At 50.0% G+C, this 274,982-nt stretch overlaps 3 protein-coding genes across 7 annotated transcripts; all 3 read right to left on the bottom strand.

Annotated features, from left to right (window-relative positions):
• Positions 1 to 363: 363 nt before the first annotated feature.
• On the bottom strand, positions 364 to 16,662 carry Tgif2 (TGFB induced factor homeobox 2). The gene is made up of 3 exons (XM_036184960.1): positions 16,601 to 16,662; positions 12,357 to 12,582; positions 364 to 2,872 (listed from the first exon to the last, which is right to left on the bottom strand). The coding sequence occupies exons 2-3, from the start codon at positions 12,546 to 12,548 to the stop codon at positions 2,351 to 2,353; spliced, it is 714 nt and encodes a 237-aa protein (XP_036040853.1). The 5' UTR covers positions 12,549 to 12,582; positions 16,601 to 16,662; the 3' UTR covers positions 364 to 2,350.
• Positions 16,663 to 51,481: 34,819 nt separating this feature from the next.
• On the bottom strand, positions 51,482 to 58,563 carry Myl9 (myosin light chain 9). 2 transcript variants are annotated; one of them, XM_036185012.1, is made up of 4 exons: positions 58,375 to 58,563; positions 55,367 to 55,575; positions 52,555 to 52,716; positions 51,482 to 52,091 (listed from the first exon to the last, which is right to left on the bottom strand). In XM_036185012.1, exons 2-4 carry the CDS (start codon positions 55,548 to 55,550, stop codon positions 51,919 to 51,921), a joined length of 519 nt encoding a protein of 172 aa, XP_036040905.1. In that variant the 5' UTR covers positions 55,551 to 55,575; positions 58,375 to 58,563; the 3' UTR covers positions 51,482 to 51,918. The 2 variants fall into 2 exon arrangements, with proteins under 2 accessions (XP_036040905.1, XP_036040906.1); XM_036185013.1 differs by having other exon boundaries at positions 58,340 to 58,486.
• Positions 58,564 to 72,240: 13,677 nt separating this feature from the next.
• Dlgap4 (DLG associated protein 4) lies at positions 72,241 to 226,664 on the bottom strand. Of its 4 annotated transcripts, none has more exons than XM_036186424.1 (13): positions 226,048 to 226,664; positions 176,936 to 177,125; positions 138,258 to 139,326; positions 136,269 to 136,513; positions 135,031 to 135,145; positions 133,914 to 133,964; positions 130,945 to 131,185; positions 95,023 to 95,384; positions 92,629 to 92,708; positions 91,387 to 91,799; positions 75,680 to 75,771; positions 74,702 to 74,857; positions 72,241 to 73,933 (listed from the first exon to the last, which is right to left on the bottom strand). In XM_036186424.1, the coding sequence occupies exons 3-13, from the start codon at positions 139,251 to 139,253 to the stop codon at positions 73,715 to 73,717; spliced, it is 2,970 nt and encodes a 989-aa protein (XP_036042317.1). In that variant the 5' UTR covers positions 139,254 to 139,326; positions 176,936 to 177,125; positions 226,048 to 226,664; the 3' UTR covers positions 72,241 to 73,714. The 4 variants fall into 4 exon arrangements, with proteins under 4 accessions (XP_036042317.1, XP_036042316.1, XP_036042319.1 ...); XM_036186423.1 differs by lacking the exon at positions 92,629 to 92,708 and adding an exon at positions 92,312 to 92,400 and having other exon boundaries at positions 226,048 to 226,663; XM_036186426.1 differs by lacking the exons at positions 92,629 to 92,708; positions 130,945 to 131,185; positions 133,914 to 133,964; ... (3 more) ...; positions 176,936 to 177,125; positions 226,048 to 226,664 and adding exons at positions 92,312 to 92,400; positions 120,618 to 120,733.
• Positions 226,665 to 274,982: the final 48,318 nt, after the last annotated feature.

Genomic DNA, 274,982 nt, shown 5'->3' on the forward strand with positions numbered 1-274,982 from the left:
CCAGGCTTACAAGGAATGTAGAGTGCTGAACAGGATACACAGGGACTAGGGAAGGACTGCGCTAACCTAGGAGGCTAGAGGGACAGGAGAGGAGGCAAAGCAGATAAATACAGTTATGGCCAGGAGGTGGAGGCGAAACCTTTACTTCCCCCACACTCAGGACCTCTGAGTTCGAGGCCAGCCTGGTCTACAGAGCAAGTTCTAGGACAGCCAGAGTTACACAGAGAAGCCCTGTCTTGAAAAAACAAAGACCTCAGTGACTGCTCTGTTTCAAAAGCATAGTGGGTCTAATCAAGAACTATCAGTTTGACTTTTAAAAATAAAACCAAACAACTTTATTTGACAAAAGACAAAAACCAGTTATTTACAGTAGTTTTTTGCTCAAATATTGTTCAATGGGACAACCGTACTTCAGATTTATCTTACAAGCAACCTAAGCAGAGACTGCCCCACCCCTTAGATGCCCCATTGTATTCCAGGAGGGGGGAATGCCAGAATATGTCAGCAGCATGGCTCCCTCCCTCCTCTCCTGCTCAGTGCACTGTGGAGGAGAGAACTCCCACTCACCCCAGTATCAACCCCTACTGTAGGCATCTTTGCAACAATCACCGGGGATCTAGGCTCACAGACAGTTGGGGTAGAAGTGGGCAAACAGCAAATTCTACAAAGCTGCCACGTTCATCCTCCCCCTCCCCCAAGCATTGCCTCTAGGGGATGAGGGTGCTGGATCCCCTGGAGGGAGGCGGAAGATCCAGCCCAGGAAGGCAATCTCCTACAGAGAGCAAATCTCTCAGTTCCCACTTGCACAGCAAGGGATGGGGCTAAGCCACTCAGGAGAGGTAGGGAAGCCTGTAAGAGTGGCAGAGGGCTCCCTAGAAAGCCAGAGTGGTGTATCTTTCTCTGGAACAGGCACTCCAAGTCAGTGAACACCCAGGAGCCTCTTCTCTGTTCACAACCTAGTAAACATCAGGAAATTACAGTCAGGACTCCTCAAATCTTCTGATATTCAGAACACAAATATTTTGGTTAATAAAAACCTAGGATTAGTGTTTCTTAGGATATATAAAGATGGGGTATACTGTTGCTGAAAACTAAAAAAACAAAAAAAACAACAAAGAACAAACAAAAAACCCCCAGCAAAGGAAGAGGGGGGAGAGGAGAGGTTAAAACCACGTGTGATCAGTTTCCCCGGGAAACTGAGGCAGGCCCTTGCAATTCCAACTTGAAGGGAGTTGAAACAGACACAACTCCCAGGTGCTGAGTCCGTGCCGCACTAAGCCCTTTCCCCAAGAAGGTTCCAGCTACCTTTGTGGAACAAGTGGCTTGTCTGAAGGGCCTCCCGACCAGTAGATGGCTCACTCTTCCCCAAGTAGGAGATGCTGGTGCTACTGACTGCTGACCAAGCTCCTGAATGAATCCAAACAGGCTACAAAAAATGGGAAGGGGAGACAATACCCAAAGGAGAGAGAAAACAATCTGTTTCAGTCTAGCTTAACCACCCCAAAATAACAGTAAAAAACAAGTATGTCTCTAGTCTTATCATCCATCTCTGCTGTGTCTAAACGGCTACCTGGTTCAGTTGGACCTTTATCCCCTTCTGTGCCTGATGCAAATAATCCAACACCTGTAGGTATTTTTCTTCTGTCTTTTTTCAACAAAGTAATCCAAACCAAGAATCAAACAACCACTTCCAGTTGGAATTCAGCACGGCTGCAGAGATTTTGCTGGTCCCTTATACAATCATCCCCAGTACAGCTGTAGATCACCCCTTTTATAAAGCTCCATAGCATAAGGTGCTCTCTCCCTACACCCGTGCTTCCGGGCTACCTACTGCCATTAACACAAACCACAGCAAAAGGAAAATAAACAATTTAGCAAAAATCTAAACATTCAACTGGAGTCGGTTCTGTGACATCTGCTGAGCCTTTTCCTTTGTCCTTTGAGTAAGTTGGAATGTGCGCACCTGGCTTGACCAAAAGAGGCCCAGCTTCGGGGCAGCTTGGACCTAGCTCAAGTCTGAACTTGGCAAGTTTCCTGAGCCTGCTTAGGAAAGCAGGCTGGAGTGCAGACGTCCCAGGGCTCTCTGGAGAAGCAGCAGCAGCAACACCATGCCTGGCTCTGGTGCCTTGGTCTCCTCGGAGAGGAAGCTTGAAGGAATGCAGTCAGCAGAGTACCGGCCCCCCCGTAACAGTGCCTCGACACCAGCTGCTGACTTTCTGCTGAGGACCTCTGGACAGAGAAGATCCCGATGCTTGGCAGTGATCCGTAGATAACCCTCTGTATGAAAAGGGAAGTGAACCAGGAACCTGGGACAGCTGGCCTGAACCTCAAGCCACCTGGTAGCAGGTGCCTACTTGGCATTTTCCGAGACGAGAGGAAGGGGAGTGTGTAGTAATGGAGGTGCCGGATCCTGCTGCTTCTGAAGCTCCATCTCAGCAGCCCTCTGCAAGGCCACCTCCACCAGCAACTGGAAGCTGCTGAAGTCTTCCTTGTCCTGCTCTGGGGGTGTGGGTGGCGGTGTATTGAAGAGTCCACCGGTGGGGCTTCCAGCCTCGGCACTAGTCAGCAGGGCGAGTGTGCTCCCAGGGTTCACCAGGGCCTTAGGGGATTCCAGCTCCACCTGTGGGAAGGGGGCTGCTGGCTTTTCACCTTGGCCTGAGTGGAGCGGCACGGAGCAGACGGACAAGGAGAGCACATTGGTGGGGGCCGGTACAGACACGGCCAGCAGGGAGGGGCTGCTGCCCCTGGGGAGAGCCACATCAGAGGCTCTGCCCCCACGGCGGGAGATGGTGAACTGATTGGGGTCTTTGCCATCCTTCCGAAGCATGTCTGGGAGAAGGCGACGCCGGGCATTGATGAACCAGTTACAGATCTAAAACGAGTGTTAAGAGATTCATGAGTTAACCCCATTCAAATCAGCTATGCTGTGCTTATCTAAGCTGCAGCGGGACAGCGGCCAGCTGACCTTCCCTCCACCTGCCCGGACCTCTCTATCCAGACATATGCTAGGATCTCCGTATTCTCCATCGCAACACAGCTACAAAGTGCTCGCTGTTCCAGACACCAAGACCCAGCAGCAAACCTAACAGACAAGACACCAGCCAGTGGCAGGGTGGGACAATGGTGTTGAGGGAGCTTGAGGACTTGAGGAAGCAGCTTCTGAGGAAGCAGTTTTCAACTGAAATCTAGAAGGCCAGTGGGGGTGGTGGGGTACACCTTCAATCTCAGCATCAGGAGGCAGAGGCAGAGGCAGAGGCAGGGAGGTCTCACTGAGTTCAAGGCTAAACAGTAAAACCCTATTTCAAAATAAATAAATAATCCAAAAGACAAGCAGTTGAAATGGGAGATAGGTAGGGAGCCCAAGTGAGCACTGGCAGCTGAGTACTCATGAAAAAAGTGCTGAAGACAGGCGTGTGTGGCTGGGCTCAGTGTGTTATCAGAGGTCCCCTCCTAGGATAAGGGTGTAGTTCTATGGACAGAGGGAGCCACAGGAATTATTGGTCTTTATTTAGTTATTTTTCAAGGCAGGGTCTCACTAAGTAGCTCTGTCCTGAAGCTCACTCTGTAGACCAGGCTGGCCTCGAATTCAGAGATCTACTTGCCACTGCCTTCCAAGTGCTGCTGGGATTAAAGTTGGGCACCACCACCACCCTGACCAGTTTTGATTTTTAGATCAGTGTGTGTGCGCGTCAGTGAGTGCACATGCTCACACGTGAATGTATGCAAGGGTGCATCGTGTGCCTGTAGAGGTTAGAGGATAATTTGTGGGATGTGGTTCTCTCTCCATCTTGTGGGTTCTAGAGATTGGCCCACCAGGCTTTGTGGCAAGCAGCACCTTTGCCCCCTGCACCATCTTATTACTGACCCTCAAGTCATCTCAGCCCCTCGGGAGGGTTTTAAGCAAAGGAGCGGCCTATTATGTAGAGAATAGGCCGGAAACAGATTACCTGAGGAGGTGACAGGAAGAAAACGTTCCATCTGTTTAGGAAACTAGCTTCCCACCTAAGTATAGGTGGGCACAGCAGGAATGGTGCTAAAAGTGACTCACTCCTGGGCCTGTCCAGCCGCTGTAGACCAGAGACACACGGGGATGCCAAAGGGGCTCTCAGGGAGAGGACCGACTGCTTCCAAGAAACACTAGGACCAGGAGGCATGGTGGCCTTCACGGCATAGTGTGACATGCTCAAGGTGCCCGCAGGCTGGGGAGAAGATCTGTGCCGTGTATCCGTGTATTTCTGCAGTGCTGGGATATAGCACCCACAGTCTTGTTCACAATAAACAAGTGATGTATTACTGAGCTGATCCCCAGCCTTAGATTCTTTAATACCCAGGTGCTGGCGGCACATGCCTTTAATCCCAACACTCAGGACAGGCCAATCTCTGTGCATTCGGGGCCAACCTGGTTTACAGTGCTTTCCAGGACAACCAGGGCTACCCAGTGAAACCTTATCTTGAAAAATAAAAAAACACCCCCAGTTCACAGTTCGTTCTCTGACCTCTTCACTGGTGTAATAGTCTGCAAAGTGCAATGCTGGTGATCCCAGCTAGGAAGAGGCTGCCTGGAGTCCAGGTTCCTGAGCCAGGCACCAAAACCCTCCTTCCTGCCGGCCAGGACGCATGTGAGACAGCTTTTGGGCCCTGCTCATTCAAAACAAAACAACTAAACACACAAGCCGGCACTTAGTCCCAGCACTCTGGAGACAACGGCGGTGCGTGGACCTGAGTTCCAGGACAGCCAGGGCTAACACAGACAAGCTGTGTCAAAAAACCAAACCAGCAGGTTGGGGATTTAGCTCAGTGGTAGAGGGCTTGCCTAGCAAGCACAAGGCCCTGGGTTCAATCCTCAGCTCAAAAAAAACAAAACAACAACAACAACAAAAAACAACAAACAAAAAATTCCAAAGAACTCTATGCCTTCTACATAGCACATCCCCTTTTTTCTGGAATGCTTTCTTGCCCACTGGTGGACAAAGGTGCAGGCTTTGTGTCTCCAGTGCAGACTTCTCCAACAGCAGCACAGTGCGCTGTATTTTCTTCTGACCAAGAAATGGGGTGAGCTGTCCCCAGTTTCCCTGGTGAACAGACTTAAAGCTCCGCAAGGCAAGCGCCAGGATCAGACAGTCAGTTCTCTCTCCACGTGGCCCAGCTTGCTGCAGCCCCTAGAACAGCTGGGTTAGAGCCCCACCTTTCCTTCCCCGCTGGCTTTCAGGGCTTATTCATATCACTCGCGTTTGCCTACCGTGTACCAGGCCAGTCCTGGGTGCATGCTGGAGCTGCCTTTTAAGACTCAGGTCCCCTGCCCTGAGGTGCTCACCTCCATCTGGCTGTGCAATGGTAGGAGACAAATGGCTGAATGACCACCAGTCCATGCCCAGAAAACAGGAAGGAACAGTACATAAACCTAAGAGACCCCTCTCTACTTCCTGTTGGCCATGAAGTGGCTCCCCCACTGTCCTGCACACTGCTTCATAACGAGCCCAGAGACAAAGAGGAAGCGACCATGGACCAGGCCTCTGCTACTATGAGCGACAGAAACAAACCCTTCCTTAATTAAAACAAATATTCAACATCAGAGACAGAGCTGGCAGATCTGTGTGAAGACGTAATTAAGGGCCGGGGCAATCACATCGAGCGAGCACAGGGAGCAGTAGCCAATGAAGCCAGCTGTGATGGCACACACCTGTAATCCCAGCACTGGGAGGCTGAGGCAGGAAGTTCGGTTCGAATTTGAGGTCCACTTGGGCTACTTAGGACCCTGCCTCAAACAAAAGGGCTAATGAACAGATTGTGAACGTGTGTTGTCTATGCAGTCCTTGTTACCCAGGAGCCTAGGCAGAGTGAGCAACACAGTAAAACACCACATCCAACAACAATCGACAAGGAAGAGGGTATGATGGGTGATGAGCTCTCGGTGCCAGGGGGATCTCACTGATTGGGAACACCAGGCGGTCTGACTGAAGTTTCACATGCTAGGTCCTGTTCCCTTGTTAGTTCATGGGCGGACACTCTCAGGCTATACTAAGTACCAGAAACTGTAGGAAAAAGAATGGTCAGAAGTCTGTCTTCTTACTTTCTGGGAAGGCTGCAGCAATGCTTCATACTTCACTACTGTCTGCTCAGGAGATCAGAGACCCAGGCTCTCACACCCATCTCTATCCCTGACGATTGCCAGGCTTCTTTCTTGGTACATCTCTTGAGCAAGCCCTGGGGTATAGTCTTCCCACGGGATCTCTGCCATATCTCGCTAAAGAGACAGACACCGTGATGGAGACTGATCTGCAGCAGACACAGCTCAGTATCTTGCCAGCTGCAGTTATACCATCCCACAGAAGAGCCCTGTCAGGCAGACTGGAGGCAGAGGCATCTGTGGCCCTTCTTTCCCTCTCTGCCCCAGCTTCAGAGGGCCTGCCCCTGAGGGTACTCACCCTTCTTCACCTCAGGGGTTTCCCCAGTGTAAGCAGGTGCGCACGCACGGACAAGAGACACCAGCAGGCTCTGGCCACACTGGCTGGAGTTCCAGCTCGGCCCTTCAGAAAAGGAGGGCTGAAAACTGCCGGCGGGTGGGCAGGGAGGAAACAAACCTAAGCACCTTGACTTCCGTGTCTTGCCAACCACTTCATGGGCATTCTGCTAAATGTGCACACAAGCCTGGGAGGTGGTAGGCAGTGTCCCCAAAGCCTTAGAGGGGAGTACAGAGAAGAAGTGATGTGCCTTGGGTGCACAGCTGGTTTCACAACCTCGTCTCTTGCTTAGAGGGCTCACTCTTCGCTGGCCTGCCACATGGGCAGCTAAGTAAGCCGCACGACCTCCAGATCTTCACACAAGCACAGAATTCAGCTCCAGGTGGGCCTGTTCATTCAGTCTTCTCCAGGTTCCGACGCGGGTTTGTTTCACCTCCACTGCTCACTAGACTCCAGTAACTTCCCCTTACGTCTCAGGTTTGAAGGCTGCAATATGGCCGGCCAGCAGCAGGGAGTGAGCTTAAGACCTTTCTCCCACCGAGGGCAGCACCCGCCCACCAGTCCACCGGCTTCCGATCTCCCTCAGCCATCTGTAACAGGAGCCACGCAGCTCTACCTCTAGGTGGGAGGTGGTGGGAGCGTAACAGGGATTGTTTTAGTGACTTGTCTAGCAAAGTTGGGAGGAATGTAGCTGTGGAGAAAGCAGGAAAGCTTTCTGGCACCAATGAGCGGTTGTGTGGGCACACAGCCCCAGGACACTCCCCCACATGTATTGTCTCACAAGCGCTGTGGCAGACTATTGCTTTGTCCTCTTGTCCCACAGAATGGCACATCTGAGGGGGAGGAGGGAGTAACTCCCAGTTTTATGCAGTTTTGGGGACTCATGGCAGGACTTTGGGATTGTAGCCAAGCACTCTGCCAACTGAACTCCATGCTGAGCCCTTTATCATGGATTTCCTCCACTACCCCACCCTAGTACTGAGGGCTGAATCCAGGGCCTCATGCACACTAGGTAAGCGCCCCATCACTGAGCTACACACTGACTCCTTGGAGGGATTTTTAAAAATCCTTAAAATAGCTATTTCCTATCTGCTTTATGAATTTGGGACAGGTAAAATGAGGTGGAATTAACAAGATGTTTTTCTGTCTGTCTATCTATCTAGTAGAATGAGGTGGAATTAACAAGATGTTTTTCTGTCTGTCTGTCTGTCTATCTATCTATCATCCATCCATCTCCCCCCCACCCCCACGACAGGGTCTCTGTGTAGTTTTGGTGCCTTTCCTGGATCTCACTCTGTAGACCAGGCTGGCCTCGAACTCACAGAGATCCACCTGGCTCTGCCTCCCGAGTGCTGGGATTAAAAGGTATGCACCACCACCGCCCGGCCCATCTATCTTTTTAAAGATAGGGTCTCACATCTCACTATGTATGTAGCCCTGGATAGCCTGGAACTTAAAAAGATTTACTTGCTCCTGATTTCCCAAGTGCTGGGACTGAAGGTATGCACCACCAGATGCATTTTGGGTTTTTTGTTGTTTTTTTTTTCAACAGTCTCCATAGTCCAGGCTGACCTAAATTCATGGCCATCTTCCTGGAGATCACAGATGTGAGCCACTACCTCCACCTGGCAATACATGTTTTTAAACAAGGGCTCCAGAGAGCTGTTATTCAGACTCAGGAGCAGTGGTTTGTAAGCCTGGTGTAACCTGTTCTTGTGATTGCCAAATAAAAAATGTCACATAGAAGCTCAAAGAATACACAGAAAGGCCTTGGGGGACAGGCGACATGTTGCCGTGGAAGCCCCAGCTTGGAAGAGAACAGGACATAAATACAGTGCCTGACTAGGGGCCAGGCCACCCCTCCCACCCAGCCTTCACAGGCTCCTCTCTGACCCCAGGGCCTTACCAGAGGGCCGGCTGTGCTCAGGAAAGACTGTGAAGAGGGGCCCAGATAGAGCAGCCTGCCGGGCTGGTGTGTGTCCTCATACAGAGCCCTCCCCATGCAGCTCAGGTGAGTAAAGCTAAGAAGCCCGCTCAGAACCCTCCAGGCAGTCCGGTAAACAGGAAACCAGATTGAATCCAACCAATAACCTGAGCTTTGACTGTCACAAGGACCAGTGAAAATCCGCCACAAGAGATCCAAAAGGGTTTTATTCTCCCAACTGCCTTGCTCCGGGCAAAACCCAGCAAACCATTTACTTCCATGACTCATTGACTTGCTAATGCATAGCTCCAGGGCAAGTTAAAAAAGACAATCAGAAGAGATGCCCCAGGGAGAAGAGACCGGCTGGGCACGGTGTAGATACCTGTTGAGGCCGGTGCTGAGTTCATTTGAATAATCTTCCTTTGGGGCAAGGAGTGTGGTTCAGTGGCAGGGCTCGGAAACCTCAAGAGCAAAGGCCATTTTGAAAGTAAATACAGACAAAGATGTGTGACTGAGGAGCTACTCCATTTTCTACTGGAATATTTCCTTCATTTTCTGCAGTTACAATTACTGAATCCTCTCCTGACAGATACTGATCAAAACCACCCCAGTGGAGCCCCAACAACAAACAGAACTAAGGTCTTTGTTCCCCATTCCCTGGTGACTCTGCCATCTAAATGCCCTAATAATGCTGGGCCAGTAGAGGTGCCCAGGGTCCACGGAAGCACCTGACTCCTTAAGAGGTTGGGGTTCCCTGGTCAAAGGAAGGAGTGTGGTAACCAGAGTACACAGCAGGAATGTGGGTCAGAGAGGAGACCTACGGGAAGCAGCAGCGCTGTAGTCAGACTGGCAGGAGCCGCTGAAGGATTTTATGTCGAGTGACAGGTGATCTGTCAGTGATACAAGGAAGAGCATGAGATCCAGAAGTTGCATTCTTGTCAAGCATGGTGACACACGCCTTTAATCCCAGCACCAGGAGACAGAGCCAGGCGGATCTCTGTGAGTTCAAGGCCAGCCTGGGCCAGAGTGAGTTCCAGGACATTCAGGGCTACACAGAGGAACCCTGTCTTGAAAAACCAAAAACCAAACAAATGAAAAACAAAACACCCACCAAAATAAAAAATAAAAGTTATATTTTATACCTTTAGGCCCAGCACTGGGAGGCAGACTGCTAGATCTCTTATGAGACAAGGCCAGCCAAAACTATACATAGCAACACCTTGTCTCAAAAACCCAAACCAAACCTATATTGCATTGCATGCAAGAGAAATGTTTAAACGGCGAGAGCTTTTCAGAGGAGCCTCCCAGAAAGGGCAGCCCCGAACTGTCCGTTTCACACAGGTACTTGAGGCCAGAGTCTTGAGAGAGGCACACTGCTGAGACTGATGTGGGGCTGAGGGTTGGTATCCTTTAGGGAGTGCCCGATGGTTTCCACTGGTCCCTAACTCCCAGCATAGTCCAGAGCAGGTGGCCATCACTGGGACCCAGTGGCTGATCCCTGCCCCGTACTAGGATGTGTACGCAGAGTTCTGCTCCTAGAGAAGCCACTGGTCTCTACAAGGATGTTTTAGTTTTCTCTTTCCACTCTGAACACAAGTAGGTGCACCATGTCCAGCTGCACAGCAGGAGCGGGCAGCAAAATACACCGGCCCCTTTAGTGCACTCAGGTGGGATTTCATTGTTTTTATATTTATCTACTTTGGAAAAGCAGTTTTGCAGCTGTATGTGACAGCAAAATTAAACTTTTTAAACTCAAGTTTGTTGTATGACATGATAATAAAAATGATTTTAGCTAACATCTTGAGGGGAGACGGGGCCCCAAGAACTGCTCTTTTATGCAGTGCTGGGGAACCCTGCCTCCTTGTGTGCCAGGCAAATGCCTTATCACTCTGCTCCATTCTCCAAATCTTAAAAAAGGGTCAGGACATTCCCTAGTGTCCCTGACAAGAAGCAGTTCCAATACTGTGACCAGTGGTTTGACGGGGCAGGTGTCAGGTGCCACAGGGATGTACAGCAGTGACTCCAAACGGGCTGCAGGCCCCAGTGTTTGCAAGAAGAGACAAGTGCTCCATCAGAGTAAAGCAAATGCAGAAGGCCAGGACTGTGTCCGGATGTTCAAGACCAGCGCCAGTCCCAGGAAGAACTGAAGAGGGAGCCGGGGTGAGGTGTGGAGCCCACCTGAAGACATGGTCAGATTTGTCCTTCTGAGGCTGAAGGATAAAGGCTGTCTCAACTGTTCTGCTCTCAAGTTCTAGGCCTTTTATTTTTTGCCTCTGTGCCTCTAGAACCTGTAAGTTCAAAGCCACCTTTCAGGGAGTCCTGATGGAGGCCCCAGGATGTGTGACCCTGTGTCTCCCCTGCGTTTGTCCCAGTAGTCATCATCAATCTGCACCCCACTACCCCCTCCCCCAAAGACTAGATAGATACTCCTTAAGGTAGCCTAGACATAGGAGTTGGGCCCAATGGAGGCACCTGGGAAGTAAATATGAAATGCTCCACGTTGCCGCACGCCCAGCTACGAACGCCTGGAAGGTAAGAACAACAGCAAAAGACAAGCACCCCAAATGGTGTTGGAAATCTTGAGAGTGCTCCAAGTTTTCCCCATTGTCAGCTGAGGAAATGTGGGCCAGAGACGACAGCAGCCTGGCTAACAGCCAGAGTCTTCCTGTGAAGGGGTGGGATGCCAGCCAGTCCTCTAAGAGTCTAGACCCTGTCTCAGGACAGACTTGGGCTAACCACTGCCCAGCGTAGAGAGCAAGGTCACAGGGATTTTACAGGCTGACTACTAACTGTGCCTGTTTCTGGGAGGAACAAGAAGTGGGAAGCTTGGGAAGGAGCAAGATCAGAGTGGAGCGAGGGAAGGAGGGGACAGCTCGTGGGGTGGGGGAGTGGTATGAAAGGACAGAGGAGAAAGCAGGAGGAAGCCTACTGGCTCATGAAAGGAAGTATGAAGCCACCAAGACAGGGACAAGTCCCTGGTGCTAGGCCAAGGGACCTGCACGATCTCCTAGGGAGGTGGTAAGAGCCAGACTCGACCCTGAGCAATGCCAGGTCAGCATTATGGAAACGGAGCAAAGCCTTCTGCGAGTCAACAGGCCAACGGCAAGAGACACTACTTGAGTGCAAACATCGAGTGTAGCCCTGTATGTTGTTTACAATGGTTCTCTCACAGTTCAAACTCTGTTCCTCCTCACAGGTCCACCAGGCACTGGAGAGGAATGTAGGTATGGCCATCTTCCTCCTCTTCCTCTGAGTGCTGGGTTCACAAGTGCGGACCAACTTGTCTACCTCCAGCTCAATTTTTTTTTTTAAAGATTTATTTATTTATTATGTATACAGCATGTATGACCAGAAGAGGGCACCAGATCTCATTACAGATGGTTGTGAGCCACCATGTGGGTGCTGGGAATTGAACTCAGGACTTCTGGGAAAGCAGCCAGTGCTCTCAACCTCTGAGCCATCTCTCCAGCCCCCAACTCAATTTTTAAAAGACCTTCTCTTTTACATTAAGAAAAAAAAAAATTATTCATGGGTATATGTGAGCCTGAAGAGGCAAGACGCAATCAGAGCTGCTGGAGCTGGGTAACAGAAGGCCCTGAGCTGTCTGTCTGATATGGGTACAGAGAGCCAAACCTGGATCCACAGAAGAGCAGGAAGTGCTCTTAACCACTGGGTCATCTCTTCAGCCCCTTCACTTAACCACAGCACAGAACCCAGCTGTCCTGCAATCAAGTCCTGCTCAGTGTGGCGGGCTGCATCTCAGCTACCCAGTGCCTTCTCACCTTCAGGGTCAACAGTAACACTAGTTACAATTCCTGATCCCTTCAGAAGGGCCAAGGCCTCAAGGCCAGCTGCAGTATCCCATGGCCCTCCCCACCACTGCCTTCCCTTGAGACAAGGAAGGGGTGTTCTCCTCTTACCCCAGCAGGGATCAGGGGCAGAGCTGGAGACTGGTGCCTTTTCCACCTTACCTGCAGCACTGACAGGTTGGTCTGTCCCGAGAGACTCAGCTTCTCCTGCTCGGAGGGGTAGGCATTGTAGCGGTGCAGATAAAGCCAGTCCCGGAGGATCTTCACCGACTCCTTGGGCAGGTTCCCCCTGCGCTTCCTCTTGCTGGCCAGAGACAGAAGGCCTTCGTCCTCACCTAGATCGCTGTCCGACATGGTGCCCAGGGGCTAGGCTGGACCTCTGGGGAGCCTGGGCAAGTGACAGAGGGGATGGGGATAACATTACCACTTCGTGCCTGTCCCCTTTCCTTACTAATGAGTCCACGATCACAGGAGTCATAGTTCCAAGTCCCGGCTAGCACCATAGCCTGAGCAAGCTAGAAGGATGAATCCTCAATTCACGGAACACAGAAGGGACTACTCAAACATGAGTGGTACCTCTTTTAGGACCAGAACGAACTACAGCTTCCTCAGTATTTCTACTGAGACAGGGTCTCACCATATAGCCCAGGCAGGTCTCGAAATCACGATCCCCCTGTCTCTGCCTCCCAGTGTCAATGCCCAGCTTGAATTCTGTTTTCCAGGCTGTCCTGGAAACTTAACATTATTACCTCATTTAACTCTTCGAAAGCTCCTATAAAAGGAGAAACTTACCATTTTATACATTAAGAAAGCTGCCAAAGGCACCAGGGAGTTACCACGTGACCCAGAATTTGAAACTCAAACATGGGCCCATGCAAACGCCTATGCACAAATGTTCACAGCAGCCAAAAGGTGGGAACCATCAAGAGACCTTCAACAGATGGCTGAACAGTGAACTATTTGGCCATAAAAAGGAGTACAGTGGGGCTGGAGAGATGGCTCAGCAGTGAAGAGCTCTGGCTGTTCTTCCAGAGGACCTGGTTCAGTTCCCAGCACCCATGTGGTAATTAATAACTATCTGTAACTCCAGTTCCAGGGGATCCAATGCCTTCTTGTGACACGTGTGGGCACCCATGTGGTGCAATACACACATGCAGACAAAGCACTCATATGTATAAAACAAAATAAATGTAAAAAAAGGGCACACTTCTGATGCTACAGCATGGATGGGTTAGCAGTTAATTAGGGCTGGGGGAACAGAAGGGCATTCACCTTTGATGTTTATTTATTTTAGAGTTTCACACACATAATATTCTTTGATCAAAGTACTCTATTATCTTCTTGTTTTTTCTTCCTCCCAAGATTTTCTTTCTTTTTATTTTATGTATATAGATACTCTGCCTAGTGTCTGTCTGGGCACCACACATGTAGTGCTCTGGGAGACCAGAAGGGGGAGGTGGATCCCCTGGAATTGGAGTTACAGAAGGTTGTGAGGCTATGTCTCTTCTGGGAACGAAACCCAAATTCTCTGCAAGGGCAAGTGCTCTTAAATTAAAGCCACTTCTCCAGCACAACCCCCATCCCTTCACCCCCACACCAGCTCTTACTTTAAAAGTTAATTTCTGGTGCCGGAGAGATGGCTCAGCAGTTAAGAGCATTTGTTAAAGTGGTGGTGGGGTCAAGCCTTTAATCCCAGGCAGAGGCAGGCAGGTCTCTGAGTTGGAGACCAGCCTGATCTACAGAGTGAGTTCCAGGGCAGCTAGGGCTACACAGAGAAACCCTGTCTCGAAAAACAGAAACAAAACAAATGGAGCATTCGTTATTCTTACAGAAGACCTGGGTTGTATTCCCTGCACCCACATGGTAGGTAGTTCATAACCATCTATAAATCCAGTTCCAGGGGATCAGATGCCCTCTTCTGACCTCTGAGGTGCACACACATAAAAACAACACTCTTACACATAACATTAAAAAAGAATCTAAACCTAAAAATTAAAAAAATTTAAAAAAAAAAAAAGACAATTCCCATTTCTTAAGATCCACTATAAAGTAGTTCCTTCCAAGGCCCAGAGGCTGGTTTGGAAACTGTTCACCATGGTCCTGCAGCCAACCTCTTGTAAGTGCAGGGAGTAGTGAGTGAGTCATCCCTACCCTCTCCTGTGGACGGGCCTCTGACCTGGACCCAGACTTAATCTCAGAATCCAGATCAATGAGTGTGGCTCCTGGCCCTGCTTTAACTCCCACTGGGCTATGGGGATCTTCATCAAGTGTCCCCTTTCTCTGAGTTTGAAGCCCTCCTCCTTCAACGAAGGAAGGTTTCTGCCTAGATAACACACTCCCATCGGCTGCTCCTCTCCACTAGACAAAGTTCCTGCTCACAGAAGCAAAAGAAATTTACATTTTAAAAGCACAAGTTCTAGGCCAAGGCTGTGCCAGAATCTCAAGGCTCCTCCCTTCTCTGCCTTTTAACAGCTCCCCAGCAGGCCTAGCCAACAGACTGGCATCTCCCAGGTTTTGTTTCCTCGACTTGGGCCTGAGCCCAGATCTCCCGGCCGCTAAGCCAGACTTTCGAGGGAAGGGTCTACCGTCGGCCAATGGGCACTGCTCAGAGGTACTGTTCCTCAAAGTATCACAAACGGGCTGCTTTCTGAGGGGAGGCATTTCAACCACCAGCACAGCTGGGATACCAGCTCAGGGATGCAGCCCTGGCAGCTGGTGAAAAGTTTACTGAAGGTCATTTACAAACTCCACTCCAGCCGCCAGCCAAGAACCCAGTCTTCAGGGTTCCCAGGGTGAGGCCAGAGGACGACCCCTCAGCTGGAACTTTTCCATCCCTGGACCCTGCACCCCAGGCTTGCGTGCAGGTTTCCCACACCCCCATCCCAGTAATACCTCGATATTCCCCATGCAAGTTTAACAGTGCTCAAATTAACTGACCCGATCCGCTGCTCACATCCCACAAGCTCCCTAAGTTTTACGAACGCACACAATTTACACCCCATACTTCAGACCAACGACTACAATGACTCTTGAGACTAGCCAAACTCCTGCACCCGCCCACCCACGAACTCCAACTGACCTGCCCACCCACGGTCTCTCCGACCGAGGAGCACGCACGTCATCACATTGGCCATCCATCAGCTTTCACCCTAACTGGGTTACTGGCTGCACCCTTGGACACTGCACCCCAGACAATCTCCTACACACTCCTACACCACCATCTGCTGCAGCCACTCCCACAGGAACTTTCTGACAACTCGCCCAGCTCCAGATACTCTCCCCCAGGCCGCACACAGGGGCTGGAGTTCTCAGCAGTTCACACAAAGCGCGCAACCTCCCCCGCGGCCCAGGCGCAGCGGAGCACATGGCTCATGGGGCGCCGACGAATGGGCCGGCGCTCAGGGCACCCTCACCCCCCCGTGCCCCCCCACCAGAGTCACGGTGCGTGCAACAGCTCCCCTGCCGGTCCGCCACCTGGCGGGAGTGGTGTGGGGGGGGGGACGACTCTGCAAGAAAGAAAACTCACGTGTCCATTCTAGGGCAGGAAAAAGTTTGGTTCCCAACCCCTTCCCCGGTACTCCGCGCAGGCTGACTCTTGGGGCGCGGGGCCGCCGGAGCGTGCGCGCTCGGCTTTGTGCTCCGAACTCGGCCCGGAGGGGGAGGGGAAAGGAGGGGGCTGGGCTCCAACCTCCGCACCGCCCCCCCCCCAGCCCTGCGCCCAGACTCCATGTTGGCCGCCCCCCCCTGCACCGGGGACGCGCACAGCCCCCGCAGGAGGCTCGGCTGCCCCTCGCCTGGCCCCGGAGTCCCGGCGCGCACAAACTTTCTCCGCGTCGCCAGCCCCACGCGCCCCACAGCCTTGGCCCGCCCGGGAGTGACAGATGCCTCGGAGACAGACTTTCCTTTGTTCCAAAGGAAAGGGGAACTCGCGCGGGCTCCCCAGCCCTCCCCGTCGGGGCCCCGCCCGCGGCCCCCACCTCCAGCTGTCACTCGGCGGCCCCCGGTCCCGCTCCGCCGCCGTGGAGGGGGGGGGGGGGCGGCTGCCGGCGGTTAGCAACGTGCACTTTTGAAACCAAACAAACCCGCTCCCCGCGCGCTCACCCCGCTGCGGGGCACCGGCCGCCCTCTCCCAGGCTGGAATCTGTGGGAGCCGACTCCCCCCCACCAAAGGATCCCGAACAAGCCTCCCCCTCCCCCGGCATCCCGCGCCAGAGCTCAGCGGTCGGGACGCGCGCACACGCACACACGCGCGCACACACACACACACACACACACCCGGGCTTACACACCCACTGTCGCACGCGCCGGGACGACGCCCCCGCCTCCGCCCCGCCGCCCCAAGAAACTTTCCAAGTTGTCCGCGCGCCCCCACCCGCGTCTCCAGCCCTCCGGCGTCCCGCACTTACCTTCCCCGGCGGCTTTCCGGCCCACGCGGCCTCGGCGGGGTGCGGGACGGCCCGGCCGGGGCGGGGGGCGCCGGGGGAGCGCGCCGCGTACCTGCCGGGTCTGACACCCGCCTGACAGCTCGCGGCTGGAAAGCACCTCGCGACCTGACGTCAGATCCCCTCTCCTCCCATCGCGCCCGCCGCACCCTCCCCCACCGCCCCGAGGCAGAAACAAACTTTGCGCGGAGCGTGGCCAGCTACGCCCACCCCCGGGGGCGGGCCCGCGGAGCTGGGGGGCTTCGCCCCGCCCACGCGCCGGAGGGGGCGGGCCCGCGGCGCCTCCTTCCTGCGCCCACCCACCTTAGGAATGCCACATGGCCCGGGCCGGGGGCGGAGCGGTGGGACCCGGACTCCAGGAGTCAGCTCAGGGGCAGGAAGTGGCCCGCTCCTCCTTGCGGAGAGCGTTTCCGGAGCGCCTACTGTGTGCGCCTCGCTGGGGGTGGGGCGCTACCGGGGCACAAAGGGTGCCGGTCCCCGGACTTTTGTAAGTTCGTTCCCTCCTCTGGGTGCTTGCCCGGTGTGGGGATGGGGAAACTGAGGCTCCGTAGATACGGAGACTTAACTCCCAGCCGCTAAGGGACCTGTGGTTTTTGTCCGTCCGTAGGGTCGCGGAGGTCACTTGGGATCAAACCCCAAGCCCAGGGCCTAGCGCAGAAGGTTGGCCAGGGGTGACTACAGGCTGCGCCTTAGGGCGCGAATGAGGCAGGCAGCGAGCCCCACTTTGGAGGTGTCCGCAGTTACTCTCTGGGTGCTGACACATCTGCCAGTGTCCTTTGGCCCAGGTGGGTCTCATGGTAGAGCCCTAGCCTTGCCCTTGGTGGCTAACCTTAGATGGAGACGGGGTGGGGGGGGGGGGGGGGTGAGTCTAGGCTCTTCCAGAGGTCCAGGTTGGTGTATTTTTCCTTGCCTCCAAGTTCCCTGACCGCTGTCTCTTGGGTCTCTACCTAAGTGTGGCAGAGCCTGACTCTGGCTCAGAAGGACCTTTTCTGAGTTTGTGGTCATAGAGGTCCAGAAACCTCTATGTAGTAACCAGCGACATTGGAACAGTCTGTAGTTTTTTGGGTTTTTTTTTTTAATGCTATTATTATCATTATTTCACTATTGAACTGGGGTCTCAGACCAGTCTCAGACTTGGAGTGGTTCACCCACTTCAGCTACCTAAGTGACAGAAACTACAGCGGTCATTGCTACATCAGGCTGGGCTTCTTCTTTTTTTTTTTCCCATTGCTCTTTAGTCACAAAAACTTTGGGAACAAAAGTTAAGTTTTCCTCCCAGAAAGCCCCAAGCCAATCAGAATGCTGATCCAATGACTCTTAAGGTGTACCTGGGTTTCCTGGAAACCAGAAGTGCCTGAAATGCTTTAAACCAAAATGGCCATCCTGCTGTCCATCAAAAGTATCGTTAACATTTCCCTGTACCCTCCTTTTTACCAGTGGGGAAGCCAAGACTCAGGTAGTCACAGCAATTTCTTGGCCAAGTGGTATTCCATCCTGTGAGAATAAAGGAAATGGGAAGGAAGTCTTGGGTGAGAAAGGTAAACCTGCTGGGCCTTAGCCACTAGGGTACCAGTATGCAAGGGGCAGGTACCTTCATATAGGTGGACCACTAGGGGAAATAGGGGGACAGCCAGATGAGCCTGGAGATGTACTTGGTTCTTAGCTACTGAGCTATCATGCTAGGCATGTGCTGCAGGTAAGAGAGCCATATCTTCTTTTTGGAGCAGGAGCTACTGATGGCCAGGCACAAGCCCACAGAACTCGCCACAGATTCCATCCGTGGCAGCCTGCTAGGCCAGTGTTTCTAAGTCTGCTCAGTTGGGAGATGAAGGGGATGACCTGTTGTTTCCCATGGCCTGCAGCGGAGCCAAGTGAAGCTGACTGACAGTTCTGAAGTCTCCCTGATCCTCCTGGAAGGGTCCCGGGCTGGGGTGAGGGAGGCTGCCTCAGTGTCGCCTAAATATACTGTGAATTTGACAGTTGCAGGGTTAATCTCTGTAAATACAGTGTAAGGTGCATGCATCATTACACCAGGAATTCCACCGGTTAGTATTTTTGAAGACACTGCGAAGCTAGAGCTTCCCTGAGATGATTCTTCACAGTACTGTTGGTCCTGGGAAATTCTAACACCTAGGTGCCCTTCCCGGGAGCTGGATGGTTATTGCAACAATTGAAAAATATAATGTGTAAATCTGTGTGCTCTGAGCCAGAGAAGGCTGGCATGGATTTATTTTCAGCTATAGAGTTGTGCCTAAAAGGGGCTTTGGCCAGACTTGTTGATAATTCTGACAAGAAAGCTTTTTCCAACTGTTTTGTGTTTGTGACAAAACCTTGATGTTGCCCAGGCTGGCCTCAAACTCCCAAACTCAGTGATGCTTCCGACTCCCTAACAGCACTGTGCACATGAATCACGGTGCCTGATGATAAGCTGTTATTTTCTCACACTTTTCTTTTTCTCTTTTAATAAGAAGGGTAGTCTCGCTGTGTTGTCCTGTCTAGTCTGGAATCCCTAGGCTTAGAATCTTCCACTTCAGCTACTTGAGTGCCGGGTTGTGAGTGTGCTCTGTTCCACCTGGTTCTGTTACCTGGTTTTGCCACATGCAGTCTTCTCTAGCAAATGTGAATTTGAGACCCAGCACCACGTGACAGTGTGCGGATACACATATTACTGTGGCAAGAAGCCCCTCGTCCTTTCCGTACATATTAAGAAACTGGGGCTGGAGAGATGGCTCAGAGGTTAGAGCACTGACTGCCCTCCCAGAGTCCTGAGTTCAATTCCCAGCACCTGTGTGTAAAGGCGTGCATGGAGATAGAGCACTCATATACATTAAATAAATAAGTAAATCTAAAAGAAGAAGCTGCATGCCTGGAAGGAGAGATTTTCCTGATAATGAAAATCTTGGGGTCCTTCCTCTGGGGAGAGATCTGGAGTGAGGCCAGAGAGGGAAAGTGGGTGCTGGTTCATCCTACTCTGTTCCCTGTTCCATACCAGAGAAGTGCAGGTCAGAGACGCTCCTGGGGAGGAGCCTGCTTTTCATCCTGCCCCTTTCCAGGGCACTGGGTGGTCAGACTGGCTATGAGAGAGAAACAGGGACTAGCCGAGGACTAGAGCAGGTGATCAGGCCTCCCTTCAAGGATGAAGGACGAAAGATGGGGCCACTTCTGGAGCCTTCGGAAAAGCTTGGAGGCTGGCGGTCAGGTGGTGTGGATGGAGGAGGAGCCACAGCAGGCCTGCCTTCAGGAACTGCCCTGTGGTTGCTAGGAGTTGAACCCTGGTCCTTTGGAAGAGCAGCCATTGCTCTTAACTGCTGAGCCATCTCTCCAGCCCTCTCTAAATCCTCTGAATGAATTTTTAACAGTTATTTATTATTTACTGGGGAGGTGTGCACTCCCCATTTGGGGGTGTGTGTGTGTGGCGGGTATGGAGGACAGAGTCAGTTCTTTGCTTCCACCATGTGGGTGCCTAGGACCAGACACACACAGATCATCCGGCCTGGCAGCAGCAGGTACCTTTACCCTCTAAGCCACCTCAACTGCCCCTAAGACCCCTTCAATGGTCATTTAACACAGAGCTATGCCTTGAGCAGGACAACAGTTTACCCTAAATGAAAAGCACACTACTCCACTACAGTGCGTTATCTACTTCTGGAAGCCAAAGGGCTTCAAGTGAGGAGGCTGCAGCACTCCGCCCCAGGTCTGACCACACCCCTGCAGCATTTCCAAATTAACAGGGAGTAATACAAGCTCCCTGAAATACGCCTCTGAGGCAAACTGTCTGCACAAAAAGAAATCTTTTTACAAAGCTTAAAGGCATAGTTGACTCTAAGAAGAAGTTATTCCAGACACACTTTTAGTAATATTCCCTGCCTGCTAAACCAGATTAGACAAACCCCAAATGTTGCCTAAATTGCAGGTCAATGGGCATATATGTACACACACACACACATACACACACACTTTCAAAAATACATAAGCCTTAGATGGCAGAATGCCAAAGAAGAAGTTGAGCTCTAGGCTTACCATGCACAGACCTTTGTGTTTTTTTAATTACATGTGTGTGTATGTACACATATGGAGGAAAGAGGACAGTGTGCAGGAATTGGTCCTTTCCTTGTACCATGTGGGTCACCAGCCTTGAAAGCAAGTGCCTTTACTCACTGAGACCTCTCGATAGCATTACCTCTCTCCATATATTTGGAAACAGGGTCTTACTATGGAGTCCTGGCTGGCCTTGAGTTCACAGAGATTGGCCTGCCTCTGCATCCTAAGTGTTGGGAGCTTTTTTAATACATGAACACACAGTGTGTTCCAGACTGCCAGAGCTACATAGTGAGACCCTGTCTTAAAATAAATAAAATTGTTTTCTCTAAATCCTCTTTTAAGGTTTATTTATTTTGTCTGCATATATATCTGTGTACCATGTGTATGCAGTGCCCTCAGAGACCAGAAGAATGTCAGATACCCCTGGTAGACCAGGCTGGCCTCCAACTCACAGATGTCCACCTACCTCTGCCTTCCAAGTGCTGGGATTAAAGATGTCATGCCTACCTTTATTTATTTGTTATTTAAAATATGTGTATATGTGTGTGTTGGAGTGTGGGTTTGTGCATGTGAGTGCAATGAACATGGAGGCCAAAAAAGGCATTCTCGCTAGAGCTGGAGTTATAGGCAGTCAACCGGATGTGGGTCCTGGAAATGGAACTTAGGTCCTTTGAGAGAGTAGCGTGTTCCTCTTTAACTGCTAAGCTATGGCTCCAGCCCTGTGGCATTCTACTTTTGTACCTGTCAACACCTGGGGCCAACACCTCCAACATGACTGTAGAAGTCAACAAGTAGGGGCTGGGTGGTGGTGGCTCACATCTTTAATCCCAGCACTCGGGAGGCAGAGGCAGGAGGATCTCTGTGAGTTCGAGGCCAGCCTGGTCTACAGAGGGAGACCCAGGACAGGCACTGAAACTACACAGAGAAACCCTGTCTCAGAAAAACAAAAAAATCAACAAGTGGGTTGGGGATTTAGCTCAGTGGTGGAGCGCTTGCCTAGCAAGTGCAAGGCCCTGGGTTCGATCCTCAGCTCAAAAAAAAAAAAAAAAACCAAGTAGGAATAGGCTCTTGAGTCAGGGAGAATTCATATCACAGTTTTCTCTTTTTGGGAATAAGTAGGTATTGTTTTTAAGATAATGTCTAATATAGTCCAGTCTGGCCTTGAACTTTGTATCAGAGGATGACCTTCAACTCCTGATCCTCTTGCTTATATACCTCCCAAGCGCTGATATTGCAGACTGTGGCACAACTCCTGATTTTGTTGTTATTTCTTTACTATGTATTCTCTTTTTTGGTGGTGCTGGTGATAAAAGCAAGGGCCTTGCACACTGTAAAGCATTTGCTGTACCATTAACCCCTGCCCCAGACACCTTCATTGTGTTTCTTAGTGGATTATTAGAGCAACTAATCCTTTATTGCCTTTGGCATTCAATCTGGGTTACAGAGTGCAGTAAGAATCTTGGCAGGGTTTTTTCCTTTGTTTGTTTATGAGGGTTTGTTGTTGTTTGTTTTCAGATAGGATTTCCTACACATCTCTGGCTGTCCTGGAAATCACCAGTCTGCCCTCAAAACTCCCAGTCACCAGGCAGTGGTGGTGCATGCCTGTAATCCCAGCACTCAGGAGGCAGAGGCAGGTGGATCTCTGTGAGTTCGAGGCCAGCCAGGCTTTGGGAAAGGGTAATTTGGGGGGGGGGGGTGTTTGTTTTGTTTTTAAGATCAGAACATTTATTTTATGACTGATTTTTGAAGTCCTCAAGATGAACTGGATGCTGCACCAGCTGCCCTCTTGAGTTTAGGTGAGACCGTTTTTTAGGTTCTTCTTCTGCCCAGGCCAGGTAGCACGTCACCTCTCAGCCTTGCACTTGGGTCATACTTTCTCTTGCACTTGGTAGCGGAGCCACATTCACCACTGGTTGATTTCTGAAGGTGGGAGGCTTTAGATCTTCAGTGCTGGCACAATGTGTGTGACTTACTGTGACGCCTCCCGAAGGACGGCATTCCGTTCCTCATCATGTTTCTGCCGCCCGGGCCAAAGAGACCAGGAGAGAAGTGGGTGGTGTGTTTTTACAAAACTGTAACACGAAGTTTAGACATTTTCCTTGTAAGGATTGCAGGCCCTTGCCTTGTGCTCCTGTGATCTCTCCCCCGTGTTCTTTCCTGCTTGGCGGCCTTCAGCCCTGGCCCTGGCCTGTTTGGCTGAAGAAGCCAAAGGTTGAGTTAGGAACACACTTAGTTTTGGCTTATTTATGGAGTCTGCAGCTATTTCCATAGACAGTTCAAATAGGAATGACTGTCCTAGTGTGTGGCAGGCTGTTCTGGTGGAGTTTTAGGACCATAGAGGTGGAGTCGTTACCTAAAAGTATCCTGTAAGCCCATACCAAGGGAATATAAAGTAAAAGTTCTGTTGTTGCTTTTTTAAGAGTTTGAGGGGCTGGAGCGATGACTCAGCAGTTAAGAGTGATGTCTGCTCTTCCAGAGGACCTGGGTTCAATTCCCAGCATCCACATAGCAACTCACAACTACTTGTTACTGCAGGATCTGACACCTTCACACAGACATACATGCAGGCAAAACCAATGTACATAAAATAAAAATAAATAAGTTATTTTAAAAAATAAAGAGTTTGAAAGTACTTAACTTAGAAACTAATCTGAGCCTGGCATTGGTGGTACACACTTTTAATCCCAGCACTCAGGAGGCAGAGGCAGAGGCAGGTGGATCTGTGAGTTCGAGGCCAGTAAGGGTTACGGAGTGGGTTCCAGGAAAGGCACAAAGCTACACAAAGAAACCCTGTCTTGAAACTCCCCCTCCCCCCAAAAAAAACCAAAATTCTTCTAAACATGAAATTATTCAAATAAAAATAGAAGAGGCATGATTTTTTAAAATTCAATCTAATTTTTTAAAAAGTTCTTGCCTGATTTGTGGTGGCACACACCTTTAATCCCAGCACTCGGGAGTCAGAGGCAGGGGGCTCTCTAAGTTCAAGACCAGCCTTGTCTATAGAGTGAGTTCCAGGACAGCCAGGGTTACACAGAAAAACTTGTCTTGGGGGGGGAAAAAAAAAAAAACTTGTCTTGGGGGTGTGTGTGTGTTGTGGGGGGAACCCCAAACCAGAAACAAACAAAAGTTCTGTGATCAAAAGTCACTCGGTTTAGGCTGGCCTAGAACTTGCTGTGTAGCTGTAGCTGGCCCTGACCCTGACTGGCTGCTATCACCTCCAGAGTTCTAGGAGTCCAGGCATGTGTCAGCACCCCCTTCCAGGACTTGGTTCCTTCTTTTCTTATTTTAAGATGTACTACATTATTTTTGTTTTGCCTGTGCATCGTGTCCATGCAGTGCCCATGGAGACCAAAGGAGGGCTTCAGATTCCCGGAACCTGTGTTGCAGACCTGTGTGAGCTTTCGTGTGGGTGCTGGGAATCAAACCTGGGTCCTCTGGAAGAGCAGCCAGTGCTTTTAACTACTGAGCCATCTCTCCAGCCCTAGAACTTCGGTTTTTACATGGTGATTACTGAAAAGAAAAAGTCTTCCGCTAGGAACATAGTTATGCAACACATGCAATTACAAACAGTAGCAGAAAGATGGAATTATCTTCTTTGTCTCAATATAACACAATCTTATAACCCATCGTCATAAGATGCCATTAAAAGTATGTCAGCTGCGTGGTATATGCCTGAGTGCCTCCAGCATTCAGGAGGCAGAGGCAGGTGGATCTCTGAGTTGGAGGCCAGCCTGGGCTACAAATGTGAGTTCTAGGACAGCCAGGGCTGTAACACACAGAAACCTTGTCTGGGGTGGGGGTGGGGTGGGCTGGGGTGGTGGACTGGGTGGGAGAGATTATGTCCAGTCGGGCATGATATATATGTGTGTGTGTCTGTGATCCAAGCTACTTGGGAGCTTGATGTAGAAGTGCTTGAACCCAGGCCTTCCAGGCCAGCTGGGCAACGTGGTGAGGCTTCATCTCTGGAATAAATGTGTGCCTAGCTGCATGAGGCCTTCGGTTTGGTCTCTAGCATTGCCAGCAAAAAGAGGAAGGGAAAGGGAGGGCAGAGAGAGAATGAGAATATGAAAATAGATGTCCCCAAAGAAATGAAAAGGTGTATAGAGGTGTTTTGATAGTACTGTGAGACCTGGGTATGCTGTGCCTGTAATGCCAGCTTCAGAGGCAGACTCAGGAGGGTGGAGCTTTGGAGGCTAGCAGAGCTATAAGAGAGACTGTCTCAGGAATAATGATGATAATACTTGTTCTCCTAGATTTTGTAGTAGATGTCTGTCAGCCTTTCCTTTGTTTTTTGTTTGTTTGTTTGTTTTTGTTGTTGTTGTTGTTGTTTGGTTTTTTGAGACAGGGTTTCTCTGTGTAGTTTTGGTGCATGTCCTGAATCTCGATTTGTAGATCAGGCTGGCCTTGAATTTAACAGAGATCCACCTGCCTCTGCCTCCCGAGCACTGGGATTACAGGCGTGTGCCACCACCGGCCGGCTCCTTTGTTTTTTTTAAGACAGTGCCTTGCCTGTAACCTTGGTTGACATCCAACTCAGGATTTCTCCTGCTTCAACCTCCTGAGTGCCTGGATTAAAGGCAGTGTGTGTGTGTGTGTGTGTGTGTGTGTGTGTGTGTGTGTGTGTATAAAATTTTCTTCCTTTGAGTAGTCACATTTGTACTAGATTCCCTATCTTTAATTTAAAATTTGGGACGGAGGATACCTAGCATACACAAGACCATGTGCCAGTTGCATCATTTATTTACTTTTAAGAATGCTTTATTTAGTAGTATTATTTGCTTTTTTTTTTTTCCCAGCCAGGATCTCACTATGTGGACCTGGCTAACCTGGAACTTGCTATGTAGGCCAGGCTAGTCTCGAACTTGAGGCTTTCCTCTTGCCTCTCGAACTTGAGGCTTTCCTCTTGCCTCCGCCTCCAAGTCTTGGGATTATAGATATGAGCTATCATAGCTATTCCTATGTAGCCTATGCTACTCACTCTGTGGTTGGCGTTGACCTTGGATTTCTGATCCTCCTTGTTTCCACCTCCCAGGAGCTGGGATTATAAATGTTTCCACCATGCCTGGTTTTATTTATGAGGTACTGGAGACTGAATGCAGGGCTTTTTGTATTCTTGACAAAAAAAACTCAGCTCCAACCCCAGCTTTTTGAATTTGAAGACATGGTCATACTAAGTTGCTCAGGCTGGCCTGGAACTCCCTTTGTAGTCCAGGTAGTTTTCTTGCTGATCTTTCTGATTGTTCTGTTATCTACAGGGTTTGTTTTGTGAAATGAGGTCTCACTATGTAGCCTGTCTGGCCTGGAACTCAGACATCCACCTACTTCTACCTTCTAAGTATTGGTATTAAATGCATGTGCCTTTCATCATGAATGTCTCTAAATAGTGAGGGAAGATGGTGTCTAAATAGAGACTGGGAGTCGGTGAGACTATTGAGTGGGTAAAAACACCTTCCACCAAGCCTGACAACTTGATCCTGGGCCCCACGTGGTGGAAGGAAAGAAATGACTTTCTTAAATTGTTCTCTGAGCTCCACAGGTGCTTCATGACCCTAACACACATGCACACACAAAATAAAAATAAACGGAATAAATAAGAGACTGACTTTCAGGTCCAAGGTCCCATTCCACTCTGCTCTCTGGGGTGTGTCCTCAGGGCTCCCCCAGTTCCTTCACTCTTAGCCCTAATAGGACCCACCCCCCCCCCCACCCCACCCCTTCCTTACAGGTACCTGGATCTTAAAATTCAGTCCTGTACTGTGGAATAACCCCTCCTGTTCAGGGGGCCTATTCTCTTGTCATTTGGAGCTTTGGGGCTGCTTGCTGCCAGTATCCCCTCAAGTCCCAGCCTTACCACACTTTGCTAAGACTGGCCTCAGGAGAGTGAGGGGAATTTGTGTTCTGCAGGAACACTCTCTACCTTCTCTGTCCTGGGCTGGCCTGCCTGGTGCCCCACCTCCGGGAGGCTCGTCTTTGTCTGAAGGCCCTTGGCCTGTCATCCCTATGCCTGGCTCTGGTCCTCCTCCTCTCTGGTCCAGCCTCCTGCCTCCTCTGGTCCAGCCTCCCTGGAGCAGACCTGAGTTGCACTCTGCCCCCCACAGAGCCAGCTACTGTTCATGTCATCATGGTCCTCTGGGCCCTTGAGGTCCAGGCTCTAGTGTCCTCCTTGGCCGAGCCCTTAGTAATTTCCGGGGGGCAGGGAGTGATTGAACCAGGGGCTGGTGGCAGCCGAGCAAGAAAGATCCCTCTGGCTGTCCAGGGGGGAGGGGGGACTTTTTGGGTTTTGTTTGTGTTTTCATTAGTTTCCAAAAGGCCCGTTTGGAACTTGGGTGCCTGCTTTCCTCCACAGTCCCCATGCAGGGGTTTCTTTGCCTCTCTGCTGTGTTTGGGTGAAGTAATGGCATTTCTTGGCCATCTGGATAATTTGTGGGAGCCGAATATTTGAAGTCAGGGTGTCCAGGAAGAAGGTAAAAAGCCTCTGAATGCTGAAGCGTCTTCCAGCATGTGCAGTGAAGGCTTCTGGTAGGTAGTGGCAGAGCCAGTTCCTCAAGTCCCTGCCCCAGGCTGCACCTGGACTCTAGTGGACCCTGAAGAGCTATACCCTGGGTCTTTCCCTTCCCCCCAGCCCAGTTTCCCATCCAGGAAATGGAAATAACAATGCTGTTTCCTCCCAAGGCAGTCCTGACAGATCATTTGCGTCCTGTGAGTGAGAGGCTGGCCCATGGTGCCGTCCATCCATGCTGGGGATGAAGTGCGGTTGGTTGAGTACTTGCCTGGCATACTCGAGAACCAAATAAACAAAGTATAGAAGATAAATTCAGTGTCATTCCTAGCAACGTAAGTTCGAGGTCAGCTTGACCTTGTTTGAAAAAAATCAGTAAAATAAAAAAATAAATAAATGGCTGGTCGGTGGTGGCGCATGCCTTTAATCCCAGCACTTGGGAGGCAGAGGCAGGCGGATCTCTGTGAGTTCAAGGCCAGCTTGGTCTACAGAGTGAGTTCCAGGAAAGGCGCAAAGCTACACAGAGAAACTAAAAAAAAAATAATAATAATAAAAATAAATAAAATGAAAAAGAATGCTTAGGTCATACATTGGCAGACAGGGAAAAACCTTCACTGTCAGATTTTATGGCTTCCTGCAATGACTGCATTCATGTTTACAGAGCACTGTGTGTGTGTCTCAGACGGGAAACAGGGTCCGCAGTAGAAAGTCACTTTGACTGCAGAGAGCCATTTTCTGTATGGAAGGGCAGGAGGCGCCACAGATCTGTCGTGTTTGGGTAGAGGGCAAAGCATAAGCCTACACAAGCACCTGTGCCTGAGTGCTCAGAGATGCCTTAGTCCTAAGAGACCCGCTGTAAGCACCCTGAGTGGTGAAGGGCGGATGAGGTGTTCGTGCATCTAGGAGAGAAAATAGCCTGCAGTCGTGTGCAGTGTCATGGATGACCAAAGAAGCTGGTTATAAAACAATGTGACCCTCCCAAATAAAACTAGAGAAAGCAAAGAAATCTGAAAATGAACCTGAGTGGTCGTCTGGATTGAAGAACTTGACCAAAAGGAACATAAAAGCTGTTGTCATTATGTACTTAAGGTGGCAAAGCACATTGTTTAAACAGGCACTCCTAGCTCAGGAGACTGAGTCAGGAGGGTCATGAATTCAGAGGCAGTATTGGTTACATAAGACCATATCCCAAAAGGCGAACAGGCAGGAGCTAGGGCTGTATCTCACTTGGTAGTGTTGAAGAACTAGGCTCTATTCCCAGCATAAAGCCAGTAACCCTAGCTCTCAGCTGGTGGAGGCAGGAGGATCCAGTCAGGGTCTTCTCCCATCTGTATAGTTTGAGGGCAGCCTGCATTACAGGAGAGCCCATTTCCAAACAAAACCACTCAGCCTGCATGGGCCAAAGACAAAGTGATAATAAAGAGAAGCAAATTCAACAGATGGCTGAGTTAAACCACGTGTCAGCAGTGAGTGAATGTGATCAGGTACAGCACACTCTTGACTCAAATTCAACAGATGGTTAAGTTAAACCATGTGTCAGCAGTGAATGCATATGATCAGGTACAGTACACTCTTGACTTGCCAGACAATGACTTTGCCTTCTCAGCATCCCTGGTGGAGACATCATACAGATTTGCATCTCAGTAAACAAGTCATTTAAGGTACTTTGTGCCAAAGAGTTTCCCTTTCGTTCTGCTTCACCCCCCACCCCCGATATTTCTAGATTTTATTTATTCACTTATTTTGATGCAGAGTTTCACCATATAGACGTGCTGGCCTTGAACTCAAGGAATCACCTGCCTCTGCCCCTCAGGAGCTGAAATCAAGTGTGTTTGTTTGTTTTAATTTATGTGTATTTGTGTGTTTGTATGCCAAGAGTGTGTTGGTACCTGAAGGGCAAAAGAGAGTATTGGATTCCTCGGAGCTGCAGTTCCATACAGGCAGATTGGAGCCTCCTGATGTGGATGCTAGCAATAAAATTGTGGTTCTCTGCAAGAGTAGCAAGTGCTCTTAACCTCCGAGCCGTCTCTCCAGCTCTGAATTCCCCTCTCTCTCTCTCTCTCTCTCTCTCTTTTTCTTCTTCTTTTTTTCAAGACAGGGTTTCTCTGTAGCTTTGGTTCCTGTCCTGGACTAGCTTTGTAGACCAGGCTGGTCTCGAACTCACAGAGATCCGCCTGCCTCTGCCTCCCGAGTGCCGGGATTACCGGCGTGCGCCACCCCCGCCCGGCCCGAATTCCTCTCTTAAAGACCACTTTTGATCTGAGTTTAGTGTTTTCCCCAGAGATTTATATCTATTTTCATGTGTGTGTATGAGTGCCTGCATGCATGTATGTGTGTGGGTATCCAAGGAGGCCTGAAGAAGGCATTGGCGTCCCTGGAATTGGAGTTAAGGGCAGTTTGTGAGCTTCCATGTAGGTGCTGGGAATTGAACCTGGGTCCTCTGGAAGAGTAGCCAGTGCCCTTAACCACTGAGCCATCTGTCTAACCCCAGTGCGTTTCTTCCTTAGAGGTGAAGAACACTTACTGTTTCTATGATCTATGCTTAGAGCAGGAAGCTGCTGGAAGGTCTTGGTCAGGGTGGTGTCATGGCTGGAGAGACAAGAACAAGTTTCCTGACACTGTCCTGTGGGTAGACAGGAGTCTTGGCTAGGGAGAACTGGGAAGCCTGCTCAGGGGCCCTTGTTCGGAATATTGCAGAACTCGAATGCCCTCATTGTTCTGTATGTGGGCTTTAGAGAATGATCATGGTGGTCCACATAAGCTCAGGGCACTGGGGTGGGGTGCAAACCAGGTGCACTGGGAATCTGGTCTTAGGACTGGCAGTCATTGAAGAGGCTAGGGGAGGGATTAGGAGACGTCGAGGATCAGCAGATAGAAAGATCGGCAGATTTGAGAACTGAGGCCTGGGGTGTGTTTCTCTCGCGCACTCTCGCTCTCTCTGTCTCTCTGTTGTAGGGGAAGTTAGTCATGGTTTCAGACATTCAGTGGTATAGTCCTTGGCTCTGTTGATTCTGGGCCCCGGTGAGGGAGTAAGGGGCTGAGGCCGCTCACACACAGCAGATGGAGACAGAGAGAGAGTGGACTTGGAACCAAATACAACCTTCGAAGGCATGCTCCCACATTCTACTTCCTCCATCTGGCTGCCACCTCCTAAGATTTCCTGAACCTTCCAAAATAGTGCCACTAGGTGGGGACCAAGCATTCAACACATGAGTCTGTGTGGAAGACGTCTCATATTCAAATCATTACATTTTACCTCAAAAACTCACGGCTATTTCATGATGCAAAACACATTTAGTATCCAAGTGTCTCCAAAGTCTTTTTAATCTTCTGACATCTTTCCCAGCCTTGTACAAAGGTCCAGAGTGTCTTCTGAGACTTAAGGGCTCTAAGCCCATGTAAAATAAAAAGAAATTTACCTACTTCCAATAGACAATGGCAGAGTAAACCTTTCCATGTCCAGAGTAAAGAATAGGAGATAGCAAGGAAGGATGAGACCAGAGAACAACACCCAGCACTCGCTAGCTGTACAAGCCCTCAAGACCAGAGCTCACCTGCAGCACATATCAGCACTTCTGTGGTGAGCTGAGAGCTGGCCACAGACAGAACTGCTCAGAAGCTTGTGAGCCCGCTGGCCTGGAGTACACAGTGTCAAGTGAGGAGAAACAAGACCTGCTTCACCAAGGTGGAGAGTGAGGCTGCCTTTAAACCCAGCACTCAGGAGGCAGTGGCGGGCAGCGCTCTGAGTTCAGGCCCAGCCTGGTCTATGTAGCAAGTTCCAGGTCAGTCAGGACTACACAGGGAGACCCTGTCCCCAAAACAAAACAAAGGGGCTGGACATACGGCTCAGGAGTTAAGAGAATGTCCTGGCTGCTCTCCAGGGGACCCAGGTTATATTCCTAGCACCCACATGGTGGCTACAAACATCTATAACTGGTTCAGGGATCCAAAACTCTCGTCTGGCCTCCTCAGGCACAATATAGTGCACAGACATACAGACAGACAAAGCACCCACCCACACAAATAGTAACAAAAGCAAAGATTTTTGAAAAAGCAACAAAAAGTCACCAGGGAAAACATTGCAGCATGCAGTTCCAGGTCTGGCATCCAGGGCACATATGGTGTTACAGTATAAACTCCAATAAGCCTGGGCAGCCCTGCCTGCCTGGGGTTTTCCATGTCAAGTATTGGCCTTTCTTTGGGGTCAGCTCTGCATGCTGCTTGCAGGGTTTCATGCCAGACGCTTCTCACTCCTGGCCAGCTTTACCTCCCTGGGGTCCCCATGGCATCTTTACCTTCACTCACAGCCTAACACTTTGCTCTCTTGGTGGCTGCTGGCAGTTAGTCAGGCTGGCCATCCTGGACTACAGCCTCATTAGCCTCTGGGTGCCTAGGTGGCGAAGCACAGGTAACAAGACCAGGGGGAGGCCTTAGGGACCTGTGTAAGCATGGTGCTCCAGGCAGAGGTCTGGCTTCTTAAGGGACAGTCATCAAGTGAACTTGCTCCTTACATTCCTTTCAGCATGCCATGGTTGGCGTGTTGCCAATTCCCAAGATGCCTCAAGGCATCCTGTTTGTCTTCATTTTTATTGGTGTTTATTAATTGTACATTATGAGATTTCATACATGTGTGTAATATTCGTTGGTCACCTTCACTCCCTTATTATCATATTTGGCCCCGTTTTATAAAACAAACAAAAAGTATATTATTATTTTGTTAGGAGTGTTTTGCCTCCATGGATGTCTGTGCATTTGTGCCTGGCACCGGGGGAGGCTGGGAGAGAGCGTTGGCTCCTCTAGAGCCGGTTGTTACCTGCTGCGCAGGTACTGGGAATTGGATCCGGGTCCTCTGGAAAAGCAGCTAGTTCTCTCAACCACAGAGCCGTCTCTCCAGACCGGACCTCTCTTCAACACTCTGCTTCAACATCAATAACTCCTTGCCCCAGCCTTACACGGGCTTTCCTGACTAAAGGATAGTTTCCAAGGATTCTGCTTCCTTTTTGCTCCTTATTCTCTCTGTAGACCTAGATGACAGCAGCGAACAGCGCCACACCCTGCGTGCTGAGGAGACTCGAAATGTCCTTCATCGGATTTAGTTAGGCCCTTACCTTTGGACTCCGCCTCCTACAAAGTCTCAGCGCATGGACAAAATGTAGCGATCTCTGGCTTTTCTGGCTTACAGCTCCAACTTTTCCAAATTCTCACCACAAATCAGGGCTGAAGGTTTCTGGACCATGTTGTCATCCAGGAGTGTCTTCCCCATGTCTTAAGTGTCAATTTTCTGTTAGTCAGACTTCGTGTGATTTTGCCAAAGGAGTTGGCATGAACAGTTTAAGAAGGGAAAGACTTGTTTTTTTTGTTTTGTTTTGTTTTTGTTTTTGTTTTTCGAGACAGAGTTTCTTTGTGTAGCTTTGTGGCTTTCCTGAAACTCACTCTGTAGACCAGACTGGCCTTGAAGTCACAAAGATCTGCCTGCCTCTGCCTCCCGAGTGCTGGGATTAAAGGTGTGCGCCCGGCTGAGAAAGACTTGTTTATGTACAAGATGCCACAGATTTCAGTCCATAGGCCTGGGCTCTGAGTTTGGGCCCTTGGTGAGACAGACACAGTACATGGAGGCACATGGCAGACAGAGATTACTTGCCTCCTGTCACACTCTATGAGCAGTGATGGGTTGGGAGCATGAGAATTTCTGATGGGACGCTGAATGAAGTTGGGCGGGGTCCTAGTTAGGAAGAGGACCAAACAGAGGCCTATTCTCAAGCATCCTGGCCAAGTGGGGAAGTTGGATCAGGCACAAGGGCCTTGGGAGGAAGCCACACTTCCTCAACCTCTGCAGATGCTGTCTTTTCCCAGACCCCTCTGGTTATTAGGGCTCTTGACGGCTCCTTGGGCCTGTGGCCACTGGGGCCTTAAGATGGCATCCTGGTTTTTCAGAACTGGGTAGATCACAAGTCCTAAAGAGGAAGCTGGTGTGTGGGAGCATCAACCCAGCTGGGAATTCTGTGCCTGAGGTCACCGGTTTATGCAGTGTCCTGGCTGACCCCTAGTGGCAACGTCTGGTAGCACCCTTGTGTTTTTGTGTTTTGAGGCAGGGTCTCACGTAACCCTGGTTGGCTTTGAATTCCTCCTGCCTCAGCCTCCCAAGTGTTAGGATTGAAGGTGTGCTCCTCCACGCCCTTCTTAACGGCAGACATTGAGTATGTTTGCAACTTAGGGTGCACTGCTGTTCACAGACGCCTTTTGTTTTGTGCCAGCTTCTGTTGATGCGTCTTACTTTTTTAAAGGATTTCCTAGATTTTAAATTATGTGTACACGTGTGGAACTGTGCACATACTGACAGTAATGCCTTCCGAGGGCAGAGGCATCAGCTGCGCCTGGGGCTAGAGTTACAGGTAATTTTGAGTGACCCAGTGTGTGTGGGTGATGGGAATCAAACTCTTGTTCTCTTCAGGAACAGTGTGTTCTCTTAACCGTTGAGCCATCTGTCTGCATTTACATCTTATTTTATTTTAATGCGTATGTGTGGTTTTATTTTATTTTAATGTGTATGTGTGGCCTATACCCCACATGTGTGTCTTTTGCCCTTGAAGGCCAGAAGAGGGCATCAGATTTCCTTGGAATTGGAGTTACAGATAGTTATGAGCCTCATGTGAATGCTAGAAATCGAATTCACACCCCCCCACACCCCCCACATCCCCACACTCCCGGGGACTAGCTAGTGCTCTTAACCACTAAGCCAGCTCGCCAGCCCCTGATACATTTACTTTTGGTGCAAGTCTTGGATAGATATTCCTTTATGCTTGCTTTTATTTGTTTATTTTTTGAGATGGGGGGATCTCACTTTATAGCCCTAGCTGGCCTGGAACTTAAAGAGATCTGTCTGCCTCTGCCTCCTGAGTGCTGGGATTAAAAGTGTGTGCTGGGGGCTGGAGAGATGGCTCAGAGGTTAAGAGCACTGACTGCTCATCCAGAGGACCTGAGTTCAATTCCCAGCAACCACATGGTGGCTCACAACCATCTGTAGTGAGATTTGGTGCCCTCTTCTGGCCTGTAGATAGAACACTGCGTTCATTATAAATAAATAAATCTTAAAAAAAAAAAAAAAAAAAAAAGTGTGTGCTGGGCTGGCCTTATGTAGTGGCTGATCTTGCTGTCAGCTTGATGAAACTGGGAAGAATACATCTCAGCTGAGGAATCGCTTCCATCAGATTGGCTGTGGGCAAGTCTGTGTGGCATAGTCTTGATTTTTGATTGACGTGGGTGGGTCTAGCCCACTGTGAGCAGTGCTACTCCTGGATAGGTAGGTGGTCCTGGGTGTGTAAGAAAAAGGAAGCTGGACGTGAGCATGGAAGCAAGCCAGTGAGCCGCGTTCCCCGCGGCCCCTGCTTCTGCTCCTGCTCCAGGGCCCTGCCTCAGCCTCGTCCTGTAAGTCATATCCCTGCTCTCCTCCCCGGTTTGTTTTGGTGAAGTGTTTTGCCACAGCTCCAGAAAACTGACCAGGCCATCTGGGTGTTTCCATACTCAGCAAAGTTTACTGGCATTTATTTGGAATTGTCTGCGTGTACGGATACACACATTTGTAAATATGTGTATGGACATATATATAGGTGTGCACACAGTGTTTTGGTTTGGTTTGGTTTGGTTTTTCAAGACAGGGTTTCTTTGTGTAGCTTTGCGCCTTTCCTGGAACTCGCTTGGTAGACCAGGCTGGCCTCGAACTCACAGAGATCCGCCTGCCTCTGCCTCCCAAGTGCTGGGATTAAAGGCATGCGCCACCACCGCCTGGCCCACACAGTGTTTTGAGACAGACTCATTGAGTAGCACAGGCTAGCATCCAGTGCTGGGATTACTGGTGTGCTCCACCATGCTCAGCTTAATTTCCTGTATTGACAACAGCTTCACTTACCATCAGATCCTCACCCTGATGCCTTTTTTAAAAAGTTCTTGGAATTTTTGCTCAGTTTAGAGCTTGTGGATTCCTATTAGAATCGTATGAATTGAATTACACAAAATACTGTCTCTTATAAAACCATAGCCCTGCTCTATGAATATTTTGAGTGGCACTTTATATATACCAGGTGCTTTTCAACACTTTATAAACTCGGTTTTGTTGTGTCTTGAGATAGGGTAATAAGACACATGCAGGCTTAGTGACTGGCCTTGAACTCAAAGATCCATCTGCTCTGCCTCCTGAGTTGAATGTGTACCACCACAGCCGGCTTACTTAGTATTGATAACAACTGTGTGAGGTATACCGTGGTACCTTTGGTTTATAGATGAAACCTGAGCCTCACAAAGGTGAACTCACCTGCCTGGAATAGCAGAGGGGCTCATGGTGGAGCACTAGCCCGGCCCCTTCATTCCTCTCTCAGTGAAAAATCAGGAGGCATCTCCATGTTTGTGTAAGTCAGTAAGGGTGGACCTCAGGTCCTTTTTTTTTCTTCTTTGTTGTTTCAGGGCAGGCGACCGGGCAAGTGAGCGCTCTCTCTTTCACTGAGCCGTGTCCCTGCACAGGTGCTGGTGCTCTTTGTGAATTCCATCACTGTATTGCCAAGCTGTTCCGAGGGGTTTAGGGAGGGCCATATTGGTTTTGGGTTCTCTCTCTTTTTCTTCAAGGCCTGATCATTTATTTGTTCATGTTAAAGACTCCTATTTTGACTGGACTCTGACTTAGAAGTAAAAATTCTCAGTGAGGATAACCTATATCTTTTGGTAAATCTGTTCCTGGCATTTATCTTTAATTTTTTAAACTAGATTTATTCACTTTATTTTATGTGTAAATGTTTTGACTGCATGCATATAGGTGTACCAAGTTCATATTCAGTGCCTGTGGGGGTCAGAAGAGGGCACTAGATCCCCTGGAACTGGAATTATAGATAGATGGAAATGAACCACAATGTAGATGCTGGGAATTGAACTTGGGTCCTCTGAAAGAGCAGCCAGTCTTCTTCACTGCTGAGCATCACGCCACACCGACACCCCCACCCCCCCCCCCCCCCCCCAACATTTTTCTTTGGCTCCCTTGATTCTCTTGGCCAAAGTTTACCATTTTCTACAGTGTTGTTTCTTCAGAGTACTACATCTGAGTTGGGGCAACAAGACTGAATCCTGCGGGCTTTGGTCCTGGGCTTTTGACCCTCCTTGTTTAGGGAGGTTGAAAGGTTTTCAGGTTCTGCTAGCTCTTTTGGTCCCCAACCACGGAGACACAGTAGTGTTTGTCAGTCCAGGAATATCCTTTGCTTCTTCTTCTTCTTTTTTTTTTTTCAAGCAATAACCAAGTTGAGCACACTCAGATTGGCATCTATATTGCATCATGAACAGACTTGCTGTTGGTTAAATTGGTGCTGCTCTTGGCGGCCATGCCGACAGAGGAGTGTGCTTGTTGGCGGAAGAATCACAAGCCATGGTTACCTTTTTAGAGCTTTATTGGGAGAGAAGGGGAGAGAGGGGAGAAAGGAAAGGGAGAGAGGAAGAGAGGGCCAGAGAAACAGAGAGACAGAGAGACCACGCGGAGGGAAGAGAGCAGAAAGAGAAAAAGGGGGCACACAGAGGGCCTGCCTGCTTTTTTAGGCTGGGCCGTCCCAGGCTGATGACGTAATTAAGGACAGAATCCTTACACTTGCACTTCCTCTCTCCAGTTCCCCTGAATACCCCTTACCAATGGCAGAAGGACTCTGCTGGGTCAAGACTCCTTGTTATGGGGAACCCTTGTTTGTTCCCACCACTGATGGGGAACACATAACCCTTCCACTCTTCACCCAGAGCACGTCTAAGGCCAGGGGCTTCTCAGAGAAAGTTGAGGTTCCTGTTCATAGTCGGCTCCAGTGCTTCTTAAAGCCAGTGGCTGGGAAGGAGATGTTCAGCTTTGTCTCAGCACAGCTCACTACCCAGGAGGCACCACGAAAAAGAGCTCAGGGTCTCTTTAAGAAAGAGACCCAAGTGAGTTTTGAACTTATTACAGTTCAGGATGACCTTGAATTCCTGATTCTTCTGCCTCCCAGGCATGGTCCACCACATTGTTCTTTGTTTTTTAGTCAGGTTAATCTTTTCTTTATATTTCCATGATTCTTTTCCAATTCAGGTGACTCCCATCTCTTCAGCAGGAACAGGAGATTCAGTTACCTGTTGCAGCCTGTGGAGCCCTAGGTGGTGGTGATGATTTTGGAAATTCTCTTTAGCTGAGGATGACCTTGAACTGCCTCCACCTCCCAAGTGCTTGGGGAAGTGGAGGAGAGGGAGTACTCAAGGAGCAAGTGAGAGGGGAGCTTAGGAAAAGGACATGCAAGTGTACACGGGCTCCTGAGGAGTCGTGCTAAAATGTCTCAGGAAAAACATACACCATCTGGGTGGCTTCTGAAGTCTGATGGTCTACAAGGTTTCTAAAGAACTTTTTCATGTATTGAGTTAGATTCTAGGGTGGTTCTTGGTATGCACTGGACTGGAGTGTAGGATGCTGAGGTGAAGCCATAGGTCGGAGGGGTTGAAGGCATCCCTACTGTACTAGGCAGCTAAGACGTGTTTTGACTGTAGACAGCCTTATCTTTGGAGGTTCTCAAGTAATGGGTTTACATCTGGGAAAGCATGGGTCTTTGCTGCTTTTTAAAAAAAAATTTATTATTATTATTATTATTATTATTATTTATACAGTGTTCTACCTACACTCCAGAAGAGGAGCCAGATCTCATTACAGATGGTTGGGAGCCACCATGCTGGGAATTGAACGCTGAGCCATCTCTCCAGCCCTCTTTGCTGCTTTTTAATTTTAATTTCATTTAATTGAGACAAGCGTCATGACATAGCCCTTAGCTGTTCTGGAACTTGTGAGCAATCTTCCTGCCTCTGTCTCTTTCCACATTACATCGGTTGCAGTCCCCTGCTGCAGCCATGTTTCTTCCTGCATGTGTTGGGTAGAAAGTTGCTAAATGGTACTTGAATGCCCGGCTGTATTCCAGTCTTCCTCCTATCACCCAGTGAATGATGATTCCCTCTCCTGTCCATCTTTGCCAGTGTTTGGTATTGGCTCTTGCTTTTAAGTTTTGGCATTGGTGGTGGTATAAAGTGGCTTGTTTCTAATTTGCTTTCCCCCCCTTGAATACCAATCAGGTTGAACATATAGAGTTTGGGATCCTGCCACAAAACAAAACAAAACAAAACAAAACAACTAAAGATTCAACTGAGAACTGGTCTTTCCCCTTGTTTTCCTCCCAGTTTAAAATGCCGGCCTTCCTCTTTTTCCTGTTCACTTTCATTTTTGAGACCAGAGTCTTAATGTAGCCCAAACTGGACTCGTCTACTCACCTCAGACAGGGAGCCCACAACAGACCAAAGTAAGACACCACCAAAGTCCAACTTGGCATCCCAGGGACTTTATGGGGGTCACTCACAGGAGCAGAAATGATTCCCAGACAGCTGCAGCACCAAAGGCCACCCAGCATGAGTGACAGATGACAAAAGCTGGGAACCTGGAGCTCACTGCACAGCCTGCAGGCAGCTGGGTAGAGAGCCTTCTTTGCTGCTTAGCTTCCTGTCAGTGACTATCAGCTTTTTTTTTTTTTTTTTTTTTTTTGGTTTTTCAAGACAGGGTCTCTCTGTGTAGCTTTGTGCCTTTCCTGGAACTCACTTTGTAGACCAGACTGGCCTTAAACTCACAGACACTCGCCTGGCTCTGCCTCCCAAGTGCTGGGATTAAAGGCGTGTGCCACCACCGCCTTATCAGTTTTTATTGCTAACTCTAGTGGGGAGGAGTCTAATGAATCTTGTTAGTTTCAGGAACTTCCTGAAGCTATTTTGAGTTGTTTAACCTTCCTGCTTAAGGAGCTTCCTGCCTTCCTGCAGGGTAGAATGTTTGAATCTTGGAGGAACAACAGCTTCCAACTTTCTAGGTAGCCAGGGAAGATGGCCCAGTGGGCAAAAGTGTTGGCTGCGAGCCTGAGGCCAAGTTTGATCCCTGGATCCCATGTTAATCCCACTGAATGAGAGCAAACACTATTACCCAAATTCTTTTAGTTGAACTAAGCAAGTTTTATTTTCTGTCAGATAGGGTTTGAGAAAAATAGCATTAAACATAGGATAAAGTAGGGCTTATATAACCCAGAAAACTGCAAGTCTAGAAGGTTGTCAATGGTTTTTGCTTATATAGGGAGCTTGGCAGAATATTTCAAAATTACTTGGCAGAACATCTTACCAATATGGAGGTTAGGGTATAGGCTGTGGAACATGTCAAATTCTAGAAAATACATCAAGACCTGGTCAAATCTAAGTGTTAGAGAAAACAGGAATGAACTTATTTCAACCTTGTGACAAGATGTCTTTTAATTTTAAGGTGGAATCAGGCTGGTCCATCATTTCTGGCTGGTCCATCATTTCCTGCTTGTCTGATGTGTCCCTTTCAAATCCTTGATAGGGAACATGAGAGGGTCAAGCAAACACCAGTTAGAAACTAGGTCACAGTTCCAGCTTCCTGAAACTAGACAAACCATTTCTGAGGAAGCCACAAAGGACAATCAATCAACAGTGCCCTTGACATCAGGGACAAGGGGAACTGCGCATTCTAAGCCTGAGTCAGCCCCTTGCAATATCTCAAGACAATGACCAAATAGGGACAGATCCTGGGACTTGTCCAAACATGCCCAAAGATGGAAGAGTTGTAGCCCTAGCCAATCAAGATGTACTAATGTAACCTCTGCTTGCTTAGCCAATCATAGATAGGATGACCTAGCTGCTTCTAGAATTCCTTTAGTTGTGTATAAAAGGAACCTGTGAGCCTCTCTGTGGTTGCCATTTTTTGTGTCAGATGTGCAGTCCCAGCATGCTGGAACTTGAGATAATAAACGCTCTTGTTGATTGCATACGTGGACGGTGGTCTTTTGTGGGATGACTCTGGGACCCTAACATTATAGTCATTTCTATCTGTTGTGTGGGTTGATAATGCCAGTACCGGGTGGGGGGTGTTATCTTAGTATTTTTTATTTGTCAAGAGAAAATTGGTATCATGGATAGGGTCTCTCTAATTTATATTTGATTGATTATTATAGAAAGAATACAATTTTTTAAAAGTTATCCTCTTTGTTCTGCATAGAGCAGTCAAGTTCCTTATATTGTAGAACTATCTCAGCCAATGAATCTCTGTTGATAGATCATGTTCTTTTTGGTTTTAACAGGTATTTTTTTTTTTTTTTTTTGACTGTGAGGGAGCCAATGGGCATTATATGTAGCCATTTTGTCTCCTTTGCCAGGGAGTTTCCTTAGGACCTAGCATTCCAGCCTTTGTTGAGGATAAGGGGAGATATAGTCTCTTCTATTACTGTTTCTCAGCTGAAATTAGGACATTGTTGTCAGGGCCCAGGAGGGCTGAAATGTTAGTCAAAGGCAGGGAGGTGATTTGGGCAATGAGGCATTCATCATAAGCACCTAGTTTGCTGACACAGCTGAGGAAACAGAGCAATCCCATCAGCTGGACTGTTCATGTCCGCTTTCAGCAAGTCCAGGGCTTGTAGCCATTTGGAGCTTTTGGGAACCATGCAGCCTAGTCTCAGATCAGTGTATGAATGAATGCCTGTCCAACAAGTCTCCATGAGGCGAATCCTGTGGAGACGGTCTCTTACTTGGCAAGGACCAGTGGACCTGCGGAAGCTCAGGACACTGCTGGCTGCGCTCAGGTTGCAGGCTCTTTTCTCTTTCATTGTGTTGTTGATTCTTTTGGTGATTTTTAGTTTCACTTTGTCAGTCACACATGTGACAGCTGTAATTTTTTCCAGGAAATTCCATTATTTCTCAAATGTTTTCCCCTAAGATTTAGCAGGGGGATAATGCTTCTCAAATTTCTTACCTGGAATTATTAACCATAATTCCTAATCACGGGAACTTTTGTGACTCAATAGAGGCAGTTAAAATTAATGGGTCAAGCTGTCATAATTGTTCTAATGAAAAGGTGGATAGCACCACCTTGTGGAGAAAGGGACTCATAGCCCAGTAGTGGCAGGAAATCGTGGTATATATGAGGAAACATTAACCGTGTCTCACAGTTCTGGGGAAGAGATTAAGGCGATGCACAGACAAGGGAAAAAGTTCTCAGGGATACAAATAGTACCAACTGTTGAGGTGAAGTTCCCTGGACACCAAGCATATAGAATCAGTGGTAGGATCTGGTATGCTCCAAGAGGAAAAAGTGCAAGCAAAATGTGGGGTGGACAGATCCACCTTTACCGTACACAGGAGTTTACATTGGTAGGATTGAAAAAGAGTGTCTCATCCAAGTCTGCCCTCTATAGAGAGAATGGGATGAGCAGGGTCCTCTTGTAGGCCAGGGAACTATATAAAAGCCTGTCTTACTGACAGGAAAGAATTGTTCAGGTTTAAATATCGCTACCCTTAGGACAATGCACCCATGTCTATAACCTTTTATCTTTGTAGCTTCGAGGAGCTGCCAGCTGGCTTAGGTGCTCCACTCTCAGGGTGTGCCTGGTTCGAATTTAGTCAAGCTTGAAAAGATGCTGAACTGTGTGTCTAGAATGAGGGTAAGTAAGGGGCAGGAAAATGTGTTTGGGGAAGTACAAAGGGGAACAAGGGAGGTGTTTGTGATGACTGTTGGAAGGCCCTGCTGCTGAAGGTAGCTCAGGGCAAAATGGAAGACTCCCTTCCCCCAGCAGGGCTTCCTACTCTCTGCCTGACCTTATTTGGAATATGTTCCTGAGCCTGACTTAAGTGTGACCTCTGACACGGTTCCCTTTGACACTGGTCCCTGCAGATGCTCTCCCCTTGCCGCCCATGTGATAATTAGGTGTTGTGCTCCCATCTGCAGGATGAGACTGTGCGGCCAAATGCAAATGAAGCATGCTCTGAGCACTATTGGGAGATGCCCAGCTGCCGTCCCCATCCTGTATATATATTCCCTTACTCCCTGGAATAACGTTGAGCTGTCTCACTGAAGCTGGCTCCTAGAAGGTTCTCTCTGTCATACTCACAGCCATCTGAGCCCTGCTCTTCTCGTGGACTGGTCGGTGGCCACTGATCCCTGAGGAGGACAGAGGCCCACAATGACTACGATGGAATTCTTAGAAGTCACAAATAGAAACCGATAATAAAACTGTTCATGTAAGCCTGGTAGAACAAGCCCTGTTAAAATATAAATACAGATGGCTCAAACTGTTCCGGGCTACTTGTGTGCAGTCATCTGGTGGTCAGATTTTTCCTTGAACTGACTGCCGTTCCCTGTCTCAGTACCTGAACCCTAGCCGAGGCAGGACCTGGGCAGTTTGTAGTCTGAAGCTGATGGTGTCTCCCAGCCAAGTAGAAATCCGCAGAGATAGATCATAGCCTAGGGACAGAAGTTAAAGTTAAGGAAATTAAAGGAAAAATCTTGGAACTTTCTCCTCGGGAATAGACGATAGGCAGGGAAACGTAGGTCGTTTGACTGACATGACACAATGCCTTATCTGGAGTCCATTTGGCCTGTGGCAGGTGGATTCAAGTTGTGATTCCCTGAAGCTTATATGAAACTTCAAGCTTATAAAAAGATCAAAGTTTTAGATACATCAGCTTTACCATGGTTTATAATCTGTATTGAAATCCACCTTGTAGAAAAGGCAGCCAACTGGTGTCTATAAAATGGCTGGAGTAGACTCAGGCCTTTGAGTCATAGCAAAAGCTAAGGCTTTAGGTGAAAAAGCATGAACATTCTTTTCTCTGTCCAGAGGACTGGACTCATAGATTGGACAGAGATGTTTTTAGCATAATGACAAGCATCTTTGGGTCTTTCCTTAAAAGACAAAGGAGATTTAAAATTGAATTCCATTGATCAATGTAAAAACTCTGGACTTTTGAAATCTCCATATAACAATAGAAGGAGAAAGAAATCTGAAATCTTTTTTTATTTTAGATCATTTTTATACCTTTGTAACCTATATTTATATATCTTAAATCATTTTTAGGCCTTTACAATTTATTTAAGCCTTTATATTCTCAGATGTTTCTAAATTGCATTTATATATCTTAAATTATTTTTAGATCTTTACAACATATAAACTTAAAAATTTTTATCCAATTATTTACCATTAGACACAAGTGGTTGATTACTAAGAACAGTCTTGGTAAAGCAAGTTCCTTTCAATAGTAAAAGTTATATCTGAAGCCTGTTTCTTCTTTAATGTGAAGCCTGTTAGTATGGTGGGCCTGCCTGGGAGTTTGGCTTTCTCAGCAGGTGACCTCGTAGCTCTAGAGAAGTAGGCCTGCTTCTTACTGAAACTCACTGACCAGGCAGCTGCTGCTCAGTTGATAAAAGCCACAGTTAGGTGTCAACACCATTAGAGATCCGAGAAGAATAGATTATAGCAGGAAGTATAATCCAAATTGGCCTCGCTATCAATTAAAATGACAGAGACTTACTATTACCCCGACAGTTACCCTAAGCTCCAGGGGTGATTTCACTGGGGTCAGAGGTCAGTCTGCAGCTATTGCACAGGCCGGCATCGAGCATAGGCCTTAAGCTGCCAGATCCAGAAGGTCTGAGAGGTTTTCCTGTGGATGAGGAACGTGGGAAAATTGACTGACATTGACTTAGGCAGAGAAAGACAGTCAACCCAACAGCATCCAGTTTTTGCAGGACCCTGGCAAAACGCAAGGCAGTTTTCCCCAGTGGTTAGTGTCACCACGCTCCAGGTCTGTGCCCCATCTGTCTTCCTTGGAGACCTTAGGATCACCGCCACAGGAAGCTCTTTCCGTTAGACCCTTTAAATGCCATATTCAGTAGGTCTTAGAAAAGATTTGAAGGCCATCTATTAAGTATACCTGATTTTGAATAAACGACTTGTTTTTAGTTATTTGCTTTAGACTTAACCTTGAAAACATATATAGGAGGTTAGATAAAGCTTGTTCTTATAGTTACATTAGTTCTTAGCATGACTTTAAGTACAGGTCTGAACATATTAAAGAAATTGGTCATTTATAAGGTAATTAAATATTAACTTGCATATTTTAATCATTTTTAATAGTTTACAACAATTTAGTAGCTTTTATAAGATTAGGGTTCAAACTTAGTTCTAAATTGACTCCTTTAGAGATGTTGAGCTTTGCAGTTTGCTACTAACCAGCGCCTGCGCACCAGGGTCCAGGCTTTCCTCCTGTCACAGTCTGTGGAGCCAGCAACAGGCTTGTGCACATTACCAAAGTCGCACGTCTGCTCTAGAGCGCCCTGTGAACCGGCGTTTTGAAATCCTCATTCCCCACTCAGTTTCTCTCTCTCTCTCTCTCTCTCTCTCTCTCTCTCTCTTTTTCTTTTTTCTTTTTGTTGTTGTTGTTTTGTTTTTTGTTTTTCGAGACAGAGTTTCTCCGTGCAGTTTTGGTGCCTGTCCTGGAACTCTCTCTGTAGACCAGGCTGGCCTTGAAACTCACAGAAATCCACCTGGCTCTGCCTCTAGAGTGCCGTACTAAAGGCCACCACCGCTGCCCAACATTGTCTTGATTTCTAAATGGGTTTTGTTTGTTTGTTTGTTTGTTTGTTTTTCGAGACAGGGTTTCTCCGTGCAGTTTTGGTGCCTGTCCTGGACTAGCTCTGTAGACCAGGCTGGCCTCAAACTCACAGAGATCCACCTACCTCTGCCTCCCGAGTGCTGGAATTACAGGCGTGCGCCACCACCGCCCGGCTTGATTTCTTAATGGGTTTTTTTAAGGCTTAGTCCTCTATTTAAAGTGTAAACTAGAATTGGCAAAATTATTAGAATAATTTTTGCGTATATCAAATGACAGCGTCTCTGGTTTGATATATGTGGACTCAGTGAATTTGAGGACATTTAAAGGTAAACATTTTGGTTCAATCGATGACATTTGAGATGAAGTTGCCATCCAGAAGACCTATTATTTAGTTTTTTTTTTTTTTTTTTTTTTTTTAGTTATTGACTATAGTAAACAACAAAACCTCATTTTTGTTACCTTGACTGAGGAATAGAAATTATTAAAGGCTTTCATTTATATCTCTAATTATTATAGACTTTGTAAATCTGTAATCATACTCAGTAAATTTACAAATCTTGAGATAACAGTTTTATAAATTTTGAGATAATGGTTATATTTTAGTAAAAGTCTTAGAAAGTCAAGTGAAGCCAACATTCTATTCTTGTTTTGTAATCTCTTTTTCTGTCACAAAATCAGGTGGCTCACCTGTCCTAGGACAGACTGGAAACTTTTAAATAAGCACACTTGGCTCTAGAAAAGAAGGAGCCTTGACCCAACTCCATGGTCAGCTTTTTAATAAAGCAGAACAATGGAAAACACTAATTCAATATTATCCATATCTAAAAGACATCTCAATTGCTGCTAAACAATTCAGTGGCAGGAGTGACCAGAGCAACCTGAGAACGGAGAAGGCTCAGAGATTCACAGCTCGGGTTATTAAAACAACCACAGCGAGTGGGCAGAACAGCTGCAGAGCTGGTCGGTCTGTGTGTCCTGTCCCGTCCCTGTTCCCCCCCCCCCCATCCCCCCCACTTACACCCCTCCACACCTTGGGTCACAACTTCATCTCGGCTAGTGTCTAGTAGCAGACCCAGATCTGACCTGGACCATGAAAAGCAAATCAGTGAGAAAGTTTTCTTGCCTGTGGCTGTGGTTGAGGCTGTGGCTGTGGTGACCGTTGCTCAGGCTATGACAGCAGAGGTGGCAGATTTAAAGAGACAGGGGCAGCAAACGAAACCAGTAAACACAGTACACAAAATGTTCAAGGGACAGAGTCTGCAGAAATAGAAGCAGTAAACATAGAACACTCACATAGTCAAAAAGGTTGGTCAAAAAGAAAACATATGGTGGCCACCTTTATTCATATATTTCTGTCTCGGTTCCCAGCATCCAAGAACCAGGTGGGCAGAGTGACTTTTTGCTAGTGCCCTGGGCAGAAGACAAAACACAGAATAAAACACAGGGGACCAAGACCCAGGCACCAAAAACAAACCAAAAAACAGATGCACCAGGCGGTGGTGGTGCACGCCTGTAATCCCAGCACTCAGGAGGCAGAGCCAGGCAGATCTCTGTGAGTTCGAGGCCAGCCTGGGCTACCAAGTGAGTTCCAGGAAAGGCGCAAAGCTACACAGGGAAACCCTGTCTCAAAAAACCAAAAAAAAAACAAACAAAAACAGATGGGCACTGCAGCATCTTACTAATGCCCTGGACAGGAGTTCGTGAACCTCACCAGGTGCCTCCCTGCCCCCCACTTGGGATCCCAGCAGAAATAGTACCCGATGTAATGGAGACTGCTCCTCAGGACAAGTGCTTACTGGTCTGTTTCCAGCACAGCACTTTGCTCTAACAATCCACCAAACTGAAAGCATGCCTCAGAACCTTGGAACCATCTTCAAGGTGCACACCACCTCCTGAGGCAGCATCCTGGCCCCAGAATCCTAGAGTGAAGGTCTGGCTTCAGAATTTGGGTTGGGGTCTTGATCTCACTGGGGCTCCAATTATTATTATTATTATTATTAATTATTATTATTTGGTTTCTCTGTGTAGCTTTAGAGCCTGTCCTGGAACTCACTTTGTAGATCAGGCTGGCCTCAAACTTACAGAGATCTGCCTGCTTCTGCCTCCCAAGTGCTGGGATTAAGGGTGTGTGCCACCACCACCTGGCTGGGCCCTCCAATTATTATTATTATTGTTGTTGTTGTTCTTACTTTATTTTATTGGTACTGGGGATGAAACCCAGGGCTGCACATAAGCACAGGACACAATATACCATGCACACACAGCTGACAACCCCTGCTCTCTTTCCTTCTAAGACGTGTATTCATAGGAAGGAAGGTTTCCCTCTGTTGATGCAGAAACACAGCTTTGAGAAACAGTCTTCAAATGAAATAAAAGACAGCTTATTCTGAGGCCAAGTATGAGTGACCGTGTGATGGAAACAGGTTCAGGTTACTTCAAATTCCACATTTCAACATAGCAGCAGTTTCATGAAGTTTTTTTTGTTTGTTTGTTTGTTTTTGTTTTGTGTTTTGTTTGTTTGAATGCTGAATGCCGTTTATTGAAGGAGGGAGGAGGTCTTAAATACAGGCTTACAGCACAATTGGAGAACCCTGGAGGGCAGAAGTTCGCTACTGATGTTTTACAATCTTGCCTCTAAGCTGTGAACGTCCAATACGTAGGATACACAGACAAGGAACTTCCCTTAAGCATTCAGGAGGGTGGAACCTGGCAGGGAATTAGTATAGGGAGGATATCAAGATCAAGGTCAGCAAGCAAGGCAACAGTTACCCAAAACAGGGGCCAGGGCCCTACAGGTACCCCCTTTTACTAAAAAATGAGCTTCTGACGTAGGTTGTGTGGGACATCAGCAGGTCACCTTACCCACCATGGAGACACCTGCCCAGGCCTCACAGGCGTTCTGTCTTAGGTTGGTGAGTGCCCCCCCAGGCATTACCCATCTCTGAATACTCATTATCATACAGGCTCAATTGTGTCAGAGCTGTAGGGTTAACTGCTGCTAAAGATCTCTAAGTGGCACTGGGCTTGCAATCTGTGTGTTCAATACAGAAAAGACCAACAGAAGTCCTAACCCACCCATAGCTGTAGGCTAAAGGCAACTGAGCCATTCCCTTCCTTAATGAAAATTGGAATCCTTGTAAGATGGTATCCCATAAGCAAATGGAACTTGAGTTTATAAATTTATAACTTTCAAAGCCAATTGAAATGTATATAACTATTGAATTAAATTTATTATGCCCAATAGAATGAAAGATTAACTACTAACTGTGGTAGCTAGTTCTGGGGCCTCCAATTATTAATCCCAATAACAAGAGTAAAGACTATTATCCAAATTCTTTTAATAAAAATAAGAAAGCTTTATTTTTTTGTCAGATAGGGTGTGGTAGTTTGAATGTCATTGGCCCCCATAATCTCAGAGAGTGGTGCTATTAGGAGGTATGGCCTTGTTGGAGGAAGTGTGTCACTGTGGGGACAAGCTTTGAGGTTTCCTATGCTCAGGATACCGGCCAGTGTGTTAAGCTACTTCCTGTTGCCTGCAAGATGTAGGATCTCAGCTACTCCTCTAGCACCATGTCTGCCCGCATGCCGCCATGCTCCCTGCCATGATGATAATGGACTGAACCTCTGAAACTGTAAGCTTCAACATCAAATCAATGTTTTCCTTGTAAGAGTTGCTGTGGTCATGGTGTCTTTTCACAGCAATAAAAACCCTAAGACACAGGGATGTCTCCCTAAAGCAGGGTTCGAGAAAATAGCATTAAACATAGAAAAAAGTGGGGTTTATACAGCCCAAAAAACTGCAAGGCTAGAGGGTTGCCAAGGGTTTTTGGTTATGTAGGAACTTGGCAAAACATCTCAAAATTTTTTGGCAGAACATCTTATCATGGTGGAGGTTAAGGTATAGGGTGTGGAGCGTGTCAAATCCCAGAAAAAGGGTCAAGACCTGGTCAAATCCGAACTTTACAGAAAACAGGAATGAACTTATTTTGACCATGTAACAAGATGGCTTTTAATCTAAAGATAGAGTCAGGCTGGTCCATCACCCATAGTAAAATAACAAAAACGGGGTTCCCGAATTCCTGTGGTGAGAAGGGAGACAAACAGAAGTGGCTGGAAGAAATGGGGCTGGCCTGGGCTGTGCAGCACAGCCCAGAACCAAGGGACTTTGCTGTCTTAACAAGGTGGAAGATTGGGGCTGGAGAGATGGCTCAGAAGTTAAGAGCACTGACTGCTCTTCCAGAGGTCCTGAGTTCAGTTCCCAGTACCCACATGGTGGCTCAAACCATCTGTGATGAGATCTGGTGCCCTCTTCTGGCCTGCAGGGACACATGCAGACAGAACACTGTATACTTAATAAATAAATAAATCTTTAAAAAACAAACAAACAAAAAATAACAAGGTGTAGATGAACACCCACTCTGGAAATTGTTTTCAAGGTCATTCTAACTACCTAGTGAGTTTGAGGCTAGCCTGAGCTACATGAGACCCTGTCTACTCCTGTACAAAAGGTTGAAATAAACAGCTTCTTGGCGTATGATTTTCAATAGATTGTAATTTGTTCTGGAGTAAAACCATCTAGTTGTCTCAGATTTTTTTTTTCCAAGACAAGGTTTCTCTTTGTAGTTTTGGAGCCTGCCCTGGATCTCCCTCTGTAGCCCAGGCTGGCCTTGAACTCACAGAAATCCTCCTGCCTCTGCCTCCTGAGTGCTGGGATTAAAGGTGTGCGCCTCCACCGCTCTGACGGTTGTTTCGGAATTTAAAAGCACAGTGAAAGTTCAAAAAAGTTTGTAGAAAATAATCCTTTTTCCTTTGCCTTAGTTTTAATGCCTGAAATGAGTTTGGGGGAAAGCTACGAATCATGTTCAAATTTTGGTCACGATCATTCCATGCCAGTGACCTTGTTTATAAAGTATGAATACTGCCCACTGTCCTCAGTGTGAAGCTAGACCACACCCCTCTGCACAGTCCTGTGAGCCGCAAGCTGCTCCCCTTGGCACTGGCTTTTGATTGTATAGCCTGTTAGTTTCCTGCTCTGACATCCACCTGGCTTCTCCTTTGTGGCTTCTGGGCTTTGTCCAAAACTTGGGAAGTTCTAATTCTGGGAAGGTTTCACTGTTTTCTCTTAATTGTTACCTGAGAAGATAAAACTCACTAACTTGTGTTTGTTTATACACAAGGTCTTCCTTTGTAGCCCAGGCTGGCCCTGAGTTTGTGGCCATCTTTCGGCCTTTGTGAGCTCTTACCCTGCCTCTCCTTAGCTGCTGAGGATTTTTTCTTCCTGAAAAGCTGCTTACGTTAGTTTATGGGATGGAAACCATCTTTCTCACAGCTGTGGAGCTGGCATGTGGCTGCTGAGGGCATGTGGCTGCTGCAGGCCTTGGCCATTCTATTCCATGCCTGGTTTCCCTGCTCTCCATCCTCTTCGGAGGATTTACTTTCCCCTCACCCTCCACCCGCGCGCCCCCTTGGCATCCTCTCAGCCCTATGACATCTGTAAGACCAGGAGCCTTCCTGTCTAGGCTGGACATGGGATCCCAGAGAGATGTATTCCTAAGATGACCCTGTCTCCTTTTTGCCCTCTTCCTCCTTCCTGACACAGGGTCTCCTTTGTAGTCCAGGCTTACCTTGAACTTGTGGCCTGCAGGGATTATGGGTGCAAACCACCATGCCTGGCTCCCTGCCCTCTAGACACTGAAGGCACTAAAAGCAGGTCTTTGGTGCCCCAGTGATTTAGCAAGAGGATGTGGTGTCCAGGGCCAGGCCAAGGGCCACTCAGGGCTGCGGGTGGGGATGGGACTGAGTCTGGAACACTATTTGGGGCTGGTTTGGACCTTACTGGGTCTGGTCCTATCCAGAATCGAGACCAAAAAAAAAAAAAAAAACAAAAAAAAACAAAACTGTGGGGCTCCCTTTGGAACTGAGAGTGTATGCATCCGGCCTTCTGCTACAGAGGATGGTTATGGGTGAGGATGGGAGTTGAATGTGGCCTCCAGGCTGGTTGGTACCCCTCACTGCTGAATATGGCCTCCAGGCTAGCTGGTACCCCTCACTGCTGTATGTGCTGCCTCCAGGCTAGCTGGTACCCCTCACTGCTGTATGTGCTGACTTGGTTACAGGCCTTTGCCATGTACAGCAGCTTGCCTCTCATGGACCACTCTGGATCCAGCACCTTTCCCTGCCCCCTGCTGGGGTCAGATGGGACATGTGAAGTCCCTCCTCTACCCATTGATTACTAGGTGAGCCCAGGCAGTCTCCACCCTTTACACTGTAGGGGTATTAATAGTGACCCCGTCATTCAAATGTAGTGTGCTGGAATGGGTGTGTGTACGAGTGTTGGGGTGGAGAGTGAACTCTGTTGGCTGTCTGGAACTGGACAGGATGAGGGTGGTGGGGCTGCTGATCAGTCTCTCCCTGAGCCACTGGACACCCTCTTGTTCATTGTTCTTTGAGCCCCCCTTTATTTCAAGCTTCTCCAGAACAGTGAAGTGACCTGGAAATCAGGCTTTAGTCCTGAGAGCTGTGGCCTTGACCCCTGACCCCCAGTGGTCAAAACCCCCTCTGTTGCATGGGGTTTGGTGAACCCCTGGGTCTCACCATGCCATCCTCTCTTCTCAGAGGCCTGTTTCTGTTCCACTTGCTGATCTGGTCTCAGCTGAGCATGAAGCCAGCCCCCTTCCTGGGGGCCGGAGGCTTCAGTACCACATGGCTAGCACACCCCTGAGCCCTTCCCCTGTACAGGGTGGCATGGTGCACCAGGGCAGCCATTGGGAAGGGAGGGAAGGAAGGTGTGATGGGACATGGTCCCTAATTTCCCCGTCACAGAAACACACAGAGACCAGTGGCAGTGCTCAGCCTTGTATTAGAGGCTGCATCCCCAGGCAGTTTCCCTCTGTGTATTCTGGGTGTATTCTGGCAAATGGACAGGGACATGGTGAATGTGTGTGTGCCTTTGTGGGGATACTGGGAATTAGTGTCCAATACCAGGATATGAACGCCTTCTTCCTCAGGGAAGCCCAGGAATGAGTGGGTGTGGCTGAGGGTGGCCATCTTCAGGGGCCGGGGTTCCACCCTTGGCTCACTGCCTCAATGAAGCCCTTCCTTAAAGAGACCCCTCCTAGTGCCTGGGGCCATGGTGGAACACCTGCCTCACCCAGAGGGTCTTAGGGCTCATTTCCTGTCCGGGAAGCTGGGACCCCAACTCCTCATGGAAGGTAGAGTGTGTGTGTCAGGAAGGTGACTGGGAAAGGGTCTGAGCATTGGGACAGCTAACAATAGCCTAGTCATCTTTGTCCTTGGCGCCATGCTTGAGGATGCGGGTGAACTCCACATAGTTGAAGTTGCCCTTCTTATCAATGGGTGCCTCACGGTACATCTCATCCACCTCCTCATCTGTGAATCGGTCACCCATGGTGGTCAGCAGCTCCCGTAGGTGGTCCTCATGGATGAACCCTAGGGCATGGCATGACAAGGTCAATCAGGGCAATCTCTGACCACACCCACCCATGCCCTCCCAGCCCTTGGAGACCTCTTAGGGGGAGAGGGGCTAGAAGATCCTGTTCTGGTCTCCGATCACTTTGGGGGAAAGGGCATGGCTGAGAGTTTGGAAGGGCTCAGAGGGAAGAGTTTCACAGAGGAACTGTCCACAGTGTCTGATGGGACTGTGGCCCCATGAGAGGGAAAATTTGCATGACAGAAGCTGGGGTCAAAAATGGCAAGGCACGGTTTGATTTCTAGAAGGCTTAAAGCAGCATATCATGGGCCAACAGGTGCAGTCAGGAGGTGGGACGCCTTGGTAACCATGTGGCACTGGGCATGCACTTGGAGACAGTGATGTCTGGCCTGGTCCCTTCCCCTATAGGCACTGAGCCCCCTTGTGCCCCCTACCCAACCCAGGCCTCCAGTGTGCACTGACCTGAGGCCTCTTCGTCAAAGCAGGCGAAGGCATTGCGGATCACATCCTCAGGGTCTGTGCCGTTCAGCTTCTCCCCAAACATAGTGAGGAACATGGTGAAGTTGATGGGCCCTGGCGCCTCGCTCATCATGCCCTCCAGGTACTCATCCGTGGGGTTCTTCCCTGTGGTGAGTGGTGAGCATTGGGGCTGCTATCCCTAGAGCTCTCTGTCCCCAGCCTGAGTAACTCATTCCCAGAGACCTCCCGACAGTAAACATTGTAGACTAGGAAACAGGTGCCAGGTGATTTCCTGCCTTCTTCTGGGCATCCAGCTCCTGTCCCTACCTGTTTTTGAGGTATAAGGGCATGCCACAAGTTCCTGGCTCCTCCACCATTCCTGTGTGAGATCACTTCCCCCCAGTGCCACTGTGCCTGGCACACCATCCCCTGCCTTGAGTGTTTGATTTTCACCTCTGTGCCAACAGCATCCTTACTGTTTTTCCAGAGGCCAGGAACTGAGGCAGAGAGGCAGGACAGCTTATCCAGTTACATAGCAAGTGAGGAGCAGGGTCAGCAACCAAACCCAGGCAGTCTGTCCCTGAATTCCAGAAACAATTCAGAAGTGGCTAAATCAGCGAGCTCGTCACATGTGCTTGGATTTAAACTAGCGCTGTGCCTCAGCTTCCTGTCTAGAATTGTGAAGGTAGCCAGTGGTCCTAATGGAATTATAGCAGTCGGCAGTCTTGGCACAGCTCTGGGATGCTGCAGTCCACTGGATTCAAATTCCAGCTGAACACAGGGATGCTGTGAGACATTGGGAAGATTGCTGGTTCTTTCTGAGTCTCTCCCTGCTGCCCCCAAGAGGGTTGCACAGGGGCTGGAGAGATGGCTCAGCAGTTAAGAGCACTGACTGCTTTTCAAGAGGACCTGGGTTCAATTCCCAGCACCCATATGGCACCTCACAACTGTCTATAACTCCAGTTCCAGGGGATCCAACACCCTCACACAGACATACATGCAGGCAAAACACCAATGTACATAAAATACAAATAAGTAAATTGTAAAAAACAAAAACAAAAACAAAAAACCCATGCCTTTAATCCCAGCACTTGGGAGGCAGAGCCAGGCGGATCTGTGTGAGTTTGTGGCCAGCCTGGTCTACAGAGCAAGATCCTGGAAAGGCGCAAAGCTGCATAGAGAAACTCTGTCTTGAAAAACCAAAAAAAAAAAAAAAAAACAACCCAAAAAACCAACAACACACACACACACACACACACAAAAACAACAACAACAAAAAACCAACAACCCAAAAAACCCAAGAGGGTCACACAGAATTAGGAAGATGTCTTCAGAGCTTACTATTACCTTACTTGCTTCCCTTTTTATTTTTAAACTTGAGGACAATGTTCTTTTTTTTTCTTTTCCTTTTTTGGGGGGAGAGTACCATTTTTTGTTTTTCTTTTACTTGTTCTTCTCTCATATAATAATCTTGACCACAGTTTTCCTCCCTCCCCTCCTCCTCCCCTCCCCTCTCCCCCAGACCTGCTCCTCCTCCATTTTCCTTCAGACACAGTCGGGCCTCCCAGGGACATCAACTGAACATGGCATAACAAGACTCAACAAAACTAGGTACAACCCCTCATATCAACCCAAGGAGGACGAGGGTCCCGAGAGCCGTCAGAGACACCCCCATTTCCACTGTCATTAATCGCATAAAAACAGCAAGCTAACAACCATAACATAGATGTGGACTCTGTGATTTTCACTTCAGTCTCTATGAGCTCTGCTTAGTTGGTTCTGTGGGCCGTGTTCTCCTGGGAGGACACCACCAGACAGGCACATGTTTTTCTGAGGAGCTATTTAGACCCATTCAGTCTCAGGGATGTAAAGCCCTAAATATAAGGTGCGGCCTGACCAATAGGGAAGTCTTTATGACTGTGTCCCTCTGAACCTCATGTCTGTTGCCTTGTTTTTTATAGGATGCCCAGAGAGTTCTTAGCCCTTGTGGAGGACCAGCCCTTCCTCCCCCGGATAGTATTTCCCTTCTGAGATGCAGAGAGGATCCAGATTAGAGTGCTGGGTTTTCTTCTTTGGAGAGGGAGGCCTCAAGTAGGCCTGGCCTATGGCTGGGAGGGTGGCACCCTCTTTCCAGTTCTGGGGTGCTGGTCTCCACCAGACAGACCTGTGCTGTGCACATGAGAATACAGTGCCTTTTACACAGGCAGGCCATTTGGCAGGGAGCAGTGCCAGGGACTGACTGGGATTGTCAAGCCCAGTGGCATGGCTTGACCCTCACATGGTTGTCCCAGTGCTGCACTCCTGTCTGCCATCTAATCCTGGTCCTTTGCCCCACTGAAGGCTGTGCCAGGCACGTGGGGAAAGACACATCCTGGAGGCCCCACTCCCCCAGGCCTGAGTGTACCCATCTGAACATTGGCAGCTTAGGCTTCATCCCTGAGCCCTACTGGCCCCAAGACCCTGGTCACTGGGGATATAGAGGAGTGCTCTGGCTGCCCTTCTAAGCCTCAGTTTCCCCATTGGTACAAACTTTCATGAAGCTGCTGGTGCTTTTCTTTAAGTGAGATTTACCACATATCCCAACGCACAGGTCTGACTTTCCCCAGGGAGTCAGTCTGTCTAGGTGCAAATCCTTGTGCTCTGTGCGTCAGTGTCTGTCTGTCTGTCTCTCTCTCTCTCTCTCAAATTGGGCAGAGTTAGAGAGCAGTATTACCTGCAGGGTGGCGCTACAGGTCTCATGTTACAGGAAGTGCCCTGTAAGTGCCAACCACCCTTTTCCCTGCCCTGCAGCTCCCAGTCCAGCTGTCCTACTCACCCAGAGAGGCCAGCATGTCATGGAGGTCCTCCTTGTCAATGAAGCCATCGCGGTTCTGGTCAATCATGTTGAAGGCCTCCTTAAACTCCTGGATCTGGGACTGGTCAAACATGGCGAAGACATTAGACGTAGCCCTCTGGGGCCGCTTCTTGGTGGTCTTTGCTTTGGCCCGTTTGCTGGACATCTTGGCTTCGGGTGTTGGGGCTCCCCTGCAGGGAGGGATGTGGGATGGTGATGGGCATGGAATCTTCCTACCTCCCCTGATGGCTTTTAGAGCTAAGCTTGGCATTCAAGGCCTCCCACAGGCTTGGGCCTCCAGCCATCCAGTCTGAGAGCGGCCTGTGAGCTGTGACCCTGAATAATTTCCTCCATCTCTCCTCATCTGGGAATAGGGGCAACAGTTAATTTAGTGTCTAGAGGGCCCCTGAAGTGGTGCTGGGCATAAAAAGAACTAATTTTGCTAGGACTGGTAAAACAGGATTGGCTTGGTGCCAACCATTAAGGTACACTGTCTACTTTATTCCTTGATAGCATGTGACCACCCATCTCTCAATGACGGGGAGGTAGAGCCCTGCTACGAGGGGGCTGACCAGCAGCACTGCACTCCTGACATTACCCTCCCCCACCCTCCCCATCCCTCTGCTCCCCACCCTCCCCATCCCTCTGCTCCCCACCCTCCCCATCCCTCTGCACTCCCCCAGCCCTCTCCTTCTGCTCTGTCTCCCCTCCCCCCTCCACTATCCCTCTGGGCTGTGGAACCCAGCTGCTTTCCTTGGGGAGCCTGACTGGTCCCTAGTGTGTGACAATTTCATCATCCTCAGCCTCCATCACTTCCTGTACATTGAAGCTCCCTCAAGTTGAAACCATAGATCCATTTAGACATGGCTTTTTTGTTGTTGTTGCTGTTGGTTTTTCGAGACAGGGTTTCTCTGTGCAGTTTTGCGCCTTTCCTGGAACTCACTTGGTAGCCCAGGCTGGCCTCGAACTCACAGAGATCCGCCTGGCTCTGCCTCCCAGTGCTGGGATTAAAGGTGTGCGCCACCACCGCCCGGCTTAGATGTGGCTTTTCAGCCTTGAACAGTCTCTTCGATCCCAGTTCAAATTCAGACCTTCACTTGTCTCCTTCAAAGGTGGGCTGGAGAGATGGCTCAGCAGTTAAGAGCACTGGCTGCTCTTCCAGAGGACCTGGGTTCAATTCCCAGCACCCACATGGTGGCTCACAACTATCTATAGAAGGATCTGATTTCCTCTTCTGGCATGTAGGCATACATGCAGATCAAGCACTCATATACATAAAATAAATAAACCTAAAAAAAAAAACCTTCAAGGTTTGTGCTGTTATCCCCCACACCCCTGGGTAAATCTGGGTCCCCCAGCCCGGCATTCAAGGCCCCAGTGTGTTGATCCTGGCTGTGCCCCCTTGACGAGAGGTCCCCCTTCTGGTGACCTTCCTCCCTCCCTCCCACCCTCCCTCCCTCCCTCCTTCTATAGCTGTCATCCTCCGGCTGGGCCCTGGAGTCCCTGGGGTGCTGTTCTTTCCATCTTGACAGCCAATACTTGTAGACTCCCTCATCCCCCCGCAATAACAGGCTAGTTGATGACTCTAGTGTACGTTTCTCTACGGATGGGGAAACTGAGGCGAGGGAAAACACGCAACCTGAACCCGCCGTCATAGCTTGTGGGGAGAATACATCTCAAGACTGTCTGTTTCCACTCAACCAGCCAAGGCCCCCCGAGTATGTCTGCCCCTCTGTCCTATGTTCTGTATCCCTAGGCCCAGGGCCTGTTCACTACTTCCTCTGCCCGGAGTACCCCACCCCCCATCCCCCCCAAGCTGGGATCATGGTCACCTCCAGCAGGTCCTCAGGCTGCATCTGCCTGTAGTCTTGCGACTCAAGCTGTGCAAGGCCCAGTGGGCCCCCACCACACACCAGGTTTTGGTGTTTGTGTGGTGCTGGATGGGAGTTGGGAGGAACTGAGGGCAGGAATGTTGTGCTTGGAAGCTGGCCCCCCCTTCTCCTGTGGCCAGGCTGAGATGGTCATCAACATTGCCGCCCCTCCTGTCTGCAGACCTGGAGGGCAGGCCCAGCCAGGCCCCCTGTTGCTTGTTGCCATAGCTCCCTGTATCCCTGCCCCTTACATCCTAGCACTCTTGAGAGGCAGCGCAGGAGAGGGTTGGATACCAGGATACCATGTTAGACTGGGGGTCAGTAGGTGGCAAAGGCTGTGGCTAGGTAGTTTCTAGACTTGGTTGAGTGAGTTGAGGTCAGGGCTAAGCTGGGCCCTTAGCCCTGAAGCCACATTTTTCCCTTTCTTGGGTCCTAGACACCAAGGATCAGACAGCCATGACTAGATCACTTCTTCCTACAGTAACAGCTGACACCCAGGCAGAAGCCAGCTAGGCCCCTTACCCATTTCTATCCCCATAGCTGGGCATGCCAGATGCCCTGCTCTTGACCCAGCTTATCAGAGACCAAGCAATCCACATCCCTGGAAGCAACCAGGGCAGCTGGAGGGCTGTGAAGGAGCAAATACCAAGACTTCCCCATCTCATTGCTCTGTCTGGCGCACACAGCACTGGGCTACAGGCAGTGGGAGGTGTAAGGGCGGTCACCATCCCTTTCTCCTGCCCCAGGGTGTGCAAAATAGGGAAAAGGAAACCTGTGGTCTGCAGGGCTCAGTTTCCTCTGACACACACCGTTTCTTGGGTCAGGGCCTCCGTCACCCCCATCCCCTCATCGGAATCTCTACAGGCAGGTAGCCTGGAGCTCTGGGCTTGGTGTGTGTGGCTCCTTAGCAAAAGGCATTCCGGACACTTTTCCTTGCCCAAAGACCAGTTTTCCGGGGCGGAGAACCATCAACTGCTCGGTCCCGAGCCAAGGACCCAAGCAAGGCAGCAGCCCCAGCCCACATCACTCTGCCTGCATGCCCCAGCCCTCTGAGGGCCGGGTGAGGTTCGGCCTGACCACCTACTGTAGCTGCCCAGGCGCTGCGCCGCCGGCTCCCACCTGCTGCAGAGAAGAAAAGTCCCGGGCGGTGCTGCGATGCTGTGTGAGCTGGCTGGCAGCCGCTGTGGCACTGCTCTGAGCTCCGGGGGTGGAGACCCGGCTGGCGGGACCGCAGGCGGTCAGGCCTTACAAGGCAGAAGAATGCGCGGGGGTGGAGAGGGGGCGGGGCCGCGGCAGCCAGCCCGGCCTTATTAGGTCCGCTCGCAGGCTGGGAAGTTGAGGTGCTCCTGGAATAGCCCCCCTCATCGCTGCCTATAGCGGGGTCGGCCCAGGCTGGGGCATGGAAACAGAAGGAGGTATCCAGACGGGCAAGGAGGGTGGAGCCTTGAGGGTTTCCCAGCTCTCTGACCCCTCTCCGCCTGTCCGGTGCCCCCCACTCCCCACCCCCACCCCGTGTCGGGTTGAGAGGACTGGCTTTCACTCGGCCAAGTATAGTCTTCTTCCATCCCCCCCCCCCCCCAAGTGGGAACCGAGGACAGTGCTCGCAGCGGCCATCACACTTTCCCTAGGGAACTTTAACAACATCCAGTTACTCTGTAAATAGCTGCCTAGCCTTGCGATGGACTCATGCATCTGCCCAGGGAGCCCTGGGAAGGAGGCGTGAAACCGCCAAGACATGGCACGGTTCTGAGCAGAAAGATTTCAGTGACCTGGGTTGAAATGGATTAAGGGTGGCACTAGGGACCAGCGAGATGCTATAGAGAGGAGTTGGAGACAGATGAAGTGTTTCATGCCAGGAATCTTTGCATTTGGGAAGCTGAGGCAGCAGGATTGTCATGAGTTTAAGGTCAGGATGGGATATAGCGTAGGTTCCAGGTCAGTCTGAGCTACGGAGGGAGGCTGTCCAAATACATAGACGCTAACAGCTTTTATCTGTCCTGAGCAGCATTAGAGGTAACAGGTGAAACACTTCCGGAAGTAGAACTTCGCAAGTTTAGTGTAAACACCGGGAGCCACAAAGGAAAAGGCTGACGGATTTCAGTGCAGGAGACTCAGCATGCAGCCCACTTGAGGACAACAGAGCCGACAGACTGTGGAGGAGAGGGGATGGTTGAGGCTCAAGGGGCAGCAGGAAGTTGGGCGAGAAGGGGAGGAAGGAGCCCTGGAAACAGTTCAGTGCTTCCGCCAATAGGACTTGGAAATAGATCCAAACGGACTGAGAGGGGAGAAAGTTGGCTCCAAGAAATAAGAAAAAAAACCTTTCTTTTAAAATTGTATTTATTTGTGAAGGGAGTTGGTGTGGAGGTCAGTGGACAGCTCGGAGGAATCCTTTCTCTCCTTCCTCCTTTTGTGGTCTGGAGATCAGGCTGGACCACAAGTGACGTTACCACTGAGCCTCCCTCTCAGGCTCCAGCTCGAGGATTTCAGGGGAGCAGCTGGAGAGAGCTGGGCAGAGTGAGTGTAGGTGGAGCAGATTTGGGAGAGATCCATTTCGTCTTGGATGAATTAATTTTTGGAAACGTTCCCTTCAAATAATTTCAAGCATACAGTAAGGTTACAAGAATTGTACAGAAAACTGACTTCATGGCGGTTCTCCAGTTGGCATTTGGCTCCTCACTCTTCCCCTGTGAGTGCGTGCCCCAGCACTTGACAGTGAACTGTACATACCAGGCCTTTCATCACTACATACAATATTTCAGTATGTCCTAAAGGGAAGGGTTTCTTACATCATAAGATTTAACATTGACTTAGGTATCTAATTTGCAACCTGTATTTCAGTTGTGCCTTATACCCCAGTAATATCTTGTATGGAAATTTATTCTGGTTCAGTGTGTTGCTATGGTTTTTAATCTTTGTTGGGGGGCGGGCACACACATCAAATACCCATAACATGAAACTTGTCATTTTAACATTTTTTGTTTGTTGTTTTTTGAGACAGGGTTTCTCCATGTTGTTTTGGTGCCCGTCCTGGATCTTGCTCTGTAGACTAGGCTGGCCTTGAACTCATAGAGATACACCTGGCTCTGCCTCCTGAGTGCTGGGATTAAAGGTATATGCCACCACCGCCCAGCCCATTTTAACAGTTTTTAAAAGTTTTATTTTTATTTTTATTTTTTCTGAGACAGAGTATATTTACATATCCCTGGCTATCCTGGAACTCATTATGTAGACCAGGCTGGCCTTGAACTTATAGAGATCCACCTGCCTCTGTTTTGTGAGTTCTGGTATTAAAGGCATGTGCCACCATGCCCAGTTTTCTTTTTTTTTTTTTTTTAATTTATTTATTTTTATTTGAAGTGCATTGGTGTTTTGCCTGTGTGTATGTCTGTGTAAAGATGTTGGATCCCCTGGAACTAGATTTACAGACCGTTGTGAGCTGCCCTGGAGGTACTAGGAATTGAACCCAGGTCCTCTGGAAGAGCAGCCAGTGCTTTCAACCACTGAGCCGTCATTCCAGCCCCCCATGCCCAGTTTTAAAAGGGTCTTAAAATTACATTTTAGATGTTGTGTGCGTGGGTATATGCATATCAGCACAGGTGTCCCTGGAGCTAGGAGGCTTCAGACCTCTGGAACTAGAGTATGGAGGAGTTGTAGTCTGCCTGCTGTGTGCACTGGGAACCAAATTTGGCTCCTCTAAAAGAGCCACGCTTGTAACCACTGAGTCATCTCAGCCGCCTTAAAAATTGTTTAATTGTGCGCATGATGGCGTGAGGTACAGGCCCGAGGGCATCCTGTGGAGGTTGGAGGAGACTTCATGGAGTTGGCACTCTCCACTCATCTTTATACAAGCTCTGCTTGCACAGCTCCTGCCACCAGACCTTTGCCACAAACTCATTACCTACTGACTCACCTCACCAGCTGCACAGCTTTCCAAGATTTTGTTTTAGTTTTATTTAACTTTCTGTACATGTGTATGTGTGGGGTGATACATGTTATAACTATATACACATACACACATATATATATATTTTTAATGTGGAGCTGAGGATCAAATCCAGGGCCTTGCGCTTGTTAGGCAAGCACTCTACCACTGAGCTAAATCCCCAACCCCACATATAATTTTTTGAGATGTTTCATGTAGCACATGCTGGTCTCAAACTCTGTGCCCCTGAGTGTATCCTTGACTTCCTTACCCTCTTCTGCTTCCCAAGTGCTAAGATTAACAGGCAGTGTTGGCGAATCAAACCCATGGCCTCCTGCATGCTAGGCAAGCACTCTTACCAAGTGAGCTACACACACACACACACACACACACACACACACACACACACACACTTTGAGCTGAGCATAGCAGCACATTCTAATCCCAGCACTCAGGAGGCAGAGGCATGCATATCTCTGAGTTCAAGGCCAGCCTGGTGAGTTCTGGGCTAGCCAGAGCTACAGAATAAGATCCTACCTGACAAAAAAGACAAAGGCTGTTATGTACCATGGAGCTACATGTCCAGCCCCCATTTCCTTACATTTTAAAGCTGAATACTGCTCCATTGTCTGAATGTGCCATATTCTGATGAACCACCTTTGGATGAGTATTTACATTGTCTTCCTGTTTTGATTATTGGGCACACTGCTCCGTCTAGGGGTGTAGCTCAATGGTAAAACACCTGCTTAGCCTGCATGAGGCCTAGCAATGAAAAAGAAAAAGGAAGAGAATGAAAATGCTGCCTTTAAATTTCATTTAGATTTATATCATGTGCATGCATGCCTGTGTACAGCGGAGTGCCTCGTGCCAATGGAGGCCGGAGAAGGCTGTCAGATCCTGGGACTGGAATTACAGATGGGTCTGAGCTGCCATGTGGGTGCTGGGAATTGAACCAGGGTCCTCTGGAAGAAGAGCCAGTCCCCAGTGTTGCTCTTCCCCCTGACTTTTTTGAGATGAAGCTGGACTTGAATTTGGTATGTAGCTGAGGATACTTTTTAATTTCTTTTTTAAAAAACACTTATTTATTTATTTGTTTGTTTATGTTTTTTTTGAGACAGGGTTTCCTTGTGTAGCTTTGAGCCTTTCCTGGAACTCACTCTGTAGATCAGGCTGGCCTCGAACTCACAGAGATCTGCCTGCCTCTGCCTCCCGAGTGCTGGGATTAAAGGTATCTGCCACCACCACATGGCTGAAAGGTTTTCTTGATCTGACCACTTTATTGCATGCCTGCAGCCTTCTCTGACTATGTGAGCCAAGCCTTAAACCCACCACACAGCTCCACACATGGCACTGACTGGCTCTAGGAGCCTCATCTCTGTACTGCAGGACTAGGAAGCCACATCTGGCTCTTTGTCCACAGCTTTTCTTAGCTCTCTCTGGCCCTGTGTTGGGATGTTCGAGCCCTGCGTTGGGTGCCATGTGTTGCAAGTCTTTCTCTGTACCACCAGCTCCCAACTAATGACGTGGAGACTTCTTATTAATTATGAAAGCTCGGCCTATATATAGCTTAGGCTTGTCCCATTAGCTCTTCATATAACTTAAATTAACCCATTTAATCTACATCTTACCTCTCTTCCATCTTGTACCTCCTGTTTCCTCTCAGTGTCCTCTGGGGTCTCTCCCATGCCTTGATTCATCTCCTCTTCTCTCTCTCTGCCTGGAAGTCCCACCTAACCTCTTCCTGCCTAGCTATTGGCCATTCAGCTCTTTATTAAACCAATCAGAAAGCACCTTGCCAAAGACACATCTTCACAGTGTACAAAAAGATTATTCTGCAACATTGTGGTCTTCTGGTGCTCTCAGACTCTGTAACAATAGCCCCTTATAGATCTTTTTTTTTAATTAAAAAATCATTAGCATTTTTCTTTTATTTTTGAGGTGATAGTATAATTATATCATTTCTCCCTCCCCTTTCCTTCCTCCAAACTCTCCCATATACCTCTCCTTGCTTTTTCAAATCCTTGGCCTCTTTTTTCATTTGTTGTGTACACATATATTTTCCTAATTTATATATACATATGCCTATTATATACACATATATGTTACATGTAAATATATATTCCTGCTCCATCCGTATAGTGTTACTTGTATGTATGCAGGGCTGACAGCTGGTACTGGTGTGCTCTCCCCAGAGGAAGACTTTCTCTCCCATCTCAGCATTCCTTAGCTGCTGTAGTTCTTTGTGCAGGCCTCATGGACTTGACCCATCCACTTTGGCATGTCTGTTGTCCTTGGTCAACTCCTGTGTAGGCAGCCATGTTGGTGAGACTTCCTGAGTGCAGTTTGTGACATCCTAGAGACACAGTCTCCCAGCAGACTCCCCGGTCCTTCGGCTCTAATAGACCTCCCCTGTCATTCTTGCTGCTGCTGCTGCTGCTGTTTAGTCTTTATTCAGAGTCCTTATTTAATTCTGTACTCCAGGAGACGTAGCGGGGGAATAAAGAAAATATAGAACCCCAAACTGTAGCTAGAGCACAAAGATTATAGCACATTGTGAGCAGCCTGGGGGAGGGGTACACTCCTCAGCTGCCAAAGGACTGGTCTGTGCCTTGAGATAACATAGGTCACATGTAATGTAGTTGGTAGGCCATAGTGAGCCTCTTGCTAGTCTGATGTTCCTAGACCCAAAGCAGCATGGCTTTCTTGATGCTCATGCGTTTTCCACCTTCCCCAAACCACATTTGCCATCCAGTCACTTGGCAGGGCCACGCAGTGTTTGGCATGACACTGTGTGCTCCAAGATGTTCTTAGTCATATTTTCCTTGTACCTTAACTTATTGGTGATGCCATTATAGCCTGTGACATCACCACGCTGCCATAATTCTGTGAAAGCAGGAACCCTTGCAGCCATTCCCTTCCCAGGCCATGCTCAGAGCATGACAGCTGTCTGCTGGCTCTGGGCTGCAGGCAGGACAAGGGGTCACTATGTATGGCAACATCAGAGAGTGGCAGCGGCTGGATAGAGGGTCCAGGGGTAAGAGCACATGCTGTTCTTACAGAGGACTTCAGTTAGCTTCCCAGCACCCACAGCAAGCTGGTAACTCCAGCTCCAAGGTGTCTAATGCCCTCTTCTGACTTCCTAGGGAACTGGCCACGTGTGACACACACACACACACTGAAAAAATGAATGAAAAATGGTACAACTGCTGTAGAAAACTATGGGTACAAGTCCTCTACCAAGAGAAGGCAGGCAGAGCGGCATATGCCTCCCCAGTGCTGGGACTGCAGCGTGGGACACCCCTAAGGCTTGGAAAGCGTCTGCTTGGGCCTTCACCTGTGTAAACGCCTGTTATTGTTAAGAGGTCTTCACACGTGAGCTGGGCATCCTCACAGTTAGTGTCTCCTCCTGTCGGTGGCCGGTGGCGGTCTTCCCATGCCCTTTCGAGTTCCCAGAAGCACGTTTTCAGCTCAGATGGAGTTGGTCCTGTTCCCTGTGGTCACTTTGGTGTCAGATTTAGAAACTACTCTCTTCAAAATCAGTTGTCCACAAATACAGGCTTACTTTTGGACCCTGAGCTCTGCTTCATCAGTCTGTCTGTCTGCCCTTTCCGGTACAATCATGATTAGTTTGTGTTCAGTTTTGAAACTGAAGGACACTGTCTAACTTTCTTTTTCTCAAGGTTACTTCGGGCATTCAGGGAACCTTGCCTTCCCATGTGAATTTTAGGGTCATCTTGTGACTTCCTGCAGAAAGAGAGCTGGGAATTAAATTAATTAACTAATTTACTTGGGGGATTGAATCCAAGGCCTTATGAATATTAGGCAAGCACTCTACCAGGGAACTGCATGCCCAGTTTGGGAGCTGGGGTTTTAATATGGACTTGCTGCATGTCTGGGTAGGTAATTTGGGGGAGTACTGCCATCTGTATGGTACCTTTGCATTTAGTTCTCTCTCTCTCTCTCTCTCTCTCTCTCTCTCTCTCTCTCTCTCTCTCTCTCTGTGTGTGTGTGTGTGTGTGTGTGTGTGTGTGTGTGTGTGTAGTTTTTTGTATGTAAATCTTTTGCTAATTTTTTCTTGTTTTTTTTTTCTGATGCTATTTGTGGGAGCCCATTTTTGGGTTCCTTGTGGCTTTACCCAGCAGGTCCGCATAGAGGATGATTAGGGCCACAGGCCTGAGTGCAGGTGTCTGAAATGGTCTGCACTTGGCTGTGCTGGGGGAGGAGGTCTTTTGCTCCACCCCTTGGCGTCTCTATAAATACCCTGGGGCAGAGACAGTCAGGGCCCGTTGGAAAAGGTTCCAGACCCACTCAAGGCTATCCTTTATTTTCTATCTGTTTATCTCCCACTATAAATCCTTTTATCTAATATTTCCTGCTGCTCACACTCAAGAAAACTCTGGGGAGCTGGGGGTTGGTGGGTAAATGCCCCACAGCTATTGAACATTTTTTTTTTTTTAATTTCATTTTCAAAGTAAGTAGGTTCTCACTGATAGGTTTTGCTTTTGGACAAGGTCCCATTATGTAGCCCTCGCTGGCCTGGAACTTACTATATTTTGGCCCTGAACTCACAGAGATCCACCTGTCTCTGCTTCCTGAGTGCTGGGATTAAAGGTGTACTCCACTACCTCTTACAATTGGTAGTTTAAATGTTTTGACTCATGACACTCTTTAAGAATTAATTTGTGTGTGTGTGTGTGCATACATGCACGTACATGTATATACACAAGGAAGTTAGGTGACAACTTCTGGGGGTGATCCCTTTTCACTGTGTAGTTCACAGGGATGGAACTTAAATCATCAGTCTTGGTGGCAAGCACCATTCCCCACAGAGCCATCTCTTCAGCCTGCACAACACTTTTTTTTTTAAAGATTTATCTATTATGTGTATAGTGTTCTGTCTGTGTGTATGCCTGTGTTGTAGGCCGTAAGAGGGTACTGTAACACATTACAGATGGTTGTGAGCTGCCTTGTGGTTGCTGGGAATTGAACTAAGGACCTCTGGAAGAGCAGCCAGTGCTCATAAACTCTGAGCCATCTCTGCAGCCCCACACAACTTCTTATATAGATATCTGGACGTTTTCCTCATGACACCAATTTTCTGACTTTCTTGACAGCAGACGACATGCCACAGGGTTAGGTTCTTAAATCCATGAGACTGTCCATGTGCCAGTGGTAAGTATTAGGTCCTGCCTAGTTACAAATTATGGGTTCCTAAAAATAATCCCCTAGATTATTAATTTGCTAGAGTGTCTCACAGAACATAGGGTAAGTACCCATACTTTTTTTTTTTTTTTTTTTTCAAGACAGGGTTTGTCTGTGTATCTTTGCACCTTTCCTGGAATTTGCTTTGTAGACCAGGCTGGCTTTGAATTCACAGAGATCTGCCTGGCTCTGCCTCCCAAATGCTGGGATTAAAGGCGTGTGCCACCACTTCCCGGCTGTACCCACACTCTTATCCCAAGGTATTTTATATTATTTGTGGCTATTGTAAAGGGTGATGTTTCTCTGATTTCTTTCTTATCCCTTTTATCATTTGTGTAAGGAGGGCTACTGATTTTTTTTTTTTTTTTTTGAGTTGATCTTATATCCTGCCACTTTACTGAAGGAGTTTATCAGCTGTAGGAGTTCCCTGGTAGAGTTTTGGGGGTCACTTATGTATACTATCATATCATCTGCAAATAGTGAAAGTTTGACTTCTTTTCCAATTTCTATCCCTTTGATTTCCTTTTGTTGTCTTATTGCTCTAGCTAGAACTTCAAGTGCTATTGAATAAATATGGAGAGAAAGTACCCCTACTCTTATGGGTACATTCTAAAGGACATAGCTGGGACAGCCCAGCAGACATGTACGTGACAGGGTGATGGAGAGGACATGTGGGGTCATGGGTTCTCCAGGTGTCTCTCCTCTTAGCACGTGTGTATTGTGCATTGGCCCAGAAGCTCAGCCCTCACTCGTAGGGTTCTTTATGGGGGCCTGTGACATAGATACAGTTGACCAAACCACTGGCCGTTGGTGCTTTTTTTTGTTTTGTTTTTCGAGACAGAGTTTCTCTGTGTAGCTTTGGAGCCTGTCCTGGAACCCAGGCTGGCCTCGAACTCACAGAGATCTGCCTACCTCTGCCTCCAAGTGCTGGGATTAAAGGCGTGCACCACCACCGCCCGGCATGGCCATTGGTGCTTAACTGAACCTGCAGCCTGTTTCACTCCTAGAGGCTGAGGGAGTGGAGCTGGAGGCGCTAACCCACTAAACATGTCTTCCTGGTGATGGGGTTCCTGTCTTCAGCTTCCAGCCGGCCCTTGAGCAAACAAGACACTCTTACCATGTAGGAGAGTCTGGAAGCAGGGTCAGAGACAAGACATTCCCAGAGTGTAGAGAGGTGATTTGGTGGGCCTCCTCTCTGCTGCCTCAGTGCTGGGGTCAAATGCATTTCTACCACGTCAGCTGAGATAGTTAAGTTGATGTTGTACTGGTAAAGTCACAAACTCACTCATTTAATAGTTCTTCCATAGCTAACCTCAGGATTTTCTCCATGAAAATCATATTATCTAGAAATAGAATAAGTTTTGGTTAATTTTATTTCTTTCCGATCTGGAGGCTATTTATTTACATTAATATGAAAACCAGTGCCCTGCCTAATTGCCCTGGCTGGAACCTCCAGTTCCCTGCTACAGAAGAGGAGAGGGAAACATCGTCTTATTCCTGAGCTTTGTTGTGGCCATGGCCGCATTTTTTGAGGATCTCACGTAGCCTAGGCTGGCCTCCAACTTGCTATGTAACCGAGGCTGTCCTTGAACAACTCACCTTCCTGCCTCCACGGTGCTGGGCCCCTGGCACGTGCCACCATGCCCGGCTTTTATGTCTGTTGCAGGGCGGACTTCAGTCCTGGCAGCACATGTGATGGTATCTGGGGATTTTGCAGCTACTCTTTCCAGATCAGGGAAGTTTTCTGTTCCTAGTTTGTGCTTGAACAAGTGTGTTTTGTATCATCAAATATTTTGTTTCTGCTGGACCACCTTCAGCTTCTTGATATAGAAATGCTTTTGTCTTGTTCAACTGATGTTTTTGGAGAGCCCAGGCCAGTTACTGTGTACTCTCCCAAGTAGCTTCTGGGAATACGTTTATCACTTAAAAAAACCTGTTTGCTTGTTTATTTATTTATTTATTTATTCCTTTGTTCGTTCGTTCATTCATTCATTCATTCATTCATTCATTTATTGATTGATTGATTGATTTTGAGGCAGGGTCTCACTGTGTAGCCTTGACTGACCTATTACTCACTACATAGACCAGGCTGGCCTGGAACTCAGAGAAATCCACCTGTCTCTGCCAAAGTGCTGGGATTCAAGATGTGTGTCACCATGCCTAGCCCTACCCTATTTTTATTTATTTATTTATTCATCACTGTGTGCATGAAGTGTGTGTGGGGGGGATGTATGTGCCATTTTCTGTATGTGGAGATCAGAGGACAGCTTTGCAGGACTGGTTTTCTCCTTTCTCCTTTCACCTGGGTTCTGGGGATTGAATTCAGGTCACCACGCTTGTGTGGAAAGCACCTTTACCTGTTGAGCTATTTTATTATTTGTGGGTGCGTGTGTGTGCTACAGCACATATGTGGAGATCAGAGCATAACTCTCAGAAATTGTTTTTCTCTTTCTGTGGATCAGACTCAGGTTGGAAAGATTTCTGTGTCAATTGCTTTTCCCCACTGACATGTCTTGCCTGGCAGCCAGGCCACAGCAGAACATCGTGCCTTTCAGCGCATTTCAAAAATGCCAAATACCCGCCTCCTCTGGGTGTGTACTGTGGCCACCTAATGAAGACAGTGCCCACCCAAAGTGTGGTGTTCAGGGGAAGGTGTGGGCTGTAGATTTAGATGTGCAGGCTGCTGGGCTAGCCAATCCCTACTGCTGTGGACATGGTCTGCTGTGTTGGCTGGGACCGGTCGAGAGAGGCTGGAACCAGGGCCTAGGGTTCTGTGTGGAATGCCCCTGTTCTGTCTAGAGGAGCCTTGCTCCTTCCTTACCTAGCACTCAAGGCCTTCCTTCCCAGCACAGCCTGTCTAAGCAGCAGAATGGGCCTTTGGCTCTGTTAGCTGAGCACTTCCTGGCCTCTGGAGTCCCCTGCTTGGCTTCAAAGCCCAGAATGAAAGTTGCCATCTCAATAAAGTATCTGTCCCTTCTCCTTCAGGTCAGCCATTCAGGTAGTTCTTTAGGGCAGTGGCCGGGGCGGGTGTGTGTGTGTGACAGGACACAATGATGGGGACTTGAACCTTGGGCCTTGTGCATACTAGACAAACACTCTGCCACTGAAGTACATTCTCAGCCTTGTTTTCATTTTTGAGACCGTCTCACTGTGTTGCCTGGGCTGGTCTCTAACTCCTGAACTCAAGCAGCCATTTTCTTCAGCTCTGGAGCAGCTGGAACCACAGCTGTCTTCACTGTACCCAGCATTTCTTCCCCCAGCCCCAGGCAGGGCTAAGATGACATCCAGTGACTAGCATGTGCTAGGCAAGGGCCTTCCCACTGAGCCCTTGAGTGCGAGGCTCCATGCTGGGCATTGAGTCAGTGAGGAGAGCTTGCCTGCCTTGTTCTGGAGCCCTTATCTCTCGGGTTGAGGTGGGCAGTCACATCTGATCCCATGCAAGTCACCATAGCAGTGATGGCAGGGGAAAGCAAGCCTCTGCACAAGCATGGAGCACAGGTTGGCACCAGGCTAGCCTGGACTAAGTGCAGGGGAAGGCTCTCCCCAGGCTTCACCACCTGACTTGAGAGCAGAGGGAAGAGAGGCAGGGCACAGTGTGGCAGAATCCAGGGTTCTCTCACTGGCGATGCTCCTGAAAGGGGACAGCTGCCTCCCGTCAAGAAGAGAGCGTATTTTCTCCTGTAGGCAGAGGGCTGGCTGTGAAGGGTCCTGAGCAGAGGCTCACACGGAAGTCCCCTCTGCCAGTATCATGGCAAGTTCTGTGGGGCTGGAGACACACCCTAGATCCTGGGTAAGACCCCAGTCCACTGCAGCAGCTGTCGTGGCTGTCAGTCTGTCTTCTCCTGTACTTACCCACGTGGTCTCTGAATGGCCTCCAGCAGCAACTGCTTCCTCCTACTCTCCTGGCCTGAGGTCCCTATGCTGCTCATCATGTTCTTTGTTCCTGTCACTCAGTGAGGACTCTGGAAGACTCTGAGGTCTTTGGGGTTTGGGGTTCTAGAAGGGAAATATGGGTCCCCTACTTTCAGATCTGTAGCTGGGGGGCAGTTCTGAGGACTCTGATTTCCTGGGCTTCCCTGCTCCACGCTCAAAGCCTCCAGGAAAGGCACTTTGCCTCTGAATCATGGAAGTCCAGACACATTCCAGCTTCTCCAGAAGCTGCTGTCAGCCTTTCTGAGATGTGTCCAGTACTTCCTGATGGGACAGGCTCAAAGGAGGTGGGGCATCATCTAAGTCATATTCTTGTCAAAACTGCTTCGAATCCAGTCAGGAAAGAGAAGCGGGGTGATGGATGCTTGCTATCCTGGCACTTGGGAGGTAGAGTCAGATCACAGGTCAAGGCTGGGCTACAGAGTGAGATCTTGTCTCAAAAAAACAAAAAAACAAAACAAAACAAAAAACCACCAAACCAAGGGACAGCTTGTAAGCTGCCACAAAAACCAAAGGGAAGGTGGGACAGTTGCTGTAGCTCCTTCAGAGTAGAAAAACTTGCTAACTGAAAGCATCAAGGGCCCCTAACTGGACTCCAGTGGACCAGGGGCGAGTCAAGGGGAACATGGCGTGGCCGCCTGCAGGATGTTGGGTACTTTAGGCTCCAGATGTCCTGGATAAGGGAGAGCTGTCTGGATCATTTAGTTTCGTGGACAGGTAGAAATTGCCCTGTTCTCAGGAGGTGTAGGCAGACTTTGGAAGGGTCCCTTTAGTGCGACACAAGGCTGTCTGGGTGGAGAGCCCCACATCTGCAGACTCTCCCACCCTTTCTGCTTCTGATTCCAAGAGCCTTCCCCAGCCAGATCTGTCAAGACTCCCTCCCAAGCTGTAGTCAAACACTCAAGATGGCTAAGTTCCTCCACTCCCAAGTCCCTGGGGCCCATGGGGGGAGTCAGGCTGTTGCCTGACCTCCATCCTTCACGGCTAGCTTGGCCTTGTTCAGCATTCACTTAGACATTTGAAGGGCTGGTTAAATGCTGGATGCAGAGACAAGCTTAGACCTGCACAACAGAAAACCACTTACCCTTCAATCCCCCTGGCTGGGGTAGGGAAAGGGAAAGAACCCTGTAGACCCAGCACGGTCACCAATGTTCAGCCACCCTAACAAAGACATGTTAGAGTCCAAGGCAGAGGCAAGCTGTTTTAAGCACAGGAGTCTGCTTATAGTTGGGGTTTCATAAGGGGTTCAACTCCTAAAAAAGTGGGAATGAATCTGTGTTCCTGGCCCTGGAATCACAGGTATCCTGAATGGGCTGGGCCAAGGGAGGAGTAAGTGTGTGCTTGTCGGACCTGGCGCAAGAACCTTTTCTATATTACGTTCTGACCCCTGGGGTCGGGTCAGAACCTTCCTTCCCTCCTGTCTGGTCAGTACCCAGGCCTCCTTCCACCTGGACTGGACTGCTCCATACAGCCCTTCTCCCACACTATGCTTCCTGCCACATCAGACTGAGACACTGGCTTCCTGGTGAGCTCGGGGCAGCCCTGCAGCTCCCCTGGCACAGTCCCTAATATCCTGGGTGGCTAGATTGTTGGGAGGGCAGCTGCTGGGGGTCATGGGCATCCTGCCCTGAAAGATGTGCGGAGGCCGGGTCTTTGGGTTGTCTCTTTGCTTCTGTAGTGGCACCTACGAAGGACGAAGGACGTGTGTTTTGACGCCTTGAGAACGCTGAGCTTCAGTTTACTGCCCAGGCTCACAGAGCAGGCACTTGACAGCTGTTAACTGATAACCTCAGACAGCTTGTCTCCTAAGCTTGTCCCCTCCTCTTTTGGGAGGGGGTCTAGATGGGTTTCCTGGATTATCTGCCGCCATCCTCCTTAGCCCAGCCCAGCCCAGCCCAGCACCACACTGCAATAATGCCATGAGCCCTTGGTACACATTACCTCATTTATTCTCACAACATGCCTGTGAGGTAGGGAGGGGCAGGGACTGTCCCCATTTTACAGAGGAGGAAGTTGAGGCACACAGAGGTCAAGTGACTTGCCCAAGGTCACAGAGGGGGCGGCCAAGCTGGAATAGGCCCCCAGAGCAGGCCTTGCTTCACCTGGGGGACCCCTGCAGCATGCGCCAGACAAGAGGATGTCCCCAGTGCCCTTGAATCATACCCACAGTATAGAACAGCCCCTGGTATGCTGAACTGTCTGCTGGGTCCAGCCCCCTCCAGGCGGCCTGACCCAGCCTTGCCCTCCCCATCCTGCTCTGTGGGCCCAGGCCTTTGCAGCTCAGGGCTCAGAACACCTTGGGAAAAGGAGTGTAGGAGTGGGGGACGGGAGAGATTGGGATGAAAATTACAACAGAATAAAAAACTTAAGAGGCTAGGCTGATGGGTTGGGTGGACAACCAAAAAAGGGCTGCTTACACACAAGGTATATTTTTACACACACTTGTACACACACCTAGATATAGTACATGTAAAAATATATGCTATTCACACACCCGCCTCCTGCAGGTACCCCGAGAGCCGGTGGCAGCGGCGCTGGTGGGCTTGGGTGAGCAGATGGGCGTTTATTAAATATACACTCTAAGGTCTATGTGCATATGTACACATACGTACAGACACCGCCACCTGCCCCGGGGGGACTGGATGAAGGTGCAGCCAAGGACAGACAACCCCCTGGAAGCCACTTGGGAGTCTTCAATTTTCTTTTGCTGAAGAAAGGGGCTGGAGCATGGTACTTGTGGCTTCCCCACATTGCTCCAAGGACCAGCACTTTCTTTGTCTGCTCAGAGGCCAGTCCAGCCTGACACCGTCTAGGCAGTTGGATGGCAGCGGAGGGCGGGCACCTCATCTGTGTGCATGGGCCAACAGTGTGTGAGCACTTAGCGGGGAGGGTGGGGAGAGGGAGGAATGTTGCCCATCTCTCTGTCCTCTGTGCCCTCAGCCCCAAAGGGTGTGGACCAGAAAGCTACTGGCCACGATGGTGACCCTGTGTGAGCTCTGAAGGGAAAAGAAAAGCTGTGGGATGCTGGGAAGGGAGGGACATGGCAGGGGCCCAAGGCTGCCTTGGACTGTCCTTGTCTTGTAAACAAGCTAGTTCTCAGCAGACAGAGCCAGTAAAAAGACTGCAATCTGGAGGCCGGGACGGGCTGCCCAAGTCATTGTCTGGTCCGCCATGGCAGCCCAAAGGAAGAAGGGTCTAGACTGTGGTTTTTTTTTGAGTCAAGTCTTCATAACCTAAAGCTTGGAGGGACCCAGAAAAGCCACATTGTGAGCCCTTGTTTGCATCAATTGGAAAGTTGGCTCAGGGTCTCTAGAGACAATAACCATACTAAAGGGTGAGAAAACGCTGTTCCATTTGCATTGAGTTTTTAATGATTTAAAACCGAGTGCTTGCTCCTTCATGGCCTTAGAGCCTGGTCTGGGCCTCAGGGACATAAATCTCGATGCTGTCTGCACTTTCTGTGGCTGAGTTCTGCCGCACAGACGCTGCCCGCTTGGCTGCCAGGAGTCTCTTTCTGGCCTCCTGACGCTGCTTGTCCCCCGCGTCTGAGGCTTTGTCGCGGCTCATTGCCGCCTTGGATTTGGCTGGCTTCTTCGGAACCGGAGGAGGTGGTTTCTTCTCTTCCTTTAGTGAGACAGCGAGGAGGGAACAAAAATAAAATAAAGGTGCCACGTTTTGTGTGGCACTGCCCCTTACTAACTGTAGGCAGCTGGCACTGCCCACCCTGCATCTCCACACCAGACCGGCACAAGCAACACACACTAGAACCTGAAAGCCACAGAAGCAATGGTGGTGGGAATAGCACAGGGCTTAGGAGCAGAAAGCAAGCTTAGACTCTTAGAGTGATCTAGCAGAAGAGGATGGACAATCCCCGTTCCCACCCTTGCTTGGAGTCATTAGGAGGAACCTGAGACACAGATACAGCCCGAGTGGTGACTTCAACTGTCTTTCTATCCCATCCCAACTCACATGCTATCCTCACATGCTATCCTCGGATGAGAACTCACCAGGGCCACAATCAACAGGACTGGGCTCCCCTGCTCTGCAGGAGACCACCTGGGCTTCACAGGAGCACAGCTGCCATAAGGAGGCAGAACTGGGGCCAGACCTCACTGCCCCAGGAGGGCCATTCTGCTTTTTTCCACTGGCACTTGTGACCCCTTTTACTAGACATGCAGAGCACAATGGCATGCTTTGGGGACAGCCTCCACTACAGAGTGAGCAGCATGCTGGACAGGTGCCAGGCATGGACCCCGCAAAGTGATGGACGTGAGCCCCAGCTCAAGACGACACATGGAGAAGGGAGCCAAGCAGCACTGACCGATGTGGGCAGCGTTATTGCCGACCAGGAATTTGTCCCTGGATTTCCCCTCCGCACTGCTCCATGCTCACCTTCCTCTTCTCGGGGGTCTCCACCAGCTGCCAGCTGTTGGCCTTGAGGTGGTAGAGTTCATCAAACTTCATGCTGATGTCCTCAATGGACAGCTGCAGCAGGTCCCAGAACCCTGCCAGGTCCTGGGCTGTTGGACGGGGGTTGGCATCAGGGTTCTGTGGGGCAGATGAGGGTCAGTGGGGCAGCAAGGCAGAAGCCTGTCATATCTCCCCCACCACACATATGGGCCTTGAGCCCTGGCACTAGGTGGGACTTTGGGCACGGCCTTGCTCTCTTGTTCTGTGGCCAGGCCAGGATCTGTGAGTGAATGAAGCTGGCTCTGGATATGGCCAGTGTCAATGGCAGGGATTCCTGGGAGCATGATTGGGCCCTGCACATACATGTGACTGCTGCCATCGCTAGGATCACTATCACAAGGCTGAGATAAGGAAGGCACTGTGTCCTCTTGTGCTAGGCAGGCCAAGTTCTCACTTTATAGGGTGGTCCATTCTTCACCAGTGTTTCCCAGGGAGGTAGGCCAGCTGTGACCATGGAATCTGTTGTTTTCCACCATAGGCCCTCGAGACTCACTTTCCACTGTGCTCCCAATTTGTTGGAGAGGACTCTAATCCTGGGACATGCTGTCCAGGACTCGGCTTCCGGCCCTGGGGTGGGCAGGCCCCAGATGGCGTATTTCCTTAGGTCTTACCTTCAGCAGTCTCTTGGATATAGAATGCACTAAACAGAAGTAAGACAGGGCCAACTGACTTAAATTTTCATGTGGTTGTTTACACCAGGTTCAATGTTCTGTTTCTGGAGGAGCCTCTGCCCTTCCTGTACTGGGCATAGTGTGTACTGCCACCATCTTTATAGTGCCATGAGGGGGCAGCACCTCCTCTGTGTAGAGGTCACAGGCTACAAGGGGCTCCCTGAGCAGGCTCTGGGCAGCACAGCCAAAGGCTGTCTGAAAGCCCTGTGGAGAAGGTAAGGTCACTCACCAAGTTCTGCTCACAGAGTCCCCGGAACTGCTGGAATTTCTGGGACATCAGGAGCTGGGCACTGCCCACAGCACTGAGGACTTTTCCTAAGACTGAGAGAGGTAGAGAAAGCAGCTCAGCATACATGGTGGTGCTGGACAGGGACCAGGCATGGACGTTTGGAAGGCGGGACCAGGGTCATGTGCTGTGGATATCGCTCTGTGTAAATAAAGTTCTGATTGGCCAGTGGCCAGGCAGGAAGTATAGGCGGGACAAGAGAAAAGAGAATTCTGGGAAGTAGAAGGCTAGAGAGACACCGCCAGCCGCCGCCATGAGAAGCAACATGTAAAGACACTGGTAAGCCACAAGCCATGTGGCAAAGTATAGATAAGCAGAAATGGGTTAATTTAAGATAGAAAAAGTAGATAACAAGAAGCCTGCCACAGCCATACAGTTTGTAAACAATGTAAGTTTCCATGTGCTTTCTTGTTTGGGTCTGAGCGACTGTGGGACTGGCGGGTAAGAGAGATTTGTCCTGACTGGGCCAGGCAGAAAAACTCCAACTACAGTCATGTGTATACATGTGTGCATATGTATTCATTAATAGAATATAGGCTGTGCTAGGGTGGAAAGGGAATTGGAATTCACGTATATATGTGTATATATACATGTTACATACATACACAAAGCTAATGGGTTCTTACTTACACATTAACCCATTGTTTTTGGTTGTTGGTTTTTCGTTTTGTTTTGAAGACAGGATTTCTCCATGTAGACCTGTTTGTCCTGGAACTTGCTCTGTAGACCAGGCTGCCCTCACACTTGCAGAGATTCACCTGCCTCTGCCTTCTGAGTGCTAGGATTAAAGGTGTGTGCCGCCAGCCAGCCAGCCAGCCAGCCACCCCCACCCCCAGCTAACCTCTTATTAAGGTAAGGAAACCGTAAACAGGTGAGGGCAGTGCTGGTCATTCCAGCATTCAGGAGACAGAGGCAAAGGTCAAGAGTTTGAGGCCATCCTGGACTATGAGAGACCTTATGGTCAGAATAAAGCTGGGTATGGTGGCTCACACTGTTAATCCCAGCACTTGGAGGCAGAGCCAGGCGGTCACTTTATCTGCTACAACCAGAACCTTATCCCCATTTCTAAGGAAATGCTATGGCAGTAAATTAGAAGCAGCTTAAATGGGAAAAATTTCCCGAAGAAATGTAAATTATCATGGACTCAAGAAGAAATAGAAAGGGGCTGTTGAGATGGCTCAGTGGGTAAACACTTGTCATATGTCTAATGACCTGAGGTTCATCCAATCTGTTTAAAGATGGGAGAGTAGACTCCACCAAGTGCCCTCTGACCTTCATACCCTCCCCATCACACATACAAACACTCCACACTTTAACTACTTTTTAGTTATAGCACCCTCTATTTTTTCTTGCTTTCTACCTCAGCACTTTGGGATGGAGAATCAGAAGCTAGCCTGGGGGGCACACAACAACACTGTTTAAAATAAATGAATTAAATGGATGGCAGAGGCAGGCAGATCTCTGAGTTCCAGGACAGCCAGGGCTACACAGAGAAACGCTGTCTGAAAAAACGAAAAACAAAACAAAAAACCCACAATAAAACAAGAATCCAGTATGTAAGTGCTAGGGACTGACCCCAGGTCTTCTGGGTAGAGCAGTCAGTGCCCTTAACCTTCCAGTGTCTGTTCATTCTACACCTGTGATGTTTACTTGGGAGGCTGAGGCAGGATCACAAGTTCAAGGCTCACCTGGACTATTCAGTAAGACCTTGTCACAAAGTAGTGGCTAAACAGGTAGAGGTTTCTTTAGGGGCTGATTAAAATATTGTATATTACATAGTGATGACATCCAGACAGCCTTTGTGTATGATAAAGGAGTGAATTTTGTATGTCAACTATATCTCAGGGTTTCAAATATGGCTCAATGGTGTTGTGTGCTTAGCAAGCACACTCCCCTGGGTTCAACTATCAGTTAATGTCTTAATCATGTTGTTAGAAACAACACTCAGAGCAGAAAAGTAGAAAATTCACTGCTTACCAGTGGTGCAGACCAGGAAGGGTGCACACTGCTGAAATGAACAAAACCTGGTGAAGGTGTTAATGTAACACCACTGGGAGTCAGTAACAATGGTTGGGGTTCTTTGTTTTTGTTTTGAGACAAGGTCTTATGTAGCCCAGGCTGGCCTTGAACTTGTTATGTAGTGGAGCCTGGCCTTAAACTCCTGATCCTTGCACCTCTGCCTCCAAAATTCTGGGATTGCAAGTGTGTATCTGCTGGGGGATGTCTTCTGTACGCTGTGAATATGTGTTCCTATGATTGGTTGATAAATAAAGCTGCACTGGCCTATGGCAGGGCAGGATGGAGCCAGGCAGTTAAATCCAAGAAAGACAGGAAGAAGAGAAAGGAGAGGCAGAGAGATGCCAGCCACCACCAAAGGAACAACATGCCAGCAGACCAGTAAGCCAAGACCACATAGCAAAACACAGATTAATAGAAATGGGTTTATTTAAGAAAAATAGCTAGCTAGCAAGAAGCCTGCCATAGGCCATGCAATTGGTAATTAATATTAAGCCTCTGAGTGAGTATTTTCTAAGCACCTGCGGGCAGGACCAGAGAAGACTTCCAACTACAATATATCACTGCCTGGCTCAATAAAAAGCATCTCAGGGGCCAGTGAGATGGCTCAGTGGGTAAAGAGACCTGCTCCCTAAGCTTGACAACGTGAGTTCTATCCCCAGAACCAGCTCTGGCAAATTATCCGGACTTACACAGCTATATGTGGCATACATGTGTCTCCTACACACACACACACACACACACACACACACACACACACACACACACACACATTCTCTCTCTTTTTAAAAAATGTGAAAAACAAATCCAAGTTTGAAAGAAAATAAAGTATGGTGTTACACATTTGTAATCCTAGAACTTGGGAAGCTGAGTTAGAGGCTAGCCTTAGAGATATAGTGAACTCCTGAGTCATAAAACAATAAAGACAAGCCGGGCGGTGGTAGCACACGCCTTTAATCCCAGCACTCAGGAGGCAGAGGCAGGCAGATCTCTGTGAGTTTGAGGCCAGCCTGGGCTACAGAGCGAGATCCAGGAAAGGCTCTAAAGCTACACAGAGAAACCCTGTCTCAAAAAAAAAAAAAAAAAAATCAAGACAAAATCCCCACACAGCATGCTGCTTCTATAAATTTCACAGTTAGGCCAAAGGAAGGGACCTGCATATTCCTTAGGATACATGTATATGTAGCAGAAATACATAAGGGCAAACAAATCCTAACAGTGCTTACTGCTGGGCCAGGACTCCAAACTGATCAGGAGGAACCTCGAGTCCATATAAAGCCACACTGTGAAGGACTACATTTGTGTAATTCTGAAATAAAATCAACCAGGTCACCATATGTTCTATTAAACAGGACAATCAGATTAGCAGTGAAGGACTGTAAGATACTCAGCACACAGACATGAAGATGGGGTGTTAAGGCAGCAACTTTGAAAAGAGAATACAATACTCTAGCAAAACCAAACACATGGCCTGAAAAGCCAGTCCACGAGGAGCACCGGGACTCTAGAATCCCAAAGCTGGACCAACGCAGGCCTGCAATCCAAGCTACAGGGGAGACTGAGGCAGCAGGACCACAGGTCAAGATCTGCCTTGAGACACTCAGACCTGTTGTCCAGACTTAAAAGGCCAAGCACAGTGACACACAACTTTTTTTAAAATTTATGTGACACATACCTTTTAAAAATTTTTTTAAATTAATTCATTTATTTATTTTGATTTTTTGAGACAGGGTTTCTTTGTATAGTTTTGTTACCTGTCCTGGATCTTGCTCTGTAGACCAGGCTGGCCTCGAACTCACAGAGATCTGCCTGCCTCTGCCTCCTGAGTGCTGGGATTAAAGGTGTGTGCCACCACCACTTGACTTTCTTTTCTTTTTTAAAATACAACTCACAAGGCCCCCAATTCAAGCCCCAGTAATGCAAAAAATAAAATGGGCAAAGCAGAGCTGACCAGGTGGCTCAGTGGGTGTAGAGCTTGCAGCAAAAGATCAACTTCACTCAGTTGTCCTCTGACCTCTGCACCTGTGCCCCCACACACACAAAGGGAAATTAGAATTTTAAGGGATGTGTTGGAACAAACTCAACGTTTTATAGAAAGTAGTGTGATACAGAAAAATCCCAAAGCTTGTAGCAATTACACTGGAAACAAAGTTATCATGGAATAGCCCTTGGGACTCACAGGTGCCAACCCAGCTCAGTTTCCATGCTCAGCTACTCTGGGTAGTGCTTGGAGATTCTGGTCCTCTCTTCACTCCTCCACCTACATGGCTATGTCAGCTCCTATTTCTCACTCAGGGCTTGATGGCCATGTTCCCACCTGCCACACCTCTTCCAGATACAGCTTGCCACCTCCATGTAGAGGAGCTGTGTTCTCCACCAGGCACAGGTTCTATGCTTTCTGCACCCACCTAAGCACACCCCAGCACTGCTGTTGTCTCCTGCATGACTCTCCTCTAACATGGGTGTTCAGAACAACATACACAGGCCCACAATGCCCCCAGCCTAGATCCTCTCCTTCGCTGCGTTCTTACACAGGCAAGTTTCTCAACACAGTTGTCTGAGCTGTTTTCTCTCACTCCGATCAGGCTGCTCTGCCCCTCCACTTCTGCCACCTTTCACCAAAGAGCTCTTCAAGAACTCCTGTTAGCAGTACTAGTAACTGTCATTAACAGGACCACAGATGTTCAAGAACTCCTGTTAGCAGTACTAGTAACTGTCACTAACAGGACCACAGATGACTGACTCACAGAAGCTTTAGTTGTAAAAAAATACTGAAACTGTTTATGGTTACCATGACTTCAAATTGATAGTAATCATGCGATGTCTGACAAATCTTGTTCCTGAATTAAACAAATACATGATGCTGTAAGTTTAATATTGAGACAAGGCTCATTAAATGGCCTTGAACTAACTCCAGATCCTTCTGCCTCAGCTTCCTGGGTGATAACATTACAGGCATGTACTATGCTCAGTCTTGACAGCTGCACATTAGTCTAATTGATTTCCTTTGTAATTGTAATATAATTCAAAAAATGTATTTGTGTGTGCCTGAGTTGTATGCGTACTGTGTGCATTCAGGAACCTGTAGAAATCAGAAGAGGAGGGCATCAGATCCCCTGGAGCTGGAGTTACAGATAGTTGTGAGCTGTCATGTGGGTGCTGGGACTCATACCTGGGTCCTGGGACTGGAGAGATGGCGTTGTAAGCTAAAATAAACCCTTTCCTCCCCAAGTTGCTTTTGGTCAGAGTTTTATCACAGCAATAGAGACACTAAGAATCATTGTAAAGGAGCCAGGTGTGATGTTGCACATCTTAAATCCCAACATTCATGATGTGAATACATCATCTGCTTGGGCTACTGTCAAATCCTGTCTCAGATTCAGTGAGCTGGTGAGATGCTTCCGTTGTTAAGGTGCCTTGCTTCCTAAACTGCTAACTTGAGTTCAAGCTCCATGACCCATGAGGTGGGAGATAAACCCACTCCTTCAAGATGTCTTTTGGCACATGCTCCCTTCCCCAGGCATATATAAATGTAATTTTAAAAATCAGGTGAAGAAATGGAGGGGGACAGGCCAGCATCAACCTGACCTCCACATGTGTGCACGCATATCTCATACACACACAGAGGCAAGGTTTTTCCATTTTTTTAATTTAGTGAGCCTCCTTATTTATTTATAATTTACGTGTTTATGTGTTTTGTCTACATGTATGTCTGTGTACTATATTAATGCAGTGTCTGTGGAGACCAGAGGAGGCCAACAAATCCCCCAGGACTAGAGTTACAGATGGCTGTGAGCCACCATGAGGTGCTGGGAATCAAACCTGGATCCTCTGCAAGAACAATCAGTGCTCTTAACCACTGAGCATCTCTCCAGCCCCCAGAGGCAAGTTTTACATTACACATACTTTGTCATGGTAAGATTATGGAAAAGGGATAAACAGAGAACTATAAGCCAGAAATTCATTCCTAGGGATATACTAAAAAGAACTGAAAACAAGTATTCAAATGAATATTAATGGCAACATTATTAAAAACAGATTTCATCATGTTGTTAAAAGTCTTATCCTGGTGTTGTAATTATTTCTTTATTGATATTACCAAAATATACCTGTTACATCAACATTGGTCTGATATAGGTTTCCCCCCTTTTTTCTTGTGTGTGTGTGTGTGTTGCTGGGAATCAAGGCTTCATTCAGGCTGAGCAAGTGTTCTACTACTGAGCTACACCCCCACTCTACTTTCTTTCTTTAAATTTCTTTTTTTGTTTGTTTTTGTTTTTCGAGACAGGGTTTCTCTGTAGCTTTGGAGCCTGTCCTAGACTAGCTCTGTAGACCAGGCTGGTCTCGAACTCACAGAGATCCACCTGCCTTTGCCTCCTGTGTGCTGGGATTACAGGTGTGTACCACCACTGCCTGGCTTCTTTAAATTTCTTGATGGAATTAAATACTACTACAAGATCAACAACAGCAGCATTCTCTTGCTCTCACCTTCAAGATATCACTTTTAAGTAGGAATAAACTAACTAAAGTTCTGGACATTCCAGGAAAGCCTCCAATCCTAAAGAAATAAAGGCAATGTAGGAACCTAGGAACGTCAATATGCCTACATGTCTCAGAAAGAAAGGAGATGCTATACTCATCAAGGGAAAATCACATGAAGAAATGAGTGTACTGGTTAGCCATATAATCATATGATGGACAATCTGAAGATACTAACCTCAACAGGTTCTCCAGTAAAAAACACAAAAACCAAGTAAGCAGGCAAGATGTGGTGTGGTGGCTTCACACCTATAGTCCTAGCACTTAGGAAGCAAAGATAGGTGGATCTCTGTGACTTTGAAGATAGCCTGGTCTAAAAAACACCAGTAAGCACCTATGAAGATATTATCAACATTACTAGTCACCATGGAAATACACCATGGCTATCACATAAAAGTATTGTGAGAGGCAAGATGGCAGCCTTGCAGAAAAAAAAGCTAGAATGCCTAGATACAGGTTTTATTTATTTTTCTTCTCTGTGTAGTTTTGGTGCCTGTTCTGGATCACTCTCTGTAGATCAGGCTGGCCTTGAACTCACAGAAATCTACCTGGCTCTGCCTCCCTAGTGCTGGGGTTAAAGACGCCACCACCGCCCGGCTAGATACAGGTTTTAAAAACATGATCTTTTAAACATCATTTTTGGGGCAGTCTGAAAAGGTCCTTGATATACCAAGATGGCCGTAAATAGGCGACACAAAGAGATCCTGAAGCACGTATTACCAACTCAAAATGGAGCTGCCTTTTGTGTGTCATATGTTTGCATCTTCTCTTCCGGATGGTCATGACTGCAGAGTAGAGCTCACTCTGGCAGGATGACAGTTATGACAGCACCCTGTGGACATTTCACATGAGCACACAAAGCCTACACTTTGGCCAACTTCTGTGCCTAACAAAGAGACAAGTGACCCATGCTGAAAAGCAGATGAGGGGAGCAAGGTTCAACCACAGAACATGCTATAAAATGTTCCTCTCTACTGATCTCAGAAGCCAGGAGAAATGTTATCTCATACCTTTTTGCCACTTAAGAGAATAGAATGTGGAATATTCACTAATGTTATAATTAAAATAATAAAAATGTCTTTTATTAAAATAAACAAAAGGAGTGCTCAAGCCAGTTGTGGTGGCATACACCTTTAATTATAGGACCTGGGAGGCATAGGCAGGCAGAGCTACATACTAAGTTCTAGACAAGTTGTTTTTTTTTTTTAAAGCCTGGTAGTAGTGACACACACCTTTAATTCCAGCACTGAGAGGCAGAGAGGCAGGTGGATTTCTGAGTTCAAGGCCAGCCTGGTCTACAGAGCGAGTTCCAGGAGAGATAGGGCCACACTGAGAAACCCTGTCTCAATAAGTCAAAAGAAAAAAAAAAAAAAAAAAAACTGGATAGGCAAAGGAAGTTGAATGATCATGAACTCCTGCCTGTACTATACAGTGAGAATCTGCCTAAATAATTAACTTAAAAAGGTACCCAAAATGAGAAGCTTCATATACAGCTGCCTTGGAGAATAGTTTAGCTGATTCTAAAAAAGCTGAGCAATTCCTTTCCTGGGTATATATACAAAGAATGAGTACAGACCCACACTAAAATTGTACATCAATCTTCACTGTAGCACTAGTCATAAAAGCCTTCAAATAGGAATGATCCAAATGCCTGTCAACAGATGAACTGCATAAATAAGATATGGTACATCCATAAAAATGGAACATTATTTGGCAACACAAAGGAATGAAATATTGGTTCATGCCACAACATGGGTAAAGCCTGAGGACCAAAGAGTGACTCCTTGCAAGTCTGAGTATTACTTCAAAAGGATTTATTTTATAGCACATGAGTTATATCTCAGTAAGGCTCAGGGCTGGGATACGGGTTGGTGGAGGTAATTCTAAGCAAGCAACTAAAGCAGCTGAAAAATGAAAGAAAAAGATCTTAAAAACACATGGAAAAGTCAATACATGATGCAGAGAAGAGGAAAGGCAGAGTATGGTAGTGCTCATTTGGTGGTCCCGGACTTAGCAGGCTAAAAGAGGATGACTTCAAGTTTGAGGCCAGCTTTGGCTACACATTGAATTCAAAGCTAGCTTGTAGAGACCTACAGAGGTTTCCTAGTGAGAAGTTATTCAGGGTCCAAGAATCTGAGCTTGCTTTACCCAGCAGGGCTGCATAAAGGGATGACTGGACCACAGGCGTGGTTACCAGGTGTTTGGAAGGGTCCGCACTGGGCTGTGTGGGATGCTTTGATCCTTTGCCCTGCCCCTTGGCCCTGTAATAAAAAGCCCTTTTGAAGAGATAGAAGGGGCCAGTGGATTTTGATCCAGGTCCTCCTGAAGCTAGCCTGTGTTTCTGTCTTTCTCCTCTCCTCATAGGAACCCTTTAAAAGGTGGGATCTGGCGCCCACACAGGGACTTGGGTGTGGAGGATAAAAAAGTGATAGAAGGAAAATCCCAAGGAAGCAGTTAGACACGTCCGGTTTCGTATGAAAAGGCTAGGCAGTTGTATTTTATTCTTTGGGAGCAAAAAGTATATGTAGAAAAATTAGGATACAGCAAGTATCTCTCTGTGTCTAGGTTTCTTTCTCTCTCTCTCTTAATTTCTATTTATTAAATTAGGAAAAAATATAGGGCTTAGGTACAGGAATACTGTATAGGAAGAAACTTAGGGTAAGAGTAGAATTTCCCTAGAGCCCGACCTGATGCACAAAAAACAGCATCCAGGAACAAGCAGCCGCTGCGAACTCAGCAGTCTGAGAAAGAGAAGCTGCTGTGGGGCAGGGAACTAGTAAGCAGATGTTTGTCTATTCACTTGTAGAACGTCTGAAAACTGCCAGAGTTAAGGTGGAAGAGCAACAAGTGCAGGCATTCTAGGAGTTCATAGAGGAACTGTGTCCTTGGTTCTCTGACTATGGGACTCTGGACACAGACTCCTGGGAGGGAATCAGAGTTGATATGCAAAAATATTATGAGGAACATGCGCCAGAAAAGATTCCTGTGAAAGCTTTTGGCTTATGGGCTTAATTTGGGACAGTTTAGATCGAAGTCCTGAGTGGCAGGGGGGAATTTTCCCTGAGGCGGACTCAGGTGAGACAAAACCCTCCACTCTGCCAGCAGTGCCACTATATGAGAACACTTTTACAACATCGTTCAATCAGGGTTTGTTCCCTTTTGTCCACGAAGCTAAGTTTAAGGAACAGAAGCCTTGGGATGAGACAAGGGAAGAACTAAAGGGCTTGAAAAACTTAGTAATCTCTCCTTTCAACAACTGGAAGCTCTTCAGGTCTCTTCTTTCCAGGTCTCTCTTCCATCTATAGGGGCAGAATTAGACTCACCTGGGGGGTCATCTATCAGAATGAGAAAGCCACCCATAATTGCCCTGGCACAGAAACCACCTGCAACATGGCAAACCCTTGCTGATAATCCTGCATCTCCCTTTTCAAGCTAGTATTAGGGAAACAGCTAGTAGAGGGCTGAGCAGCAGCATCAGGAACTCTGCACCTTGGGGGAGGGGACAAGCAGGGACAAGGGGATCTATCAGGAGGGGATCTCTCTGAAAAGGCTCTTACTTCAAGGGTTCTCATCAGACAGTGCCAGGTGAGGAGTTTGACTGGGGTGGTACACCTGTCATACGGTAATGCAGGTGGTCTAAGGCGAGCTCAGGGAGGGAGGACAGAAACCTCCTGTGGAGCAGAAGGGCAAAAACTTGCTTGATCTCGATTTTCAGTACAAATAGAGACGGTGAAAATAGCTTGCTGCTGGTACAGCCCCAAACTCCAAACTGCTGCATTTTCACAAGCTTTATTAGAAAGTTTAGAAGCCTTACCCGCCAGGGACTGGAAACAAATGACCACTCCTTGCTTGTCAGGAGGCAATTAAAATGCTAATGCTGTTTGTCAGGCCACTTTAAGATCCTTTACAAATTAGGGCTCATGGGAAAGGGAGAGCTGTCAGAACACAGGGAAGTTGCTTTGGGTGTAGAAAAAATTAAGGGCAAATAAGGAATCTGGGTTGTGCCTGAGATGCAAGAGGGAAAACATTGAGCTAATTAAAGTCTATCAAGGACAAGGCATTGGTGAGAGAGCTCATGGTAGTCTTAAGATGCAGCTTCAAAAAATTAAAGAGAGGGGAATTGTACCCTCAATCACCAAATGAAGGTTGACGGCTGCCTGAGTGTTTGGTACGGTGTGTGGAACAGAGGAATGTCAGCTCTGATAACACCATAGCTTGTAGCAGCAGGGTGGCAGCATTCAGCCATGCAACATGAGGCGTGAGAGAGCCCTCAGGGCCTCAGGATGCTGGGGTATCCAGGCAAGCAGGCCCAGAGATGGGAGGCACAGACAGACTGGAACAGTAAAAAAGCTGAATGGAGCCAGCAGCCAAAGTCATGCAGTTCCTGTTTACTAGCTGGCAGAGAGGCAGCTCAGTATGGTAATTCCACCTTCACTCTAGGGAAAGCTAACTGAAAGTGCCTCTGTAGCTGGGAGTGAAGTTCCAGCAGTGTTTGTTTGAACTTAGTAGAACTGTTGAATACAGGGGAACTGCAATAAATTTGGGTAAAGGATCTGCCTCCTGGCTGGTGACCACCTGTCACTGGGCATACTTCCACTGGTTCTGGAATGGCTAGGAAGGCCCAGCGGGGAAGTGGCTTGGGGAGAGGGGAGCAGTGGTGTCCCGAGTGCTACAGTCCCCTAGAAACAGCACTCACCAAATCCTGGAGTCAAAGGAGCTGGATACAAAGACTCTAGAGCTGCTGACGAATTAGGCTCTGATTTCAAACTTTCAGGGGAGCTATAAGACTGTTACTAGAACTGACTTTTCTGAGCTTTTGCAAACCTCAAAAATGAAACAGTTTTGAGATCATATACAATTTTAACCATGGTGACTCATGATTCATGTATTCTTGGTTTTGTTGGAAGAAAATGTAAATAGTTCTGTTAAGAGATTTCTTTTAGATGTTTGCTAAAGTTTGCAAAGTAGTCCTATAGAGAGCTTGCTTTTGAATGTAAGTTTGTAAGAATTGTAAATACATATAGTAATATTCATGCTAGTTGTAAATGTGTATAGTAATTATTCATACTAGAATTATGTTAATCTGTTGATATTAATGAATAGTTTGGTGAAGCTAAAGGAGTCTTTAAGTTTGATACAGTTGCATCAGGAGTTTATTGACTTATTTGATGCATTTGCATCAAGAGTTTATTGATTTAAAAAAGGGCTTGGTGGGCTGGAAAGATGGCTCAAAGGTTAAGAGCACTGGCTGTTCTTCCAGAGGTCCAAGTTCAACCCCCAGCAACCACATGGTGGCCTACAACCATTTATAATGAGATCTGATGCCCTCTTCTGGCATGTAGACAGAACACTGTATGTGTAATAAATAAATAAATCTTAAAGAAAAAAAAGGGCTTGGCACAGCTAAGGCTGTTATAGACATCCTAGACCCATTCAAAAAAGACATTCCATCTTTATCACCTTTTACTCCTTTACTTGGGTGTGTGGCAGCCCTAGGGATTGCTGTGGTTGTTTCAAGTACTTCAAGTAGGGACTAGAGTCAGAGCTGAGTTAAGCTCTATACTTCCCCCTGCCAAAGGCTGGTAGTCAAGGACAGGCAATGTTCTTCTTGCTAGCTTCCAACCTAAGACAGAGTATGCTTGATGGAAAGTGTATCTCAAGGATGTGAAAGGTTGACTGGGGAAGAAGAATGACCTAAGGCAGGCACAGTCTATCTGAGAGGCCTGAGAGGCTCTTGAATATATTAAGAAGGGGGAGCTGTAGAAACCCACAGAGGTTTCCTAGTGAGAAGTTACTCAGGGTCTGAGAATCTGAGCTTGCTTTACCCAGCAGGCTGCATAAGGGGATGACTGGACCACAGGTGTGGTTACCAGGTATTTGAAAGGGTCTATACTTGGCTGTGTGGTATGCTTTGATCTAGCAAGGGGAAGGTCTTTTTGCCCTGCCTCTTGGCCTTGTTATAAAAAGCCCTTTTGAAGAGTCAGAAGGAGCTGTTAGATTTTGATCCAGGTCCTCCCAAAGCTAGCCTGTGTTTGTCTTTCTCCCCTCTACTATCTTTCTATCTACAAGTTTCTTATTCCTCTCTCCTCCTCATAGGAACCTTTTAAAAGGTGGGAGCTGGCCTCCTACACTAGCTTGGGCTACAAAACAAAACCCTAGGGGGAGGAAGAAAAGATGAGAAATCAACCCAGTAACTCTGACACCTGACAGGAATTTCAAGGAGAAAACAACAAAAACCCAGAACAAATACAAATGAGAAAGAAAGTAGTAGTTGTTTGCTTTTTTCTTTTTCTTTCTTTCTTTTCTTTTCTTTTTTTTTTTTTTTAGACACAGTCTGACTCTGCAGTCCAAGCTAGCCTGGACTATTTAGTAGTCTCATCTGCAGCCCAGGCTAGCCTGAACTGTTTAGTAATACCCCGCCTATGCCTCAAGTGCTGGAATCATGCCACATGCCAACACACTCCACGTTTTTGTTTTGTTTTATGGAGCCAGATAGTGTCTCTGGATAGCTGTGCCAGTTGGAATTAACTGTCTGCTTTACAGAATGTAGAATCACCAGAAGATGGGCCTCTGGGCATGCCTGTGGGGATTTATTTTGACTTTTATTTAAGAGATCCATCCACTGTGGGTAAGCCATTCCCTGACTGGGATTCTGGACTAAACAAGTAGAGAGAAAACTGAGCAGCAGCAAGCATTTTTGGCTCTCTATTCCTGACTGATGTGCAGAGGCCAGCTGCTTCAAGCTCCCTGACTTCTGGTCACAACAGATTATGCTCTTGAACTCTGAGTCAGGGTAAACCCTTTCTCCTTTAAGTTGCTTCTGTCAGTTTGTTTTGAGACATGGTCTTACTATAAAGCTCTGGCTGGGTTTGAAATTGCTACATAGATCAGTCTGACCTCAAATTCATAGAGATTCACTTGCCTCTGCCTCCCAAATGCTGGGTTGTATGCTATCTGGCCCAGCTTTAATTTGTCTTATTACATTTGCTTATTTGCTCTGTGTATGTGTGTGTGTGTGTGTGTGTGTGTGTGTGTGTGTGTGTGTGTGTATGCATATGCACATGTGTGGGTATGTATGCATAGCACATGTGTGGCAATCAGAGGGCACCTTGTAGGAGTAAGTTCTTTCCTTCTACCATGTAGGTCCCGGAGATTAAACTCAGGTTGTTAGAATCAGTGGCAAGTGCCATTACCTAGAGAGCCATCTTGTTAGCTCTTGTCAGAGTAGTTCATCATAGCCAATAGAAAAAGAAACTACAACAGCAGTCCAGGCTGGTCTCAAATTTATGGTGACCCCCTTGCCCTCTCATGTGCTAGGATTACTGTGTGTCACATTTCTGGCTACCTCTGGTTTGTTTGTTTTATTGTTCTGTTTTGTTTTTTTTAATTAATATAAGACTAGTTTTATGGAGCCAAAGACCAACTGTCCAAGTTAGGCATGTCCAATTAACTACTAGCAAAATAAATGAATAAAGACCTCTCATGCACATTGCTAAGAGGTTTTGCCAGAAAGTAAAGATCCTAAAAGCTTTCAGAAATAAAATCCAAGGGCAGAGAAGCACTACAAGTAATGGAAGCACTACACATGCCTTCAAGGTTCTGAGAGAAATGACCTCAGCCATCACACTGTTTCTGCGTTGCTACACACACACACACACACACACACACACACACACACACACACGCACACACACATGCACACACGCACACATGCGCTGAATGTTATTAGTTTCACCTTTATACCTAAACTGTGAGGTCTGAAGGACATGCTGAGCATCCAGAAAGTTCTCTCAGAATAAAGTTTAGTCCAGAAAAGTGAGACAAAGACCCCGCAGCTAGCATGTGGTGGGAGCGAAGTGCCCATGGGGAAGGGCCAAGGGCAGTACTGAAGAAGAGGAAAAGGCCTACAGCTGGAAACAGATCCGGAGAACATGGCCAGGCCCAAGCAAGACAAGGGAACCAGGAAAAATAGGAAACCCTCAGAAATCAATACTTAGTAACTTCATTTAGAGAGGAAACAGAGGGCCATCACACTGCAAAGAAGAAACGTGCAGGTGAACACAGCAGACCAGTGGCACGGCCACTGGAGCACCTGGCAGTGGAGCACCGGCTGGCCGCCTTCTGTTAGACACTTGGTGCTCTCTGACCTCTGCCACTGGTTTGATTTTTAAAAATATATCCTTATTAAATATATCAGGTACACACCTCACACACCTCAAGAGTTCTCTGCCCCAAGGTGGGTGTGACATCAAAGCTGGGAACAGGTCCAAAGTATAAAACAGTATAAACAGACTCTACCAGCACCCTCTGAGTCATCAAAGGTGTCCTTAGAATACATCATCAGGGCCACTGGGACATCCTATTGGCACATGAAGGCTTGTCCATCCTGAACCTTTAGTTGTAGAGGAACTAATTGGGAAGCTGAGCTCTGGCAGAACTTGGACAGTACACAGTGATGGCCTGAAGGTTCCCAGAGGCTGCCTCCAATTGCCATGCCCTGACTCAGGCTCCCTGCATACCATTACCTTCCCCCATACCCCACTTCTGTTTTGGTAGTGCTAGTGGATAAACCCAGGGACTCCTCCTGCATGCCAGGCCAGCACTACTACAGGTAGTCCTTGCCAGAGGTCATTTCCTTTTAAGTATGCACAGTACTGAAAGCAACTAAGGGGAAAAGCAGAAACTTCTGCCTCTGCATTTATAGTCCCCTCTGAGTCAGATGGTTGTACCTGGTGGGCAGTAAGCACTCAATAACGAGCTAGGAAGGTATAATTAGGGCACAGCTTTGTGTTCAGCAGTTCATCAGGGCCTTTCCACTAATTACCAGTCAGTCCTCACAAGGTGCTTATGTAGCTAGAGATGAAGATCAGAAACAGGTGACTGAGCTGGGGGTCCTGTGTGGCTGAGCCCACAACCTGCACAACAGGCAGCTACTATCATAATGCCCACATGGGAAGAGGTCAGGTTAGGCAAATGGAAAGAATGAGTGGCAAGCTCACAAAAGTAGCCCAAGAACAGAGCCTATGTTCCTCCCTGAGAGACTCCAAGGCTGGCGTGACACCAGACCCCCAGGGGATCACCCTTGTAAGACCCACCTTCTTCAGAGAGGTTGTTCTCTTTGGTCTCCTTGTCCATCTGGCAGCACCAGCCTTCCAGTCTCTCTGTTTCTGCCTGAAGGAGCTTCAGGAACCAGTAGCCATCCCTGCGGCAGGCCCCCGGCTGGGCTGGCTCTGCTGGGGAGCTGGAGGAGGTCTCCAGCCAAGGGTCAGGTGGGGGCAGCGAAGATGCCTCCAGGGCAGGGTCGTTGTTGTCTCCATAGGAGAGGTTGCGCTTGATCTGGGCAATCTTGGGGGCCTGTCGGGGGCCAGCATCAATGCTGATGGAATTGGGGTGTGGGGTACAGTCTGGGAGACTCCTCTCAGATGACTTACAGCTGGAGTCATTGGCATCCTGGGTATCGGAGTCAGTGTCCCGACGGGAGGACATGCTGTGAGAGGGGGCGCTGCTTCTGTGGGTGCAGGGTGGGGACAAGAAGGAGTGAGTCACCAAGAGGGTCAGAAACCAGCAGCCACCTGACCCGGACACACGGGGAGACAGAGAAACGGATGCATCATCTGCTCACCATGCGCCTGAAGCGGGTCCCACAGCCCCCGCTCATTCTCTGCTCAGCCCTTGCCCGCCCTGCCCATGCCCACACGCGCGCGCGCGCACACACACACAAGGACAAGGTCATAAGGTTGTCTGTTTACTGCAGTGGGGCCAGGAAGACCACCAACATCAGGGGAGCTGGGGCTATAGCCCAGCCCAGCCTCGCTCCCCTTGGGGTGGCTGGTCTCAGAGCAAGCGCTCACGTGTCCACCCGCCTGCCCTGCCCCCACCCCTGAGCCACCAGCGCACCCACACCCAGCTTGGTTATTAGAAATCCAGCAGGAGAAGTGGGTCAGGGAGAGCAGGAGAGGTGCGGGCGGAGGGAGGGAGAGGAGAGGGGAACAGCGGCCGCCACACCTCTGTCCAACTTACCGCCAGTCGTCCTCTACCTGAACCCCGACGGACTGGAATTGGGTAGCGGGACTGGGCTCCTCTTTGGGCACTGGCTGAATGCAGTCAACCTTATTGAAGGACAACGACAGCGACGGCACGGGGACAAAGACAAGAATAAAAACAAACACCACACTTGCTGCTGAAATTCACATTAGTGGGACGACGCAAACAGACATGTGGACAGACGGACACAGGCATGCAGACACTGCACGTGGGCCCAAGTAGGGCCAGGTTAAGCCGGGCACTGCTCATTCGCGCAGAGGCGGGAGGGGACGGAGATGACTGGCTTCCCCTACTCTGAGGAGGGCGCCATCACATCGATCGCTTTGGGTCCGTTGTCCTCCGAGAGGTGGGAAGCGCTCCTTCTCGTCCTCTCCTTTACACGGTCAGAGAGAAAAGGACGATGGGAGAGAACACACACAAAGCCACAGCCGTTATCTGGTGTAGTTGAAGCCGAGGGCTGTCTGGAGGCAAAGATCATTCCCCTAACCCTGCTGCGGCCTGGAGGGGAACTGGTGGGCACCCGTACTCGGTGCCAATCACAGACAGCAGTTCTCAAGCCCAGAACCCAGAGCCAGCGATGCTACGGGATCCTGTCCCTGGACTTGTCACACTTGCTTTGTAAAGGGGAGGAAATATGGCAGCAGCCACACACTGGGCCCACCCATGATGGCCCCAGTGGAAGGAGGAGTTCACACCTGACCTGGGGTCTGAGAGGTCAGGGGGGAGACGGCCTCAGGAGCTGGGATTCTAGGCATGGGGGTCACAGGAGCTTTCTGGGACAGGAATATTGGCGAGAGCCAGCTTGGGAAGCACAGTTGTCTCCAAGGACTGATGAGAGCGGGGGTGAGGTCAGGTAAGGGGTGCTCCGAAAGGCACTCAGAGTCCTTTTCCTCGTGCCTCAGTCTCAATAGGGAATCAAAGCTGGTCCTGACCTTCTGAGAAGGGAAGAAAATCTGGTTTGGACAACAAGGAGGTGGTCTTCCCAAACAAAGACATGGTGGTCAGGACCAAGGGTCAAATACTGGGCAGCTCCCTAATGTTGGTAAGAATCCCACCTGGAGAGGCTGTAAGGGGCAAGTGCTGGACACTCATGAAAAAACCCAGCTGGGAGCCAGGAGGATCTGTCCAACTTCCTTCCTGTGTGTGGGGGAACAGAAGGCCAGAGCTGTCTCTTGGGAACCCAGGCAAAGATAAGGAACTGCCTGCATTTTTGGTTCTGTTCAGTCTCCCCTCTGCACCCTGCTCCTTTTTCACTCTAGTGTGTGTGTGTGTGTGTGTGTGTGTGTGTGTGTGTGTGTGTGTGTGTGTGTGTGTTTTAATTTTTTATACTTTTTTTTTTTTTTTTGGTTTTTTGAGACAGGGTTTCTCTGTGTAGTTTTGGTGCCTTTCCTGGATCTCACTCTGTAGCCCAGTCTGGCCTCGAACTCACAGAGATCTGCCTGGCTCTGCCTCCCAAGTGCTGGGGTTAAAGGATGCACCACCACTGCCTGGCTGATTATTTATTCTTATTTTATGTACATTGGTGTTTTGCCTGCATGAATGTCTATGTGAGGGTGTCAGATTGTAGAGTTAGAGACAGTTGTGAACTGCCATGTGGGTGCTGGGAATTGAACCCGGGCTCTCTGGAAGAGTAGTAGTACTCTTAACTGCTGAGCCATCTCTCCAGCCCCTACACTCTAGTGTTTTGAAATCAACCTGATCACATTCACTCTCTCTGGCTACTGAGACAGACATTCCTGTAGCCCTAACACCATTTCAACACACTCCACCTTGTTCTCAACCACCTCCCCACCCCAATGCCCTCACCTTCCACTACAGCTGGCCTAGCCTCACTCACTGCCTTCTACTGTAGTCTGGAGGTCCAGCCAGCTAGCAGAGGACTCTCTGGCTTTAGATCAATTCTTGAAAACTGCAAAGCTGAGCTCCAGTTTGCCCCACTCAGCTAACAGAAGACAGACACCTGACACTGGGTGCTGTGAGGCAGCAGAGGGTAAACTGGAGACTGTGGATGTAAGTATACAATAGATTTGGCTTTTAGATGGAACTTGGCGCTTGGGCCACAGGGCCCTGTTTATTTGGACCCTTTTCTATGAAGGGAGACGTAGAGACTGCCATCACACTTCTCACTTCGCCATGGGTCTGGTGCTTCAAGCGACCTACCTGTCCCCAAGGCCTGAATGGGCTCTGGGTCAAGTTCCCCTTGAACAACCCCCATGGCTCAAGGGCCCTGGTCCCAGGCTTCTAGCCCAGCAGCGTCTATGCTCCACGATGCTCCCGCTGCCAAGCGGGGCCATAGCTTCCGTATCGAGCTGACCTTGGATTAGAGAACTGTTAAGCCAGCCCCACCTCCCATGGGTTGTCTGGCAGGGCAAAGGATGGAGTGGACAGACAGACAGTGGACAGCAAACAGTGTACAGGAGCTTGCTGGCTGAGTGTAACTACATTCACTGGGACAACCCACTGGAGGATCAGAAACATGTCCACAGCTGTGGACCCGCAGCATGGGCGGCTGGACACAAGCGAGTGTGGCTATAGGCAGAATTTGGTTCAGCCATGTGGGGCAGATGCCCCTGAATAGACAGACAAAAGCACCTCTTCCCGGGAGACCTAGTGGGCCTCCGCTAGATGTAATTACAAGCAGGCCGGTGCACGGAGTAGACAGAAGACAGTGCAAAAGGGACTCCTACTTGTATTCCTATTGATGACAGTTTCCTTTTGGGAATGGCCTCGGAATGGGACTCGGAGCTCGTCAATGTCCCTTGTTCACTCTTCAGAGCTGCATGCTTAGGGGGTGGCTCCGGAGCGTCAGGGCCTGGGCTGATTCCACCGCGTGTCACACTGGGCGGTCGGGTACTGCTGTCCAGGCTGTCCGAGGAGTTGCTCAAGCCTGACTGGCTCGTCACTTCGCTCTTGTGGTCTTGACTGTCCAGGTAGGTGTCCTGAGCAGACTCTGTACTGCTCTGCACGGTGACGGAGATGAACGGCTTTGATGTAGTACGCGGAGGGACCGGTGGTGGGGTCTTCTTATATGCCACTAGGCATGATGAACCTGTAGACGGGAGAGAGGAGGGCAAGGTGAAGGTGAAGCCTCTAACCCTTAAAAGCCCTTTCTGGGCCTAGGCCCTGTCTGACTTGGCCAAGCTCTGACCTCAGCCAGAGAGCTCTGAAGCAAGAGAATGAGAGTCACACACAGCAATGACCACTACAGGTACATAGGTCCTGTTGACCCTCTTGCAAGGCCAAATCTTGTGGAGAAGCCATGCTATTTAAAGATGCTCTCCACAAGGCTGTGGCAAAGCATGACCAATGTCAGGAGGAGGCAGGAACAAGAGGAACTTATCTTGCCTTCCCCAGGTCACTCTGTGACTCCTTGGGTCCCGCAGCTTCTTAGTCTTTTTTCTGACTCTCCTTCCCCACTCCCTTTGTGTGGACAAAATAACACACACACTTGGCCGCTCTTACCCACTTACTCTTCCTACAAAGACCCCACACGGCAGCCTGCTGCCCCCAAGACTCCACCATGCCTGATCCTTCTTTCTGTTCCTGCTAAGATTCAGGAAAACAGGCACTGCCCAAGGTCTGAGTCACCTGGGGACTGGCCTGCAGCAGGGCACACATCAGCATAGGCTACTGCTTGCTTCCCAGGCTGCGCTGTCTGGAACCAGATTAATTCTTCCAGCAGTGCTGCATCTGAACAGGGACCTTCTCGGTCCTGTCCTTCCAAGTGCCTTCTCCCATGAGGCCCACCAAAGCAAGCCGCTATGCAGGTCTTAAATGCCCTCTCCTGTAGGGCCCCAGCAAGCTGCTATGCAGGTCTTAAATGCCCTCTCCTGTAGGCCCCAGCAAGCCCTACCTAGGAGCAGGAGCTACTCATCACAGAGATGGTACCCACTCAATGACAGTCTACAAAATAAGGCCCAGTGCCACAGAGGCCAGACAAGGGACACAGGAGAAAGTCCTCTTTCTCAGTGAGACATACAACCACCTTGGAAAAAGGATTGGCATTTTCTTATAAAATTAAACATGCAATTTTCACATAACTCAGCAAGAATAATCAGGCAAGTAGCACATAGAAATAAACATGCATGTTCAGGCAACTCTATTTGTAAAACCCAGGAACTGAAAACAAGGAGCTAAGTGATTGAATGGTGGCACATCTATATTAGGGAGTACTACTAGGGAGTGAGAAGAAATTAACTAAGCCACATGACGACTTGAATGAATCTCACATCACTTGTGCCTAGTGGGTAAAGCAATTCCCTAAAGTTTCACAGTGAATGACTATTCTTATAATATTCTTGAAATGACCAGATTTTTTCACAGAACGACGACAGATTAGTAACTGCCAGAGCTGAGGGAATACTGGGGAGAAGACAATGGGGAAGACCGGAGGGAAGTCAGTAAAGTGAACTCCTACACGGGCAGTGACTGCAACTGTGACCACGGCATCATTATGGGAACTCGCACATGAGAAGAAACTGCACTCACTGAAAACGCACAAGCGTGTGCACAGACAGGGAAATCCAAGTGAGATGGGTGGTCTGTGTCTTTGCTGGCATCCTGGTGTGATGCCATTCTACAGTTTGTAGGAGTCCTGGAAAGTGGCTACAGGGCAACCCAGGTCACCTTCTGTATTGTTTCTTGCTCTGCACATAAACCTGAATCAAGGAAGCTAAACCTTAAGATGAGCGATGCTAACGCAGCAGAGGCTACAGCAGAGATGGCCATGAGGCCGGCCTAGCCTGCACAGTGGGGGTGATGCACAGCGGAGGTGTCTCACTTCCCACTCCAAACTTCCCAGTTCTGCTCAGGCCTCTGGAGGACACAGGACTTCTTCACATACACTCACCTACAGTCTTTGTCACTGAGGATGTGAGGGACAGCCACACTTCTGGGCTAGAAGAAAGACCATCGAAGAGGTGGGAGGAGGGCTCATGTCATTATATACACAGAGCCATAGGTATATCCAAGCCCAGATCCTATTGCTAGGGTAGGAAGGATCTAGGCTGAAGGCAGAGACTTGGCCTTGGGGGCAGGAGTTTGCTTCCTGGGCTTTCCAGTGTCCTCATCTATTCAGTGTTTCCAACTGGTAACAGCACACCACAGTCACACAGCCCTTGGCAAACTCAAAGCATCTCCACCCCACACTCTTACTCTGGGATAGATCCACCACTGTGATTGAGGGCAAGAGCCCTTCTCCTGCTTGTCTGAAGTTATCCTCTTCTGGTAAGGGTCTTGAAGCCAGGAAGCAGCATGAACCAGACAAGCCCAAGTTCAAATCCCACTCTGTTGTTCACCAGCTGTGAAAGTCACCTCACAGAAAAGCTCCATCACAGAAGCCAGGCTCTGCATGGCCCAGCATGGAATGGTCTACCGACATCTAGGAAAGAGGGAACTGGGCCAAGATCTCTGTGACCAGCATGGGGAGAGGGAGGACTCCATAACAAGATGAACATACAGGGCAATTATTAAAACCAATGCCACCAGAGCCCAGCAATCAGGGCTGACTTATTAAGGTTTCAGGAATGGGAATACCTGGCCTAAATGTCCCAGAGGAAGCAGGTTTCAGTGGTGGTGGTGGTGATAGGGTTTATGCCCAAGATCATAGCTCTAATATGTTCAAAATACTCAGGAAAGAACCCACCTTTTAAGGGGAGGGAGCAACTCAGAAATAGATAGGAGCCTTGTCCTCATCTGTGTGGTGGGGCAGATACTGGCTGAGTTAGTATGTATGATAGCTGCAAAAATGTGCTGTCTCCCAGGAGACAAGGGTTCTGCTATAGCCAGGGGTCTAGACAGAAGACGGAGTTCTAGCCTCTCTCTCAAGGCTACAAAGGGCCAGGGGTTTGGCTGCAGAACACAGAGGCCTGAATCCTGGCATTAGAAGAATGAATATGTGAGGCTAGACCAAAGGCAATAAGGGCTGGACAGACAGATAACAGGAAGAGTGAACTTATCTTGGATTCTCTGTCTCTGGGATATAGGCCACAGCTAAATAAGGGCTAAGATTAGCAGAGGACCTGGGGCTCCCTAGGGGGAAGGCATACCTCTCCTGTGCCCTGACCTCACACAGGAGTGCTCTCATTTCCCTCATGTGAACACAGGCTAGGACCTGAGCTTGGCTGTTGACAGCACCTCATTCTGGCCACCTCTTCCACCTTAGTGGGTTCAAGTGTCATCTCCTCTTCTGTCACCTAGGAACCTGCATCCGCCTACCGTCCCACCTTTAAGGATTCACTTGTCACGTGCGAGAGGCCAGAGGCAGTAGTGGGAACTACGTTTGGAACAGGCTCAGGACAATGACTCAGTAAACTGTCAATAAACAACTGTTGAATGACAAAATGGACCTCATTATTGCCACCCAAACCTACAACTGCCAAAAACTATTTGTTCAGGTTAGGTGCATGCCTGTACCATAATCCTAGAACCTGTTTGTGTTCAGGGATGCTCCAAGTTCTATGTAGGCCTGGCCAACACAGTGAATTCCAGGCCAGTCAGGGCTCAGAGTGACACCCTCTTTCTTTGTGGGTGACAGTACTTGCTGTGTAAGCATGAAGACCCCATAAAAGCTGGGTGTGGCTGTATGCTCCTGTACCCTCCCAGCTAGGCATAGGGAAGACAGGAGGATGGAAGGGCTCATGGCCTCCCCCCAGACTGACAGTGTGACTCAGTGGGTAAAGGTGCTTACAGCCAAAGCCAATAGCTGAGAGTTCGATCCCAGGAACCCACATGTAAGAGAGAACTAACTCCCATAGTTGTCCTCTGACTTCCACATGCACACTGTAGTGCATGTGCACACATACCAAAAAATGTAGTAAAAAATTAAAAAACAAAACAAAAATAAGGGAGCTCAGTCCAATACTCCCCTGCTTCACAGAAATAGGAGAAGAACAGAATACCTGATATCTTCCTCCAGTCTCCACAGCGCGTGCACACATACATACATACACACACACACACACACACACACACACATACACACACACACACAGGTTCAGGGCTCTTTTCTGGTCCCCACTAACCTTTCTCTGTGGCTTCCACTCCACCCACTCTGTCAGTGTGCCACCTCCAAACACACCACACGTTCAAGTGTCTTTACAAATGTCCCTATTCCAGACAGACCCTTTCTCCATCTTTGCACTTCCTGTCCTATCAGCTCCTCCACCCTGTATCTTCCCTTTCCATCCACTGGAGCACTCAGGGTTAGGGTTGTGCCCATGATTAATCATGGTGCTTGTATGTTGGTGTCCAGTACCTAGCCGAGAGGCTGTAAAGACACCATCTGTCAAATCAACTTCAGAGAGAGGCAAATGGCCTAGAGACCTAAGATGGTAGAATAGCATAGTTCTACTTTCTCAGGACTGATTGCTGCCTCCCTGCCCTCAGAGATGTTGTAGGTGCCAGGGTTTATAACATAGCTTAAATGTCCACCAACTAACTCTTGGTTCATTACTGGAAAGTTCTGGCTTTCCCTGAGGAGTCTGGATATGAGCATGCTTTCAGTATAACTGTGTGCTGATCCCTGTACTTAATTTCAAAGATCTTGAATGAAGAGTCTGCTAAGCCACAGCATGATGACTCATATATACCCCCCAAACACATGCTTGCCCACTCAGCCATGCAGGCCCCTCGTGCCAAGGCAGAAGCCAATTTGCAATACAGTCTCAATGTAGTGATGCTAACATCCTTGCCCTTCAGCACACAAATCCTCATTTCTTTGAAGTAGATGACCAGTGTATTTCATTTCTGCCTTTTGCTTCAAGACTTCATCTGGCAGGCACAGCTTAGTGGTGCCTGCCTATGACTTACCACATGGGAGGTAGAGGCAAGAGGATCAGGAGTTCAAAGCTAGCCTTCACTACATAGCAAGTTCAAGATCAGTTGGGCTTACAATGAGACTGTATCAAAAAGCAAAACATTAAAAAAAGGTTTTACCCGGGCCAGGTGCATGCCTTTAATCCCAGCACTTGGGAGGCAGAGGCAGGTGAATCTCTGTGAGTTCGAGGCCAGCCTGGTCTACAGAGTGAGATCCAGGACAGATAGGACTGTTACACAGAGAAAGCCTGTCTCGAAAAACAAAAACAAAAACAAACAAAAAAAGATTTTGCCCATTGTCAGGTAGATGAATGATGTTTCTACATTCTGCTGTTTAAAGCCAGAGTGTGTGTAGCTAGACAGAGCATCAGACACTCAGGGTGGCTGGGACTCCATCTCCTAAGGGATCTGAGGCCACAGCAGCCTCTAAGAAGCTAGCTTCTACAAGTGCTTTGCTTGGGAGCTGGGCTGGGTGATCCCACAGCCATTGCTATGTTCAGGCTGCTGGCCCTTGGGGCATGGTGGGGATAGAGGAGAAAGGCCCTAGACACCTCAAGGAATGGATGTCGTAGTCACAGACAGGAGGCAAACAGGGAACGGACCTTACAGAGTCGTAGGAGGCCCACCCAGCTCCAGGCTCCACACGAGCAGACTGGGCTGGCCTCACACAAGTTCCCTTATCCCCTCTAGTGGTGCTGCTAGGCCTGAAGACCTCATTCCTCTCCCACTCAACGAGACAACCCTGAGCTAGAAAGGACACTGCTTTGTGTGGTACGGCAGAAGCTGCTCGAAGCTGCTCGAAGCTGCTCGAAGAGGCCACCATTTGATCCCAGGTTTCTTCCCTTCCTGTATCCACCTGAGGAGTGGGGAAGCAGGGGAGCATTCTATGCAGCAAAGCCAGACTCAGGGACAGGCTGCCTTCTCAGAGCCACTGTGCTGCGGACGGCTGCTGGGTAGCAGCACCACTCCCTTGAGGTGTCTCAAGACAACAACACTAGACTGGCAACCCCTTTCATGCCAGCACTTTCCCAAGTCCCGCTGCACACTAGGGAGGGGCCAAGGCACCACATGAGATGCTCTTCGACCAGAGGGTGCCCAAAGGCTGCTCCATAGTGGAGTGCTCCCAACTGCTTTTCCACCCTTCTCTTCTCTCCATCTACAGCTACCCTCACCTGCACCATCCACACACTGCTGCTCTGTGGACTTCTGCCTTCTGCTCTCCACTTCCTGTCCTCTCCCGTCCTGGTCCCCGGAAGAGCCCAAGTGGCAGCAGCACTATGAGACCTTTCAATCCCAGAGGTCCACAGGGCTGGAGAGATGGCTCAGTGGTTAAGAGCACTGACTGCTTTCAGAGGACACGGGTTCAATTCTCAGCAACCACATGGCAGCTCACAACTGTCTGTTAACTCCAGTTCTAGGGGGACCTGATACCCCTACACAGATTAAAAAAAGGCCCAACCTACCCAGTCCCTCTCAGAGACTCCAGTATCTGCACCTGCTGTGGGCTCCAGTGTCCACAGAAGCCAACAGGTTACAGAGGTGTCACACAGGTAACAGCAACAAAGCTCAAGGAGCTGGCCCTGGCCTTGGCACATTGCTCAGAAGTTACACAGCAGTCCCATTGGTAATGACGATGAGGGGAACCAAGGCCAGGCCTTACCAAGAGCTCCGGTGACCAGCTGACCCTCATGTTCAGCAACTCTTTAACTGTAACCACAAACCCTGGGGCTCTTATGGTCATGCTGACATGGGTGTCTGAAGCACACACTCCCAACAGACAGAGGTGACACCCTGCTTTCTCACGTTGGCTCTCATCCAGTCAGCAAGTGTCCTTTTCATGCTGTCTACCACTGTGCTTTTCTTGGTTTGCTGGGGGCCTGTTTAATGGATCCCAAGTATACTGCAGAAGGGGTACTCGGTGTCCATTGACAAGGAATGCTTCATGGAAAAATGTTAGATACACTTTATTCAGGCCAAGAGTTCAACATTAACACACCAATTTTATACTAAATAATGAGTCTTTTAGTGGAAACACACATGAAATAAGATTGTGTACTGACTGACTGGGATAAATTGTGACCAGAGGCTTAGTGTGACCCTGTATTTCCTACAGAAGCCATGGTTTGGTATTTGATGATCCTGGGAACATAATTACCATAAGCAATAAGAACTACACAGTAGCTGACTGAATCCTCAAACCAAGTCATGAGGCAGGTTGTTTGTTACTGCCCCACTTCAGAGGGGCATACACAGAAAGTACAGAGCTGGGAGTACCACTCCCTACATCCTGCACCACTCTCTGAGGGGTCATAGGAGGCCACAGCTCTGACCATGCACAGAAGGGGTCCGAGAGGAGCCAAGGAAATGACATGGGGTGTTTTTCACTCCTCGTGGGATGAACCACTACCACTCCTGAAACCAGCTTTCTGAACAAAATGGTGTGCCCACCTCCTGGGAAACAGACCAGGGCCCTTCTGGAAGATACAAAGTTTGGGTGGATGGCCAGACCCACTGGCAAGGAGCAAGGAAGGATGGGCCAAGGTACTGCAGGATAGACACTGAACAGAGCAGAGCTTGGCAAAATTTTAGGTGGTGAAGAGGAGCTGGAAGAGAGGCAAAGAGAGAAAAGAGTAGCCTTCTCTCAGCAAGGTTCTTAACTTCCTAGGGCTGGCTGCCTGCATAATGGGAACCTCCTTCATGTCCACAGAATCCCTTGAGAAGTCTCTCGGAGCTGGGCTGCAGTCAGAGAATTTTACATCAGACTACTGTCTCTACAGCCCCAGTGCACTTGGCAGATCCACAGGGAGGTCCAAGGCCATCTCAAGTGGGGTGAGTTCACGTGAATCTGAATCCTTTCCTCCCTCACATTAGTCTTGCTCTCCAAGAGAAGTGATCCTGCCACCTCCAGAAGCCTGGGGATTTCCACCCTTCCCCCACCAGCAAAACTTTGTCCTTCTAGGACAAAAGCTCACCTTACAGAGCCCTGCTTCTCTCCCATCACCAGCCTGAGCTTCCCCTCTCCTACTCTACCCTTGGCCTAGTCATCCTCACTAACTCCCATCCCCTGCCCAGAGACCCCCACCCCCAAGTAAGTTGTCTCCTGAAATTCATTTCCACCACTGTGTTCAATGAACAAAGTGAAGGGCAACATTAACCCCTTGCTCACCCTGTGCTGAAACCACATGCCCCTGTCCTAAAACAGGAATTCCAGTTTCCAAGCTGTGGGAGTTAACCACAATTTCCTACTGTGCACCAAAGTATAACCACAAGATACAGGTAAGAAGACAGTTTCAAGATGCCAATGCTCCAGCCCCGCACCAACCTTCTATATGTGCAGCTTGCCTGGCTTGGTAGGCGATTTGGTGGGGCAGTGTAACAGAAAGTAAGCCCTGGCTTTTCAAATATTGGCTGATAGCATGTCAACCTTGTTGCTAATTTCCCAGGAGTCCTGTCTCTCAAGTATTACTTGAAAGAGTCTCAAAAACTACCTCATGTGTGGAGTACTGATGTCAAACCTTAGTGACAGATCACAAAATCCAGGCTTTTCATAAACTGTCACAGGCTCTGAATCCAGTGTGCAAAGCCAGACACTGCCAGACCCTGTACACCTCGATTGCTGGGCTCTCTTAATTATTCTGAATGACCAAGTACATCCCAGAATAGAAAGGCAGTATTAACAGGCTCATTCACTGTGCCTGGAGTGACAGGTGGTGTATCGGGTAACAGAAGCAGAAGCCAAGAACCCTGGGCAGCTGAGAAAGGGATGAAAGGAATGCAGGACTGAATAGGAAAACCAGGAGTTCAGCTCAGGTCAGCAGACAGAACACTCAGACAGGCCTGGGGATGGAGGCCCACGAGGAGAGGGCCCTCCTCAGAGCCTGCACTGTGATTCTGGGCTCGGAACCCCAAGTGACACAGTTACACAAGAAAAGAGCATGTGTGAAAAATACCTTAGTGACTCTGGCTGACCACAGACATGTATGTCTCAGGCCTCCCTGCCAGAGGAAGGCCTAGGTCAGGGAAAGCTGGCCCCCTGACTTTGGGCAACACTCAGATGATACAAGCATTTCTTGAGCAAAGGACATGGTCACACTGGAGCCTGGCAATGGGCAATCCACACAGGGAGACGTTTCAATTCATCCCATTCCAGGAAGTGCTTGCAGAGGGGGACACATATAATCACCTTGTGGGTGACATCAGGGAGCAGGAAGTAGGTTCTGGTTCTTAAAAGTTCACAGTTAGATCAGCAAGATGGCTCAGCAGGTGAAAGTGTTTACTTCCAAGACTGGTAACTTGAGTTCAATCCCTGAAATCCAGATTGTGGAAGGAGAGAACTGATTCCTGAAAGTTATTTGTGTGCGCACACAGATACACACAAACATTAAAAAAAAAAAAAAAAAAAAAGTCATAGTGTCTGGGGGTAGTGCTCACACCTATAATCCCAACCTTAAGAGTCCTGCTGACACTTAGGAGGGACTCCATCTCTGATGTGGTCCTGGAGGTCCAGGGACACAGGTAGCAGAATTTGAGAGAGGAGCTGCAGAGGGCAGGAGACAGGGGTGTAGGAACAAGCTCTGCTGGCAGTCTCTTTCTGGTGCCAAAAGGTCACAGTGTGAGGTCCTTAAACTTCCCAGCATGGGAGCCTGTCAAGAAACAGCAATTCCCCCACCCCAATGAGATATTATCCCACTATAATGGATCATAAATGGCAGAAATTGTCTAGAAGTCAAGTATCCCTGGCCAGGCACCATTCACTGTGGGCCCTGGGCTCCCTGGCCTCACCTCCCTCCCCTGGAGGATCAAATGACAATGGAGGAACAGTCACTATAATAGTTTCAGGGTCCCACAGAGCTGCCTCTCAATCCCAGTCCCTCCAGAAGCTCTGCTAGCCAGAGGCCAGGAAGATTTGGCCTTGGACAGAGGTGAAGGGTCACATTCTCCAAGGGGCCAGGCTGAGGGTTCAATCCCCTGCTCACACGCTGCATTGCTGGCACTGTCCTCTGGCACCCCTCCACCTTTCCCCAGCATACTATTTTTGTCAAGTCATAATAATCACACCTCCAGGTCCCTGGACTGTCCCTGCCTGCAACACCCTTCTAGTATGGGGAGCACCAGTATTCCTCCCTCAGAGTTGTCTTGTAGTCTCCCCAGGCTCCACTCCCGGGTGAACACAGGCCTTTGATGCCATTCTGGATTTGCTGGCCTGTTTATTGATTGCCTGTGCCTTTAGACCCTGAGCTTCCTGTAGATGGATGGGAGACCTGTGGTTTGCATTCTGGCTCCGTCCCAAGCCTGGAAACACAGGTAGCAGAATCAGAGTGGTGCCATGGGGGCCAGAAGACAGAGGTACAGGAAGAAGTGTCATCTCTATGTCCCTCCCTCACGCTCCCATAGCCTTTCCTGCCTGAGCTACCTTCCCAGCACCTCTGAAATTACAGCATGGTGACATTTGGGAAGATTGCTTTCAAAGGTCATAGTGTGAGGCCCTCAAGATGTTTATACCATCTTCCCTTATGCGTCTACGGAAAATCAAGGCTCAGAGAGGTTGAGGAACTTGTTCAGCATCACACAACAGGTCATGTTCTATCTGCTAAGTGCAAGCCCTCCGGTGTTTGTCAAAAGCCAGCTTCATGGCGTCTACAAACAGTAAAAACACCAGCTGCTGCAGCAAGAGTAGCACAGTCCCACAGGGTCTAGAACAGGTAAGTCTGTCCCCTCCAACAACAGCAGGGTGAAGGCAGAGTGCTTTCACAACCCAAGCCGCACCCCAGGGCACCTCAAGAAGGTAGATGGTACCTGAACAGCTTCTACCCTTCTAGGAGGTGCTCTGCCAACACTGTCCCTAGGCTTTGGGCTGTCCTGCTAGACTCTTCTCTCACAAAGAGACCTGTGACATCATTTGCCTCTTGAATAATCCCTTTCCCTCCTAGGGCTGACACCTATCTAGAAAAATAGGAAAATGCCCAAGTTGGGGGTGACACATGTCCCCACAGGACACGCCACATCTGGGGGACTAGTTTTTCATGTGTTGAGAAGGACTCTAAAGCTGTGTCCCTGCTCAGTGGGAAGGCTGACACTGAGCTGCCTGTATTTGGTCCAATATGAAGAACAACTGCCAAGAATCAGGATCTGCTGTCCCTGGGAAGAGAATCACTGTGGATATAATGTAGGATGCTATTCCCATGACACAGAGTCATCATCCCTGATCTCCTGCCAGAACCTTTACCCTACCCCATATCCTCCCAGCAGGAGGACCGACCCAGGAGCTTCTACAGCAATGCCTCACAGCCAGCAATATAAAAAAAGTTCCTTGCTCCCCAGTCCAGATTTTCAAAAGATTGGCCAACAAAAAGAAAGAAAGAAAGAAAAAAATACTGGAGAGGCATAATTCACAGAGCAGGCATGGCTGAGTTTCAGCCATGTTTGGAGTTTGGTATAAGACTTTGGGCAAGTCATCTTACTTCTTAATCTCCATCACTTCTACAAAGATGAAACCAGGAGCCTGGGTTACTTTTCAAGTAACACATCTGGATACCAAGATATATTCTTAAGGATGAAAAGGGAAGTCTACTATCTTGTCTTATTTATTCTGAAGTACTGTCCCTTCTCAAAGGAAGCCTTGATTAAGACAGAGGGACAGACATGGCTCAGATCCTATTGCAATCAACTGAAGAGTTATGTCTGGGGCCCCCATCCCATGATTCTGCTTCCACGAGGGTGTGTGTGTATGCCAGGCTTCCCATAGACTCTGTGTGAGGGCACTCTGCCAGGGAGCAGCAGTCCTTTACCAGTCCTGTTGGAATCCAGCTACAGGATGCAAGGAGATGTAGTTACCACCAGGGGAGCTAATTATTCACAGACTCCTTGTACCCCTACTTTTCAAATATCTCCATCTTAAAATGGGATCCTGGATGAGGCACCCAGACTGGTCAAGTCAGACACTGATGGCTGGAGCAGCAAGGAGTGGTCCACATGTAGTTTCACTTTGGGATGTTGAGGTGCTCTGGAGACAGATGGAGAAGTGTGGAACAATGAAAATTCACTTAATGCCACTGGGCTGTGTGCACAAAGTAGTAAATTCCATAAATTTTGAGGAACAGAGTAATGAGAGTACCCTGGGGTGGGAGCTCTTACCATGGCCCTCTGCAGTTACCAAATGGCTTTGATTTTTCTCACCCCACACACAAAAGGCACAGAAAATATATATATTTAAAACTCTAGGCCTGATCCTCTAATTTGATTTGTGACTTGTCTTTCTTCATCTGTTTGTTGACTTTTGAGATTGAGGTCTTGCAGTGCACTCAGGCCTCAGGCTCCCTGGGCTGACGGGTGAGTGTGTTCACACCAATCACTAACCCAAGTAAGATGCATTTACAAACAGGTGCTGGTTTGTAATCTGCCTTTCTTCCCTGAAATTTAAGAAACAGCAAATGAATTCAAATAAAATATGAAGCTTGGAGGTGGATGGGGCAGTAATATCTATTAGTATCACAGGACCCTAGGAAGCAGCTAAGAGTGTACAAGATTAAAACGAACTTCAAAAACAGAACAGAATATACTACAGATCCACTTATGACAATATGAAACAAAATATTATCCTAATCCTACTGCTGTAACATAATTGCTTTAAAAACCATGTATCTGTGTGTGAGCGGGCGGGGGAGGTCAGAAACAACTCTGTGGGGTTGGCCCTCTTCCACCTTTAAATGGGTCCTAGGGGTCAGACTCAGTCATCAGACTTGACAGTGTCCTTATCTGCTGAGCCATCTTGTCAGCCCCCAGAATTACCACACAGAGAAACCCTATCTCAAAAAACAAAAACAAAACAAAAGTTCATTTGGGGGAAGTAAAAAAGAACCAGAAGCATTCTGTTTTGGCTTTCTTAATCAAAAGCAGTGTTAGACAGCAAGAGCCACGAACCAGGGCTTCCACTCTTGACTGCGGCGCAGTGTGACTTTGGAGGGGGTCACTTTACCTCTGCTCCTTCACCATTAAAAGCAGCACCTGCCTCCCTCAGCAATGGGCACTATGAAGGGCATTCAAGAAAGTTATCAATAATTTGGGAATATTGAAATGTTAATGACTTATGAAAAACAGTAGGTGGATTTGCAATTTTTTTTTTTTTTCTGAGACAGGGTTTCTCTGTGTAGCTTTGGAGCCTTGGCTGGCCTTGAACTCACAGAGATCTGCCTGCCTCTGCCTCCCGAGTGCTGGGATTAAAGGTGTGCGCCACCACCACCCAGCTGCAATTTTTTTTTTTTTTTTTTTTTTAAGGCAGGGTCTCAGTGTATAACTGTGGCCTAGGACTTGCTATGTAAACCAGGTTGCCCTGAACATGAAGTGAGCCCATTGGTTCTGGCTCCTCTGGAGTGCTGGGATCATAGGCATGCGCCTTCATACATGTTTGGAAGCTCTGACACTCATCTGAAGACAATCTGTTGGTCTGTCATTATCACACTAGGAACACGCCAGGACCCTGGGCTCTCACTCATAGTGAGCAAAAAAAGCTGCTCATCTCAGAGCTAACCAGGTTTACCCACCCATCTACATGTGCCCAGCCCTTCTTCTGGTTCCTAAAAATTAGGAAGCACTCCCCTTAGGGTCTTGGTGGGGCTGTTCTCCATCCTCCTTACCCTCAGTGATGTCCTCTGAGCTTCCCAAATAGGTCTCTCTTAGTACCTGCCCTGTCTCTTTCAACCTCTTAGTAAAATCATGGTATCTTGTCTACCTGTTACCTGCTTGGACAGAGTCCCCAAGCTGGATGGAAGTCAGCCTGGTTCTCTATGTCCTCCCTGCCTTCTTTGCTCACCTCTGGTACTCAGTGCATGACTGGAAAGCAGAGTGGAGGTAAGGCTGAGGAGGGAGCAGCTCCCTGACTAACCAGGCCTCTCCTGGATTGCTTCCACTCTCACAAGTGCTGTCCTCTTTGAGGAAGCTGCTGGGGTAAGTAAGCTGTAGTTTAGTCCTGCTTCTACTGGGTACTGTCATGCAAGCCCCGCCCCTTACCCCTCCTGACTTGGCACAGGCAGCAGACACCTCCTGACTGTTGACCACACCCCTGTACAGAGCAACTGCCACGTCATGAAGCGTGGGAAGCGTGGGAAGGCAGAAAGCTCCAGGAGAGTCTGGAACTATTCAATCTGCTTCCAACACATGCACAACAGGCTCCCTCCCCGTCACAGCTCACAGAAGAAGAAGAAGAAGTCTACCCAGATGAGCACTCTGCAGAGACAAGGCCCAGCTCTCAGTGCTGGACAGGTACTTGCCCAGGGCAGATCAATCCAGTTGAGCAGATCCTGACCTCTGGAAAGCCTGCCCTTGCCTCCTTCAAAAATTCTATTTGAGCCTACCAGCTTGGGGGAACTAAAGCCCTTCTCCTTGAGTCCTTGAATTCTTCAGTCCCCAACCAGAGCCCTTTACTAGCAAAAAGGCAGCTAATGGCTGCTCTCCACATAGCTCGTTAGTCTGCTGACACCTCTCCAGGATGGGCACAGAGCCTGGGTATTTTAAGTCTTTCCCCCAGGCATCAGTATGGCCTCTGCACCAAGCCTTGGGCCTCCTTACACTCCTCTCTTGTCTTCAGGGTAAGACTAATCAAGTGATAGGAGCCACTGTATTTGTAAGCAAAGAACCCAACAGCTCTGAACAACAGGTCTGCCTGAACCTAGGGGCATGGGCTGATCACCATGCTACCTTTCAGTTACAGGCGTGTAGCATGGTGATGTGGATTATCAATGTAACCCTTCAACAGGGGGCTTTCTGACACCTATGCTCAGCAAGTATCCTCAGGGAGTGGATAGCAATTCAACCCAGAAACTCAAATCCATACCACTGAAGAAAGGAGCTGGGAAGACCCCTCCCCCCCAGAAACAAATGGAAACCCTGGGGGCTTCTGAGCAGGGAAGACCTAGCCTGAAGCCACCTATCCACCTCAGAATTAAAGAGGACAGAAGCCTTCTAGCTGAAGATGGATGGGCTGAATTCCCAAGGGCTCTCAGGCAAGCTGGATACTGAGAAGAAACTACTTCAAGGCAGAGGCAGAGGCAGAGGCCAGTGCCTGCTCTTACCTTTAGAGAGAGTGAACAGCTCTGTGAAAGCTGAATTCTGAGGCCCTGGTTTCTTTCCCAGGCCATCCCAGACCCAGTTCTATTCAGCCCTGTCCCGGAAGACAGCGTGTTTAAAAGGCAGTAGCTTTCCACCTGGGGGGCCTGTTGCTGGGACCACACCCGGGTGAACTGACCTCACCAGGGAACCCGTCCTACTGGCACACTCCCAGACTGCCTAGCCAGGGCGCCATGGCTGTCTAGAGCCTGGCGCCTCTCCGCTCTGGGCCCCACCCACGAGCCAGACCTCTGAACACAGGTGGGACCCAGCAGGGACAGTGAGGCCTGCTCTGCACAGGTCCCCCGATGCTCTGCCAGCTGGGCAGGATTTAAAGCGGCTGCTTCCTGCTTTGCTGTTTCCTTTCACTTTGGTTTTTAAACCCAAAGTAAAACTAAAAAGACAGGCAGCGCTGAGGCCTGGGACAGATGAACCCCAACTTCTGACTGGTAAGGGTACATACAAGCCTCTCCAGCTGTTTTCCTACCAATTAAATGTGGGAGGAACCTCTCTTTCCTCGTCCCGTAGCCACTATGGGGCCCACCTCAGGGGTGACACAAAGACAGCCTTGTGGTCTCCCTGACCCCCCTCTTGCATCTGCTGTCACCTGAGCTCTTTTGTTCCACGTGTACCGTGGAGATCCCAGCAACCTGGGCAGAACAAATTCAGGAAGCTCAGTGCAGCCCTGGCCCTGGGCACAGAACAAAGACACCACCAAGGGCTGCCTTGGAGCTGCTGGACTGCAGGCTGACCAGCAGCCCACCAAGGGTTGGCCCCAACGCCACACGACATTTCTGGCTGGGACTACTGCACTCCCAGCTGTTTTACCATATTCCCTACTGGCTGCTTTGCCAGATCTTCCCGGTAACCCAGAGAGCATGAGAAAAGCCAGCCACAGGCCTCCCCACTATTTAGATGAGGAAACCATCTAAACTCTGAGAGAGGGAGGCGGGCAGGGGTACAGTGACCAAGCTGGCAAGGGGAGATAGCTAAAGAAGCTTATTGGTCCTGGCGCTGCCAAGCAAATACAGCACACAGGGAGATTCACAGGAAGTGGGCGGGGGGAGGCTTTTTCCTGGGACCACATGACAAACAGGCACCAAGGGCCCCCTAACAGAGTTCACTCACTCAGTCCCGGTTTCACACCTATGCCCCCCATTTCCTTCACTGCCTCCTTCCACAGGACAGTGAAAGGCAGAGGATAACTCAGTGGCACTGGCCAACTTCTTTCCTGCCTTGGGCCTTGCTCTAATAAAAACTGTAGGCTGAACTAGAAGAGTGGAGTTTTGTTATTTTTTTGTGCAACAAGGTCTCACTACGTAATACTGGCTGGCCTGGAACCCAATACATAGACTGGGCTGGCCTCCAGAGACCTACTTGTCTCTGCTTCCTGAGTGCTTGGATCAAAAGTGTGCACCACCATGGCAAGAGTAGTTTCTTAACTAAGGGATGCGAATCTGAGTGGGGTACTTTACAAACATGAATATTTCTAGCCAGGTGTATTGATGCATGCTTATAATCTGATTACTTGAGAGGGATTAAGAGTTCAAGGGCTAGCCTGGGCTTCTTATCTGCCAAAAATTTTAAAAAGGCAAAAATGTGTGTGTGTGTGTGTGTGTGTGTGTGTGTGTGTGTGTGTGTGTTTTCAATTTGGAAATATCTGAAAAAAAATTGAAGTGTATAGACTCTCAGAAACAGCTATTTGGCTTGTAAGAAAGCTTCTGTTTTTACAATTGCATGCAGTTACGTAGGAAAGACCTCGCTGCTTCTAGCAGCAACTCAGACAGGTTAAACACCTCTGAGCAGATGACCTGATGAACAGGTGGTGGTCTACTATAGTCACACAATTACTGGAAACAGGAGGCCATGGACCTGTGTGTGCCCACAGAGAAAGCTACGTAAGACATACCCAGGTGGAAAAGGCCAGGTACAGAGCAACAAGAGATGATGTAATACAAAGGCATGCACATGACACAGCTGTTGGACTGAGTTTGTGCATGTACGCAGAGGATTCTGGAGGGAAACAGCAAGTCCAGGCATAGTGATTATGCATCTAGGCTAAGACACAGTGTTTTCACTGAATACATGTGCTTAGAAAGTTTGAATTTTAAAGCCATATACATGTATAATTGTTTATATATGCATTATGTGTATATATATACATATGTGCACACATACATTTAAATATATATAGACCCACATTTTACAAAACTAATTTGAGAAAAATTTACGGAGGCACCTCCCTGCAGATTTTGGTCATCACTCTTCCAGACAGCAGGGCCCAGGAACCTAGGGTTTTTTGGTTTTGTTTTTTAAAGATTTTCTTCTTCCGTGTGTGTGTGTGTGTGTGTGTGTGTGTGTGTGTGTGTGTGTGTCCACAGAATCCCGAAGAGTGTCCAGTTCCCAGGAACTGGAGTTAGAGACAGTAATGAGAACCGAATAGCTGTGGGTGCTGGGAACCGAACTTGAGTCCTCTGGAAGCACTCTTACCCTGAGCCATCTTTCCAGCCCTCAGGCAGCTAGATCTTGAAGTTATCTCTGAGTATACCTATACTGAGGCAGCCTAGATGTCACAGACTCTGGGGTGTGATGAGGTGCCAGTAGGAGTGTGTATCAAGGCAGACTTCAAGGGCAGTCTTGGCCTTGAGGCATAGGTGGTTCTGAAGAGGGCTGTGAATGCTAAACTTGTGGAGCAGAAGAGGAGGGCTCCTACCAGGAAGGAAAGGAAGGAAGTCAGGCTAGCTGGAGGGGGAAGGCTGTCTCCTCACCATGCGTTTGTAACAAGTCCCTTTTCCCCCAGCTTTGGTTTCTACTCATGGGAATTGAGTAGGTGGGCCACAGTGTTTCCTGACTTGGCCCCCAGGACCAGCCTTTATCCCATCTCATTTAATATTAAAGGAGGCAAGGAGGGTCCCCAGCTCTGCACATGGCCACAGGGCTCCACACCTGTGCATACTGTAATCAAATATCTGGAGGTTGAAGAAAAGACAGACCAGGAACTTGGGTGACTTCCCTCTAATGAGACCTAGCAGATGGCCCTCTGTGGAGATACCCTTCCTCACCTTCCCATTAATAGTTTAGGCATTCTGAAGACCTTCTATCATTTTTTGCCTTTTTTTTTTTTTAAAGATCAGTTTGCAGAAACTTGCATTGTGACTGGCTTTACCTTAATGTTCCAGGCTAGGTTTCACAGGCTGCAACTCTGAATTCCTGGGTCCAAGTCAGAGGGGTCTGCAGTGAAAGAGTCCAGGGCAGCAGCTCCAAAGGAGCTCTGCCTGTGTATTCCCCAGGCTGGCTCACTGCCAGGCACACACTTGATTAAAAACGTGTTGAATAAACGAGCAGCTCACAAAGCACCTTGGTCAAATCACTTTCTATGACTGAGCCTCAGTTTCCTCTTCTGGACTAAACAGATATAACTGCAAAGGCTTCCTAGAGTCATATAAGGGTCTACTGAGGTAACAATGGATAAAAGTTTCACAAAGCAAAGCAGGCTAGAAAAATAGTAACGATCCGGAATCAATGTGCTGCAAAGAAAAGAGAAGGACCCACAAAACAGATTGAACGCGTCTTTGCCTGCACCTGACAAGTGGCAATCTAGTGCATTTACAACTGAATGGGACAGCCCAGGTCATGCTAGCCCACTGTCTAAACAACATTTGTCAGGTCACCTCTGTTCCAAATAGCATGAAAATTTCTTTAATAACCTCTGTTAAGATTTTGGTATGAAAAGCATGGTTGCCGTCACCCCAGCATATAGCTGGGATATTTGTGTAATTAGACTGGCACATGGATGCTAAGGTGACAAAGGAAGGGTTAGAGGATGTCACTGCATGGTGGTTGTTTTGTCTCATGACCAAGTTCAACACTAGGTGGGAGGTGGGTGGTATTGCTGACATCAGAGGAGAACGACCAGCTGGAAGATCCTGGCCAGGTCATCCACTTCCTGGCTACATACCAGAAACCAACACTGATGCTGCCTACAATGGCGCTCTCTCGATCTCTCTCTCTCTCTCTCCCCCCCTCCCTCCCTCCCTTTCTTTCCTTTCCTTCCTTCTTTTTCTTTCCTTTTCTCTTCTTTTTCTTTCTCTCTCTCTCTCTCCTTCCTTCCTTCCTTCTTTTCCTTCCTCCCTCCCTCCCTTTCTCCCTTCTTTTTTTCCCCCAAGACAGGGTTTCTCCATATAGTTTTGGTGCCTGTCCTGGATCTCACTCTGTAGACCAGGCTGGCCTCAAACTCACAGAGATCCACCTGCCTCTGCCTCCCGAGTGTTGGGATTAAATGCCTTTGATCTTTCTAATCTTATAGAAATTCTAAGCCAGCACCCAACCCTGACCTTAAGGATCTTCGGAAAGCAGTTTTATGAAAATACTTCCCCTTTTTCTTTTGTTAACACAAGGTTTTACTCTGGCTGGCCTGGAACTTGCTGTGTAGAACAAGCTCATCTTTCATGAAACTGAGTTCTGTGAAATTTAAATTATGTGTCTACATGCCCCTTGTCCAAGGGGCAAGAAGCTCAGGATCTCTTGGCCCTTGACAGCAGAGATTTCCTTTCTAAGCAGCAGGGCTGAGCTGTGGGAAGAGCCAAGGCCTGAAGCCTGCCAGCCTTGAGTTGGAGCCACATTTCTTATCTGTAAAACGGGATTTGATAAGTCCACCTGCCTCTGGCTTGCTGTACAGATTCACAAGGTTGCTTATGGAGGTCCTGGCGCAGAGCCTGTCCCAAAGCAGGTGCACAAGGAGTGTGCTCAGAGCGCCACTTCCTTTTCCAAACCAGCAGCACCATCCTTCCCAGGAGTCCCTGTGGGGCCCTCCTCAGGGAACGCAGCCTGTATCCCATCTTCTCTTCCCATGGCCCCACCCTAACCTCGCCCTTGGGTCTCCTCTGGGTGCAGCACCAGCCTCCTCCCTGTCATCATTTTTACTCATTCCTACTCAGCCAGCCTGAATCACCATCTTGAAGGAAGGAGTCCTCCAGTTGTGCTTTCCCAGTATCCCGGCTCTATACCTTCCAGGACTCCCCAAAGCCTCTGCTACTCTACTGATGTTCAATGCTGCTTACAATTCCCTGGTCCCTTAAACTTTCCAATCAGAGCCTTGAGGCATCAGCAAAACCAGCAAGCATATTCAGCTCTCCAAATGCACACTTAACTTCCAACCCCGCCCTCTAGCAAGTCATTCTCTAGAATGCCAGCCAGCCCCACCCTTTGCCTCTGCCAATTCAACCCCCTCAAAGGGCTCTTATTCCTCTGGCTCACATTCACTTCTTCCTTCTCAAACAATGCCTTTCCTCAGCAGCCACTTAATTACACACTGTCACACAGTCTCTCATAATTGTAGGCCTTGTCTCTCATCAGAGCCGAAGTTCCCAGGAGCAGAGGACTAGTCTGTCTGTTCTTCCCTCTCACTCTCAGCAAGCCAGCCCAGGCGGAGAGGTCAGGCCCCTGGTAAGGGAGGGTTTCCCAACACCAAGTCAGCTCCCAGCTAATCCCGGTCCAACCACTTGGGAGCACTTCACCCATCCTCAGGCTAGGCCAGCCACTGCAGGGCTCCAAGAGGCCTGGGGGAGACTAGGAGAACGCTCTAACCTGGCTCTCCATCCGCCTAGTCCTTCTTACTCTCCAAGCTTGCTTCCTTACTGAGTAAAAAGAAACAACCATCCTTTAGCTCTAAAATTCAGTTTTATTGTCTTTAAAGAAGCCTTGGCTCTTCCAGAAATGGGTAGGGGAGGAGAGCAGCAGAATCCAGCCCAGGCTGAGTCAGGAAAGGCAGCCCCAGCCAGCACTGGGAAACCCGGGAACTTGAGCGGCCTTCACACTGAACACCTCTCATCGACCTCATTAAATTGCTGCTGATGACTGGATTTCATTGTTGCTCAGGTGTTCCATTCCACAGTCATTAGCCTGGCCTGCCCCGATAGTGCCTGCTGCCAGGAAGGCTCAGCTGGAAAAGGTGACATGCTGCCACAAATAACCAGGCCTGCCCAAAACAAGGCTGATAGCAGTAACCACGACTTCTCAAGGGATCACTAACAAGGCAGGTGTTTCCATCCTACTCTGGCAGAGAGAAAACCAAGGCACAGAATACCAATAGGTCCAGGGCCAGACATCACTAAGTGCTAGCTACTCCCAGTTCAGCCTTTCCCATCGTGCAGCCAACAGGCTCTCAGTTTCAGACTCCTTCACAGGATTCACTCCTGCCCTAGACCTGGCAAATGAGCATCTCCGGGGACAGAGCTTAGGAAAGTGACATCTATAAAGATGAAGAATCAGAATTTTATATATGAGGAGGCTGAACCAGAGATGAAGTGACCTGCTTAGGTCACAATTTAGGCAAGTATATGAACCTACAACTGAGCTGACAACTGGGGCCAGGTGGGACTTCGTGGACAGTGTAGACAACCTTGGAACAACAGTCTGTATCACAGAGGGGACAGTAAGGCACAAGTAAGGCTTAGCCAGGCAGTAGCTTCTTGGTTTGGAGCCCTGGGGAATGAAGACCTACATTCAGAGCCACCCCAGTAACCTTCTGCCCAGAGACAGGGAGATCCTTTCTCAAGTCCACTGAGCTTCTGGGAGGAAAATCTGAAGGCATGTGGCAGCTCCATCAGACAGTGGCCCTGGGGAAGTGTCTGGTTGCTGCTCAAGATGAAAAGTCAGGGGAGGTGATGACTCAAGTCCCCGCCCTACCTCAAGACTTTAAGTGTGAGATGAGCTCAGAGACTGGAGAAATGTCAAAGAAGCCCTAGCACAACAGGTGTCAGAACAGGCAGCTAAGTGACAGGCTACCAGGCGAAAGCAGCCAACTCTGAAGCAATGCTTTGGTCAGACAAAGTCAGGAGACCCAAGACTGCGTCCACGTCCCTCTGTGGGCCCTTACTCTTCACTCGTCCAAGAGGGAGAAGGTCACTTTCTTCTGACTGTTGTGAGGAGCAGGAAAGAGCTGGTGCATTACAGAATGGCTCACATGGCCCCGGAGCTGAGAACACTCCTATCACTACTGCTCACTACTGAATGTCTCGAGGTACTTTCCCCAACCACAAAGATGAGGGGAGAGGTTGGGGATGTCTTGTTCCCATAGAGAAATCTGATCCAGATACTATGAGGGAAGAAGCTCCCATTTATTGAGTGCCTACTGTGTACAGGTCTTTACTTATATATGTATAATTTCATTTCATTCTCACCACAATTCTATAAGTGATTGTTTTCAGAGTTCGATGAGGAAACTAGAGGTCAAGGAAAGTAACTTGCTCAAGACAGCGGAGGCATGGAATAAGAGTGATTAGAACCAGGTATGAATGGCTTTATTTTTATTTCCCACATTATTTCCACTCTGCATCACCTGTGGAAGAGGCTGATATGTCTGGTATGCTGACTAAGCTCAAATACTACCCCTTCCAGGAAGCCTTTCCCACCCACACAGGTCCTCTCCCATAAAAGCCCACAGCTGTCATTAGTATACATTCTCCTTCCTTACTCTGTGATCAGGAATACTTTTAAATGGTAGGGCACAGAGACACACAGGTGGCCAGAGAATCTCAAATGCCATCTGCAAAGACCCAAGAGGTTGATCCAAACAACCCCCCATTCTTCAGAGGAAAGAGCAGAGAACCACCAGGAGACCAACTGTCTGAAGTCACGCAGCCGTTTAGCACCAGAACTGAGAACAGAACCTTGGCATTCTGCCTTGCACCCCCCCTTCTTTTTTTTTTTTTTTTTTTTTTTGAAGGATTCTATCGTTTCAGAATTAGTCTTAGGACGAGACTTGTTATTCCAGTTTAATTAGGGAGAATCACCACCTGAGATGTGAGGATTGGACTCTTGACTTCTTCACTTCTGGCCCAGGTATCAAGCCCTTTTACCTCCCAAGTGCAGGCAACCCATGGATTGTACAAAGCACACAGAAAAAGATCCACGAGTGTTAGAAATCGTTATTATACACCAGGGGCAGGTGACAGCAGCAAGGCAGTGACTTCAGAGGCAGGGCCATGGACAGGACACAGGGGTTCAAGCCTCCATTTGTCCTGACTCTTCTCCCCCGCCCCCCCAGAGAGGAGGGCCGAATCCAGGGTCTCACACTTGCTAGGCAAGCACTCTACCACTGAGCTAAATCCCCAACCCTTATCCTCAACCCCTTCTTGACCTCATCTTATCTGTAAGAACGAGGGCTACAATATCTGGTCTCACTCTCTGTTCCAAGGTTCTGGAACATCCTTGGGCCCTTGACGGGAGACCCCAGCTCTCAATGGAACCCTTCAACTAGGACCTTTGTCCACCACAGAGAAAAGCAGCTGTGGCTCACAACCACATACTAGCTGACTTTGCTTCCAGGTGTCACTATCTAAGCAGGGTTCAACTTTAAACAATAGATGGCCCACAGAAGATCTGAGTGTTCTCCAGCACAGGCACCTCTCTGGGCACACCCACTTCTCTTTTCAGACTGAGGAAGAGCAAATCGGCACTGGGGATTCTGGAAAGGTGGGTACACTTCTTAACAGGTAGGAGTGGACTTGAGTTGGGGGCCTCTCCCTGCTCTGCAGGCACCAGCTGTGCCTCTCAGGAAAGCTCCTCTCCCTGGGGCTGTTTCAAGGCAGGGTGACAATTTACAAAGCATGTCTAAAGATGCTTCACTTGATCTTCATGACAACCCTGGAGCCTTCCTCATTACCCCTTTCACAGATGGGACAGCAGAGACTTAGAGAGTCCAAGGGTCTCATCCAACGTCAAACCCCTTGAAGCTGGTATAACCAAGAATTCAGAGTCTAAGACATCCAACACAATAATCAAGGGTGGTCATAGTAAGGTCAATTCCTCTGCAATTCATCCTGGTCCTAGCAAGACCACGTTTCACAGACCTCTGTTCACCTGCCCACTCAGGGTGGCCGAAAAAGTTCTGACCACAACCCTACAGCCCAGCTGCCTGAGAGGCCACACCCCCTCCCTGCAAAATTTCATTACTCAAGTTGGCAAGAACGCAGCCCCCACCCCCAGCTGGGTCTAAATAAACGCCCAAGTGATATCACATCCTGCGGTAGGCTCCAAAATAGCCCAGGCCTGCCCACAAGCAATCACAAAGTGCCAGGCCATGCAGGGCCAAGCCAGCAGGGATGCCCAGCCCAGGGCGCCCTCCACACACTCAAGCAACTAAAGCAGAAGCCTCGGAGCAGGAAGGCCCCCCTTCCCCCCTCGCCAGACAGCCTGGCCCCACCATCCTTGTCCCCCTGGTCTAGAGGCCCCAAGCCTCATTGCCCCAGCGCCAGCCCCTGCCCCAGCGCCAACCCCATGGAGCCTCGGCCGCGGCCAGCCTGCGGGACGACTCCGCCCGGCCCGACCCGGACACCCCACCACTCACATTGCTTCAAGAGCTCCAGACACAAAGCCATGAGGGCCGGATGGGGGTCAGAGACCCAGAGACCCGGCAGAGACAGGAAAGGGAGAGGGAGAGACAAGGAGCAGAGAAAAGGGGTGACAGGGGGTCGGGCAGAGAAGCAAGGGAGCAAGATTCCCCCGGCAGAGGAGCAGGCTCAGAGGGAGGCCGTCAACGCTGGAGACAGCAGGGAGACCACTGACACAGATGCACGGAAGAGAGGCGGGGAGAGCGAGGCGGGGGACCGGGTCCGGAGAAGTGGGGCGCTCCGAGAACAAGGAGAGGCAGTGACAGCCACAGCGGACAAATCTGGAAAGGCAGAGTGGCTCTGAAGTTAGGGAGCTGGGGAGATACTGGGGTTCAAGGAAGCCACTAAGGGATGTAGAAGGTTCTCCGGAGGCCCCAGAGAAGAGGCAACCCCCGGGGAAATGCGGAGTAGGTGGAGGCAACCCCCAGGAATCAAGGATCAAGGAGGACCCCCATAGGATGTGGGGAGCTCAGGGGAGGCCTGGGGGAGTGGAGCGTGTTCTGAAGGTGAGGCCCCCAAAGATCGGGGGGGGTGTCCCGAAGAACGGGGGTGCCAGAACCCGTGGCTGTGAGAGAGCAGAGGAGCGCTGGGAAAGGGGACCCGAGATCCCGGAGCGAGGGAGGGGCCGAGAGCGCGAGGGCAGAGACAAAGAGACAGCGAGCTAGGGAGAGACAAAGCGGGCGCAGCGGGGACACGGGCCCGAGGGCCGGCGGCCCGACACAAGGACGGAAGCGCGGGCGGGCGGGCGGACGGACGGACGGACGGACGGACAGACGGGAAGGCAGGGCAGGGCAGGGCCGGGCGGGGGCGGCGCCCGTCTCCTCGCGGGGCCGCGGCTGCTCCGGGCGGCGCTGGGCGGGCCCCGGGCGTCCGGGCTGAGGAGGCGGCGGCGGCGGCGGCGGCGACGTGGGTCGGACAGACGGACGGAGTGACGGACGGACTGGCGGCAGCTGCGGCCAGTGGCGGGCACTCACCCTCCTCCCTCACGCGGCCCGGCCCGAGGCTCCGGTTTTGTACGCCCGAGAGGCGGGGCCTCCGGGTTAAAGCCCCGCGCCGGCCCCGCCCCTCGCGTCAGCCGCGCGCGTCGCCCGGGATTCCGGGGCCACCAGGGGGCGCGCGCAGCCGGGGAAGCTGCGCAGGCGCGCACGCGTCCCGCGCGGCCCACGCCCTGGCCGGCCGGCCGGCCCCGAAAGGGAGTGCGCGCCCACGCCGGCTCGCGCATGCCCGAGCTGGGGGGGCTCCGCCCTCTCGAACCGCCCCGCCAAACCGGTTCCAGCTGGAACGCAACGCGCGGTCTGTACTGCAGGCGGAGCGGCCCGGTGTCGGTGCGGGCCACCCTGGCGGCGGCGCCTTGCTGTGGGTAGGGAAACTGAGGCCGAGGAGGGAGCCCACTGTGGGTTTTTCGTCCTGCACGCAGGTCCTAGCTACTCAGCAGCCTAGCAGTTTCTCGTTGCCCCTCCTCCCACCCCCGGATGTGCGTCCTAGGATCCAAAGGATGGGTTCAGTATCACACCTGTGTGACCTTAGCGATCCTTGCCGTGCCTGTCATTCTCTGTAAAATGTGACAAAAGCACGCGATGCTGCACGAACCCATTCCTGCTTCTTCCCTGAGTGAGTCCCTCCCTTCCCGCAGACCTGGCACTCTGCTTACAGATCTTGCCAGGCACAGACAGATCTTGCCGGTGGCTGAGGCAAGCCGGCTGCCTGCTTTCTTCATCTGGATCTTACGGAAGGCTATGAAGGAATGAAAAGGTAACACTGTTTCCAGCAGACGTCTTCCTTTTGCATTAAGACATAATGGTGAAGAGAGCAACAAACTCATTTGATGCCAGGCACCGTGCTAAGCACTTTACAAGCAGTAGCTGGCAATACCGTGCTATTCAGTTTCATCTGCTTGACTTAGGAAAAGGCAAAGTAAATTCTTGATGGACTCTGACACCCCAAGCCAACCTACCATGAGATCTCTTTAGCTCACCTCTACCATTCCAATTCACACTCCTTGTATATACGACCTTGGGCAAGTCCCCTTTTCTCTTCGGGACTTGTGGACCCCATGTGTCCCCTGGAGATAAATCAGGCAGAAACAGAACTTCCACAATGGAGTCTTTGACCCTCTGAATCCAGCTCACTGGATTGAAAAGAAGAACTCCTGGGCAGCTTCACTTTGGACGTCACCAAATCTGAGACCTTGGTGCTGGAGGAAGTTCAGCACACTTCTGATGGTGATCTTTCCGGGTCCTGTACAGTGTGTATGGGGAACCACCTGTGGACTGACTGGGTCCTCACCCAGGGGCTCCGAGTCAGGCTAGCCTCCCCACCCCACCCCACCTTTAAATTTTTTTTTTTTTTAGAGACGGTCTCTCTATGTCGCCTTGGCTGTTCCACACCAGGCTGGTCTCTAACTCCTCCTGCCTCTGCCTCCCAAGTGCTGGGGACTAAAGGCTTACGCCATCACACCCAGCTTCAATACTTAAAATCCACAGCGTGAACCTGACTGAGCCCCTCCCCCTCCCCCTCCCCTATGGGTGTTAAGCTAATAATGCTGGAGCAGGGAATGGGGAAGAGCAGCGACTAGGGACTGCTAAGGAACTGAGTGGCTGGGAACTGTGCTGGGCTAAAAGCCCACAATGGGCTCCTTGTGTTATGTATGAAAGGTAGCTGAGCAAGCCAGTGAGAATTAATCCAGTAAACAGTCTTCCTGCGTGGCCTTTGCGTGAGTCCCTGCCCTGACTTCCCTCAATGACAATGACGGACTGTGACATGGAAGAGTAAGATGAAATACACCTGCTCTTCCCTAAATTAATTTTGGCATGGTGTTGATCCCAGTGATAGGAAGTAGACTCATGCACTACTCTGCCTCTAGGGTGACCGGATGCCCCCTCTCTTGTTTGGCCTAAAAGTTTCAATTCTGGGTTGGAGGCCTGCTCATCAGTCCTCAGGTCTGGATCATATTTCTCTGGATTGCCAGGCGTTGATGGCACACACCTTTAATCCCAGCACTTGGGAGGCAGAGCCAGGCGGATCTCTGTGAGTTCGAGGCCAGCCTGGTCTACAGAGTGAGCTCCAGGACAGGCACCAAAACTACACAGAGAAACCCTGTCTCTGGGGCGGGGGAGGGAGAGAAGGGGAGGAAAAAAACCTTGATGAGTCTAATTGTACACTCAGCTCATAGTAGGCACTCAGTTAGTTAGGAATATCTGGGACAAAGGCAATGGTAGAACCCAAGGAGAGAGCCTGCCTTCTACCCAGACAGGAGAGGCAGGCATGGTAGAACCCAAGGAGAGGGCCTGCCTTCTACCCAGTCAGGAGAGGCAGGCATGGTAGAACCCAAGGAGAGAGCCTGCCTTCTACCCAGTCAGGAGAGGCACCTATTTCAGCAGTAGGAAATACCGATAGGAGAATCCTATCACCTCTGACCCTATGGCCCTGGTGGGGCCACTGTCCCCTGCCTGACCCGTGTGGCAGCCTCTGATCCTGTTCCGGCTGCCAGATGATCCTCCTGCTCTTTGTCAAGTCCTTGAGTTGTTTCCTTCTTAATCCTACAGGACAATGAGAAACCTTTCTCCTTGACCTACTTGCTGAGTGACCTTGACTGTGACACTTCTAGGCTGCAGTGGCTTTGTGAACTACCCACCCCACCCCCAATCCGAGGGTTGTTGTGTGTGTGTGTAACTGGGTTAAGTCAGGAATGGCAGGTTTGTGTAACTCTGGCCACTGCAGACATCATTAATTCATGGTGGCACATTTAATCTGCTTAGCTCAGATTAAATCTCAATGCTTAGCTCCAGGGACCAGAAATGACACACAAATCACAGAATGTCTCCCTGACAGTCTGAGGATTGGATGGCTGAGCTGACAGGGATCTGCAGTGGAAGAACCAAAGATTAGACTAGGCTGGGGAGACAAGACTGAGAGATTTTGTTTGTTTCAGTTTAGGTTTTTCAAGATGAGGTTTCTCTATGTAACAGTTCTGGTTGTCCTGGATCTCGCTCTGTAGACCAGGCTGGCCTCGAACTCACAGAGATCCATCTGCCTTGCCTCCGGAGTGCTGGGATTAAAAGCATACGCCGCCACCATCCAGCTAAAACTGAGGGCTTTTGTTCGCCTCCCTTCCTATGTATGAGTGCAGGGGAAGGAAAAGGAATCAGAAACCAGAAGAGTGCTAAGGGATGGGAGAAGGGACAGAAAGAGAGGGAAAGAATCAGCTTCTTTCTTGGATGGTTACAGACAAGACCGTTCCTCACACCCAAGGTCTAGATCACCGCGGTGTGGCCCCTGGAGGGACAGGTGCCTTTCCAGAGTGACACAGCACCACTGAAACAGGAACTCTGGGCCTCCAGGCAGGACATGGGAATATTTTCTGGATTGGAACTTAGCCAGCTCAGCCTACAGCTTCCAGTATGGGCAGAGAATGACCCTAAGCCTAGGGGTGTGTGTGTGTGTGTGTGTGTACACCCTCTCTCTCCTGCACTGTGTTCACGTTTAAAGACAGAATGTAACTGGCAGGATCAGGGTGCCACACAGTAGCCCCCCACCCCCATGCTGCTTGCTGAGGTCCCTGTGTGGTGTCTCGGCTTCTGAATTTGTGCGCTGTGATTCAGAGGTAGTGGGAAGACGTGGAGGGAGGAGGGAAGCCCAGAACTGAGAGCTCAGAGGAGGGGAAGGAAGAGAAACACAGAGGGCTGAGGGAGAAACAGAAGGCAAAGACCGGGGTGGGGGAGCTGAGGGAAGAGATGGGAGGGAGCTTTGTCCCCGTTCTGGCTTCCTCTCAAGAGGCATGAAGAGAGGAGAGGCAGGCTCAGAGGCAGGCCACAGGGTCCTCATGGCCCTCAGGTCCCCTTCCAGCTGTCCTCTGGCTGGGGAGGGGCATGTACAAGTGGCAGTGGAGCCGCTGCTGGCCCGCCTGCCAGTCACCTGCCGGAGCTATTTCTGGAATGTGGAAACTGGGTCAGGAAGGGGGCGGGAGCATGGCGGTGCTGGCAGCAGAGCTGGGAAGCTGCCAGCAGTGAGTAGTGGGTGGGCAGCCGCATGCCCTGCCTCGCCATGCTGGAGCAGTGGCTTCTGCTAGGTGCCCACTGCCTCAGTCTACACCCTGCACCTGCATCTTCCCACCTGCCTGCATCTGGTCTGTGAGCACATATGCTCAGGGGGGAGAGACAAAGAGCTATATGCCTCTCAGCAACACAGGCTCAGAACAAAGGGGATGGGCAGGGTGGGAAGGAGGGGAACCTTCTGAGTGGGAGACAGTGGCTATGTGTTGGTGTGTGTCTGTGTAAGGGGGTGATGGTAGGCAGAGTTGCCATGTATGGTTGTACAAGTTTTACACTGATTAAGGATATATCGCATTTTAGCTGGGTGTGGTGGCTCATGCCTGTAATCCCACTCAGGAGGTGGAGGTAAGCGGATCTCTGAGTTTGAGGCCAGCCTGATCTACACAGTGAGTTCCAGGACAGCCAGGGCTACACAGAGAAACCCTGTCAAGAACCACTCCCTCCCTGTCTAGAAAAACCAAAATAATAATAATAATAGTAATAATAATAATAATCCCTATTTGTGCATTTGAGAGCCTATCCTGGATCTTGTTCTGTAGCCCAGGCTGGCCTCGAACTCACAGAGATCTGCCTGGCTCTGCCTCCCAGTGCTGGGATTAAAGGCATGTGCCACCACGCCTTTATAAGTTTATTTTATAATTCTAATAGAAACTGCATTGTAGTGACTTTTCAGTAGATGGTGGTGAAGGGTTGTGAGGAGCAGTGTCCTTTCTTAACCCAGCACAAAACTACCACATGGACCAGCTGCAGCTCTCGCCAGAGACCTGAAAATCTGGTGGCTTTGGTTTTCCTAGGTGGCATGTGAGTTTACATGCTGAGCAAGAGAGGAGTAGAGGACAAGCAGGTATGTGACTGTCACTGCGGCATCTACAGTGAAGGCCAATGAGAAAACTTGGCCTGTCAGTCTACTGAGGCGTGCTTTCCTCACAGGTGTGTGGGTATGAGCTTTGATGGAGACACACAGGCATGTACTTTGTGTGCAGGGGTATGTTGAATTAGGGTGTACACATGTAAATATGTGAGTGCCAGTATGTATGTGTCTTCAGAAGTTGGTATGTATACACATTTATTCACATGTGTGCACATGCACGTGTGTGTGTGTGTGTGTGTGTGTGTGTGTGTGTGTGTGTGTGTGTGTATTGGGTGTCATTTTCAGCCTCTACCTGATTTTTGAGAAACTTACCGATTTGGCTAGGCTGGGTGACTGGTGAGGGGTCCAGGCTTTGTCTCCCCGAGCTAGGATTACAGGCTGGGATGGTTTCAATGAGAATGGTCCTCATCGTCTCCTACGTTTGCATACTTAGTTCCTAGTTGGTGGACTGTTAGAGAAGGATTACAAGTAGGAGGAGGTGTGGGAGGTGTGGCCTTGCTGAGATAGACATGGCTTTGTTGGAGGACATGTGTCACTAGGGTTTCAAATGTATATGCTAGACCCAGTACCTGCCTGCCTGCGTCTGCCTGCCTGCTTCTCTCTCTCTCTCTCTCTCTCTCTCTCTCTCTCTCTCTCCTTGCTGCCTAAGATCAGGATGTAAAGCTCCCAGCTACTTCGGTAGCACCATGCCTACTTTCTTGCCACCATGTTCTCCACCATGGTGATAATGAACTAAGTCTCTGAAACTGTAAGCAAGACCCAATTAAATGTTTTCCTTTATAAGAATCACCTTGAGCTGGATGGTGGTGGTTCACAACTTAAATCCCAGCACTTGGGAGGCAGAGAGAGGCAGGCAGGCCTCTTGAGTTAGAGGCCAGCCTGATCTACACAGTGAGTTCCAGGACAGACAGGGCTACACAAAGAAACCCTGTCAAGAACCACTCCCTCCCTCCAAAAAAAGAGAGTCACCTTGGTCATGGTGTCTTGTCACAGCAATAGAACACTAAGACAGGCATATTACCACACCTGGCTCCCCTCCTCCCCATGGTACTGGTGATCAACTTATGTCCTTATGCTTGCATAGCTGACTTTACCAACTGAGCCATCCTTCCAAACCCATTCTCATACTAGAGAGATGGACGGACGGATGGACAGATGGATAGATGGATAGGTGGATGGGTGGATGGATGGGTAGGTGGATGGACGGATGGGGGATGGGTGGATGGAGATTCTGAGGTTGAGTTTGAACCAATGATCTCAGTTCTCAATTCTTTGTATTCATGCCCTTTGCTATATCTCACAGAAGCTCTGTGGCATCAGCTTTGGATTAGTGACTTGCTTTGATCAACTGGTTATTTGCAGATGTGAAACCAAGAGACTTGAAATGTGTTACAGAGTGAGGTTGTCTTCCTATCCTCTGCCACCTCCACAGGAAGGACATGGCCCGATTGGGACACTGACTCCTGAACAGCCTCTGGGCCCAGGGAATAGGACACATGGAGCCATGCCAGCTGACCTGCAAGCTCATGAATAAGGATTAGTGCCGTTCCCCACGGTTCACTCCACAGCAGTACTGAGATGGTATGCAAAGTAGAGGGCAAGTGCAGTAAGAACCAAGAGTATCTATCACACTGGCTCCAGGACCAAGCAGTGAGGCCAGCCGTAATGAGAAACTCGTAGAGCAGGCGTGAAAAAGATGCCTGTGTTCTGTGTGGGTCAGAACCCTCCGTGAAAGTTACGTATAGTGATGTAAGTGAGCACATAGACTTGGGCAAGAGCTGGCTCCTTTGGATAAGGACTTAGAAGAGAGAAGAACTCATAAAAGAAACAGTCAATCTGTCTGTCAGGGACACTTAGGGGAAGTAGGAAGAGCCTAGAACTTGCTGAGTTGGGAAATAAATCTGTCAGCTTCAGCTTCCAGCCAGTAGATCATTCTCAAATTAAGATAAAACCTGGGATAAAGATCAAACCAAAGTCACTACCTGTTAAAATACCACACAGGCTGGGTACAATGGTGCAGGCCTTTAATCTCAGCACTCAGGGACAGAGGCAGGCTGAGCTCTGTGAGTTCAAGGCCAGTCTGCTCTATATAGAGAGTTCCAGACTAGTCAGAGCTATGCAGTGAGACCCTATCTCAAATAAATAAATAAATAGTAAATAAGTGATTGAATGAACAAACAAACAAACAAACAAATAAATAAAATTGCTATTCTTAAGAGGACGGGGTTTGTTTCCCAGTGTCCACATTGGTACCTCACAGCTGGCTGTTACTCCAGTTCCAGGGGATCTGACAGACACACTCTTCTGGCCTCCATGGGCACCTTCATGCATGTAGTGCATATACAGAAAGCAGGCACAGGCACAGGCACACACACACACACACACACACACACACACACACACACACACACCTTCTCAGGTGGTCAAAGGAGCTATCAGAAAGCTCAGTGGAGCTGGGCGGTGGTGGTGCACGCCTGTAATCCCAGCACAGCACTCGGGAGGCAGAGGCAGGTGGATCTCTGTGAGTTCGAGGCCAGCCTGGGCTACCAAATGAGTTACAGGAAAGGCGCAAAACTACACAGGGAAACCCTGTCTCAGAAAAAAAAAAAGAAAAGAAAAAAAGAAAGAAAGAAAGCTCAGTGGTATGGTCCCACAGAAACCTGACATGCCCAAAGTAGGAGAGGCCTAACTCAAAAGTGGCTGTGGATATGACTTTGGTTGAGAGTTACATGAAATTAAATTGAGTAAATTAAATGTTTTTGAGCTAGGCCAATCCTTACTGTCCTAGGGAGGAAGCAGGCTGAAGTCTAAGAGTTGATAAATACGAACTCAGTGTAGGAAATCTTCAGGATATTCACCTATCTCAAAGGATGCTCATGAGGTTGTCCAAAAGGATTTCAGAATCACTCTGAGTCAGGAAGTCCCTAACCCCTGGCATCTCCTTTTTGAACAGAGTATAAGTGGCAGTTGCTCTGTCCTTATTTTGCTAAGTCAAGTTTTCACTGGGGGAAGAGGGTGTTGGGCTACAGGGAGGGTGACAGGGGGTTTAGATCACAGGCGATGGGTCAAGAGGAGCTACAACCAGATGTGCACAAGTCACCGACTGACACTGTAGCTGTATGAGGTGTTGGGAGGGCTTGGGCAGGACAGGTGTTTTCTCTGAGAGAAGCATGGATTCCTGTGTGGAGTTCAGTGGACTGAAATATCTCCACCCTCACTGTATTCCCACCCTTTACCACAGGGATAGTCTTCTCTACAATAATGAGAAGGTCCTCACCCTTGACTGAGAGCTCAGGTATGCAAATGTGCTTTAGCCAATGGATGTTTGCTTATGTTGAACCTTGAATGTGCTGGTACTGTTAGGCTTGCTCGCTTGCCTCCTGCCCTCTTCAGGAGATGAACACATCCTGGCTAGACCACTGATCCCAGGAGGACCTCGGGTCTCAGGAGAAGAATGAGAGACCGCCAAACTTGGGAATGTCCATCGTTGTATTATGTTTGTTGTACAGTGTTACTGAAGCAAGAGCTAAGCCATTGAGGGCCCACCTGGTTCTGGGATGCACAGCTTATCATGAATCTTAAGGCTGTTCACTCGGGAGTATTGGGGGCTGGGGGAAATTGGTGAGGGAGGGTTTATCTGCAGTGAATTTCTGTGGAAGCTGTGTGTCCTTCTAAGCCCATCTCATTCTTTGAGAACTTCTCAGGGGCATGAGAATGTAGAGGATGGGATCTCTACCTGAAACTTCCATGGGACTGCAGCAGAGTTCTAGGACAGCCTGGCAGAGCTGTCTGGATTCCCAATTCAAGAATTCCAAAGTCATAGAATGGCATCCCCACCCCAGCCTGGAGACTTCTAAAGTGGAGGAGCTGGTCGGCTCCATGACAGCAGGTCTAGAAGGAAGGTACTAGTGCACCAGTCCATACTCCACGCTCTGAGAGGCACCAGGCTGCTTTTCACACAGGCTAAGTGGTCATGGGGTGGGGTGGGGCTACAGTTGTCTTCAGAGTGCTCTGTCCTAGGGCAAACTGCCCAGCAAAAAGGCTGAGTGGGGATGAAGGACCACCAGATGGAGAAGCTAAGGGGGGTAGGTAGCAGCATTGCTCACGCCAAGAAAGAAGGTACCAGGAAGCCCCTTCCAGACAGGACAAAAAATCAGAGCCACACTGCCCTGTGGCTTCAGTTGTTTGAAGTCACAGGACCAGTAGAACCAGAAAGAACAGCAGTGAACAAGATCGGGGAAGACACTGACCACCTAGCTCCCCACCAGGGTCCCCCAGCTATAGCAGGAGCCTGGCGCAGCTGCATGAGAGCCGGGGCAGACTTGTCTGCAGTCCTGAGGATACAGCAGACTGGACTCTTGACCTAAAAACAAGGCTCTTCCTTCAGGTCTACAAGCGGTCAGAGTTTAGGGATTTGCCCTTGGATACCCACTCGGGATGGGATGGGATGTCTGGGGAGGGTATGGCAGTGAAGTGGGACCACTCTTTCTGCTCTGTTCCCTGGAGAGGCCAGTTCGTTTAATCAGTCTGTTGGTTACCTGGGTACATCTCTGTGACACACACACCAGCTGAGCACTTGAAGCAACCATCTTTTCTTACTCAGTTCAGCCCCATTGCCCTCAATTATCACACAAGGTCAAAGTTGAGGCTGAGATGCAGCTATGACAATATCTGTCACATCCCAGCAGATGGTGTTCAGTTAGGATTTGTGCATGCTGTGAGTATGGCAGGTGAGCTTCCTGCTCAGTCTTCAGTACCCCGGGACTCTCTAGGGGCTGCCTTAGAGATGGGGGAAATGGGGCCTAGGAAGAAGGACCAGAAAAGTAGACTCAAGGTTGTCTAACTAACCCAGACTTTGTACTATGTTTCCCCTTGGTCTGACTTCCTGGTTTTCTCATCTTTAGAGAAGTCCAAACAATCTGAGGAAGGCTGGGCCATCCTGACTGTGACTATGAGGGACAAACTCACCCCACTGGGAGGGCTGGGAGCAGATTTAACCCTTCATTACACTCTTCTTGTCTTCCCTGAAGTGTCCTGCCCTCCGTTCAGGTTTGTCTACAGCTAATCCCAAGTGGTATTTTCCTTTTAGTAAATCCCGCCTACCAGCAGGAGGCGCTCTATGCAGAAAGCAGCCAAGATCCCAGGGCTCCAGACTTCCCCATCGTCTGCCCATTGGACAGTCTGTCTCTGCCACCTGTTAGGTTTCAGTTTGCCCGTGGGAAGTTCAGCGTCAAGGCCAACTTTTGTTCTCCATCATTCTATCTGTGGCGAACTATGGGTTCCTCCCCAGCATTTCCCCACCCGAACAGTTCCCATGTTCTCCTTGTAAACATACGAAATGGAACGAAAACACCAACCTGCCTGCATTCCGGTACTCACTTGGAAGCGTGCGACTGTTGCTGAGGCTGCCGGTGCTGGGCGGTGGAGAGAGGGACTGCAGGGAGACACTGTCCTCCTCCTGCGAGCAGCCTGCCTGGATGGCTCGCAGGTAGCTGTGGCTGCGTGAGCGGAAGTAGCTGGGCAGCGGCAGATCAAGCGCCTCTGCCGCTGTGGACTCAGCTTCACTGCAGGCTGACTCACAGGCTGCCTCGTACTGGTCACTCAGATCTGCCTCCCGGACCTGTCCAGACAGAGGCAGGCATCAGAGGCCCGCTTTGCCAGTCTTTGCTGGTCTACTCAGCTTCGGGGCTGGAGGATTTTCCTGCCTGATCTTAGCCTGTCTCTCCTCCTCCCACCTCACTCAGGACAGACAGGCTCTTAAGTAAACACCCTTCTTACCTCGGTGGGCCTCAGTTTTTCCACCTACAATGAGAAGAGTGCTGGAATATTACAGGATGTTAACAAGACTGAATCTTGTTGTCCGTACTAATCTACTGAAAGAGTTTAAGATCACACCTCAATTCAGCATGAAGGAGGGCTGTGATCCATTAGTAAGGCCTGCCCTGAATGTTGAAATAGGGCTCTTATTAGGTGTGGTGGATATCTACCATTGTAAGGTCTACTAACTTCTATAAGCAAAGACCAAACAAAACAAAACCCAAACAACCCTCAAGGGCCAGTGTTTGTTGAGGGGACCTAGTGAGGAGGGTGCAGAGCCAGCAACACTCCAACTACGCATGTAAGGCATGGCAGTCTAGTGGATGCTGGGGTTACAGGAGCTGGTCTGGAGGAGCGGAGGCGAGGGTGAGCTAGCTGCCGCAGTAGCTTGCGGAAGAAGATTGATGTCTGCTGGCGCATGTGGAGAATGGTTCTGGGTATGTTTGCCACCCCAAATTTACCTTAGCTCATCCACACAGTTCCTAAGCGTCCCTCCAGAGATGACCGCCCAGGATCCTGCAAATTGGAAGCTAGGGGTGTGAGACAGAGGGGCCTCACCACACATAACACTCTGCAGATTCTGGGTTGGGCTTACTGACTCCAATTTCAGGCTATGTTGGTAGCTAGGGACCATGCAGCATAAGTTAGAGTCAGCTGGCCACAGATGGACACTAGGTGGAAGCCTGAGGGCCAGTAGCTACAGCAGGAGGCACAGTGGACTGAGTATCATGTGGAGGAAAGATGGATCTGGATTGGGTCAGCCCTGTGCTAAGTTCTCCTTTCCTTGTCTGCACGAAATGGAAACGGCCGGGGTAACAGTCTGTGGATCCTTTAGGTCAAATGCCTGGATGGCCCCTCACACAATTGGGAAGATGTTTGAAATGGTCTGAACCTGTGCTGTCCAATATGGTAGCTATGAGGCACATGTGACTATGCCATTCAGGTTTAAATCAATTAGAATTGAATAAAGTTTGGTAGCCATACTAGCCACATTTCACTGGGTCAAAAGCCACATGGACAAACATGGATTGTAGAACACTGGCCACCACTGCAGGAAGTTCTATTGGACAGTCTGCTAAGTTAAAATCAGGCCACATGGCACACCCAAAATACACCTACAGAGGACATTAAAGCGTCGGCTATCATTCAAAGCTGCAAACTGAGGTATTTTGAGAGCCTCTGAGACTGCCCAGGGCAACAAGGTCTTGCTTTGGAGCTGCTCCCTAACAGAAGAGCTCAGAAAGCGGATGGTCAAGACTAGAAGACAGTTGGCTTCGGCTGTCCATCTCAGTCCTTGGGATGTGAAGGCAGGGGGATCAGGATTCCAAGGCTAGGAGGGCTACATTGGAAGGTTAAAGCTAGTCTGGGATATGAGACCCTGTCTCAAAAAAACAAAACCAAGATCACATGAGCTAACTCATTATCTGAGCAGGGTCCAGGAAAGAGTCGCTGGTCATATGCACTGGACAATACAGGTGGCTGTGTGGAATGAACAAGTGTTTATCAATGTGTAGTCTGATGCTCCCAGACTGCTACGAGGTGTCAAGGATTCTGTGTGAGGCTCCCTGAATGCTTCCTGTGTACAGACTTTGCTGTAGGGCTTTGCATGTTAATGTCAGATGCTTGCCATACACCTATGGAAGTCGTAGGATGGAGGCATTGCCTGGCCTACAGGGCACTCCTTAAAGAGTAACACACTGTCCTGTAATGTGGGGAGAGCACAGCACATGCACTATGGCTGGAGTCAGGAGACAGCCAGCACAAGCTTTGCCACTATGTGGTATGTACCCTGGGAGACAAGCCCACTCCTGGCTAAGATGAAAGGCCGAGTTCTGAGTGCATCTCCTGCTCCCTTTTTCTGACCTTAGAACTGAGGAGAGGGACACCCTCCAGGAATTTATATCTCCATAGGAAGTATAATTCAAGCAGCCAGACACAGCCACACTGGCATCCCATCTGCCAACTTTTATCAAGTTGAAAAGTCTCCACATTCACTTCAACACCCCCATATCCTTAAAGGTCCTACTGGGGCTCTAGAAAGGGGGAAACTGGGGGATCTGGGACTTGACAGAGAATGCCTCCCAGCCCCCAACCTGTCCAAACAAAAGTCTTCTTGGTCTAACCCAGGTTTTGGGAAAGAGGCAGAGGGAGGGCCTCCAGGAGTGAGTGCAGCATCACCTAGCTGATACCAAACTAGCTAGGGAGCGTCTGAACAAGCAGTGTCCCTGGCCCGACCCAGGCTTCAGGGGGAGGCAGAAGGCATTAGGGAGAAGTTCCATTGCCCTGCGGTGACTTCTTATTCATCCACAGAGCCTAGCTCATGTGGTCCCAGTTTTCAGAACAAACTAAGCCACAGGGAGTGGAGAGTCAGGACACAAATGTGCAACTCGACTTCATCCTCACTGGGGATGCCCTCTGAACAGTGGCTCTGCTTGTACCTATCCAGGCTGGGTGCTAGGACCACTCAGCTGAAGGCGTAAGACCAACCTTGCACTCTGGTTTGGGGTGCAAGAGAGTGGCAACACACTAACCTGTTGATCATGGCCGAACAACTGGGGGATCAGGGAAGCCTGTCCAAAAACCTGCAGGAGAGAGAAGGTATGGGTTACAGGAAGGCTAGGCCTGGTCTGTGCTTCTTAGGACGACTCCCCACCCCAAACTGGATTCTGTTTCAGAGAGGTTTTGCTTGGCTTTCTCAGGGATGGGAAGGAAGCTCACTTCTGGGACTAGTATAAATGAGGATGTGCATTCTCCATTCTTCCTGGTACCACAGATGTACTGTCTACCACGTTTCACCTGGGCAGGTAGCCCAGCCAGAAACACAGATCAGAGATGGTGCCCAGGCCCTTCTTTTTCTGAGCTGTGTGTAATTTTGTGGCTCTATGCAGCTTATGGCATCCAACCTTTTAGGGGTGAAGTTTTGGGGAAGGGAAAAGTCAGAGGAGCTTGGGCTGGACAAGGAACAGTGGGTAAGGTCTGTGGGAACCCCCAACACAGCAGATTCCTGATACCTTTTTTTTTTCCCCAGAGCTGAGGATCGAACCCAGGGCCTTGAGTTTGCTAGGCAAGCACTCTACCACTGAGCTAAATCCCCAACCCCAATATCTTTCTTTATAACTAAGGGCGAAAGTGTTCTGGGCACCTGGGGTCAGGCAGAGCTGGAGAAAAGAGGATGTGAAAAACAGAACCATGGAGACAGGAGACCTAGGGAAGATGTGGTGAAGGAGGGGAGAAGGGAAGGGGGGGAGAGAAATGGGAGGGCAGACACAGGGAGACTGAGAAAGGAGAGAGCAGCGGAGATGGCTGAGGCAAGACATGAAATGCTACTAAGAAAACACCTAGTAAGCCTCTGCCTGGCTGGGTGCTGGGCTGGGTGATGGGGACCTACAGGGAACAAGACAATACGTAAGGAGACCCCTAGTCTCAAGATGCAGAATGACATATAAGTCAGCAAACTAATACGATTCCAGGCAGTGACATTGGAAAGCAGGATCTAGGAACAGCATGGAGGACTACTGTATGCAGGGTGACCAGGAGCGGCCTCTCTGGGGAGGGGACATTTGAGCCAAGCCTGAGACACGGGAGGAGGGAGCTGAGCGTAGCACTCTGGACAAAGGACAGCACTGCTCCTGATCTAGTGACCCTCACCTGGCTGATACAGCTGGAGTCATTGAGGCTGTCACTGATGGGGTTGTAGTCCTCTTCCCAGCTGGGGCACTTAGAAGGCAGCAGCATGTCCACTGAATCCAAGCGGTCCAGACTCCTGGAGAGAAGAGGTGAGACAGGGCTCAGCCCACCCACTGTTTAGCCTGGGGAACGGAGGCCGGAGGGAGAAGACTGTCCGGGATCATTCAGTGGCATCGGGGAACTGGAAGCACCGCCAGCCTTGGTAAGGTGGTGGTGGTGGTGGTGGTGGGTGCTCCAAGCAAAAGGAGAACTCCCACCTTTGGGAGACCTTGTAAAAGTGGCGGCCAGCAGGCAGCCCTTACTTGTCATGCCCACTGTGGCCTCAAGGTGGCAGACAGCGCTTGCACTTGACTGTTTTCCGCTCGTACAGTCTACAAAACTGAAAATCTGGGGCAATTCCAGAGACTAGACAAAAGTGGGTAGAGCCCACAGCCTACTCTAGAAACAACACAGCATTGGTCAGTTTGGGGTCCTGACACGGGGCTTGGCCTAGACTCCAGCTCTCTATAGAGAGCTCCTGGTGAGACAGCACCTCGTGTTCCTATCTCATGGTCCTCATTCATGGAATGGGGGTCACTGCTGGGGCTGGGGACCTCAGGATGCGGGTGTGCCAACAGACAGCAACCATTACGATGACCGATCCCTTCCACCAAAGCCTGGCTCTGCTGGTGATCTTCCAGTAGACTACCACCGGGGCAACTCCCCTACGGGAGAGAACTTACCTGTACATAGCGCTGCTGTGGCAGAGTTTACCTGAACCAGCCGTCTCAATTCTCACTAAGGGCAAAGCTTAACTGTATGTAGGTGGGGCTGTTTGAGGACAAGTTGTTAGCAGTAGGGCCAGCCTAAGCATGAAGAAGCTCTTTGGGTGGGGGGTGTTTATCTGGACCTGAGGCTGAGAAGCAGGATCCATCTTTAGGGCTGGGCTCTCCGAGGGTGGCCAAGGGGAGGAAGGCCAGGCTCCTAAGCGACACAGTGTACAAGTGTGAGATTCACCTAGGGGGCACAGCTGGTCTGCGATCAGCCTTCAAGTTCTGAGACCTTACTCAGGGAAACAGTGTCTGGCCAGGGTTCCCATTAAAGGGGTGGCTCATTCAGCGTTCGCCTAGGGGCAGTACTCCCAAGGGCTGTGACATACAGGAAGGGGCGGAGCTCCATCAGGGCCCTGGTTCTAGATCCCAGGAAGGGCTGCAGCTCACCTGCGGGGGTTGCTCTGCTCTCCCAGAGACTGCTGCGTGGCCCTCAGGTAGCTCTGACGCCGTGCTGCAGTCTTGGGTGAAGGCTTGGGGCTACCACCGCCAGACTCATCGCTGTCTTCATCGCCCATGGCCTTGATGTAGCTGCCACTGCGCATGCGCCGACACGGGATGGGCCCCTCCGCCGTGCTCTCCATCTCTCGAGGGGACAGCAGCGCGGTGCTCCACTCTCCACCGCCGCCGGGCACCTGGAATATCCAGGGACAAGGCTCAGACGGAGTGCGGAGGTCAGGCTGGCTTCCAGCCTAACGCTCAGAAAATGGGACCTCGTGGATCCATTTCCACTTTGGAAGCTGGAACCTTCAGTGCTGGCTTTTCAGGATGACTTCCTGGGTTCTAGACGCCGCTCTGCCACAGCTTCAGTGCCTGGCCATAAGCAAGTCCATGGGTGTGTCCCATCCAAACGATCACAATGGCTTCACTGCAGCCATGCTCACAGGGCACTCCGTGTCCCAACTCTTCACTTGTGCCACTCCAGGGTCGGAATATGAACCCATGATGAGACAGACCATTAGGCCCAAGGGAGGGAAGTCACCCACAGAGAGACCCCCAAGACCAGGAGTCAGAGGCCAGCTCTACAGTGGCCACTGGAGATCCCTGGATGGGGGTCAGAGACCCTAGTGCAGCAACACAAGTGTGAAGTCAACATTCTTTCTCTAGAGGGGAAACTCTCTCAGCTTTCCCACAACCCCCAGCTGATCATCTAGCCAGCTAGTCACCAGGACCTGTGAATTCTCCATCCCAAATCTCTAGCTGATCCATCCCCCATTCACACTATCCATGGGCTCAGAACTTGTGGCCAACCCACCTGCTCTCGCTGTTATCCAGCAGGCCGCACATGCCCCCAGGGCCAAGAGTCCTCTCCTGGTGTCTTGGAAGCATTTCCCACATCAGACCCAACCACACGGTGTGGAGAGGGTGCAGGTCACACACCTCCCTTAAAGGTATAAACTAAGGAGGCAGACTGACAGCCACACAACCCCTAGTGATATTTAAAAGGCTGCCTAGACTTCAGTTTCCTTCTCCTGCAAAGCCCCACCCCTCCCCCACAGTCTCAGTGTCCCTGGAGTTTTATATAGAATGACAAGAACTTGGGCCTTGTCACACCTTGGAGTTCATCTTTTCATAATGCAATTGATGTGACTTCTTCAGGCCAGCCAGGTCTGTGCTTGCATACCCTGGGGACAAAGAGCTCACTCCATCTAAGAGCGGCCCCTCCCACTCGTGATCTGTTCCTGGCACTTCTACCACTGGGCTCGGTCTACACACCCCACCATGGAGAACCCTGGCCCACCTCACTGTACCACAGCAATGCTGAAGCCAAAGCCTTCGGCCACTCTCAGGCCTCTCAGGCCTCGAGGCTTTACTGCGTGAGCTCCTCAGTACGCACCCTCACGTGAAAAGGGAAAGGTTCCCCTCACACCCAGGGGTCAGGCTCTCCCTACCCCCAGGGGCCAGGCCTCTGGGCTGGTGGCCCTAGGCTGCCCCCCCCCCATCTGTTCCTGGTCCTCAGGACTGTGGCGTACTTATTTCTAGCTGTGTGACTTTATAACGTTACTCTTGTCCATCCACCCTTTCTGAGCACTTCCTCTCTGCCAGACCCTGTCCTGGGCACTGGGGAACATATGGGTGCATCAGATGGGTGCATCAGGAGACTCCAATCTCATGGGAGTAGCAGGAAGCTGACCATTAGAATGCCTTGTGTTGGTCCTGTGAGGTGGGGAGGGATGACCTAGCTTCCAGATCTGTCAACTAAAAGGCAGGGACATACTTCAGGCTCTTCGGGGCTGGGCTCCCAAGGTCCTACTTAACTTGCTGAGAACATGAGCACGGGGGATCCTGTCATTAACAGGTCCTTCAAACCTCCAACTCCACAGCGGAGCTCCAGCTAAGACTGCAAACCACAGCCACCCTGCCCCACCCTCACCCTACCTGCAGGTAATGGTAGGCCAGACCCTGGTGGCAAGACTTGGACTTCAGGAGGCTCTTATCCAAGGTGGCCGAGGTCTTCTGGCAGACCTCATGGGCATGGCTGAGGGTTAGTGTGGACCAGGAGCCACGTTTGACATAGTTGGTGTCAGTGCCCACTCCAAGGCTGGGACAGGTGGCAGGTGGAGCAGGTGGGGGCGGTGGCGCAGTCAGCTCCGTGGTAGTGTTCTTGGTGGCTTTGAGCATGTGTCCACTGATGGTGTTGTAGGCGTGCATGAAGTAGCGGGGCTGGGTACGTTCTGGCTGGCGGCCTAGAGTCATCAGGCCCGAGGCGGGGCCACTGCGGAAGGCACCACCCTCACCGTCCAAGTTGTCATCTGAACTCCACCAGCCTGAGATGTTGGAGCGGCTTCGCCTTTTGGGCTCCCCAGCCTTGGCTCGTTCCTTGCTTTTGGCTCTCCGGCCTTTGCCGTCCTCCAGGCCACCTTTCTTGTTGCCATTACCACCCACCTTGCCCGTGGTGCCCTCCATCGAGGGTGCCTTAGTGAAGAAGAGCCGTTGAACAGAGTGGACCAGGTGGCGAATGCGGCCAGGACTCTCCCCCCTGGCCTTGGCCTCACCCCGGGGGAACTGGAGGGTGCTGAAGCCATCTCGGTGGATAGGCAGCTGCTTCTCAAACTGGTCCAGGAGGTTGGCAGGCAGCCGGTTGATCTTAGTAGCTTGGGCGTGGCTAGGGAACGGGCTTTCCTCGGGCACCTCAAAGTGTGAGTTGTAGTGGATTCGGGGAAAGGTGCTGCTTGGTGGGGGTAGTTGGTTGTTGAGTGGGAAGAGCCCATCCCCCGGCAGCGTGTTTTGCCCAGGGAAGCGGGCTTCCCGGGCAAAGGCCTCTGTGGGCGACAGCAGGTAGGGGTTGCGGTCAGGCCCGGCAAAGAGGGGCTCATGAGGTGGGTCCAGGCTGTCGGAGAGGTGGCGGGGGCGGCTATCACCGAGGCCTTTCATGATCCCAGCCCGTGGGGCAGGGGCCGTTGCCCTAGTGGGGTGCCCGGGTCACCTGTCCCAGGCAGCAGCTGTCCTGGGGAGAAAAGAAAGAATGGTCAGCTGGTCAACAGGACTGGACTGGGAGCAGGATGGGATGGATCTGAGGATGGCCTAAGGCAGGGAGGGAGTCTGCCCTTGCCATCATGGGGCCAAGGACAAGAGCTGATGTCGAGGCCTGTGCTCTCTGCTCAATGTCCTTGGTGTGACTGCTGCTGCACACGTGTCAGCACTGGACAGGGGTCCTCTGCCAAAGAGGACAGCAGAGCAGTGCTTTGCTCTCCACCCTCTCTGAGCACATGCTCAAAGCTGCAGCGGTAGCCGGCCAAATGTTAAGCAAAGACACTCTCCTCCGGCTGAATGGAAAGTTGTTTACAGAAACCTGGAAAGCCAAGTTCTGACTCGGAGTTCTTGGACTCCTCCCATTTCCACAGTGGAATGTGGGCAGGGAGCTGTCTCCTCCCATGCACACATGTACACCCATCCAAAGCTCTGTGTAGCCCGTCCCCAGCAGCACCCCTTGGGGCTTAAGAAGGGTTTCTAGGGAGTATCCCACAATGCCTTGGAAGCAGGTGTGAGTCACCAGGCAGGGACTCTCAGGGTCCGGAGCACCCTCATTGCTCTGTGAGTCATCTCCCTTGGTCTCCTCACCACTTCTTGTCTTAGGCCCTTTCTAGGGCCAGAGAGGCTTCCGAAGAGCAGGGCTACTCAGGGCCTACCTTACCTGTGGCCAAAGGCAGTGCCATCCAGATCTACTTTAGAGAGGGATCTTCACGCCCTTGTAAACTCTCTGTTACTCTCCAGATGTCTAATGACTATGACCTCTGAGCTGGGTGCTGGGGCCACTGACATCAGAGAGGCCAGCAAGCCCACAGGCCCACCCATTTTACCATGATATAGTGGTGGCCTATAACAAAGTCCTCAGAGTTCAGAGAGGCCCACCCTTAGAACAAGGCGGACAGGACAAAGCCTCACAAGAGAATGGCCAATGGATAGAGTCACTGTGACTCACTTTGCCCATTTGATTTTTTGGGTTTTTTTGGCCAGAGCTGAGGACCGAACCCAGGGCCTTGTGCTTGCCAGGCAAGCACTCTACCACTGAGCTAAATTCCCAACCCCCACTTTGCCCATTTGTAAAATGGAGCAGTTGGACTAGCAGATTCCCAGGACCATCCTGAAAATACCAGACCCAAACTTAGCCACAGCCCTCTCTCCGTTTCTGGGCCTCTTCTTGACCATATCATGGAGGTCAGCCAAGTTTCTAGGTTCTAGGACCCACAAGTTCTGCTCAGAGGGAGCCTCAAGGCTTGATCTGGCCTGTACTTGGGGTACAGGAGCACCCAGGCTACCCCTGAAGTATGGTGGGCTCTTAAACACACCTGAGTCCTCTGCTGAGATCATGCAGTGAGGATCTAAGATGAAGAGAGATCATGGCAAATCTGGACAGCAGACCCTGATCCCGGGAGAGTCACCCTGATGCTGAACTGTCAATCAGGGAGGGTAGCCCTTGGAGGTCAGAATGCCAGACTGTAGCCCAGGTTGGCCTCAGGCTCACTACCCTCCTATCCCAGGCTCTGCAGTGCTAGGACTACAAGCATGCACCACTACACCTTGTCACTGTGGTTTTGAGTTGCATTTCCCTCATACATAGTGATGAGGAGCATCCTGCGCACAATGATCCTTGGCCATTCTGATATTTTCTTTGGAGAAATGTCGACTGAAATCCTCTGACTACTTTACCACTGAGCTGTTTGTCATTCTTGTTGCTTTCTAGACCTTAAACCCATACCAGATATATGGCTTGCAAATATTATTTCCCATTTCCGTCTCTATATGGCTTTTTTGAGACCTATTTTTAATATGTATTAGTGTTTTCTCTGCATGTATATTTGTGTACCGTGCATGCCTAGTACACAGGAAGGCCAGAAGAGAGCATTAGATCCTCTGGAACTGGAGTCATAAATGGTGTTGAGCTACTACATGGGTGCTGGAAGTCAAACCTAGGTCCCCTGGTTTTTGGTTTTTTGTTTGTTTGTTTGTTTTCAGAGACAGGATTTCCCTGTGTAGTCCTAGAACTCACTCTGTAGCCCAGGCTGGCCTCTAACTCAGAGATCTGCCTGCCTCTGCCTCCCGAGTGCTGGGATTAAAGTGCTCCCCCACGGCCCGGCTTCTCTGTGGGTTCTCCTCCTCTCCAGCGTTGGTCATGCCTTGCTAGCTCGGGTCTCCTCCCCCAGTACGGCGGCTCATTAGTGCTCCTGACTTCCCAGAAGGCAGGCCAGGTTCTCTGTATCCAAGCAGAGGAATGAGAAACCCTCGCATCCCAGGCTCTTGAGTGCTGGGATCATAAGCACTCACTGCCATGCCTGGCTTCTCACTGTGGCCATGGTGTGTTGTGGTGGCCCCATGTCCTTCTGCACTGACTGCTTTGGCTCCAGCTGCCAAGAGCACCAGCTGTTGGTAGTTCACAGCCAAGTTCCCACTCCAAACTGCTCTAAGTCAGACGGAAATCTTTGCAGGGCTCCACCCCGTCCCCAGGGGCAGCCTGCATCTAACGACTGGTCACCACCACGATGCCCTTGTTCCTAATCCAGACACCTCTGTGAGGTCCTTACTCAGAGCTCCCATCAGCACAGCCTCTGTTGGGACTGCCCTGAGGTCCAACCCCTCCCTCAACCTTGTTCTGTGTGCTGGCCTCTTCCAGGGCCTTCCCAGAGGCTCCCCAGGAAACCTCAGCATGCACGCCCACACCACTGGGCCCATCAATTTCCTGTGGACTCAGCATTAGTGTGTCTCTGAGGAGGGCCACCATACAGTAGGGCACTGGCGTTGATTAAATCGGTTCCCTGAGCCTGTTTCCTCCTCAGTGGCATCGGGATGAAGCTTACTTCGTGAGATTATGATGAGGGCTAGCTGTGCTGTCGTACCACGCATTGGTCACACCACCCTCTACCCCTCCCTGCACTGTGCTCTCGGGGACAGGCCAAGCCTTGTGGCCCAGGATGCTGTCCAATACAGCACAGTGGTGGCCTGCAGCTGGAAATGGATTCAAATCCTGTGTCTGCTTGTACTTGCTGTGACCTCAAACTAGCTTCCTCTCTCTAAGACAGCAGGGGCTTGAATACGGATGGTCTGAGTGTCTGCTCAGTCTCTTCAGCCATGGCTCTGGGTTTGCTGCATGCCAGTCCCTCAGCAGCCCAGAACCCAGGGGTGGCAGAGCCTCACCGTAGGGAGTTTTAAAATAGGCATCCATGGCCTTGCAGGGGAGGCAGCTGGCTGCTGTGCGCCGCCTTTCTCAATGAGCTATACTTAGGCCCATCCGGGTGCCCATAATTGCCTCTCATTAATATAAGCCTCATTGCCTTCATGGAAACTCAGAGGAAGGAGACGCTGCTGCCTTGGGGAGCCCTCTGGGCTCTGTGGTGCTTCCATAGCTCCAGCCACCACCCACTACCAATCACCAGCCACCAGCCACAGGATGGGCCCTCCCTGCCCTGCCAAACCTCATCTTGGAGCCCATGAGCATTGGAGAGCTAAGTAGGGATAAGGCCAGGTACAGAACACAGCCTGACTCCTCAAGAAGCGAAACTTACCTGGATACATCACTCTCCTCATCCAGAATGTTCTGTAGCTCCCTCTTCCCTGCTCGTGACCAACCACACCCTCATGGACCGAACTGCTAACCGTCTTCAGCCATTCCCCACTCTGCCCCTCCGGCCCTCACTTCCCTCACCGTCTCTTATAAAGCACATATCTGCATCCCTAGAAGGGCTGGCTCTACGGTTGCATTAAGACAGGGAGAAGCGCCGGGTGGGGCGGTGGCACAGCCTGTAATCCCAGCACTCGGGAGGCAGAGGCAGGCGGATCTCTGTGAGTTCGAGGCCAGCTCGGTCTACAGAGCGAGATCCAGGAAAGACTCCAAAGCTACACAGAGAAACGCTGTCTCAGAAAACCACACCCCCCCAAAAAAAAACAAAACAAAACAACAACAAAAAACCAACCCCCATAAACAAGAGAGGGTAAGGCAGACAAGGAAGGAGTCCAGTGGCAAGTAGGGGTGTGGGCTGAGTGATGAGACACTAGGAGTAAGCGGGCTGAGCCGCCACACACTCTGGGTGCGTTCAGAAGAGGCCATGGAACACACAGTTCCGGTTAGCTCTCTGGAGGGCTGAAGTGTGGAAAGGAAATGGCTCTTCAAGGCCGCCAGGGCCTTGGTGCTGCTGGTGTGGAGGTGTCTCTGGACGCCCTCCCTCCTCTGCTCCCTCCACCCCACCGCCCCACTGTCTGAGCTGGGAGTCCAGGAATTGAATGAACTTTGCCTCCCCACACATACACTCCGTCACTGCTGATGTCCCAGTGCATAGCGTCACCTATACTGGCCCTCCTACAACCCAGTGCACCCCTTAAACTCCAGACTCACCTAACTGCATGTTGGACAGACCCCCTCCCCCCATCTACCTCATCTGCCCCTTCCACGAGCTCGAGTCAGAAACCAGGACATGCTGTTCTCCACTCACTCCAGTGGACTCAATAGCAGACGGTTGTGTCTTCACTGTCCCCAGAGTCCTGCCTTTTCCCCTCTGCAGCCCTGCTTGGGTCAGCTGCTTCGGACAGGCAAATCCTGGCCTCACACAAACAGTTATTTTTATTTTACATGTCTGGGTGTTTTGCATGCATGTATGTCTGTGCATCATTCCTATGGAGGCCAGAGGAGGGCATGGGAGCCCCTGGAACTGGAGTTACCGACGGTTTTGAGCTTCTCTATGGGTGCTGGAAATTGAACCTGGGAAGACAGCCAGTGTTCTTAACCACTGAGCCAATCCCCCCTCCTCCTTATTTTTTAAGCCCCAGGTCTCCTCTATGCAGTCCAGGCTGACCTTGAACTCTCAGGAGTTTTACCTCGTCCTCTCCACCACTGGAATCAGGCATGAGGCACCCAGCCGGGCTTCAGATCCCTTCCAAAATTCCTTGGGCCCTGGATAGAACGCCAGCTTTGCCCTGATTTCCGGTCTCATTCCTGACTTCCCCGAGGGCTCTTCATTCTGGCCCTGGGTGTGGGTAATTTGATCCCCCACCCTTTCGCTGCCCGTCAATTTCCTGTCTGAAATGCTCGGCCTATCTGCTACAAGATCTTCCTCAACTTCCTCCAGGCCCATGTCACCAGGCCTCTTCCACAGAGGCTATCTCTAACCATACCACTTGGAGTCCCTCTCTGCTGTGCCACCAGGGCCATCGTGCCTAGCCTGGAACACCGAGTGTCACTGTCCCTTCTGCACCACTAGCCCTCTGCCGAGAGCCTAGAGACAGCAGGTGAGAGGGCTGAGGTGAAGGAGTGGCAAGAAGTCTTGGGATACCATGAAATAAGTCAGGAAACCAGGCAGGCCCTGGTGGAGAGCCCCTGCTGTATAGTGAAGGCTGTGCTGTGGGTGTTCTTCAGTCCCGGGTACCAACTTTCCAGGCAAACATGCTGGTGTGACCCCACCTCCTATCACATTCTCCTGGGTGTCCTGTGTCACCAACAGGATATTATTGTGGCAGTGACTCTATCTGGCTTCTCAGACCAGGTTGGGAAAGGCAAGGCGGCATCTGCTTTACCCTTTTGGCAAGTTGTGACTGCTGAGGCTTGAGTCAGTCTGGAAGAAGCGGAGACCTGCCAAGGTGACAGGATGCAGCTCTCTGAAGGACCCAGGCAAGAGCCAAGTTGCAAGGCTACTTCTGACCCTCAGAATCTGTGTGCCATCATGCGAGTTTACTGTGTTGCCAACTCTGGAATGGTCTGCCACACAGATACTTACGTTAGAGAAAGAACACAGTTCTCTCTGGTGCCTCCAGTCCCAAGGTAGGAGGAGGGCAGCAGCTAGGTGTGTCTATACCTGCATTCACTATTGCCCACCAAAGTGGAATCCCAGGCCCCAACCCTCTTCTGACAGCTACGTGATCTTGACCAGTGCCAGGTCCCACACGTTTCCTGCTGAGATCATGTCCATAGCAAACTGTTTGGAAAGCGTGACATTCAATCAACCAGTGTGGTGGACAAGACTGCAGTGAAGGGCTGCTGGGATGCATGGCTCACACTGTCTCCACAGCAGGCCCTGGCCTCTCTGAGACAGTCACAGAGGGACTCCCGGCTTTCCTGAGAGTGAGCTATGTGCAATGGCCCAGGTCATGGATACTGGGTCCCTGGGGTGAGAGGCTTGGTGCCAGCAGGGCCCTGGGGTGACCACACCCCGTTCAACTTTGCCAGGCCACGGGTGAGATGTTAGAGGTCAAGGGGCCCATGCTCAGCCCCCATCTCTTCACAGATAGCTAAAAGACAAGGAGATAGCAGTAAGAACTGTAAACCCCTGCTGAACACAAGCACAGAGAGGCAACATGAGACATCCTTGGGAAAATCTGCATAGAATTCCTTTACTTGGTTCCTCTGAGTCGATTTCAGCGAAACTCCAACCTCCTCATGCTGACTCAGCCACTTTCATCTCATTGTTATCTCTCCAGTGCCCTGTTCTTCCGGGCCACAGGACCTTGATCCACACAATACCAAGGCTTCCCTCCCAGCCCTTCTCATATTTGGTACTGCTTGAAGTTCCCTTTCAAGCATCCCCTCCTCAGAGACCTTCCCTGACAGATAGTAGGAAGGACGCTCTTCTGTCTGTCCCTCTCCACGCCCTTAATGATTCTCTTCCAAACACTCCCAGGGACCTCTGCTTCAAAGCTGCATGTGTTGTCAGTATTCCTCTCTCATTCTCCGAAAGGGAAGGAACACACACCTGAGTCATTTTCCATGTTGTCTCTGGAGCGGAGCACAAAGCAAGCCCAGGGCAGGATACCGTGAAAAGCTGCTAAAAGCATGAAAGCTCTGAGGGAAGGGGTGTGGAGAGAGCTGGGCTGCTCACTGGGAGAGAGGATGAGTTAAAGCCAAAAAACCCACCCTGGGGTGGATGCACCTCGGCCTTTGCGAAGGGCTGGGGTTAGGGGGCAGCTCAGAGGTCACCATGGAGACAGCTCTCGGGCTGAGCAGGGGCTTTTCATCTTCCTTTGGCATCAGGGCCTGGCTGGATCTGTCACCCTCAGTTGTCACAGTGAAGAAGTATTTGCTGTGCTTGTGGAGACCACGACACTGGCGCTGGTTGTGCCACACGCTTATGCAGGTCCCCTTTCCTATCCCGCTCTCCTCTTTTGACAATGATGGTGATGACCTCAGCCAGGAGCCTGTGTGAAGCTCTGGGATACAGCTAAACCAAAGGCAGGCAAGAACAGGTTCTGAGTGCCATCCTACTGAGGTGGGGATCCACCTTGCCCCTCTAACCTCACACAAGTACCTCTCTGGGCCAAGTCTCCTCATCTACAAGGTATGGTCTCTTGCTACAGGGCAGAGCATTATTCTGCCCTCAAAAGAGAAGTCCTGACACTCAGTCACAGTGGGCACAGAGCCTGAGAAAAGTCAGGCATGTGGCATATAATTTCCAGAGCTGGGCAAGCTTGGAGAACAAATGGTAATTTGTGGTTGCCCGGGGCTGGGAAAGGGCGCTGGGGAGTGACGCCTCAATGTGTGTGAGGTGGTAGGGGTTCAGGAGGAACTCTGGAATGGAGGTGCTGATGGTTGGTTTGCACTGGAAATGTGCTCCATGCCACTACTACAACTTTAAAATGGCGGGTCTGATGCACAAGCTGCTTGAGAGGCTGGGATTGGTTGGAAGTTCAATGTCTTTCTTGGTTACAGTTAAGTTCAAAGCCAACCTGAGCAACTTAGTGAGACCCTGCCTTAAAATAAAGTTAAAAAGAAGGCTACAGGTACAGGTGAGACAGGCTGGAAAGATGGCTTGATGGTTATCGGTTACAAGCAGTTGCCGCATAATCGTGAGGACCGGAGTTCAGATCCTAGCACCCATGTAACAAGATGGGCATCTCGGAAATGCATAAAACTCCAACTCCAAAGGCTTTAACATCCTCTCTGGCCTCCTCAAGGGCGCGCGCGCGCACGCGCGCACACACACACACACACACACACACACACACACACACACACACCGAGGCTTAATTGGTACATTTTATGTGTATCCTAGCTCAGCTTAAAAATATATCTCCCTAACCCCATTGGGTATCTGTGAGCCTCAGGAAGAGTATAAATGCATAGTATCCCATAAAGTGTCAACAGGTGCCCAATAGAGAGGAGCTGGGTGACTACAGGAAGCCCAAAGTCCAGCAGGTCAGTGCTTCTGAAGTGTGGTCTCCCCAGCTTCCTGCATGCCCACAGCAGATGGCACATAGAGTAGGATTCTCTCAGCAGCCCTTTGAGTAGGGCTTTGAGTTCTGTCTGCAGAGAGAATCAGGGCACAGAAAAAATAATCTGTACAAGGTCACACAGGGAAGGGCTAGGATTTGAACCCAGGCACTTCAGTTCTACACAGTCCATGCTCCTCACACTGGCCTCACCTTTCAGGTAATTCAACTAATTTGCCACCATTTCCCAAAGCCTCTGGTTGGTGCCATGCTCAGGGGAACACTATCTCTAACCGTTCAGCTACACTTCACCAGGCTGGCCTGCGGGGTCTGGAGACGGTGGAACGGGGGCATGCTGACCTGCTGTCTGGCTGAAAGCTCTGGCTAGGAGTAGGCGGACCCTGGAGGCCTGTTTCATTCCAGGCCCCGCTGAGGGACCATCCTGGAAGGTCAAGCTGGCAAGCAGCAGAATGAAACGGTCAGAATGTAGCCACTGCCAGCACATTTAATTCAATTCCTCCAGCCTTTATGGGGCCTGCTCTGCCTCACACAGTCCCAGCCCTCAAGCCTGTGGTCAAGTGCAGGAGGCAGAAACACACACAACAATTAGATGCACATAAAAACACATCCCAGGAAGTGTCAAAGCCAGAGGCACAGCCCAGTGTGAGGAAAGATTAGTACACTCATGGAGGCAATTGGGGGGGGGCCTCCCCAGAGGAGAGTGGTGCAGCCAGATCTTTGAGGGTCAGTAGGATGCACTCACTGTGTGTGTGTGTGTGTGTGTGTGTGTGTGTGTGTGTGTGTAGGTGTTACACATGTGTGGAGGCCAGAGGTCAACCTCATATCCCTTAGGTACTGCTCATCTTGTTTTGTTTGTTTATTGAGACAGGGTCTCTCAATGGCTTGGACCTCACCAAGCACACTAGGCTAGCTCAGCAGCAAGCCTTAGGGACTCTACTCCCCAGTGCTGGGACTAGGCCCTTTATATGGGCTCTGAGGACCAAAGCCAGGTCCATACGCTTGCACAGCCAGTGCTTTTTATTTTTCCCCCAAGACAGGGTTTCTCTGTGTAGTTTTGCGCCTTTCCTGGAACTCGCTTTGTAGACCAGGCTGGCCTCGAACTCACAGAGATCTGCCTGGCTCTGCCTCCTGAGTGCTGGGATTACAGGTGTGCACCACTCTACCTTCGAGGGGAGATATGCCTTGAAAGTGAAAAGCACCAACAAATAAGGGTCAAAGGATGGAGGTGCTGGGAATGTTGAGGGTCTACAGGCTGTGGGGGATGGCGGGGGTTAAAAAACCATCACTGGGGTCAGATCTTGGAGTGCCTTGATCTCAGCTCCTCATCACATTCTGCACCCTCAACACTACCTCCCAGAAGAGCAGCCAGGGGCTGGGAGTACAGTACTTGCCATGTCAGCTCAAGGACCCCAGTCTGATCCCCAGAACCCACACTTTTAAAAAGCTGGGTGTAGCAGCACACATCTTCCATCCTAATGCTGGGAAGGAAGACAGGAAAATCTCTGGGTTCACTGGCCAGCCTGGCCTCAACCAGAAGGCCCAGGCCAGTGAGAGACACTATGTCAAAAAGCAAGCTGGGCGGTGGTGGTGCACGCCTTTAATCCCAGCACTCGGGAGGCAGAGGCAGGTGGATCTCTGTGAGTTCGAGGCCAGCCTGGTCTACAGAGTGAGTTCCAGGACAGGCTTCAAAGCTACACAGAGAAACCCTGTCCTGAAAAACCAAAACCAAAAACAAAACACAAACCAACAAAACAAAAAGCAAGGTTGACCTCTGACCTCCACATGCACGTGGATACCGACCCATGCCGCCTACCACCCACACATTTAGAAAAAGCTACTGAAAGAGGAGATGGCAACAGGATCTCACCCATATATGTGTTCTGGAGAGCAAAGGGATGTGCCACCTCTGGCAGCCTGTCTACCAGGGATGCAACACCAGGGATTTCTGGTACCTGGGCATGGTGCCTGTCCCCCAGGGGAATCCACAGCCTACCTCAGTGTCCCTGAGGACTCTGGGTGATCATAGCCTCCACTGCCTCTACACCACGAGACCTCACAGAAAACTGACTTTAACCCACCACTGGCTTGCAGGGACTAAGAAACCACCAAATCCAACCCCATGCATGTTGGGGAAACTGAGGCTTTGCAGGACTACCTGGCACTGGGAGGTACAGTCAAGGTTTCACGGTCCAGTCTTGTGGCCAGCCCCACTGGGTCTCATGCCCTGTGCTCAGCCCTGTTCCAGTCAGCCCCTCCTGGCACACAGTGAGGCTGGTGGTGCCAGCAGCTGGCCCCTGAGATAACAGCACCTATTTCCATGCTTGACATAAAGACCATGCAGGTGCCAGGCTGCTTGGTCTCTTGCTCTGCGCAGTAGAAAGTGCCCACTCAGGTAGCCCTGTGACCCTACTGCCACCCTGCAAGTGAGCTTGGAAGCCAGACCCTCCATCCCCCAGGCCCCCTTCAGATGACCACAACCTAAAAGGAGGCCCTGAGCCAGAATTGCCAAGCCAAACTGCTCTGAAATTCCAGAACCACAGAAACCAAGAGGTAACAAATGTTTACTGGTTGGGGGGAAATTATGCCGCAATAGCCAATCACTTCCTGTCTCTGGAAAAGTACTGAATTCTGCTTGAGTAGAGATGGGGGGCTCCGTACTTCCCGAGCGGTTGGTTCCGCCTCTGGCAGCTCAGGCTCTCGGCCCCCCGAGGAGTCCCCTGAAGCCCTAGCGTGGCCCTCTGGATTACAGAGGACAGAAATTCCCTCTGTCCTGGGTGTGCCACACAAGCATTGCATCCAGTTATGGTTTGAATGTTTGTGTCCTTCAATATCCATTGGAATTTAATTTAATTGCCATTGTGATGGTATTGGGAGCAGGACCTAAGGCTAGACCCCGTTTGTGGCTTAACCTTGCCCCCTCTCCCCAACCCCACTTCAGGTCTCCTTCCACCAATTTAGGACACAACAAAAGCACCTCGTCTGGCTCCCTCTTCCAGCTGCACACCCTGGCAGAGCGCCCCCTGGATTCTAGCTTCCTTTCTCAGAGGCTGAGGCCCTAGGCTCTCACCCTTCCTGAGCCCCTGCAGGGTGTGGCACTAACAGCCAGCATGATATAAACAAGTTACTGTCATGATGATAATAATAGATAGTACCTACTTCTCTCCCTGACATAGGACCCACAGTCACCTGACAACCTTAGCTTATGTGACAGATTTCAATAGGTCAAATTTTACAGAAGGGGCTGGCCTTCCCATTCATTTGCAGCTGGGAATAGTTTCTCAATCCATGGGACTTTGATATAGCAGGAAGCCAACCTTCACCTTGGCCTTGAATCTAGCCATGTGGCTTTCTTGTTCTTCAAACTCATGAACACTTTGCTACCTCAGGGCCTTTGCATGTGCAGAAGCAGTGTCTTAGGATACCTTCCCCAATTTGTAGCTTGGTTCAAGCATCACCACCTTGGGGACACTTTCCTTGACCCCGTACCTGCATGGGAGTCCCCTTCTCTTCCCCATGTAGCAATACAACTCTCCTAGGTCTGATGTGGCTTTTGTATCCATGCCTAGTTCCTCACCTGGGTTATGAGCTCAACACCCATACGATACCATGCTGACACCCAGGGTGGCTCTGTGACATGAATGCACATCAACTTCCAAGCTCAGCCTTGGGGAATGGGGGTGGGGGATCAGGACGGGAACCACTGAGATATCTGGGAGCCTGAAGTCACACTGGTGCGACATGGCACAGGCTGGACTCCCCACCCCCGCATGGGGACATGTGGCCCCGCCTGCTAGGGAGGTCCTGGCTTCTGCTTGCTATTCTGCTCTCGCTCCAGAGACAGAATGAAATATTCATCTGTGGCCGGAGGTTTGCAGAGTGTGCTTAAGATGGATCGCGTTTTCATGTGCCTATGAAATCTAATTGGATTCATTGTAGGGCATTTGGTTTCTCGGAACAGACACATCATTTTCTCAAGAGCGGCCGCCTCTGCCACCCAGGGCTGAGAGGGAGCTGGCTGTGCCTTGTGCCTATCACCTATCTGCCTGGCCGGGCGGAGCTGGTTCTCTGGCTGCTGATGGGGGCCAGCAGGAAGAGTCTGCCTGGCCTCTGTCTGTGGGATGGCCGGATTTCCTGAGGTTTCCAGGCAAGGTAGTGGACTCCAATTCCCCAATAAAGCAGCTCCCTCCCTCCCTTCCTACTCCTATAAAGACGCTGGCATCCACTTCCTTCCATCGCCTCAGCCTCAGGCCCTGTCCTCCAGTTCTCCTTCTGTCCCGTGCCTTCCCCTAGTCCAAAGCAAGACAAGCCTTCCAACAGTGCAGGTTTTGAGTTGTCTCCCACTTTTCATGCGAACAAAGGTGAGCCTCAGGTTCCCCATCTGAACAGAGGAGGTGGGTCACAGTAGCTCTCAACCCTCAGTGGTCTTTGTAGGAGACTCTGCAATGTCCCCTTTTCACTCCTGATACAAGACTCACAGTATCACCTGTGCCACCAGAATAACAGGCCAAGCAGCAGCAGCATGGAGAAGGGAAGGGACGGAGCAGGGAAGGGAAGGGATCCACCTGGACCCACCATCTGGAGCTGTGTGGCCTGTGGTAAATTCACTTAACCTCTCTGGAGTCTGTTTCCTTACCTGTAAACCGTGGATTATCATAACACCTCCCGCCTAGAGCTTTGGAGGGGACAAAGCCGGAATGCACAGCAGGGGCCTGGCTGCAGTCAGAGCTCAGCCAGATCAAAAGTATCAGTTTTATCTGGTTTAGCATGATGATGCTCACAACTCCCGCCACACCTTTCTCTGTGGTGAGGACATGCTTTCTAACAAACATAACGTCTCTGACCAGCCCAGATACGCTCACCTTCCTTGGTTTCTATAAAGATCCGTTATGTTTCTATTTTACTCTTTGCCCCACGTCTACATTGCCTGTGCTGTTCCCCCTGGGTGAGACGCCCTTCCCATTATTCTTTCCAGGCTAACACAGACCTTTGAGAATCACCTTTCTGGAGGCCTTCCCTGAACTACAGACTTAGCAGGACTCCCCCTCGGCTTCCACAGACCTGGATCTTCTCTCTGACAGAAGTGCTGCTGTACCTTAACATAGAGCTCAATCCCAAAAGGAGCAAAGAGATGTGCTTTTCAAACCAATATGTTACATTTACAAAAATTGGTGCAGTTTGAGCTACAAAGTCTCAATAAATACCACACATAATACAGGCTGTTTGTGGTGGTGTGTGCTGTCCTCTTCATCAGGAGTTCAAGGCTAGCCTGAACAACATAGCAAAATCCAGACCAGCCAGCGCTACACAGACAGACAGACAGACAGACAGACAGACACAGAACAAGAACTAATGGGGACTGGTAATATGACCTAGAAGAAATCTTGCCAAGCAAACTTGATGAAATGAGTTCAATCCCCAGAACCCACCGAGGGAGGAGAAAACTAACTCCCTAAAGATGTCTTCTGACCCACACCTACGTGCTGTGTGTACCTGCATTTACACACACACACACACACACACACACACACACACACACACACACACGAACACACACACACACGCACACACAGGGTCAGGGAATAAGCCAAGTAGGAAATGAAAAATAAATATTTAGGAGTGAATGATAATGGAAACATCGTTTGTGGGATACAGCTACAGCTGGACCTGGAGTCATTCACAGCCTAATGCTGACATTAAGAGAAAAGACTGAAAAGCATGGTAAGTATCTAATCCCAAATGTTAGAAAGGAGCGCTAATCTAAATGCAAGAGTGGTGAGGGAGGGGTCCCGTGTCACCATGTCCCCTCAGTGCACTAGGGACATCACTGCTACGGCTGGGCAGTCTGGGGCTGGTGGCTGGAGTGCTGATGTCAGGTTGCTGGTGGAAACATGCCTTCTCCCTAGTCCACGTTCCGTCAATGCTCCCACATCAAGTCACCTGGACCACACATCTAAGCTGGATGAAACCAGACGACGTTTCCCGACAAGCTCTTGAATGGTTTCACATGCACTGGTCTTGGAGCCACAGGCTGCCAGAGGGCAACATGAGGTCAGAGGTGCCTGTCAAGGGGACCCACCTCCTTCTTAGGGACCTTCCTCTCCATTTATGTTTTCAGAACCTGATCCGAACTGCTCTGAAGTCACAACCTAATCCAGTCCTCTTGTACATCCCCGTTGTGTGAGGCTGAAGACGGCTGGTCCCTCTGTCCCTCCAGGCGTGGTTTCTCATCACTGGGGCACGGGCCGGCTTCCTGGCATGGGGTGATAGTGCCCTCTTAGAAGGCACAGCTCACACAAGCCTCCTCTCTTCAGAGCCATCTGAGTGCACAGACCCTAGAGGGCAGCAGGGCTGGCCAAGCTGTTTGTCAAGGGAAGGAATGAGGCTGAGGGAGACAGCTTTGGGGTAGGAATTTCTGGAGAAGGACGTTACATCCCTTCCCCACCTTCCTGGGGCCGTGATGCAAGGGGGCTGATGGCCTTGGATCCATGCTTTCTAGGAGTCTCTCAGAAGCAGTGACATCAGACCTGGAGGAGGTCTTGAGGTGACTGACAGCTTCAGGCACTGTCCTGAGCCTTAATTAGGAAGGGATCAACTTGGGAGGGCTTGGGGCTCCTCTCTGCACCCTCTTCTTCAGTGGGACATGATGCCATCTCAGTGGGGCTCCTGAGATCACTGTTGCAGGTGACCCTGAGGCAGCAGTGGGCACTGGGCTTGGAGGCTGACCTGCTCAGCTGCAGACCCTGCGCCTCTGCCATCCTTGTCCAAAAGAGGGGAATACCACCACCCACTGCACTAACTCACAGCACTGACGGACCACAAGGGACTCTCTAGTCCAGAGCGCGACACCCACTCATGCTGCGCTTATGGTGGAGAATGGTTACGGTGAGCAAGACCACCAGTTAGTGCCCCCCCCCTCCCCGAGGGCCAAAGCCCTGCACTCACTCTGCCCTTTATCTACCAGTAACTCACTGCTCATGTCCTCTGGGCATAGAGCAGATGAAAGGGAAGTGAGGAAAGACCTTCTGGAAAGTGTCTCTGGATAGGAGTGAAGGGTGCATCTCTCGAACCTACTGTGGAAGAACGTTCTAGGAGGTGAAGCAACTAGGGCAGAAGCAGGCTCACGTGCGTGTGTGCATACACGTGTGTGCGTGTGTGTGCATATGTGTGTGAGTGTGTGTGCATACATGCATGCGTGTGTGCATGTGTGCGCATGCGTGTGTGCATGTGTGCGCATGCGTGTGTGCATGTGTGCGCATGCATGTGCACATGTGTGTGTGTGTGTGCACACACACGCACGCGTGTATGATGGCCAGGACAGCTGAGCAGTGAGAGAAAGAGGAGGGAGGACACAGAGGTCAGCCAGCTCCTAGAGGCTCTGAGGGCCACAGAGGAGCTTCGGCTCCCTCAGGCAAAGCATCATTATTTTCAGGGTGACGGAACCATGATCCACCCCAGGCAGCCACCCACCAGCACCCACTCTCTTTCCACACGACCTCAATAAGCGTTGCTGGAACCTAGAACTGATTTTGAATGAGAGGGTGTGTCTGGGGAGAGGCCCCCAGCCCTGAGCTTGTAGAATCCTGAGGCCTGGGGATGTGGGAGTCAGGTCGAATCTAGGTCATGGAGGAGCGGGCGGGGGAGCCAGAAGGGTGGCAAAGGCAGCCACCTGGGGCTGGATGGGTGGGGGCGGCCTCTCCATGGAGACAGCGTTTGGAAGTACCGCTGGAATTACTCATGGAGGCCTGTGCGCGCACACACGTGCGTGTGCCCAGGGCCATGTGCACACACACCCAGAGCCCACGCAAGCTCAGAAGCCACTTAAGGATTGACGTCATCCCTCAGCAGGGCTGAGGACATAAAGTCCATCTCAGGAAGTAGGGGGCAGGCGTCAGGAGCCCGAGCAGGTTCCAACTTCAAAGCCTCACAAGTCCCACAAGGCAGAAGCATAGAACAGCACCCCAATCTCCTGTACTTGGCCTAGTAGGGACCCTAAGAACTGAGGTTGTGATCTCAGGGGGTACCCAGCCAGTTTCTTTCTCTCTTTTCTTTCTTTCTTCCTATTTTTTGTTTTGTTTTATTTTGTTTTGTTTTTCAAGACAGGGCTCCTCTGTGTAATTTTGGTGTCTGTCCTGGATCTCACTCTGTACATCAGGCTGGCCTTGAACTCACAGAAATCCATCTGCCTCTGCCTTCCGAGTGCTGGGATTAAAGGCGTGTGCCACCTCCGTCCGCCTGGTCTCAGCCAGTTTCTTTCTTTCTTTCTTTTCTTTTTTTCTTTCTTTCTTTCTTTCTTTCTTTCTTTCTTTCTTTCTTCTCTCTCTCTCCTCTCTCTCTCTCTCTCTCTCTCTCTCTCTCTCTCTCTCTCTCTCTCTCTCTTTTTCCAAGACAGGGTTTCCCTGTGTAGCTTTGTGCCTTTCCTGGAACTCTCTTGGTAGCCCAGGCTGGCCTCGAACTCACAGAGACCTGCCTGGCTCTGCCTCCCGAGTGCTGGGACTAAAGGCGTGCGCCACCTTTGCGCAGTCTCAGCCAGTTTCTTAAGGACGAGAGGTCATAAACACGAGAGTGGTGGCGGAAGCCAGAGCCCTGGAGAAATGTGGGGTCAGGAAGGATGGAAAGCCAGACAAAATTAGCTGTAGAAAGTTATAGTTCAACTGATGTCTGAAGAGTGTGAGTAGGAATCGACAGGATGAGGACATGTGTGAATGGGGAGGTTAGTTCTAGGTAGACAGCACAGTCTATGCAAAGGCCCTGTGGCTGGAAAAAGGCTCACAGGCTCAAAGAATGAAAAAGAAAGCAAGGGTCGCATGGAACAGGGAGTGAGGCCCTGAGCCAGCCTTCCCCACAGATACTGCAGAGTCCTGGGCAGAGGCTGTGGCCCGAGAGGGGATAAGTCCCTGGGCTTGCTCCCAGATGCCTCAAGGGTTCTCTGAGACAGGGTTGGAAAGTGCTCTCATTGTGTGATGGTGGGTGGGTCATCTCCCTCCCTGAGCTTCTGTCCTCTGGACAATGGACACCCCAATCCGTTTAATGCCAGGACAGTGTATATGAAATGTACAGGTGGCAACCACAGGGTACGTGGAGCCCCCTGCCTCCGTTTCTCACATTGCTTATCTGCTGTTTGGAGGGTTATGGTCCCATCTTCAGACTGGATTAGAGCAAGGTCAGTCTCTACCGCAACGGGGCTACCCAGACTTTCGCCATGGTCATGTCCCAGATGCCCCCTGCCCCATGGTCGCCAGGGCTCTTGTCTCCCCTCCCCAAGGAGGGTTGGGCTTCAGCTAAACAGAGCATCTCCTTTATTCTGTCTCTAAGTGTCCATTTCCTGACTTAACAGCCCAAGAGGGGAACAGCTCTAGACCGCCCAGCAAGGAGTGGAATCAGGGTCTTCCAGCCTCTCAGGCCAGATCTCCATTCAGTCCTGACGCACCTCATCCGCTATAATTTAATCACTCATCCTTCCCAATGGCTCCTGTTTCCCATTCCACTCCTGCCCCTCAATTCTGATGAAAATTAACCCCACGCCGGTCATGAAGGCCCAGTCATCCTGTGGCCCACCTGGTCTCCCTTTCGTTCCTTGGACACATTGGAGTCCCCCCCCCCGAACCCCCCCCCCCCACCGCCAGGGCCTTTTCACTGGTTATCCCTTTACCAAGCATACTGTGCCAGGGACCCTCACAAGACTGCACCGCTGGCTCTTCATAAGTCTCCCTGATACCCTCCAGGTCTGTGCAGGTGCCACCAAACCCACATCATCCCACTTCATTTTATTTAGACTAGTTGCCCGTTCAGTTAACCCATCATCTGTATCTTCCACTAGACTGAGAGTCTTGTGATATGAAGAATCCCAATGGAAAGAGAATGAGTGACGTGCTCCTCTCAGGGTGGACTTCCTCTGATGGCATGGCCACCCTGGTGGCATGAGCTAGACTCCTGTTCCAATGGCTCTCTTCCTCCTCTGCTCTACCAGCCAGGCTGGCCATTCCCAATCTGGGTCGTTGAATCTGGTCTGCCGGTTTCTTCCCATCCTTGTTGCCTTGAGTTTCACCTAGTGCTGCCAGTCTGCCAGGAGGCTCACCAGCCCCGCCCTCCCATCCATCTCTCCTCGCCCCACCTCCAAACCCAGCCCTCTAACCAGCCACAGGCATGGCACAGAACCGAGGGTCCCTTGTGACAAGATTCAAGGCTTCTGGAGTGTCACTGCTCTGCAGCATCCAGCCTCTGATCCCACACAGCAGCCCCCAGTGCACAAGGGCACAGGTTTCTGTCACTTGCATTTTCAGCCTCAGACCCCAGTCCCTGCTTCCTGACGGTCTTCTTGGTGTCTGCCTACCTGATGACCTATTGGTGCAATATCATCTCCCCACAGGGACAGCAGCCTGCGGGCAAGCTAGCCCCTTTCCCAGAGCTACAACCACCTGAGAGCAAGCTAGCCCCTTTCCCAGAGATACAACCTCCTGAGGGTAGGCTAGTCCCTTTCCCAGAGATACAACCTCTTCCATCCCAGGCCAATCATGGACTGAACCCTCCAACCCAAACACAGACATGGTTGTGATTTTGTGTATACTCACTCCTGACCCACACATGACCTCAGAGCCTCTGCACATAACCCATAGGACAGACAAGAATGAAGGCTTGAGCAACGTGCCCAAGGTCACAGCAAATAAGAAACAGGGGAGCTCAGCAGGCATGGTGGTGTGAGCCTTTAATTGCAGCATTTGGGAGGCAGAGGAAGAGGCAGGTGGACCTTGGAGTTGGAAGCCAGCCTGGTGTACATAGTTCCAAGCAAGCCAGAGCTACATAGTGAAATCCTGCCCTCCCCTGCACCCTGCCCAAAGAAGGAAATAAGTCCTGTGACAGCAGGGGCTGTCGGCCTCCCCTCCTCCTGGTGCACGGGCTCGGCAGCAAGCATTCCGTAGGGGAGCATTTTGCTGGCAGGGCAGAAAATACAGGAGGAAAGGTGTTGGTATGATCAAAGAACAACCCCAAAAGACAGGGAAAACACAAACATCAGTACAAGGGTGCCCACAGAATGTGAGGAGGGGCTCTGCCCTGGGCGGGGAGGGAGGCCTGTTTTAATTGAAAGTTCTAGATCATCAAACAGTACAGGTCAAGCACTGGGACCGGCAGTCCAGGACTCTTCCTCAAATGACACTGGTTGTCCTGGGTACATGTGCCGGCAGAGTAGCCCTCCCTCCCGCCCACTGCTTCCCATCCCCAGTGCTGCAGATTGCAGGGGAGGGCTCTGCTCCACGTGCAGGACAAAACAGTTAGCATGCAGAGACCATGGTGAGTCACCCTTAAGCTCCCAGGCTGCCCCTGTCACTCAGGCGGGGCTCTGGCTGCCTGAAACAGCTTTCCAGAGTCTGCAAAGGCATCAGAGAGGGGGTGGCGCCCATACGCAGGAGCTGTGACTTCAATGGGTGACAGGTGTACTGTGATGAAGGCCCTCTGTGGCAGATGTGGTTTGAAGTTCTTGGGTTCAGAGGATGAAAACAGTGGTTCTGAACCTGGTCCCCATGGCTGCCTTTATCAAGAAGGACACAGGTTTTATAAATATCACAGCCTTGCCTCAATCACATGGCTAAGGGAATTAGAGAGGAGGCCAATTAGGAGAAGCAGGCTTGGCTGTTCTGCATCCCGTGGGGGCTGTAGAGGAGTTCACGGTCAGGGCAGGTGGGCCAATGGCTTTGTCTCTCATCCATGGTCCCTACTGATCCCAGACCACTGAGGCCAAAGCTAGGATATGTGGGCAGATCTTTGATATAAAAACCTTCAGGCAGGGCTGGAGAGATGTCTCAGCGGTTAAGAGCACTGGCTGTTCTTTCAGAGGTCCTGAGTTCAATTCCTAGCAACCACATGGTGGCTCACAACCATCTATAATAAGATCTGGGGCCCCTGACTAGCATGCAGACAGAACACTGTATACACAATAAATGAATCTTAAACAAAACAAAACAAAAAACCTCCAGGCACAACTGAAAGCAGGAACCAGTGATTAGGGGTCAACATAGAAAAAAGGACAGGGGTGGAGTGGGGAAGCTGAAGAGATGCTCACTGGTTAAGAGCACTTGTTGCTCTTGCAGAGGGCCCAGACTCAGGTCCTAGGGCCCTCATGGTGGCTCACAACCACCTGTAACTCCAGTTCCAGGGGATCTGATGCCCTCTTCTGAGCTCAGTGGACACCAGACATGTTAGTAGTGCACATGCATACATATAGGTAAAACATGCACATACAAATCTTACCCATAAATAACTTAAAAAAAAAAAAAAAGAGGGGCTGAAGAAATGGCTCAGAGGTTAAGAGCACTGGCTGCTCTTCCAAAGGACCCGAGTTCAATTCCCAGCACCTACATGGCAGCTCACAACTGTCTGTAACTCCAGTTCTAGGGGACCTGATACCTTCACACCAATGCACATAAAATAAAGTTAAATAAATTATTTTAAAAAAAAGAAGAAGAAGAAGATCAGGGCTCAGGCTTGGGCCAGATCAAGGTTCAACCTAGAGAGGAGACCAAGGCTAGCTGGAACCAAAGTCAAGGTTCAACTAGAAAAGGGACTGAGGCTCAGTCTGGGCCGAGTCAGGGTTTGGTTCGCGTTAGTCGAGGCCTGGCATGTTGAGGACTCTCAAGTGGCTTCTCTTCTTGCTGTACTGGTCTTCCTTAGGGATGGGCCAGTACCCCTTGGGATCCAGACTTGTTCTTCCTGGGGTGGGAGCTGGGAGCTTGACTTTAGGGAGACTAGAGGGGAGAGCAGAGAGATGTGCCCCCACCCGGGGCTGCTATTCTGGGCCTCTGTAAGTCACAGTGTGGGAGTTAAATATAGGGGGACACCACGTGGCAGGCCGTAGGTGGTTAATGACCCTGCAGGAAGCAAGTCAGAGCCCAGAGCACGAGTGTGGCAGGGGGTGGGAGGACCAGATGCAAGGAGACTGGAGCCTTGGCCTTGTGATCCTGTAGGCTTCTGTCCCTCTGTGACTTCAGGCCCATCCCCGCCTCCACTAAACCTCAATTGTCCCATCTCAGGATGCACCGCTGAGTGAGGACTTGGAAGCTCCCTTCATCTGCTCCACGCCTTGGGCTGACTGATGCTGCTTCCCCACAGAGGGCCAGATGGAGAGCTCATGACCTGGCTGGCCATCTTCAGGGGTGGAAGCTCCTCCTGGCCCCCAAAGTTGAGGCTAAGAACCCACCTCTGGGGCCCTTCCCTGGCTGCAGTTCACCCTGGAACCCACATTGCCACACATGTGGTTCCAACTGTCTCTCCCATCAGACTGGGAGACCAAATGCTTAGGCTCCATCACTCACTCACTCACTGCCCTCAGGGCTCCAGAGTCACTGTACCTCTGAACCCCAGACCTGTGCCAGCCCTATTGTGAGTGCAGTCACTCTATGATGGCTCCAAGGACACAGCCAATCTGCACAACCTAAACAATTAGTCGCCCCGTTTTCCGCGCAAGGGCAAGGTATTATGCTACATCATCCATGTTCCCCTTTTCTTCGTCTCCTAGGAAGTTCAGAGTCAAATTCACAGTCTCCCTTTAGCGAAGTATAACCTTGGGTTATCAAACTACTGCCTAAGTTTACTCTTTTCTTGATCTCTTGCTTATTAATTCTTCCAATTTAAATAAGGGGACTCTTAAAAGGAGAGGAAGAAAAGGGACAAATCACTCACAGCTAAAATGCTAACTGCTAAAGTTATAGAGAGTTCTTAATATGTAATGGGCTTAGTTCATGACCTGGCATTCGTGTTCCTTATCTTTCATAGGTCTAGCACACCCACTGAACCAAGGCGCACAGAGAGGTTAGTAGGCTTCTCCAGAGTCACACAGCTGATAAGTAAGAGAACAAGAATTTGAAGTCAGTGTGTTCACCCCCAGCTCAAACATGCCATGCCCCCGCCACCCCAGCCAAGGCTTTGATGGACCTCAGAGGGAGTTGGGGTGGTTGAGTTTGAAAGTCTAGAGAGGAGAGAGAAGACGTGAGGAAAGTGTCTGCTCCTGACGGCAACGAAGGACAAGTCAAGGAGGAAGGACTGGTATTCTGTGGGCTTCTGGGTTCAGGAGGAAGGGGGTCACAGGAAGGCTGACCTCCACTCAGGATAGGCCAACACTTCCTCCTGGGGGTGGGGGCGGGGCTGCCTGCCTCAGAGGGGCTCGGCAGTGCCATGCTGAAGACTCCAACCCTGCTTAGGGCAAATGGACAGAACAGGATAGGAGGACCAGGCAGGGAAGGAGGCTCAGCCTAGAGGATACCAAACTACAATGGGCAGCACTGTGGTGGTCCTCAAGGTGAGCTGCCCCTTCAACAGCCCTGGAAATGCCTTCGAGGGCTGCTACTCACATGGAATGCAATGGACGGGTTCAAGGAGGGTCAGGAACCTGTAATAAGCAGTAGCATTACTCTGCCCCCAATGCCAGTGTGTCCCTGTTGAAGAAGGCACAGTGAGATTTAGCAGTGACACACTGGACTGGATTGGATGAAGAGCTCACGAGACAACAGCATTCCCATCAACCCATCCGTAAATACTCGGCACTTGAGTACACAGCAGAGACACTACTCCATGTGAGCGTGAGAGCCCGAGTATTCCAAAACCACTGCTGGGACTGCAGGCCAGCCCCAGGAAAGTGAAGCCAAATCCCACTTCACACCACACGCAGCGGCAGAAGACAGATCTAAATACGGGGCAGCAAAAGCGGCTCTCTTGGCACAGTCCCTGCCTATCATGAGGCCCCAAGCTCTTGCTCCAGTATGGAATAAACTGAGCGTGGCGGTGCATGCTGGTAATCCCAGCACCAGGAGTGGGAAGCAGGAGGGTGAGTCCAAGGTCATCCTCGGCTACACAGAGAGCTGAGGCCAGCCTGGGCTACATGAGTCTCTCTCAAAATACCAAAATAAAACAGGCAACCAAACAACATAGATCCCAGCAACAAAGATATGAAAATAAACAGGAAGCAGAAGCTTGAAGTTCTTGGAAAAGGACGGGTGGGAAAGGCCTCTTAAACAAGATGAAGGGAAGTCAGCTAAAGGGAAGGGCTCCACGCCACGGCACCAGTATGTCACATTTCTGAGTGAAGACAGCACAAAGTTCAGTGACAAGGGACATTCGGGGGGGGGGTGGGGAACAGGAGTGTCTGTGACAGATGCTAAGATTCACATCTGCCCATTTGAACTTCTTTCCCAAATTAGCAGGAAAAAGGGAAGCGACCCATTGAAAAAACAAAAACCAAAACCACCAAGAATGAACAGGCAAAGTGAACAAGCAGGCATTTTGCCGCAGTCCGGTGGCCACTCAACACCTAACGAGGAGTCCGGCTTCTCTAATAGCTGCCGATGCTAATGAAAAGGAAATACTTTTCTCCCAACAGATTGGCAAAATTAAAGAGTGTTACATCAACTGATGGCGAGGAGCTGAGGATGTGGGAACTCGGATGTATCACTCACAGGAGTGCAAAGTGGCGTAAGTACCTCGTGGGGGCAATTTGGCAGTGTTTACGAACACAGAATTTCCTCTGCCCAAAGCCTAGCATCATCCCAAGGAGGCTGGAGGGGTCGTGTCATGGTGGAGTCAGACTGCCCACCAGAAGGATGAGTGAGGTGTGTAAACAGCAGGGGAATGCTACTCAGCGGGAAGAGCCGTGACTTCAGCTGCCCTTGCACTTGGGTAGATGGGAACTGCGTGAATGATACAGTGAAAAGCAAGGACAACAAACTGATCATGTCTGATGCATCTAAGAGCTAGCCAAGTGTGGGGGCTCCAGAGAGTTCCACACAGAATACCTGTGTTTCTCACCGTCTTCCCACCCCTCCAGCTTCCTTCTGCTGGTCTGGGCCGCTGAGTCCTGAGACTGCAGTCAAGGCCCAGGGTTCTATCCTTGGCATGGACAGCACTCCCCCACGGGTCCAGCTCCACACTAAACCCTCCATTGGACCACCAGCCATGTCCTTTGCCTGGACCGTCCTGCTGACCACACAGCCACTGAAGGCCCTCACAGGAGTGTGGATGAGGCAGTGTGGTCCCATAAGCAACCTCAGTCTCAGTGGTTGAAGCTGCCTGGAGTGCTCAGTCCCTGTCAGCCTTCTCCACCCCTCACCCCTTCTCTGTTATTCCACTGTCTTGTTCCCTTGTTCTTCCCCATTTGCTATAGCGCTAGGCTTTGGGGCCAGAGCAGGGTGTTGAAGGAGGGGACAGCCATACCTTGAGGTCCAGGAGCTAAGCCAGGGAGTTGGATCTTCTAAACCATGAGTAAGAGCAAGCAGCTACTTCCACTCAAGACACCCAATGGCTGCCAAGGGCACCAGCCACGGTCATGTCCAGGGCCTCAGATGGCCAAAACAGGACCCTGGAGACAGGATGGCCAAGGATAGCCTAATTAGGCTTGACAGCAGCCCACAAGGCTTATTAAGCTCGGAGCCATTTGGGGGAACTGAGGAGGCAGGGCAGCCAAGGCTGGCTCGGCCACCGGTCCCCACAGGGACACTTGGCTCCATGGCTTAGGTCGGTCTGCTCAAAGCAATGCCGGTTAGCTAAGGATGCCAAGTGCCTCCCAGGCTACAGCTACTAGTCCGTCTGGGAAGAGGACGTGGTGGCTTAGGGCAGCTGTTATGGGCCTTTGTGTCCAATTCTGATTGGACCACATAGGGAGTGGTTCCTTCCTGTTAGCTCTGCCCCATCCACCCATCTCTTCTGATCCTAAACCACCCTGGAGGGCAGAGATAACCCTATGCTTCTGGAGCTAAGGGAACAGACCCTGCAGAGGGCAAGTGACTTGTCTGGGACCATACAGTTGAGGCAGATCCACAGGCTCTTTGACACCTAGTTTGTGACAATATTAACCTCTTATCTCCCTAGAGCTTAGGCATTGTGAGGAGAGAGTGGTTGCCAGGGAAGAAATGAGACAGGGTCCCAAGTCAGCCAAGCCTAGCAGGTCACGCCCCTCCTTCGATGTGGCCTGGTTATATCCAGGACCCTTTCTGGCTTGATGTGTAAGTTTGTGGCTTTCTGTTTCAAGGTCTTCCTAACAGTTTCTCCCTAAGTAACCTGGAGAAGCCCCTGGCCTCTGCTTCTATGCCTGTGAAAGGAAGCCAGGAACTCTGCCTTAGGGTGGCTGTAAGGAAGAGGGTCCTGGGTGGCCAAGCATCTGGCACAGGGCCCAGCGCACAGAAGGTGCTCAGGACACAGGCATCCTTTCCCGTGCAGTCTTGGAGCCTGACACCCTCCCCCCACCCCCCACACTGGAGATTGGGCCTGACTTCACAGCTTTTGGGAGATCCCATGAGGTACCCACACCAAGTCACCCCTGTGAAGCAATATCTTGTCTTCTATGTTTAAAACCAATGTCACCCATACGACTGTCATGGTGCAAAGCAAGCTCTACCCTTGCTCCCCGAGACTCTACTAGCAACTTCCCTAATACCATCAGGGGAACCGAGACTAGAGACGTGGTCCATGGGCCCTTTGCTTTTCTAAGCTCCTCTGCTCTCCCGTCTGAAATGAGATTAAGCCCCCACCCTCCCCTGCAGGCTGATGTTTACAAGTGAGAGGCACGTTACTTAAAAAGCACCATCCAACCTCAGATGGCTCTCAGGACTGTGCAGTGCCAAGGTCAAAAGCCATCATACAGTCGGGTCCTCGGAAAACCATATTCTGAAAGGATCCTTTAAACTTCCCCAAGACAGCACCCCGGACAGCACCCCCTTCTAGAACAGGCCAAATCTTCTCTTCAGGGTCCCGCTCCGCTCCGAGGACAAGGCAGGGGGCGAGAAGCACTCCACAGAGCCCAGCGCTCAGATTAAAATGATAAAACCTCCTCACCCCAAATTGCCTTATTTCATTCTAGCTGGTTACTTACTCCACACTTTGAAGTCCTCAAAATACTTTCCCAATTCTCCTTCCAAATGCCTGTTTTGTTGTTGTTGTTTATTTGGTTTTGCTTTTTGTTTTTTTCAAGACAGGGTTTCCCTTTGTAACAGCCCTGGCTGTCCTGGAACTCTCTCTGTAGACCAGGTGGTCTCGAACTCACAGAGATCTGCCTGCCCCTGTGTCCCAGTGCTGGGATTAAAAGTGGCCACAGCCTGTTTTTTGCTTGTTTTTGTTGTGCTTTCGATTGGCTTTTGGGTTCCTTGTAGCCCAGGCCTCTTAAACTTGCCATATATCTGAGGATGGTCTTGAACTCTTGACCACCCCTACCCCTGCCTCCAATCCAGGGTGTTGGGATTTCAGGCATGTGCTAACATGTGTGGTTCCCAGACTGCTATCCTTTGTGTTACGTGCCCACTGAGGTTTCTTAGATGTAAGAGACAGCTCAGAAAGGCCTACCCGGGTACTTGACTGGAGACCCACATCCCTAGGCCAAGAGAGGTCCCTGGCACCTCCTCTTTGTACACATCTGGCCTAACTGGGCTTCGTGCTCTATTCCTTAAGGCACCAAAGAAGTCCTTCTGAGCCTCCAGCCTTCCTGTCATCACACTGCCAAGGCCATCTTTGGTTCCTTGGCCAGTTCATGATTATTTGTTATCCATGTCCTGAACACTTTTCTGGCATCGAGGGCACATACTCACTATGTAGCCCAGATAGCCTCAAACTTGCTGTTATCCTCCAATGGATGCCCAGACCTTCATATGGCATGGTGAAAGTGCAGCTCGTCTGCTGGCTGCCTCACCTGTCTCCCTACACACTGTGAGCCAAACTGCTCACTGTCCTGTCGCGGGTTGTGGGCACTATGTCATAAACGCCATACCAAGGGGGTGGATGCATGCATGCATGCATGGGTGAGTGTGGGTGAACGGCAGCTCAGAGGCAAGCGCTGCTCTCCCCAGGGAGGCCACCTGTCCCTGGTACCTAGGGGTCTGTGATCATCAGTACCTCAGGGGATCTTGGAGGCATCCTGAGGATCACTTTGATGCCTTTGCCAGCCTTTGCCAGCCTTCCTGCTAACCATTCTCCCCTCTGTCTAACAGATGCGCCCAGTTGGAAATATCCATGTCATGAGCTTCCCTTGCAGGGAGGGTGGCCCCAGGGTCAAATCTAGAAGAAGAGATGTGGGAACAAGTCCTCGTGGGAGGGGCTTCCAGGAAGTCTATCTATTGCTTCCTGCTAAGAATGGTAGGCCCAGAAAGCAATCGCCTCAGAAAAGCATTTCTTTTTCTGCCTAGAATTCAGATATCCAGTTCAAAAGTGGAGCAGCCACTTTGTAGCCATGGGAACGGAAGACACAGTCGAGCATGGCAGAGGCCTGGACCTTTGGTGACTTCAATTGCCACACTGGCCCTGGTTGGCCTGCCTGGGAAGTCCCTCTCTCCCCACTTCCTTTCTTCCTCCTTCCTCCCTCTATTCTTCCCATTCTCTTCTGGCTTAGTGCAGTTCTGGGGATCAAACCCAGGGCCTTACTGTCATGCTCTTGTTTGGACACGGGGTTTCCCTAAGTAGTTTAGAATGGCCTTGAACTTGCTACATAATCCAGGCTGGCCTTAAATTCACAATCGTTCAGCTTTACTTCCAAAGTGCTGGTATTATAGGTGTGTGTCTATAATATACCCAGCTCCATCTGGATTTTTTTTTTTTTTTTTTTTTTTTTTTGGTTTTTTGAGACAAGTTTCTCTCTGTAGTTTGGAGTCTGTCCTGGAACTCACTCTGTAGTCCAGGCTGGCCTTGAACTCAGAGATCCGCCTGCTTCTATCTCCCGAATGCTTGGATTAAAGGCGTGCTCAGCCACCACCCGGCTCCATCTGGATTCTTATTGCAACCTCCTGGGTGTTTATACACATCCTGTTTGTTTTCTTCTGTTACATGTAACCAAATGCAGTTCTCAAGGGATTCAGTATTAGAGAAAGCAAAGTACAAAGAGGTCACGTGGGTTTTTCCCAGAGTGAAAAGATTTGTCACTGGCCACTCAGTCTGTGAAGCCCATGCTCAGGAGCTATCTGCCTGTGGTCCTAGCAGTGTAGAAGACTCTCCTCGAAGCCTTCCTGATCCTGCTTGCACTCTGGCTCTATTCCCCTGCTGTCTCCTTTCCTACCTCGCCCCTTCCTAACCAAGAGGAGAGCTCCTTCCTCCAAAGCTTGCCAGCAGGAGCCAGGCTTCCATTCAGACCCTGAGCCTGACCCCTTAGACCACGGAGTACCTGCTCCCTCCTCTCTCTGGCCCACAGTCTGCTACTGTCCACACAACAATATCTCAGCAGATTCTCACCTCTTGCAGACAGCATCTTGGCTGACCCTCAACTGCTACCAGAGTGAATTTCTAACAGGTCTAGTGTTCAAGGCCACCAGGCTCTGGTTTCTCCCTTTTATTTTTTTTATTTTTATTTTTAAAGATTTATTTCTTTATTATATATACAATTTTCTGCCTGCATGTTGCTTGCAGGCCAGAAGAGGGCACCAGATCTCATTACGGATGGTTGTGAGCCACCATGTGGGTGCTGGGAATTGAACTCAGGACTTCTGGAAGAGTATCCAGTGCTCGTAACCACTGAGACATCTCTCCAGCCTCCAGCCCAAATAATTCTTTTTTTTTTTTTTTTTTTTTTTTTAAGCTGAGGATCGAACCCAGGGCCTTGCGCTTGCTGGGCAAGTGCTCTACCACTGACCTAAATCCCCAACCCTCCTATCTTTTACTTTTGTGACTCCATCTCTGTCCTTTGGCTGTAACCCAATCTCCAGGATACAGAGAGGCCCCTTGACACCTTGCTTGAAGTGGGTGCCCACCCCCGGAGGGAGGACTGTCATTCCTTCCAGACCCTGCTCCCGGGATGGCGTTCTTTACTGATGGATCTAAGTGGAGCTTCCTGAGGGCAGGAGGCCTGCCTACCTTCCCAGCAGTGTCTGGCAGGAGGCCCAGCATGGAACTTCACTGCATGAAGCTTAGACGAGCTGCCTACACCTTCTCGTACTCCAGCCAGAACTACTCACGCTTCCTCAGAGCTTCCTCCCGGGGCTGCCATTTGGTCTCTCCAGACTAGGCCTCCAGGTAGGCTTGGCTTTCCCCTTCCATTCCTCCTGGCAGAACCAAGTGATAAGTGTCCCAGACTCAACAGAGTGAAATGAGACACTAGGTGGGGTGTGTGTGTGTGTGCGTTGCACGCATGCACATGCGCACACATGCATGGTGTGGTCACGTGGCACCTCCATCTGTTTTTATTCCTGCATTGCTGCAACTGGTCCCCTATCTGAGTGTGAACCCCTTAGGACTGCCCACACAGCCAGAGCTGCAGGAACAAGGGAAGCCGCTGGTCTCTCCTGAGTCACTGTCTGCGATGACAGTCATGACGAAGAGCCATATTTGTAGAGCACTCGGCGTGCGGCATGTGCCAAGCACTTTCCTATGGCTTTTCACCAGAAAGACCTACCAGTGCCTCATCTTAGAGATGAATTGAAAGAGGCTCAGAGAAGTGGTGCCACTTCTGGAAGACAGGAAGTGTCTGGAGCTCCGATCTCTTTCATCCCAAGGCTGCCAACTGCCAAGGTGAGCTGAGCCACACCCAGGTGGCCTGTGGTATGTGACAGAGGAGCCTCTCACTGCCCTCCTGCTGCCTCTGAGGAAAGGCTGGAAGCCACCACCTCCTGGTTCTCTAGGTCTTCTCCTGGGAGAAGTCTGGGCTGGGCAGACTTACCCTAATCTGCAGCCCCACAGAGGACGGGAGGCCCAGAAGTCTCAGTGTGAACAGAAATCGTCAAGCTTGGGCTCCAATTCCCCGGCAAGGCTGAAGATTTTCCCAACAGCCTGGGCCAAATTTATCTGCCAATCCCCCAAAGAGCCGGCTCCAGCGTCTGTCTGGAAATGTCAGCCCGTGTGGTTGGAGGGATGCGAGGAGAGTTTTCCCCTAAATAGCAGGAAGCATATGGGAGGCGGATGGCGCCCGACGCCCCAACCTGCCAACTCTTGCTCAAGTGGAGCTAAAAGGGTCCCAGAAGGGTCTGGAATTCCTACCACCTCCCAGGGAGGGGGAGCTGGAGACAGAGACGGAGACAGCAGCAAGGAACTGGGCAGAAAGTGGGCCCTGAAGGCTCACCGGTGAGCAGGAGTGCCCGACAGGGACCCTAAAGCTCCCCACCAACCACAACAATGAGTCACCGTTCATGGAGCACCGGCCACTGGCATGGGGCTTAGATGGTCTCAAGTGGAACTTGGCAAGCGACTCTGAGAAGGATTGCTGTTATGCCCATATCACAGATGAGGAAACTGAGGTTCAGAGCAAGCACATGAAACCTAGGCTGGGAAGGACCTCCCATATCCTCAGTGGAGTCACAATAATCTACAGACGCTTCCAGGTTGCCGTTCAGCTGCTGTTCAAATACTTCCAGGGCTAGGGAGTTCCTATCACCCCACTTATTCTATCTGCAGAGAGACCTTTAAGGTTTTCCTGGCCCAAGTTAGCATCTCCTTCCCTGTTAGTACCAGAGCAGACCCTTCCAACTCTCAACAGAGACAGACAGGCTCCTGGAGGCCCCTGGTTTTCCCTTCCTGCCTCCACCATGTCCTCCCATGCTTGCCCATCTGAGGGCCCATCAGCTCCCTCACCTATGTCCGCCTTGATCATGGTAAGGAAGAGAGAATCCCCAGTCTCCAGGGATTATTGAGGGCCAGATCTCAGCCGACCTCTCTGGTTCCTGCTTCCTCCTGCTCTGCAGCCAGCCTCTCGGCTGGAGGTTGGTGGACTCTGCAGAGCTTGACATGCTGTTTCTGTCCTTCATTCAGACTCCTAGCAGAGTCTGTGGACACCCAGGCTCCATCAACTTGACATGAAACTCCATCAGGCCTTCACCCTTCCCTCCAGTCAGGCTTTCAGGGGCCAGCCTTCAGTGTCCCAGGTCTTGTCAAGATGGTGGACTTGGTCCTATGATGCAGTTTTCTAGCCCACAGTGGAGAAACAAGGAGTGAGCTACCCATCTCTGAAGGTATGCAAACAGTGGCTAGGCATCTTGGGACATGAGTTCTGATAGTGATAAATACAGGATCCCTTGACAGGCCTTTGGGTCCCTTCCCTCCCACATGGGGTCTTGACCTAATCCCTGCAGACTGAGCTCCCAGCTTAAGGCAGGAGGCCCAGTGACACACCCCTCTCCCACAGCATCCTTCTGAGGATCACTGCTGCCTCTCCAGCATGAAATGCCAACTCCTACGCTGTCATTCAAGGCCTGTGGCCTGTGGTCTGAAATCTGTGTGACGGCTGTGCACCCGGCACATGCCCCTGGACCTTTGGCTTGTGGCTACATTCTTCCGCCACTGTCTGAAGCTGTGGCTCTGGCATCACCTCTTCTGGGAAGCCTTCCTGGCTTCCAGGCTGGCCTTTATGTTTCCTCTGCCCTCTGTGCACAATCTCTTAATTCCTCCCAATTCTAGGGAAGTCTTCTGTGGGCTCCCTTCTCACCCCTCAAACCTGCAGACCCTAGAGACCAGGACTGCTCCCTTTTGAGCCTCAAAGGTTCCCACATTCTGACTCACAGTGCAAGGCTGCCCCAGTGGGTTCTGACACTGAGGTCTGGCTCAGGACCCTATGGGAAGCTGCCTTGTTTTTTCTGATTATTAAAAAAAAAAATCACGGGGCTGGAGAGATAGCTCAGAGGTTAATAGCACTGGCTTCTATTCCAGAGGTCCTGAGTTCAATTCCCAGCAACCTCATGGTGGCTCACAACCATCTGTAATGAGATCTGCTGCCCTCTTCTGGCATGTAGGCACACATGGAGGCAGAATGTTGTATACATGAGAAATAAATAAATCTTTTTAAAAAGTTGCACATCAGGCTAGGTGCAGTGGTGCGTACTTGTAATCCCAACACTTAAGAAGCTGAGACAGGTACTAGGCAGTGGTGGCACAGACATTAATCCCAGCACTCGGGAGGCAGAGGCAAGAGGATCTCTGTGAGTCTGGGGCCAGCCTGGTCTACAGAGTGAATTTTAAGACAGTCAGGGATATGTAAAGATACCCTGCCTCAAAATGAATGAATGAATGAATAAAATAATAAAATAATTTTAAAAATTAGTAAGTAAGTAAGCTGAAACAGGAGAACCCAGAGTTTAAAATCAGCCTGGTCTACACAGTGAGACCCTATCTCAAAAACCTCAAACCAGCAATAACGTGACACATCTTGGGGAATTCAGATATTACAAACAGAGAAATGTACCCCTGTAGCTCACAGCCTAAGATGAGCATCAGCCCACTCTATTTCTAGGGGGCAGTGCATAGGTCTAGGTTGCCAATCAGAGCACTGAGCACCCCTAACAACAGCAACTGGTTGAGGGATGGGCACACCTCAGAAGCTGACCAATTCACATCATGACTTGGTTCAGGGATTGGGGTTGAGTTGCCTGGGGAAAAAAAAACTGAACTGACTCCTCTGGACAGACATCTTGTCACTTACACAGGACATCTCTGTGAGATCTGGAGCTACCACTGAGCAATCCAGTCCTGGTGACACTGTCTAAGCCCCTGGATCCAGGACAACCTGAATTTCAGTTACAAGCCCAACCCCCACGCCAGCTGCAAGCTAGGTATGGGTTTTCTGTCACTTGTACTAAAAAGATCCTGGATGAAATGAGCAAAAATTAAATTAGAGCCACGCCCCCCATCAGAGGACATCACTACAAACGGTTTAACGGCTTTCCTTCCGGAGCCAGACATGTCTCTCATCAGGAGATTGAATATACACATTTTTCCATGAAGAAAAAAAAAGCAGTGGATATCTAAGGTACCCTGTTCCTCCTACCTTGGTCCTAGCATTCAGAAAAGACTCCAAAATCCAGGGATCCTGCAACAATGTATCATTTTTATTTATTTATTTTTCCTCAGGATAGAGCCTCACTATGTAGCTCTGGCTGTCTTGGAACTCACTATGTAGATCAGGCTGGCCTCAAACTCAGAGATCGGTGCATCATTTTTTTTAATTAACTTGTGTTTTGGGGGGGGGTATGTGTGGGTGTGTATGTGGGTGTGGTGTGGAGGTCAGAGGACAATTTGTAGGTGTCAGCTGTCTTTTGTGTACCATGTGGGTCCTAAGGATTGAACTCAGGTGGTCAGGGTGCTGGAAAGTGCCTTCACTCACTCAGCCATCTCCACAGCCCCCATGCTTAACCTCCTGTTTCCTTTATCTCCTATGTTTCCCTCAACAATGTGCCATGGACATGTTTCCATGTCAACAAGGACAGAGCTTCAATGCTGTCTCCACGGTACAGAGAACGCTGACAGCTGTGGACGGAATTTATTTAAATATCTCTCACAGACAGATAATTGGGTAGTTTCTAATTGATCACCGTCATCAAGGGAGGTGTGGTGGGGCTGCGGCTGCTTGAGAAACAAACGCCTATGCCTGCATGTGTCGGATTATTCACGATGGAGAGCCCATGGCTCTGAAAGTTTAGCTTCCTGAGCTGGAGTTTCTCTGCTTGAGACTGAAGGTTCTGGGCATCTAGAAGGCACTGCCTGTCTTTCCAGATGGGTTGAGTGGCAGCTCCACATGTCTCCAATAGCAGCCTCTTTGGGGACAGTATTCACTGGTGAGGCAAGTTAGTAGGTCAAGGGGAGTGGACAAAGTTTGGCGGGGGTGGGGTGGTGGGGTGGGGTGTTGCTGATCCGGGCTTTTGCTGGCCCTGTGCACAGAGCTATGCTGTCCTCCTTGGGCCTCATGTCTATGACCCAGGAAAGAGGCGACCTGGGTGGGGTGGGCTGGCAGGGTGTGAACACCTGCAGTACCACCCTCATACTGTTCTAACCGTGTCCACATCCCAACTCTCACTGATGCTATCCATCTCTTTGTTTTGCAGGGAATAGCCCCATAGAAGGCAAGTGACTTACCCAAGGTCATACAGTCAAGAAGGAAGAGAAATAAAGTATGGCCCGATCTGATTTCCCAGTCCCTCAAGTCCGCATGGACCAGGGCAAGCACTGGGAACAGCTTCCAGAAACTTGCAAACTTGTCGAAAATGGCCTCATGTTACCCATGCTGGCTTATAACCTCTTTTTTTTTTTTTTTTTTTTTTTTAAACTCCACCACATACTATGAAGTTCTTTCTGCAACAGTAAATTTAGATCCGTCCCCGTTTCTAACAGCAGCAGCAGGCACCCCTGTGCAGCTGCAGCAAGCAGATTTAACTAGTCCCCGATGATGGACAAGCAGCTTGTTCCCAATTGCCCTGCTACTACCAACAACACTGCCCAGGGCGCCCCAGCAAGGCTGATCGGTGTCCTGTAAGGCAGTTCCATGTCACAGTGTGGCCCTGAGCTGTTATTAATCTATCTCACTGCACTGGTCCCATCCCCTCTCATCTGCTTATGTGGGTGGTTGTGTAACAGCAGTCCTTTCTCAAGCCTGGGTGCTCCGGGAGGGGTACTGATGAGTGCAACATTCTCAATAAACCTCCTTGGAATGTAGGGTGCCTCTGGAGTGAGTGCCCGGAGGGTTGAGCGGCCTGCCAGCTTCAGGCCCTGGAGAACCTTGCTGCATGCTGTGTTCTAGGACTGTCCCCAGCACTGGTCGGACCTATTGCTCTGCCTTGGAGTGTGACTCCAGCTACACGCAGCTCCAGCTCTGCAGAGGTCCTCAGCACTGAGTCCAGGACTGGGGTGGCACAGTCGCCCTCGGAGCCTCAAGCTAGTCACTTCTCCTCTCCAGACTTCAGAACCTTCATCTGCCCAGCAGGGCAACAATGCTGTTTCCATAGGGTTGTTCTGAGCTTGACAAAGTAATAGATTCGGTACACAGTAGGCCTGCAGGCAGTGAGTCTGGAGGACGGGTCTGAGCCTGCCTCCTCTGAATGACCTCTTTTTATCTGGAATGAACTGGAGTTTTCCTCAGCCCCTTCCCGGCTATCCCTTAGGATGTCTTGTTCCTATCTGGAGCATTTGTTAAATGACCAAATGCACTGCACTGGCCCTTGTCAGGGTCCAGTCCTCCAGCTGCCCATGACCTGCCTAGCTTCCCACATCTCAGACACAGCAGAGACCAACAGAGGGCCCTTGACCCTCTGGGATAGCTTCTGACCCCTCATCTTGGCTATGGAGGCCTGAATTACCTGTCCAGTTTTAGGCAGATATAAGTAGCTTTACCTTGGAAGCCTCACTCTCCCCTTCTGTACAATGGGTAGTGAGAAAATCTGTGAAGATTTGACACGATAAAAAAGTTCAGCGCTAGGCTGGGATGTAGCTTGGTGGTGGAGTACCTGCCTAGCAGGTACAAGCTCCTAGATTCATTCCATCACAGCAAAATTAAATAAATAAGCCAGGTGTGATGGTATGTGTCTGTAATCCCAGTACCCAGGAGGTAGAAGCAGGTGGATTTCTATGAGTACGAGGCCAGCCTGGTCTACACAGTGAGTTCCAGGTCAGCCAGGACTACATAGAAAGACCCTGTCTCAAAATAAATAATTAAAAATAATACATACATATATAAATAATATTTTCTAAAAACAGAGGAAAATCCTTAGTAAGGCGCCTGGTACTTAATTAGGTGTCGCTAAATGTTAGCTGTTATTGCCAGAGCTAAGGATTTTGTCACTCTCCTGTGACACACACTACCACAAGGAACACACACAAGGCAAAAGGTCAAGTGTGGCAAGTGACCACAGGCCACGGCTGTGCCCACCCCAGGTCCACAGCCAGCCCCTTGTGTCTTACAGCGCACAGGTCCTCTGACACAGACAGTGGATCTTTTCCCAGACTTCCACGGCACTGCTACTGCTGTCAGTAAGTGGACAAGAATCAATCAATCCATTGATCCACAGTGTGGCTGGCTCCCTGACCTCGATTTCCTGGGGACCTTGTCCTCCCCAGCCGCCTCGCCCAGGCACAACGGCTCCCTGATGGCTTCCCAGTTCCTTAAATAACCAGCTTGTTAGCAAAATCGCAGCAGTAACACCTCCCTCGCGCCACCCTGGCCTCCATCTTTCCACGTGATCCTGACGGCTGCTCCCTCCGAGTGCCAAGGAATCCCTTCTCCGTCACTGGGCCACGCACAAGGGGGCTGTGAGCAATGGCAGCTGTGCCTCCAGAATCTGCCCTAGGGCGGAGGAGGCCTTGGAGCTGTGCTCATCAGAGGCTAAGGCCTCTGTGAACTCATGAGGAGTTGAGCAGAGATGCTGAAGAGCACCAGGCATTCACCATAATGCCAGGCACCCAGTAACTGCTCAAGAAATACCCACTGGCCCTGTGACACACAGTGTCCTCAGGGAGACCCAGGCCTGCCTTGGGCAAAGTCAGCATGTTTGCCATAGGTACCCTCTGCTTTCAGACCACGATGTCCTCAACACTTCTGTGGTGACAGCTTCTCAGCCAAATGCAACAGCTACAGCAGACCGGGCCCAAGCCAGGGGAACAGAGCTGGGGCGGGGGCACTAATTAACGGGGCCCCTTTCACAGCTACTAACAACAAGGCTGGCACCGCACAAAATGTGCAGTGCCTGGTTCTCAAAGACGTACTCCATATCCATTATTGACAGTGAACTTCACGGGTTTCTATATAATCCTCAAAATTTGCATATTATGCATATTTACCAGTCTTGTCCCTTCTCATAACCATCTCATCAAGGAAACTGGCAGCTGTTGGCAGATGGGAGAGTTGGAAGCAAGGGGGCTGGCACCGCCAGGAGGACCACTGTAGCAGCTCTCTGGGACCCTAGAAGGCTGATGTGTTTCTGGGTCCTGCTGGAGTCTGGTAAAAGATCATGAGGGATGCCCATATCCCCCACTCCCTTCCTTGACCCTAGCCCCTGAGAAGCTGAGGCCACTCAAGAAGGCAGATCTTCAATCCAGGGTCCCATACTGTTAGGCTGAATGGTGGCTGGGGACCCTCAGGTTTCCTCACTTGTGAACTGGACTTATGCCAGCAGAACTCTGGCGGAGCTGGGGGGGGGGGGGTGTTTGAGAACAAGGAGATAAGTGAGCCAAGTACTGTGGTTGGCGCCATGTGGGCCTGAGGTGGTTGTCCCTGCTCTGTGGGAAGGATGACGGAGGAACCAGGCTTCGTGAAGACGGTGTGGGTGTGGAGGGGCAGTCAGCGATAGGGCTGGGCCCAACACCTCATTGTGAGTTTAGGCAGGTGGGGCTGGAGGATTTTCTTGTCAGGCCACAGTCTGCAGCCAGGCTCCCCGCGCCCCTTCCCCTCCTGAACCTGTGCTCAGCCCCTACCCCAGCCCTGGGTGTGGCCTTTGAAATGTGCAGAGCATGCTGTCCATCCTCAGCAAGGCTTTCCCTGACTGAGGCAGTGCCCTGGGAAAATGGGTATCCTCACCATGCCCACCTCCAGAGTTGTCAGGAGGATGGATACACCCAGCTGGTTAAACTGTAAGTTGTGCCCAGACAAGAACACTCTTGTGGAGGTCCCTCTGCCAGCTCGTGGGTGCTGGCAGTGGGAGGACTGGGCATTTCCCAATGGTGGCAAGCACCATGGTGGGTGAGGTGCCCAGGACTGTGGCTGTACTTACCAACCAGGGAGCTACGTGCACAGGAGAAATGGTAGTCGGCAAGGGTGCTGCAGATGACACCTCAGAAGTGGGTGTGGGACTGAGGACTGCCACACACATCCCTCCAGCACTCCATCAGAGGCATGAGTTGGACCCTGGTCACACGATGGGGGGGGTGCACCAGGCTCCAGGCAGAGGGTGGCAGGAGAGCCTGCAGGACACAGGAGGAACACCGGTTAGCCAGAAAGGAGTGCTGCACCTTGACACCTTCCGACCAGCCCTAGGGAAGGGGCAAGGCAGCACAGTTGTCATAGAAACCCAAGTGTTTGTGTGACACTGTATTTTCCAGAAAACCCTGGCACCCCAGCTCTTGGGAGGCCCACGTTGTCTTTAGAAGTAGATTTGCATGTCATGCATATTTACAATGCCTTTCCCACCACCCACAGAATTCCTGCAGCAGCCAGCAGTGGGGAAGCTATGGTTCCCAAGTCCTTCCTCGGCTTGCTTCTCCCCTTGCCCCTCCCCGCTTTCCCACCTCACGAGGGAAGTGAGGGGAGGGGCCAAAGTCACACCACTGTGAGTTCAAATCTCAGCTTGGCCCCTCACTCATGGAGTGGGTAATGGACAGGTGGTTTCCTCGGCTCTCTTCTTGTTAACAGTACTCTTCTGAGTGTTCCTGGGAGGTCTCAGAAGGTAATGCAGACAGTATGCTGGCACAAGGGACTTCCTTGGGAAAGACCCTGGGAAGTGCCATTCTCCCGTCCCAGCAGCCTGAGTGTCACCCTGTGAGGTGGAGGGATGCCAGGCGTCTTTGCCCCGCCTGCCTGAGCAGGTTCCCCAAACTACTCTGCGCCTGGATGTTTGTTAATTCGAAGAAGACTGTCCACTGCACACCTATACCCAGGAGGCAGCTAGCTGACACTGAGGCCTCAGAGGATGTCCCTCTCCTTTCCCATTCTACAGGTCACAAAACTGAGACTGAGACACCAAGGCAACATTAGCATGAGGGCCGGAATCTGAGCAGCTAGACTCAGCCCCTCCACCAAGTCCTTAGAGGAGACACAGGGACCAGTTCACTACAGTAAGAAACAGGAAGGGGCAGCTAAGGTTGGGATGCTCAATCATCTTCATCTGCTGGTCCCCAGACCCAAGGATGCTCTTCCCAACTCTCCCCAGGGTCTGCCCAGAAATGGCACCTCCCCCACATCAGTTCCTACACTGCCACATGAGCAACAGACTTCATCTCCTCCTTTTCAAAGTAAGAAACTGAGGCACCCAGCGTGGCAGGGCAGAAGGGAGGATTCTGATGGGGTGTCTCCAAGTCTCCTTAGAGCCATGACAACTCCTTTAATGAAGAGCCCACACTGATCACCAATGAGGGCAGAGCAGCACTCTCTATCCCAGACCTCCCCTTCTAGAACAACAAAACCCATCTCCAGAGGAAGAACAAGGAGAAGAGGAAGGAGCAGCAGGGGGTTAGGTAGCAGGAAAGGAGACGTGGGACTCAAGAACATTCTCAATGAGAGGACACGTGCTCAGAAGTATGCATGGAAGACCTCCAGGTGCATTGTGGGGTGTGAAAATCCACAGCATGCTCAATGCCACAGCTGGGGATTCCTATAAAGTTGTCACTGAGAGCCAAATTCACCCAGCACTACAGCTGAAGGAAGAGGTAACAGCAGAGAAAGGCATCCTGACCTGGAGGTCTCTAAGATCCTTGGAGCCCCCAAGTTTGCCTGCTGAGGGAAGGCTGAAAGTCCCCCCCCCATTTCCCTCTTGTCTGTGATGGGTAACAGACCCTAAGCCCCTGCTGTCTCTGAAGTCCATTTAAGTCTTGGACTTCCAACACAGACCATCTACATACAAGGTGAATATTTAAAAAAAAAAAATCTATACTAAAGGCCTCGTACTGATCAGTGCCACTGAGACAGACGGTCACAGGTGGATGTGGCTTTGTAGAAAAGGAAAGTAGAATCGAGTCTGGTTTCGGCTGCCAAGAGCTTCGGTGAGGACCAGAGCTGAGATCTGGAAGCATCTTCTGGGGCAATGGAAGGGGTTCTAAAATGGACTGTGGTGACGGACACACACTCTGTGTATGAGCTAAAAGCCATCTAACTCCCAATTAGTGAAACATATGGCACATGCGTTACAGCTCAGTAACTGTTAAATCCTTTGTAAAAAAAAAAAAAAAAAAAAAAAAACAAAAAAACCCACAACAGAGAACTTGGTGGCCATCCATAATCTGAGAGCCTGTGCTTCCAAGAAGTCCTCTATCCCAGAGGTCTGTGTGCTTCCGGGAAGCCACCAGGTGTCTATCTGGTGGGGCTCCCACTGGCCCCGGGACCTCTTGGGACGTTCCTTCCCACTGATGAACACACTGTCGCTAGGCTCCATTTCTAGCCTCATGGATGCTGCCGCTCCTTCAGACTGGGATGCCACCAGAGTGAAGCACCCTCACTTCACTCACTGGTGCCAGCACTCAGCGTGGCACCTAGTAGTCACCTGGTAATTGAAATGTTGAGCCAGACTTACAAACCCTAGTGTGCACCCTTGGTTCCAGGTTGTGGCTCCACTCCCTTCTAACCACGTGACCCTGAGGCGGCCACCTAAGTGAGTCTCAATTCCTACCCCCAGAGGGAGCCAGGGATCAGCAGGAATAATGGAGGTGAGAAGTTCTGAGTAACCAGCAGCTCCTGCCTGGATGATCCATGTTGGCTCTGGGCTCTTGTCCCCCACAGGTAGCTGTGGGAGGAATGCTTCCATCTCACACAACCTCCTCTGCCATCCTCTAACCTGGTCACCTTCCGGGGCTATCGCCAAGTGAGCTCTTCTGTCCCTTCTCATAGCCTCTCATCTTCTACATAAAAAATCCTGTCCCTGTCTTGAAGACTCCTGCACATCTTTCAAATGATCCCGACCCGCAGAGCCATCTTGCAGGACCATCATTTCTGCTCCATCTTGTGGCCCCGCTGCCTCCCTAAACTCACGTCTGTAGAAGGATCCTTCCAAGACATGAGTGGGGGGGGGCCTCATGCCACAGCTGCAGGGCTGAGTCCTCAGCAGCTCCAGGTCACGGGGAGTAGGGCCTTCCAACAGGACTCGGCCAGGCCACCTCCGAAGCCGCTGGCCTTGCCACCTCATGAAGTTTCAGTGGTGTTTGTTGTCCAAAAATGTAATTTGCAAAACAGATTTATGCAGGCACTTTCAATTCAATAAATGTAAAATGGGAAAGTGGTTTCTTTTCCTTTTTATCTTTTTTTTTTTTTTTTTTTTTGGTTTTTCAAGACAGGGTTTCTCTGTGTAGCTTTATCTGTCCTGGAACTAGCTCTGTAGCCCAGGCTGGCCTCAAACTCAGAGATCCGCCTGGCTCTGCCTCCTGAGTTCTGGGATTAAAGGTATGCACCACCACCACCACCACCACCTGGTAAACTGGTTTCTAAAAGAAGCACTGACGGCCTCTCCTGTCCTAGGCTCTCCTCAGCCGGCCTGTCCTGCCTCCCTAAGAGGCTTCCTCTGTCCCAGGCCCCCTCACTCAATGCAAAGGCAGTGACCTGCTGGCCTACCCAATGACGTGCACACTGACCTCCCTCCTCCTCACCCCAAACCCTAGGCTCCTCAGCCTGTTCCACAAAGCCCCTCTCCAAGCTGCCTCCTAGCCTTGCCTCAGGACACATCACATACTCAAATAGGCCCCATGCCCTCCCTACAGTCCATGTCTCCCCATGACGCCACCAACCGCTGGAGTCCCTGTAGCAGAAATATGGGCGCTCCAGACTGCCCTAGCCACCTGGACAGCCGCCTCTCCTATCCCCACTACCCTCTCCCTCAGAGCATTGGAACACAAGCCATTTGGCCACCAGGCACCAGCAAGCTAGCCGCCCCTAGTTTACAGGCCCACACCAGCTGCCCCCAGTTTCTCACAGCCTACCCTCAAGGCCACATGAAAACTCAGGCCTTCACTGGACATGATACTATGGAAACAGACACAGAACCCATCCTTGGTCTCACTCAAGAGCTGCACTGTGATGAAAGAAACCTGTGAGGCTAAACAAGGCACAGGCGTAAGAAGGGACCTGTGGCACGGGGTGGAGGTGGACCTAAATCAGGCAGAGGACCGGATGGAAGGGTCCACTGTGGCTGGCTCCGAAGGGACCTGGAGGACCCAGTGAGACTTGGGATTTTCTCAAGCACGCACCCTGGAGCCATACATCCTGTGGTTAGATCCCAGTCCCGCCTGGTAGCTACTGACCTTGGAGGGGTGACCTTAATGTTCCGTCTGTGAAATGGGAATCCTGTATGCCTCTTACCAAGAGCTGATGTGAGAGCCACAGGAGCCCCTGCACACCCATTCATTCCTCTCAGCACAGTGGCTGCCCTTTCCTCCTCTCCCTTCCAGGGGGACATCCCCAGATCCCCCAGTGTACTCCCTAACCTCAGAGAGTACTGAGCTCTGTGCACACCATGCTTTGTCCTGGTCACACATCTGTGATAAAGCTTCACTTAGAAGTAGGCAGAGTAGAAATTAATAACAATAGCTAATAATAGAGTTATAACAATATGCTATAATAAAAGCTATGCAAATGCACTCTCTGCCGGTCCCAAATATCTCAGTATACTGAGGCCTTGACAATCTCGGCATACCCTTGGAGTGGCTAGGATGGCTATGAAGAACTGTGAACGCCCACCTGTCAGCTGGCAGGCCGCATAACGTTTTGTCTAGAGGAGGTGCCACTGAGCCTTGGCTGCTAACCCCATGCTCAGTGGCTGGTGAAGCTTGGTTATGTTTGTGCAGGATGCAGTGGGCTGGCCAGAGCCCGGGACTGGGCCGAGAGGCCAGCCCCAGCTCTAAATTCTGTGCTTCTCCTTCCTCGCCTCTTGCCCTACGCCAGTCTTACCCACTGGCTGTAGCCCCAGATCCACCCCCAGCAGCCATGAGATCCTAGCGCCACCCTTGATTTGGAGAAGCAGAGGCAGTTGCCCCGAGCTGGATCCGGGAGCTGGTGCCAGGTGGGGAGGCTCCCCTCCGAGTGCCTGATCTGGCCGCCTGTCATCTCTCACAGCTGCAGAGCAAGGCCTGTCAGCAGTCAGAGCAGATCCTGACACGTGTCACCATTCCAGAGGCCCCTGCTTCCTTCTCCTCCACCCGTCTCAGCTCTGCAGGCAGCTGGTCACCTATTTTGCATGGGAGGGCACTGTGTGGCCTCAGGTGGTATGGTAAGTGAATGCCTGAGCAGAAGCAAACTCGGGTGAGTGACATTCAGGCCCCAGGACTCGCCCCAGAGTTAGACGTGTCCCCCATGATCAAATTCCCACATCCCATGGATGCACATTTTTCAAGTGTGGGCACACAAAGTCTAAAAGCAGCACATGGCTCAGGCCTGCCCTCTTGCTCAGGACCTGGTGGCCTTTGGCACCTCAACCTCAGACCCCATTTCCAGGGTGTTCACAATACACTAAACACACTGTTGTCTTGCTAGAAAGAGCCGAACCATGAACCACTCTGGCTGGCTTTCAAACCGAAGGCTACGCCACACCCTCCACTTAGCTGCTCGTCTACAGTCCAAGGTCACTCAAGAAACAGCTGGCAGCCTCCTGCCCTGGGCCAGATGTGGTCAAGAGCCAGGCATGCTTGTCTTTGTTCTCACAGAACAGTGTGGTGGGGGTGCACCTTACACTAATGTTCAAGACGAGTGTGTGGTCTGAAGGAGCCAGGGGAGGCTGCAGAGGGCAGATCACTGCTGAGTGACATGGCCCTCCACACCTAGCACTTATATCCATTCTCATCCATTTGTACCTCACAGCCACCCCACCCCCTTGAAGCCTGATCCAATTCCTCAGGGCTCTGGCGCAAATACAGAGAACACGGTGCCCTGCACACAAACATTTGGGCTCCTACTCCATAAGTGGCCCCAAACTGGGCCACAATGAGGACAAGATGAGTCAGGCAGTGTCCCTGGAACACCCAATCCCACGGGGGTGGCAGATACGTAAACAGACATCGCAGTCCACAGTGATGGGTGGGAGTCCAGGCCTATGGGGGCTGGCAGCCAGCCTGGGGGCGGGGAGTGTTTTGGATATACAGGAAAAGAGGGCTCTGCCTGGGTCCAGGAGGAACCACGGGAAGCTACCAGGTAGGCAGCTGGGAAACAAACAGGGAAAATGCATGCCATGTTCGGGAAACTTCTGTAAAGTGGGGAGCCAGCCTGTAGACTCCAGAGAAGAAGGGGGACATGGGGAGGTGGATAGGCTTGGAAAGACAGGCAGAGACTCAATTGTCCAGAAGGTCTTGTGCTGCCTGTTCAGAGACTGGTCTTTTCCCTGAGAACAGTGGAGAGTCCAAGTACGTGGTCAAGTTTCCTGTGGAAAATAAGCAACCCACAGCTCAGTGGGGCACACTTGAGGTGGTGGAGAGACCTGGGAGAATGAAGGTGCTCTATTTGGGTCTGAGTCAAGAGATACTGGGTTCCAGAAGCTAGCCAGGGGGCTGGGTGGAGTGCTTGCCTAAACTGCACAGAGTTCTGAGTCCCCTAGGTCCCCAGCTTTTTATAAAATCAGGCATGGTGGTTTATGTTCTAAGCCATGCTGAAGGCAGGAGGATCAGAAGTTCAAGGCAAATCTCAGCTTCATGTCAAGTTCAAGGCAGCCTGGGATACATGAGACTCTGCTTCAAAAAAAATAAATAAATAAAGTCAAAGAAGAACTGGGGAGACGGTTCATGGCTTGTGGCTTAGTCAGTAAAGTGCCTGTCATGCAAGATGAACTCCCATGGAAAAGCTGGGCACTGCAGTATCTGTTACCTCAGAGCTGTGTGTGTGTGTGAGAGAGAGAGAGACAGACAGACAGACAGACAGACAGACAGAGACAGAGAGAGTCGAGTGTACAGGCGGATTCCTGGAGCTCACTGGCCAGCTAGTCTAGACACCTTACATCAACTTTTGGCCTTCACATATTTGTGTACACACACATAATCTTAAAAACTACAGAAACTATCCAGACTTAGGTAGCAGGGGCCAACAGGGCAAGGAGGTGGTGGGGATAACCACCAGTTCTGATGAGTAGGGGAGAAAGGTCATGGAGCCCCTGACTTTCATCTATAACATGGTCATGCAAACTGTTCTTTAACATTGGCCAATGGCAAATATTTCAGGTTTGCAGGACATGCAACCTCTCATCCAAGGCAGACACAGATATCTGTGTCTGTGACCACAGAAGCACAGGACAAGAGAAATGTTCTTTGTAACCTGAAGCCAAAAACATCCAATTGCTTCATCCAATCAGAAGATCCATCAAAGCATAGTATGTGTGACCTCTACAAAATGAAATAGTACTGAGCACTTAAAAGGGATCCAGTGTGTGCAAAAAATATAGATGAACGCCAAAATTTTAAACTGACTGCAAGAAGCTAGACACTAAAATTATGTATCACCACATGTTTCTATTTATATGACCTTTCTAGAAGAAGCAAATTTATAGAGACGGGAAGAAATCAATGACCTGCAGTGAGGACTGGCTGCCAACGGGCAAAGAAAACCTGGGTTGTGGTGCTGGTTGCACACTGTGTAAATCTGCAGAACCTCACCTGGATGAGTACTTAAACGGACCGGTATGTAAACTGCATTGTTAGAAAGCAGTCAGTGCAGGGTGTTCCAGGGAGCCCTCCAAAGGATGATGCCATCATACTCAGGTCAGGGAGAGAAGCAGGCAGGCCTGTGGGCAGACATCACTCTGGACACCCTGAGCAGGTAGGACACTGGATGAGAACTCTCCAGGAAAAGCACTGGAGGCCCCAGGACTCGGAGATCAGGGGTTGTTGTGTCCCCTGGGAGAGACTGGTCTCAGATGCTAGCCAGCACAGAACTCTGCCCTTTCCACCCTGCTGCTGGCTTCACACATGCTCTCCATAGTTGTCTAGGGTCAGTGGGGGAAGGCAGGCTTCTGAAGAAGCCCTACTGGATGCCACTCTATTGCTGGGTGGCCTCAGTTATCTAGGTAGAGGCCTTGTGGTTACAGGGTAAGGGGACAGCCAGCGCAGAATGGCCCCCTCCCTACATCTTCGAGGAAGAAACTCCTATGTGGGACAGGAGCACATTTCCATCTTGTTTAAGCTATTATTTGGGAGGCCTGTCACTCAGAGGCAGAGACTCACAGCTTTCGCAGGAAAATGTTTATTTCAGACTCTGACCATGAAGTCTATGCCAGAGAAGACCACATCTGACTCGTTCTCCACAGCTCTCAGGGACAGCCCAGGGTAAGTGCTCACTACCTACCTGCTGAATAAATGGCAAATGAACAGGAGAGTACAGACCCCTTGGCCATGCTTAGTCCCCATTTCCTATGTGACCCATCCCTCACGGCCACTCTGCAGACTGCAGAGTCCACCCTCCCTTCCCCACTGTGGCCACACTCCTCAGCCTGCACCACGGCTTCATGCAGTCAGCAGGTCAGGGCCCCGCCTCTCCTGACAGCCTTGGCCACAAGCTGGGAGTAGGCAGGTGTTGCCCACGGGCCGCTCAGTCCTCGCAAGCTCCTGTCCCAATGTCCACAAGTGCTGCCCACACATCTGGCTACCACACAGAGCCCAGTGAGGACAAGAGAGAGTGGCTTAGGCACCTGCTCAGGCAGAACTTGAGGAAAGAAGAAAGGTTGGGGGCAAAGGTCCCCACACATCACAGACACCAAGACTGGGGTGTCCTCTCAAGCTTCCCTGCTGACTATTTCTCCCTCGGAGCCCCCAGGAGCAGCACTAAAGACCCCATAGAAGGAGCCTCATTTCTATAATCAACCCGCCCTGGCCCACTGCGGGATTCATTTCATTGGAATAGACTTCAAGGTCACAGTATGACTCGGTTTTTAGAGCAGAGAGGTGGGTGGGTAAGGGCCAGGGCTGGCAGGCACGAGGTGGAGTCAGGGTGGGGTCTAGAGGTCTGGAACTCCTTGAGCTATGCCAGGGAAGCAAGCAAGAAAACAAAGGGGCTTGTGTAAGCCACAGCGCCGCAGATGAGCCACCTCCTCTGCGTAGATCTGCAGCTTCTCAGCCCACTCCACGCTCTAGGCACAACCTGTTTCTCCTGCCTGCACCATGTCGTGGGCTCTGCTCCTCCATCCGCAGCACCATCTGCCAATCTCAGCTGTGAACATCCTCCTCACTCTGCATGCTCTCTGTGGGATCCCATGGGATGCCAGAGGCCTGTCCTGCTTGGGCCTGGGTGCTGGTGCCAAAGCTACCAGTGCCTGCCCTCTGAGGCCTGTTCAGGGCCACCAGCCCTGTGGATCCAAGAGCTTTTCCTGAGCCTCCCAGACAGCTGCCCTCGTCTTCCCCATTATCCAGTGTGGGGTCACAGCCCTGCACACACCATGAGCACTGCCCAAAGGATTCCAATGCATGAAAAATTCCAAGTCAGGCCCTCTGGCCACACAGGTGGGGAGCAAACATCTGCAGAATAAAGAATGAAACAGATTTGGAAGCTATCCTGAGGGCCTGGAGAAAGCCCCTGTACTGGACTGGCGGGTGAGTCTGCTGTTCGTTGATGTAGCTGTTCACACACATTTACCAAGGGGCTGACAACAGGTGACTCTAACAACCATTGACAGGGAAGCTCCCAACAGCAAAGTGCAGGCCTGTCCTGTCTTGAGTCCACCCTCCTAATAACTATGTGATGCGGGTCCTGTCTTCTCCCATATCATAGACAAGCAGCCAAGTCTCATGGCTGGAGAGTGCAGAGCTGGATCTAAACCTAAGCCAACTATGTCCATGTCCACAAGAGGTACTGTGACCATGAGCCTTGGCCCAGACCTCAGTCTCTACCCACAGTGGGGTGGAGTGGGTGTACTGAGACAAACCCCACACATTCATCACACATCCAGCAAGAAGAGAGCCAGGTTCTTCTAGGATTGGGTTTCTAGGCAGCTAGTGCAGGTCCCCAAAGAGTCTCACTTTGCTTCAACATTTCTATCTACATAATGGAGCAGTAAGGTCAGCTGACACCTAGGAGCCTTGCCTTACTGCTGGGACATTCCAAGATCCTTGTCTTCCCTTCCCTGTGGCCTTGATTTTCTCATTCGTAGCGTGGTTGAGGGCAGAACCAATAACCATGAGATCCAGCACTGGGGCTTCCCAAGGCCACATCAACCTGAGCTTCCTGAAGCTGGGTCTTTGGGAGGACATTCCTGCACTGTTTCCATGGTGATGCTAAGGCCTAGAAAGGGAGTGGCGGTGTCTGAACCTGGAGCTGGCATGCTGGCTGCTCCCCTCCAAGGAGGTACTCACTATGTCCAGTAGACTTTGTGCCAGGGCAAAGTGGCCCTTTGGCTTTGGGGACTCTCCCAGAGCCTGCTGCCTCCACACAGTCGGTAAGGACAGTCAGCATCAAACCCCTTCAGCAGCTGGCCGCTGGCCATGGTGCTGAAACCACACACTTCTAAGAGCAGGCGCTGCCCTGCACCAGCTTGCCAGCTGGGAATCAGGAAGACTGATGGAGAGGGATACAGGGGAAGTGTGGCTAGCTGTGAGATCTTGCACCAGTTTAGTTGCTGGGGGCTCAGTTCCCTCCATGGGAATGCGGAGAGGCAGTCACAATGGATGGAGAGGCCCAGAGTGTCAGTTCCCACTGTCAGGTGGTAGATGAGCTTTGAGAAGGTGCCATGAAAGGATGCTGACTCTTGTGCCCCCCAAGGGTTTTTCTGTCCCTCCTGGCACTCCTGGGAAATAATGTTCACAGAGAGGTGAAATGAGCTGCCGAAGATCACGTAGCTAGCGAAGAGGGGAGCAAAGTTCAGACCAGTTATCCTTAAAAACCATCAACTCTATCCCCTCTCCACTGTCAGTATCCAGTTGGGGAGCTCAAGTCAGGAAAGGCCTGGCTTACCACGATTCATCCAGAAAGCTTCCCAGAATAGGCCTCTTCAATCCACTCCAAGCCGGCTCCCTGGCACTGTGAGCAAGAATCTCCCCCCCCCCCCCCCATACCGCCTAGGCTGCTGGAGCCACAGGCTGGCAGATCCCTTCATGACAGTCTCCACTCTGCTGGAAGGTCCTCTATCAAGACAGATGCATGAGTGACTACAGAGAACATGTGTCAGGTGTGGCCAAGGGCTGGTGGCCACATGGTGCCTGTTAGCACCCTTGCCGGCAGGCATTTGAGCACCACAGAGGTGGGCTCCCCTAGACCCAGGTAAGCACATAGCTGGGTCCCTCCAGACCCAGGCATGCACCTGGCTGGACCCTCCAGATCCAGGTAAACACACAGCTGCGCCCCTCCAGACCTGAGTAAGCACACAGCTGGGCCCCTCCAGACTCAGGCATTCACCTGGCTGGGCCCCTCCAGACCCGGGCAGGCACACAGCTGGGCCCTCCAGACCCCAGTATGCTGTTCGAGACCCGGGTATGCTCCCAGCCTGATCTTGTCCACAGTCCTCTGATGACTAGGGTGTATGCTTACACACAGGCATACTCCTAGGCCTTGTGTGAGGAGCACAGGAGCATGTATGTGACTGAGCCATTTAACTCAGTGGCTGTCCAGTGGAAGCCCAGTGAATGGTTGTAACAAGGAATGCCCTGACTAGATCCCACCCCGATTCCACGCCCAAGCCACAGCTATCGTAGGTCAGGATATCTGTAACAGCTACCTCTCAGACAGTCTCCCTAAGAGCCCCCCTTGTGGGGGACAGAGGGGCCTGTGTGAATCAGAGAGGGAGCTGTTCCCTCCCTCCCCAATATCTAAACGTCGCTCTTATTTACTTATTTAATTTTATTTTTATGTGAATTACTGTTTTGCCTGTGTCTGTGTATGCCTGGGTAAGGGTGTTGGAGCCCCTGAAACTGGAATTACAGATAGTTGTGAACTGCCATGTAGGTGCTGGGAATTGAACCCAGGTCCTCTGGAAGAGCAGCCAGGGCTCTTAACCATTGAGCCATCTCTCCAGCCCCCTAAACTTCTAATTTGGGAGGCTCTTTAAGGCCCTTCTCCACTCCTGCTCCAAACTCAGCACCACGTCCCTCACCCCCCCTCCCACCCCCGCAACACCCTGCCTCCACTGCCTCCCTTCCTTCAATAGACCAGCTCAGGTAAGTCCTTGGTGCTACCCGAGGCTCCCTTTCCCCAGCAGTCACACAACTGGTTCTTCATTCCTTAGTTTCTCCTGTGTCACCCCAGCTGAGAGGTCTTCCCTGGCTGCCTGGAGTCTAAAGCATCCAATACCACATACTAGCTTTGGTTTTAAGTCTCTGTCATCAGCCAGACGAGAAAACACCCCTGCCAGCAGCCGGGGCAACTGTGTGCACCTCTCAGGCTACAAACACTGTCCCAAGTCCCTGTGCCATGAAGTCCTAGGTATGCCATCTGACCTCTGGGACAGAAAAGACAGTCTGAGCCCCTCCCTTCCAGCTGGCCGCTTCCATCCAGGCCCTGCCTAGTGCTGACCCACTTCTGGAGCTTCTCTGCGCTCAGATGGTTGCTCCCTGAGGGACCCAATCCCATGGATCATAGCTGATTCCACTGAGGGGGGATGGCTGCTGGCGCTCATGTACTCTGTGGCCATTAATCAACATCACTGGGATGGAGGATGTCACGGGGCCTTTAGTGGGAGCTGGGCCTGGCCTTCGAGGCTTGGGAAGCTGCCAGCCCCTTTTCCTGGACAGGTTCCTAGCCTGACACCCTCACCTGTCCATCCCCTCAGTTCAATCCAAAAGATGCCCCAGTCTTCCGTGTAGATCCACCCGTTTCCCTCGGTGCACTCAACTCTATCGAAGAGGAAGCTCAGGCTCAGAGAGAGTGGCTTGCCGCAGACACAGCAACACGGCACGGCAGAGGGGGATCCTGGCCCAAAGGCCTCTGGCTTTGCCCTCTTGGTGAGGAGATCCTGCTCCAGGAAAGAAGGCAAGGAGTATCTCCTGGCTGCTGTGCGGGAGTTCCCACTGGGTGTCCCCGGGACCTCAGAGGTCTATTTCCCCACTCAGAGACTCCTAGGGAAATAACCCTCTTGATCCTGATACTCTGGCCCAAGTGTTCTGCCTCTGCCTGCTCTCAATGACAGAAACCAGACGGGATGAAGTGTCTACAGGGAGCTGAGTCCGTATCACCAGCTGGTAGAAGTTGGGCTGCCATGGTGCCCGCTGAGTTCTGAGGACAATGGACCCTCAGCTTCCGGAAACACTGGAAGAATGGAGTAGGAAGATGGGCAAGCTCCTCCTCTATAGCCTGGGTGGCTCTAGAAAACCTGTTTTCCCATCTCTGCCAATCCAGTATTTACTAAGTGCCTATTGTATGCACCAGATTAGACTGACCTGAGTGCAGGGCTCTGAGTCAGACTGCCTCGGCGGACACCCACCTCCTCCTGCAGGAACAGAGTGGCTTCCGAGTCAAGGGGCCTCCTAGCACTGTTTCCCCATCTCTGACCTACGAACAGAGAGAATGGCTCCACTCTCAAAGGGTGACTGTGGGGTCAGAGTCCTATGCAAGTGGGGCCATCGTGCCTGCACTCAACGTGTACTTGACAAAAGCCAGGTGTTCTTGCTGGCGGTTGGCGATAGGACAGTCATGAAAACGCATGCCTCTGAGCCCCTGGCCTGGGGGAGCCCAAGCTGGTAACAGGATCATGTTGTGCTTTGTGTTGCAGGGGCCCGAGACAGAGAAAAAACCGCAGGTCACAGAAGATTCCGCTGACAGGGCCACGGGCTTGAAAGAGAAGACCTAGCAGCAGGTTCTGCAAAGAGGGGATGGCTGGGCGACAGCCCTGTGACTGGACATGTCTTGCTAAGTGTCAGAGAATCTGAAAAGAGAGGCTGGCAGCCAGGGAGAAGTGAGCTGGGTCCCAGTTCCCCTCGCTACACCACAGTAATGGGAACACCCCTCTCTCCTCAGAAGAAGCCCACACTGGCTGTCTACTCCAGACTGGGCCTAGGGAGATGAGAGGTGCTCAGAGCCCACTCTGCTGGGATTGACCTTGGCTGTGTCTCTTCCCCTGGAGCTGACTCAATGCTACCAGTGGTGCCTGACTCACCCCTTCAGTGACAGCTACTTATACCACCCCCTCCACCTCCCAGTCCCAGTAATGGAGCTCTTCGGCTCCTACCCAACCCCTTCCCACCAGCCTCCAGACAGCCACCAAGGGGCCTGTCCTCCAGAAGCCCAGGTCCCTACTAGGAGGTCAGAGGGAGGTCCTTTCTGAGAAGCAATCCCTCTTCTCCCTCCTCAGTCCTGCTCACAACAACCTCTAGTGTGGCCATTTCTTCAGATGGCCAAGGTGCAAGCCAGTGAGCTCTGGCCTAGGCTGCTGTGTGTCCAGAAACACAGGTATGGTGGCTTATAAGGAACCTTCAGTGGCTTCCTCCACAAGCCACCCTCTTCCTACCGCCTCATGTCCCAGGGATGGTGAATCACACAGCCCCTGCACCTTGGGAACAGTCATGTGATGTGAATCACAAGACGGAGCTGGGTAGCCCCGACCCAGCTCTCAAGTGTGTGGGGGTGTTCCGGGGACACCCCACTTTTGTCTTGTCCCCACTTCTACAACAGGCAAATTTCCTGAGGCAGGGGCAGTATGCACACAGTGGTGGGTAGTCAGAGGGGGGAGGTGACATCAGGGCTCCAATCTGGGGCTCTGTTTCCTGAAGGATTTTGGGAATTAGATCTCCCTGTGTTTATGGGGCGGGCAGAATTCACAATGGTAGTCAACCATAAATATGCTAAATGGGACAGCCTTGGCTACTCCAGATTCCCCTCCTCACCTCCTCTGCTCTGGTCCTCAACTGTCTCCCTTCCCCTCCGCCTCCTCCACTCAGCCTGGAATCCGCATTACCTACATATTCGGGGTCTCTAGAGACTGTCCCACCTGCTCGTCCCTCCCTGACACCTTTGCCAGGACTGTGGGTCCCAGGCAAAAGCCATCATTGGGGTTCCATCTCTCTCCAGGCATGCTCCTTTGCAGTTCCCTCAAGCACCACACATGGTTCTTGCTGATGTCCCCAAGAGGCTCTGGTGCTCAGCACGTGCTGCTGGCTACATTCCCTAACCCAGAGGTCAGACAGAGCATGCATACTGACATCCCCCCCCAGACCCTGCAGGGCACCCCCTCTAAGGTAACCTGCAGACCCTCCAGAAGCTGCTGAGTCCCCACCCTTTCAGCAGAATCCTCCCGCCCAGTCAGGTTCCCCTGCTAGGGGCACATTCCTACCACACGTTCCCCGTGCTTTGGCGTCTTTGCCTTACTATCTCCCTGCCCAGAATGGCTTCCCTCCTCTTCACCTGGGCAGCTGTTGCATGTTTTTCAGGGTTTAGCTGATGGCTCCTAGGCTGGTGGTTCCTGAGGGTAGAGGTCAGGCTACCCAGGGCCTTGCACACAGCTGACACTCAGTATGTGTTTACTAAACGAATGACTGGTGGTGGTTTTTTGTTTTTTTTACTATTGTTCTAGCAGCTTCCAGATGGGCCTCCCTGCCACCCCCTGTTACTCGTGGCTGGGTCCCCGCCAGCACCCAGCTCTCGGCAGACAAGGCTCCCCACACATGTCCAGCTCCGGTGTGTCACACAGCCTGGGGAGCTTCCCTTGCAGCCCCTGCCCCACGCCACAGCATCCTGGACAGCCAGGGACCCTGGGGATCAGGGACAGAAGCTGCTGGCCCGCACACCTACAGACCACTGAGAGCCCAGACCTTTCTCCCCTCCCTCCCCTCCCTCTCAGGGCCTCAGCATCCTCTTTTGGACAAGCCAAGCCCCAGTCCTTCTTGATATAATGGTGAAGATAAAGGGAGACGAGGCTGGAATCTACTGAATGGAGTCACAGCATCCTCTAAATCCTAGCCCAGGTGGCAGCCTGGTGGCAAGGGCCCAGGGGCCTCTTCCAGGCACACACACTAAGTCTGGGCTTAGAACGTGTTGAGAAGGGGCTCCCATGCTGAGCGGCTTGAGATGAGGGCTCCCCTGCTGAGTAGAGTTCTTAAAGGTGCCATAGCCTGGAGCCCTAAGTCCCCAGCGTGGCGGGGGGGGGGGGGGGGGGGGAGGGAAGGACTCAGGTGAAGGGGCCCTTCTTGGCTGCTGCCACCTTACAGCCACCTCCATTTTACCTGGTCCTCCATTCCCTCCTCGCTGGCTGGGCGGGCACCTGATCCCTGCAGGGACCCCTCCCCCACCACAGCTTCTCTTCAGCATGGCACCAGGGTGGCCATGCCGTTTGAAGGGCTTTCTGGATGGGTGGGGGCTGCCAGAACCTCCGTCAGTTCCAGCTCTGCCTCAGGGTTGGATCAAGATATACCTCCAGGGGGCTTGTGCGCCAGCCCAGGGTTCAGTCTCGCTTTGCATCACCTTCTAGCTTGTGAAATGGACTTGGTCCCCGATCAGCCCCGGGAGGGGGGTCTCACTCTCAGAACTCTCCCGCCCCCTGGAATGAACCTTCCTCCCTTAAAAAAAAGTGAGCAAGTGGATGGGGTGGGGCTAGAGACAACCTCGGTTGCCATCCTCAGGAACACCACCCACCTCCTTTGAGGCAGTCTTTCATTGGCCAAGAGCTCACCAACTAGGCTACACTAGTTGGCTGGGAGATCCAGGGATCCCCCTGCCTACATCTCTCCAGCACTGGGTGTGCCCCACACCCAGCATTTTGAAGTGGGTTCTGGGGTTCAAACTCAGGTCCTTGCATGCAGAAGGCACGCCTTCTCCCACTGAGCCATCTCCCCAGTCCCCTTTATCTCTTTTCACTCCCCAGTTCTGAAGCTTCCAATAGCTAAGCTGCCAGGAGCAGGCAGTGTGGGCAGAGACAGATGCTGGGTACAAATGGGGGATCATGCTCCAGGGGTCCCAGGGAGTAGAGGAGACTCTGCAGCAAGGAAGCACAAACAAGGCTGACTTTGGTGGGACACAAAGCTTTGATGAGCCCATGGTATGTCCTAGGAATAATGAAAGCCAGGGCAGCAGGCCAGGTTGATGGTGGGACCTCCCTTCAAGAAGATGACCCCTTGTTCTCCTTCCCCAGGGGCCGTGGGACCAAATTCTACTCCAGTCCCATTCACATGCCACATGCCACATGTCACTTGTCCCCGGACACTGGCATAGTGGCCACTACTCAACTCACTGGAGAAAAGACATAAGCAAAATACATGTGAGTGACATTTGAATTCAGGCCAGGCATGTGCAGGAAGATCACCGAGGGTGTGAAGGACAGTAAGACCAGGGCAGAGGGACAAGGCAGTGCAAATATCCTGGAAGGTGGAAGGTTCCAGCACGGGGAGTCAACAGCTGTCAGCTGGGTGTCCTTGGTGGCCAGAAACTTGTCTGCATCAGTGGGCACAGAAAGATGGCTGAGGGTTAAGGGATGGGGTGGGGGTGGGGGGACGAGGCAGCAGAAGTCCCATGGAGCTCAGCGCAGCATAAGAGTTGTTCTACAGACAGACAGACAGACAGAACTCAGGACCGTAAATCCTGTAAAAGCACTTACCCCTGGAGGAGGAGAATGGCCCAAACAAGAGCTTGCAAAGCGCTTGCCCCCCTTTTCTCCTGCATTCTCGTTGACCTCACTTGTCAGATCCTGGAGGCCCTGAGTTTTTATGTCTCACCCCAAAGTTAGTGTCCCACTCCAGGTGGCAGCTCAGGTCCAACATAGAAATTTATTTCCTCTAGGAAGGAAGGTCTGGGAACAATCTGGGAAGGCTTCCCAGAGGAGGCGGCCCAAAAGTGGGGAGAAGGGATCCTAAGTGCTCTGAACTAGGAGGAGAGGGGAGAAGGCAGTGTGTCAGCATCCTCGAAAAAGCAGCTAATTCACAGAGCATTGCTCACAGGCAGGGCACAGCAGCATGGCAGCATGGGCTCGACATTCAGCCTGGGCCTGATCTTTGGGCTGTCTCCTTATTGCTCTTAAGGGCTCTAGGAGATACGAGCAAACTGAGTCAGTGGCTACAAAGCCACTTGCCCAGGTCCAAGTATGTCCAAGCTCTCAACGCCCAGGACATGGCATCCACAAGACAAGCACTCGGGAGCCAGCCAAGGGTTCAAATCAGAAAATAATGTTAAAGGATCTGCTCTGGAAAGATGTCTGCCCAGAGAGAAGGATTGAGGTCCCCTGCCTCAGTCTCCCCTCAGCAGCCTAGGACCTCAGCTCCAAAGCCTCAGCTCGGTAAGGGTGAGGCAAGGCTTGGCAAGGCTCCTTCCCACCCACCCCAGGGACTCAGGCGGCAGCTCCAACCTGCAGCTTTAATTAAAAGGCCTTTTCAAACCATTAACAGCAATAATAATAAAACTCCAAATAGGCCTCGATAAAGCAGCAGACTGCAGGAGAATTAAAATGGGTACCTGGTGTTCTGACACCCCCAGGGGGCAATTGGCTCTGAGGGAGGTGTGATTTTCACCTCCAGTGGACCTGTCAGTCCCAGATACTGCAGGCCTCGGAGGAGAGCTGGGGTCTCTTCAGCAGGTGGACACTGGATGCGGGAGTCTCCAGCCCCCCCAGCCCATCTCACTAACCAGTAATAGCTCCTCCCCCAGAGCTCAGTGGACCTCCTTTCCGCCTCCACCCAGCCCTGATTTTGATTTAGGTCACCTTTACCACCCCTAAAAATAGCTCCCCCTTAGTGGAGTCTCCATGTCCACCTGGGCCCTTGCAAAGTGTGTTCCACAGTGGGCTCTCTACGGTGCACACCAAACCCAACTGCCACCCCAAGACCTTAGTCCTCAGGGCCTGCAGATGTCACCTTCCCCCATCCCCTCTGAGTAAACCCAGCCCCTCTCACCCCGGGGCCTTTGCACAGAAAAGACCTGCCCAGCCCACACTCGGTCCAGTCAGGCTCAATAACTCATCCCCTCCCCCCAGCCCCAACGATCCCTACCCACACTGTAGTATTTCTGGCAGTCCTATCTGCTTGCCCTCTGACCCCTGTAGGAGCCTGTGTGGGCAGAACCGGTCTGAATTATGCACAGCTGTGGCCCCAGTGCCTAGCACGGTGCCTGGTACACAGTAACCACTCTCAAGTAGAGCTTGCTGAACTACTCAGCCAACATGATCTCCCTGCCGTCCCTCCTCTCAGCCACCACTCCCAGACATCGAGTTCCCTGTGGGTACAGGGTGTGGCAGTAGCTTCTCAGCCTCCTGCGTTTGCTGATGATGATACCCACTAAGGCAGATCCCAGGAGCTATGCCTTAACTCCGTACTGTGGGAATGGCAGAAGCTGGTCCCTACCATTTTCTATCTACATGTTACTCTATTTGGCAGACACTTGTCCAACCTCTGCATCCCTAAACTTGTACATGGGATGAAGATTCACGGGGCCGTGACTTGTAGAGGACATCCAGGGCAGCAGGGGGAACCAGGCAGGCACCGCAGTGGGGTGGCCAGGAGAAAGCAGAGGTGTGTGTGTTGGGGGGGGGGGGTAGTGACACAACCACACAGGCACCAAATCCTGCCTCACCATGTCCATACTATGTGGCTATGGCAACAGACCCCACCTCTATGAGCCTCAGTTTCCCAGCACCTAGTGCACAGTAAGTGCAGGGGTGGAGGTGGGGTTGCTGGTGTAAGGAGAAGGACAGAGAAGAGCGTGCCTTTCCAGCAGAGGTGCCTGAAAGGAGACAGCATGGGACCAAGCCTGGAAAAACACACAGGAGGCACAAAGGAGTTGGCCAAGCAGAGGGGACAGGACAAGGGGATGCTCCCCTCAGTGTGGTGGCTAGAACAGTTCAAAAAGCAGGGTTGGTTGTTCTTTAGAGTTTTAAACAATGGCTAGCCATGTGGCTCAGCAGTTGGTGCTGCTCTAGCATCCAAGAGGCCTCCTCAGACCTTCATGAACTTCTTGGTATGAAAAGTTCCAGGCGTTCAGAAGGCAGGCACTACACTCACAAAGTCCACCGTGAGCCAGGAGAGCAGGCCAGGTCATCCCAGCATGTCCATGCCTTGGGGCCCCACATTCATCCTCCACGGATCCCAAGGTAGGATCAGAATGGAACAAGGCTACTCAGAGCCCCCAACACCTTCCCCAACTGACCAGGCAGAACAAACGTGTAGTCCTTACAGCCAGAGGTAGCATCTCTCAATATGTGTGTGGCGGGGGAGGGGGGTCCAGCCAGACCATAGTTTCTGCCTCCAAGAGGGTGGGACTTTGCTCCTGGAGGAAGGAAGCCCTATCTGGAGATGCTTCTTTGAAGCTCCATGAATATACATGGTGGCAGGCAGGCTTTTTGAGATGCTAACAAGCTACCTTAGCTGGAGAAATTGGGGTCACCAGCTTTGGGGGCCCTACCTGAGGAGCGGCTGGATGGAGAGGAGGTGCTAGAGAGGCTAGAGACCCAATGGCTCAGCTCCGACCTCCCAGCTTCAACTTCCTCACCTGAACATTTTTTCAGCTGGGCACAGGGTACACACAGGCACTCAATACACGCCACTGCCTATCTGCAGACTCTCAGGGCCCATAGGCTGGGCATGGGCGCCTGTCCCGGTCCACTTTGCCCACTCTGGCTTGCGTCCTCTACACTTCTGTTTCCCCAGGTTCGAAAGACACAGTGTCAAGACAATGAAAAGATGGTCCTCGCTGCAGCTGAGCCCTGAGTAGGTGAGCCAGGCTGGGAAGGAGCACTTCCGCCTAGCATAGGCCCCTGGGCTCTATCCTCGGAGAGAGAAAAGAAAGTATGAGCTGAGTGTGTGTGCACACAAGGGTAGGTAGGCTGCAGAGGCGTGGGGCTGCAGCTGTCTAGGGGAGGGTCTTGGAGATGCACACCCACTTGCGGTGGGGAAAAGGTAAGGCTCAAAGGCTGGGAAGAACTCCACTGACCTCAACACTTATAATGGGCTAGGCCAGCCCCTTGTAGACCTACTCTGTCCAGATGAAAAGTCTCAGGGAAGTAAGTGTGATGACATCACCTCCGGCTCTGCAGTTTCCAAGCGCCTCCTGTACTCAACTACAGCTGGTTCCCTAATTTCCTAGGCTCCGTCTTTCTTAGCTCCTGTGGTGGTTTGACTGACAATGACTGCCCCATAGGCTCGTGGTTTTCAATACCTGGTCCCCAGGTGGTGGAACTGTTTGGGAAGGATTAGGGAGGTGTGGCCTTGCTGGAGGAGGTGTGTCACTGGCTTTGAGGTTTCAAAAGACCATCCCCAGAGTTCTCTCTGACTTAGACTTGCAGAACAGGAAGCAAGCTCTCAGCTGCCCCTGCCTCCAGGCCTTTGTTCAGCCATCACGGTCTCTAATCCTCTGAAAGCACAGCCCAATTAAATGCGATCTCTTGTAAGTCTGCTCCTGGTATCTTGTCACGGAATAGAAAAGTAACAAAGATAGCACCCCTGAAAATGTCAGGCAGAATCAGGCCAGCACCCCCCTCCCCGTGTGTGTGTGTGTGTGTGTGTGTGTGTGTGTGTGTGTGTGTGTGTGTGTTTGGAGGGGGCCCTGGTACATGTGCAGGTCAGAGGATGACACTGGGTGTCTTCCTCACTAGTTCACCATCTAAATTTCTGAGACAGGGTCTCTCACGGAACCTAGAGCTCATCAATTTGCCTAGGCTAACTCATCGGCCCCCTGGCTGAGGTCACACAGTGGACCAGCAGCTCTGATGCCAGACACACACACACCTCATCTGCCTCCACTCATATTTAATTCTGGATGCCTGGGGGTGGGGTGGGGGTGGCAGGATTTCCTGACCTTTGTCACGCAGCCTAATGGCTTGCCTGTTCTCTCAGGTGCCTCAGCCCCTCTAAAGGTGAGCTCTGGAGGAAAAGCACATGCCTTAATTGTTACAGGTTTCTGTTTTTCAGGTTTTTAGAGGTAGGGTCTCATGATAGCCCAGGCTAATCTGAAACTAATTTTGGAGCCCAGGCTAGCCGGAACTCACAGTGATCCTCAGATCACAGCCTCTGAGTGCTGAGATTACAAGCATACACCATCACACCTAGCTCTCGTCATCTTTTCCTTATTACAAAAACAATATATACTAAGAGAAGAAAACAGAAAGGCACTTGGAAAATGAGACTATTCCCTCAGGGGCGAGCACTTGTTATATCCTGGTATGCATCCTTCCAGTCTTTCGATTTTCCACCCAAGATCACCATGAAGACGCCGCTTTTGTACATGCCCGAGCATCTGGCCTGCAACACCCTCTTCCCCTTTAGCCCTCATTACGAGCCAGTGACATGCTCAAGTGCCCAAACAAACACAGAGCAGGTTCAGAGAAGGGAACAAGTCCCTGGTTATCCCACGAGCAGAGCTAATGACTCCGCCAAGTTCCACCTTACAGTTATTTGCCCCCCATGGTTGGAACTGTTCTCGTCTGCATTCCTAGAGGTAGAAGTGTCAGCCCAACCCAATGCAGAGTTTGGAGCTTTAAGACCAAACAAACAAAAGCAGGAGAGTCTCAGTTTATGGCCCTGCCACAGTCAGGCAGGCCTCCCCCGACCTTCTTGTGTGTGCTGGACAACGCCACTATGCATGCTAGTTAACGAGAGCATAGTTACTCCTTCCAAGGGCACTGGCTTCATTTCACTGTGTGGTTTTTCACCTGGACAGGAATCTGTGGCCCAATCTGTCAGGGTCCAGTGTTCTGCCAGCTGGAGGCCTTGCTCTTCTGTCTCAGGTCAGGAGACCTAGAAGGAGCTGAGTGACCAAGTTAAATGACCCACCTAGCCACCTGACACCTTGGCGATTCTGCCATTGTGCACTTTGACTTAGAAACAAGTCGGAGCTGGACACAGAATGCCCAGGAGTGCAGGAGTACCCTGGCCTACCTGAGAGAAGGAGAAACTGAGTCAGGAAGTGCCTCCTCCACCAACCTTTGATCTTGACACTGTCTCTCTATTCCCAAACCACACCTAATTAAATGGATAAAATTCTAAGTTATAAATCTTTTTTTTTTTTTTTTTTTTTTTGAGGCAGGGTTTCTCTGTGTAGCCCTGGCTGTCCTGGCACTCACTCTGTAGCCCAGTCTGGCCTTGAACTCACAGAGATCCATCTGCCTCTGCCTCCCGAGTGCTGAGATTAAAGGCATGCGTCACCATCACCCGGCAAGTTACAAACCTTTAAATTCAAGGAATTATATATTCATGTAAGTATGAAGAATATGATACAGGAGAAGCCATTATCCACTTGTTCAAACCCAGCGACCAAGAAAACCTTGAAAGTGGCCAGAGAAAGAAGCCGGACAACCGTGAGGAGCAAAGACAAGGCGGCAGATGCCAGTGTACCGGCACTAGGAAGGAGGCCCCGTGATGACGGATAAAAGCACCAAGAGAAACCCGTGCCAACCTAGACTCCTACTGCCAGTGAATGTAACACGGAAACATAAAGCGAAACAGAGGCTCTTTTAGACAGAAAATGGAGACACCCGTCATCAGATCCACAATATAAGAAATGTTAAATCCCTTCATGCTGCCGGGTAGAGGCCAGAGAAGATGCAGCTCCCTAAGAAGAATGGAAAGGGCTGGGCGTGGCAGCCTGTGAGCTCCTACTGAGTATTATTGTTCTCATCACTTAAACCTCTCTCAAAGATGGGTGAAATTTGGACAAACATATTAACAATAGCCAGGCATTGTGACTCATGTCTACACCCCCAGTCCTCAGGGACTTCATGCAGCAATTGCTGCAGTTCCAGGCTAGCCTGGGCTACAATGCAAGACACAGTCTCCAAAAAACCCAAACAATAGTAATAGTAATGATACCAACAACAATAATATAGTGTGATTATAATACACATAAAAGTAAAATGCATAACAAGATAGCACACAATCAGGAGATAAATGGAGGAAGATTATTCAATATTCTCCAAGGATGCATGAAGCAATATGATGTGATTTGAAAGTAGGCTGTGACATGGAAAATGTATACTACACATCATACAGCAAGCCACTAAAAGAGTGATATCTAATCACATAAAGATAAACAGAATGATGAAAATACTTAATTAACTCTAAAAAAGGCAGAGAGATGGGAAATACATCAAAGACTTACACTTAACTATATCAGCAATCACATTAAATATAAATTGTCTAACTGATCCAAATAAAAGGCAAAGATTCTCAGATTAGAGTTTTGCTTTTGTTCCAAAGACCCAGCTATACACTGCATATTAGAAATGTATTATACCTGTGTGTGGTGAGACACACCTGTAACCCCAGAACTCGGGAAGAACAAGAGTTCACGGCCAGCCTGAACTACACCATGAGACACCCATTTCAAAAAAAGGAACATACTTCAATTATAAAAACAACAACAACAAATGGGCCAGAAGAGATGGCTCAGCCGGTAAATGTTCCTGTCTCCAACCCTGACCAAACCTGAGAATTCAATTCCTGGGTCCCACATGGTAGAAGAACAGATGGATTACCCTGGATTGTTCTCCGACCTCTAAGTATATGTACTTGTGTGCACACACACATGCACAAACATAAACACTCAAGAGTGTACACACACACACACACACACACACACACACACACAAATGTAAGAGAAAAAGTTTATTTAAAAAAATACAAGTTGAGCCAGGTGCAGAAGCAGGCAGATCCTGTGAGTTCAAGGTCAGCTTGCTCTACATATCAAGTTCCAGAACAGACAGAGCTATATAATGAGATCCTATGTCAAAACAAAACAACAAAACAAGTTAAAAGAGTGGGAAGCCACAGAGCATGTTAACACTGCGGGCTACAGGTATATCAGAAAAGGTGTATTTCAGGGATAAAGTCATTTTATAATGACAAACAGGCCAATTCATTAAGAGCAATATTTCCAAATGTTTGAACATTTAAAAGAGAAGCTTCAAAATACACCAAGCCAAAAGTGCTTGGGGCTTGGCGGGACAGCTCAGGGGATGAGGGCACCTGCTGTGCAAACATGAGGCCCTGAGTTCCAAACTGCACATAAAGAGCTGGTCAGGGGCACAAGGCTGCAGCACCGTGGAGAGTGCAGACAGAGGGGTCCTTGGGGCGTGCTGGCTGCCAGCCCAGCCCTGTGTGCAGAGAGTCCCTGTCTCAAGGAAATAAATATAGGATGCTCTGCGTCCTCCTCTGGCTTCTGGGCACATACACAGGTATGCACAGCAGTTCACTTGTGCATGTGCCCTGGCGCACGCGCGCGCGCACACATACACATGCGCACGCGCGTGTACACACACACACACACACACACACACACACACACACACACAGAAGGGGCGTTGAAATGCAAGGAGAAAGAGACAACTCACCAATCAGGGTTGGAAATTTCTATATTTCTTTTTTACAATAATTAGTAAAGTAAGTGAACAGAAAATAAATAAGGGTGGTATGAAAGATTTTAACAGTACTCTCAACTACCTTCTAGAACATTCTGTTCACTAACAACAGATTACATATTCTTTTCATGGAACATTTGCAGAAATAGGCCATATTCTGTGCTACTGAACAAGTCTTAATATACTTTTAAAGATTCAAGTCACACAATATAGCATTTGATCACAATGGAACTAGATTAAAGCTACTACAGAAAGATCCTTGGAAGTCCTCAAAGATCCGGGGACGAAATGCCACACCCCTAAGTCACTTCAGGGGCCAAACAGGAAGCCAGTAGGGAAATGCCAAACTGTCTTGAACTGAATAAAAAGAAAACATAACAGACCCAAATGCCTGGGTCAGGGCTGACCACTGCTCTTAGGAAGGGCCAGAGTTCGCACCCCAGCACTCACAGCAGGTGGCTCACAACCACCTGTAACTCCAGGTCCTGGGGACACAACAGCCTCCTCTCCAGCCACCAAGGGCGCCCTCACACACAGAAAATACATGTGCACATATAACTTTAGAAAACAATTTTGTGTGTGGATGTCCAAGCAGTACTTAGAGAAGCTTTACACCATAAAAATGCCCAAGTGCAGGAAAATAAAAACATTTAAAATCAGGGACTCCAGCTATCCCCTTAACACAGTAGAAAAAGAACAAATTCAACGTGAACTAAGTAAAAGAAAGGAAAAACCGACATCAGAACGGAAATCAATAAAGGAGAAAATATAAAAGCAATCGAGGCAAATCAGCAGCACCAAAAGATGGTTCTTCAAAAAGATCAATAAAATTCATTAAAACATAGCCAGACTGATGGGGAAATTAAAAATGAGAAAGAGAAAGAGATTAAACACAAATTACCAATACAAGGAGTGAAGCAGGGGACACCCTACAAACCCTACAGCTATTAAGTGGGTAAGAAAGCCGAACACTTACTGCAGCGCTCCAGTGACCCAGTCGGTGGGGTCTGTCGGAGGGACAATCAATGCAATGAAATTGAGAGTCTAGGAGAAAACAACGAACCTCACATTTATGATCAATCAGTCTTCAAGGAAGGTGCCAAGGCCACTCAATAGGAGAGGTGTTTCAGCAAAGGGGGCCAGCACAGCTTGCTATTCCCATGCACAGCAGAGAGAGGACCCCTGTTCCGCACCAGGGACAAGAGAACAACACAATCAAACTGCCCTTCCTTCCTCGAGCGCTTTGGGCAAGTGTTGGTCACAGTGGTCAGAAAAGTAAGGAATACGTGTGATATGCAAATCAATCTCTCCTTTGGGTTTTGTTGTTTAGACAGAGTCTTGCTGTGTAGCCTGGATTGACCTGAAACTCACTCTGTAGATCATGCTGACCTCAAACTTACAATGATCCTCCTTCCTCTGCTTTCCCAGTGCTGGGATTATAGGCATGCATCATCATCCTCAGCTAATGTAAATTCTCTCAGCAAGGTGTTAAATACGATGTCACCCCGGGACCCCACCTCCACCCCTGCATGACGGCCGAGCAGGACACCCTTATTTCAATCCCCAGAACTCACATGGTGAGAGGGAAAACCTGCTTCTTAAGTTGTCCACTGACCTCCACACGTGTGCACACACGCTAAACAAACAAGCAAATGTAACTTTCTTTTATTTAGCCAGGGCTGGGGAGATGGCTCAGTGGGTAACTCCAGACTGTGCAGAAGGAGTGGTTGTAACCCTAGTATTCCTGCAAGCCATGGGAGGCAGAGCAGGACAGTCTCCAGAAGCTCACAGGCCACTGGCCTGGCTCACAGCATGGAGAAGAAATCCTCTCTTAAGTCAGGAATAAAAGCGAGGACCCACACTTAAGGCTGCCCTCTGACCTCCACATGTACGCACAAGTGTGCCTGCACCCCGCACACATGAACACATACACACATCTCATGCACATCCATGCACACACCAAAAATAATGATAACAATGGAATATTATAAATAACTTTTTGTTGATACATTTAGAAAGAAATGAGTAAGTAAGCAAGACAAATTTCTTTGTTGTTGTTTGTTTGTTTATATGGAACAGCTCTGACTGTCCTGGATCTTGCTCTGTAGACCAGGCTGGCCTCAAACTCACAGAGATCTGCCTGTCTTTGCCTCCTAAGTGCTGGGATTAAAGGCCATCACTCCTGGCCTGAACAGGATACATTTCTTGAAAGGTACAGTCAATCAAAGGTGCTATAAGCTGATAAACTAAGTGGTCCGATATTTATTAAGGAAACTGCATTTGCAGGGGAAAATGTTTACCAATAGAGTTAGTACCTTGATACACTGGTGTTCTGGTGTCTAGAGCCACAGTTATATGTATTTCAAAAGGCCAGAAAAGATGTGGAAAATGCTCTCCTACAAAATGACTACCTGAATACAGCATAATGATACACAGTGAAGTTTCACATTACACTTCATACATATGTACAATCTTATGGATCAATTCAAATATTTTAATTTTTAAAATGAGAGAATTCACCAAGTGGTGGTAGTGAATGCCTTACTTCCAACACTTGGGACGCAGATCTCTGTGAGTTTGAGGCCAGCCTGGTCTACAGAGTGAGATCCAGGACAGCCAGGGCTACACAGTGAAACCCTGTCTCAAAAAAACAAACAAATAAACAACAGCACATGAATAAACTCAAGAAAAAAACTTTTCCACAAAGAGGTCTCATAGCTCATTCAATCCCAACTGTTGAAAGAGATGGTGGGTTGTTGGTTTTTGTTTGTTTTTGTTTTTGTTTGTAAAGGGTTAAAGAGGGGGCTGGAGAGAGGCTTGGTCGAGCACTGGCTGCTCCCGAAGAAGACCCAGGTTCAGTCCCCGGCACCCACATAGCAGCTCACACGGTCTGTAACTTCATCTCTGGGGGATCTGATGCCCTCTTCTTATCTCCGTGGGCATTGCATGCCTGTGATTCACAGACACACGTGCAGGCAAAAACACCGGCACACATAAGCTACAAATAAATAAATCCTTTTTAAAAAGAGTAAAGAGAAGGCAACACTTCTTCCTCATTGTATGGTGCCCCAATACTCATGCCTGAAAACTAACACAATCAATGAAAACGAGCGTCTTCCTGTATTTTTGTGGCACCTCCCAAGTGTTGGCGGTGTCAAGGTGAAGTGGAATCTATCTTTCCCAGCTGCTGGCTGCCACACACTCACTGAGTAGGGGATGGACTTCATACTTTTCTCTGAGAAGTACATGGCCACAGAAGTAGCTGCCAGTGCGCTGGGCAAAGAGTGGAAGGTCGTGTGGTTCAGTCAGTGGCGGGAAGAACAAACAAGGATCTCCCGTAAACAATGAGTTTTGGAGGGAGCCTACTGCTGGGTAAGGGGCATTCTTTATATATATATATATATATATATATATATATATATATATATATATATATATATATTTAGGTATGAATGCTCTGTCTGCATGTATGCCTCCATGCCATAAGAAGGCATCAGATCCCATTATAGATGGTTGTGAGCCACCATGTGGTGGCCGGGAATTGAACTTAGGACCTCTGGAAGAGCAGCCAGTGTTCTTAACCATCTCTCTGGTCCTGGGGCATTCTTGTTATAGACCAGGGGAGAAAGGAAGTGCAAGTTCATTCATTGTGGATGCCAATCTTAGTGTTCTCAACTTGGTTATTGTTTTAAAAAAAAATGGAGAGAAAGATATTTCTGAACTGATGACACTATGTGCCTCCAAGGTTGGGGTTCAAAGGAGCTGGCAGAATCCAGAGGCCTCCTCTCTCTAAAGAAGATGATGTCTGCCAATATGGTCTTACAAAACCCTTAAAGATGGTTAGAAGCCCAGGACAAAGCGCCCAAGGCTCAGTGTCTCCCTACTCCACGTGTCCCACAACAGGAACTTGGATGCGTTGCTCTGGAAAAGCATCGTACTAAGAAAGAAATGAGGAGGCTGCCGAATATGCTAAACTTTTGGCCAAGAGAATGATGGGAACTAAAGGAAATGCCAGGAACAGGTTGCCAGGAGACGTAGGCTGTCCTCGCTGAGAGCTTCTACTTCTAAGTCCAGTTGAAAATAAGTCTTTAAGAGTAACAAATAAATGATCAGACCTCAAATCTCCAAAAATAAAAAAATAAAAATAGAACAACATCCTCCATGAACACTGATGCCAAAGTTCCAAAGTTTCAGTAAATCCAATTCAACTGTTCACCAAAGAAATAGCATCCTGCCGGGTGGTGGTGGTGGTGCATTCCTTTAATCCCAGCACTTGGGAGGCAGAGGCAGGCGGATCTCTGAGTTGCAGAACAGCCAGGGATACACAGAGCAACCCTGTCTCAAAAAGCAAACAAAACAAAAGAATAGCACCATGTTCAAATGGGATTCACATGAAGAATGAAGGTTTGCTCCACATGTGAGGACCAATCCATGAAAGGTATCATCTGACGCCAAGAGATAAACTGTATGAGCATCTCAACAGACACCAAAAATGCCTTCAACACAATCCACAATTTAAACATCTCAGCAAACTCAGAAGAGAATGGCTCCACACAGAAAAGAACCCACGAAGCTGAGGGTGTGGTCCTTGCCATAACCCACACTCTGGAGGATGAAGTGGGAGGGTCAATATGAGTTTGAGGCCACGCAGAATGAGTTCCCATCTCATAAAAACAAAACCACCAACAAATAGATGTTTGGGGTTTTTGTTGTTTTGTTTTGATTTGTTTTTGTTTACTTGTTTAGGGGGTTTTGTTTGTGTTGTTTTGTTTTTGAGACAGGGTTTCTCTGTGTATCCCTAGTGGTCCTGGAACTCACTCTGTAGACCAGGCTGGCCTTGAACTCACTCTGTAGACCAGGCTGGCCTAGAACTCAGAGATCCACCTGCTTCTGTGCTTCTGCCTCCCAAGTGCTGGGATTAAAGACATGCCCCACCAGAGCCTGGCTTAAAAAAAAAAAAAAAAAAAAAAAAAAAAAAAGATAGAGCCTCACTGTGGAGCCCGGGTTGGCTTGGAACTCACTCCCTTTTGTAGACCAGGCTGGCCTCAAACTTGCTGGAATGCTGATAACAGGCTCATGGGAAATATTTCTTTCCTAAATTTTATGTGCATGTACATTTTGCTTACATGTATGTCTGTGTACCACGTATATACCTAGTCCCAGAAGCACCCCTGAAGAGGGCATCAGATCCCCTGGAAGTGGAGTTATGGACAGTTGTGAGCCACCATGTGGGTGCTGGGAGCGGAACTCAGGTCCTCTGCAAGAGCGTAAGTGCTCTTAACCACTAACCCATCTCTCCAGCACAGGCACAGAAAAAAAATTAAAGTTTATCTGCCAATACTCAGCCACTGTCCTAGTGGATGAAGAGTGGACTCTTCCCCTATGATGGGCAGCCAGGCAAGGATGGCCACCCTCACATCTCCTGCTCAGAACACGTCGGAAGTTCTAGCCAGAGAATCGAGCAAGAAGCTGAGTGAAAAGACACTGAGCTGGAAGGAAGAGGCTTACAGACAACAAGTTCACCCTTAGAGGAAGGGCGATGGGACCCCACACACAGAAAGCTCCAGCAGCCAGTGAATTCACCAGTGCAGCCAGACACAGCAGCAGAACACAAAACTTGCTTTATTTCTATCCTGGCTGTGAACTATGCAAATTAAAAAATTCTAAATGTCACCTAGAGTTGCACAAAAATGGGAATAAGTATAAGCAAAGGAGTAAAAGTACAGAACAATGGGAAACTAAACTACCTAAGTTAAAAACAACGCCAAAGCCCTGGTCACTGGCAAAATAAGGAAAAGAAAATCTGAATAAGATGTGAGAAATATTGCCTAGGGTTAAAAAAAATGCGGTATCGGGATAGACAGATGGTTCGGCAGAGAGGAGGAATACAGGACTTGGGTTCCCTCACAAGCACACACAGGGCAGCCCACAACTGTCCCCAACTCCAGTTCCAGGGTATTCGACTCCCTCTTCTGGCCTCTGTGGACACCAGGTACAAAAGCAGAGCATAGAGTAACATGCAGGCGAAACATTCATCCACGTAAAATAAAAATAAATCTTTAAAATGTTTCCTGAATTGTTTACATGCTCATTCTCCTCGAATAGATCCAAAGAGTCAAACCAACCCCAACCATAATCTCAGCAGGTATTTGTAGAAACTGATAAATTAATTCTCAAACTCACAGGGAAACTCAAAGGATACAGAAGAGTCCAAAGCAACCCTCGCTGAAAGAGTACCACAAAGTTAGAAGGCCTGATGTCTGAACAGTGCAAGACCCCTGGAGACAGACAAACAGACAGACAGATAGACCAACAGACCAAGAGAACAGAACAGGCCAGACACAGGCTCACACACCACATGACTAGCTGATCTTTTTTTTTCAGTCAGGCTTTCATGTAGCCCAGCCTGGCCTCAAACTCACTATGTAGTTGAGGATGATTTTGAACTTTTTATTTGTTTGTTTGTTGCTCTGTGTAATAGTCCTGGCTGTCCCGGAACTCACTCTGTAGACTAGGCTGCCTTGAACTCACAGAGATCTGCCTGCCTCTGCCTCCAAAGTGCTGGGATTAAAGGTGTGCGCCACCACCATTCGGCTGATCTTGAACTTTTTTGAAATAAAAAAAAAAAAAATTATGAGTACATGTATATGTATGTATATGAGGACATGAGTGCACCTGCCTGTGTAGGCCACAAGAGGGCATCAGAACCCCTGGGGCAGAAGTTACAGATGGTTGTGAGGCAACGTGGGTGCCCCAACCTGAACTTGGGTCCTCTGCAAGAACAGCAAGCTCTCTCAACTGTTGAGCCATCTCTAGAGCCCATGACCTTTGACTTCTGATCCTCCTGTCTCTACCTCCCAAACGTTGGGATTAGTCTTGCACCACCATGCCTGGTTTATGTGGTGCTTGGGGATCAAACTCAGGGCTTCCTGCAGGCTAGGCAAGCCCTCTGCCAAGTGAGGGACATCTCCAGCTGTAAGTAACTTACTTTTAAATCTGTCTCTCTGTCTCTGTCTCTCTCCTCCAACCGTTTTCGTTCTGTTTGTATTTATCTGCTGGAAATTTAACCAAAAGCCTGGTCCACGCAGGTGCTCCTCAACCCTGAGCTAAGGCTTCAGCACCACCCCCCCCCCGTAACTGATCTTCAACAAAGGAACACAAGGGATGCAGCACAGCCAGGTGAGCTTGCTAAGCAACAACAAGAAACATTACTTTATTTTATGCATGCATGCTGTGCACAGACATACATGCAGACAAAACACCTATATGCTTAAATAAATTTAATTTAAAAACTAATAAAAACTTTAAAACTTAAAAAAAAACTGTAGAGGATGATACTCTTGGGTTAGGCAAAGGATTCTTAGACACAACAACATTGGATATAAGTCAGAGAATGAAGTGATAAATAGGCTTAATCAAAATTAAAACCATCACTAGGCAGTGGTGGCACATGTCTCTAATCCCAGCACTCTGGAGGCAGAGGCAGGTAGATCTCTGTGAGTTCTAGGCCAGTCTGAGCTATAGACAGAGTTCCAGGACAGCCAGAGCTGTTACACAGAGAAACTCCATCTTGAAAAACCAAAACCAAAACCAAAGCAACAACAAAAACAAACAACAAAATTGAAACTCTCTCCTTTAAGACGGTCTTAAAGAAACGATCAGATAGCCCACAAACTGGGGTAACACTGTGTTCACACATCTTTTCTGGATGAAAAGATGTTCCACACCTCTGGTCCTTAAGGAAGCGAGAGTTCATGCTATAGGAGAACATCAGCCTCAACCAGTGTTGAGGAGGGGGAAGAGGAACTGGAACTTTCCCACACTGATGGGGGAAAACTAAAATGGGAACGTTACTCTGGAGAAGTTTGCTAGTTTCTTAAAGAGCTAAGCACACACCTGCCATCTTATCTAGCCACTTTTCTAGGTATTTACCTAAGAAAAGAAATACTTCTAGGTATTTGCCTAAGAGAAATGAAGCACAGATTCATAGGAAGAGTTGGATGTAATTGTCCATAAGGAGCTTTGTTTGTAAGAAGCAAACCCATCAGTAAATAAATGGTGACACACCCACACCATTGGAATACTACTCAGCTATAAACAAGGAAGAGCTACGGCAGATGCTGCAGCACGTGAGGATGATGGAGAGAGTACACTAGTGTGTCATTCCATCACAGAGAATGGGAGGGGCAGGTGGGAGGAGGGTGGGGGGAGGGCAAGGAGGAGATTACAGGGGTGACCAGGAAACTTTGGATGGTGGTGGGTATTTTCAGTTCCTTATCTCTAAATACGTATTGTCTATTATATGTCAATTACATCTCAATATAAGCTTTTTAAAAGAGGGATAAATCAAGGTTACACTAGGGATAAAGATTAAACCGGCATACCTTCACAGGCTCTTTTAACTTAAAGGTTCTAAAATTGTCTTGAAATTTTAAGACTCATCTGTTCACACATCCATAATCATTTATTTCCAGGATGCAGCAAGCCTCTCGACACCATTTGGAGATAACTATACTGAGATGCTGACACGCGGCAGGGTGATGCCATTCTAAATCACTCCTGCTCAGAAGTGACGCCCAGAGCCCAGAGCCCATGACTCCGTCACTTTATCAATCTCCAGGTTTGTTCCCAAACACAACAGCTCCTGCTCTGGCACCAGGATTAAATCGCCTCCCCCGGGAGGGAGTCAAGCCTCTAAAAGCCCTGCTTAGTAAGAGAGATGTGTTTCCACCAAAGACCAAGCACAACAGGAGGAAATAGGGGTGGGACCAGCATTCCTAGACAGTCACCTCCAACACGGAAAAGAAAGTCTTGGGCAGGTAAAATGGCTCAGTAAGCAAAGGTGCCTGCTGCCAAGCCTGATGACATGAGTTTGATTCCCAGGATCTCCATGGAGGAAGGAGAGAACCCACTTCTACCAGCTGTCCTCTGACCTCCACATGCTCGCTGCAGCATGCACACACACGCACAGACACACACAATAAAATTAAGTAAATAAATGTAATTTAAAAAGAAAAATCTCCACAGGGATGGGCCCACAGGAACCCCAGGTCCCGAGTCACAGCAGACACTTGTTCTGATTTTCAATTTTGTCTTTTTCCTTTTTATTATTTCTGACATCTTATCTATGCTTAAATAAACAATATTTTAAACCATGCAGTGGTGGTGGTGCACGTCTTTAATCCCAGCACTAGGGAAGCAGAGGGAGGGGGATCTCTGTGAGTTCAAGGCCAGTCTGGTCTACACAGGGAGTCCCAAGACAGCCAGGGCTACACAGAGAAACACTGTCTCAAAAAGCCTAAATAAATAGATAGTATTTTAGAGCTTTAAAGTTTACAGTGTGCCGGGCAGTGGTGGCGCATGCCTGTTTATCCCAGTACTCGGGAGGCAGAGCCAGGTGGATCTCTGTGAGTTCGAGGCCAGCCTGGGCTACCAAGTGAGTTCTAGGAAAGGCGCAAAGCTACACAAAGAAACCCTGTCTGGAAAAACCAAAAAAAAAAAAAAAAAAAAGTTTAAAGTTTACAGAAGTGCTGAGCAGAACACACAGGTTTCACACCCCACCCTCCCCAACAGTCACCCCCATTCAGAACTCACTCGCTATGCCAGCACAGCAGCTTTTACAGCGGACAGCTGTGCGGCACAGCCCCTAGGTTCTGACAAGTGTGTACTGGCCTGGACCCCTCCACTGCAGCATCATTCAGAACAGTTTCATTGTCCCCATTTCCAAAATGCCTGAGCTCCATCTCCTCAACCTCCCTCCCATCTCTCTATCCCAAGCAACCACAACCACTGATCTTTCCTTGTCTCTAAAGATCTGTCTTTTCCAAAGTTATAGATGGATAGTGCGGTCACAGGTTACAATCTCTTCAGATTGGTTTCTTTCATTTAGTAATTATGTTACACATTTCTCCCTGTCATTTTTTTTTTCTTTTTCCAATTTGGTAACTTGGTAAGTTATCTTTTTTTACTACCAAATAATATTCCATTATGTAGATATACCACAGTTCATTCATCCATTCACCTACCAGAGGGGGTCTTCACTGTCATTGCTTTATTTTTAATGTTTATTTTATGGGTTTCTTTTAAACTTTTTACTCTTTTATCAATTAATGCATTAAATTAATTAATTAATTAAAACTTTACTTATTAGCCAGGTGTGGTGGCACATGCCTTTAATCCCAGCACTCGGGAGGCAGAGGCTAGCTTGAGGCTAACCTGGTCTACATAGTAAGTTCCAGGAAAGCCAGGGCTATATGGAAAGACCCTATCTAAACAACAACTACCAAAAAAACAAACAAACAAAAACCCAAAAAACAGAAACAAAAACAAAACCTTACTTGTTTTGTTTGTTTGTTTGTTTGTTTTTAATATGGGAACAACTTACTATGACCACCACTTAGGACCTGGCATGAGTCGATCTAGCCACACAGGAGAATGTCCATAGCTGATGGGAAAGACGTGGAGTCGGTGTGTTGGTGAGGGCACAGGAACCGGAAGTTAACTTGCAGGTGGGAATTTATCAGCACAAGCACTTAGGAAGACTGTGTTGCAGCACCAACCAAAGCTGGCATGTTTGTCTGTGATGGGGAAACCCAGCCCTGGCTGCACTAAAAGGCATGCAGAGGAAAATGCAGAAGAGCGCTGTCCACAGTCAAGACCTGGAAGTGACCCAACAGCCTGTCAACAGTATCGGATGTGAGGCGGAGACATCCACTCAGCGTGGTACCCATTCATACAGCATCGAGGAAGCTTCCTGACAGAGCATGAAGAAGGGCACCCGGACAAAAGGAGCATTCCCCTTGCAAGGTCTAGGGCAGAATCCTTGTTGCTTAGAGGGCTGGGGCTCCTTGACCAGTTGGGTATGGTGGTCACATCACACTGGACAGGACACTCGGGGTCAGTGCAAACAAGACACAGCCTCTGTGTCAACTCACAAAATCCAGTTAGTCTCTGGCTGAGAAACAACATTCACATGGGGGCAAAGGCAGCTACAGAGAAACTGGACCACATCTGCACTTCACCCACAAAAAATGCCAATATCATCCACAACACCGTTGGTGAGCATCTGCTGCATGCCTAGCACCACCCCAAGGGCTTCATGGCATCCTTCCTTCTTCACAATGGTCTCCCGAGTAGGGACTGCCGCTGATCCTCTCCACTCGGAGAGGCTGAGGCAGGGAGCTGAGGTAACTTGCTTGAAATCAGGTAGTGAGTGGCACATCTGGATTTGCACCTAGGCATCAGGCCCTCATGTAAACCCTGAAACCCTGACAATAGTCCTCAAGGCTGCACACTCCTGGTGGACACTGCCCCAAACTCACTCCGTCTGGCCATCTTCCCCTCTATTTCCCAACAGGCCTCCCTCACTTTATTTGCACATATGGAGCCCCCTCTGTAGAAACGGTCATCTTGACCCCATGTGGGCAACCCTTCGTCCTTTTGGCCTCAGCTCAAGGGTCACCTCCTCCTGGAAGCCTCTGGGACCCCAGGCTGAATCCTCAGCTCGCACTGCCTCCCAACCTGGGCTTCGTCATGGCTTCACGTAATTTGAGTTTCCCAACAGCAAGCATGTATCCACAGTTCCTGCCTACCACAGGGCCTGGCACAGGATGACTAACTCAAGAATGAGTACACCCACCAGGCAGACTGGGGTAGGGATGTCTAGAAGGCTGCTACCAATGAATGGTGGCCAGAAGGAGGGACAGCAAGGTGGGTACGCTCCATCCATCCTGGGCATCTTTCTGATGGACAGGTAGAATTTGAGCCTCAGCACTTCCCTTGTCAGGGACCAGAACCTGCTGTCCTCCATCTTGCAGCTCTCACTCCCCTCACTCTGCCTAAGCCCCAGTGGGTGGTGTATTAATAAACGGGAGGGAGGGAGAAGGTCACCCAGCCTGCGAGCACTGAGCCGTCCTTGACTCTGGCACGCAGGCGCAGCTGAAAGGCGCTGAGGAAGGGGAGCACTTCGCCCGAGCATGTGCATGCTATTTCTGATTCCCAGCTGGCCAGCCTGGCCCAGTGCATCTGCTGTGGGAGCCTGGGCAGCCTGAAGAGCAGCGGGTGGAAGCAGTGACCAGTCACTCAGCCATGCTTGCACCTGACCTGGCCACAGCCATGCTGAAAACTCACCCACAGCTCCTCATGGCCAGCTGAGGTGACCCAGCTCCTCAGCCTGGCATTTGAGAAGAGCCACTCACTGCCTGCCTTCTGGTTGTCCACACCTACAAGCAGCCTCTTCCATGGGTCTTCACATCTGCTGTCCTTCCAGCCAGGAAGGCTGCTGTCTCCAGGTGTTGGCTCACTCCAGCTTAACTGCCAGGTCTCAGCAAGAACCATTCCTCCAAAATGTTGGCCCTGGTCACCACCACATCCCGATGCTCCTTGTAAGACTTCTCCTACGTCAACAGGTGTCCCTGGGTTATCTTAGGAGTCTGAGAGCCATCTCCTGATCTAAGATTTGGTCAGCTTGGAGGCCCCCACCTTCATGTCTCTAGCAATCGGTCCGCAGTAGCCATGAAGCCTCATAAGGGGGAAAGTGCTCACATTCTGAAATGGAGCAGAGGACGGAGGAGCTCCGAGGTGGAGCACAGGCAGGGAGCAAATAGTTGGATTTGTTTGTGACCTGGATATGAAGGGTCAGAGAAATGAAGCCCTAGGGGACAGGGAGAAAAAACGGGGAGCCACCCACCATCAGCAGAGGACTCCCTCTCCATGTTACACCTGCCATCACCAATGTCTCCTCCAGCAGTCAACAGCCTGGCTAACAGCTCTGGAAGGCTGGGATACTGTACCAGGTGTGGCTGCTCACAGCCCTGGCTTCCCCACCCTCACAAGCGCAGTCTACCCAGACCCAGTACAGAACAGAGCGTGTGGCCTGAATATATCAGCTCCCCAATGCGGGGTGCCCAGATGGGATATGGAGCTCATGGCAGGCCTGGGCGCTGGGAGAGCTGGACCACCTGCCCACAATTTACAGCTGTATCTCCTGACGGAGGGAGGTGCCCTGGAGCCCAAGGTCAGGGCTGGGTCTGGCAGAGACCCTCCAAGCAAAGGCCCACTGCCTACCCTCCCACCCAAAGCTGCTGCCGGGAATGTGGGTCATGCACAAACCAGGCCAGCCAAAAAAGGAGGATTCCAGGGAGGGAAGGACTCCAGCAGGGTCCCAGAGAGGCCTGGAGGTGGGGAGGTACAGGCATTCTGGTTCCTAGGCTCGATAGGGACCCTGATGGTTCCAAGAATTCTCTTTTACTTTCTGAAGCTCTCACAGAGACCCTACCCTATATACACCCGAGTACTGGCTCTCTTGGGCAGCTCTGTTGGCCCATCTTGACCACTGCCTTGTTCTCACCATCTGTCCCTCTGTGCTAGTTCTCTACACTGCTCACCTCCTCATCCTCTTTCTCACGCTGGTCTCTCAGGGCAGCCCAGGTCTTTCTGCAAGCCAGGGGCTAGGGAGGGGCAGAGGAGCAGAGCAGCCGTTTCTTATGCACCAGGCTCTGTTCTAGACACCGCGGCATTCGGGACCCCACTTCACACACGCATCAAGCCTTCAAGGCAGGCAGTGCCATGGGCACTCTTTGGGGTACAAAAGGAGAAACTTTCTGCCTGAGAGTTGTTCCTGTATCTGATCAGGGTCACACAGCTGGTAAACCTAGCTTCTAACTCACAAACCTTCATAATCACCTCACTCAGGGTGGGGAAGCTCTGGTGGCTTCCTCCAGGAGGCCCAGCCTGCGGTTTCCCAGGGTTCTTGGGACTGAGGCCCATACCCGCTTTCCATTCCTTTTTGCTTTCTCTGTATAAAACAAAACCAGGAAACAAACAAACAAACAAAAAACCCTACTCATGAAAAGAGCAGAAATGGCCTGCTGTGGACACCCCACTAAAGAAGCCCACAGTCTCCCCAGCCAGCCTCCATGTCCCGACCCACTCTCAGTCTGGGAAGGGCAGTGCTGGGTTCTGAGGCCAGTTCTAACCCCGGCTCCACCAGCAGCAGCTAGGTGACCTCAGGGATGCCATCTTTTTTCTTTGCCTTGTTTCCCCTCCTGAGAGGACACTGTTCTCCCTGCCTAGTCATTCAAGAGATGACAAACAATGCCATTCTCTGGCCCAGGCACCTGGCCATGTTGGGTCTCCACTGAGTTCCTCGGGTGGCTCCTGAAGGTGTCCCGGGTGGGACACCTGTGTAATATGGATTTCAACCACCAGCTTCAGGGTCCTGCTCCACAGGACTAATGAAGAGATAAGTCTGGTGGTAGGCAGAGAGAAGAGAGAGAGAGAGGGAGAGAGGGAGAGAGAAAATATGAATGAATGAATGAATGAATGAATGAGAATCAGTTTCCCAGGGTGGCACTGGGTCCTGGGCCCAGGAGAGGACAGGTCCTACTTCCAGGACCCCTACCCCCAAAGGAGTACTGTTACCCACCTCATTGGCCCTGGGTTGCTTCTTGTGATGGTGGACACACACACAGACAAGGTCTGACTCTCAGAGACCACTGTGCACCAGCACCCAACTACAGGTCCCTGTGTCCAGCTCCAAATGGTCCTCACTGTCACCCTTTGGGTCTGAAGATGGATGTCTGCCAGGCCTAAAATAATCCTTGGCACAGCGGGCGTTTGCAGGAGAGAGCATACACCAGCTGCAGGAACAGGCAGGCCACATACCAAGCTTACAGGACAAGAACAAAAAATGAAGCCAGGTGTGGGAACACAAGCCTGTAATCCCAGACCCGGGATGCTGAGGAAGAAGGACCTCGGGTTCCAGGCCAGCCTGGGCTACATAGTAAGTTGAAGGCCAGCCTGGGCTACATAGAAAGACACTAACTCAATGAATCAAGGAAGAGAAGGAGAAAGGAAACACACCTTCAGACTCTGGCTTTTCCCAGGTGGGAAAGACAGCTCTGACCTCTAGGCCAGCTTAACAGAGACCAGCCCACTAGCCTCAAAAACTATGGTGCCAGGCCAGATGAGGGACTGGCCTCCAGAAAGGGTTATGTTCTCAAGGCTGGGAGAGGAACAGAGAGGAAGTTACAAAGGGGCACATTGGCATGGACAGCTGTGTGGTTCTAGCCTCGTGATATACCCATTAAGGCGCCACCCTCCCCCCTCTCCTCCCCCCAGCTCCTCTGCAGCTGCACCTGCATGCACTGCTAGGCTCCACAGTGCCTGGGTACCACATCTAACTGGATGCCTGCTCATGTGTAGACTGGTTCCATCAGACTCAAAGGCCCCTGCATGCCCAAAGGCCCTCCCACAGTCTACCCTGCTGTGGGGTGCGGGGAACCACGAGGACACACAGCATAGGATTCCTGGAAAAGGAGGCCTGAGCTGAGCCTCGGATAATGAACAGGAACAAAGATTCTGGGGTAGGGCCCCCCAGGCCGCAGGGACAGTAAAGGCAGAGCCTGGGAGGCAGGTGACACACAATGTTATAAAATACCCTGGTCCTCATGTAGTGCTGCAGGAGCAGGGTCACTGCAGGAGATGGGTGACAGAGCACGCCAACTGTCATGCTGGGGGCTGGGTGTGGTCCTAAATCAGACATAACTGCCTGAGTGTGAGACACAGGAGCAGACCTGAGGGAAGTCTGGGAAGCGATTGGCTGTCGTAAGCTGCAGGAGGAGCCCACGTTCCTGGTTGCTGTTGAATCCCAGGCCCACCGTGAGGGATCCAGAGAAAAGGCCACCTCTCTGCCCACCTCTGAGAATGACCTTGCCATTCATCAAACCCAGCCTTGCAAATGCTTCCTGGAAGCTTTGGGCTACAGTGGGTCACGGTGACAGCTCCCAGGCTGCCCACTGCTGGTGCCCCTGCCCTGGCCGGCGTCAGCAGAGGGAAGTGCAGACTGGGTCAGCAGAGGCTGGCCAGCTTTGGTCTTGGCCCTGGCAGGTGGGCAGGCAGCCAACGTTCCATGCCAGTGCCGGGAAACCTGGCAGATGCTGGTCAGGAGAGCACTGTGGGCCTGCCCTGCTCTGGAGCCATCTGTGGCTCCCTAGTTTCTTTCATGGAGAAGCATCCACACAGGAGAAGCTGGAGAGGGAGGGTCCTGCCATACCCCAGGCCACCTTAGGAGAGCGGCTCAAATGTCCTAGAGCAGACTGGGCAGTGGACAGGGCCTCCGCCAGCGGCGGCCATGGTGGACTCTACCAGTCCACATCCCACCACGTTTCCGGTCCTACCTAGGCAGCGTGTCCTCATTTTCTACATACTTGTCAACAGTCTTCCTGTAGCCAATCAGACCATGAGGCCCAGCTGACTAACTCACACCAAGATCCTCCTTGCGCTCTCCATGCCACATCCTTGGCATTCCATGCTGCCCCATCTCAGGGCTCTGTACCAACCTTCCCGGCCTCAGGTCACTTCCTGGGAGGGACAGTCCACCCTGACGCCCAGCACTAGCTACAGTATTCTGCGTGGTAGCAGCGCCTGTCCCTGCCTTGAGTTTACATTCATCCAGAAGGTTATGTAACGACTGCAGGCCTCCCAAGAGGATCACGGCTCTGCAGGGCAGGGACCAGCCACTTGTTCACTGTGTATGCCCAGCATCTGCTCAGGGCATGGAGCACGCACTTGACATGTGTTTGCTGAAGGAATACTTCAGAGTAAGAAGGGAAGTAGAGGGGGAAGCCCCAAGGGATGACAGTGTCTACATTATCCCCGTCTCAGTGTTCAAAGGATCCGACAAAAAGCCTGGCCAGAGTGGGGGCGGTCTCCATCCACACCGGACACACATACATCCCCCATATGCTGGCGTACACCCTTCCACATGTCACAGACACACATGGCCCACATGGACCGTGCAGATGCCTTCACACACACACACCATATACACTTCCCGCATACACACAAACACTATACATACATACTAGGTATATTTTTCCATACTTCACACACACACACACACACACACACACACACACACACACACACACACCATACCTACCTTCCCACACACCATATACATGCGCACCACACATACATACCACATGTACCTACTTACATGCCACACACATACATAACATACATCCATACCACATCCACCTCCCCATACACCTCCACAAACCATATGTAACCTCACATACCACACAAACATCCCCTCACACCACATATATGCCCCATACACACACATATCATACATATACCACACACGTCTCCCCTCACATCACACATATACCACAGATACACACACATACATACCATACATATCACACATACCTCCCCATATACCACACAGCATACATGCCCCACACATACCTCCAACACACCACACATTACACACACACACACACACACACACACACACACACACACACCCTATATACATACCGCACATATACATACAAGCACACTACACATGTGACATCTAATGGGACGGCTGAGGCACCCATCACATCACCATGGACCTCTCCATCACACTGCACTTTCTCAGAGAACCTGGAAGGTCAGGTGAAACTCACAGAAATAGGTCTGACCCAGGGCTGAGCAGGACCCCAGAGTCACCTGGAGCTGCTGCCTCTGCCATTTCCACACGGTCCCTGGGAGTTCTCACAAGTGCCTGGTCCTCTAGGAATCCCTCACAGCCCAGAAGTGCCAAGTCTCTGAGAAGGCAAGATGTGAGATGCTCACACCTCCTTACTTGTGACCACAGCAGCACCACGTGGGGCCTGGAAGATGGGCGAGGCCAACCCACACCACTTCCATCTCCCAAAACACAGAGAGGAAACTAAGACCAAAGAAGACTCAGTCACCAGGTGGCCTCTTGCCTGGACTGTCAGGTATACATACCTGGGTTCAAATCCTACCCAACCACCGTTGGCTCAGTGCCCCTCCTCCCTGCAAGCCCGTCTCCTTGGACAAAAGCAGAGATAAGCACAGCACCCCACTCCCTATGCATAGAAAACATTGGTGGCAGACGTCTGGAAGCCATCACTACCCCAGGCAGGTTGCATGCAGCCAGGCAGCCTCCAAAGAGGTCATTACAAAGCTGCAGAGCCCAGAGCCCAGCCCCACACACTCCATGCCGTCCAGTAAAGGAGGACACTGGGGCCTGGGGACCAGCAAGGCCCTGGCACTCAGAGCCTCCAATGAGCTCCAGCTCCCCAGGGACCCAGCAGAGCTAAGAATGCTGGACTTGGCAATAGCCCGGGGAGGCAGGCAGGCAGGCAGCTGGGGTGCTGGAGTGGTGGGAAGAACCTTTCCCCCATTTTTAGCAAAACCGATCTCCGTTTCCAAGCTGTACTCCACAGTGCATGGCCACGTCACTAGCACAGCGCCCAGTCAGCCTGCAGGAGCAGTTGAAGGACAGAGGGTGGTGGGGAAGCCAGGCAGCTGTCAGGGTGAAAACATAAAACAGACTCCTGAGACCTACTGGAGGGAAGTCCAGCTTAGTTCACCCTGTAGATCCAGAGAGCTGAACTGACAAAGACTCAGACGGCACCCCCAGGCCCCAAAAGAGATGGAGAGCACGGGGCTCAGAGAGGTGCCAGGTCCTGAGTCAGGACACACAGCCACGAAGTAACAAGCAGTTCACCATCCTTCTCACGGTCCCTTAAGCACACAGCACATACTCCTGACATGTCAAGAAAGAAGCCCTATGACCTGCCAAGAGCCTGTCCCTACACAAAGACAAATACCTAAACCCAGTAGGCCAAGTGCTCAAAGCCCCAAGACCAGAACCTTGGGGTGCGTGGTGTCCCGGTGCCTCCCAGTCAGGATGGTTCCTTAATCACGTCTGGGGCCCCATGCAATGCTGGGCACACAGTAAGCACTCAATTTATGCCTCAGCTGGTCTTGCTTGGTGTATATGCTAGGGTTTCTGCCTCACTCCTGTATCATCAGACAGACTCTGACCCCATCCTGGGCTCCCTCACCATGAGCCCCCTAGAGCACCAAATAGCCCTCTGATCATGTGTAAAGCCAGTCCTAGAGATGGGTCCCTGTCCCTGTCCCTGTCCCTAGGGGCCTGCTGCTCTGTTTCAAAGGAAGGGAGTCTGCTTGTTTGTATGTTTGTTTGTTTTTTCCAGACAGGGTTTCTCTGTGTAGCTTTGTGCCTTTCCTGGAACTTACTCTGTAGCCCAGGCTGGCCTCGAACTCACAAAGATCCGCCTGGCTCTGCCTCCCCAGTGCTGGGATGAAAGACGTGCGCCACCACTGCCTGGCGGGAGTCTGCTTCTTAACTGAACAGTCCTGGGAACCAAATAACTTCTTTCCTTTCCCTGGTGGGCTGGTAGTTGTGGCTACTTATCACCATGTAACCTCCTCACACCTTCGGGAGTTTTAAGGATGGGTCACATCCCCCTTTAGGACCCCCCCCCTTCACAGTGACCATGGCAGTAGAGCTCACACTAGGCCTATGGTAGGCTGAGAGACTTGTCTGCTGCCAATGCCCTTGAATTCCAAGGATGCCTTGGGGCTGCCTGCCTACACCAGGTGGGCATCCACCTTTAGTGTAAATGATCAGGTTCCCCATGGCCAGGAAGGAGCCTACTACAGCTGACCCCCACAAACCTCATACTCCACCTCCTTCTGGTGAGTGAATGGGAACTTCAGGATCCCCCCAGATGATTTGAGCTAAGTAAGGTGCACCTCTAAACTCACTTAGACCCAAACACTGGTATAAGGGCTTTGCCACCAATGTGGCCTTGGACCACTTACTTATAGCTCTTCATGTCCAGTTTCCTCACCTGTAAAATGGGGCTAATAAGATAAGGGGATGGTAGAGCCCGAAGCAGACACAGGGTGCTTGGAGTCAGTATTTACTAAATAGCGGGCCTTGAACCATACTTAGTTCTGGGAGATGGTCAATGATGCTTTGTCAAGACGATAGTTGTTGTTTTTTTAACTGTCAGCTGCTGATAACGGCTGTTATTATTATTATCACTGTCAACATTAGCAGGAATCTCCAAGCCTGGTTTTGCAACCAGCCCTGGTGAGGGGTGTAGCAAAATTCTCCAAACAAAATGTGCTTCCATTCATTTTGGGTTTTTGAAAAGGCCACGTCAGACTGCTCGGTGGGAGGAGGCGGCATTGCGAAACCCAGCACAGAAGGATCCAGGCTGCTCCTCAGCTCAGGAAGTGATGTACCATCTACTCGAGAGAGGCCTTGACACAATGGCCACCCCCTAGGGCCCAGTGATTGGGGTTCCCGGGCTGTGGGCCCACTCTCCAGCCTGTGAGTGACCTTGGGCAGCTCCTGCACCTCAGTTTCCTCATCAGTTAAATGAAGGTATTTGCTCTTCACTCTTACAAAGGGGATGACCAGAAAATGCAGAAAGTAGATGTATCCTGCACACAGCAGAATGCTAGACATACCCTAAAGGCTTCAGTCTTGGCCTGAGGTTGTTGCCAGGAGACTACTGAGTAGATGGACAAAGAGAATCAGCAACACACACACTGTGAACCACATATATAAAAGAAAGGTAGTCATGGCTCAGAGACCAACCACACGAGTGGAGTGGGCATGTATTTGCCTTTTCATCCTCCACCACAGGAAGCCCTGCTGGGTAAACAGCCTTACCCAAAAGGTGCCCAGTCAGAGTTCACTTAACAGTGCGGTCTCTACCTAAGCCAGCCCCCTTCAGCTCCTAGAAACTGCCAAGCCTATCAATCACTCTGTGGACCACAGCCCTGGGCCTGTTCATACCCAGTCCTTCAAACCTACTAGAGCGACCAAGCCCCACCCTGCACCCCGTAGAGCTCACAGAAGCAGCCCACCTTCATGACCAGTGTCCCCGAGGACCACTCAGGAGGGCCACCTCTCTTATCAGGACACAGGCCTTCCTGATTTTATAAATGTCAGTGAGGTCCTCAGCCAGCAGGGCTGCTCCTCCACCCTCTATCCACCCAAATCCCTAAGGCTTCCAAACCCAGACCAGCACGTGTCGTCTAGGGTATGTTTCCAGCACTGGGTGGCATGCGTCCCCAGGACAGGATCCAGTTTACTTACTGGATCTCCTTTGGTTTGACTCTATGTGCTCAGCCTGACACAGCACTGAGTGCTGAGTGGAGCAGGAAACACTAGAGGCCCAAAGATGGAATGGCAGACAAGGAACCAAGTGAAAAGCCAGCAGGACCCACCAAAGCAACAAGGGGTAACTAGGTAGGCAACTGATGTGAACTCATGAGCTGATGCAGGAACAGGTGCGAGACCACAGGGCTACAGGGGTGGGCGCCCAGAGATGCAGGACCTACCTAAGCATGACCTCGGCCTCTGCCAGGACCTCTGGACTCCCGCGGACACACTGGGATTTTAGAGGCCACAGACCTATAACTCCCACAAGCTTGACAAATGCCTCTGGGTGTACAGAGCCAGCTGGAGGCAGGAACCCAGAGGAACAGTCATGTGGGCAACTGGACCTGGCCAAGTCTCCTCCATGCCCAATGCCCAGCCCTCCACTTGGAATGGTCCAGTTCACATTCACCCACTCAAACCAAAAAATAAAATAAATAATAGGACCAAGTCCCCTCAGCCAGAAGACCAGTCCCCAGCACAGGGACGCTAGCAGGAAGGTGTGACAGACACAGCCCCTCCCACATCCATCACACCAAGTGCTGTGCACTACAGAACTCGGGCGGGACAGTAAAGTTACAGAGGTCTTGGAGCTGTGCAGATGTTGGTAGGGACACAGAGTGGCCTGGGCATTCAGGAAGTAATTACTTGTAAAAGTAATATTTAGGATGAAGCTAGGCTGATAAGCATAGTTAAGTAGGTAAAGTGGGGGGCGGGGAGGGGGGAGGAGGCAGAGAACCCAGCATGCTCAAAGACCCTGAGGCTCAAGGCAGCTTGAACGTGTTCCAGGATCCGAAAGCAGGCCAGGGAGAGCAGAGCCAGAGAGAGAGAGGAGGTGGGGGACAAGATGCAGCTGAGAGGTAGTTGCGGTGGGAAAGAGGCTGGGCTTCATCCTGGCAGCTGTGGGCATTTATTGGGCACCAACTATATGCTTTCCCAAAAAGAGAAAATCTGAATTCAGATTTTTATTCATTCGCATTTCAGAATGTTTAAATGGAAATACTGAAGTGCACTGGAGTCCGAGGAGGCTATTTTTAAATGCTTGTTCAAATAAACAAATCTCCATCAATCACAGCTGTATGGGAGGGGAGGGACCACCAGCTCTCTGCCTCATCAAGTGCACTGGACACCATCCCGCGGTGTGTAGCTACACCGGCATTTATGAAGCCAGATGCCTGTGAGCCACAAAATCCCAACAAGATGCCAGTGGGTGCCCCGACACACAAGATACGTCACTGAGTCCTCTGGAAGCTCCAAGCACACTTCCACCTTCAGCTCCCAAGTGCTGCGCAGCCTTCCTTCAAAACAGCAACCTCGGCTGCCAAGCAGCCTTGCGCCCCGGGGCACAGCCCTCAAACCTGCCGCTCATCTCCGGCTGACACCAGCAGGATGCTTCCTGGGTTCCCGATTCTGTAATTCAGTCATCAGGCCCTGCCTACCCGACACTTTCTCTTGAGTCTGGGCCCTGCCCACCTCGCCAATGCCCAGCCCAGCTCCACCTGGCCTAAATGGACGAGGGCGTCACGGACACCACTCACAGGCACCCCAGCCCCAAGAAGACCCACGAACTCTATCCCACCCCTACCCCAATAGACACAGGCACACACACGCCTGGCCCACGTGCACAGACAGCACAGCATCTTCAGAAGCTCCTGGGAACATACTCGGAGCTTGTGGAGCAGCCGCTGAAGCCCAGCTGAGGGGGAGGGTGGCCCCCAACAGTGGTTCCTAACACTAGAACCTCAGCCATCAGCCCGGAAACGAGCTCTGCGGCCCCACCCAGCCCCGTTGTCAATAGTCTGGCTCAGGCCCCTCGGGCCACCCTTGGCCCAGGCAGCCCACAGTTCTCGATACAGAGGAGTAGGGGAGAGAGAGGTAGCCACCTGAGGGACAGAATTCCACAGACTCCTCCAACAGGCATTCTGCCATGGTCCTGTACAGCTTCTTGCCATCACCTCTAGCCTTGCAGAAAAAGGTGCCCTCCTCCAAGTGAAGCCACAGAGGCAGAAGGACCCGACCCTCCCCCACCTCACAGGAGGTGCCAGGAGTAGAGGCGGGGCAGTCCAGCCTCCCTACGGCTGGGGACTGCAGCCCCTCCCCCTCTGTCATTTCTACACCCTCCCCATCAGTACAGCCCTCCAAGAGTGGGGTTCCCCATCCTCAGGGTACCTCCGTCACAACTGGCCTTCACCCACCCACCTACCCACCACCCTTCCCCCATTTCATCCCCCCCCCCCAACATCAACAGTCTATGACAGCCCCACACAGGCAGTGTGGGAGAACGCGAGAAAGGAGATGGATGAAGGGCCGGATGGGGAATCCGACAAGGCAGGTTCTGCCTAAAGAGGCCCGGGGACTATCACTTGCCCAGGTAGCACATGTCCCCTCCCAGCAGGCCCAGCACATCTGGACCCAGCTGGCCTCTGCAGCCACCTGGGCTACCCTCCACCCGCTCCGCACGCGAACCCCCTTTCCCGCGGGGCGCCGCACGTGGGGGCCTCCGGTGGCCATGTGAGCGCCCCCCCAGCCCAGGTGCCAGGGTCGCCCGGCCCCTCCCGGACACGCGACAGCGCCGGGGGCGATGCGGCGCGGGGTCGTCCGCCCCCTCCCTGGATGCCGGGTCCCGGGGAGAGCCCGGGAAGGGGACACGAGCGTGCGGCAGGCTGAAGGCAAGAGAGCCCGGACCGCCCCGACACGCGGCCGGGAGGGGGCTGCAGCGGCGGCCGCCTGCGGATGGAGGGCCGGCAGCGGCTCCTGCACCCGGGCCAGGAAAGGGCCAGCAGCAGCATTGGAGGGGCCGGCCCGCATCGTGCTCCAGGCCCTTGCGCCCTGGCCCGTCGGAGGATCCGGGAGACCCCGCCGCTGCGCGCGTCTGTCCCCGGGGCTGGCCGCGGCCCGGGGCTGCCCGGGGTCTAGCCTCGGAGGATGGTCTTGACGCGTGCCACCCCCGCGCGCTCACCTGTGCCCGCCGCTCGGCAGCCTCGGTCCGCTCGGCCTCTGCGCTGCGCCCGCCCCGCTCTGCTCGCTCTGCTCGCTCTGCTCGCTCTGCTCGCTCGTAGCGTAGCTCGCCTAGGCCCCGGCCCCGGCCCCGGCCCGCGGGCGCCCCATGCCTCTCCTCCGGCCGGCGCGGCGCCCCAGATGCGGCTGCGGGAGGAGGAGCCGCGCGGCCCCGGCTCCCCGAGAGCGCCGGGGAGGGGGCGGGGGGCGGGGAGACGCGCGCGGGGGAGGGGGCCGCGCGGCTGCGCCCAAAACCAGGCGCGGATCCGGCCGGGGGCCCGGGGCTGCGGGGGACCGCGGGGGCCGCTCGGGGGCCGGCGCGCCGGCCCGGGGGAGGGACGGGAGGAGGGACGCCGCAGCTGCGAGCGCTGGGTGTGTAGCTGAAAGAGCGCTTGGGAATCTGCGGCCGGTCGTCCAGAGAGGGCAGGCTACCGGAGCGAGGTTACACAGCGCGGGCCCGCGGTGGCGCGCGAACTTGGAAACCTGGGTTGTTGAGTGGGTCAGCAAGAACGCGTGTTGGCCGTGGCTGCGCTCCCTGTAGAGTAGGGAAATTGAGGCTCCAAAAAGATGAGGCTGGTCTAGGTCGCGCCGCGGGAGTCAGGCTTCTAGCCCCCCCCCCCCCCGTTTCCCCGCTGGGGTTCCTGCCTCTAGGATCGGGTGCCCCCTCCCGGTGACCCGCTTCCTGCAGAACCCTTGTTTTGGGCCGCGGTACCTGGCTAAATGCGTCTCTGGAATTAGTGGCTCGGCACCTGTCCTACCTCTCCTGGGGGTTTCTGTGATCACAAACTAGAGAGGCTCTCCCTGAGCCCGTGTTTCCACCTGCACAGTGGGGACAACATAGCATCTATCGTCTCAAGAAACCCAAGAAATGAGTATAAGCAAGCGCTCCTTGTTGGATCATGGCTCTCAGGAGGTGTCATATGGATGCACCTCCTCCCCTGGCTCCCACACAGCCATCCCTGGAGAATACCAGGTGTGCAATCAAGGCTCCTCACAGTCCTCTTTCTTCTCTTCCCCTGCCTGCCCACCCTCCTCACATCTCTATCCCAGAAGCCACCGGTCCCCCTTTCCCTGAGCCTGCAATGCCCTCCCACCATCCCTCACTGACAAACTCCTACTCATCCCTCAAGACCCAGAGCAATTTCATGTACCAGCTTCTCACACTCCTGGTCCACCCATGCCTCCCTTCCCAAGAACAACCTTTCCTCCCCCCACTCCCAGGAGGGAGGGGAGAGTGCTGAGGTACTTGGACTCCCAACCACTGCAGCTAAGGGCTCAGAGGAGACACACCATGACCCATGCTGCCCAAGATGGCTTCCTGGCAAAGGTGGGCAGAAGAGAGGTCAGTTTGGAGTCCTAGAGGAGGAAGGTAGGGGGGTGGCTGTAGATTCAGGCAGCTGTCAGTAGAGAACAAAGGCCCCTGGGTAACTAGGAAGACCTCCATAGATTTGGGATCCTCTGATGGGGCTGGACAGCGGTCTTGTGCTGTGTAGTAGTTGGTTAAAATGAGCAGGTGTAGGTCTCGGAATAGGGCTCCAAAGGTTTGTTCACCAATGCTCACAGCAGCACTGTCTATAAAAGGAAAGCTGGACACAGCCTAAACAGCCGTTGTCTGGAGCCTGGGCAAACAGTGACCACAAAAGGCTGTCCCCACGCCATGAGCCTCAAAACATCTGTGAGGATAGATCACAAAACCACACTGGCCTTGGGAAGACTCAGTGATGGGCTGTAGGATGCCAGCTTCGCCCAGGTTCAGTACAATTGTTTAAAAAAAAATGGTTTTTTAAAAAACATATTATTGGATTTTTAAAAAGCAAGTTCCAGACAGGAAGAGCCAGATACATAGTTGGAAAACATGCAACACAATACTATGTATTATTTGGGGACATATGTATATGTAATATAGTTATAAAAATACCCACTGGAATGATGAATAGCAAATTTTGGCAAGTGGTAGCCTGAGGGACGGGACGGGAGTGTGACAGAGGCCTCAGTGTGCTTGAAATGACGTGTTTCTGAAGCTGAAGGGTGAGGACATGAGTATGTGTTGAGCTGCTGGCCAGCCATTTGTAAACCATGTCTTTGATATTGTGATAAGGCTTCTTGTTAGAAGTCAAAGTCGTGTCTAGAAAGGGGGTAGGGAGTTGTTGCTGGTTCTTGAGCAGGGTTATGACATGGACAGTGACTGAAGAAGCAGGAAAGGCCAGAGAGGCTGCCGAGGATGTGCAGGGCAGAGGTGGGAAGGTGAGCAAGAGTGGAAATGAGCTTATGGGAAGAAGGGAAGGATGAGGAGAAGAAACCACAGTCATGCCTGTGCAGGGGCCACCAGCCTAGTTGCCCACAGGGCCTGACAGGGTGTGAGCGTGAGTTACAGGTCTGTTACACTCCACACCAGCCAGTTGTCACCATGTAGGAAAGAAGTCCCCATGAGACCACATCTTCCAGTTTTTCAGAGAGAAAACCAGCAATTCAGGCATTTTAATTAATTTTTAATTCATTTTTAGTTAATATACAAAATAATAGGCTCACGATGACATTTTACACACTCCGTCACTGAACTCTGGCCCCCCACCTCGCCAGTCTCCTCTCTTCCAGCTCCCATATCACATGCATCTAATATGCATACATTTGAATGTAGATTCTGTGTATTTGGGGAAAAAACCCACTGTCTCTCCAAGGCTGCCTTGGTTTGCTTACCATGATAACCCCCATTTCCCTACAAAGGATGTAATTTCACTCTCATATGACTGAATGAAACCCCACTGTGTACATACCACATTTCCTCTATATTATAATCAATAATTCAGGCTGTTTAAAAATGTAAAAATTTCCTGAAAATTATGGCAAGTGGATTAGAACATTTTTACCTCTGTAGGGCTGAGTCATGCAGGTCTACAAGGTCCTCGGTGAAGGTGAAGCTCCCAGGAGGGAAATGAAGGGACAATGCATTACACTGAGTCTTCCTGTCTGTGAGACTGGGGAACAGCAGTCTAGGGGGCCTTCCTGGAGGCAGTGACAAGGAGTGCTCCAGGGAGAAGTCGCCTACAGCTGCGGAAAACGAGGCACAAAGGCAGTGTTAAGTGAAGGAAAACAGAGCAGAAGGGCCACAAAGGGGACTCGTGGCAGACATGGTGTCCTGTTAGATACTGGGATCATGGACCAAGGCCATGGCCAGATGTCGCTGCCCATGGACCAGCAAAGATGACTAAGACAAACCCTAAAGTTAGCGAGGATGAAGATCAGAGGCAGCTCTAACATACCATTGGAAGGAAGGGAAGCTGGGACAGCCATGGGGGCCCAACGGTCTTACTGGGGCCACATGCACAACATCCCCTCACTTCTCAAACATGACCCCTCAGGGGTCTTTCAAAAATGCAGGTTTCTGCTCAGCAGGACCTCAGAGTCTGTATGACTAAGAGTTCCCAGGGAAGCCACAGCTGCAGGTCCCTGCACCACACTAAGTGGAGGTGGGAGATGCCCAGGAAGGTGCACAGAGACCGCATGTAATGCAGAAGACCTGAATGCACTCCAATTAGCAGCCAATGGAGGGTAAATCAATAAGTAAATAAACAGCGGTGTAGACACACACACAGCCTGTAGAATGACAGAATCAAAATCACACACAATAAACAGATTTTCGTCAACAGTCCTGACTTGACAAAAGCCTACACAATGTGGTAGATGTTAACATAAAGTTTGCAAGTAAAAACAAAGGCATATTATTTGGATACTTATACACGTAATGAGAATGAAAACGAGGTGGACAGGCTGGGTGGGGTGGGGGGGGAAGAAGCTCATTTATTATGGTGTGTTCTAGGCCATATGAAATCCATGCCTGCACCAATGCAGCAGCACATCATGAAGGCAGGGCTGTTAGCTCCATGTGTGTCTGAGATATGTACTAAAGAAGAAAACGAGCTGGGGGACAGGGCTCAGTGGGTAAAGTGCAACATAGGGACCTGAATTCAGATCTTCAGAACGCACATAAAAAGTGTATGTGACCGGGCAGTGGTGGCGCACGCCTTTAATCCCAGCACTCGGGAAGCAGAGCCAGGCAGATCTCTGTGAATTCGAGGCCAGCCTGGTCTACAGAGTGGGTTGCAGTAATTACAAGTCAGTAATTACAAGTTGAGGAGACATTAGTCTGACCCAGCTCAGAGACCAGAAGGGAACCAACATGGTAAAGAAGAAGAGGCTGTGACACCCTGACCCTCCAAGGTCACCCTCACTCCCGACATCCAGCTTGCCAGTTCCTGCTGCACAGGTGCCAGAGCCGTGGGCTTCAGAAGGGTCCCTGGAGGAGGATGCCTGACCCAGATTGGAAATAGTCCTAACTGAGAGTTCACTTGGCAGCAGGTAACATCTAGTCTTCAGGGCACGTGAGAAGAGAGGAGCTCCCGGGTTCCTGCAGGGACCTCCTGTCAGACTTCCTGTCCCAGGCTCCCCTTTCCATCCCTCACATCAGCCCTCAAGAAAGTGTTCTGGGCATGTCTCTGGCTTCCCTGCCGAAAACCCAGTCTTAGCTCCCTGCACCCAGAATAGAGCTTGAACTTTGGAACCCAGGATTGACAGCCTCCACCCGGCAGTTTTTCCAGCTCCTCTCACTCAGTCCTGGTACCATCTCATGACTCTGGTCTAGACTGCGGCTTCTTTCTGAGATGCCTGCTGCTTCTTTACCTCCTCCCGCATTGCGTGCTCACCTTTTAAGGCCCAGCTTCAGCATCATCCACTCAGAGGTCGTCTGCCTCTCCTGGAAAATACAATAAAGACACACGTGTCTGGAACACTGTAGTGAACATCGACCCTATACTCCGGCTTCAGTGTCAGTGGACGGCTCCTGACCACAGATCACTGCCCTTCTCCGCCTGGCCATGTTGACTGGGGTTGGAATTGCTCAGGTCAAGCCCAGGACAGCTGGGAGTGTAGGGGGGTCAACACCTCTAGGAGAAGCTTGGAAAGCTCGCAGGAAAGTCACAGCTAAAGACCCAGCCTTCAGTCTTTGGGAAAGATGGCTCTGGGTCGTTCTTCACTACTCCTCAGAAGATGCAGGAAAAGGGCCAATGGCCCACAGCGGTCACCTGCTCCCTAGTGTACGTTTGTTAACATCCTCTCCTGCACTCTCCCATCCTCTACACTCTTTCAGGCCACCTCCGTCACCTCCCACTACCTACCTACACTCAAGTGCCTGGTTTGAGGTCTGCTTAGGGGGACCCAGATTGACATACATCCATGAGCCTGGATGTGGCTCCTTGAGGCTCAGATTACAAGTTCTTCTCAAATTGAAGAGTTCATCAGACTTGGTACCCACCATGGTCAGACCTCTGGATCTGTGTAATTTCATGCCCTCAGACTGAGCCAAAGCAAGGAGATTCTTTCTTCTTAAATTGAGGGTGTGTGTGTGTGCGCGCGTGCACAGCACAGCATGTGTGTGGAGGACAGAGGACAGCTTTCAGGAATCGGTTCTCTCTAGCATGTGGGTTCTGAGGATGGAAGAAGTGAGGTCATCAGGCTCGGTGGCAGGCACTTCCCCTGCTGAGCGCCTTCAACTGCCTACAAACAGGAGATTCTGAAAGTGCATGTGAAATTTCTCCTAGCACAGGGGTGTCCGGCGCTGCCCTCTTCCTGTTCCTCGCCCGCCTGTATTCCCCAATACTCTCATATCCCTCTGCTGGGCTTTTTCCCCTGTCTTCTCATTGTGGAAGGAGTGTGGGTTGGGTGAACAGACCTGGATTCTAATCCTGGCTACAGCACAACTGGCTACGACTATAACAACCTCACTGGGCCTCAGTTTCCACAAGTGGAAAGTGGACGCAGCACAAACAACTGCATGGCCAGGGTTAGGACTTACTCGTCCCACAAAGGCACGTAGTAAACTGAAAAGTGGGTCTGGAGGCTGAGCTGTCGCTGTCCCTGGGACCGGCAGCAGGCCTGGCATGGAGAAGGTGCCTGAGAAACGTTTGGAGAACAGACTGGAGCTGGGATGGAGATCCCTCGGTATTCCCTCGCTCGCTCATCCCTCCCTCATTCGGCATTTTCACGGATACCCCTCCAGACTGTGCCCCAGGCATGCTTGGTCTTCAAAGGAGACCAGAGAGAACACAGCTGTCTCAGAGGGACCCCAGCCCATCACCCACAATGTGGGAAGATGTAACAGGGAGTGGTGCATGCAGGATGTAAACTGAGGCACATGAGGAGGGCAGGGAGGACTCTTCATCCCGAAGTCAGGTTCAGAGACTGGTGCCAACAGCTCATGGAGATAGAGGAGAAGCTGCAAAGGTCAGCAGGGGAGGAATCATAACAGACTCCATGTCCTTGCAAGGAGTAGGAGGCTTCTGTTCAAGACGATAAGGTCTAGAGAAAACGAGGACAAGGCCGGGAGAGAACGTCTGTATGTAACCTTCAGGGTTCGTTTTGTCTCCTGATACTTGAGTTTCCTCATCAGCAAAAATGGGACAAAAACCCCACCAGAAGGACACTGAAAAGATGTGCTAGGAGACAGAGGGGTGTGAGCTGAAGGAATGAGCCAGTGAGTGAACAAGTGAATGTATTCTGCCCAGCACAGGAGCACCCGCTGTTCTCAGCTCAGCACTCAGCCTCAGTCCACCCTGCTTACTGCGGTAGAGCCTCCCACTCACTCAGAGGCCACTGGGCTAAAGGCTGGCACTTCTTCAGGGCCCCCTGGGGAGGCGAGCGCATTGTCAAGGCCACACATTGTCTCTTGTCTCCTGGTTGCCAGAAACATTTTCTGCCTCTGCCCTCCAATACAGATGTGCCTCCAGGCTCTGCCCTGGTGCTTTCTGGGATGGGGAGGCATCTGGGACTCCTTACCTCCTCCAAGGGCCAGAGAAGCCTGCCTCTGTCTCCCAGATGCCCAAGCCACCATCTGCTCCCACCCAAGCCCTCAGCTCTTTTCTTAAAATAATTCCTACGGTTTCCTTGGAGACATCTCTCACACAGAGGAAAAGGAACTGGGAGGAGAGAATAAAGCAGCGGGAGAGGTTGAGTCCTGTACTCTGAGCACCTACTGTGTGCTGGCCTGGCCTTCATACGCCTTCTGAGCCAGGGGCTGGACCTCCTGGCAGGTGGAACAAGCCTTGTGGCCCTGCCATCCCTGTTTCCGTCTCAAGACACATGAATCAGGCCTAAGATCTGCAATGTCCAAAGGCAAAGATGTGTTTGGGACTATGAAGAGAGTTCTCATGCCAAATCCTAATGTCCTGGCCAGGACACGGCCAGCCTCCCTAGTTCCTTCCCTTCCGTTAGGCAATTCCAAACACCTCTGTGGGCCTGATGATATGTGAGGCCCAGGCTGGTAGACATGGGAGGAGTGTCTCAGTTTAAAATAAGACTAGGCCTGCTCAGGCTGCAGACACGGTAACAGCTCAGTTGGTAGAGTGTTTGCCTAGCATCCACAAAGCTCTGGGTTCAATCCTCAGCACCACATGAACTAGGAATAGAAGAATGCACACATGATCCCATCACTAAAGAGGCAGAAGGGTCAGTGAGTTTGAGTCCAGCCTGGGCTACATGAGACCCTATCTTAGAGAGGAAGAAAAAGGGGCCAGCCTGGGCTACAGAGTGTGTTCCAGAGCAGCCAAGGCAACACGGAGAAACCCTGTCTTGAAAACGAAACAAACAAAAATATTCAGGTCTGGAGAGATGGCTCAGTGGTGAATAGCACTGGGTACCTTTCCAGAGGACCAGGTTCAATTTCCAGCACCCACATGCCAACTCACACCTGTCTGTAAATCCAGTTCCAGGGGATCTGGCACCCTCACCTAGACACACATGCAAGCAGAACACCAATGCATATAAAAGCAAATAAGTAAATCTTTTTTAAAAAGAGGAAGGAAAAGGTCATCTGCCTTGAGATACTCGAGTGTTGGGGAGTGGGAGGAGTGAAGGCCTATTTATTTATTTCCTATGAATAGCAGCAAGAAAGACTTCGGAGAGACTTTTTAGTTGCTCCCCACAATGCCCCAGCTGGATTTACAAACCCCATTTCCCAAGTAGGAAACTGAGGCCCAAAAAAGTGAATTCACTCACACAGGGAGGGAGTGGCAGAGTCAGGCGATGTCTTGGGTTATGCTCTATTGGGTGGGGGCGTGCAGGAGACCAGTTAACTCTTGCATGGAAACCAAGGAATAAAAGGGTGTAGACAGACATGCCACAGGCCCTCTCTAGTGTAGTGGGTAGCCATCCCAGCATTGGCCTGGAAGTTCCAACCCCCACTGAGGCTTTGGTAATGGTCACGCCCACAAGGCGGGGCAGAGGAGGAAGCGGAAGACGAAGGATCAGGAAGTACTCACTCTCTTGGTTCCCGGACTCTGGACGCTGGAGGTAGACCGAGAGAGTTCTCCAGAGAACAACGCCGGATTGTGCTATACCCTTGCCAGACCCTGTAACCTACCCCCTCATTTGTAAGTACCCCACAAAATAAACCTCCCTTTTAACTACGTGGAGTGGCCTTAATAATTTCACCGATATCTGGCGCTCACGTGGGGCAAATTCCAAAGGCCTAGGCGGCTCCCTCCCTCAGCCTCCTCCCCGGCTGGCGGGTACCTAAAACCGCCTGCAAAGTTCCATTTAACCAGGGGACACCTACACGGTTCCATTCCCGAAAAAGGGAGCAGCTAGTCCAGTCTCAGTTCCCTAGCTTACCCCCAGACCAGCGAAAACCGCTGTGAGTGAGATCTTCCCACTCCTCCGAGTGCCGTTTCCCCGCCATCTTGGCTCCTGCCTTCAGCTGCCGCCAGCCAAGGTCACCAGCAGGCCCTGCTTTGGAGCTATACCAACGCCTCCTGCTGGCTGAAAAGTGCTATTGCACCCCTGAAAACCACGGAAAGGTAAGCTTCTTTCAAGTAAAAGTACTTGATAATTTTACACCTTAAAACTGACTAACAAATTTTGAGTAATTCTTGTAATATGGCTGACAACATTACCTCACAAGAATTTAATAACCTTTTTGCCTGTATGCTGAATGACATTTTCCTGGAAATATACGACCTCCCTAAGACATATCTGGCCTGTACCATTTTGACATTCATTGTAATAATTCACACAGTGTTCAAACACTGGTTTAATAATAAGAACAAAGATGAGTCATTATTGGGACTGATACAGGCTTTAAAAGATAACAATGAAGGCTTACAGAAAAAGATTCTGTCTATGGAATCTGCTGACCAGGACTTACATAAAAAGATTCTCTTTCTGGAATCTGCTAACCAGGATTTACAGGCTTTAAAAGTTAGCAATGAAAGCTTACAGAAAAAGATTCTGTCTATGGAATCTGCTGACCAGGACTTACATAAAAAGATTCTCTTTCTGGAATCTGCTAACCAGGAATTACAGGTTTTAAAAGATAGCAATGAAGGCTTACAGAAAAAGATTCTCTTTCTGGAATCTGCTAACCAGGATTTACAGGCTTTAAAAGTTAGCAATGAAGGCTTACAGAAAAAGATTCTGTCTATGGAATCTGCTGACCAGGACTTACATAAAAAGATTCTCTTTCTGGAATCTGCTAACCAGGAATTACAGGTTTTAAAAGATAGCAATGAAGGCTTACAGAAAAAGATTCTTTCTCTGGAATCTGCTGGCCAGGACTTACATAAAAAGATTCTCTCTCTGGAATCTGCTAACCAGAATTTACAAAACAAGCTTGTACCCAAAATTGCTTTTATTGATAATAAATATGAGTATTTAATGGATAGAACACTAACTCTCCAGAGTGAAGTTGTAGCTACTCAGACAATATATAAGGAAGAAAAATTATCATTACTTGATAGGATAAGGTCCATGGAATCATGTGTTTCAGAAGAACATAAAAACTTCCATGATTCCATGAAAAATCTGGAATCCCTTACAAGAGAGGAGGTTTACTCCCTGGAACAGACCCTAGGTGCTCGTTTACAAGCCCTGGAGGAAACTCTAAATAAACATGACAAGGGACCTAATAAGCAGAAGGGCAAGACCATACAGGTTGTAACATCTCCAAATGGCTCTCATACAATGGCTTATCCTGTTATCATCCATGAGAAACCAGCAGATGACACACACCCCGAGCCATATACGACATATACATTACAACCAATTTCAACAAGGGACTTTAAAAATATAAAGGAAGCAGTAGTTACATATGGGATACACTCCACATATGTAAAACAGATGTTAAATTCGTGGTCTACCTCACATAGAATCATTCCAGATGACTGGCATCAGTTAATTTCAGCTGTTCTAGAATATAGCCAGCAGTTACAGTGGAAAAGCTGGTTGAGAGAAGAGGCAAGAAATTTAGAACAACAAGGTAAACTCAGAGGTTTTGAGATCTCCCAAGATCAAATACTTGGTGAGGGATGTTTCGCTGACAGGAATGTACAAGCCATTTATGATGAGCATACAATATCCCTATGCCGTACAGCAGCTCTAAATGCTTGGGAAAAAATTCCAGAACCTGGAAAAGCAACTGAGGTATACACAAAGATATTTCAGGGACCACATGAACCCTTCACTGATTTTTTACAAAGGCTGAACACAGCTATAACAAAAGCTGTATCAGATAAAGAATTAAGAAAAGTATTAACTGAGTCCTTGGCATTCGACAATGCTAATGCAGAATGCAAAAGAATACTTACACCATTAAAGATCAGATCAGCTCCTTTGGAAGAATGGATTCAATATACTAATAGTGTTGAATCTCTTAACTACAGTAATGAGGCTTGGATAGGAGAGACAAATCCCAGAGGTGTAAGAAGGCCCCGTGGTACCAAATGTTTTAAATGTGGTACACCAGGTCATATAAGTAAAAACTGTACATGGGGTAATCCTAGAAGTAATACTCCTTCTAGGAATAGCCTAAACAGAAGACCCCAACTACCTCCTGGATTATGTAGAAGATGTGGCAAAGGCCGACATTGGACCAGTGAGTGCAGATCAAAAATAGATATACGAGGCAACCCTTTAGTAGCGGGAAACGCCTCAGGGGGCCTCTTGCAGGCCCCCAAATCAAATGTGGTAAGAACATTCCCAGCTACTGTGGAAGACATTCCTCTCCAGGACAACTGAATAAACCAATGTCTAATTTAAAAACGGATACTGCAATGGATGATAAAAAGGCTCTGATAGATGAATCACAGTTTACAAAGAACACAATAAAACAAATATTTTGGCAGACTTCCATAAATGAACAAAGGCCAAAGCTTAGAATTCGAATTAATGGCTTGGTTCTGGAGGGCCTGGTAGACACAGGTGCGGATGTGACTGTAATTACACCAAAATCATGGCATCCAAATTGGCCTCTTCAAGAGGTAGATGTCCAACTTTTAGGAATTGGCACCCTATCTCAGATAAAACAGAGTTCGAGATGGGTTGAATGCATAGGGCCAGAAGGACAGAGAGGAATGCTGAAGCCATATGTAGCAAATGTAGCAGTAAATCTATGGGGCCGAGATCTGTTACAACAGTGGAATACCCAGATTAAAATTCCTACACTCTCAGAAAAGGAATACAGGCCAATGCATGTTTCTAGGAATAATATCATAACATGCTATAAAAACCAGTCACCAAACATTCAGGCTGTACACAAACAGAGCACAACTGCTGTTGAACTCTCAGAAGTACCAACTGCCTTACCTTTAAAATGGCTAACTAATAAACCTGTCTGGGTTGGACAGTGGCCTCTGACAAAAGAGAAGCTACAAGCTTTAGAACAGCTGGTTCAAGAGCAGTTAAATGCTCAACACATTGAAGAATCTACCAGCCCTTGGAATTCTCCTGTATTTGTTATTAAAAAAAAGTCTGGTAATTGGAGAATGCTGACAGATCTGAGAGCTATTAATAAAGTAATTCAGCCAATGGGCTCCCTACAGACTGGGATGCCCTTGCCCTCTCTGCTACCCAAAGAATGGCCTATAATAGTTATTGACTTAAAAGACTGTTTCTTTACCATACCCTTACAAGAAAATGATAGAGAAAAATTTGCCTTCACAGTTCCTAATTATAACAATTCTCAGCCAGTCAAGAGATATCAATGGAAGGTCCTCCCACAGGGAATGTTAAACAGCCCTACCTTATGCCAATACTTTGTGCAAAAACCATTGGAGTTAATTCGTGTAAAGTTTCCACAATCCATAATTTATCACTATATGGATGATATCCTATTAGCTGATCCAAAGTTAGACACATTAGAAAGCATGTTTGAAGAAGTAAAAAAAGTTTTGCCTCGCTGGGGACTGCAAATTGCTCCTGAAAAAATACAAAGAGGAGATTCTATTAATTACTTAGGATATAAGATAGAGTTACAAAAAATTAGACCCCAAAAGGTACAACTGAGGAGAGATCGATTAAAGACTCTTAATGATTTTCAAAAGTTGTTAGGAAGCATTTCCAACTTATTGGGTATCATGGGAATACCCAAAGATGGACTACAAAATTTGGCTAATACTCTAGAAGGGGACAAAGAATTAAATAGTCCAAGAGAATTATCAGTTGAAGCTGAGAAGGAATTGGCTCTAGTAGAAAAGACAATTCGAGAAGCACATGTGGATCGTGTGGATCCAGAACTTAAATGTATTCTTGTCATATTCCCCTCCAGACATTCCCCCACAGGTATTTTGATGCAGAGGGAAGATATTATATTGGAATGGATATTCCTACCACGTAAACCAAATAAGAAATTAAAGACTTATATAGAAAAGATCTCTGATTTGATTCAAAAAGGTAAATTAAGACTTCGTCAGTTGACAGGAATGGACCCAGCAGAAATTGTAGTACCTTTAACTAATGAGGAAATTTCGTCACTATGGAAAGATAATGAATACTGGCAGAGAGCCTGCAGTAACTTTTTGGGAGAGATTAACAACCATTATCCCAAAAGCAAGAGAATAGAATTCATAAAGAAGACTGAATGGGTCCTTCCTCACATTGTACGACACAAGCCAATTTCTGGAGTCCTCACATTCTATACAGATGCAAATAAATCAGGGAAAGCAGGATACAAATCAGGAGACTTAAGTAAAGTGGTACAAAGTCCATACAGCTCTGTACAAAAGGCAGAACTGTATGCCGTTCTTATGGTACTGATGGACTTCACAGAACCCCTCAATATAGTCACTGACTCTCAATATGCAGAGAGAGTTGTTTTACACATTGAAACTGCTGAATTTATTCCTGATAATACAGAATTAACTTCATTATTCATACAATTGCAGGAAATCATCAGAAAAAGGGAACATCCTATATATATAACACATATCAGATCCCATACAGGTCTGCCAGGACCTCTAGCACAAGGTAATGATGAGATTGATCAGTTACTAATAGGTAATGTGCTAGAAGCCTCAGAATTTCATAAGAAACACCATGTAAATAGCAAAGGTTTGAAGAAGGATTTCTCCATTACTTGGCAACAAGCTAAGGATATTGTGAAAAAATGTCCTACTTGTTCCTTCTATAACCAAACTCCATTACCTGCAGGAAGCAATCCAAAGGGTATACAAAGAAATGAAATTTGGCAGATGGATGTGTTTCATTTTGCAGAATTTGGAAGATTAAAGTATGTACACCATACCATTGACACCTATTCAGGATTTCAGTGGGCAACTCCTATGAGTTCTGAAAAGGCTGATTCTGTGATTACACACCTATTAGAAGTTATGGCCATCATGGGAATACCTGTACAAATTAAGACAGACAATGCCCCAGCATATGTCTCCAATAAAATGAGACAGTTCTTTGCTTATTACAATATAAAGCATGTTACAGGTATACCACACAATCCCACAGGCCAAGCAGTCATAGAAAGATCCAATCGAACTTTAAAGGATATGCTAAATAAACAGCAACAGGTAACAATGACTCCTAGAAATAGATTGCATAGTGCTTTATTAACCTTGAATTTTCTCAATGCTGATGAGAAAGGAACAACAGCTGCGGAGAGACATTGGACGACAGACAAAACTCCTGAGCTAAACCAACCGGTTTATTTCAAAGATGTGTTGACCTCAGAATGGAAACCTGGATATGTCCTACGTTGGGGAAGGGGTTTTGCTTTTGTTTCCACAGGAGAAGAAAAGCTATGGATACCAACAAAATTAATAAAAATTCGATTCGAACAGGAGAAACCCCTTGATGAGGAGAAATAAAAGATCATCCACCAATATGGCATCTCTTCAGGTTGTAAGAAAAAATTAACAATCAAAGGTTGGGGTAGGGTTCTGTTTTTGTCTTTCCAGGATAATGGAAATACCCATCTTCCAGAAATCATAAGGCCTTGGATATCCGGATGTTTACAGCAGAAAGAAAGAATCTATTGGTACCAATCTACACAGGGTAAGATATCACTGTCTAACATCTATATCTCTATCAATCTAGAATAGTTGTGGTTCCAATTTAATCATAAACCAAGCTGGCTTTGGAGATGGAACTGGCTCACTCCTTCTCTAAACCCAAGCATATTGATAAAAGAAAAGGTTGAGAGATTCTTCAGTCCCATATCAGAAGAGCCCTCTGGTGTGAGACAGAAGGAAACCAATTATAAGGGACCATTATCTTCAAGATTCTAATTCTCTCCATGCTTACTCTTGATTTCTTGGAATCCTTTCTTACATGTCATGACATCTTTAAATCCAAACCTTCCATTCTGATAAAAAATAAGTTTCTTCCAATAGCAATCTCTGAAGTCTCCAGAAGGAAGATGGGGCCCCAACAACAACAACTCTACCCAATCCAGAATGATGCCATGGTAATCATCATCATACTACACTTCTTGCCAAAATTTCAGACAGTCTTACCCATTACTCTGAGAGTTGCTGCAGAATCTACAGTTAGTCTAACTGAGATTTAACTATCTGAGCTTTCTCACAATACCCAACAGAGATACCATCGCTCCCTAAACAGCAGGAAGCAATTCTAAGAAAACGACGCCCCTTCTCCCTAAGGTTCATATTTCTCAGGGTTATGGATAATGGTTCTAGGGTTGGGGGTGGAAGAAACTGTTAAACTCAGTACTCTCCTTAAGGAAAGAAAATATGTCTTAAAAAAAAAAAAATGGGAAAAGAAGAAATGGAATGGATAGGTATAAGATATTATGGTAGACTGTCATATACATTAGTAAACAAATTTAGTAATATAGCAGCCTTTGCACTGTTATGAATTCTTATATGTTGATAAAATTATAAAATTTTTACATTCCTATTTAAGATAATTTGTATATTGATACAAATACAGAACTATGTTTGTTATATTGTACACATATTTTTACTCTTATGTGAAATATTTGTATATTGATACAAATGTGAATTTATATCTGTCATACTGTATGTATGTTCTACTTCTGTTTAAGATATTCTGTATACTGATATATATTTAGGATTATTATCATATTGCATATTGCACTATACATTCCTACCTCTGTTAAAGTTATTTTGTGTATTGTCACAATTTAAAGTCATTGTCCTTTTACTGTACATTTGCTTACAGACTGTTTGCCTTATTTATAGGAAGCTTAGTCCTTAGGTTGTTTAGGTAGATAAGACTTACATAGTTATTGTCACCTATGCTTGTCATCTCTATAATTATGTTAGTTAGGTTATCCAGATTTATAAATACATAGGTCAGATGGACAGGTAATCTTCAAACACTTCATGGACCTAGAGAACATGGCATTTAAATAACTTAGAATTCTGTTGACATGAGACATAATTGCTCCTGGCAGCACCAATTTGATCCCGAGAGAATGTTGGGCTTCTAAGACATTTCCATTTGGAAATTTGTCTTTGTCTTCTTGGCACAAAAATGGCCTACTGGGCAAAGAACTGCCCTCGCCTCAACTGCTGACAGTACAAATGCTGTCCTTTCTGGACAAGCGGGACACAAGGAAAGCGACCACTATACTTTGCCAAGACAGGGTAAGATGGTCTTTCAGAATTCCTGCTTCTGAAAATGGTCTGTCAGATACTCTAGGCCTGTAGCCAATTTGAATGCACCAACGATACTGAGAAACGTTAGGTGACTGTCCAGGCTGCTAGCTGTCTCTGTCTACTCTTGCAAGACTCCCGAAAGTTGCTTGCGTCCTTCTCCCATTTCTCAGATATTATTATATTCCTTCTCAGGTCTTTGATGAGATTGGAGATTAGCAGTTATAGTTACAACTTAGTATATATACATATATAATATCTTAGATAGGATATATTATGTATTAGACTCAGGTTCTTTAGGATAGGACACCTTTTGGAATGATCTTTGTAACACGCCACCTACCCATGCCCTAGACTTCCCTGGATTTTACTATGTGTTTTTTGCTTGATATTGTTTGTACTTATCGTAATTCCAACTTATCTAGGTCATTATCCCTCATTACTCCTGGACAATATTTGATAACCATCTCTTTGTATATAGTCTTGTATTAGGTTAGAACTTTCTTATTTAGACAAAAGGGGGAGATGTAGTGGGTAGCCATCCCAGCATTGGCCTGGAAGTTCCAACCCCCACTGAGGCTTTGGTAATGGTCACGCCCACAAGGCGGGGCAGAGGAGGAAGCGGAAGACGAAGGATCAGGAAGTACTCACTCTCTTGGTTCCCGGACTCTGGACGCTGGAGGTAGACCGAGAGAGTTCTCCAGAGAACAACGCCGGATTGTGCTATACCCTTGCCAGACCCTGTAACCTACCCCCTCATTTGTAAGTACCCCACAAAATAAACCTCCCTTTTAACTACGTGGAGTGGCCTTAATAATTTCACCAATACTCTAGCCCCTATACTCTCAAACTAGCCCTGAAGTCAATGTCACCAGGGAACTATACACATGTGCACACACACACACACACACACACACACACACACACACACACACACATCTGCAGAGGGACATCCAGCTCCCACCTGCTTGATCACCCTGTGAGCCCCACTCAGTGTCTCACAACCCTAACCTGTGTGTCCTCTGGGGACCCTGAGCCACTCCCTCTGGTTGGCCCCATGGCTTCACATCTTGGTTTTAGAGGCAGCTAAGCCTAGGAGACAGTCAGTTCACAAAGGCTGTCATAGTCACGCCCACACGGGTGTGCTCTGTGTGGGCTCAGGTCACACCTGCTTTCATTCTTTTACATGGAGGGCGATGGGCTACACTCTGCAGGACAGGTCTTACTGTGGGGTTTGCAGCAGGCAGGGAGAGAAGGAAAGGGTGTCTGGCCAGGGCTGGCATGAAAAAAGAAGAGGGGAGGGAGGGTGCTGTCCCAGTGTGTCCGTCCGCAGGGGCTTGGCTCAGGAAAGCCCCTCAGCTGCAGGCAAAGGGCTTTGCATCCATCTCAGAATCCAAGCAGAGCCAGCCTGAGGCTCAGAACACAGACAGGGTGTGAGCAGACGCGGCTTCGCCACTCTCAGAGGCTAGGGTGGAGGACTGTGGAGGGTGGGGAGGGGACCATGGAGAGGGGGTGAGGCTGTGGGGATAAGGGCTATGGAGAGGGGGTGAGGCTGTGTGGATAAGGGCTATGGAGAGGGGGTGAGGCTGTGTGGATAAGGGCTATGGAGAGGGGGTGAGGCTGTGGGGAGGAAGGCCATGTAGATGGGATGAAGCTCTTGAGAAGGGATGAGGCCATGGGAGGAGAGCTGCTAGGTTCTAGACCTGGCTGGTGTGGGGAGAGGGAGGCAAAGCTGGGGAGATGCCCAGGAAGCCAACTCCACAGTCGCTGCTGCTGGCGCTGTGTGGAGGTGAGTGAGGACAAAAGTAAGGCTCTGGTTTTTGGGGGGTTGGAAGTCTAGGCACAGGAAAGGGTCCTCAAAATCCACCTAGGACGTCTGTCAGAGGTGCTGGCATCACCTGTCAGCTGATTCTCCTGGGGGCTCCAGAGAGAACCGGCTGTCTCGGAGTAACAAAGGGGGACTACTCCCAGTGTCCTGGGAACCTCCCTAGATCCTGCAGGCGGGGGTGAGAGGGTATCAGTTTCCTCAGAAGGTTCGGCCCAGAGTCATGTGAAGCTGATATTCTATCTCAAGGCCAAGGCTTTTCTCCTGTTCCCAAGGAGTCTCCTCACTCTCCAAGGCCTTGTAAGACAATGCCAGGAAAATGGGCATGAGGAGAGAGGCTGGGCCTGAGAGGGGATGACCAAAGGCATGGAGTGGGCAAGATTACTGGAGAGGGCCTGGAAAGAGCTAGGAAAATCACTGGGTAGATCACTAAGAAGTGGCAAGCTTAGCCAGGCATGGTGGCACATGCCTTTAGTCCCAGCACTCAGGAGGCAGAGGCAGGTGGATCTCTGTGAGTTCAAGGCCAGCCTGGTCTACAGAGCGAGTGCCAGGCCAGCCAGGGATACACAGAGAAACCCTGTCTCAAAACAAAACAAACAACATTTAAACTGAAAATTACAACTTAAAGTGAAAACAAGAACAGAATAAACAAAATAAAATGCAATGGACCTGAACATTTAAAGTTGGTTCTAGAATCAGGGATCGCTCCACAGGATGAGGCTTGCCTGACCTACATAGTGGGTTCCAGGCTAACTGGGGCTGCATGATGAGATCCTGTCTCACATACACAGAAGATGGTTCTGAGAAGCAGAGGGGAGAGGAGGAGAAAACAAATTCTAATGTAAGTTATAGACCTGATGAGTAAAAAAGGACATCACTACAGCTGCTACAGACATTTAAAAGATAGTAAGGAAAGATCACAAGCATCTTCATGCCAGAAATTGAATAGTTTAATTGATACAGACATTCCTAAAAAAGCATGCCATACTACAATGGATTTAAAAGGAAATTTAAATATCAAATAGCCCTATATCTAGTAAAGGAATTACACTTGTGAGTTAAAACCTCCGCATGAAGGAAGTACTAAGAGCAGGGAGACTCGCTGGCCAGGCTCCCCAGACCTCAGAGAATAAAGTGTATTGATCCACAATTTCCTCCAGAGAAGAAAAGGGGCAAATACATCCTGACTCAGTGTCTGAGTTCAGCCCAAGTCGGTCATCGAGTTCTGGACATTACAAACTAGCACTTCCATGAATTAAGATACAAAAATACTGAAGAAAATGTTAATATTAGCAATTCTAGCAATATGTAAAATGCTAATACATCATGACTGAAAGTGATGTATCCCATGAAGGCAAAACCTGTCTGCCATTCAAAAAGAAATATAATTCACCACTTTAATTTTACTTATTCCTTTATTTTAGTTTTTATTTCTTTTCTTTTCTTAGAGTAATTCTGGCTGGCCTAGAACTTGATCTGTAGACCAGGTTAGCTTTGAACTCAGAGATCTACCTGTCTCTGCCTCCAGAGTGCTGGAATTAAAGTTTGTACCACCATGCCCAGCACACTTAAAATTTTTTTAAGTTACACTTGTATTTTTGATGTGACACAGGGGAAGGGTGTGCCACTGAGCACACGGGGCAGTCAGAGGACAACTGACCGCCCCTGATCCCCTCCATCACCTAGGTCCTGCATTGCCAGGCTTGGAGGCTGACACTCTACGCACTAAGCCAGCTCACCATCCCTATTCCCCATTTTAACAGAATGGCTTAAAAGTAATGATTTCAAGAAAGGCAGGAGGTTTTATTTGGTAAAATTCAACACTTATTAATAATTTAAAAATTGTTAGCATACCAGGAATTTTATAAAGAGCATCTATGAAACCCGACAGCTCACATCATACTGATGTGGGAATGCTTTTCCCTCTAGATTAATAGTCTACCATCACTATATTTATTCAGTGTTATGTGATAGACGATGAAATAAGGCAAGAAAATGTGCAAATCGGAACAGGAGAAGTAAACATACAAGTTCTCAAGGATGGCATTGTACATGTGGAAAAATCATAAAGAATTTGCAAAATATTTTAGCATTAAAAAAATGAATTGAGCCTGGTGGTAGTGGCGCACACCTTTAATCCCAGCACTCAGGAGGCAGAGACAGGCGGATCTCTGTGAGTTCAAGGTCAGTTGTGGGAGCTCACAAAGGTTTTCTAGTGAGATTTGAGCTTACTTTACACAGCAGGGCTGCATTAGGGGATGACTTGACCACATGCATGGTCACCAGGTGCCTGGGGTGGTCTGCACTTGGCTGTGCTGCAGGGAAGTCTATGGTGCACCCCTTGGTATTCATTTAAAAAGCCCTTTAGTAGAGGCGGAAGGGGCCAGTGGATTAGGATCTGGGCCCTCCCAAGCTATCCTATGTTTCTAACTGTCTCTCTCCTCTACACTTCTATCTACATATTTCTCACTTCTCCCTCCTCAAGAGTACCCTGAGGGGTGGGAAGGGAGCTGGTCTCCCTCAGACAGCCTGGTCTACAGAGCAAGTTCCAAGACTACACACAGAGAAACCTTATCTCGAAAATCTGGGGGGGGGGGGAGGAACTGGGGATATGGCATAATAGATCAAGTGCTTGTCATGCAAGCCTAGGACCAGAGTTTGAATCCCCGCAACCCATGGGAAGCCAGATGAAGATTTGGGAGTATGTATCTGTAACCATAGGACACCTATGACAAAAACTGGTGGCAGAGACAGGGGATTCCCTGCAAGCTCATGGGTCAACTAGCCTAGACTAGCATCAGTGAACAGCAAGAGACCCTGGATCAAATAAGGTGGAAGACTGAGGACTGATACCCAAGGTTATCCTCTGGCTCCACATGTGTGCCCACACTCACACATTAATTTTCGCACACGGAAACATGCACATGCATATGAGACATGCAGCACACGTACATCATATATGCATATGAAAATAAGTGAACTTGGGGGATGGAGAGAGAGTTCAGCCTAAGAGATTCTGGGGATCCATCAAGGCATTGAGCTTTCACAGCAAGTACTTTTGCCCACGAGCCACCTTGCTGAGCCCAAGCTTGAATTTTTAAAGATTACATTCATTTATTTAATGTATACCACCATGAGCACGTGGTGGTCAGAAGACCACTTGAGAGAGAAAGCTGGCTCGCTCCTTTCACCACATGGGTTCCAAGATCAAATGCAGGCACCAGACTTGGGGGCAAGTGCCTTTACCCACCGAGTCATCTCACTGTTCCCCCTACTTTTTTGTTTGTTTGTTTGTTTGTTTTTTGAGACAGGGTTTCTTTGTGTAGCTTTGTGCCTTTCCTGGATCTCACTCTGTAGCTCAGGCTGGCCTCGAACTCACAGAGATCCACCTGCCTCTGCCTCCCGAGTGCTGGGACTAAAGGCGTGCGCCACCACCGCCCGGCTTCCCTTACTTTTTTGCAGGGACAGCATTGGGGGTGGGGGGAGTTCAGTGTCTCACTCTGTAGACCAGACTGGCTTTGAACTCACAGAGATCCATCTGCCTCTTCCTCCCAAGTGTTGGGATTAAAGCCTGGTGTACCACTCTGGTCCCTCCCCTGACATTTAGGTAAAAGATCTTAACAGTTACCCCACCAAAAGACACAGATGGCAGGCAGTGGGTACCTGAGAACTGTTCAGCATTGTATTTGTTCGTGATCACAAATAAACATGACAACGCCATCTACCTCTACAGACATGTCTATTAGAATGACAGAACCACTGCTGCCAGATGCTGGCAGGATTGCGACGCAGAGGGAACACTCGAAGCTGATGAGAAGACTGACTGGTAAGTCACTTAGGGAAGATAGTTGGGTGGCTTCTCACAAAACAGAACACAATCTTCCCATGTAGCCCAGCAACTGTGCCCTTGGTATGAGCCCATGGGTATAAGAACATGTCCACGCAGGAAGCTGTACATGAATGTTTACTGCAGATCCGCCCATCACTGCCAAAAGTGGGAAGCAAACAAGATGTTTTTCAATGAGGGAGTGAGTAAGAAAGCCACAGCACAGCCAATCGGTGGGACAGTATTCGGTGCTAAAAGGGAAAGGATCTAGCCATAAAAACAAGACTCCGTGGACTCTGCAATGTATATAACTGAGTGAAAACATGCCATCTGAGAAGGCTTTGAGCTGTATGTTTCTAACCATCTGACAATCAGGAGAAAGCAAAATCACAGAGACAGGAACAAGTTCATTGATTGGCTGCCAGAGGATGAGGAAGAGGGAGGGATGACCTGGACAAGCACCAGTATTTTTAGGGCAGTGAAAAGTCTCCATTTGATAGTACAATGGTAGATGGAGGTCATTAGGAATCTGCCAGATTCAGAGACTGCGCCATACCTGCAGCAAAACCCAAGTAAACGATGGATTCCAGGTGTCAACTAAGCCGTCAGTGTCCGATTGTAGCAAGTGGGACCATCCATTCACAAAAAACAGGATATTGGAAACACTGTATCTTTGCCTCAACTTCTCTATGAACCTAAACAGCTCTAAAAAGACAAAACAAAACAAAACAAAACAAAACAAAAAACCAAATAAACCCACTAAAGTCCTATACTGGGGCTACAGCTCAGTGTCTGAGCACATACCTGGCTTACAGAGACTCTGGGCACCATCTTTAGCATCACACACACATACATAAAAAAGTCTCTTAAAAATAAGTAAGCAAGCCAGGCATGGTGACAGATGCCTTTAATCCCACCAGTCAGGAGGCAGAGGCAGGGGGATCTCTGTGAGTTCTGGGACAGTCAAGGCTGTTATATAGGGAAACCCTGTCTTGAAAAACCAAAAAAAAAAAGTAAGTATACAGTTGAAGCTAGTCTATGATTTACGGCCAGATAATGCCTCGGGTCTATAATCCCAGCATTCAAGAGGCTGAGGGAGAAGAGTTGCCACAAGTTCAAGTCAACCTGAGCTATAGTATCAGACCCTGACTCAAAAAAAAAAAAAAAAAAAAAGGCAAAACAAAATGAAAAAGAAATATTACTTGGCAATAAAAAAGGAACACAGATACACTCACTACACATGTGACTCTCAAGGGAATTTATGCCAATCTCAAAAAGGCCAATGCCCCAAAGTCCCATGTTATGTTATGTTACCACTTATGTAGCACTTTTGAAATAACAAAATCAGGGGCTGGAGAGATGGCTCAGAGGTTAAGAGCACCGACTGCTCTTCCAGAGGTCCTGAGTTCAATTCCCAGCAACCACATGGTGGCTCACAACCATCTGTAATGAGATCTGGCGCCCTCTTCTGGCCTGCAGTCAAACATGCTGTATACATAACAAATAAATAAATCTTTAAAAAAAGAAAAAGAATGGATTGGTAATGACCAGGGGTTAGGGATAACGGGAGGGAGCAGACTCGTGTCTGGGTGCAAGCTAGTACATGTAAAGCTAGAGAGATCTGAGTAAGGCAACTAGATCCCATTCTGGCCCCATCCTGGGTGTGACGCCATGCTCTGAGTGTGCAGGATATTAGGAAGCCAGTTGGTAAGGAAAAAATGTGGAAGCACCGTATTTTCTTCCCAGCTCACATGCAATCTACTCTCATTGCAAGAGGAAATTTAAAGATTCAAAGACACTCTAAAGTCAGGGCTGGGAGACGGCTCTGAGGGGAAAGTGCTGCCGTGCTGACGTGAGGACCTGGGTCTGGATCTGCAACATCCTCATCAGAAGACAGCGCTGTAATGTCAGTGCTGGGAGGCAGAGAAAAGGACTCCCGGCCAGCCAGTCTAGCCACTCAGCGAGCTCCAGGTTCAGTGAGAGACCCTGTCTCAAAAAATAAGATGGTGAGCAGTAGAAGTCAACACTTCACATAGACCTGTGGCCTCCACACACTCTGGCACATGCAAACACACTTGTGTCATACACATACACTTGCACACGGGAAACCAACTATAGTAAGTAGATTAGTCAAGCAACTGTCCAAAACAGAGCCATAGATCGGGGTGCGGAACAGAGCCATAGATCGGGGTGCGGAACAGAGCCATAGATCAGGGTGCGGAACAGAGCCATAGATCGGGGTGCGGAACAGAGCCATAGATCGGGGTGAGGAACAGAGCCATAGATCGGGGTGAGGAACAGAGCCATAGATCGGGGTGCGGAACAGAGCCATAGATCGGGGTGAGGAACAGAGCCATAGATCGGGGTGCAGAACAGAGCCCCAGGCCAGACCCACAGCCTGGCTAGTGAGGCTCTTCTGAAATGGGGGAGGGGAGGAAGAGCTGCCAAAACTAGATATTCATACAAAAAATAAAATAAAATCTCGACTACCACACAAAAATTAATTCAATATAGATCTAGATACAAAACCTAAAACATTGCAAGTTCTAGAAGCCAGGCATGGTGACCTGATGGGCTTAGATGAGCAAGGTGGAAAGGGGGGAGGGAGCCACCCTGGCACTCAGTCATGCGGTTTGGACCACATGGTGGCCACTACAAACTTCCTCTGCATCAATCACTACTGGCTGCTTAGAGATATGGACACTGGGTCCCAGGTATGACAAAACCCTCATCGGCATCGAGGAAGGGACCAGAAACCCCATTTCTTCAATAACCTCAGTTTGCAGCTTTGTCAGTAACCACATACTAAAGAAAGTGTCACCCCTTCCCTCGGCCACTTGCAACTGTCAATTTTTTTGTCTTTAAGACAGGGTCTTATGTGGCCTGGATTGACCTTGAACTCACTAAGTAGCTGAGGCTGGCCTTCAACTTCTGATCCTCATTCCTCTCTCCCACCCTCAGCCCCCAGTGCAGGGATCATGAGGTTCATCACCACACCCCGTTTACTTCTCAATAATTTGACTCTAGATTTCTATAACTCAAAGGGACCTTGGAGACCATTTAGTTCAAAATCATTATCACCACTACACCCAAAATTTTGACAGGATTTCCCAAGCTACCCCAAGTCTGCGGAGTGGACAAGCGGCTGACGCAGACCCACAATCCTTTTCCTGCAGCATGAAGCCAAAGGTTCCCTGTAGACAGAAGGTTCTGTTGCAGTTAATTGGTGGTTGACTCATTTGTGGGCAAAAATCTGACCTCAATGGATATGAAACTGTTTTATGCCAATTAGTGTGAATATTTACGTGTTTTGCTGCAGAAATATCAATTAGTTTCATTAGAGGCTCTGCCCCAGACTCAATGGTGTCCTGGAGCTGCCCCTTCCGGGCACCCAGGAGCCATTTGTTAAATGTTTGCAGATGCTCTTAACTGTTAGTTAGTGGCTCGGCACTGGCTGCGGTTGGAGTTTCTGCTCCGGAAATGAGACAGTGCCACACAGCAGCCCTTCTAATTGCCTGAGGAGCATACCACTGTCCTGAGAAGCTGGAAGAGTCATAGATGGGAAAGGGGGCTACTTCACTTTTCCAGAAATTCCAATTAATCCTAAATTCAGGGAAAGGGGAAGGCAACAGATGTGAACACAAATCAAATTGGTCAGTGTCGCCAACCTATGTAAAAAAACAGTTCCATGTCATTAATGATCAGAAAATACAAATTTCAACCACAATTAAACCCCATTACAGCCTAATGAGAACGGCAAGAATTAAAGACTGGCCATGCCAAGTGCCACTGAGGACACAGAGCCCTTGAAATTCTCAGGAATTTGACACAGCTACCTAAGAAAATACTGGCAGCATCATCCCAGCCAGCATCCATGGACTCTATTTCCAGGTGATTTCCTGGGTGTTTATCCAAGAAAAAGAAGTCCCATGTTCACAGAAATTGTTTTACCAGACTTTCATGGGAGCTTTATTGTAATAGTGACGAACTGGAAACTCCCCAAATGTCCATCACTAGGAGACTATGAATAAACTGTGGTGTGTTCATGCAGGTGGATGGTGCTCAGACCAGAAGGCCAAATTATCACCATGGAAGATGCATCGAGTGAGTCTCACAGACAAACACCAGGATAAGGAATGCTACACAGTGGGGTGAAATATAGTTCAGTAGGCAAAGCACTTACTGTGCAAGCATGATGACTGAGTCCAGATTCCCACCAACCGTGAGGAGCTAGGGTACGTGTGCCTGCAGCCCCAGCCCTGGGGAGCAGAGACAATCCCTGGGGCTTGCTGGACAGCCAGTCTACGTTAGTCAGTGAGCTCCAAGCACAGTGGAAGACCTTGTCTCAAAAACCCAGGTAGAGAAGTGTAGTGGGTATTGTGTTCCCTGAAATATTGTGTGTTCCCCGAAATAAACATATCTGGGGTCAGAGAACAGCCACTAGAACAGAGCCAGAAATGGTGGCTAGAAAATGGGAAGAGTAAGCCATAGCAGAAGTTGGGCAGTGGTGGTACACACCTTTAATCCCAGCACTTGGGATCTCTGAGTTCAAGGCCACTTTAGAAACAGCTAAGCATGGTGATCCACGCCTTTAATCCCAGGGAGTGGGGGCAGAAAGAAAAAGGTAGATAAGGCGTGAGGACCAGGAACTAAGGAGGAAAAGCATGTAGTTAGTTAAGCTTTTCAGCAACACAGTTCAGCTGAGATTCATGTGGAGGAGGACTCAGAAGCTTCCAGCCTGAGGAAACAGGATCACCTGAGGAACTAGCAAGGTGAGATAGCTGTGGCTTGTTCTGCTTCTCTGATCTTCCAGTATTCACCCCAATAGCTGGCCTCGGGTTTGATTTCATTAACAAGTACTTTTAAGATTCCTACCACAGAGAAGCTACTGAGGAAAACACCTGACCCTGACCTCTGGCTGCATAAGCAAGCACATTCAAATACAACATAAACACACACATATATACACATATACACAAATCCCCACATAGACACATGTTGAGAGGCAGGCTGGTCAAAGGCTTTCCTTGAGGGCCTGATGTATGGAGAAGGAACACAGGCCCTTGTCTTAAACCAGGAACATGCTTGCCATAGACACAGCATGGGCAAGACCTCCTGAAACCGGCTTTCCTATCTTCTCTCTCTGATCCTCTCTCTCCCAGAAATCTGACACCGAAAAATGACCACCTGGCTCAGGTCACATACACACATGTGCTCACATGTATGTACACACATACACATGTATACACACGTATACACATACACACATGTGCTCACACATACACACATGTACACACTCAAATACACAATACTACACAGTCCTATTTGTATGCAATTGTGTAACGGATCGGTGAGTTGGTAGCCATTAGAACAGTGGTTTCCTCTCTGGCTGGAGAAGATTTCTTTTGCCAGCTAAGAATTCTATCTTAATTTAGGTGAGAGTTACACACATGCATGCCTATTATAATGTATATTCAAGGGCTGGAGAGATGGTTCAGAGGTTAAGGGGACTGACTGCTCTTCCAGAGGTCCTGAGTTCAATTCCTAGCAACCACATGGTGGTTCACAACCATCTGTAATGAGATCTTGTGCCCTCTTCTGGTCATACATGCTATGTACATAATAAATAAATAAATCTTAAAAAAAATGTATATTCAAAATTAATGCATTTTTCCAGGTGTGGTGGTGCACACCTAGAGCCTCAGCATTCACAAGGAGAAGTCAGGTGAGTGCTGGGTTCAAGATCAGCCTGGGCTATACAGTGAGATCCTTTGGGGAAAACTATTAACTCATCTTACTACATGTATGTTTCCCATAGTACCAAATTTAAATATTCTGCTAAATATTCATCAAACTGTGCTCTTAAAGTCTTATATATTATGTATGTGTTTTTGTGTTCATGTATATGGATGCGTGTGCATGTGTGCAGGTATATGGAGGCCAGAGATTGATTGACCTGTGTGTCATTCCTTAGGAGATGTTCACTTGTGTGCTTGTGTGGTGTGTGTGTGTGTGTGTGTGTGTGTGTGTGTGTGTGTGTACGTTATGTGTGGTGCACAGACGTGTGTGTGGGTGCATGCACTCATGCACCCATACACACACACATACAATATTACATAGTCCTATTTGTCTAACATTTTGTGCATGTAGAAGCCAGAAGACAACGTTGAGTGCCCTGCTCTATTTTTCTCAACATTAGATCTTTGAGACAGGCTCTCACAGATCCTAGAGTAGGCTGGCCAGCAGCAAACCCCAGCTACCTCTTGTCTCCACCACACCATCCCAGCAGAAGGCATTATAGGCATGCACGATCACCCTCATGACATGGGTTCTGAGGATATGAACTCAGGTCCTTACCTTTGTGTGGCAAATGATCCTATCCACCAAGACATCTCCCCAGGTCCCTCTAGGTGTGTTTGTTTGTTTTGTTTCGTTTTGCTTTTGGAGACAGAGTCTCTCCCTAGGACCAAATCTCTCCAAATAGGCTCGGTTGGCTGCTCAGTGAGCTGTCTTTGCTTCGTTGGTGCTGGGTGGCAGTGTATCAGTGTAGAGATCAAATGCGGAACTTCACGCTGCAGGGCCAACATTGTGCCAGGTTTCTATCTCTCCAGCTAAGACTTGAGCTGACTCCTTAGCTCAAGACCTGTGGGTTTAACTTTTTTACTGTAAGATACAGTTCAATTGTTTTAAGTGTGGAAAATATGAAAATGAAGCTCACAATATCCCCAGGTGCCCAAGAGAAGCAAAATCAACTCTCCCCCAAATACCAGCACCGTTTTCAGTGAGTTCCCACAGGTACAGGTCTAGCTGGGAAGCAAAATTAAAATCAAAGCACCACACATATGCACACAAAAAAAGCCATCTTAAGCTAGACAGAGAAACACAAGACAAAGGGTCAGATTCTGCAAGACTCCAATATTGGCCCCGGAAGATCCAGCATGGAAAATAAAATACATTCGTTCTATCTAGAGAAATAATACAACAATGAGCAAGGAGCAGGGGACCACACCAAGAGCAAGCCATGCTTCAGAAATAACAAATATAATTGAGATGTAATACTCTGAATGGTTAAACAACAGGTGAACCTCTAGTGAACAGCAAAGCGTGATCTGAAACATGAGGGAAAAAACATTACATGGAATGGAAAGGAGGGAAGGGGAAGGGAGGGGAGGGGAGGAGCGGGGATGAGAGGAAGGCAGAGAAAGAAGAGGCAGAGGGACAGAGACTGAGGCAGAGAGAGATTGGTTTTGAATGGGCATGGAGGATAGGCAAGAAAAGTCTAACAATGTGTACTTAATGTCTCTAGACACTAGAGAGAATCAGGCAGAGGGAGTATTGAGAGAACTTTCCAGAACTGCTTAAAAACAATTTAGAAAATACCATTTAGAAAATGTAAGGAGCTGGGCCGTGGTGGCGCACAGCTTTAATCCCAGCACTTGGGAGGCAGAGGCAGGCAGAGCTCTGTGAGGCCAGCCTGGGCTACAGAGTGAGTTCCAGGACAGGCACAAAGCTACACAGAGAAACCCTGTATCAAAAAACCAAAAGAAAATGTAAGGACAAACAGTATGCTGAGAACAGGCTCAGTAGCCCACAGTAACCACAGCACATAAAGACAAACAGATCTGAAGACCTTCTGGCCAGCCAGCAGCCCCTTCCAGTGCCAGCAGAACCTAAGGCCACTAACTGGCCACCAGTGTGGGTGGGGAGTCATTTGTTGTGTTGATTCCTAACCTACAAGGCAATAGTTTGAGGTTCTCAAAGCCAGAGTGGTCTGAGTCCCCAAACACTGGCGCCTCATTCTTCATGACTCTTTTGTTTTGTTTTGTTTTGTTTTTTGTTTTTGGAGACAGGGTTTCTCTGTGTAGCTTTGCACCTTTCCTGGAACTCACTTGGTAGCCCAGGCTGGCCTCGAACTCACAGAGATCCACCTGGCTCTGCCTCCCGAGTGCTGGGATTAAAGGCATGTGCCACCACCGCCTGGCTCTACATGACTCTTATTTTGAATCCTCTTCTGTGACAGCCATGCACTTCAGGAACTGACCCCATCTGTGGAATGAAATCTCTGCTTCCTCAGCTAGTCCTCATGTCCTTCAGAGCCCCTTGGACCCACTTCTCACAACCTATGTCCCAGGTGTCTTCCTGCTCTCCTTGATGTCTCCTCAGCACTCTGTGTCTTTCCATCTCTCTGCCATCATGTTCTTCCTAGCAAGCCTTCCCTCTGGGTGTGTTTAAGGCAAGTACTCATCCCTAATGCTGAGTTGAAATGTCTCTGGCATCCCGAAGTCTGCCTGATGCTCCTTCCCAGCTTTATGTAGACATGCATTCCAATAGTCTTGGCTTTTACAAAAAAATATTTGTAATCCTTTTATGTTTATTTATTTATTGCGTGTGTGTACATGCGGACATGCAAGTGCTGCGGTGCATTGTGGGAGCGAGAAGACAGCTCACAGGGGTTGGTTCTCTCCTTCCTATTTGTGGGTCCCAGAGATGGACTTGGATCATTAGGCTTGTGCCTTTACCACTGAGCCCAGCTCTGCCTTGCTTGTTTGTTTTTGTATTTTGTTTTTCGAGACAGGGTTTCTCTGTATAACTCTGGCTGTCCTGCAATTAGCTCTGGAGACCAGGCTGGCCTCAAACTCAGAGATCTGCCTGTCTCTGCCCCGAGTGCTAGGACTGAATGTGTGTGACACCATACCCAGCCCCAGCTATGCCTTTTAAACTGTTTTCCACAAAGAATACAGTCAAATTCATATTAATTAAATGTCCATCTGACTCAGCGGAACTGCTGAATAAATAAAAAGGTAAATGGCAGAGTGGATGGTGTCTTAGTGTTTTTATTGCTGTGAAAAGACACCACGAGCATAGCAACTCCTATACAGGAAAACATTTAATTGGGGTGGCTCTCTTGTATTTTCAGAGGTTTAGTCCATTATCATCATGATAGGACATGTTAGTGTGCAGGCAGACACAGTGCTGAAGAAGTAGATGAGTGTGCTACATCTTGATCTGCAACAGGAAGTAGTCTGAAACACTGGGTGTGGCTTGAGCATATATGAGACCTCAAAGCCCGCCTCCACAGTGACACACTTCCTCCAACAGGGCCATACCTACTCCAACAAAGACACCTCCTAATAGTGCCACTCCCTTTGGGGAACATTTTCATTTGAACTACCACAGGTGGGTAGATAGATTTATTGGTAAATTTAAAGATAAAGCTGCATGGAGGTGGCACACATCTTTAATCCTAGCACTCAGAAGGCAGAGACAGGCGGATCCCCTCAGTTTGAGGCCAGCCTGGTCTACAGAGTGAATTCCAGGACAGCCAGGGCCACACAGAGAAACCCTGTCTCAAAAAAATAAATAAAACAAAACAAAACAATGGAAGATGAGTAACAATAGTAGTAATTATAATAATAAGAAACATTCACTAAGTACTGAACACATAGTAGTAACACTCCTAAGCACTAATACTCACTGAGTACTTAGTATATACTGGGGACCACTCTGCACACTTTCCATCTCCTGGCTAATTGACTCTACAAGTAATCCTGTGAGGTTGTTAACAATAGCTTACAGCAGAAGTAACTGAGAAATGTGTGTGGGGTCGGGGGAGTGAAAGGCTGAAGGGGTGGGTGAGTGAGTGGGTAGTCAGGTGGGCGGATGTGGATGAACGAGGATGTGGATGAACGACAGAACGGACAAACAGATGAAGCCTCTGCCCCTGCCACACCGCCGTGCCTCGCTACTGCAGTCCTGTAGCCTGCATCTTGGAAGTTACCTACAAGCCTCGCTGCATCTAAACAGACTGCTGCCTCATTCAGTGCTGCTCTGTCCCTCAAGGCACCTGCTCACCCACATGGTCCACGTTTGATGCCAACTGCCACCCACTGACTTCAGTGGTCATTTATATTTGTAGAAAATAACAAGACCAAAGAAGTCCACAGCGGTACCTCTAATTCTACATGATGTCCCATTGAGAGGAGATCTGTGTCCTGTGTGTGAGCTGTGGCTGTGGCAGAAGTAATGTAGCCATGTGATTTCCATGATCTGGTCATGAAGGCCCTACAGCTTCCACGTGGTGCTCCTGGGTCCCTTGCTCGTCACGGCCTCCCACCATGCTGTGAAGCTCAAACTGGCCCTCTTCAGAAAGAGACAGCCTCAGGGCCATGGAGTTGTCAGGACTGGCAGCCAGGCTGTGGTCTCAGCTGTCAGACATTGGGTAAAGATGCCATTGACTCCAGCATCAAGGCACTCTGGCTACTGAGTCTGCCCAGGTCAGAAACCATGACAGAGCACAGGTCTCCACTGTGCCTGCCCGGATATATGACCACTGAGTCAGCGAGCACACTGGATGATTTGTTTACAGCACTAAGCATTATGGTGGTTGTCTTTTTGAGACAGGGTTTCACACTGCCCAGGCTGGTGTCTAACTTGTTATATAACCAAGGATGACCTTGAACTTCTGATTCTCCTAAGTGCTGGGGTCTCAGGTGTGTATTACCACAACTGGTTTTATGCAGTTCTGGGGATAGAGCCCAGGGTTTTGTGTACACTGGGCAAGAATCCTTCCAGCAAAGCCCCAGCCTGTCCCCCATTTTTGACAGGAACAAGAACAGCCTCCTGTCATCAGCCAAGCCCCACTTTGGAGACCTTTGGCCAAGTCATGAGGAGTGTCTGAGCCTGGAGCTCCTTGAATCAGTCCATACCTGAATGTGACTGTACACAAAGACAGCAGGGTTCCAATCCAGTCCCCCTCTCTAACCCTTCAAGGCCAAATGAGGGCAGCTCTGGCTGTGCTGTTTTTCTGTAGGCAGGTCACAGGCCAGGCTCAGCCCCGTGCTGAGGAGCAGGGCTTCCCCCACAGGAGCTGGACCCAGGGAAAGGCTTGCTGTGAGCCTGGCCTGGTTCCCTACCCAGGTTTGTCCTCTTTAAAACTGGTTCACTACTCAGTGGGTGTTTAAGACAAAAGCCACAGACCTTGGTCTGATTTGAGGGGAAAAAATAGTATTGGGGGTTAGGAATGTGCCAGATCTAGGTTCTTAAAGCCCAGCTCTGCCACTCCCAGCTCTGTGATCTTGTAAGTTACATCACCCTCCTGGATCTCTTCCATGTGGTGGAGACACCAATGGCTCCCACTTTATGGGCTTCTTATGAGAAAACCTGAGGTAAAAGATGGGAGGCATCTACTCAGCCTGCACACACTCAGAGCTTAATAAATGTTACCTCTTTCCTCTTCCATCCATCCACACAGTGCTTTGTATACAGCAAGGGCTTATTAATGTGTCTTAAAAAAATGAATGGCTCCATTCTGTCAGGTTCTCCTGAACACACCTCAATCCTCCACCTACAGGTTGACAAATCTCTCTTTCTCAGTAAGCTCTGACCTCCTCAGACCAAGTACACCTCTTCTTACTTAGGTTTTTAAATCTTCAGTATACAGTAGGTGCTTACCCAGTGACTCCTAAGACAAATCAGCACCTCCCTGGTTCAATATAAAGTCCTCAGCTCAGGATTTGTGTCTGGCACCTGACGGGAGCTGACGTGATGCTGGGTCCCCTGCTGTCTGGGTCCCCTGCTGTCTGCCTTGACTTTGTCCATTGGCCCCCCACATGGCCTCTGACTCCTACATGAGTGCCACTCTGTGTGTGCCCCCTCCCCCATACACATAATGCAAACAGAACACAGGTTAGAGCAGTCAAGCCCAGAGGTTGAGGGAGGGTCTCCTTAGGGATTTCCCAAATGCTGGCCCTAAGCTGAGGTTTGCTGCAAGTAGTTAACTAACTTGGGAGAAGGAGGAAGTCAGGAGAGAAATGGAAACTAATGTGTAAGCCACTGCCTTAGATGACTGTCCTACCTAAAGGGGATGGCCCTACCAGCCCTCTGGGATGGGGGCTGGGGGCTTCCCGTCTTGGAGACTCTAAGCCTAGTGCCTTCAGGTAGAGCTGGGTAGAGTCACAGACAACTGAGCCAGGGAGACGGTGAGGACCACCGGGATGGCTGTGGAACTCAGGCTGCTCTCAGGTGAGTGACTCATCAGTTACTCGTGTGTGTGTGTGTGTGTGTGTGTGTGTGTGTGTGTGTGTGTGTGCGCGCGCGCACGCGCGCGCAGGTGAGGCCCCAGCTCTGTGACCTCCAGCGGCTGTGTTCCTGCAAGCAGGCAAGATGACAGGCATGGGGACTGTTTGAGGCAGTCAGACTCACTGTGTCCAAAGTCAATCTGGGGGACTCTGGGGCTCTGGGGCTACTTGAGTAACTCTTATAAGAATCTGCAGATCTGGACGAGAGCAACGAGGGAACCACTGTCCAGTGTGGAGGTAACGAGGACTCCAAATGTCCTTGGAGTCTTCAGAGTAGCCTCTTTTTCCCTAGTCCACGTTAGGTAGGCTGCAGGCTCTAGGCCCCCTGGTCTCTAAAGTCTCAAAGCTTCCCAAGTCACAAAAGCAAAGAACTTTCTAGCCCTCCTCCCCAACCCTCTGGTGTTGATGTGGAGCCCATGCTGCTTCCCATTGGGAAGCAAAGTGTCTATATCCACCCTGATATCTGCTCCAGGAGCCCAGCCCCCTCCCCTCTTGGCATCCATGTGTGAACGGAAGCTGTATACCTTCCTATGCTTCCCTAAGGACCAGCTCTGCACAGCAGGGCGGACAGCGACACACAGCAATGACAACGCAGATGATGTTGGTGACACTTGTCTCTTGAATGCTTTTGAGAGCAAGGCTGAAGATAGAGAATAATATCTAATTTAGCACTGTACAGCTTCCCAAATGCTACCCCCGACAGTAATAATTAGCAAATATTACCAAGTGACCCCTGGTCACAGCAATAAACAAGACAGACCTGGTCCCTGCCCTCAGGGAGTCCATGTTCTAGTAAGAAAGTCTAGAAGAGAAAAGTGTTGCCTCAGAATGTGAGAGGAAGAAGTGGGTTCAGGAGCCCCATTTAGCACCACGGACATTGCTAAGCTCGTGTAGAAGCCCTTACAGCCATACTTCAAAGTCACAAGTCCTGAAGTGTGGCTGCAGCCACTGAGGCACACAGAACAGCAGTCTGTCTGAGGACACACAGCTGGCAAGGGGCACCCTGAGACGTTGTACCAAAGGTGTTCTGATTCACAAGCCCACAGACTCAGCCAGGCTAACGCAGCCCTTTGCTTTCTGCACGTCAGGCCCTCCATCTGCAGCTGAGTAACTACTCTCTCGTGCCATGGCCGTGAAGAGTCGCCAGGACAGGGACGGGACCCCCATGATGGCCAAGTATGGCTGCTGATTTCCTTATTCCGGGTTGAAAGTCTGACCTCCTGCTACTGCCTCAAGCCCTTGAAGGATACTATGCCAGGGTTTCAGGAACCTGGCAGAGAAACCGTCTACTCACACTAGCCCTCTGGTGTTGATGTGGAGCCCGTGGTGCTTTGTGTACAGTAACCAGGAAGGAGGCCAGGGCAGTGGCTCTTTCCTTTCCTCCGTGTGTACACAGTGTGAGGGGCAGAGGTGGGACCCTGATCCTGTGTTGGGATGGCTGATGAACTGAGGTTCTCTCCTCCTGGGTTTCATCGTATCCCTCAGATTCCCAAGTTTTCATGGCATCGTTTTCCATCTTTATAAAGCCTAAACCCCACGAGGAACCCCTGCTCAGTAGTAACTGTCATGGTGATGGTGAAATGTATCAAGGAAAGCACTGTGGGGCTGGGGGATGACTCAGCCAGAAAGTACTTGTGTGCAAGTGTGAGGCTCTGAGTTCAATTTCCAGAAACTACGAGAAGGCAGCGGGGGTGTGGTGGCACCTTGTCACCCTAACGCTGGGGAGGCAGAGACAGGTAGATTCCTAGGGCTACTGGCCGGCCAGCCTGGCCTAGTCTTCAAGCTCCAGGCCAAGGAGAGAGACCCTGTCAAAAAGCAAGGTGCATGGTTCTTGAGGAATGGCCCCCGAGGTTGACCTCTGATCTGCACATGCATGTACACATTACAGGAGCACATACCTGACCCACACAACCCCCACCCCCATAAACACAGAAAACAGCAACCCTTGTGACCTTCCACACAAATGATCCCCCCTGATCCTTCAAGGCCAGTGGGCACACTGACACCTTCTACTGCTAAGTCCTCAACCATGGCTGGAAAGAAAGGGTTTAAACCCACTTTGGCTCTCAAGCCTGGGCCCAGTGACACTCCCAAACACACAGTGTACTCACAGCCTGCCTAGCTGCAGCTCACTTAACCTCTAGCCCAGAGTAGCCTTTGCCGCAGTGAGATCCCTGGACCCAGGCCTCTGTCCATGGCTGCCTACCTGACTCCCCAGGGCAGCATGAATGAACTGACTCATGAATATGCAGGCCCAGCGCTGAGTGCTCTTGGCTAAATCAGATCACAATGCGGGATAAATTAAGCGTCAGGATAGATGCATTAAAAATAACCGTCAGAGGAACATGCTGTTCGTGGAGAGGTCTGGGTGGGGGAGGGGCGGTGGAGGAAGCTCCACCGGGTGCTGCCAGCCAGCCACTCCCAGACACCCCCAGATGAAGTTCCCTTCCGTGGGGGAGGACCCTTCCCATCCCCCTGCTCTGTTCCTATGGAGACACAGAGCAAGTTTAGGAGGGAAAACCCGCCTGGAGATGAGTGATATGAGGAGGGCTACGAACAGCAGCCTGGATGGGCTGGGGCTAGGGGAGGTGCTCACCGGGTCTCTTCCTGGGTGCAGACCAAAGGGGAATGACATTGTCAGGCTAGCTCTCAGTGGCATCCAGAGAGATGGAGTTGGAAGAGGGCCACTTCTGGCCAGAAGGGGTCCAATCCCGATGGTGTCCTTGGGTGACAGCAGTTGTAACCAGAGTTTCCACAGTGCCCACAAAGGGGAGAGGGTCCCTGTCATCTCTTTATTGGTGGGGACAGTGAAGCCCAGAGGCACACAGTGACCTGCCCAGAGCTGCGCAGCTGGCACCGACTCTTCAGCTGGACTTGGGTCTCTCTGAACTGCATCCTGGTGCTCTGGCACTGCTCAGCTGAGCTCCACCTTGGCTGGGCACTGTCCTGTCCACTTGCTCGGCACAACCACCTGGCAAGCACTCACACTAGTCACAGAGGGTTCCCGGGACACTGGCCTCGGGGAGGGAGCTTGAGTGGATGCAGACAGTGGCTCACGGGTGGGCTGCCTCTCTCGGTTCACACGGGGTGGGTCCTGATCCAGGTCACAGGAGAGGCTTTGGGAGACCAAGGTTGGCTCAAAAGAGAAAGCCTGAGAAGAATTGTGACTCTAGATGACAATCACAGGCTCTAAATCCAGCTCTGCCACCTGCTGGCTGAGACAATAGGCTAGTGACTTCCCCCCTCTGCCTCTCCTCATCTGTGAAATGGAGCATCTGCCTCTTGAGACTGGAAGCAGGGACATTTCAATACACCAGCACCACGCAAACACTGGGAACTCCTAAGTGTTCACTATTAATTTTTTTTATTGTTTGACCCCATTTAAGTGCCATGCTCTCTCTCCATGCACACCCCTGGCTGACGGGCCCAAGGGTGTCTTTAAGTCCTTTTTCTAAGTCCCTCTGTCTCTCCTGATGAATGAAGGGAGGCTACCCCGTCTCCATGGTCACACCTGGGCTCAGGGCTCAGGTGGGCGTTTGCAGGAGAAGCACACTGTCCTCCCTTCTCTCCCCTGTTCCCACCAGCCCCAGAGCAGAGCCTGGGAAGGAAAGAGGCCAGGAGAGAGAACCAGCTTGAATCAAGAGACAGAGGGGAACCTGGCTGGGGAGCAGAGAGCTGTTCCGAGACGCCTCCCTAGGACTGGCTGGATGACTCTGGAGGGTCTGAGCAGACATAAGAATGCCAGGAGGAACACAGTCCAAGACACAGAAGCGCCAGAGTCTGATTAACACAGGGCCTGTCTCCAGCCAGCGCCTGGCTCTGCCTGGCCTCATCTGTCACCGCACCTGTGCACAGTGATTGGCACTGGGACTGTGCTGCTCGGGTCAAGAATGGAGGGAAAACTGCAAAGGGGCTGTGTCAGCCAGAGGGAGTGGCGGCAGCTGCCAGAAGCCTGCTTCCCCAGGTCCAGTGGCTGTCACAGACACTTCTGGCAGACCTCAGGGAAGGACTTCAGTAGAAAAATTCCTTGATCCAGTGTGCCACGGGCATAGAGCCTAGGAAGAGTGGACAAACACAAAGATGCTTCTCCAGGCGCGTTCATTAGCAAGCTATTTATACTTGTGCAAAATAAGAGGTCTAGTTCCCAACAAGGAGAGTGGTTATGTCAGGGCAGAAACACAGCACAGCACTGCAGCCAATAAAGTGATGCCCGGAGTGCCAATCTACTGCCCTGAGCACATTCACATTCAAAGTTTTATGAAGCGTGCATAGTGCAATCCTGCTACATGTGCCTGCACACACACACACACACACACACACACACACACACACACACACACACCGGGGAGCTTTACAGCAGAATAATTAACCATATCTTGGTATTAAGATTTGGAGAAATGAGCCAGGCAGTGGTGGCACACACTTTTAATCCCAGAAGTCTGAAGGCAGAGGAAGGCAGATGTCTGAGTTCAAGGCCAGCCTGGTCTACAGAACAAGCTCCAGTATATAGTCAGGGCTACACAGAGAGAAATCCCCATCTTGAAAAGCCAGACATAAAAAAGTAAAAAAGATTTGGAGAAATGTATGGGCTTTCCTTTATCAATATTTTTCTATCATTTTTTCCCCTTTTGAGATAGGGTCTCAATATGTTGTCTGACCTCTGCTTGAACTCCTGAGCTCAAACAATCCTACTGCTTCAGTGTCCCAAACAGGTTGGACTATGGGTGGAGACCACTGAACCCGGCTGACTTTTCTTCATTACCTGATCATAATATGGTCACTACAGCCTGGCGGTGGTGGCGCACGCCTTTAATCCCAGCACTCAGGAGGCAGAGGCAGGTGGATCTCTGTGAGTTCGAGGCCAGCCTGGGCTACAGAGTGAGTTCCAGGACAGGCTCCAAAAGCTACACAGAGAAACCCTGTCTTGAAAAACCAAACCAAACAAACAAACAAACAAAAAGGTCACTCTAAAACGGGAAGTAAACAGGACAAACCGCCCCACCCACCCACCCACACTCCTGGGGGAGGTGTCCTCTGACCCATAATTCCAATTCCAGGAAATTGCCCTAAAGAAATATTTAGGACACACACTGCAATTTCTAGTGCTACAGATTGGTTGAACAGAGAGTGGCACACAGTCATGCCGGATGCCACACAGTCCCTGAAAGTCACGTTGACGAACTGCAATTGTTGACCAGGAGAGATGTGCACGCTGTATGATTCAAGGCAAAGCAGGCTTTAGAACATCATGTACAGAACTGCCCGCCCGTCTGTATATGTGTTTGGTCCAAAGCCTGGAGATGTTTAGATGCTGCTCCACTCAGCAGACTCATTTACTTATTTTTTTCTTTTGCCTTCCTGTTTATTTTATGATAAATATGTCTTAAAACCTAATTTTGTAAGTTATTTTTAAGAAGGAAAAGAACCTACACCAAGAGGTCAGGTCTTGCGAGGTAGATGCAGGACCTTGTACTCCTCCAGCTGGAGGAGGTTGGAGCCTCTGGGAGGGGATCAGGGCTGCAGTGGAGGCGCCCTGCACCTGCGCCTGCGCCAGCTCCAGCAGTGCCCCTCCCCACGGGCACTCTCTGCCATTCACCCTCTGGAATTAGCTTGCAGAGACCGTTTTTAGGAAGCCCGTGGGCGGCTGGAAGCAGCTTGCGAACAGAGCTGGAGGCCGTGGAGCTGCAGAGTGAGCGCCCAGAGGAAGACAGGCAGAAGACAAGGGAAGCCACTGCTTTCCCGTTTTTCTTTTGGGTTTGATTTTTCAAAAACAGCTCTCCAGAAAGTCCTTGTTTTAGCCCAAATACTTCCTCTTCATCTCCCACATTCACTCCACGACTCTCTCTAGAGAGAGGCTGAGTCTAAGCCTGTGAGGACCAGAGACTCAATGCCTCCTCTGACTTGCTGTGCAGCCCTGCACCAGTCACTCACCCTCTCTGAGCCTCATTTTCCTCTTCTCTCAGATGGGACTGGAAGGGACTCCAAGTTCTCTTCCTACTGGAGGCTCCTGGCTTCTTGGATCATCTTAGAAAGGCAGCTGGACCAGATGTCCTAGAGGCCTCTGCGCAGCCTCGAGATTCTGAGGTTTGTGCTTTGAGGTTTCAGAGAGTCTAAAGTATGCTGCCAAGAGCTTCTGGTGTCAGCACACTGTGGCTTGAGAATGCATCGAGAGGAAATTGCTAGGATTGGGAGTTAGCCCTAGAGAAGCAGCTGCTGCCTGTGCTTGCCTGAGCTGCCCGAGGCGCAGCCTGTAAAATCCAGCACTTGGGAGGTTGAGGCAGGACGACACATCAATTTGAGGCCAGCCTTGTCTACGTATCAAGACCCTATCTCAAAACAAACTAATAAAACTGGGTATAGTAGGCTGGGCAGTGGTGGCACACACCTTTAATGCAGCACTGGGGAGGCAGAGGCAGACTGATCTCTGTGATCAAGGCCAGCCTGGTCTATAGAGTGAGTTCCAGGACAGCCAGCTACACAGAGAAACCCTGTCTTGAAAACCAAACAGACCCACAAAACTGGGTATAGTGCTGCATGCCTTGAGGTAGAGATAGGAGGATCAGAAGTTCAAAGTCAGTCTCAGCTACTTAGTGAGTTCCAGCCAGTCTGGGACACATGAGACTACACAAAAAATAAACAAATCCCCTAAATAATCAAAGACTATCCCTAGCTGAGTCCTTCATGGGGAGGGGGGGGGGTTAGGGATATCTTTCCCAGCATAGACATAGAAACCCAAGCTCCCCACCCGCCATGAAGTTCAGACTCAGCCTTTGTATACACAAAGTGACAAGCTGCCAGTTCACCATTCTAGGCCAAACTCTTGCCCCAACACCTGCTGACTGAGGAACGGGTTGTGCAGAAACAAAGAACCGCTAGGGTTCCTACTATGTTTGTGCCTGTCTTCTAGATGAAGAACAGAGTCTCAGAGGTGTAGTGAGTGCTCAGGGTGACAAAGCTGGGACGCCAAGGCCAGGCGAGATGCTTCCAGAAACACCGAACTTTGCCCTCAGGCCCAGGTCCCAGCACCCCATGGGCAGGGCTGGCCATGAGAAGAGGGGAGGAAATGGTTTTATGCTAGGAGCCTCCAGAACACGGTGTGAGCGATGCTGGGAGGTGTGTGTCTGTCTGTATAACCTGCACATCTGACAATGTGTGTGATTCGGACATGGGTGCTGCCTGGGTTGTCCTGGGAGTGCTACTGTGTCTCTCTGGCGCATGTGAGAGAGGCAGAGCATTATGGAGCCTGCAAGAAGAAATAGGATGTAGAGAGCTGTGTTACACAGTGATTCTTGCCCTTCTCCTAGGTTGGGTGTTTGGGCCTTCAGGGGTCCCAGGGCCCTTGCAGAGCTATCTGCTCTGGGTGAGTCAATCAGCAGCCTCCAGCTCAGGGCTAGGCCCTCCATCCAGGTTGGTTGTTGGAAGCCCTCGGGCTGGATTAGGTCTTACATTAGCTTTGGCCTTGGTCTGTGGAAGACTGGTAAAGCCTCTGAAGAAGGAAGCTCAGGTTTGGGGTCCCTGATCCTGAACCTCATGGGTGCTCACAAACCACTGGCCTTCAGCCTCTGGGCACCCCTGTTCTCTGCTTTGAACTGGGTCTGCTAACACTTGTTGAGAAAGACTTGGAGAGAATGTTCTAGAAAGGTTTGTGACCTGAAAACTAGAAACCAACCTCCCAGCCACAGGCAAGAAAGGTTGCTTTTCTAGTGAATATCTGTAAGTCCATGAGGCTCTGGGTTTTATGTGTACACCTCTGAGAACACAGAGCTCATCCATCGTGAGAGGCAGCCTTGACATCAGTGTTTACCCCATCCTAAGGTTGTAGGTAAACTCTCACGGCTTCACCCCACATCTCAGCCTTGCCCTCTGAAGTCCTCAGAGCTAAACCTTGATCATTCCAAAGGAGGTTAAGTCACAGACATGGGAAGCTGAGGAAGGCCACTCTGCTCCCTAGCATCCTGGTCATGGATGCTGGGGAAGCCTGTAGCTAGCTATCCTGGCTCAAATTAGAGAGCAATCCTGGGCTCTGGAGAGATCCTTGCACAGGCAGTTGAACAGGTGATGGGGAGGGTGTGGCTCCCTCTGTAGCACAGGGCTGCTTCTGGAATGATGGATGACCTATGCTAAGAGTCTGGTACACACAGGAGCTCTACTGAAGCTGCTGGTAGGATATTATTTTGCCACTTGCTTATTCTCCTCTGAGCTGGGCACAGACCTCAGGGCTGTGGGACAGAAATGAAGCAAGTACGGCTCCTCATTCTAGCCAGGCCCAGCCCACCGCAGTACTGTGCTGCCTCAGGGGGTATGTTTATTGCCACAGTTCAGTGTGTCTTGACGCCCAGACCCTGACTCTGCCCATCACACTAAAGAGCTACAGGGTCTCCTGGTCCTGGGGGAGGGGTATGCAGCTCTCAGAAGTGGAGCTGGAGGCACAGCCAATGGTCCCGTTTTTATGGAGAAACCCCAGCCCCTCTGGGTTGGGCAAGGAGGACCTGGACTGCACAGGCTCAAGCTTCCTGCACGCTTGGAGGGCTGCAGCTTCTGGGCCAAAGCAGAGGCTCCTAGCTCAAGGACCTTGCACACAGGACAGCAGCAGCAACCACTCTACATGAGGAATAGCTTGGACTGTGGCCCTGGAACAAGTGTGCTGGGTGACTTCCGCTATAGCCTGTGCCAAGTCTGGGCTCATCTCCCCACTTGTGAGATGAGGGAAGAGAAACAGGTCATTTGTCAGGGGCAGCTTCCTTGAGTTGGCCATGGCTGTCTGGGTACCTCTCTGGAACAAAAGCTCTCTGTGATCAACTGCCTGCAAGAAGGATCATGAGTCATGGGGACCTCCCCACACTGGTACTCGTGAGCCTGAGAGCCTCAGTGCACCCCCCTTCTTGCACAGTCCCCTTGAGACCTCATCTGCCCCATGGAGTACAGGAAGCAGATGACACTAAATATCACCTGGCCCCTTGCACTGTGGCCAGCACTGTTCCTGTGGCCACTGAGGGAGCTGGGTCTGTCATATTGGGTCTATCATTGGTCCCACAAAACTGTCATGGCCAGTGCCCCATGCCCTCCCTCTCCCAGCCTCTTGAGACAGGTACCTAAGGTTCAGTGTGACCTGAGGAGGTGTGACCAGGCTGAGCTGGGCACGGTGGTGAATGCCTTTAAACTCAGCACTCAGGAGGCAGAGGCAGGTAGATCTCTGTGATTTCAAGGCCAGCCTGGTCTACACTGTGAGTTCCAGGACAGTTGAGAGTTACAAAGTGAGACTAAGGCCTCCTGTATCCAGACTTTCAGAAGCGAGTCTAGCCACCTGTATACCTCCTGTTTTACTTTCTGTACACAGCTGGTTCTTGCTGCTTATCCTGCTTCAACCCCATTGTTCCGAGAAGGCTGCAGCTTCAGAGGCTCAGGGACTTCTCTGGCACTCTCAGCAGCAGGGCAAGGCTGGGCTCACATCCTAACACCTGTTTCCTCTAGCAAGCCACATGGCGATGAGCAGCACCAGTGTGGCAGGATGAGCTTGCCCATGGCTTATCATGGCAGAGGAACAAGTACCACAGATCCTTCAGTGAGAATGGTAGGGTGGAGCCATAGAAACTGCCTCACTGGCTTTCAGCCTCCATACTTGAAAGAACGGAACACAAACCTGTTCTCTTAGCCCCGCCCAAAGGCCCCACCCCACCACAGAAGTGAATGAGTGCCAGGGCAGGCCAGGGGTGCATCCACTCAGAACCAGGAAAGCCTGTCCTCCTGCTGGACACTACAGCGAGGACAGACAGATGGACGAGCTACAGGAAGAGCATATAGTTAGGCAGAAAGTAGCAACCCACTGGCTTACAAATGAGGTTTTGGTTGGCTTGCACAGTGCTTTTTTTTTTTTTTTTTTTTTTAGAAATCTCAATTTGTTGCCAACATTTAAAAATAGAGAAGTTTCACATAAAAACCCAGATTCCAGGCTTCTCTTGAAAAACTGAAAGCTCTCAGGAATTCATCTTTAACAGGTTGTCCTGGGTGGAGTGGTGATCAGCAGCGTGCCCACTCCCTGTCCTCACAAGGCCCTCCACCCATCTGGTCTGCCAAACCATTTGGCATCAAAATTTGCATTTCTGGATGCAGGGGTTAAGACCTTGGGCAGTGAAGCCAGAGTGATGTAGGCTCACCCAAGCATGTGACTCAATTGGTGAATGAACACTGGAGAGTTCCTTAGCGCCTCTGGGTCTGCTGCTGGCATTGAGGGAGCGAGCGCTCTGCGAAGGCCAGTCCTGGCCTGGCCTGCCATGGGCCTTGCCTCAGTGGTCAACAAATTGGAACAGCAGCCGCTGTCCTGGAGCCCCATCCCAGTCCTCCTTTGGCACACAGGCACCTGTATGGCAGCACAGAAAGTATCTGGACAGCATAGCCAAAAATCAACAAATCAATAGTCACCAAACCCTTCAGAGCCATCACAGAGACACTGTCCTGGCTGCTGATGGAAAAGCCCAAGCTCTGCCTCTGCTTGGGCAGGAAATAATTCATGGTCACTGTGTAACAAAAGCTGTTTTCCTTCTTGGGATTATAACCACGCATAGGGAGACTGGTTGCAGGCCCCTTATGACTCTTGACACCTCTGGATTCTGCAGATGGGCAGGCAGTGAAGGCCAAACCTCCAAGGAAGAGGGTCTCAGTTGGGACTCCTGCTCTCTCTCCATGCTGAAAGGCCAGTGGGTACTGTCACTTCAGGCTGCCCACCTCATCTCTGTTCACCTCTCTTCTGAGGTCAGGCTCTTTTGCTTTGAAGAAGAATTTTTCTGCTCACTGTCACCCTGGATGAGAGTGCCAGTCACCACATCTCAGCCATCTTTCCAGCACTGGGACAGAGATGGGATTTCCGTGAGCAGAAGCCTGATACAAAGGAGCTAAAATTAAAAGTTGTCCTGTTGGCCTGTGCAGAAGGAAGCCTGGGTTTGTCGGCTGCAGACAGGACCGAATCTGGGCGTTCCAGTGCTGTTAGCTCTTTCTTGCCCTCTCTTGGCTCAGCTTCCTTCTGTGTGGGACTCGGAACACAACTCAGGTACAGGGCTTTCTGTTATGGGGATAATTAACCAACTGAGAGGCTTTCAATGGCATAACTCCAAGTGACACTGGGGTCTTTTTGCATCTTCCATAAGGAGCATCCCATGGAAGAGGCCATTTGGTCTCATACTATTAATCCAAGTTAATCTGGTGAAGTGAGCTGGGAAGCCGGAAGCTAACAGCAGTCACTGGATACTGGGCACTCTGGGGCTTTGTGGAGACATGGGGTGGGGGAGATGGAGGAGAGGGGAAGATGGATGGAGGGAGAGAGGAGAGTGAAGAGAGAGAGACAGAGACAGACAGAGAGACAGAGACAGAGAGAGAATCTTCCACTCAATATGGTAGTTACCCACTTAGAGCAGGATGTGAGCAGCTGCTTGGAGGTGGGAAAGCATCAGGAGGGCTGCAGTCCCCAGTGCTGGCTGTGTGCCCAGGCTGTAAATGCCATGAGGGGATGGCAGGGGTTTGTGAGAAGCCCTTGGTGGTCGAGGACAGGACAGGCTGGAGATGTGAGACCGTGTGACTGGACTTTAAAAGTGGGAAGGAGAAAATGGAGGACAGACCTGAGTGTAGGCCAGCACTGGGACTGCACAGAGCAGGATGTGGGGACAGGATTTTTATTGCAGCAAAAGAAGAGAAGAGCCTTGGGAAAAACTAGAACAAAATACAGGTTAGTGTGCACTTCATCTCAAGATAGGAATGGACTTTCAGGCATTGAAGTGATGGGAAAATCAGATCAAAAGGAAAACCTTGACACATGGCATAAAGTAAAGCATGTATTTACAAACTTCACAGGACTGCAAAGTAACTGGCATTTATAGTTACAGTATTAAGATATTTCATGCTGGGCTTGATGATGTGTATCTTTCACACCAGCACTTGGGAGGCAGAGGCAGGTGGATCTCTGTGAGTTTGAGGCCAGCCTGGTCTACATAGTGAGTTCCAGACCAGCCAAGGTTACTTAGTGAGATCCGGTCTCTAGATAGGTAGGTAGGTAGATAGATAGATAGATAGATAGATGGATGGATGGATGGATGGATGGACGGAGGGAGGGAGGGAGAGAGGGAGGGAGGGAGGGAGGGAGGGAGGGAGGGAGGAAGGAAGGAAGGAAGGGTATTTATAAGGTGAGTGTGTATTTTCAAAACCACCCAAAGACACCAGTGGAAAGATGTACAAATGGGCACTTTCCAAGAGGATGAAGAACATACGATGATGTTCTTCAGACAGAGAATCCCTTGACCTCCCGTCACCGCCACAGCCTGTTCCCAGCTCAGGCCGCTCCATTTGGAACACCAGTGCTTGCCTTGTTGAGGAGCGATGGAGGCCAGCCTCTGGCCATTGGATTAGCCCCCAGAAGCCCCTTGTGGTGCTTTGAAGGAGAGGTCTCTGAGGGTCTCCAGCATTTGAATATTTGGTCTCTAGTCGGTGGCACTGTTTGGGAAGGCTTAGGAGGTATGGCAGGAGGAAGTGTGTCACTGGGAGTGGGCTTGGAGGTTTCAAGAGCCACATGCCATTCCCAGTTCACTCTCGCCGCCCGGCTTATAGAGTGGTGGTGCTGGACTCATCCACCCAGAACTACAAGTCCAAATAAGCCCTCTTTCTATAAGTCACCTTAACCATGGTATCCTCTCCCAGCAACAGAGAAGTAATTTATCCCTCATCAGGCAGCACCTTTCTCTCAAGTAAAAGCCTTCTGCAAAGCTCTCCAGCAACTCTGGTGGGACAAGGCCTGAGGGAGGAGAGGTTTCCATGCATGGCATTCTGGCCTAGGCAGCCCCTGGTAGCCCGAGGTCCACAGGAGCAGGGCGGACAGTGCTTTCTCTGGGTCTGATGCTGTTCCCTCCTCCTGTGTCTGGTCCAGTGTGCCCACAGGCCCATGTGGGCACAGTCTGGTGTGAAACATGAATAAGAGGCCAGGCGACACCTGCCCAAGACCACCTTGCCCAGTGGCAGCATAGGTCTCCTCAGAACCTCTGCGGGTACATCGCAGGTCACGTGATCAGGGCTGGCGGCTGAGAGGACGTGCCCTGCTGCTTTGCCCTTGGCTCCCTTATCTGTTCACGAAAGGATGACCCTGTCCCTGAAGCTCTGGCGCTCCAGGCTGAGGACAGTAGGTGAAGGACATGCTAGTTCTGGTTTCCAGAAGAAATGCCTGCATGGCTCCTGACCAGGAAGCATGCACCCACTCTCAACTGTTAGTCCCGCCGAGCCCTTCCTCGGTGCCCCTCAGGAACATCCACAGAGGTGTGACCACAGGCAATAGGGCCTGACTTACCTAGTGGTTCTCAATAGACCCACCAGTCCTCACTGTCCTCCTGTCCCCTAGACTTGGGACAGACCTCACAACACTCCCTCACTGGATCTGTGAGAATGAGAAGGCAGAGTCCACGGAGACTGGGAGAGCAGACAGACACAGAGGTAGTCTGTGACATCAGGGAAACTGGGGTGACGGCCTTCTGGAGGTGCCGGGTCTTCCTGTAACTGAATCACAACACAGAGCAGGTAGATGGAGTGCTGTCCTCACCCTGACTGGGTCAGAGAATCACCTCTCCTTTGGATAGTGGCACTAGCTCCTCACAGGTTTCCTGTGTCCACCCTACCTGCCAGTTGTGTCCAGCACAGCAGTGCTGTCAAAACACAAGTCAGATCACATCTCTCTTCTACCCGAACGCCTCAACTACAGGTTTAAGCCAGGGGCAGTCCGGTTCCTCCGCGGACCTGATTCCTTCCACTGTTCCCCACTTTGGTCATCCCACTCTCCTCATCCTAACCTTTGCCCCTGGCCGCACGGCCTGTGTTCTGCTGCTTCTGCCTAGAAAACTTCCTCCAGATACCTCACTTGTTCCTCCCTAATCTTTGCTCAAAACTGACCCCATTCAAATGGGAGCAGTTCTGCTCAGCCTGCTAGGACCCTTGATTTCTCTTATCCTGCACCCTCAGCCCAAAGACGTCCTTATTGCTAATATACTCTGCTACCTATCTGCCCCCACACTGGGAGGTAAGCTCTGGGCTGTGGCACACACCAGCGAAGGGTGGTGGGGTGAAGAGCAGCCTGACCGTTCCCTCTGGCCTCTTCCACAGGTCCCCACTATGCTCTCAGTATACACACCTCTTCCACATTGCCCTCACCCCTGCCTGCTCTTTGGGGAAGGGCCTGCAATCCTTTCAGGTTTACTCTCAAGATGTAATTCTGTCAGCATGCAGTAAACATCTGGGGAAGTGACAGAGGAAAGGAAGCCGCCAAAGACCCAAGAAAAGGGGACCTGTGATTCTGACAGTCCTGGACAGCAGACAGCTGAGTGCTGCTAACAGTCTGACTTCCCTGGAGCCTGCAACCCGAGAATTCTGCACAGACTGCCAGAACGTACCAGGATAGAGTAGCCTGGCCAGCAAGCAGGACTAGGACAGTGAGCAAGCAGCCCCCAGCAACAGCCTTGAGTTCTGCCTTATCCCACACCCCAGCAAGACAGCCCATAGCAGGAGCCCAGGGCGCTGGGGGAGAAAGCACCAGGACCTAGACTATGGCCACTTCATAGCAAGAAAGGTCCAGATGGGTCTAATGGGACTAATTCTGCCCAGGGGAGGGAGACACAAGATCTGAGATGTCTGTGCTCAACAGGAAATGGAGACGATTAAGGACCACAAGGGCTCCAGGATTCCAGGCAGCTCAGGTGAGCATTGCCATTATGTTTGAGTCTGCAGGTGTGAGTCACTGTTGGTTTTGACTTTGTCTGTTTCCAGTCACTTCAGCAGGGGATGGTATTTTAGTCAAGCCAATGTCTGATTAGCTGGAGAGACCAACATGTCACAGTGCCCTGGGAATATGAAATAATATTTACAAGGGATGACGTTGGGGACATAATTACTGATGGTAAGAGGCAATCAACGGCAGGGAACTCCTTCACTGCTCAAGTCGGGAGATGTTAGATCTAGGCCCAGAGAAAGAAGGGTTTGTTATGGGGCTGGCAGGGGGGGTTGGCAAGTTATTGCTGCTGCTGATTCTGTTAATAGGATAAGCCAGCCTTGCAAATAAGAGCCAGACCCCAGGAGGCCTGCATTTGAGATCTGAAAACCAGGCCAGGTCTTGCCAATAGCTTCACTTCTGGATGTGTTGAAACTGGAAAAGAGCCCTGAGATCTGCCATGGTGACTCTACTTCTACAGCTTCTCTTCCATGAATACTGCAAGCATTAAATAATAATTGACTTGTTTT

The sequence above is a fragment of the Onychomys torridus genome, chromosome 4 (genome assembly GCF_903995425.1).
Source record: "Onychomys torridus chromosome 4, mOncTor1.1, whole genome shotgun sequence".
NCBI classification, from domain to species: Eukaryota; Metazoa; Chordata; class Mammalia; order Rodentia; family Cricetidae; genus Onychomys; species Onychomys torridus.

Excerpts from the sequence above, each read along its gene's own strand:
- Tgif2 (XM_036184960.1), bottom strand. The coding sequence starts at position 12,548 with ATGTCGGACAGCGATCTAGGTGAGGACGAAGGCCTTCTGTCTCTGGCC. Across the intron at positions 2,873-12,356 it reads CCAACCTGTCAGTGCTGCAG|ATCTGTAACTGGTTCATCAA; the intron begins GTAAGGTGGAAA and ends CACTCGTTTTAG.
- Myl9 (XM_036185012.1), bottom strand. The coding sequence starts at position 55,550 with ATGTCCAGCAAACGGGCCAAAGCAAAGACCACCAAGAAGCGGCCCCAG. Across the intron at positions 52,717-55,366 it reads TGACATGCTGGCCTCTCTGG|GGAAGAACCCCACGGATGAG; the intron begins GTGAGTAGGACA and ends CACTCACCACAG. Across the intron at positions 52,092-52,554 it reads CTTTGACGAAGAGGCCTCAG|GGTTCATCCATGAGGACCAC; the intron begins GTCAGTGCACAC and ends GCCATGCCCTAG.
- Dlgap4 (XM_036186423.1), bottom strand. The coding sequence starts at position 139,253 with ATGAAAGGCCTCGGTGATAGCCGCCCCCGCCACCTCTCCGACAGCCTG. Across the intron at positions 135,146-136,268 it reads GAGCAGAGCAACCCCCGCAG|GAGTCTGGACCGCTTGGATT; the intron begins GTGAGCTGCAGC and ends TCTTCTCTCCAG. Across the intron at positions 131,186-133,913 it reads TGTTCGGCCATGATCAACAG|GTCCGGGAGGCAGATCTGAG; the intron begins GTTAGTGTGTTG and ends CTGTCTGGACAG.